At 40.7% G+C, this 215,067-nt stretch overlaps 2 protein-coding genes and 1 long non-coding RNA gene across 4 annotated transcripts; 1 reads left to right on the top strand and 2 right to left on the bottom strand.

The window, feature by feature from the left end:
• Positions 1–32,053: 32,053 nt before the first annotated feature.
• Positions 32,054–60,348, bottom strand: LOC127567765 (uncharacterized). Its single transcript, XR_007955941.1, has 5 exons — positions 60,255–60,348; positions 52,281–52,433; positions 49,889–50,014; positions 42,560–42,643; positions 32,054–32,345 (listed from the first exon to the last, which is right to left on the bottom strand). It is a non-coding gene; the product is annotated as an uncharacterized LOC127567765 (long non-coding RNA).
• On the top strand, positions 59,310–153,832 carry fbxo11b (F-box protein 11b). 2 transcript variants are annotated; one of them, XM_052010769.1, is made up of 24 exons: positions 59,401–59,887; positions 67,884–67,916; positions 96,118–96,245; positions 112,329–112,410; positions 116,595–116,739; positions 120,147–120,276; positions 121,148–121,231; positions 121,312–121,444; positions 122,413–122,519; positions 122,620–122,731; positions 124,941–125,047; positions 125,133–125,270; positions 131,188–131,405; positions 131,496–131,581; positions 131,678–131,772; positions 132,558–132,680; positions 132,768–132,853; positions 135,407–135,483; positions 135,594–135,737; positions 147,091–147,201; positions 148,439–148,546; positions 150,644–150,752; positions 150,838–150,936; positions 152,642–153,832. In XM_052010769.1, the coding sequence occupies exons 3-24, from the start codon at positions 96,138–96,140 to the stop codon at positions 152,769–152,771; spliced, it is 2,532 nt and encodes an 843-aa protein (XP_051866729.1). In that variant the 5' UTR covers positions 59,401–59,887; positions 67,884–67,916; positions 96,118–96,137; the 3' UTR covers positions 152,772–153,832. The 2 variants fall into 2 exon arrangements, with proteins under 2 accessions (XP_051866728.1, XP_051866729.1); XM_052010768.1 differs by lacking the exon at positions 67,884–67,916 and having other exon boundaries at positions 59,310–59,887.
• A 15-nt stretch (positions 153,833–153,847) lies between these two features.
• On the bottom strand, positions 153,848–178,488 carry msh6 (mutS homolog 6 (E. coli)). The gene is made up of 10 exons (XM_052010767.1): positions 178,021–178,488; positions 176,725–176,927; positions 174,304–174,494; positions 165,769–168,319; positions 163,216–163,496; positions 162,460–162,577; positions 159,450–159,539; positions 155,221–155,375; positions 154,070–154,269; positions 153,848–153,988 (listed from the first exon to the last, which is right to left on the bottom strand). Exons 1-10 carry the CDS (start codon positions 178,296–178,298, stop codon positions 153,907–153,909), a joined length of 4,149 nt encoding a protein of 1,382 aa, XP_051866727.1. The 5' UTR covers positions 178,299–178,488; the 3' UTR covers positions 153,848–153,906.
• Positions 178,489–215,067: the final 36,579 nt, after the last annotated feature.

Genomic DNA, 215,067 nt, shown 5'->3' with positions numbered 1-215,067 from the left:
CTTTGGACTTTAACACTTAAGTAAGCACCACCAGTCACAAAACTGAATAACAGTCTTTTAGTTTGGGTGCTTGTTGTCAAAACAGTGTGAGAATTATTCTAATTGTGATTACTTTATTGCCTTTTTAATGTAGCTGTGCAATAAAGGGAGAATATCTCTAACTCCAGGGTATTGAATTGAAACAGGCAACTAGTGAAATTACATATATGGCATAAAAAAGGCAATTATTTGGTTAAGGACATGCACTCTTGTAATCTTGAGTCCAAACAACTCATAACACAAGGTGATTGCTGAGCTCAGAATAATATGTTTTAGTTTGTTTGTGGACTTGGTCAGTCTGCACACCCATAATTGGAGAGTTCTGATTGGTGAGATTCAAACTGGGTGTTCTGAGAACACCACGTGATTTTTTTACCTGGTCCCATGCTGCATTTCATATGGCAGCTACAAATTACACCATAGCTGGGTCTGCAGCCACGTGGTGCTAGTGGTGGTGGTGGTACAGATATGAGGCTCCAAAAGACCCCTGAAGGGCTCAAACTGTGGATGATATACCTGAGAAAAAATGAAATAGGAGGAGAGTGTCCAAAGGGGAGTGATTTCGTATGATCAGCCTGTACTCACTGAAAGGTCTAGAAGAAGCAGATGTGATTCATTGAGACATATCTGAGAGGGATTAATGGGGTAGATGTCAAGAGAATGTTTCCACTAACTGGGGGATCTAGATCTATAGAACACAATTTCAGGGAAATGCCTCTCATTTGAGAAACATCTTTACTCAAAGGGTAGTGGTTGCTCAGTTGTTCAGCATATTCAAGGCTGATTTTTCAACATTGTGGGAATTGGAGTTTGAATGTTGCAAATATGAAGACAGAAACTACTGGAATGCTCATTAGGTGAGGTTGGACCAGCATTGAGAGAGAAATAGGAAGACGTATTCGACCACGGTGGAGTTGTGGATAGTGAGGAAAGTTGTCAAAGGATACAGGAGGATATAGATCAGTTGGAAATATAGGCAGAGAAATGCCAGATGCAGGTTAATCCAGACGAGTGTGAGCTATTGCACTTTGAGAGGTTGAATGCAAGAGGAAAGTATACAGTAAATAGCAGGACCCTAAGGAGCTTGAACGTACTGAGGGACCTTGGGGTGCAAGTCCATTACCCCATGGAAGTGGCAATACAAGTGGATAGGGTGGTAAAAGTGGCAGACAGCATGCTTGCTTTTATTAGTTGGGGCACTGAGTATAAAAGTTGGGAAGTCATGTTGCAGCAGTATAATACTATGGTTAGGCCATATTTGGAGCATTATGTACAGTTCAGATTGCTGCATTGCAGGAAGGATGTGGAGGCTTTGGAGAGGGTGCAGGAGAGGTTCGCCAGGATGTTGCCTGGACTGGAGTGTATTAACTATTAGGAGAGGTTGGACAAACTTGGATTGTTTTCTCTGGAGTGTCAGAGGCTAAGGAGTGACCTGATTGAAGTATATAAAATTATGAGAGGCACAGATAGAGTAAATAATTAGCCTTTTTCCCAGGGTGGAAATGTCAAAAATTAGAGGGCATAGCTTTAATGTGAGAAGGGGAAAGTTTAAAAAAGATTACACACATGAACAGGCAGTGGAGGGACATAGACCATGTGCAGGCAGATGGGATTAGTTTAAAGTGGCATCATGGTTGGCACCGACATAGTGGGCTGAAGGGTCTGTTTCTGCACTTACTATTCCATGTTCTATGTTCAAAATAAAACTCTTTTAAATACACGGCAGGTTAGGCAGCATCTGAGGAGAGAGAAATACAGTTAATGTTTCAAATCGTTGACCTGTCATCAGAACTAGTCACAGAGAAGGGTCAAGGGATGAGAGAACAAAGGGATTGTCTCTGATAGGATGGAGACAGAGAGACCTGCAACGTGTTGTTGCCAGTTGAGAGAGGGTGATGAAGGCTCGTTAAGCACGTTGATCTGTGTGGAGAAAATTTAAACAGAAGTAGGTGAGTGAACAGGGAGAGGAAATACTGCTGGAACTATGAGATTCAAAACACTATAATTGCTGGAAAGTTGATATTAAAGAGAATGCTAGAAATGCTCAGCACATCGCATAGCATCTGTTGAAAGAGAAAAACTGCCCTGTTATATAAACTGGAAAGGCTGCTTATCTGAAATTGTTGAATTCAGTGTCGAGTCCTGAGGGCTGTAACTTGTCTTTAATTCTCCACCCCACTCCCACTCTAACCTGTTCTGACAAAGACCAATGCAAACTTGAAGAATGACATCTCATCTGTTTGGGCATACTTCAGCCCTTGGGGCTCAACACTGAATTCAAAAATTTCAGATAACCAGCCTTCTAGTATGGTTCAGAACATATGGGTTCTGGTGACACAAGAGACTGCAGATGCTGGAATCTGGAGCAACAAACAATGTGCTGGAGGAACTCAGTGGGTTGGGCAGCATCTGTGGGGGGAAAGGAATTGTTGATGTTTTGGGTTGAAACACTGCATCAGGACATATGAGTTCTGGTGTTAGAAGAGTGAATGCTGGGGATCCTCAACAAGTTGTGTGGTGTCCACAAAGGTTGGGGGGGGGGGCAAAGTTGTCTCTCAGTGTTGGGTGGGGGAATGGTCATCGGCCGGGGCATTAGCTCTATTTCTTTATGGATGCTGAGTGTTTCCAGCAATTTTTCTTTTTCTTTCAGATTTCCAGAAACTGCAGTTTTTTTTGTTTCTCAATCTCTGGCCAGTTCTGATGCAACTCATTTATTTTCTCTCCATAGATGCTACCTGAACTGATTTCCCAGCTTTCTCTTCCCCCTCCCCCCCCCCCGACACCCCCAGATTTCCAGCAACTGGTATTTCTGCATCTCACAGTTCCAGCAGTTTTATTTAACTCTCTGTCCTCCCTCTAAAATGCACGTCTTCTAGACAGATTAGCGACCCTTACCGAGCCTTCACCACCCTCTCCTGATCCCAGTCCCCACCCTGTCCCAGCATATCCTTTGTTCTCTGCATCCCTTCCACTTCTCTGCAAGTTTAATCATGCCCGTTTTCTACTTTTTTCCTCAGTTCTTATGAAAAAAGAACATTAATCTGAAACGTCACCTCTGTTTGTCTCCACACATGCTGCCTGAACAAGTTTGATAACAATATTAGATTGGTCCTCAGTGAGCAGAGTGCTGCGAGTTCAGTGTCCCTTCCTCTTCGACTGTTTTTTCCTTCCTGTTGCATGCGCCAGAAGTACAGTATATCACCTCTGCTGATATTCCATAGTGTTCTGCCCTCTGTTCACAATTCTAATATTTGCCTTCATTCTCTTCCATTCACGGCACTGAGCTCCTACATTTTCTCTGCAGAATTCATGGAGGTTGTTTTCCCTTTAGCCTACTGTAATTTGTTTGATAATCCACTTAGGGTCTTGTTTGTTTAACCTAAGCAGATTGATTTTTGACTGTTTATCCTACATGCTCAATAAAGGTTGATGTACAATATCAAAGGAAGAATTATCTTAACAACATGGAATAGAATTCCATGATACAAAGGTATTTGCTCCGTTGATCTAATATACTTTAGGATGCAGTTACTCATAGACGAAACCTGCTGACTCATCTAGAGAAGTAATTACCACATGTCTGCCACAATGGTTTGCTCTTCTGGTTGTTTAAATCATTGCTGAGTCATTGGATTATTTCGATAAACAAGGATCCTCTTAAAGTCATCGAGTCATACAGGCCCTTTAGCCCACCATTTCCATGCCGACCATCAACTACCTGCCCGTATTAATCCCATTTACCACCACTTGGTCTGGAGCCTCCAGTGAATTGGTGATTCAGGTGCTTATCAAAATATTTCTTAAACATTGTGAGAATACTTGTATCCACATTTGTTCAAGGCGACTCCAACCACCCACTGGGTGAAAAAGTTCTTCCTTGGATCCCCATTGAACCTCTTACCCTTTACCCTAAACCAATGAGGAGAGACTAGAGATCTGTTCTCCCTGGAACAGAGGAGGTTAAGAGGGGTCATGATTGGGGTATATAATATTTTGAGGGGTATAGATAGGGTAGACTGCAGGATACTTTTCCCTACAGAGTTAGATAAAACTAGAGGACATAGGTTTAGAGTAAGGGGCCATAAATTTAGAGGGGATAATGAGAGAGATTTTCTTCACCCAGAGAGTGACAAGTACCTGGAAAACACAGCCTGAGAAAGTGGTTGAAGCTGGGTCACTGACAGCATTTAAGAAATGTGTAGATAAACACATGAATCACTTTAGGCTTAGAGGGCTATGTACTAAGTGCCGGGCAATGAGGTTAATACAGAAGGGTGCCCACTGGTCAGCATGGACAAGTTGGGCCAAATGGCCTGTTTCGCTGCTGTACCCTTCTTTGATTCTATATTCCGTGTCCTGGCTAATGAAGGCCCTTCCATTCATTGTGTAGGTCCTTATTGGTCCCGCCAACGTGCATCACCTCACACTTATCAGGATCAAATTCCATCTTACCAACTGATCAATATCATCATGTAGCCGACAACTAGCCTCCTCACTGTCAACACCACCAGCTGTCATGTCATCTGCAAACCTACTAATCATACCTCCTGTATTCATAATCATCCCAGCACTGATCATAGAGTTATACAGCACAGAGACAGGCCCTTCGGCCCAACTCATCCATGCCACACAAGATGCCTTCCTGAGCAAGTCCCATTGACCTGCATTTGGTCCATATCCTCTAAACCTTTCCTATCCATGTATCTACCCACCAATCTCTGTGTAAAACTTGCCCCTCAGGTCCCCTTTAAAACATTTTCCTCTGACCTTAAACCTATGCCCTCTAGTTTTAGTCTTCCCTACCCTGGGAAAAAGACTGTGAACATCCACTTTATCTCTGCCTCTCATGGTTTTATAAACCTCGGCCTCAGGTTTTATAAACCCCTCAGCCTCTTTCACTTCAGGGAAAACAGTCCCAGCCTATTCAGTCTCTCTATAATTCAAGCTCTCCAATCCTTTCAACATCCTTGTGAATTTTTTCTGCACTCTCTCTAGTTTAATCACATCCTTCCCATAGTATGGCAATCAGAACTGCACACAATATTCCAGGTGCAGTCTCACCAATTTCTTCTATAGGTGTAACATGACGTCCCAACTCTTGTACTCGATGCCCCATCCGATGAAGGGAAGCGCCATGTGCATTCTTCACCAATTTGTCTACCTGTTTTGCCACTTTCAGGGAACTATATACTTGTACCCCTAGGTCTCTCTATTCTACAACACTCCCCAGGGTCCTGCCATTTACTGTGCCCTGGTTTAACTTCCAAAAATGCATCACTTTGCACTTGTCTGAGTTAAATTCCATCTGCCATTCCTTTACCCACTTTCCCAGTTGACCATTATTATCTCCTCTTTCGTAATGTTGCTATGTTTCAGGAAATCACCTTTCTTTTCCTTGAACTCCCTAGCTTCCATGACCTTCTTCACAGTAAATACAGACTAGAAGTATTCATTTAAGACCTTGCTTGTCTTCTGCAGCTCCACATATAGACAACCACACTGATCCTTAAGGGGACCTACTCTCTCCCTAGTTAGCCTTTTTTTCTTAATATACTTACAGAAATCCTGTGCTACACCACTGCTCACAGGGTTCCAATCACAAAAATCAACCCTCTGTCATCAGTCTCTGCCTCCTATTACCATGCCAATTTTAATCCAATTTGCCTGAATCCCATGGCCTCTAACCTCTTGTATGGTTCTTGTGGGCCTTACTGAAGTCATTATAGACTGCATTAGTCACACTGCCCTCATCAATATATTTTCTTCACCACACCTCTAAGTTTTGCAAATGTAGAAATTGTGTCCAAATACACTCAAGTCCAAAAAAGCAATGGTCGTAATACTGATCTGTGGTTCTTCAGTGTCTGGAAAAACCTTTCACCACTGTTCTTTAGCTAATTTTCTATCCATACTACTCTAAAGCTTTTTATTTCCACAACCTTCAGCCTAAATGATAAGTCCTTGATTTGTTACACCATATCAAGTATCTGTTGACAACCTAGCTCAATTCCCTGTTACATCATCAAAAAGCTATCGATTTAGATAGAAACGATTTGCATTTAATAAATCCATGCTGGTTTTTCTCTTTTCAATCCACATCTGTCCAAGCGACAGCAAATTCTGTCCCTGATTATGGTTTCTAAATTTTACCCCACCATTGAGGTTAAACTGACTGGTCTGTTGTAACTGAGATTATCTCCACACCCTTGTCTGAGGAAGGGTGTAATATAGAAATATAGAAAACCTACAGCACAATTCAGGCCCTTCGGCCCACAAAGCTGTACCGAACATGTCCCTACCTTAGAAATTACTAGGCTTACGCATAGCCCTCTATATTTCTCAGCTCCATGTACCTATCCAAAAGTCTCTTAAAAGACCCTATCATATCCACCTCCACCACTGCTGCCGGCAGCCCACTCACCACTCTCTGAGTAAAAAACTTACCCCTGACATCTCCTCTATAACTACTCCCCAGCACCTTAAACCTATGTCCTCTTATGGCAACCATTTCAGCCCTGGGGAAAAGCCTCTGACTATCTACCCGATCAATGCCCCTCATCATCTTATATACCTCTATCAGGTCCCCCCTTGTCCTCCGTCGCTCCAAGGAGAAAAGGCTGAGTTCCCTCAACTTGCTTTCATAAGGCATGCTCCGCATTCCAGGCAGCATCCTTGTAAATCTCCTCTGCACCCTTTCTATGGCTTCCACATCCTTCCTGTAATGAGGCGACTAGAACTGAGCACAGTACGCCAAGTGGGGTCTGACCAGGGTCCTATATAGCTGCAACAATACCTCTTGGCTCCTAAATTCAATTCCATGATTGATGAAGGACAATACACCTATGCCTTCTTAACCACAGAGTCAACCTGTGCAGCTGCCTTGAGCGTCCTATGGACTCAGACCCCAAGATCCTGCTGATCCTCCACACTGCCAAGAGTCCTACCATTAATACTATACTCTGCCATCATATTTGACCTATCAAAATGAACCACTTCACACTTATCTGGGTTGAACTGCATCTGCTTCTTCTCAGCCCAACTGTGCATCCTATCTATGTCCCGCTGTAAGCTCTGACAGCCCTCTATACCATTCACAACACATCCAACCTTTGTGTCACCTGCAGACTTACTAATCCATCCCTTCACTTCCTCATCCAGGTCATTTATAGAAATCACAAAGTGTAAGGGTCCCATAACAGATCCCTGAGGTACACCACTGGTCACCAACCTCCATGCAGAATACGACCCTTCAACAATCACTCTTTGCCTTCTGTGGGCCAGCCAGTACTGGATCCACAGTGCAATGTCCCCTTGGATCCCATGCCTCCTTACTTTCTCAATAAGCCTTGCATGGGGTACCTTATCAAATACCTTGCTGAAATCCATATACACTACACCTACTGCTCTCCCTTCATCAATGTGTTTAGTCACGTCCTCAAAAAATTCAATCAGGCTTGTAAGGCAGGACCTGCCCTTGACAAAGCCATGCTGACTATTCCCTAATCATATTATACCTCTCCAAATGTTCATAAATACTGCCTCTCAGGATCTTCTCCATCAGCTTACCAACCACTGAGGTAAGACTCACTGGTCTATGATTTCCTGGGCTAGCTCTACTCCCTTCTTGAATAAGGGAACAATATCTGCAACCCTCCAACCTCTGGAAACTCTCCCATCTCCATTGATGATGCAAAGATCATCGTCAGAGACTCCACAATCTTGTGCAGTTTTCCAGTCCCCAAGCATCACCTGGAACCTAAGAAAGACTATGGTCAGGCCCTCTGAAATTTGCTTCCTTACTTCCCTCAGCATTCCAACCAGACCTGGTGATTTCTGTACTTTAAGTGCAGCTGTACCTCCACTTTATCAATATTTATCAATTCCAGAATCTCAGTTGCATATTTCTTTGCTGAGAAGCCAGTGGCAATATCTTCCTTGGTGAAGTCAGGTATAAAATATGCATGTAGGACTTTTGTTACTTCACCACTAAACTCTTTGTAATCAATATTGTCTTACAGGTGTTAACAATCTGTCATCTGCCACACATTCCTTTTTTTATTTTTTTATTTCTTTTTGGTCATCTGCTCTAACTTTAATTACCCTAACTGGACTGTAGCTGAAACATCTCCACAATAAAGACCTCTACAGTTCACTTACAGTTTTTACCCAAGCCAGATATGTTCTCATCCCTCTGAGATTGGCCCAATTGACCGCTTTTACCTAGGTATTTTCTATATCCTTTTCAATAGCTGTTCTTTAGGATTTTATGATTGCTATTTCCTAGATATTCCCCCACTGATTCTTGTTCAACTTGGTCTGGCTCTTTTCCCAGAACCAAGCCCGGCAATGTTGCCTTCCTTGTAGGGCCAGAAATGTACTGATCCAATTCTTTACAAAGGTCACCAATGAAGGAAAATTGCCAAAACCTGGCACAGGACTAAACTTGGCAGAGACCCAAACCAGGTATCAGGCTACCAATTTGGTGTTCGAATGGACATGCTGTATACCAATTCACAATCACATACACATTCCTCAGCTGTGTAGATTAGCTGGGTGGAAGAAAATAATATATTATGGTGGAATGTAGGTGCTTATTGTAAATGTGATTTTATCTTAAGGCCCTATCATGATAAGTTGAGCAAATTTTACCTTGTCCTAAAAATGTGTAAAATGACCCACAAAATACCACACTGTTACAACAAGAAAGGTGTTCTTCAATAATTCCTGAGAAAAGATCCCTTGAAAGCTTTTGCCTTTGACTACAGACCTCAAAATCTCATTTGAGCAAAGAGTGCTGAGCACTGTATTAAATAGCAAACCACGATAATTATATCAATAAAGATACCAAGCCACATAAAACAAGGAGAGAATTTTACACAGTGCTCGAAGCTTTGGAAGAAATGTTTAAAGTTAATTCAGTTCAAACAAAGGACACACTGAGATCTTTCTGGAGATCCATGATCTAACTGCAGGAGGAGCAAAAATCCATTGGAATAGTAATTAAAGAAACGCAAGCATAATTGTTGAAAAACCTTTGGCTGTGAAGCTATAAATACAACTCCTTTTGAGGAACTGGTACAAACAGGAAGTGCTTTGTACCATTTATATTTCATTTTCTCTCACCCCAATGCGACAGCTACTTTGTAGTCAATGCACTTTTGTTTAAAGACAATATACATGTTATATCTAAATGAAGCTGTTTGGCTCCTGCCTCATATTGTAATCAACAGAGAGCTGAAACACAATATATGTTCTGTACTTGCTGGTTGCCTGAGCTGCAACCAGAGCATGGAGAAATAAACAATGAAGCATTCACTTCATTATCAATAATTTAAAGATAAATGTTCTACGTAATGGGTGGAGAAAGGGAACATACATTGTTACATTGTACCTTTCACACCTCACATCTAATTAAGTATACATTAATACATTTGATAAAGGACTTCTGATTTTTTTTTAATTCATTCACTGTGGAGAGAGGAAGGTGACTGCCAAAGCAGCATTTATCATCCACCCCCAACTGCCTGTGAACTTGGGCCATTTACCTCCGGCTGCTCCGGTTTCCTCCACATTCCAAAGATGTATGGGTTAGGAAGTTGTGGGCATGCTATGTTGGCACCGGAAGCATGGCGACACTTGCAGGCTGCCCCCAGAACACTCTACGCAAAAGATGCATTTCACTGTGTCTTTCGATGTACCTGTGACTAATAAAGATATCTTATAAAGAATCAGCCACTTTGGTGAGTCTGGAGTCACATATACTCCAATCCCAGTAAGGATGATAGATTTAGGGAAGTGAATTAGATAGGCTCATCAGCACCTTTACCATTACTGATAAATAAATCAGAAATTTAAAAAAGTCTTTTATTTACTTAAATTTAATTTTCTTAACCACTTTGGCATTTGAATGCTTTTCTGCAGATCACTGATTCAAAGCTTTGGATATTAGTCGATTAATTTAACCCTTTGCTACTCTCCAATGAATTATGTTACTCAACTCAGCCCCAGAATCCTGGGTTCATTCCCAGAACCTGTCCCCCAGGTATGTCAGCATCATGAGGGGCATAAATAGGGTGAATGCACAGTATTTTTCCCAGGATTGGGGACATGGGTTGTTTTCTCTGGAGCAGCAGAGGCTGAGGGCAGATCTGATAGAGGTTTAAGATTATGAGAGGCATAGATAGACAGGCGGTATCTTTTTCCCCAGGGTTGAAATGTCTAATACCAGAGGGCATGCATTTATGGTGAGAGGGGGCAAGTTTTAAAAAACACAGAGAGTGGTGGGTGTCTGGAATGCACTGGCAGGGGTGGTGGTGGAGGCAAATACAATAAAAGTGTTCAAGAGACCCTTAGATAAGCACATGAGTGTGCAGGAAATGGAGGGATATGGACATTGTGTATGGACATATGGAGGGATTAGTTTAGTTGGGCATTTGATTACTAATTTAATTAGTTCAGCACAACATCGTGGGCCGAAGGTCCTGTTTCTATGCTGTACTGTTCTGTGTTCCAACTAGGGGGCATAGGTTTAATGTGAAGGGGGTGGGGGGAGATCAAGTAGGAACCTGAGGGGCAACTTCTTCAGGCAGAGGGTGGTCAGTATATGGAATGAGCTGCCAGAGGAAGTGGTTGAAACAGGTACATTAACAACATTTAAAAGGCACTTGGATAGGTATGTGGATAGGAAAGGCTTCAGGGACTCACTTTGATAGGGCATCTTGGTCGGCATGGATTGGGTGTGCCAAAGGGCCCGTTTCCCTGCTGTATGATTCCACGTCTTGTAAGATAGGAAAATGTGGAACCAATTTATCCATGGCAAGTTGCTACAAAGAGCAATGAGATAATTACTAGAAAAATAGTTTTGGAATTATTATTGATAAATTAAGGAAGTATTCTTAATAATTTAACAATGAATAATTCCAAAGCATTTTTTTTCCTGGTAATTATCTCTTTAGAGCAATTTGCCATGGGTAGATGAAGAGGAGGTACTCAATGCCTTGGTGGGCTTAAAGCTGGATAAACCCCCAGGACCAGATGCAATTTAATCCAGCCTGCTACAGAAAGCAAGGGAAGAGATTGCTGAGGTTCTAGCTGAGATTTTTAAATCTTCACTGGACACAAGTAAGGTACTAGATGACTGGAGGACAGCAAATGTGGTCACCCTTTTCAAGAAAGGCAGCAGGGAAAAGTCTGATAACTATAGATCTGTGAGCCTAACAACAGTGGTAGGGAAGATACTGGAAAATAATTCTGAGGAAGAGGATTAATGATCACTTGGAAAGGCAGGGACTAATCAGAGACAGCCATCGTGGCTTTGTCAAAGGCAGATCTTGTCTGACCAATATGATTGAATTCTTTGAAGATGTAATAAAATATATTGGTGAGGGCAAGCCAGTAGAGGTGATTTACATGGACTTTAGTAAAGCCTTTGACAAGGTCCCACATGGGAGACTGGTTCAAAGCATTACAGTCCATGGGATCCAGGACAAGTTAGCAAACTGGATCCAAAATTGGTTTGGCAATAGGAGTCAGAGGGTGATGGTAGAGGGTTGTTTTGGCAACTGTATGCCTGTGAATGGTGGTGTCCCACAAGGATCAATGCTGGGACCCTTGCTATTTGTAATATACGTGAATGATTTGGATGTGGAGGTGAGAGGCAAGGTCAGCAAGTTCGTGGTTGATAATGTGGAAGCCAATGCTTGGACTGCAGAGGGATATCTATATGTTGGTGAAATTGGCTGAAAAATGGAAGATGGAATTTAAACCAGACAAGTGTGTGTTGCTGCATTTTGGCAGCGATAATCAGGCTAGGACATACAACATGAATGGTAGGGTCTTAGGAAGTATTGAGGAACAGAAGGACCTTGGAGTATGCCCAAAGATCCCTGACAGTGGCAACACAGGTAACTAATGTGGTTAAGGCAACATATGGGATACTGGTCTTCATTGGTCAGGGCACTGAATACAAAAGTAGGGAGGTTATGTTCCAACTTCATAAAACCTTGGTCAGATCTCATCTGGAATACTGCATGCAATTCTGGTCACTAATGTATAGGAAGGATATGATAGCACTGGAGAGGGTGCAGAGGAGATTCATCAGGATGGAGCAGTTCAGTTAGGAGGAGAGATTGGATAAGCTAGGTCTGTTCAGGTCAGATTAGTTTTTTTGTCATATACACCCGGGTGCAATGAAATTCCTTGCCTGCTTGAAGCTCAGAGTAAACAGTATACACGGTAATAATATATTCAACAATAAATACAGCAACGAGTACAAAACAACAGATGTGCAAAGATATAGGGAGGAGGAGGTGATGAGGGGACATGATTGAGGTATATAAAATTATGAAAAGCATAGATAGGGTAGATATTTCAATATTCCCCATATCAGAGATGGATAAAATTAGAGGATATAGGTTTAGGGGAACGGGGAAAGAGGTTCAGAGGGGATATGAGGGTGTGCTTTTTCACCCAGAGAGTGAAAAGTACCTGGAAATGCACTGCCTGAGAGATGATTGAAGATGGGTCACTGACTGGATAAGCCCTTGAATCGCTTAGGCATAGAGGGCAATGGTCCAAGTGCTGGGCAAAGGGATTAATATGGAAGGGTGCCCACTGGTCTTTGTGGATGAGTTGGGCTGAATGACCTGTTTTCCATGCTGTATGATTTTATGAAGTTCGAGGTGATAATGATAAAGTACAAGATTCATATTGCAGTACAAAAATAAAACAACAGAAATAGTCACTCTTAATTATTATGTACTTATTTCCTGATTTTGGCCAGTGAATTTGGCTTGATTCTGCAAGGCAAATCAATGGCAGATGGTTAATTACCCTGGACCACATAAAGTTGACTGTGTGTAGATGGAAATGTAACCAAGCATGCATTCCTGCCCTATTAAAGGCACATTAGTCTTTCAACATCAAATAATTTAGTGCACCCATAATGGGCGATTGCAACAAAGAAAGCTGAATTTGGTAGCTCTCAGGATTGATGACACAAAGAAAAACTGTAAACATGAGCTGTAACTTTACCCCCTTTGTGTAATATGCAAAGGTTTTTGTGATCATTTTTAACTCTGTATACTTTTCACCTCAAGAGCATTGGGAGTCAGATAATAAATACTTCACATCGACTGTTACTTCAGCTCCAGTTTGAACCCGACATATGTCTCTTTTGCTATAATACTACAGTGAAGGTTCAGTTGCTGAGTACAGATCTATAAATGAATGATACAAAAAAGACTAGGCAATTAGTAGCTGTATGTTTATTGCTCCATTTGGGATCACAGTCCCTCTTCCTTCAACTCCACTCCCCAGTTTTCTTCACTCTTCAGACAAATGGTTTCATAGGCATCATCAGAGGTAAGGGAGGGGCTGGCATGGTAGTGTAGCGGTTAGCGTAACACTATTACAGCGCCAACAACCCAGGTTCAATTCCAGCCGCTGTCTGTAAGGAGTTTGTACGTTCTCCCCGTGTCTGCATGGGTTTCCTCCGGGTGCTCTGGTTTCCTCCCACATTCCAAAGACGTTTGGGTTAGGAAGTTGTGGGCATGCTATGTTGGCGCCAGAAGCGTGGCGACACTAGCGGGCTGCCCCCAGAACATTCTATGCAAAAAGATGCATATCACTGTATGTTTCGATGTACATGTGACTAATAAGGAAATCTTATCTTATCCTCCGCTAAAATGTAGATAGTCCAGTTGAAAAGCCATTCATCATGCATGAGCCTTGATGATTGGCAGCAAACCATTTTTGCATACAATTTCTGACAACTGCCCTTGATACAGAACTGTTAATTAGACTAAGATTTTCCACCTGAGCCCAGCCTCTCAACCTTAACAAGTCCTTGTGACCATCGTACTTATTCTTCTCACTGTGGCCCTGGTCCCACCCTGACTCATATGGAGCCTTTCCCAATTAGTATAGTTTCTCCCCGATGAAAAACACGATAATGCTGGAGGACCACAGCAGGCCAGGTAGCATCCATGGAGAAAAGCAGATGGTCAACATTTCGGGTCAGGACCCTTCTTCAGGACGGAAGGTAGGAAAAGGGGAAGCCCAATATATAGGAGGGAAAAGCAGAGCAGTGATAGGTGGACAAAAGAAGGGAGGTTGTGTGGGCATGGGGTGGTGATAGGTAGATGCAGGTAAGAGATAGTGGTGGGCAGGTGCGGGGGAGGAGGGGAGAGCAGATCCATCGGGGGATGGGTCAAAGGCAAGGACAGAAAGGAAAAAAAAGGTAGAAAAATAAAAGAGGCAAGGAAAGGGAAGAAGAGAAGAAGCCTGGTGGTGGTGGGGGCGTGGAAGAAGGGTTTGTGGGGAAGGGGAATGAGGATTACCTAAAGTGGGAGAATTCAATGTTCATGCCATTAGGCTGCAAGGTTCCAAGATGGAAAATAGGCGCTGTTCCTCCAGTTTGCACTTGGAATTTAACCCATCCCCCGGTGGATCTGTTCTCCTTCCCTCACTGACTGCCTACTTTTCTCCACGGATGCTGCCTGGCCTGCTGAGTTGCTCCAGCATCATCATCTTTTTCATCTGAATTCCAGCATCTGCAGTCCTTTATTTCTATAGTTTCTCCCCGTCCCAGTACCGGCAACAGTGTCCCAAGATATGAATCATCTCTTTTTCAAACCACTCCTTCACATATCTAATCTGCTTATCTTTAAGCCAGTTTACAAGTGGCTCAGGTAAAAGAAACAAAGATTGTAACCCTTAAAGTTGTTTTTTTTGTGTTAATTTAGATAGTTGATTCTGGTGCTCCATAAATGAAAGCTCTTCCTTACTCTGTCATATACTTTTCATTCCAAAATGGCACCAAGGACTGCAATCCTCCCATGTCCTTCCCAATATTCTTTCATCCTATCCTTTCAGATATCTTTTTACCCTGATACTAAAACAGGCAAAATACCACATGGGGATCTCAATTCAAATTACAAAGGATGGTATCTGTTCCACCAGTTAATGAATCCTCCAGAATTCTTTCTCCATCCTTTGGAGGGTCACGTGCTCCAAGGTGTCACGGTCAGCATTCTGACTGTGCTACATCAATGGGATGAAGTTTCCTTTCTCTTTCCTCTGTGGAATTAGATTGGGTTGCATCACTAGTTTATAGTAATCAAACATACCAAAGCTCTTAACTTCATTAACTTTTGACACAAGAAATGATGATCCTACCTGGAATGATTGATAAGAAATAGGAACTTCTCAATTCTTCTGCAAGGATGCTCTGTTGAATCTGGGAGATAGTACATTGTTGGAGCACAGTGGATGTAGAAAAACCACAACTTACGCTAAACCTGACCAGCAAGTGTTCTACAATTGCAATAAGGTGGGTCAAAATAGAAAGTGCTCTATTCTTCCACCACCAGCAACTATCACATTAATGTTTATAAAATCACAAGTGCAGAACACTTGAGTGCCAATATGATCTCCAGCATTTATGATTCATTGTGTTATAAAGTGTTCTACTGTGGTAATCTGTGCATTTAGTTTGTTTCTCTCACAATTAATGGATATGGGAGTCTAAAATTTAAATACAAAACATTTAATTACATACGTGATCTGTCACATTGATGTTTCTGTTTCAAATGAACAGCAATAAAAAGTAATTAGCATCATTAGCTGTGGGAAAGTAAATGTTTTTGTCTCCAAGTCATTGAGAAATAACTTTGTGAAATGGGTGCAGCATGGATCACAATTCAATTTGCATGTTAACTATGACTCTATACCAGTGCTGTGAGAGCAGGTGTAAACACAATGCACACCATTTGGGAATTATCCTGACGACTGAATGTGACCCAAAGATATACAAATCAATATACTCCATGCAGAAGATTGCAGAGTACAGAGTGTTACTATTCTGAGCCAAAAAAACAGATTGACCCTGAAACTAAGAACTGGCAACAGTCTATTTTCTGAAGTCCAATATTGCTCATTATCATGCATAACACCTTTTGACCTTTGACAATGTATCTGTGGTGATACCCAGCAACAAAACTTTGGGTAGTTTATGGAAATTGATCAGAACTAAGCAGGTGACTGCAGATGCCCACTGAAATGGAAATGGGTCCATGTTTAAGTGTTAAAGTGAGACTGGCAAATGGAAACCATTAGTAAAATGCAGTGACAAATAGCGGATTCAGGTCCCTTTTCCTCTGGTCACCAGCCCAAGCTATTGGGCTATTATTGTCACTTGTACCGAGGTACAGTGAAAAAGTTGTCTTGCATACCGTTCGTACAGATCAATTCATTACACAGTGCAGATACATTCAGTTAGTACAGAGTGCATTGAGGTAGTACAGGTAAAAACAAAAACAGAGTAAAGTGTCACAGCTACAGGGAAGTGCATTGCAAATACACAACAAGGTGCAAGGTCACAACAAGGTAAATTGTGAGGTCAAGAATTGTAAAAAAAACATTATTCCTTCATTCACACAATTTGGGCAGTGCTGGCAAAGCCAGCATCTCTTTGCCTGTGTATACTTGTCCTTGAGATAGTAGTAGTAAGCCAACTTCATTGACTGCTGTAGTCTATGTGATGAAAGTACTCCCATAGTACTATTGGTTAGGGAGTCCCAGGATCTTGACCCATTTCTAAAAGCTGATAGATTGCCAGTCACATTGACTGCTGGAATTGGGGTTGTTTCTCTGTAAAATATAAGACTGTGAAGTGACCTCCTAGAGGCCTTTAACATTACTAAAGGGTTTGATAGGATAGGTGTAACAAGGAGGACCATGCACTAGAGCTCTCAGTAGTTGTCAATCCGTCCAACAGGGAATTCAGTTAAAATTTCTTGACACAAAAATGCTCAAACTGTCACAAGGCAAAGTTGAAGTGAACAGTATAGATGCACTTAAGGACAAGTTCATTAAAACACATGAAGGAGAAAGGAAGGAAATGTTGCTCATATGCAGCACAGGCACTGGTCCAATGACCCAATTCTTTGCTGAACATCAAAAGTTACGTATTTTTATAACTTTTCTTGCATTAATTAAAATAACTCTTCCAGTTACCTAGCAACGTGCCTCTATTTGGTTATCAACACATTGCCAGAGCCTTTAAACAACTTCAAACTAACTTTGAATCATTTTGTCCCAGGACCTATACACACCCCCTCACTGGGGAATTTCCTACTCTGGTATCAGCACTTCCTCAGAAGACTTTTGATTGTAGCTGGCCTTGGTTTAGGAAGTGTCTGTCAGTGTTAGGTCTTTCAAGTTTCTTTCTGAGTATGATTCGCTTTCCCTCAAGGCACTAATAGGCTGTCTTATGGATTTATAAGTTTTCATTATTGAATGACTCTGCTGCTTACTTAAAGCACTAAGGAAGAAAGAATTGAGAACAAATGCTGCATTGAATGCTTTTTGGTAATTAAAAATAGTAAAATAGAATGCACAAGGACAAAGATAAATGATCAATCACATTAATATGGGTATGTTTAATAGAAGAAAGAGGAAGTAATACACAGAATAATATCCACAATATAAAATACATAACATATTGAATAATAAACGAGTGATTACTACCATTCTCATAATAAATTGAAGTGAGGAGGTAGACAAAGAGAAGGTTCCTGCAATGCAAACATTAACTTCATTTCTCTCTCCACAGATGCTTTCTGACCTGCTGGACAGCTCAAGCCTATTGTGTAAACAACTGTTAGAATTTTTTTAAAGAGAAAGTGATCAAAAAATTTAAAATTGATATTGTAATGAAAGGATCTGCTGAAGCCATCTCGCAAAGACTTGCCATACTCTGGCACCATCTTGGAGGACTGCATACAGCCTACCAGTAAGAGCCCTTTAAAGCAGTCAGCCATTCCAAAATTAGGCAGAGTAAGCAGACCTGCATTGACTGGGAGCCAGGATCTGCCTCACCAAGAGGTGAAGCTGATTATTGGAAGGGACCCTGCTTGGATAAGGCCGAATAAACTGAATTCACGATTGCTTGGAGATCTCACAAAAGCACCATTTCCTCTTTATTCAGTGTAATTTTAAATTGCCTTCACAGCTGCATCTCTGAGTTGGAACAAATAGCTCTGTTGTTGAGATAAAATAATATGTCAGGCTTTTGGGCTTCTTTGCTGGTTTTCTGTCATCTAACACAGGCAGTAATAAGAATCTAGTCATATGTCTTTATATAGCTTTTTTTAAAAAAAGGAAAAGTTGCCACATGTTCTATTCCATTAATGTTTATACTGAACCACCATTGGCAGATTACCCATGAGACTTGGGTACCTACTGGTATATATGGTACCTACTGAAGTGTTACTGAAATACAAGTGCTATGCTCTGTATCCAGGGTGCAGCTTAAATAAAATGCAAATTATGCTTTAGTGCAATTAATTTAAAAAGAAAAATGGATACTTTAGATGTGTTAGTTGTTTAGGACTGGTTTTGGGCACTCAAAGTAATACTACAAAACAAATCATTCTTTCTTTCCTGTCACCTCCATTCTTGAGGAAGCTGACTGGCAAAGCAGCTCATAGATAATTGCAGCTCTGAATCCGGGCTGAATCATCAATTTATTTGTAAGAATCTAGGCAATGTGAAGTACAGAATGCATCATGATTAAACTTATTCATCTTGTTTATTTTCCAGAAGGAATTACTGGATAGAAGCAAGGGTCCTCAGACATGTGATAGGAATCTAAACCAGGAACTATTGGTATACATCATATATTGTGGTTGCTGTCAGTTTCTGTTAGGATGCTCCTTTGTAACCTAATCAGTGAAGGTTTCCATAATGAGGTTAGTAATGACTTAGAGAAATGTTATACATTTTATAAGTTATAGTTAATACAAACTATACAACTACAAATTCTCTTTATATTGTTGTGTCCCTTCATAATCTTGAGTTGTTCTATCCATTAGTTATAAGGTCATGTCATGATCCTGAACTATTCCATCCAATCAGCTTTCAAACTTCTCCGTAGTAAGGAAAACCCCAACTTCTCCCATCTCTCCAAGTAACTAAAGCCCCTCATCTCTGTGAATCTTCTCCATGCCACCTTTAAGGTCTTCACATCCTTCCTAAAATGGATGCTCAAACCTGGACATAAAACTCTAGCTCTGGTTGGATCAATATTTACCAGGGGTTCAATACAACTTTCTTTTGTAATTGGGCCAATCATGATTGGATTCAGTGGTCTTCTGAATTTCATTTGCCCAGAAAAAGTTGTGCAATATTGGCAGTGGGCAGAAAAGGTATCAGTTTGTCCCAATGCTGCTGTGTGTGATTTTCATGCACACACCTGGTAAAAGGACCCGTTTGCTGAGGAGGTGCCAATTGGCACTTCCCCCCCCAATCAATGGATGTTTACCACAAATCATTTCACGAGTCTTGCACACCAGTTGAAATATCATGCCTGCACCTCTTAAGCAGGAGGTGCACTGAATCCTACCACATCTGAAAGACTTGGGGAGCACTCGAGTGCAATGACAGCATGGGTGGGGGAGGCAGTTCAGGGCACATCTTCTAATGGCCGCCTCTTGTGCAAGAGCATCCAGGTCAGTGTTTGAGAGATGCGTTTGCTCCATCCTTCTACACAGTTGCCTGCAGTGAACAACGGCTTCTGGCAATGAGCACTTTACCTTAAGGCGATGCAGGCCCGACTTCAATTAGCATCTGTTCCTTTCAGCTCCTGGAATTAATTCCCAATATTTTTTGGGAATGCAAAAGTCAGGTGGTTCTTTTTTCAATTTCGCCACACAAAGTAGTTTCTTTTGTGAATGACACGAGGACAAACTGGTGCATGTCCCCTGTGAATTGTTGCTCTCACACCTAATTCAGTACCTGCCCCCCCCTTGCATTTCCACTTACCAGCCTCTGTCTCAACACTCCCCCTGCCCTTCCCTCTCTGCCCCTCATCTGGTTCCATCTATCAGCTACCAGCCTCTATCTCACTCCTCCCTCTCACTTATACTGGGTATCTTCTCTCTAGACTCTGTCCTGATGCAAGGCCTCAACTATCCCTCTGCCTCCACAGATGCTGCCTGACCCACCGAGTTCCTCTAGCAGTTTTTTTTTGCCCTAGATCCCAGTATCTGCACTCTTTTATATCTCTCTCTAATATTGACTCTTTCCCTTTTCTGTTGGTCAGAACAGTACATAATGCCAGCAGCAGATCAAAGCAGGATCATTGCACTCAAAGCTCTGGAGATGATTGACCCAGGTAAACAGGTAGATCAACTAATTTACCAACCCTACCCCACCCTGGATGACTGAAGCATCATGACTTGAGATTTCAACAAACAATGAATTATAGTGTAGAAAAATAAAGGACTGCAGATGCTGGAATCTAGATGAAAAACACGATGATGCTGGAGGAACTCAGCAGGCCAGGCAGCATCTTAGGAATTGCCAACCTAAGGCGGCTGTGGAGGCTCGGTTGCTCCTATTTCAGGAGAAAAATTGATAGATTTTGTTTAGATATTAAGGGATGTGGGGTTAGTGAAGGAAAGTGGCACTGAGGTAAAAGAATGAATGGTAGAACAGGCCCAAGCAGCCAAAATACCTACTCCTGCATCTAGAGAAACAAAGAACTGCAGATGCTGGAATCTAGATGAAAACCACGATGATGCTGGAGGAACTTAGGAGGTCAGGCAGCATCCGTGGAGAAAAGCAGGCGGTCAACGTTTCAGGTCAGGACCCTTCTTCAGGACTGAAGATAGGAAAAGGGGAAGCCCAATATATAGGGGGGAAAAGCAGAGCAGTGATAGGTGGACAAAAGAGGGGAGGTGGGGTGGGCACAAGGTGGTGATGGGTAGATGCAGGTAAGAGATAGTGATAGGCAGGTGTGGGGGAGGAGGGGAGAGCAGATCCACCAGGTATGGGTCAAAGGTAAGGACAGAAAAGGGGTTAAAAAAAACAAGAGGCTAGGAAAGGGAAGAAAAGAAGAGGTATGGTTGTTGGGGGTGGGGAAGGGGTGTGGGGATTACTTAAAGTGGGAGAGTTCAATGTTCATGCCATTAGGCTGCAAGATTCCAAGATGGAAAATGAGGTGCTGTTCCTCCAGTTTGTGCTTGGAATTCTCCTGGCAGTGGAGGAGGCCGAGGACTGACATATCAGTGATAGTGTGGGAGGGGGAGTTGAAGTGACTGGCAATGGGGAGATGCAGATTGCAGTTACAGACAGAGCGCAGGTGTTCTGCGAAACGGTCACCTAGTCTGCGTTTGGTCTCACCAATGGTGTAGTCTCCTGTTTCATGCGATCTCCAGATTTCAGTCGGATTCAGTCTGGGGACTATTAGTCTATCAGATGTTACTATCCAAAGACAATTTATTCATTCATTAGCAAAACATCAAATATTTTTATTCCTGTTAGCTTATGCAAGGATGTTCCCATCTAATGTCATTAGTAAAAGGTTATAGTGATATGTCTGCAATGAGTTATTAGGGAAAATTGGTATTGGTATATTATTGTCACTTGTACCGAGGTACACTGAAAAACTTGTCTTACAAACCGATCTTACAGGTCAATTCATTACACAGTGCAGTTACATCAAGTTAGTACAGAGTGCATTGATGTAGTACAGGTAAAAGCAGTAACAGTACAGAGTAAAGTGTCACAGCTACAGAGAAAGTGCAGTGCAATAAGGTGCAAGGTCACAACAAGGTAGATCGTGAGGTCATAGGTCGTTACAGTACAGAGTAAAGTGTCACAGCTACAGAGAAAGTGCAGTGCAATAAGGTGCAAGGTCACAACAAGGTAGATCGTGAGGTCATAGGTCATAGTCCATCTCATTGTATGAGGGAACTGTTCAATAGTCTTATCACTGTGGGGTAGAAGCTGTCCTTAAGTCTGGTGGTGTGTGCCCTCAGACACCTGTATCTTCTACCCGATGGAAGAGGAGAGAAGAGAGAATGTCCCGGGTGGGTGGGGTCTTTGATTATGCTGGCTGCTACACCAAGACAACGAGAGGTAAAGACAGAGTCCAAGGAGGGGAGGCTGGTGTCCGTAATGTGCTGGGCTGTGTCCACAACTCTCTGCAGTTTCTTGCGATCTTGGGCAGAGCAGTTGCCATACCAAGCCGTGGTACATCCAGATAGGATGCTTTCTGTGGTGCATCAGTAAAAGTTGGTGAGAGTCAAAGGGGACAAACCAAATTTCTTTAGCCTCCTGAGGAAGTAGAGGCGCTGGTGAGCTTTCTTGGCCATGGCATCCACATGGTTTGTCCAGGATAGGTTGTTGGTGATGTTCACTCCCAGGAACTTGAAGCTCTCAACCCTCTCGACCTCAGCACCATTGATGTAGACAGGTGTATGTACACCGCCCCCTTTCCTGAAGTCAATGACCAGCTCTTTTGTTTTGTTGACATTGAGAGAAAGGTTGTTGTCATGACACCATTCCACTAAGCTCTCTATCTCCTTCCTGTACTCTGATTCATCGCTGTTTGAGATACAGCCTACAATGGTGGTATCATCTGCAAACTTGTAGATGGAGTTAGAGCAGAATCTGGCCACACAGTCATGAGTGTATAGAGAGTAGAGTAGAGGGCTGAGGACGCAGCCTTGAGGTGCACCAGTGTTGAGAATAATCATGCCGGAGGAATTGCTGCCTATCCTCACTGATTGCGGTCTGTTTGTTAGAAAGTTAAGGATCCAGTTACAGAGGGAGGTGTTGAGTCCTAGGTCTCGGAGTTTGGTGACAAGCTTACTTGGGATTATTGTATTGAAGGCAGAGCTGTAGTCAATAAACAATAGTCTAACATTAGTGTCCTTACGGTCCAGATGCTCCAGAGCTGAGTGAAGGGCCAGGGAGATGGCATCCGCTGTAAACCTGTTTCGGTGATAGGCAAATTGCAGTGGGTCCAGGTTGTCTGGTAGGCTGGAGTTGATGCGCGCCATGACCAACCTCTCAAAGCACTTATGCACATTGCACAATTACTTATATTCAGTAACAGGTACCTACCTTCAAATCATTTGTTATTAGTTATCATGTCATGTCATGATCCTGAACTGTTCCATCCAATCTCCTTTCAAACTTCTCTGCTGTAAGGAGTGCAACCCCAACTTCTCCCATCACTCCAGATAACTGAAGCCACTCTTCCCTGTGTATCTTCTCTATTCTCTAAGCCCTTCACATCCTTCTTGCAAAGTATACCCAAAGCCGGACATAAAACTCTAACTTGGGCTGAATCAAATGTTTTCTGAAGGTTCAGCTTAACTTTGTTTCTGTAGTTGAACTAGAGGTTCATTTGCTCATAAAAGGACATGCAAAATTGGCATGGAACCAGTACCAGTTTGGCTCAGTGCTACCAAGTGTCATTTTCTCTCCAGAGCCAAATGCAGGTCCTCCCCAGCTTACGAATGCCTTACATACAACCTGTACATATGAAAGAGCATTTGGGAGACCAGAGGGATGGCTTTGCTGGCTGTTTCGGGTATCTTCTGGTGTGTGGGAACTCATCTGTGGCTGCATTTCTGACTTGTGAACTGTTCAGAAATGGTACCCTGCCATAACCTGGGGATGACCTGTTTTTGGGATTCAGGTCAGAGGCCATGCGTCTATCTGATGTTACTATCAAAGCAGTGCACTTATTCTTTAAGCCATCAGGGAAGCTCTCAGTTTCAGCTGAGATGCTCCCATGTAACATCATCACTGAAGAGTTACAGTGACATGTCAGCAATGAATTACAAAGAAATATTAAACAATTTGTTATATTAAATAACAACTACTTACCTACAAAATGGTATTCAAACCAGTTGTTCAAAGTTAACATGTGAAATAATAACATTTTACATGGTGACTAATCATTATTAGGAATTAGTCACTCATTAGACCTCTCAAAACAAATGTTGTTTGACTCAGTTGCTATATGGTGGCTGTTATGGGGTTTTCTAGCTGTGACACTTTATAAACAGGAAGGTGAGAACAGATAACAATTAGCATAATATTCCAGTGGTTATTTTGTGAAACACAACCAAGGATAATGAACAGTGAAGAAACCATTTTTCACTGATTTATACTTTTTCAAATATATTTTATCTAAATTCAAAACAGAATGACGGAAATACTCAGCAGACCAAGTAGTATATGGGGGGGGGGGGGGGGGGGGGGGGAGGGGAGAGAGAGAGAGAGAGAGAGAGAGAGTTAGTGAATCAGATCAATGGCTCTGAATCTCTTTTTGCCTCTCCACATATGCTACCTGACCTGCTGAGTACCCCCACTACTTTTTTTTTAAATATTTCAGATTTCCAGCATCTGTAGCTTTTTCTACTTTATTTTCTAGCTGTCCTCAGCATCTGTTGCAAATTTATCTGAACATATTTTGACCTCTCCTTTGCTGCCTTCCTCTCCCAACTCTTTCCCATTTCCTTTCCTCAGTTTACCCAAGTGATGAATTTTAATGCTTAAGCCCATGTGATGATCAAGTAAACACATCAGGAGCACTGGAGTGAGACTGCTCTTATTCTCTCACAACAAATGGACACACACTTTGGGCTAGAAATTTGCTTGTAGACCAAGTGTATTTTGTAGAGTCATGGGTTGACTTTAGTGCATCATTTGTGTTTACCACATTAATGTGTTCCTCAGATCATCTAGCATTCAGGTTTGCATGCCCATGATTTATCCAGAACATTCAGTGGTAACACCAATTTACATGCAATGTTGAGTTGACATGTGTCGGGTCAACTGATTTGCATTTATACAAATTACCCATGCAAATTACCATAGGATGAGCCTGTTTGCAAAAATCAGGTCTGCGATGTCAGCAGACTATATGACTTATGACTATACAATGGTGCCATCCAGTGTTAGGTGAACAAACTGCACTGATTTAATGTCAGAGACCTCAACTGGAACCATTCTGAAGGCACCACTCCTACCAGATAAACAGACATAGAAATTATTTTTCATCTAATTTAAACTATTCTTGAATGTTCTGATTTTTACAGTGAGAAATAACAAAAAGAAAATAAGAGATTTGAAACACTATCAATGATAGTTTATCCCTCCCCCACTGCTACCTAAAACTAACCTAATTTTTCCTTTCCCAGTTCTGATGAAGGGTCCCAGACTTGAAACATTAATTATTTCTCTTTCCACAGATGGTGCCTGTCCTGCTGAGTGTTTCCAGTACTTTGTTTTTATTTCCATTTTCCAGCATCTGCATTTTTTTTTATTTCCTGAACATTCCTTTTACTCGGGCAGTTCCAAGGGATTGAGGACAATTTCAGCCGCAGAATAATACTGCACAGAAACTGGCCCTTCAGCCCACCACATCAATGCTGACCATCAAGGACCCATCTATACTCATCACATTGCTTCTACTCTAGTTCGGTGGATTCTGAAGTAACTGATGAGACCAATGTGGGAACCACAGATGCGGCAGGAGTTGTTTGACAGGACAGGCAGGTGAGTAGTTTTGTGAGGTGATTTGCTCCTTACAGAGAACTCTCAATGCATGCCCTTTAGATTCTCAATACCATTCCAAATATTTATTTTCCACTTTGTGGCCATGGACCAGAGGTTCCCAGTAGTGAGGGGATGTTCCATTTCTTCAAGGACCTTGTGAGCACATCCTTGAATCTTTTCCTCTGTCTGGTAATTTCTTATCCTGGCAGAGCTTGGAATAGATGGTCAACTTTGGGAGTCTGGTGTTGAGTGTGCCAACAATGTGGCCTGCCAAATAGTGTAGTCAGAGTCTCAATGTCTGGAACATTGGCCTTGGAGAGGAAACTTACTCTGTTTGCTTCATCTTCCAGTGTATTTGGAAGATTTTGTGGAGACAGCTTTGGTGATATTATTCCAATACCTTGAGGTGCCTGCTGTAGTCCCATCTCATACAGGAAGGTATGGTTCACTGCTACCAGTGGATGATGAGTTTTGCGCAAAGTTTGAGATGTTGATCTTCAACCTCTCTTTTCCTCAATTGACCAAAGACTGTGCTGGGTGCAATGAAGGTGACTGTGTATGGTGCAGTGGAGCAATTCAGTAGAGGACTTTGATCTTGCTGATGTTGAGTGAAAGATCAATGATCTCAACTTATTTGATGAATGAGTCAATGATGGCTTTGGGCTCGACCTCTAAGCATGCACTAACTCTTTTGCATACTACAACTTGACAACGGAGATTTGGTTGAACTTGGTTTGAGAGTGCAGTCTCCATAGGTTGAGGAATTTCTCATTAGTTCTGGACTAGCTTCACTTCTGAAAGAAGGTTGGAGGTGAGATGCAGCACGGGGTAAAAAAGGAATAAAGGTTGAAGCAATGATGCAGCTTTGTTTGACACAGCCTTATTTGAATCAAAATGTTAGATAGAGACAAATGGATGTGGGTAGTTGAATCTGAGGAACGTGATGGAGTCAGAGCCTTGAATGAGATTCAAAAAGTCTATGTATAGTGGTTGATGCTGCTCTCCTCTTGGAGAGGTTGCATGGTGAAAAATATATCAATTGTATCTCCAGATGGACATTATATCTTCAAACATTTCATCTTCCTGTCCTGCTACCTCTTGGGATCGATGGTCATACAGTCCAAGGTCCCTCTATTCTTTCACACTTCAAAATTCTGCCATTTATCGAATACTCCTTTTCTGTACCTCCCCAAATGCATCACCTCTCACTTCTCTAGATTAAATTCAGTTTGTCAATTGATCTTCAGCATTTTCCCCAAAGTCAGAAACTTTCTTCCTTACTGGCAACCAGAAGTACAATTTTTGTTATGTCTATAAACTTCTTTATCAGGTCCCCGACATCATTGTCATAAACAAGAAAACCAGAGGATCTCATACTGGGCCTCATGCAACCACATTGATAATAGTCTTTCAGGCATTAAAACAGACATCAATAATGCATTGCTTCTTGTGACCAAACTAGTTTTGGATACAACTCATTACTCTCGAATCCCAAGCACCTTTATGTTTTTGACCAGCTGGTGCTCTGGGACCAGGTCAAAAGCCTGGCTGAACTCCATTATCCTCATCGACTCTCCTTGTTATCTCTTCAAAAAATTCTATCCTGTTAGTCTGCTCTGTCCTTCTCTTAATGAAGCTATGCTGACTTTCCTCAAATAATCCATGTCATTCTAAATGAAGGTTTACCTTGCCCCTCAGAGTTGATTCTAATAATTTGCTCACTACTCAAAATAAACTAACTGGCCTGTCAAGATTTGTCTTTTTCCCTCATTTAAAGACTAAGGAGAAAGGCAGTACAACAACCCCAAACTCTTCTGGCGCCATTCCTTAGTCAGGGATGATTGAAAAATGATGATCAGAATCTTAGCAATTTCCTCCTTTGCTTCTTTTAACAGCCCAGGATACATTTCACCCATGCCTGGTGATTTATTCACTTTCAATGTGGTTGACCCTCTAATACTTACTCTTAGTATGCTTCTCCCATCCAATATTTCACACATTTCATCTGTAACTACAACATTGGTATTGTACTCTCTTTTGTCAAGTATCCATAAAGATCACTCCACCTCCACAGGAAACCATGAAAATAGGAGCAGGAATTGGTTACCAGGCCCCTCAAGCTTGCCCCACCACTCAATATGATCACGGCTGATCGATGCTGTCCTCAACTCCTCTTCTGAGCCAGTTCCCCATGACATTCAATTCTTCAATCTTTCAAATATTTATTTATCTCTAATGATCTGGCCTCCACCACACTCTAGGCTGAGAATTCACTGCTCTCTGAAAGAAGAAATTTGTATGTACATCATTTTTAAATGACCGGCCCCTTATCTTATAATTACGTCCCCTTGTTTGAGACTATCCCACTGGTGAAAACATCTCAAAATCTATCCTGTCAAGCCCTTTTAGCACCTTATATCTTTGAATAAGGTCATCCCTCATTCTTCTAAAATACAAGGAATACAAACAGACCATCCTCTCTTAATAGGACAAACCTTTCATCCCAGGAATTGATGTGGTGAATTTCCCTTTGGATCGTCTCCAACGCTACTACAACCTTTAGGTAAGGAGACTTAAAGTGTGCACAATAATCCAGGCGAGGGCTCATGACAGCCTGAACAATAAAAAAACTTCCCCATTTTTAAACTCCACATTTTTGCAACAAAGGCCAAAAATTTTCCTTTCTTAGCTACTTGTTGGATCTGCCACCTAGCTTTTTGGTGATTCATGCACATGGACCCCTCTGAACGTCACTTATTTTACTCTCTCTCTATTTAAATAATAATCCACATTTTGATTCCTCTGACCAAAGTGCATGACCTTGCACTTTCCCACATTAAACTCCATCAGCAAACTTGGAAACCTGACATTTTGTCCCCTCCTCAAGGTCATTAATGGTAATTAGTATTGGTTTATTGTTGTCACATGTACAGTGAAGAGCTTTGTTTGCTTGCCATCAAGCCAGATTATTCCATACACAAGTACATCAAGGTAGCACCACGGGAAAATCAAGAACAGAATGCAGAATACTGTGTTACAGTTAGAGAGAAAGTGCAGTGCAGGAAGTCAAATAAGGTGCAAGGGACAGGATGAGGTAGATTGAGAGATCAGGAGTTCTTTATCATACAAGAGGACCATTAAATAGTCTTATAACAGTGGGATAGAAGCTGTCCTTGAGCCGGTGGTACATGTTCTCAACCTTTTGTATCTTCTGTCCAACAGAAGTGGGGAGAAGAGAGAATAAACAATTGAGGGCCAAGAACCAATCCCTGGGGTACTCCACTGGTTACATCCCTCCAGGCTGAAAAGGACCCATTTATTCCAACTATGTTTTCTATGTGAGAGCCAGTTTTTAATCCATGCTAACACTTCTCAAAATACCTTGGGCTCTTAATTTATGCACGATATTGCACAGTGTCAAAGTCTAGGTGAGTAGTAGTGATAGGGCACTCTATAGTCTGAGGCACGGATTGGCTTTTCTGTGGCCACAAGTCCACTCACCCATGGACTGCCATTGCCTACTTCACAGGATCTACATATGGAATCAACAGAAGCCAAAATTTTCATGAAAAAAGGCCGGTCATGTCTATTTGCTCAACTGAATGGAGGTAAAGCCCATCAACAATACTTGACAGTTAATACACAAAAGGATCAGTATTCCAACACAAAACTATTGTCTGGGGTGAAATTGTCACTAAAGATCTTTTGGACTACCATGATCAGGTTACTACAAAGTTTTTCTTCATACAATCAACGTAATGAATTCCAGGTTCAGGAACAGCTAGTTTCCAACAACCAGCAGGTTCTTGAACTAACCTGGACAACCCTAACCCTACCTCAGCAATGGAACACTATGTACCACCTCTTGCACTGCAATAGACTTGTTCCTGATTGTGTCTGGGTTCTTTTTGCACCATCTTTTTATCCTCTCTCTCTTCACTGTCTTGTATAGTTTTTGTATAATTTATATTCTGTGTGGTGTCTGTACCTATGTGCCGGTCATGCTGCTGCACGTTTTTCCACTGTACCTGTACCTCACCATACTACAGCACATGACAAACTCTCCTTGACTTGAATAGTTACATGAACCAGTGTAAGAGGGAACCACACATTTGTATAGAAAGTAGTTCAGCTTGGGCTAAAAGCAGATTCAAGTGGATTGTGACCAGTTAAATAAAAAGTAGAAGCAATTGTGAAGGTAAGGGAATCCATAACATTGCTAACTTTTGATAATTCCTAGGCATGGTATAATAGTTTGCTAGATTAATGTCATCAAGTACTGAAGAAAGAAGATAAATGGAATGGAGCAAAGAACAGCTAATCACAAAAGAGTCTCAGAGGTGAGTCATTGTTAATTCATTATGATATGACAAATACATTGGAATTTTCATTTGATGTTCAGATTATTATGTTATTGACACAAGTCATTGATCTCTATCACACCATTTGACGCTGGATGATGTGGTGAAATAAATGGATCATAGAGTCGTACAGTACGGACACAGGTCCTCTGGCCTAGCTGGTCCATGATGACCAAGATGCCCATCTAAGCTAGTCCCATTTGCCCATATCGCTCTAAACCTTTCCTATCTATCTACCTGTCCAAGTGCCTTTTAAATGTTATTAAAGTACCTGGCCTAACCACTTCCTCTGACAGCTCATTCCACATATGGACCACCTCCCAACATCCTCGTAAAGCTTTTCTGCTCTTTCCAACTTAATGGCATCTTTCCTATAGCAGGATGACCAAAACTGAACACAATATTGCAAATGCAGCCTCACCAACATCTTGTATAACTGCAACACAAAATCCCAACTTCTATACTCAATGCCCTGACTGATCAAGGCCAGCATGCCAAAAGCCTTCTTCACCACTCTGTCCACCTGTGGTGCCACTTTCAACGAAAATGATTGCCTTCAGCAAGTTTACAAACAGAAGTGAACAAAACTAAGAACCAAGACTAACTTCTTTGGAGAATCATTATGTACAAATATGGATCTCAATTCTTTAAATAGCATGTTCTGTTGGACTGCAGGATCCAATATTTGTGATGTATATAAATGACCTGGATGAAAATGTACATGGGTGGGTTAGTAAATTTGCAGATGATATGAAGATTGGTGGTGTTGTGGATAGTGTAGAAGACTGGCAAAGGATACAGCGGGATATAGATCAGTTGCAGATGTGGGTGGAGAAATGGCAGATGGAGTTCAACCCGGCCAAGTGTGAAGTTTTGCACCTTGGGAGATCAAATGTAAAGAGACAGTACACTGTTAATGGAAGACCCTTAACAGTGTTGATGAGCAGAAGGATCTTGGGGTCCAAGTTTATAGCTCCCTGAAAGTGGCTACACAGGTTGATAAGGTGGTAAAGGCAGCATATAGCATGCTTGCCTTCATTAGTCAAGGCATTGAGTTCAAGAGTCAGGAGGTTATGTTGCAGCTTTATAAAACTTTAGGTAGACCACATCTGGAGTATTGCATTCAGTTCTGGTCGCCCCATTATAGGAAGATGTTGAGGCTTTGGAGAGGGTGCAGAAGAGGTTTACCAACATGCTGCCTGGATTAGAGGGCATGTGCTAGGAAGATAGGTTGGACAAACTTGGGTTGTTTTCTCTGGAGCGGCGAAGGCTGAGGGGAGATCTGATAGAGGTTTATAAGATTATGAGAGGCGTAGATGGAGTAGACAGCCAGTATCTTTTCCCCAGGGTTGAAATGTCCAAGACCAGAGGGCAGACATTTAAGGTGGGGGGATGGAATTCAAAAGGAGATGTGCGGGGCAAGTTTTTTTTAAAATATAGAGTGGTGGGTGCCTGGAATGTGCTGCCTGGGGTGGTGGTGGAGGCAAATACAACAGGGGCATTCAAGAAGCTCTATTGATATGAACATTGAGTAGGGAGAGGGATTAGTTTAGTTGGGCATTTTATTACTAATGTAATTGGTTCGGCACAACTTTGTGGGCCGAAGGGCCTGTTCCTGTGCTGTTCTAATGTTCTATGTTCTACTATTTTCCCTCAATCTGAAACATGACAATGAAATGTTGGAGTGTTGAAGTTTGCAGTAAAAAAAACATGCAAAATTAGGAGACAGAATTAGAAGAATGTGTGTAAATCACTTAATTCCAGCAAGAGATAAACAAAAGGATGTAAAATAGTTATGTCCATATTAGCATAATCTGGAAGCCAATCCAATGGAAGAAATAACACAAGATTCTATTAAACTGAATCAAGAGTTGACACCTCCCTCAAATCACTAAGTAGATACAATGCCAACAACATACATTCCTTTAGAAGATCGAAGTGACTTAAAATGTTTGAATAGGTTTAAATCTGGAAATAATGAATCATATTTTACAAAAAAGGAGAGAATAGTGTAAAATGAATAAATGTATGGTGTATATGTACCTGCACATGTGCAGTGTGGTTAGTTAAATAAACAGATGCACATGCCCCAGCACCTCGTCATGTTTCTTCATGATTATCAACATTCCCTGCACTACCCACAGATGGAACAAGCAATGTGTGCATAGGCACACACAATATGCACTGATAGCAGCATTAATTCACTAAGGTTACTTTAATAGCACTGACGACCGCACAAGCTCTACCATCAAGAGGAACAACTCCAGCATGTCACAGGAACATCATCACCTTTAATTCTCTCTCCAAGCTGTATACCACACATATTGGAAGATATTAACATTCCTTTGTTGCTGCTATAGTAATAGTCTTGCATCACCACATAACAGGAACTGGCATGGTTCTCGAGAAGGCTCACCATTTCCATTACAACACAGCAGAGGTGGGCAATAAATATGGAGGGGAACAGATGTACAACCATCAGGAAACAGTTTAAATCCTCCTGAGCATCATCTGCAAATCCAACAAATTTGGCTTCAATTGCTTCATTTCCACTATTGGATGCACCACATCACCACAAAGCACCTAAAAAAAAAAGAGTAAAAATAATTTGGAAAAACATTTAGTTAGATGGTAGTAATTTATTTTACAGCAATAAGATTTGATTAAATTGTCACTTCTGCTTTTACTACTTGTTGCAAACAGAAAAACCTGAGGTTGCTATCACACTACCCCACTAACTTTTACAAGTTTCACTCAGCCAAGACAGTATTTAACCCTGAATGTATGTTCTCTGGAATCATTAAGGATTCAAGACTGGAGTTTCAATACTGCTTGAATATTTGTTAATCAAAAATGTTTTTAAGTTGCCACAAAGATCATCTACCTTGAAATTCATCCAACATCAGTATGCTAAACAGGCTAAATGACAACACATACAACAATGTGTGTACTTGGTTTCTAAAGTTCATTCTACTTAAGTCACTGTGATAAATTTTTGAGGCTGAATAAAACACACTGAATCTATTGCATAACATGATTAATGTGACCAACAATGGGTGACTTTCTAGACAAAGTTGCTTTATTCTGGTTTCTTTTGGAAATTTCAGGACTCACAATTAGTGCATCAAATTTTGTTACAAGGTAATGATTTGTTTGGTTCCAGAGATACTGAAATAAATTGTCAGTCTTGTCTTATCATGGTTTGATAGACTTAAGCTGAACCTCTCAGAAGCCTGGTTTGAACACATTCAGTGACTTTTCTCTTGTTTTAGAGGATAGGGAACACTGTAATTAGCTGCATATTTATTTGTGCACATTCCTATCTCTGTTGTTAATACATTCAAATGTTCCCATCTCAACATTACCAATCAGAGACATATTGAGCTGTGCAGGTAATGCAAGGTCATAACAGTCTGAAGACCATCCATATACTGTATCATCAGGAAAATACTACCTCCACACTCACAAGTACAAACCTGACTGAACAGAGCTGTAGCTTTGGGCATGCATTAGTTTCTAAAGAGGTTTGAGAAGAGTTAAATAAACTAAGTTAAAGTTTATGTTTAACTACGTTAAAGTTTTGATTACAGTGGACTACACTGTGAAATAAATGATTTATTGAATGGCAAGTTTCCTTCAGGACTCAGATAATAAAATGAAAATCCTTTTTCAGCACACACAAATTGAACAGTGAATTGACCAAGGGTATGCAATAGAATCATTCCAACGTCCATGGACTGGTGTCCAAAATCAGCACAATTGGTAATCATGTAAAAATGTATTAATGACCTGATCTAAGTGGCCTTTGACATAGGACATGTGAGTGCACTAACAGTGAGCAAAATGGTTATCAATTCAATCTAGAATCAATGGTCAGGGGAGTACTTTTAAAATAGTTTGTTAATAGATTTCTCTTGGAGATAGGAGATCAAAATTGTACACAATACTCCAAATGTCATTTCACCAAGGCCCTGTATAATTGTATTCAAAACCTCTTGCAATGAAATCTAAAATACCAAATGCCTTCTCAACTGCTTGCTACACCTGGATATTTGCTTTCATTTACAGGTCAGTATTTCACAATCTATTACCACTTAAATAACACTCTGCCTTTCTGTTTTTCAGACTGAGGGGGAGAAACTAACACTTCCTCTAATAAAATCACAAGATGAACGTTCCTGCCTTGACAATGAATTGTGCTCATTTTTGCTGTTTATAGTGCTGGTGGCAAGTCGAGTTATACACAAGGAAAAAAATTGCAAAATTGGCCAAAATTTACTCTGAAACAACTCTCCAGTGGTTTGCAACCAGAATCTCACCCAAGTTTGCACTTCTCCTGACACTTTGCTGTGCAATATTCAGTGAAGGATGCACCCTGCACGGCAGCCACACAGCAACAGCACAGACATTGGCTGCCAAAGAGAAGACCGAGAATGTAGACAGAGGGAACATCTGTCACATGCACTCAAAGGGACATGCATATCCAGGTCAACATGTTGCGTGCCAGGAGGAAGGTCCCATGTGCTACACGTTGCTGAAAGAAATTTCATAATCTCACAAAATATATCAAGTTGATATTCACTTAATTTTATTTTTACAGCTGCAGAGACCTTCACAGAAAATGCTTTATATAGAGAAATCTGAGTGATGGGTCATTCATCAGGAAATACAATTAAGGTAATTGGACATGGGATTCTTCTGTTCCTGTGCTATATTCAGTTCTGTTGGAACTGCACAGCAGAATTTTAGTGGAGGGGTCACGTCTTCAGTCTGATTATCACGTGGAGTACTGTAGCAGAGGGGGTTCCTTGATTAGCATTGGGCACTATTATTTAGCACCTCCCTCATGAAAATTGCCATTCCATTAGGTAGTCCCTTATAAGCCATTCATTCAATGCCGCCTCCTCCCCTTGGCTGGGGGATGAGATTGTGGATGCTGAGCAAGGCCATCTTACCGGTAGCCTTCTTCTCTCCCTTCTCCTCTTGTTCCTGCTGCTCTTCAAGCCTCACCTCATGACTCTTGTGCAATAGTCTCCTTGCAGCTCTTCCTCTGATACCAGCAGCTGTGTACAGTTTGCTAGATTATGAAAATCCAGTACAGAACAAAGTCTCTGGATAAGCTTGGTGTTCTGCAGGGTGCCCCCAGACAGATGTAGGCAACAGAATCTCATCTTGGGGAAATCCATTGCGCTCTCCATTACTATCTTGGTACTTATGTGGTTCTTGTACCTAAACCCTGGAGCCAGGGAACTTGTCCACCAGGATTCATCCATGTGGGCAGTGCCGCTGTTGAAAATGTTCAGCATTGTAGATGCCTTCAAGGTGAAGGAGCCATGTGCCTTCCAGAAATACGAAAGAATTCTTCTCATGATCCACAACCATCGAGGGAGACAAAATCTTTCCTGTTTCCTAAAAAAGTCTGAATTACGTACGAGGCTGGCTATGAACAAGGCTGGGAGAGCTGGCAAAATTGTGTATAATGTATGTTTAATTTATGTTTTTCTTGTGAATGCTGCTTATATGACACTATGTGCCTATGATGTTGCTGCAATTAAGTTTTCATTACACTTGTGCATACATGTACTTGTGCATAAACTTGACTGACTTTGCAGCCAATTGGAAAGATCCTGTGGTGAGGAAGGTAAAATTAATGATGATCCGACCTCCACAGAGGAACCAGTCCAAACAGAATTGTGGTTGAAGGTCTTTTGGCAAAATGTCTCCTGTCTGTGATGACAGCCTTGGAAAACCAGAGCCTGTAAATACATTACTTATTGGATAGGTCCAGGTAGGAAGTGAAGTCTCCTAAGACTCTGTGGGAAAGGCTCTTCACTGATTAGCATATCTTTGCTTCTGATCCAGAGGTCTCTGACTCACTGAGTGAGCAGCCATGGCTATAACAACACCTCCAGTACAGACTGCTGCAGAAGTTTCACTACTGAGACATCTTTTGATTAAGTATCCTAGTAGCAAAATGATTGTTGTGAACTCTATGGACTTTGGAAGATGTTTACCATCCTGCAGTCACTATTGGAAGTGAGCAATCAGGTCTCCCACTGTCAGCAGAGCTTTCTTTTAAATAGCAAGAAAGGCAATAAGCTAGGGTGATGCCTTTCTAATTCTACAGAGACTGTTCAAAATAGCCATAATGTGAAGGTTGGAACTCTAATTTATGGTGGTACAGGTGGAAACAGGTGTTGGATGAATAACAAAAAGACCAAAATAGACCAGATCAAGCATGACATGGCGTGTACCTCACATTTCTCCTCACCTCACATATTCTTTGCTACCATGCTAACTTTTTTTGCTTTGTCGGTTCAATCAAGACGCAGGCCTTGATATTGTGTCTGCACTGAAGTGGAGTTGCCTGCAAGTGGTAACTAGATTTCAGGCGACAGATCCAGAGGCCGCACCTCCAGACTGCTTGATGAGCTCGTCCACTCAAAAGCTTCTGAATTCTTTTAAAATGTCTCTGCTTCCCTTGCCAACAACCAATAACCCATACACTCCTTCCAGGCAAAGAATTCACTTGTACTTTCCCCAATTTAGTGTATTGCATTTGATGCTCACAGTGCAGTCTCCTCTACTTTGGAGAAAACAAAGGCAGATTGGATGACAGCTTTGCAGAACATCTCTCTTCTATCCGCAAGGGAAATTCTTAGCTTCCAACTGCCTGCCAGTTTAATTCTCTATCCAGCTCCCATTCTGAAAGAGGATTTATGGCCTCTTATAGTATTCCAACAAAGCCCAATGTTAGCTCAAGGAAAAATATTTCCCAAAAAGTCATTAGGATTTAATATCAAATTCAACAATTGTGGATAACCAATCTTTCCAGTTTGTATCATAGATTCACAGAGTAATACCACATGGAAATGGGCCCTTTAGCCCAACTCATCCATGGCAACCAAGATGCCCATCCATGCTAATCCCATTTGCCTACATTTGGCCCATCTCTCTCTCTCTCTCTCAACTTTTCTCATCTATGTATCTGTCCAAGTGTTTTTCTTTTAAAAAAGAAGTGTCAGAACTGGCTAATTTTGATGAAAGGTCATCAACTTGAAAGATTAACTGTTTCTCTCTCCACAGATGCTGCTTGAGCTGCTGAATATTTCCAACATTCTCTACTAATTCCAGCTTTCTTGGCTCTGCAATGTTTTGCTTCTCCAGCATGTATTTTACAGTTCCAGCATTGTTTTTCTACTTTTTCTCCTATTTTCCCTTCTTTCATTTTCATCCAAGTTTTCTCATTTACATTTCCTTCAGTAGGATCATCTGTGATTGACAAGCCTTCACCACCCCTTCTCAGCTGGCACCACCACCTGTGTCATTCAGTCTCTCTTGGCATCCACCCTGTCACTGACACTCACTTTGTTTTCTCCAACCCCTCCCCCCTTTTCTGAAATATTTCTTGATGTTAAAGTTCTCAGTCCCAATAAAAGGCTGTTGGCCCAAAATGTAAACTCAGTTCCTTACTCCACAGATATTGCCTGACCTGCTGAGTATTCCCAGCATTTTGTTTAAGAAGGCTGTTATACAATGGAGTATTCAAACACTTGACATCTTTTTTACCACTTTACTGAACAGGTACCTCATCATCTTCACTTTGTGGGATTCTGCATCTGGCAGGAAGTGCTCAGGAAATGAAGCAGTACATATCCAATCTTAGCATTATCTAAACAACTTTCACATTTGGACTGTTAATTTATACATAACATTAATGCCACCATAATACCTAGCACTGACCACTTCTAACAAGAAACAGTTCAGTCAACTCCCTTTCATGTTCAATGGCACTTACCATCACCATATCGCTATCATTAAACATAATAATGCTTTCTTCACAACATATCATGTTTTCATATTCCCTTACAACATAAAAGGAGGCTATTCAGCCCACTGAATCTATGCCAGCTCTCAGAGTTCTCCCTTTAAATTCCATGATTTATTTTGTCTGTAATCTATTTGCTCTCACATGCCCATCAACTCCTGCTGATTCTCCCATCACCCACCTGCATTAATTTACAGTAACCAATTACTGACCAACCAGCTCATCTTTGTAAGCAACCAGGGGAAAAACCCGTGTAGTTAGAGGGAGAACATGGAAACTCACACAGAGCAATGGAGGTCAGAACCTAGTGGCACAACTACAGGTTAATAAATACGACATTGTGGCAATCACCGAGTCATGGCTTTATGATCGATGTGATTGGGAACTGAATGTCCAGGGGTACACAGTGTATAGGAAGGATAGGCGGGTAGGCAGAGGGGGAGGTGTGGCCATGATGGTTAGTAGTGATATAAAATCAATAGAAAGGAAGGACATTGGGTCAGAAGAGGTGGAATCCTTATGGGTGGAGCTAAGAAATAGCAAGGGTAAAAGGACAATAGTAGCAGTCATATATAGGCCCCCTAATAGCAGTCAGGAAGTGGATGATAAGTTGCAGTTTGAGATAGAAAAAGCATGCCAGAGTGACAATGTGAAGATAATTATGGGGGATTTTAACATAAAGGTGGACTGGGAAATCCAGCAAGGTGGTAGAACTCAGGAGAGTGAGTGTGTGGAATGTCTAAGGGACGTTTTTCTGGAGCAACTTGTTGAAGAGCCCACCAGGGGACTGGCTGTTTTGGATTGGGTGCTGTGCAATGAACTGGAGGTGATTAGGGAACTAAAGGTAAAGGAACCACTGGGAACCAGTGATCACAATATGATTGAGTTCAGTTTCAAGTTTGAGAAGGAGAAGCTGATAGCTGGTGTATCGATATTTCAGTGGAACAAAGGAAATTACAATGGTATGAGAGAAGAGTTGGCCCAAATTGATTGGAAGAGTAAGCTAGCTGGAGGGACGGCAGAGGAGAAATGGAAGGAATTTCTACAGGAAATAAGGAAAATGCAGGATAGATATATTCCAAGAAAAAAGGTTTTGAATGGAAAAAAGGCACAAATGTGGATAACGAGAGAGGTGAAGGCTAAAATAAAAGCAAAAGGGGCGGTGTACAAAGAAGCAAAAATTAGTGGGAAAACAGAAGACTGGGAAGCTTTTAAAAACCTGCAGAGAGAAACTAAGAAGGTCATTACAAAAGAAAAGATGAATTATGAAAGGAAGTTGGCGGATAACATTCGAAAGGATACTAAGAGTTTTTTTTAAATACATAAGGAGTAAAAGAGAGACACGGGTTGATATAGGACCAATTGATAACGGTGCAGGAGATATTATAATGGATGATAGAGAGATGGCAGAGGAATTGAATGAATATTTTGCATCGGTCTTCACCGTGGAGGACATCAGCAATGTGCTGGTTAGTCAGGAGTCTCACGAAATGGAACTGAGTTCAGTTACGATTACTAGGGAGAAGGTGCTAGGAAAACTAAATGGGCTAAAGACTGATAAGTCTCCCGGACCGGATGAGGTGCATCCCTGGGTTCTGAAGGAGGTGGCTTTAGAGATAGCGGAGGCATTGGCGATAATTTTCCAGGAATCGATAGATTCCGGCATGGTTCCGGAGGACTGGAGGGTCACAAATGTAGTTCCGTTGTATAAGAAAGGTGGGAGGCAGCATAAAGGAAATTACAGACCTATTAGTCTGACGTCAGTGGTGGGAAAATTATTGGAATCTATCCTCAAGGATGGGGTTACGGAATACCTAGAGGCGCAAGGCAAGATAGATCCTAGCCAACATGGTTTTGTGAAAGGAAGATCCTGCCTGACCAACCTATTGGAGTTTTTTGAAGAAATCACAGGTAGGGTGGATAAGGGAGAGGCGGTAGATGTTGTGTATTTAGACTTTCAAAAGGCCTTCGATAAGGTGCCTCACAAGAGACTGATTAATAAGATGAGAGGTCATGGAATTACGGGTAGGATAACAGAATGGGTGGAGCATTGGCTGGTTGGCAGGAAGCAAAGAGTGGAAATAAAAGGATCTCGTTCTGGTTGGTTACCGGTTACTAGTGGTGTGCTGCAGGGGTCGGTGTTGGGACCGCTCCTTTTTACCTTGTACATTAACGATTTGGATGACGGAATAAATGGTTTCGTGGCTAAGTTTGCGGATGACACCAAGATAGGTGGAGGAGTAGGGAGTATTGAGGAGATAGGAAGGTTGCAGAGAGACCTAGACAGTTTAGGAAAATGGGCAAGGAAATGGCAGATGAGATTCAATGTTGAGAAATGTGCAGTTGTACACTTTGGAAGCAGAAATAAGCGGGCAGATTATTATCTAGAAGGAGAGAAAATCCAAAGTACGGAAGTACAAAGGGACTTGGGGGTACTCGTGCAGGATACCTTAAAGGTTAACCACCAGGTCGGATCGGTGGTAAAGAAAGCAAATGCTATGTTGGCATTCAGTTTGAGAGGTATAGTGTATAAAAGTAAGGAAGTGTTGATGAGGCTCTACAGGGCACTAGTGAGGCCTCATTTGGAATATTGTGCGCAGTTTTGGGCCCCACATCTTAGGAAGGATGTGCTGACGTTGGAGAGGGTTCAGAGGAGATTTACGAGGATGATTCCTGGAATGAAAGGGCTTACGTATGAGGAGTGTTTGGTCGGCTCTTGGACTGTACTCGCTGGAGTACAGAAGAATGAGAGGGGACCTCATAGCGACATTTAAAATGTTGATAGGAAAAGACAGAGTAGATGTGGCTAGGCTGTTTCCCTTGGTGGGTGAGTCCAGGACCAGAGGGCACAATCTTAGAATTAGAGGGTACGGTTTCAAAACAGAGATGAGGAGAAATTTCTTTAGCCAGAGGGTGGTGAATTTGTGGAACTCCTTGCCACGTACAGCAGTGGAGGCCAGATCAGTGGGGGCGTTCAAGGAGGGGATAGATAGATATCTAAATAGTCAGGGTATCAAGGGATATGGGGATAAGGCCAGAAATTGGGATTAGAATAGGTTTTTTTTTGTTTGTTTTATTTCCCCCCCATATTCCCCATTTCTCATTTCTTTTTTCCCTTTTCCTTGGAGCAGACTCGATGGACCGAATGGCCTGCTTCTGCTCCCTTGTCTTGTGATCTTGTGAGAATCGAACCCGGATTGCTGGAGCTGTGAGACAGCCGCACTACCGGTGGTGCCACTCTGCTGCACATTGAAGTTATGACTCCCCACAAAAGCTAGTGATCCCTGTACACCCTCATGATAAATCCTCCAATGCAATGGAAACTGGAGAGCCAAGAGCTAATGGAGAAATTTGACTTTAGTCACCTGTGTGAGAATATTAACTGTTGGCATTCCCCAACTGTCAGTTTCCACTGAAGTCAATGTTTATTTATTTTAGTTATCTTTTAAAAAACTTAATAACATACTTTAGTCCTGTACTAAGGCTAATATAATTAATTTTTAAGTATAATGATGCTTTAAAAATAACTGTTGAAGTTTGAATACAACTGAGACAAAAGGTAAATATTGAACAAAAGCATCTTCTCAGACTTGCCAAATACTTGGGAGCAGTATGTGGGAGATTTTCTCTCCTTTAGCTTCTCACACATTCAGGGTCCTCACAAAGTGATGGTAGTACATTTACTGTCTAAGTTTTCTGCAATGTGAAAAAGAGATAGCTAAACAAAAAAAAACACTAGGGGATCAGAACCTGGAGCTTGCTCCGATAATTTGCTTGAATTACCAGAACTCCCAGCTCAAATCATTAGATTTTACAGGTCTGGTCACGTGTCCCAATATCTCATTGTGACTTGGTGTCAAATTCTGTTTGCTTGCATTTCCAGAAATTTATGCTAATGGCACCATAAACATACAAGTCACTCCTCACTGGGGCTGAGGATTTTCAAGCCCACCAAGTTTAGTTCTTTGGAAAGTGTCAGGTAGATCTGTTACAGAGCACATTGCTCCTTGGCTCCTGGAGAAAATGGCTGGATCAAGAAAGTAGAAAATAAAAGTCCTATTTGTGGTTGATCAGCAAAGGTTCACAAGGGCTTGACTTCAGGCACAAGAAGCAACAAGTTCCAACTATGTGGGGATTCAGTAGTCCTAATAAGTAAATAACAAATCTCAACAGAGAAGGCAAAAGAAGAAAGCCAAATATTCCACAAGAATACACTGCTACTTACAACTACCAAGTCTTTACTGAAGTAACCATGCAGCAGATTAAGAGTTGCATTCTGCCACAGATCTATCTATGGGCTTGGCTGCCACAAAACAAAGGACTTAACAGCCCAAGAGGTTCATTGTAAGGTACATGTCTGAAACGATGCAAAGATAACAACCAGGAAAAGGTCCATGTTATACTCACTTCAAACATCCCACACTATCAACAAACCAGTAAGGTTTTAACTGCCTTTGATAAAGTTACACACCATTCTGAAGGGGTTGGATTAACATCTTTGAACTTGCTCCCCAACAACATTATAGGTGTTACTCTATTACCCAAGCTTATCGAAAGTCAAAGAAGTGGACCCATTCCCCCTTCTTAAGGACAAGTGGGAATGGGCAATATGTGCCAGCCACCTGCCTTGCCCATATACTAATAATTATTTATTTTAAAACTGTAACATGAATGGCAAGACACACAAGCACTTTTTGTAAATGAACAGTGTGTAGAAAAGGATTTACAGACTGTTTAGCAATCAGGCATTCCATGTAAATAGGTTGTTTCTACCATTGTAATCATAGTTTATAAAAGCTGATTGAGTAGGTGGGACTAATAGTGTGGAAGATTTCTGTGGCCCCCAGACTCATACACTAATAGAGGTAATAAGGGCTACCCTCACTAGATTCACTAATTCAGAGCTGGAGCTCGAGTCTCCACGCGCACAGTCTACCCGGAATAGAGTTCAAACAAATCATCTACTCACCCAGAAGCAGAAATACTGAGACAAAAGCTCATTGCCAATTGTGATATGCATGGAAGAATTTATAAGCTGGCATGGTCAGTTGACCTGTGGGAACCAATTGGGTAATTGTTAATGATATTCCAATTGCAACCTGGAATTAATCAGTTGTATAAATGTTCAAGGTGCTTATCATCTTTATATTTCTTGGCAATGTGGTGAGAACAAGATGTAGTATAATGTGTTGTCAAAGATGGCTTTCTTTATGAAAAATTGCCTCTGCAGAAGTTGGTCCTTAATCTAGCTATGGTATGTGCATTTAACTCTGGGTTTTCTACTGCCATGTCTTGCATATGCTTTTTAATTTCTGTTGCTCCTTCACATAAAATCAATTTTATTTTAATCTTTCCAACTAGAAGCTGATTGAGCTCTTTTTTAATTAAAAAGAGTGGGAGCTTCCTAGTAAAATACAGAGAACATTGTCTAGAGTAAATAATTTGTAAGATGCTGTTACAGCTTTAAGATCAACTTTGCCCTTTTATTTCAGTGATCAGTGCTACTAAGGGAAGCATTATTAATATCTACCGTGATTGTGGAAAAGAATAGGAAAATATTTTATGATACTATCAAGGTAATCAATGTTGGCTATCTACCATGCCCTATTCATCAAGAGCAAAAAAAACCAAAGTGCTGGAGGAATTCAGTGGGTCAAACACCATCTGTAGAGGGAAGGGACGGTTGATGATTTGAGCATAAGCAGTCCCTTGTGTTGCCATTTATCAAGAACTAGTTATTTTAAATTAGTAACATGAATGATGAGGCACAAGTAGTTTTTTTTAAGAGAATGTTATTGTAGAGGTAGGGTTCAAGGGCTGGTTAATGGTCAGCTAGTTGGCTACTGTGCTACAGAACCACCTTAGGCTCTGCATGGAGTTGTTGGATTTTATCACCCCACAGATCAGCCAAAGCAAAGAAACTGGTTAGTGCTGGGGATGTCTAGGAAATTCAATCAAATGAGAAGTTATTGTTGGGCCTGCCCATTTACTATAATTAAGTTTAAAAAGCCCTCCCAAATGAATGGAAAGTGATTGATTCTTGTTCCCCACTAATAAAACAAGAATTTCCAAACTTTTGTTCTGCAAAAGAAATTTACATTTCTGTGGTGCTCTTCACCTATTCAAAGAAATCTGAGAACTCTTCATGGGCAATAGCCAGAAAGCAAATTCTGAATACAGAAAGGGAAGTGGACAGTAGAAGTTTGCTGGGGGGAAAATAAATAGGGTCTTCAGCTGACTTTTAAAGCTTGAAGGACAGTGACATGACAGAAGTGTTAAGGAGGATGTTCCAAAAGTCTGGTTGAGTTTATTGTCATATGCCCAAGAACAGTGTGGTACAAGTACAATGAAAAACTTGTAGCAGTTGTGCAAAAAAAAGAAAAAACAATTCCACGGTGTCTGAAGGGTTAGCTTCCAGTGTTGAGAAAGGGAATAAGGAGTGAGTCTAGAGCATATGTGGAGGCACTTAAAGCTGCAGGAGTTTGCTGAGGAAGTGTTTAAAATAAACCTTGATAGGATCTGGAAAATCAACTGATTGGGATAGAGCAGAGGTTTTCAACCTGTGGTCCGTGGACCCCTGGGGGTCCACGGCGGGTTGCCAGGGGGTCCGCGAGCATGCCAAGAAAAAAATGGAAAGGCGACCTGTTACAAAGATGTAGCTTACTTGCTTGCTCCAGTTTTCCACTATTCAGAAAATCAGCCATATCTATTCTATCTGTTATAGGCGACAATCTTAGAGACTTAGGCGGTGTTCCCTTCTGGTAAGCTGCCACTTAATATTCAATTTGTGTAGTCAGTAGTGTTCACTACTCACTAGTATTCTGTTGTGCACTGTAGTGTTAGCGAGACTGAGTGACATTGGTCTGCCTTAATAATATTGCTTGCTTACCTACCGTGCATTTACGCCACAGTGACGTCACTGTTAAACGAAAAGTGCACAAGCATGTAAATTTTAGATTAGTTTTGATAATTTTGTTTATTGGTAATAGTAATTAAACTGTCCAGCGTGTATTGCTGAGTATGGAGAAGTTTCTGAAGAGAAAAGCTGACCAGAAACCGGAAGATTCTGATGATGAAGGGGATGAGGGTGACCGAAAGAGAAAACAACGCAAGTACGATCCAGAATACATTTCATATGGCTTCATTGCAGTGGGGACAAATGCGGACCAACCTCTGTGTTGTGTGTTTGCAAACACCGTCCAACGATGCAATGAAACCAGCGAAATTGAAGTTTCATTTAACAACAGTACATCCAGATATTGCCAGTAAGCCGAAGGAATATTTTGAGCGGCAAAAGGAGCTGTACCTCAAGCAGAAAGGCAAAATGACAGCCTGCACCACTGTAAACGAGAAGGCTCTTCATGCATCAAATTTGGTAGCATTACAAACAGCACGTTCCAGAAAGCCTCACACAATTGGAGAAGAGCTTATACTGCCTGCAGCAGTAGATATGTGCAAAGTTGTACTGGGAAAAGAATCCAGTCAAAAACTGAAAGCCATTCCACTGTCTGATAACACAGTAAGCACAAGGATTGGTGATGTGGCGGAAGATATACAGAGCCAGCTGATAGCATGTCTTCAAGTCAGATTTGTGATTCAGCTCGATGAAAGTACTGATGTTGCCAGCGCTGCGCAGTTGTTGGTTTATGTTCGATATTGCTGGGAAGGAAAGGCTTTGGAAGACTTTTTGTTTTGCAAGGCGCTCCCAGGGCGTACAACCGGTGAAGAACTTTTCCGTGTGCTTGACACTTTTTTTGTATCATCAGCATTGGCGTGGACATAGTGTATTGGAGTATGCACGGATGGTGCTGCTGCAATGACGGGACGGAAATTGGGTCTAGTCGCATGAGTGAAAGAAGTAGCTCCACACGTAGCAGCAACCCACTGCATGATTCACCATGAGGCTTTGCTGCAAAGGAGATGGATGAAAATCTTGCGGATGTGTTTTCCACATGCATTAAAATCATTAACTTTATCAAAGCCAGGCCGCTCAATCATCATTTGTTTGAAAACATATGCTTGGCTTCCATTTCACAGCATAAGCATTTGTTGCTACATACAGAAGTCAGATGGCTGTCATGAGCCCACGTTGATGAATGGTGTTTTTCTAAATGAGCATAACGGATCATTGGCACAGTTCTTGACAGATGAGATGTGAGTTGCCAGATTAGTTTATCTTGCAGATATTTTCAACATTTTGAACAGCTTAAATCTATCATTGCAAGGACCTGGCTCAAATGTTCTGAAAATGCATGACAAAATCAATGCCTTCCAGAAAAAAAACTCTGTATCTGGAAGGGAAGATGAGAGCAAGGCGTCTATGATATTGCTGGCTGACTTTCCGACAGTGAACAAGACTAAGACAGGTCATTGCGAGCACCGTTTTCAACCATATTCAACAGTTGTCACATTATTTCCATGAGTATTTCGGCAACGATGACAGAAGCATGTTTGATTGGATTCGAAATCTGTTTATGATTTGCTTACTGATTTAACTGGATGTGAACAAGAAGAATTGGCTGAACTGTCATCTGACAGGACTTTGCGCTTGCAGTTCAACCGAATGTCACTGTTGTCGTTCTGGATAGCATGTTCCCAGGAGTATCCACTGCTGTCCGGCAAAGCCGTCAATGTTCTGTTACCATTTGCAACCACTTACTTGTGCGAAATAGCATTTTCTGCAGTCACTACCATGAAAACCAAATACAGATCAAGACTGAATATTGAGGATGACATACGTGTATGTTTGTCACACATAGCACTACGTTTGGACAAACTCTGCAGTGCAAAACAGACACAACCTTCATATTGAACTGAACACTGAAAGACACCCCTGGTAATTATTGGTGATTGAAATAGTCACTATTTCAATAGGGTCTATGTGCAGTAATTTAAGTGTTGTATGCATGAATTATCGATTGTTTGATTTTGTGGGCTTTGGGGGTCCGCCATCTAACAAGGACATGTTCTTGGGGGCTGTAGCATGAAAAAGGTTGAAAACCATTGGGATAGAGGAAATGTGGATTTTGGCAAGGGGGTGGAGAAAATCATAAATTCATGACAACGTTTAAGACTTAGCCTGGCTACTTCTGGCCACTTGTGGTCCTTTTTGGTACAATGGTGCCATGCTGATAGAATTAGATTACACACAGGTGATGTCTTTGGGTCATGACTCCTGCATCTTCTGCAGGTCTCCACCTGCCATTAGCTGGGGTCTTGTTGACGACTTGAATTGCTACTGTTAATGTTATAGCAGCCTGGAATGTGACATAATTTAAAATTTCGAGCTTTAAAACACACACTTGCCCCATTCCTGTCAGTTGGGATGGAGAAGGGGTTTAAAATGCAGAGAATGATGTCACTCTGCCGTAAATGGTTTATCGGTTAAACCTATTGGTGGAGAAGTTTAACTGTGCTGGAATTACAAAACAAGGAACCTATTGCTGGATCTGGTGCAGCTCACCCTAGAAATTCTTGCACGTACTTAACATGGTAGTAACATCTTATTGAAGAGGTTTTGTGCATGTTCACTGGATTTAATTTTAAGAGTCACCAGAATCAGTGGACCAACTGGCACTGTTTGCAATTCTTAAAGGTGAAGTACTCATTCCCCCAAACAATTGCTGGAAGCCAGTGCACAGATTTGATGACCTTGATAGAAGTGTGGTAGATCAGGGCACTAGAGGGGCATCCTTAATTTACTCCTGTTGGTCGGAAGCTCCAGGATTTTTGACTTAGTGACTGTAGAGCACAGATATATATTTCCAAGTCAAGATGGCGAGTGACTCGGAGGGGAACCTGTGCGCCTGGTCTTCCCATGTGCTTTCTGCCTTTCTCCTTTGTAGTAGTAAAGGTCATGTGATGCTGGTAAAGGTAGCCTAGACAAATAACTGCAGTGCATTCAGTAAATGGTACACAATGAAGCCACTCTGTTTTGATGGCTGAAGGGGTACAATTCAAGCAGCTACTATATCCTGGGTGGTGTTGCTGCTGCTCTTACTCACTCAGGTAGAGTATTCCATTACAGTCCTGATGTGAGTTATAGAGATGTAAGGAGGTGAGCCACAAATTGCAGGATATGAAGCCTTTGGTATGTCTTTGCAGCCACAGCATTTGTGCCTGGTCCAGTTGAGTTTCTGGTCAATGGTGGGTTACTCTCTTGTTGGAGATGGTCATTGCCTGACACTTTAGTGGTGTAAAAATTACTTGCCTCTTGTCAGCCCATCCTGAATGCTGTTTTGATCTTGCTGTATGTCGAGACAGGTTGTATAATTTGCTGAGGAGTTGCAAATGGAATTGAACATTGTGCAATCATCGGCAAACATCCCCACTTCTGACCTCATGATGGAAGGTAGATCATAATGAAGCAGCTGAAGATGGTCATACCTAGGACACTACCCTGAGGAACTCCAACAGTGATGTTCTTGGCTGGTTATTTGACTTCCAAAAACTACAGCAATCTTTCTTCGTGTAGGCATGACTCCAGCCTTTGGAGTGTCAGCACTTCAATGACCATTGATTTCAGTTTTTCAAGGGTACCTTGGTGCATGCTGGTCAAATGCTGCCCAGATCTCACTCACCTCACCACTGAAATTCAATTCTTTAGTATATCTTTGGACCAAGACTGTAAAGAGGTCTGGAGCTGAGTGGTCCTGGCAAAATCCAATATAGGTCCTTGAGGCCTATAACACTGACTTTCTAACGGCAATGCTTCTGTTGCAGTGATTGTTTTGTGACTACGGTGTTGGAGATAAGAGTAGATGTGGTGGTTAGTCCAACAGGCATCAGTACCTGTCATGGTCCCAGTGATATGGGCATCCTTACAGAATATTGCTTAAAGACGTAATCTAACAGGTGTCATTGGCTGGAACAGGAAAGTTGCCATGAGGTTTTGTGCTTGTACTCTCTGACCAAGTAGGATGTTGGTTATGACAAAACCATGCTCCAAACATTTTGTAGGTGTCAGACTCTACCGGAGTCGGCTTTCTCTGCATCCTCCTTGCCAATCACATCTTTCCAGAGGATTGTGTGTTTTCCAAATCTAGCATTAAAATCACTGAGGGTGATCAGTTTGTCTCCCTCTGGAACGTGGGCCAGGGATTTTTGTTTTTCTTTCAAGGTTCTCCTTGATCTAACACAGCTTCCAAGGTTGGGGCATGCACTGACTATAGCATGTTGTGAAGAGATCTGGAACTGAGCAATTCCACATTAAAGTGAGCCAGGGGTTATGAGACATCCACTTATCCCACAGAGGGAGTTGTGGACACACCAGACTAGCTCAGTCTTGCTGACAAAGTTCACCCAAGAATTCAGCGTTCCTCTTCCAGTTTGTGTTCCCACCTTTTTCTTTGAGCTGGCCATCTCACACCTGTCTTGTCTCACTCAAGATGTCAATGTCAAAGCATCAGGCTGTGATAGCAGAGTCATGTTCAGGACTGCCTCTGCTGGGACTATCCATGAAGGTCATGACATTTCAGGTCCTGAATCTCATAGTCTGTGTGTAACTCCTTTTAATGTGCTTGTTGTGCAAGGGAAACCCTACAACATCCTAATGCTGAGTTTTGACCCAAAACATCAACAATTCCTTCCCCCCCCCCCCCCCCCAATAGATGCTGCCTGACCTGCTGAGTTTCTCCACCAGACTGTGTTTGTTGCTCCAGATTCCAGCATCTACAATCCCGTGTGTCTCTGCCTACAATATCCAGTCAAATTTCCACCCACTTTTAAACAAGGCACTTGGTTGCAGTTCTCCAATGGGTCATTAGTGTCACTCTTGAGCACATTGCAACAGTTTATAACCAACTGATTTAAAAATAAATCCTGCCAAGGATGAACAAGACCAACCAAAAACAGATGTGATCTAAACAAAAGGAAATAACACAATGAATGGAAAAGTCAACATAAAATCAATGTCATATGTCAATATTACTAGACTGTGCCTAAAATGCCTAACTTTACAACTTGAGTTTTCATTAATCTGAATAGCATATTGGTGTGACAGAGACAAGGTTATACCACTTTTTTCCCCAGAAGCTTTCATAAACCTAATGAAGCAAGTTCCAGCTGAAGAAATCCTTAGATCCTAAGTCTTGTTTCCTCCCCCATCCTTGTGTATCAAATTCCTCAAACATGATCTCAAAATATAATTTTCTGGAAGAATTCTATCTTGTTTATATTTCTATCAAAACCGTTTTGTACATTGAAAATCATTGCCTTCAGCACTAACTGCAGTGTGGTATAAAAAGATTCTATTTCAGATTTAAAAAGTGTATAAAAACTGTAAAGAATAGCCCACTACCTGCTGGGGTGAGACTTCACAGCTTCCTCAATCTTTCCAAGAGCTCCAAGGTCAAGTCTCATGACAGGACCACAAATCACATCATTAACAGGGTTCCCAGTAACATAGGTTATTGGCCTTAAATGGCTGCAACAGAAATGCATTGCATGAACATCATAAATCCAACAATTTTACAAATGTCATTAGGTTTAATGAGGCACCTTATGGTGACTAGGTCTTTTATTGACTTTAGGAAGGTTAACAGAGTTATACATTGTTTAATAATTTTTGTGGGATTGGGATTCATAGCACATCTCTCATTTCATTAATTGATAGGCATTTTATTAATTAAAGATGGGATATGATTTTAGCATATTATAATGGAACAACTTCCCCTTCTCATCCACAGCAAAGATTCAGGTCATTTGAACCCAACTGAACAATGCGATTATTTATCCTCTGTACAAACTTCTCACATGTACCTTTGTCTGACCATTATCCACATAGCCTCTTGTTTCTTTGTTTTTTTTACCTGTTTCTTTTGCTTCCTGTCAAATGTATTAATGCAGATCATCTCTTTATATTACAGCAGGTTCTGATAGCAGGGTAATGATGTTTTTTTCAAAATTCCCTGTTGGATTCTCTTATATTTATAAGCCCTAATTTTGAGCTCCCCATATGTGGAAACATCTTCCCTCCATCCACCTTATCAACACTTTACATATATGACCATCAGGTCAACTGTTTTCTGCAAAACTCTCTGTTATGTTGTCATCCTTATAAATGTTTTTTTTAAACCTTCTCCACTGCCTTTTAAATCCCCTTCTATAAAAGGGACAATGGAACTGTTCACAACACTCCATGTATGTCTTGAATAATTATATTCAATTTTAAGATGTTTTCCTTTTTTTTTAGGAATAAACCCCAGTATTATTTTTAATATCATTTAATGGACTTATCAACCTGCTTTATGACTTTAGTGATTAATAAATCTATACCCTTGGAACTCTTTCTCCTCTACCACATAGTAATAGTCGGTGGAACCATTACAGAATAGAAGAATGAACAATATGTACAGCATTATCGAACATTTGAAGATCTCTACATGCATGAATGGCTAATGGTCTGTTAGGATCTCTGAGAATGCCATGAACATAGAACAGTACAGCATAGGAACAGGCACCTAGGCCCACAATATCTGTACTGACCATGATGCCAAATTAAACTAATCACATATGCCTGTATGTGATCCATATCCCTCCACTCCCTGCATGTTTATATGTCTGTCTAAATGCCTCAAGAAAATATAAGCAAAGAGGTTGACAATGAAGGAATTAATTTCCAGGATTGATTGATCACAAAATGAACCAAACCTGCTCGAAGTTAGGGACAACCCTCAAAGGAACATTTTCTCAGCTTCACTGGGCAGCAGCCAGAAATTGTGAAGTTAGCTTGCCTTACTCAGAGCCAAGATCTTAATAAACTAGAAGCAACCAGTGTCATCTAGTTCTAGTGAGATAACAAACAATGGGACCATGCTAAGACATTTCCAAAGATATCCAGAGTCTCAATAGCTGACAGAAAACTGATCATTACAATGGTAATAAGGGATAAATGGGGGCAAAGGCTAAGACAGAGGTACCTAAGAGGCTTGGTCATAAGATCCAACTGGAGGGTGAGATTCATCTATGAAGTGTCAGGAGCAATTCTGTGCTCCTCTGTAACTGACTAGCTCAGGACCAACAACTAGGATGCTACACAACTGATGAAGTGGAAAATGGAGGTGATACACTGGTAGCCAATAGTCCAGCTGCAACAGGATGAAGATGGACAAAATGTATCAAACTTGGATTGGACTATTAATGAGATACTGTCTCACTGGAGGAGAACAGAAGAAATAAGAGGGAGATGGGTCACGGAAACAGGATTTAACTCCTTATCGAACCCTGGAACAGCATAAAAACCAAGGATTGCAGACAACCCACACACCAGGACTCACAAGAACAAAGGAAGCCACAAGTCTCACTCAGAGTCATTGCCTCATGTTTTAACAGGTGCTAAGAAAACTCTGCAAGGTGTGAGCAACTGTATGTTTTCTTTGCAATTAAGTTTGAATAAAGCTAGGTATACCTGTCTTCAGTTGTCAGTGGTATGTCTCTAATATAAATGTGAATTCAGCACAACACCATTCAAATACTGTCTAAGGGCTTGTATTTGTTCCTATCAAATCATCACCATATCGCTATTGAAATTAATTTCCCAATTGTATACATATTCTTCAAATCTATCTTTGTCAATGTTCTCCAATTATCCCTCAATGTGATGCCATCCCAAATTTTGAAACTGTAAAGTTCACAAAAACAAATTCTTTATACAAATGGTAGTTAACTGTAGACCAAGAAGCCAAAGTTACCTTCTATTTGTCAGCAGTTAAGAGTAACTCCTATTACTCCTTGTCTTTGTTTTGCAGCCAGTTTATTATCCATTCCGCCACTTGTTCCCTGATCGCTTATGCTCCGGTTTTTGTCATTGGGATTTGTCATTTTGGATCTAATATTAGCTGTTGCTAATGGAACGCAAGGAAAAAGTGAGTAATTAATAGATTTTATTGAATGTTGAAAGAACTTATAAATGGGAACCAGTTCTGACAAAGGTCTTGGACTTGGAATGTTAACTGTTTTTCTTTCCAAAGATACTGCCTGACCTGCTGAATGTTTCCAGCTTTTACTTTTTATACACTATAAAAAAAACCTGTGAAATAAAATTATTTCAGTAGAAATAAATAGTATATAACAATTGCATTCTCAAAGCAGAAACTGTATTTTGATGGACACTGCTTAACTGAAAAAACAGAATGAGCAGAAAGAAAAAGGATTATAATTATTGAGCCAATTATGATATTGTTCTATAATATGGTGGTTGTCCATTTGCTAGAGGTTCAATAAAGTGATGATGAATGACCAATGTACCTCATTACTTCAGCAGTTCAGTCCTCCAGCTCTGTTCATGTGAACTGTGACCAAATGAGAATGCACATTCACCTGGAGTTCTCAGTATTTGTAGATTTTTAATCAATAAATGGTGAAAGTTGCAAGAATGCTCTGGAGATGTGAGATATATGCAGCAAAGGACCTAAATTCAGGTGCTTAGGAGAAAGGTACAAAATGACTCTCAAATCCACCAATGTCAAAGTGGGAAATGTCTTGTATTTCTCAATAGTTATACCACTGTTAGTCCAAAGAAGAAAATCAAAGAATTATCACTGCATACTTGAGCAATATACTTGAGTAACATAAAGCTAAATACTTGAGTAACAAAGCTAAATACGAGACTGATCAAGAAGCAGAAAAATTGCATGCTCTTATCAGGTGGATATAGTCTGGGTGCTACAGTCTACAGATAGATTCTGATCATCCAAATATTTTATTTGTCCATTAAAACCAAAAGTTAGTATTCAGGTACAGCAAGTAAACAGGAAATCTAAAGAAATGTTGGCTTTTATTACAAGGGGTATTGAGTATAGAAGTAGGGTCATTTTGATACAACTTTACGGGGTGCTGGTGAGGCCAACAGCTGGGTATTGCATACAGTTTTGGTCTCCATATTTAAGGAAGGATGTGCTTACATTGGCGTCAGTGTTGAGGTGGTTTATTAGGTTGATTCCTGAGCGGAGGAGTTGATACATGAAGAAAAGCTGCACACTTTGGGCCTATATTCACTGGAGTATAGTTAGTCTTAATGAAACAAGATTCCAAGGAGGATGCCAAGAGGATGTTTCCCCTGGTGGGAGCATCTTGAACTAGGGAGCACAGTTTCAAAAAAGGAATCACCCATTTCAGTTGAAGATGAGGAGGAACTTCTCTCAGAAGGTCTCCAATCTTTGGAATTCTCTACCTCAGAGATTTGTGGCAGAGTCATTGAATACATTCAAGACAGAGATTGACAGATCTTTAAACTACAAGAGAGTCATGGGGAATGGGGAGAGAGTGGGAAAGTGGTGTTGAAATCAAGATTGGATCAGCCATGGTATTATTGAGTGGCAGACCAGAGTCAAGTGCGGAATTGCTTCATTTGTGCTCCTGGTTCTTCTATTCTTATTGACATCTGCTTTTACCTAATGCATTATCATCCTGCCCCATGTACCTAATTTAGTGGGAAATAGGTTATTCCTCATTTGGGTTTATTGTAAATTAATTACCATAAAAGTGACTTTATTTCTTCTCAAAAATCTAAATCTACCTCCTACCACAAGATTTATCTGGACATAATTAAAGCCAATACAATTTCTATTAAATCTATAGCACTATGGTGTTCAGTATGTTTTGTCACATTTTCACTTAGCAAAAATCATTGATCTATATTGTCTATTTTTTGACCTTGTGCACTCACTCTTTTTTTACACACACACACACACACACACACACACACACACACACACACACACACACACACACACACACACACACACACACACACACACACAGTTTCTCCAGTATGAGGAGGAATTGAGACAATGAATACTGAGTGTCTCAAAGAAAAAAATATCAGATTTTGGAAATCTGAAATATAATCAGAAAATATTAAAACATACTCAACAGGTCAGGTAGAATCTATCAGGGAAATAGGAGTTAACCTTCTCGGTCAATAACCTTTCATTAGTGTGATGAAATCCTTAATGAAAGGGCATTGACCTGAAGTGTTATCTCCTTCTCCCTCTCCCTATCACCCAAATCTCCAAAGTTGCTGCCTGACTCACTGCGTATTTCCAGCATTTTCTAGTTTTATTATTTGCATGGCTTTAATGGAGATGTCCCAGACACTGCTTCTGAAGATAAGACTCCAGTTGAAGGTACGATGGTCAATGATGAAATGACTGCATGGACCTACAACACTAGAAATGTTATTTAAGTAGAGGGCAGGAAGGTTTAGATGATATCTTAGATTGGATCCTATGACAATGTCTTGAGAGATCTTTCCATCATCTGCACCAATTCCCTCTGCTGACATCCCTCAATAGGTCCAGGTTGGCTTTGAGATTGTGGAAATTTTGAATAAGGGCTTGCCTTGCTTTGACTTTCCAAGATAGTAACCCAAAAGATACAAATGTTGAGTGGTCATGATACTGGATTAGCAAGCAGAGGTTGAGGCTGCACATCACCTCATACTAACTGAACAAATATGACCAGCTACCCTGTTGAAAAATAGATGAAGTAGCCAATTATCATGTACTTGACAAAGGGTTCTGAACTTCCTATGCCAAATTCCTGTATCATTTTCCATGCACATAATTTCAATGGCTGTGCCCTCAAAGAACCTAGAGTTATTGCTTTGGGGGACTCATCCCATTTGGAAGCACATTTAGGGCAGATTTATCTTGGCAGTGTATACTAAAGAGAAATACATCAGAAGAACGATTGGCAGCAAATTAATTCACCAGTGCCAAGAACTTGAGTCACCTTGAGGGAATGTGTGAATGGGCAGCTGGAAGGAATCTTCTGTGAGTAATGTAGATAATGCATATTCTCATTATTAGCCAACACATTCAGCCCCATATTTTAGTAACTTGGCACAGTGAAAAGGCAGAAAGTGAACACAAGCATTCACCAGATCAGCAGCTGGCAAAGTTCTATAAATTATTTTTCTATGATGGAGTAAAATGTAAAGTGCAAATGATCTTTCTACCAACCTTGTATGGATCAGAGGCATCTTCCTCAAGCACTTTCAGTTCAACCCATAAGAAAAACTGTGTTGAAGTAATCTTGTTTTCTTGATCTATGCTACCTTGGATGAGATGTTTATTACAGGGTGACCTTCTCCTTCAAATAAGGAGATCATTTTGACCTGTTTGCAATCAACACTCTGAGTTGAAGTCTGCTAATATGTAGGGTCATCAACCTGATATGTCAACTTTACTTTCTCCTGACTTGCCTAGCTTCCCTAGCATTCCCTATTCCCATATCAGAACTGGCCAATTCTGAAACAAACTCGAAATGGCAGTTATCTGAAATTGCTGAATTCAGTGTTGAGTCTCAAGAGCTCTAATGCGTTTAGACAAGGTGAGACGTTGTTCCTCAAGCTTACATTTGACTTTATTGAAAGAGTGTAAGAAGTCAATGACACAGAGGCCTGAATAGGATTGGGTTGGAGAACTAAAGTGACAGGCATTTGGAAATTCTGCGTTACCCTTGCAGACTGAACAGAGATGTTATATTATCGTCTGACCCTTGTTTGATTTCTCCAATGTAGATTCAAACACATTGTAGGCGTTGAATGCAATACACTGAACTAGAAGAAATGCAAGTGGACCTTTTTTTTCCCCTATTGAAAGCAAGGATAGGATTTCCCTTGCCCTCACTTTCCATCCCACCAGTCTCTACATTCAATGGATCACATTCCTAATTTCTGTCACCTTCAATGAGATGCCCCAAGCAGACACATCTTCCCCTCCCCTTTCAGCATTCCAAAGGGACCATTCCCTCCGCAACCACCTGGTTCACTCTTCTACTCCACTGACACTCACTTCCCTCCTCGTGAGGAGATGCAACATCTGCCCTTTTATGTTTTCCCTTCCCACCATCTGGGGACCCAAACAGTCATTCAAGGTGTAGCAGCAATACACTTGCACTTTTTCCAATTTAGTGGACGTGCTTTCAGCTGCCAAGGCCCAAAGTTCTGAAAATTCCTCCCTAAACTTCTCTGCCTCTCCACCTCTTTTACCTTCTTTAATTTGCTCCTTAAAACCTATCTCTTCAAATAAGCTTCTGGTCATTTGCCCTAATATCCTTTGTGGCATGGAGTCAAGTTTGGACTGATAATGTTTCTGTGAAGTGCCACTGAATGCTTTGCTATGTTAGCAATACGTTAACATGTTAGCTATTTAAGTGGAAGCTGTTGATGTTAATCTGGTTTTTGGAGACACAAGGAACTGCAGATGCTGGAATCTGGAGCAAAAAACAAATACCTGTAAGAACTCAGTGGGTCACGGTTATGGCAGGCACGGTACTGTAGCGGTTAGCGTAACGCTTTACAGTGCCAGTGACCTGGGTTCAATTCCCGCCACTGTCTGTAAGGAGTTTGTACGTTCTCCCCGTGTCTGCATGGGTTACCTCCGGGTGCTCCTGTTTCCTCCCATATTCCAAAGACGTACAGGTTAGGAAGTTGTGGGCATGCTACGTTGGCGCCAGAAGCATAGCGACACTTGCGGGCTGCCACCAGAACACTCTACGTAAAAAGGTGCATTTCACTGTGTGTTTCGATGTACATGTGACCAATAAAGATATCCCATCCCATCCCATCCTGCATTTGTGGAGGCAAAGGGATCGTCGACATACTGGGTTGAGACCCTGTATCAGGACTGAGAGTGTAGAGGGAAGATAGCCTGTATGTAGAGGGGTGAAATAGAGGCTAGTAGAAGATAGGTGGCACTAGATGAGGGGGAGGACAATGGGCAGATGGGTGAAGGCATAGGAAAGGTGAACCAAAGGAGAAGGAACCCAGGTAGATAGGTATGTGGGTGATGGATAGATGGAACCAGATGGAGGATGGTGAAGTGTCTAGGTAACAAGGGGGGAGGAGGAATGGAAAAGGTGAATAAAAGGCTCCCATCAGTGTCCCCCCAGCCCCCCAGGATCTCTGTCCTTTTATTGCTGAAACTCTTTACATCAGTAAAGTTTTATTTTGAACAGACATGAGCAAGTCAACTTATGCTGGTGCTTGTGGATCAGACAGAGCTCTTTCAGTCGCTCTATATCCAACCCAATCAACGTACTGTTTAGTTCCTTTCTCCCTCATCTGCTTATCCATCCTCCCCTCGTCCATTGTTTTAATTAGCTATTTCCTCTGGTCACATGTTCCACATTCTGAGCACACTTGAAGTGAAAATAGTTTCTTCTAAATTCCGTATTGGATTTATTGATCATGTGATAATTATTTTCTTTAGTTACCATCTCCTCCAGAAGTAGAAATATTTTCTCAATGTCTATCCCAATATACCCTCTCATTATTTTAAAGACTTCCATGAGGTTAACACTCCGTTTCTCTTATAGATACAACATTTTAGTTCTAGTATCGTACTTACGAATTTTGAACTTTCTCCATTGCTTCATATCACTTAAATATCAAGAGATCAGAACCATGCTGATAACTCTAAGCATGATCTAGCAAGGTTTAACATGACATCTCTGTTTGTCAATTTTATCCCTCCATAAATGAACTTGGTTCACTTTTTAAAAGTTGCCCTATTAACCTGCAGAACTACAGCGGTGTCCAATCCACTTGCACTCTTAACTCTTATTGTTTTGTAGTCAGCTTGCATTTTACATTATGTTCCCTGCCTCTTAACTTGATAATGAACTTTGCTTTTTTAAAAATCTGCACATATTCAATCTGTTATATATTACCACATACAAGTTCAGCAACTCGAGGAAACTTTGTGAAATCTCCATTTTTTTAATAAGATTCTTTCTTAATTAAACTCATACATTGTAATGGTTGACAAATACTGCATATGACCTATCATATATGGAAATGCTATGTGATTTGGACTGTTCTTTTTGTGAATGCCTAGGCTCTGTTTATGACAATCTTTTTTGCAAAAATTTCAAAATTTATATGGTTGTGCTTATAATTGGCAGTTACAATTTCAAAGTCCTCATTTAATATTAGCTGCACAATCTATTATTTGTACTGTGTGGCACCTCTGTAACTTAGCGTGCAATAGAACTACAAAGTCATTGAGGGATCAACCATTCATTACAAAGCAGGATGAAGACTGGCACATTGGAACCACCGTAATCTAAAACAGGGAAAAAAAACTAGTTCCCATACTTGATTAAAAGTGAAATAATGATTAGTTAAGCTATCTTATCCTTGGCCCACTGTTGAAAAGTCGCAGAATCCTATGGAGTATCTGTCAAAATTAAGCATGCTTGTATATACTTTTTCGCAATTGCAATGTGTGATGTGCAAGAACATCCTCCTCACTCCTCGGAATGATATGCTTAAAACCAATAAAAACCTTAGAAAGGAAACCATGTCAACGTTGTCATCATAAAAAAGCTCGTATTTACTCTTTAAAGCGATGTGCAGAGGTTGTTTCACTTTCAATTTTTTAGGGGAGCTATAGTTCTAAAAGAGAAATTTCAAACAGCAATCCCTATCCCCCAAACGTCCCATAATGTCAAACATTTTAATGTTAACAAATAAAGAAATGTTGTTAAAGCGATTTCTACAAAGAAGTGCTGGTCATAACCTCTCAAAAGATAATTTTCACGTACCAATGCTTCGTGACAGAAGGGAGCCACACTTTAACCCAGAGCCCCGGCGCGTCCCCCTCAATACCGTCCCCTACCGTCCACAGCCTGCCAGCCGCTGGATGAGAGACGCCTCCCTATTGGGTGCCGGCAAGGAAAAGTTTTTTTATGGAGGGCTGCAATTGGCTGGAGGGGTGATGCCGGAGCCTCGTTCCTAAGCTGCTCGCCTGGTGGCTGACTTGGCTCCCGAGAGGGGGGGATGGGGGGAAGCGAGAGACGGAGATGGCAGCGGGCCGACGTGAGGGCGACTGTGTGGGGTGTGTGTGAAATCTGTCGGCGGAAGGAGGCGAGGAAGGCCGCGGAGCTGGAGGAATCGAGAGCCGGCGCGCAGGCAAGGCGAGGCGGGGAAGGGCAGGACGGGAACGGCGCCTGAGATCAGCGGAGAGCGGCTGCTGAAGTGGGGGATCCACCGCTGGCCTCCGGGCCCGAGTGGCGGCTCGGTGTTGGCGCAGTGAGGGAGGCAGAGGGAAGCGGCGCCGGCGGGCGCTTCAAACAAGCGATCCAATAAATATTACTCCACGGCCTGGCACCGACAGCGGGAGGAGGCGGGGAGGCTGCAAAAAAATAACCATAACCCCAGTAGTTGCGGCAGCGAAGGCCCGGATCCCCCGAACCGCCTTCCACAGGATGAACTCGGTCAGGGCAGCCAACAGGCGACCGAGGCGAGTATCGAGGCCGCGCCCCGTGCAGGAGAGAAACAACGCCGCGGGTAAGAGAGCGGGCGCCGGGGGAGGGAGGGTGGGAGGGAGGCTGAATCCTGAGTGAGGGCCTTGGACCAACCTCCGCTGGCTGCCCCTGACCAACCTAAAGCCTACAGGTTAGAGACCGAATGGAGAGACCGAGGCTGCCCTACCACAGTTTAGGCCGCGCTTTGTTTGTGCCTTGGCACAATCCTGTGGTGGCAGCATGTTTGAACCCCCTCACCACCTTCCCTCTGGTGTGTAAATTTCACATAAAATGGAGCCGATCGGATAAACACCTTTTTCAGGGAGAGTGTAACATCGGCATTTAAGATGTCCATTAGCTATTTAAAATATGTAATGTGGTGCTAAAATCACGCATGAAATCACACTTACCGTACATTATGGGGTTCACTTTGTCCACTCTTTTCCGCCGTCCCTCTTTCTCTTTAAATGGTCTCTCGGTGTCTGAATGTTTGCTGCGTAGTTGCCTGAAAGTGATCGTATCCCCATGTCGAGTCTACGGGATCAATCTATGCTGTGCCACTCAAAGTCCATGTCTGTATTTGAAGTGGCTTTCTTTAATTTGATCTTGTGCTTTTTATTGCTCCAAAGCAATTGGCTTGAAGTTTTTTTTTGTATAAAAGTTTTGCTTTTTGACAAGCCTTTTTGCAGATCAAAAACAAGAATTGTGGTGTTTCGATATCAACCCCAGGGCTATTATATGCGTGTCATTTTTACATAGTTGTGTTTGTGTTTGCAGAAAAATCACTTTAATTTGCTTTCAAGTATTCGCAAGTATCAAAAAGGGTTGCTATTTTCTTGTAGTTAATATGATAAGGATTATATTTTGTCAGGTCTAGGTATACGCTTGTGTCATAGTGTGGGAGGAATGTAGGCACCTTAACTAGGTTTGTCCATTGAGTAACTGCTGTAATGGCCACTAAAGGCTGATCATATGGTGTTACTCATCAGATCTCAAAATGGTGTCAGATTAGAAGTTGCAACGTATATGCCTAAAATTAATTATACCAATTGATGTCACTTCATCTATGTGCAAAATATTAAAATATGCAAATTGTTTAAATATTTTATCAAGCAGCTTCTGTTTTGATTTTTTTGTACAACTATTTTTGATTTAATATTTCAAAAGATCAGTATGATCTCTGTAATTTAGTATGTACAAATTTCATGGTTTTTGTTAAAATGTTTTTTTTCAAACACGGGTAACTTCAATTTTTTTTCCAAATCCAACTATCATTGAAAACTGTCATTTTGTTTACAACACAAGCAAGGAGACAGATTATAGAAATTGTTGAGGGTTTGCATTCCTCTGCTGTCAAGCAATTAACGCATGTGTGATGGTATATTAATAAATCATGTAAAGATACTGTGACAAAGAAAGTTTGTTTCTATAAACAAGTAACAGAGTATAAGATGTACCTGGTCTATCCGAGATAAAAGATGGTAATGATGCTGAATGCTCCAAATGGCTCAGGAGATTTATCCAGTGAGCTGTACTCAAATTTCCGCAGCAAAATTTGTCCTGGGCCTGCTCTGAGTTATTTGATCTCAACTGGGGCTGAAACAGGGTTTGTGTAATTGTTTTTACTGTGGAAAATTTTAGTGGAATTTCTACTTGCTTCACTAGATAATGATTGCACTGCAGAACTCTGATAACAAGCTTGGTCCTGGCTGTGATGCTTTCTCTGGATGAGTAGCCTGCTGACACTTAGTGAGGACTCTTGTATAATCATGAGTTAGTTGGAAGCACCAGTGGGACAGTATCTCAGCAAGATGGGGAAAACTTAGAGAGTGATAAATTTGGGGGAAAATCATAGATGAGTGTAACACTTGAACATCTCTTGATAGTAGTGTTGTTATGAAATGTCATGGAGCATAATAGATTTCATTGGCATACTTAATATCATTAATACTTTTCTACACTCATTTTTGCCAGCGTCCTGTCATGACCATTAATTGACAGATTGTTCTGTTAATAACGTTATAATATGGTATATTCAAATTCAGCATTTAACATACAAGAGAACACATACAGATGTTTGGTATTTATAAAGGCAGCCTTAATCATTAAATGTTACTGAACATTTTGAAGCAACGTCTGACAAATTTATTTAAATGTGCAACAAATTTGTTAGAGTTTTTTGAGGAAGTCTTGATCAGAGCAGATAGACTGGAATCAACAGACATATTTGTGTTTCCAGAAGGCCTTTGAGAAAATGCCTCCCAAAAGGTTAAGTCACAAGAACTCATGGTATTAGAGGTAATATATTAGCATGAATAGATAATTGGCTACCAGGCAGGATGCAGCATGTGGGGATAGGAGGTCACTTTCAGGTTGGCAACCTGTGACTAGTAGGGTCCCACAATCTGTGCTGGGATTGCAATTGTTTACAATATATAATGACTGACTTGGAAGGAAGCAAATCTATGATAGCCAGATTTGTGGCTGACACAGTTAGGTGGAAAGGCAAGTTGTGAGGTGGATACAATTTAAAAGTTGGCAAATAGAAATGATGTGGGGAAAATGTGAAGTTCATTTTAGAAGAAAGAATAGTAATATTTGAATGGAGAAAAATTGCAGAAAGTTGCAGCACAAAGGGATTTGGGCGGTCTTTGTGTATAAAAAGAAAATGAAGGCTTTCATGTGTCCAGCAGGTAAGAAGAATGGAATATTGGCCCTTATTTCAGTGGAGTTGGAGTATAAAAGTAGGGAAGTCTTACTGTGGCTCTACAAGACATGAGTGAGACCACATCTAGACAACCGTGAACAATTTTGGTCTTTTTTAAGGAAAGATATACCATTGGAGGCAGTTCAGAGAAGATTCACTGGAATGATCCTGAGTATGGAGGGGTTGTCCTATGAGGAGAGGTGAATAAGTTGGGACTCTATTCATTGGCGTTTAGAAGAATGAAAGCTAGTCTCCAAATATAAGATTCTTAATGGGGCTAGACATGGGAAATGATGAGATAATGTTTCCTGTCATGAGTGAGTCCAGAATCAGGTGTGGTCTCAGAATGAGTGGATAACCATTTAAGACTGAGACGCAGAAGAATTTCTTCTTTCAGAGGGTTGAGAGTCTTTGGAACAGCTTGCAGAGAGTTATTAAGACTGAGAGATTTTTAATCAGTGAGGGGATCAAGGGGAAGAAGGTCAGATCTGTCATAATCCTGTTGAATGGTGGAGAGACCTTGAGGCTGAACAGCCTTCTCCTGTTCCTACTTCCTACACGGCTGTTAGTATTTGGTCCGTCTGGTCTTGGATTGGCAATAGAGTAACTTTTGTAATGGCTCAAAAGATGGATGGAACCCAAGTTGCAAATTTATATTTCTCCTGTTTCCAGGTTTGACTATATCCCTCTTTTTTTAATTTTGCCTAAATTTGATATGAAAGTTTAGTGTTATGTAGCAAGGTGCTCTGGAAGAGTTGGGTGATTAATAAGCCTTTACCTTAATTCTAACGATATCAGGCTTTTACTGCAATGGGGTGATCTTGGGATCTCTCTCACCTCTCTTTGGGTTCTACTGGGACCTCTGACAGCCCCTGTGTTGGCTGCCCTAAGGGTCCTGGATTCACTCTCCAAGAATGAGAGATGGGCTGTAATACAAGGTTTTCACTTTAGTGGGAACAACAGAAAAACTGAGACATGAGATTGTGCAGATGCTGGAATCTGGAGCAAAACACAAAAAATGCTTTAGGAACTCAGCAGGTCAGGCAGCATCTATGGAGGGAAATGAACAGTTGATGTTTTAGGTCCAGACCCTTCGTCAGGACTGGAAAGGAAGAGGGCAGAATAAAAAAGGAGGGGGAGGAGCACAGGCTGGCAGATGATAGGTGAATCCAGGTGAGAGGGGGAAGGTGGGTGGAAGAGGGGGGGATGAAAGGGAATGATGTGAGAAGCTGGGAGGTGATAGGTGGAAGAGGCAAAGGGCTGAAGAAGAAGGAATCTGATAGGAGAGGACAGTAGACCATGGAATAAAGGGAAGGCGGTCAGGAACCAGGGGGAGGTGATGGGCAAGTCCTGAGGGGAGGGGAAAGAGAAGGGGTAAGGGGGCCAAAGGAATGAGGGAAAACAAAGGGGGGGGGGAAGGAGAGATCAATATTGATAGAAAAACTATATTTTTAAAACAGGGAGCAGCTATTAAATGTTTGTATTCATAAGAGATTTGGGTGAATCAAAGTTAGCATGCAGTTAGGCTAGCAAAGGGCAATTTTGTCTTTATTGTAAAGGGATTGGAGTACAACAGGAGTCTTGTTACAGTTGTACTGGGCTTTGTTTAGATCAGATCTGGAGCATTGTGTAGAATGTTGTTGTCATTGCCTTAAAAAAAACCTATAGGCCTTGGAAGCAGTTCAACAGATGTTTACTAGATTAATTCCAGGGATATGAGAGCTATCACATTGGGAGAGCCAGGGAAGAAATTGTTGGGTCCCTGGCAGATGGTTGTACCATCGTTAGCCATGGGTGAGGTACTGGAGGGGTGGCTGATGTTGTGCCTTTATTCAAGGACAAGCCAGGGCACTACAGGCCGGTGAACCTAACATCAGTGGTGGAAATATTACTTGAAGGGATTCTAAGAGATAGGATCTACCTGCATTTGGAAATACAAGGGCTAATTAGAGATCGTCTGCATGGCATTGTGCATAATGAATTTGATTTGAGTTTTTTGAAGAAGTGACTAAGGATGAGGGCAGGACGATAGATATTGTCTACATGGACCTTAGCAAGGCCCTTGACAAGGTAGACTGGTCCAGAAGGTTAGATTATATGGGATCCGGAGTGAGCTAGCCAATTGGATACAAAATTAGCTTGGTGATAGGTGTCAAAGGATAGTGGTGGAGGCTGGTTTTCAGATTGGAGGCATGTGACCAGTGGTGTGCTGCATGGTCAGTGCTGGGTCCACTATGGTCCATCATCTGTATTAATGATTTGGATGAGAATGTAGTTGGCATGGCTAGTAAGTTTGTGGATGATACCAAAATAGGTGGTGTAGTGGACAGTGAAGAAGGTAACCTAAGATTACAACAGGATCTAGATCAACTGGGAAAGTGGGTAAAGGAATGGCAGGTAGATTTTATCTTGGACAAGTGCGAGTTGTTACATTTTGGGCAGTTGAACCAGGGCAGGACTGGCAAAGTAAATGGCATTGCCCTGGAGAGTGTTGTAGAACACAGAGACCTAGGAGTACAGGCACATAGGAGACACAAGAAATTCTGCAGATGCTGGAAGATTAACAGGTACATAGTTCCCTGAAAGTGGCGACGCAGGTAGACAGGGTGGTGTAGAAGGCATTTGGCACGCTTTCTGTCACAGGTCGGGGCACTGAGTGCAAGAGTTGTAATGTCATATTACGTCTGCATGAAATGTTGGTGAGATAACACTTGGAGTATCATGTGCAATTCTGGTTGCCTAGCTGTAGAAAGGATGTCATTAAGTGCAAAAGGGTGCAGAAAAGACTCTCAAGGATGTTGCAGTAACTGGAGGGCTTGAGTTATAAGGAGAAACTGGATAGGCTGGGGCTATTTTCTCTGGAGCTTGGCAAGTTGAGTGGTGACATTATAGAGGTGTGTAAAATCATGAGAGGCATAGATAAGGTGAATGGTCTTTTCCCTAGGGTAGGGGAATCTAAAACTAGAGTGCATAGGTGTAGGTTGGTGGGTATATGCTGACTTATCTCATGAGGCGAAGATAAAGAAATGTCTATTGTACAAGGGTTAGAATTGTGTGTTTGTGATTAACAAGAGATGGCATATTGAGAGGATAGCCTTGATTGTGAATCAACAAATTCTAATTGAAGGAGAGATTTAACAATGCTTAGGTAGGTGAATTCAAAGGAGTTTGTGTTGGAGGAGCCAAGTTAATAGAGAGGAGAGTAGAGAGACTGAGTAATAAACTTGGGCTTGAAGGTGGTGGTAATGATTTTGAGGGAAGAAGTATGGAGCAAGGCATGGACATGAAGGAAACTAAACAAGAAACTAGCATCCACATTTGAGGGCATATTGTGGGATGAAGTTGAATTATGTTCTATATTGTTTTCTTGAAGACAGTAGTCAAAATGGAGTAGATTCAGTAGACTTTTAGGGGTGGGGGGAGGTGAGGAAAATGAAATATTGGCTGAAATACATTAATGCACATGGAGGTGATTAGCAACTGTTTGATAACCTTGCAGCAAAGTCCAACCTACCCAAAATAGGAAAATGTTTGTCTCGCTGGTAATGGGAAGCAGGAAAAGGTAGCTGAATGGATGTTCTTGGTTTTGAAAGCAAAGTTGTCTGACAGCTCTCCACATTTGATGAAGGGAAAAATCTAAGATAGTTCATAGTGGGAAAGTAAATATGTCTTTGCTTAGTGCTGATGTTGAAGGAACAGTGGTTGTGAGAGAAGGGGCTGAGGTCTACTGGCATTTAATCTCCTCCTATCAAATCTGGTAATTGAAAATCCAATTGCATGCTTGGTATGGTCAAGCATGTACATGAAAAGTATTGGGAGATGAGGCAAATTTGGGAGAAATACCAGGAGTGAGTTGAAGGTTACCAGAAGATGCAGATTAGATGCAACTGAAAAGGCCCCAAGTGGCAAGGGGAATTCTTTGGATGCAAAGAATGCACCGCTTCAGAGTGGTGAAAGAACTTCAGTAGTGATTTTCAAAAATGTGTTAGATAAATACTTCATAACAAAAAAATGGTAGAGTGTGAGTGAGAAGAACAAGGTGAGTAGGACTAATTGCACAATTCCTTGAAGAGCAGCACAAGTGGCTGAATGGCCCACACTGCCTGCTTCAAAAGCCAAACACTGGGCAATATAATAGGAGCACTGCATTCATGCATTAAGTACACTTACAGTATACTGAATAGGTTTGCTAGTGAGTAGAATATTAGTACATCAACTACAGTAAGAATGCTGTAAGAGTATTTGGATGTTGCTTAAGCCTTTCAAATTTATTGAAACTCAGTTAGACAACAGTACTGAAACCTGTATTGTGCATGGTCTGCAAGCTCCTACAAATCGGAACAACTAGCTTTGACCATTGAAAAGAACCTTGGGATGAATTAAAAGCTAGAAATAAGGTACCAGTGTAAAACAACTCTCAACCAAATGTGACTGAATACTTTATAAGGAATTAAGTACAATGCCACATGTTGGATGCTTTTCAACATGTTGTAATGTGTTTTGCATTATCTTTTGCATCATGCATAGGCGCTCCCCTTCTTACCCTGGAGAATCGAGAGTCAATTGTACTACAGATGCTATCATAACGTGTGACTGTGGATATGTGTTGGAAAGTTGATCTCAAGGGAAAGGCCGGTAAAGTCAGAGGTCAAGAATGAATTGAAATTACTTGCACAAACTTGCATCTTGGGTATAAATAGCTAAAATACAGCATTTTTCTTGTGAAAGTAACTAATGGTCCAACTAATTGTCTTATTGTATTGGACAAATGTACAATGCTTGTTGTTCTGTCTTGAATCATAGTTGGTGAATTGCTTTTTTGGGCTCTTGTCCACAGATTCTTCTGGTTTTTTAATAAGTGGAAGAAATCAGCCCCAATACCTAGAGATCTGCCTTAAAACTAACCTTTAAGAACCATTCAAAATCTTATATTGAGAAGAAAGAGAGGTGTGTAATTTGTAATCTAATAGAATTTTGAATACTGGTGGGATGGATGGAAGGGAACAGAATGGATGGAAAAGGTGAATTGGATGAGGAAAATAAAGTTAAAGTAGAAGGAATATATACAGGAAATGAAAGCTGATCAGGTAAAATCAATTGGACTTTTAAAATGATTCTGTAGGATTTATGTTTATGTAGCTTGTGTACCACAATTAACAATTTATTTCAGCATAATTGTAAATGAGTGGCATAAGTTATGTTGAAACAAGCATTTTCTCTGGATATTTAGGTGTGGAATGTATGCATTAAGAGTATTAAAGATGCTGGATTTTTAAAGCATAAAATATATTCCTTTCTGTTTAACATTTTTCCCTTTTTTTGGTATTTAAAGGAATAGCGCTGAGATTCTTCTTCGAATTCTGAGGTACAGTTGTAGGGCCTTTTTGTTTTACACTGTGTGACTGCATAGTATGGTGTGTTGAGCGTTGTCAGACTTGAGCTGAAAGTTTGAAATTGCATATGCAATTGAAGCTAAACCCATTGTTAATATTGAATCAAATGTTGCCAGAGGTGTGAGGAAAAGTGGGTAGAAGGTCACAGGTCAACTATGATTGAATGGCAAAACAGGCGTGAGGACCTAAGTTGTGTACTTCTGTTTCTGTATAAACAAGAGTTATATAAATTTATAATTAACATTCCATCAGATCCATCATCAGCCCTTTGTCACTTCCATCTATCATCTCCCAGCTTCTGACATCATTTCCACTCTTCCCCCCCACCAGCCTATCACCCCGTTCACCTGGATCCGCCTATCACCTGCCAGCTCTTTCTCCACACCTTCTCTCCTCACACCTTTTTAGACTGGCTAAGCCTCTCTTTCTTCCAGTTCAGATGAAGGGTCTTGACCCGAAACATGGACTGTGCATTTCCCTCCAAAGATGCTACCTGACCCACTGAGTTCCTCCAGCGCTTTGTGTGTTGCTCCAGATTCCAGCAGCTGCAGTCTCTTTGTCTCCATATAAATTCATATCTGTGATTGATGTAAGTGAACAGAATTTAAAGAAAAATTTGTTGTTTGGTATTCCTCACATCAGTGTTGAACTATTTTGCAAATTGTCAAATTGACAAGATTGTCGTAACAATATGAAATTGCTGAGTAGCATTGTATGTTTTCACAAAATGCTTAGACCAGTTACTGTAAGTAACATAAGTGTGTGTCATTTAACTTTGGGAAAAACTGCTTGAGGTCTAGGTTTGAGTTTACGTGCAAGATGGAAATGGGCCTTGAAGTACATTTTACAGAATGCATGTTATTTTTAAAAAAATGAACACTCAGCTATAGCAGGTTTGGTGCAAAAATATCTGAAATTAAAGGATCTAAATAAAACCAAAATATATTACAGATAAGATTACTCGGTAGCAAAAATCAGAAAATATGAAGGAATGACTTGATACTGGATTTCTGTGTGAATTTGTTATTCTTTGTTTTTATTGAAATATCTATTATAAACCATATTATAGAAAGGATATGGAGGCATTGGGAAAGATGTAGAGAAGATTTATAAAGATGAAGCCAAAAAATGTAAGGGAATACGTATCAGCAAAAGGTAAACAGACTGTTTCTCTCTTCTCTTGAGAAAAGGGTGACCTAATGGAGACCCATAAAACTGCGCTAGGTTTTAATAAAGGAACTGAAGAGAGAATGTTGCCACATGTAGATAAAAAATTAACTAGAGGTGATCAAGTGAATGGTACAAATGTAATTTAAGGGATTCTGGACACATCTGAGGGGGAAGGGAATAGTGGGTTATGATAGATTAAGGAGGAGGGAGATTGGAGGATACTTGAACAGAGCATAAATGCAGACATGGGCTAGTTGGGCCACACGTTGTGGTTCTGTGCTGCATATCTGATATAATCTTTATTAGAAGCCAACTAGTGTTTGTTAAAGGCACAAGATACTGCAGATGCTGGAAAATGGAGCAAAAAAATAAACTACTGGAGGAATTCAGCAGGTCAGGTAGTACCTGTAGAATGAAATGGACAGTTAACATTTTGGGTTGAGATCCTACACCTGGACTGAATGAGTAGAAGGGAGACGGCCAATATAAGGAGGTAAGTGGAGTGGTGGAGCAAAAGCTGGCAAATGATAACATAGTCCAAGATCAGGAGAGCAGTACAAATGACAGAAGGGGAGCAGTGAGAGAGCTCCTGTCAAAGAGAGGAAGAAAACCAAAGTAGGCATACTTTGAAGAGATTTTGTGGTGGTGTTAGTAAAATGGAGGCATGAGATTGCAGATGCTGGAATCTGGAGCAAGAAACAAATTGCTGGAGGAACTTAGTGGGTCAGGCTGCATCTGTAGAGAGAAATAGACAGTTGATGTTTCAGGTCGATCCCCTTCATTTGGACTGAAAGAGTAGAGGGGAGGTTATTACTGTTTGCTCAAGGGAAAATGTTAACTTTTGAAGTTTTCGCACTGATATCCTAAGAAATGGCAGTGAAGCGCTTCAGTCACATCCACAGCTGCATTGCCTGCATCTGGAAAGAGGAGGATTTTCTAGGTGACCTCATGATGTAATTGTAGTCATCTTCAAGAAAGGAGATAACTGTTAACAGAAAGGTCTTCCTGCTGTCTGCCACAGGAAATATTATTGGGGTCCTCTTTAAACTCCTTTTCAGTTGCTGAAGGGCTGCTCCCAAAACCATTGTGGGAATTCTGTCCATGGTTTTTTTTAACCTCACCAAAGCCTTAACTCCAATGGCACAGACTGGAAATGCTCAGAATTGGTTGCCTGCAGAAGTACATCTCCATCTTGCGTTTGCTGCACAACAGCATGCAAGCTGTGATATTAACTGATAGGTCTAGAATAGAATTATTCTTCGTTGAGATCAGTGTCAAACAAGGCTGTGTCTTTGCCCCAACGCTTTTCTCAATCTTTCTCACTCCAGTTTTGCATCCCTCTTCCTGATGAAGAGGAGCTAAACTTAGAGCCAAAGGAAATCTTTCAGCCTATGGTTAGGACACTCCAGAACCAAGGTTACATCACCTTCCAAACTGAAGCTACAATATGCAGATGTGCTTGCATTTGCGCACACTGAGGCTGAGCCCCAAGGTATTGATGCTTTCACTGATGCATAAAAGATGATGGACCTTGCACTGAACATCTGCAAGACAGAGGTCCTCTACCAACCTGCTCCTGCTGCATTGTACTCCCCTCCGACAATTGAGGTTCACAGTGAGACTCTGGAAAATTGAGGTCTTAGTTTCTCTCGGGTATGTTGGGCAGGCCAAATTGATTGTATGCCTGTCACTAGACTCCTGAAACAGATCTCCATTCCAAGCTTAGTCAGAGGAAGATTCAGGACACACTAGTTTCATGTATATTGCTATATAACATCTGGCAAGTTAAAACTATCACACTTCTGGGGAAAAAACAGGCAATCAGAGGAGAAGGTTCAAACGTGTGCTGAAAAGCTCATTAACTCCTGGGAATGCCTGGCCTATGACTGCTCAAAGTGGAGAAGTAGCCTTCAGTATAGGATTGAAAACCTTGAGGCTGTACATCAGGAGCACACAGAGATACCACGCAGTGGCAAAGGGAGTGGACCACCTCACAAATAGCCAGCATCTTCTATGGAAGAGTTTGCAGTTCCAACATTGACTTAATTTAGCTTCTTCAATACCCACAAAACCAGAGTGGAAGTAAGTTATCCTCGATCCTGAAAGACAGCCTAAGGAAACCTTACGATATTCTAAAGAATCTATTTGTACCTACAGATTGTATATGAGAAGGAGTTCATGAACATTGAGAAAACTGTGTAATTATGTTTATGTGGGATGCTTCAGTAAAATCCTAGTGGATGTGTTAACAAGTACAATGACATGCAGAACTTGAACACATACTCAAGTCATCTGAGGTTCTTGTCTTCTATTTTCTTGTATCAGATTACGTAAATGATGTGGTTGGGAAGTGTAGATTGTGAATTATGGGATGTCAATGCAGCAACGTTGATTTGATTATCTATTTTGGGTACTTGTTCAAGTGAGAATTTTGTTGGATAGTTTTTCCTTTAACTTTTTTTTAACATAAATAGATGGGATAGATGAAATGTGATTCTGTAAGATTTTCATGTATGTTCCATTGTGTAAACTTATCAGCCGCTTTTAAATTTTAATATTTTTCTCGAAGTTTGATAGTGATATCTTGCCAAATGTTGTATTGCAGTATCCCTGATATGAGTGTGGGTCAGTCCATTGTTTTGGTATGGATAATCTGGTAGTAGAACTACCATGGTTAGAATTTTAAAATAGCAGAAGATGCAATTCTGTGACAAAGTTATCTATGGTTTTTCCATGTTGTTCAGTAGTGATGTACCAGGTGGGAAAGGGGGTGTGTAAAAAGAGAGAGATTGGAAACATTGCAAAAAAACAAAGGGAGATTTTTAATTTTCAGACTGAGAAGCAGATAGCTTGAGCAATGCTGATAAATTTCCGAAAGGTATTTGTGGTGGTTTCCTGGACAGTGTTTCAGAATTGATAAGACAAAAAGCCACATTATTCAGTAAGTCATGTAACAAATGCAGTTAGTCTCTTATTGTCAAATTATTGACTATCTTGCAGTTGGTCAATATAGTGTTATTGAATTTAGAATTGAGAAGGAAAAGTGAGTTCTGAGCCATATTATAAATGAAGGGAAAATTTTAAAGGGGTGAAAACTGAATTGGTCTCAATTTACTGGGCTGAATTGTTATGGGAAGCCTATGGTTGGAAGTGTTCAATAACGTGAATTGGTACAAAATGAAACCAGTACATAAACTTTCAAAAAAACGCAAAGGCTTCAACTTTTGCAACTTAGCAACAGTGGTCACTTAATGAAGTAAGGGTTCGGAAATTTTGCACCAATTAGCTGGCCACTGTCTTCACTGGCATCTTTAACCTCTCACTTTAATCGTCTACTTTCTCCACCTGCTTAAGGAAACCACCTTCAAGTACATGTCCTGTCTTAATGGCTACCGACCAGTTGCTCTAACATCGACCATAATGAAGTACTTTGAAAGATTGGTAATGGCCCACTTCATCCCTAGACTCCCAAACAATCTAGATGCCTTACAATTTGCATACAGGAAAAATAGGTCTATGGAGGACACCATTTCTCTTGTACTACATTCAGCTCTGGATCACCTCAACAATAAGAATACACGTGTCAGGATGCTATTCATTTGACTGTAGCTCAGCCATCAATGATATAATACTAAATGAGCTCGTATCAAAACTCCTAGACCTTGGCTTTGGGAGTGCCCCCATTTGCAACTGGCTTCTTGACTTCCTGACCAGCAGACCTCAGTTGATTAGAATTGATCATAACATTTCATCCACCCTGACCCTCAACACTGGTGCTCCCCAGGGTTGTGTGCTCAGTCCCCTGCTCTACTCCCTGTATACCCATGAGTCTAGCCAGATACAGTGCCAACTTGATCTTTAAGTTCACTGATGATGCCACTGTTATTGACTGGATCATCAACAGTGATGAGATGGTATACAGGAAAGAGATTTTGAACCTTGTGCCATGGTGTCAGAACAAAAACCTTGCCTGTGACTTCAGCAAGATGAAAGAGCTGGTTGTCGACCTTAGGAAGCTGGGGGAGTGGTGACCACAACTTTGTGTTCATCAATGGAGCTACCGTGGAGATAGTTGACAGCTTCAGGTTCCTTGGCATCCATATCACCAGCAACCTCACCTGATCCCTTCACACTAATGTGATCAAGAAAGCGCATCAGCATATTTACTTCTAACAAGATTCGGCATATCCACAAAGATTGTCTCAAACTTGTACAGATGTGCCATAGAAAGCTTCCTGACAGGTTGCATCTCAGCCTGGTCTGGCAACTGCTCTGCTCCGGACTGATGGAACCTGCAGAGAGTGGTAAACGCAGCCCAATCCATCACAGGCTCATTACTTCCTTCCATCCAATGCATATACATAGTGCATTGCTTCAGGAAGGCTAACAGTATTGTCAAGGATGCCTGCCATCCTAGCCATTCCCTTTTCTCTCTTTTAACTTCTGGGGAGAAGAGACAGCAGGAGCTTGAAAGTCAGGATGTCTATGCTTAAGAACAGTTTCGTCCCCATTGCCATCAGACTTCTAAACCAATTGCCTCTTTTACACCCTCTTCCCGGTGGGTCTGCCACATTCTCGTACTCTTAATTCTACCCCTCTCAGTTATTCTGTTATTGTCACTTTAGCATTTCTTTTTGCACTACTTCAGACTTGCACTACAATCTTCGCACTATTCTGCTGTTTTGTGCTTGTCAATGTATTTATTATTACCATGTATATGATTTAATCTGAGCTTCACGCTAACAAGGAATTTCATTGCACCCTGGTGTACATTATAATAAACTTCTGATCTAAGGGACAGTCTCACACTAAAAGAAAAAGATTGCACATGTAAAAGGGTAAATGTAGTTTCTAACTGGAAGAGCTATAAAAAGCTGTTGTGTGAGGGAAAGGCACTATTAAGCAGTATGCGGGGTAAGGGAAAAATACTAAAGGTTATAAAAACTGACAGCAACTGTAATGTATGAAGAGTGGAAATCCATTGAAGTGTCAACATGGGCAAGGTTTTCATGTAAAATGGATAGTAAATGTTTCTTTTTTGGGTTATGAGCATCACTAACAGCACTAGTATTTAATGTCCAACCCTAATTGCTCTAACCAATGCAGTTTTTCTGTTAGGAAATTCTAGGATTTGGATCTAGGTGACAATGGACAATATCATGTATTTGCAATTCAGGGTATGTACAACTAGGGTTAGTGGGGTATGTGCCAGGAATGACCTCGTGTTTCCATGCTGCCCTTGTGACCCCCTACCACCAAGAAGCACAAGTTTGGGAGATGCTGATGGGAGTCACCTGGGAGACCAACTCTCATGCACATTAGAGATGGAATGTATTGTGCTGAAGGTTCAGGTGTTTAAGGTGGAGGACCACATGCGAATAAAGTCAGCTTTTTTGTCCTAGGTGGTATTGAGCTTTATGAATGCCTTGGAGTTGCACTCAAGTGAAAAGTATTCCACCACATTCCTGATTTGTAGAGGCTGGAAAGGCTTAGGAATGTAAAGGTAGGTTACTTGCTGGAGGATACCTAAGTTCTGACAGTTTTTATGTGACTGATTCAATTAAGTTTCTAATTAATGGTGCCCCCCCCCCCCCCCCCCCCCAGGATGATGTTAGTGGGGGGCTTGGCAATAGAAATGCCATTGATCATCAAAGCTAGGTGGTTAGACCCTCTTTTGCTGAAGATGGTCATTGCCCGGCAATTACGTGGCGAAGATGATACTTGCCACATATCGGCTCACATCCACCTATTGTCTAGATCTTGGTGCACAGAGGCACGGATGGCTTTATTTGTTGAGGAGTTGCGAATGGAATTGAACTTTGTGCAATCATTAGTGAGCATCAACACATTTGATCTCATGATGAAGGAAAGATATTGATGAGGCGGCTGATGATGGTTTGTCTGGAGCATGGCCTGAAGGAACATATGCAACTTTGTCCTGGGTTGAGGATGATTGACCAACGATAACCATGCCATCTTCCTATATGAGATGTGGAGAATTTGTTAAAAAGCAAAAAAACTGCAAATTCTGGAAACCTGAAATAAAAGCAGGAAATTCTTTAGATACTCAACAAGTCTGGAGAAAAAAAATTGTTTCAGATCAGTGAACATTCATCCATGAAAAAGTTAGAAATTAAATGTTTTACATTGCAGATTGGGAGAAGAGAAATACCTGTGACAGGGTGGGAACCAGGAGACTGAATCCACATGGAATAAGTTGCAGCCAAAGACGTTTGCTAAGGGAAGAATTAAATTTTTAGGATGATTTGGTAGCTTCATAGTCATTACTCATTGTTCACGCTACCTTTTAATTCTAGACTTCTATTTACTTGAATTTTAGTTTCTCTGTAGCTCTAGTGAGATTTATGTTCATGTTTCCAGATCAATAGTTATGGCCTCTGAGTCCAGACACATAACCACAATATTATCACACCTAAAATCTGAAAGCCAAATTAGATTTTATCTGTTTGTTTTTTTTCCATTTCATACAAGCCTTTTTCTAACAAATGATTATTTTTATGATAAAAGTAGACTTGGATTTAATATTACTTTTCACAACCATGGGGCATCCCAAAGTGCTTCACAGGTAATTAATTTTGAAGTCTGGTCACTGACACACTTATGGGATATACAGCAGCAAATTTGTGCACAATAAGCTCTCTCAAACAGCATTGTGATAATGACCAGATAATCTCTTTCTGGGTGTTAGTTGAAGAATATCCATTGGTCAGGGCACCTATGATAACATTCCATCTCCCCATATCATGGTATCTTAAGTATACATGACAGAGCAGATGCTTTTGGTTTAATGTCTCATTTGAAAGGCAAGAACTTGCAATAATTTAACATTCCCTCAGTACTGTGCTGCAGTAAAACCTAGTTTTTTTGCTCAATGGTAGGATTTGAATCGTAACCTCTCACTGAGACAAGAGTGCATCCAACTGACCTGGAGCTAACACCAACAGTGCCTTGATAAATAATTGCTCATAATGCTGTAGTAATTACATAGAAACATTTAATTGGTCTTCAGTGTCTTGAATTGTATATATTAAGTTACAGATTGGTCATTTGATATTTTAGATGGTAACAGGATAAATTACATAATATTAACCATTATAACTGGGTGAACAGCTAAACAAATGAAGGGAGCAGAAACAAGAGTAGATCAGTTAACTGCTTAAGCCTTGCCGTACCATTCAATGAGATTGTGATTAATCCAGTCTTGGATTCAACATCACTTTTTTTGTAAGCTCTCTATACCCTTTGACTTCCTTGTAAATTAAATGTTTTTCTTTAGGAGGTAAATATCAATCCTTTTGATAGACTGCTAATCTCTTCTACTAAAATACATTTTGATTCTAACATGTTTTGCTCTTCAATTTCATATGTGAGTATTCAAACTGCTGAAAGAGTTATTAACACATTAGTATTCCATATCATATTTGCAGTGCTTACTTCCTGGTCTTCTGTCCATAGTCACCATAAACCCTCAACTCAGATATGCATATCTTATTGGGATTCTAGTACACCTAACACCCTTTTTCTTGATAATCTGTAATGGCCTTGTTTTTCTCTCTTCCCCCCCATCTAAGCCACTCTCCTAGCTTCTTGCGATTAAATTAGCATTCTCATCATCAAATCCCTGCACAGGCATCCAGTTGTACCAGTGTTATCCCTTCCAGATCTTTGGTGTACTGACTCATGCAGCTTCACCCATCAAAGTAAGAGATGAACTTACACTTCATGATTGGAGCCTTATTCCCAAGATATTGCAACAAATTGTTGAAGATGCTGCATTCTCCGGCACTTGCTTGACTTGAATGTTACTTGTGACTGACTGGCCCAATTTAAGTATTGTCCAAGTCTTAATGCATGCCAGCAGGGGCTGCTTGAAGAATTGAATTGCAAATACATCTGTACTCTGATAGTCATCAGCAAATAGCTTTACTTCTGACCTTTTGATCAAGAGAAGCAGCTGTAAGTTATTGGGTCTGTTAAATTGCTCTGTGGAACTCATGCAGTTTTGTCCTGAAGTTGAGATAATTGGTCCTCAATGTATTCTCTCTTAATCAGCCTTAATATGCTCATTTAGGTTTGTTTCAAGGCACTGAACAGACCATATGTTTTGGTGATTATTAGGAACATTGGGCTTGAGGCAAGGTCTGCAGAACAAGAGAAGGATGGTGTCTCACTAATTCAAAATTCTTGTAGCCTTATGATGGGCATACACAATAACAAAAAGGCAGAACTAATATCAAAATGTCAAATCCATTGATTAGAATAGACTCTTGCTAAGTTAGTCTGCAGTCATTTTATAGTTAGATGCTACAATGGAGGACATATGGTCTTTCTGAAGGAAAAAATTAGATGGGCTAAATGGTATTTCCCATCTCTCATTACCTTCGGGCTCAGCTGTGACCCATGTAGGTTAAATGCAGCTTCCCTTTTTGCCCATTGAAAAGACTGTTTGTCTTGGTTGAATCATTGGAGTCTGAGCCCAGTGGGTTTTGTTTTGGGTTTGGGTCGGTTATTTATTCTGACTAAATGTTTGGGTTCCCCGATACAGTACTTTATCGAGGTCAGGATAATTTGCCTAGTAAGGAAGTAACTTTCAGAAAATTTTTCAGATGCACTTATTGGCATTTCACCCTCAACTAATTTGAGATTGTTATTTTTATTATGATGGTTGGGTTAGCTCTGCAAAAAAAAACAAGATCAGTTCCGATTTGGGTTGGGCTTTAATTGTATACGTGAGCAGACCTCAAATTGGACTAATTGCATCATACTCTTGAGTTGACATTTAGTCTGAGCACCTAATGAGAACTTGGAGTTATCTTGGCAGTAAGTAATTATTTTCCTCAAAGTTTTATAAGTTTTACAGATCTTAAGTATTTGTTTGCATTAGTTGAAGTAGGTAAACTTATAAACATTGCTCATATTTCCAAACATCTCAAAAACTACTGTTGGTTGTAAGGTCATTTTCTGTGCTGAAACTGCTTGCACTGTGTTTCTTACATAATGCTTATTGTGGCTAATGATGGTGAGTAATACAAAAGGAGATTGTTATTGAAACTTTCCTGGTTTTTAGTGCAACATTCTGAAAAATGTCTGTTAGTGACAGTTCATTGCGCACCACCTACCTTTATTCTGTTACACTTATAAACTCCTAAATCTTTGGTGCTATCTCTTGAAATAAAGCAGAAGATATAATAGAACTGCTTAATATGGGTAAAAATCTTCAATGAACTTGGGAACAGGAAGCTATTTGGTCTTTCATATCTGTTAAACTATTCAGTGAGGTCATGATCAACAATTCATTTCCAAATTCACACCTTTGTCAGATGTGCACCTTTGATTAGCAAAAATCTATCAATTTTAAATTGAACATGAGCTAGCATCAATTGCTATTAGTGGAAGAGAATTCTATAACGGAGTGTGTAAGTATTTCTGTATTTCATTCCTCCTCTAAATCCTGATTTTTGAGGTCGTGACCCTGTGGTTGTCTCTACACCCAGCAGAAACAGCTTTTGTGTTTATCCTATCAATTTTTCAGAATATATTAAAACACTTCAACAAAAAAATCACCCCAACCTAAATTGCGGGGAATACAATGCTAGTTTTTATACTCTCATAGAACATAAAACAGTAGAGCACAGGAACAGGCTCTTCGGCCCACAATGTTATGCCGAACTAATTAAGCTAATGATGCCTAATTAAACTAATCCCTTATTCCAGCATGTGGTCCATATCCCTCCATTCTTGCCTATTTAAGAGCCTCTTAAAACGCCTCTATTATATCTGCCTCCACCACCACCCTGGCAGTGCGTTCCAGGCACTCACCACTCTGTGTGTAAGTAATAGAAAAAAAACTTGCCCCACACATCATCTTTGAACTTGTCCCCCTCACCTTAAATGCATGCCTTCTAGTATTAGACACTTCAACCTGGGAGAAAGATACCTACTGTCTATCTATGCCTCTCGTAATTTTAGAAACTTCTATCAGGTCTCCCCTCAGCCTCTGCCGCTCCAGAGAAAACAACCCTGGTTTATCCAACCTCTCCTTAAAGCACTGCCTTCTAATCCAGGCAGCATCTTGGTAAACCTCTTCTGCACCCTCTACAAAGCCTCCACATCCTTCCTATAATGGGGCGACCAGAATTGAATGCAGTACTCCAGATGTGGACTAACTAGTGTTTTATAAAGCTTTAACATAACATCCTGACTCTTGAACTCTGCCTCGACTAACGAAGGCAAACATGCCATTCGCCTTCTTTACCATCCTTGTGCAGCCACTTTCAGGGAGCTATGGACTTGGACCCCAGGATCCCTCTGTACATCAACACTGTTAAGGACCCACACTTGCTGAGGTTAAACTCCATCCGACATTTCTCTGCCCATGTCTGCAACTGATCTATATCCTGTTGTATCTTTTGGTGATCTTCTACACTATCCACAATGCCACCAATCTTTATGTCATCTACATTATAATTTTACACTTGAATTCAAGTTATCAATCTGGTAATCTTTTGATGAACTGGTTTCAAGGTACTTGAATCCTTCCTAAGGTTTGTGGCCTAGATCAGTCAGAGTACATTGGTTTAATCTTGCTTTGTGTAACTAGTTTATTTCTACTACTTCACCTCATATTCTCATTCGTTAGATAAATGGGCTAGCATTCTATTGGACTTTCTGATTTTTCTGTACCCATCTACTAAGTGTTAATGTATACACATCTTGCTGGTAATAATCCCAACATGTCTGCTGCCACTCGGCAAATTATCTTACCAGGTCAATAATTTGCTTCCAGCTCTCTGAATTTCATCTGACAGCATTATGAGAAATTTTGTCAAATAAACATGAGATCCATAGCCTTTTCTCTCTGCACGACTTTTGAAATGTCATTAAAATGTTTAAGTCTTTGAAATCCATGCTGGATTCCTCTGATCAGCTTGCAAGTATTGATGGATGTGTGCCCAGTAACTTGTAGGAATTTATTGACTAACATTCAATTAACTGTTCTATAATTTTCTGATTTTGTTTTTCCCTTACCTTAAATATCACATCTGTACAATTTTCCAAAGTAAAGGAATGATAATCAAATGAAGAGAACCGGGAGAAGATAGTTCGGCACCTTCTCAAATACATCTTTGGGGACATTGCTGGCATGGCTGGCATTTATTGCCCATTTTTAATTGCTATTGCAAAGGTAGTATTAAGCTGCTGCCATGAACTATTGCAGTCCTAGTTGAAAGCTCCTCATAGTGCTGTTGGGTAGAGAATTCCAGGATTTAGGCCTTGTGGTGCTGAAGGAACGGCAAATTGAAGGGAAGCTTGCAGATGGTAGCATTCTTATGCACCTGAAAACCTTGTCCTTTAATTCTACAATCCAACTCTCATATCACTGTGCCTTTGGCCTCTTGCACTATTCCAGTGAAGCCCAATGGAAGGTTAAAGAACAGTATCTTCCATCGAAGCAGGTTCAGCCTTTAGGACTCAACATTAGATTTAACTCTTTCAGATTACTAGTCATACCAGTTTGTGCCTGGACTTGCAAGTTATGATTAAGATCATAAAGGTGCAGCATTCACGCAGTTTTGTTTTCGCTGTCTGCGGAAGTTGACTGATCTGCTGGGTATTTCCACTATTCTGTTTTGTTTCAGATTTCCAGGGACTGCTGTGTTCTGTATGTCACAGTTTCAGTATTCTTTTTCTTTGTTTTCATTCATCTCTCTCTATTGCCTCCAGCTCTTCTCAGATCAAATGTAGTTAATGTCCTCAATGCACTCTCATCCAGCGACAGCAGTACCTGTGTCCTTCGGGTTCTCTTGGGTTTCACTGATAATTTTTCTTCTCTGCAACTTGAAATATACTTGTTTTCTAACTTTTCCAAATTTTGATAAAAGGTAATTGACCCAAAATGTTTGATGATTCTGTCCATCATTGGTGCCTGACTTGAGTATTTCCAGCATTTTGTTTTTATTTGGACTTTCACCAGCTGTATATTTTTGTTTTACTTTCCTGTTTTGCACATGTAGACCTGTGGTGCAGCTTTGCCAGGTTGGCAACTCATTTTTAGATGTACCTGGTTCATTTCTTGGTATGCCTTTCTGCACTTCTAGAACCAGTGTTGATCCCCTTAGTTTATGGTAGCGATAGAATGAGGGACATGAGATTACAGATTGTGGTAAAGTGCAACCCCCAACCCTGTAAACATCATCAGCTTTGCCACATGTAGGTTAGTGGTACTCGAGCTCCGTGAATTAATACATTTTTAAGCAGCTATATTTAATATTTGTATGGATCTTATTTGAGTTTCCTCCTGTCATGGTAATTGCTATTAATGATGTGTATCTTTAAGTTTAAAAATTTTAAACCCTGTTTTTCAGAAACTCAAATTATTAACTGTTTCTGCATTGTCCATATTCAGTGGGATTATTGTGGACTGACTGTAATCCTACTGGTTTTGTATCACATATCTTCATCGTTTCCAGTTTCTCCTCATGCCCTACTGTCAGTGCTACTAGATTAATTCTGAACACTGTGTCTTAGGTGAAATGCTCTCCTTGCAGGCTGTGGTTGATGGTGTAGTAGAATGTTTGGAATGCTTGAACCCTGCAGTTGCTTGACATGACATCTACCTCAGCCTCCAATAAGGTTTGGAAAAGCATGCATTTATATCATCAGTGACTTGCTCTGATGCATCACACTTCCCAGATAGCAAGACTTACTTGCTGTATGCAGATTGTAGTTATCAGGCATTATTTTAAATCATTGACACTAAAATATGTTTGTGGAACCAAGATACCTAGAATATCCCTAATGGTAACTGTTTACATTCTGATTAAATTTTCAGCTTTGCGTGAAGAGAGTGAGTAGTAAGTTCAAATCCCTTGACAAGGGAGAATTTAAATTTGATTAATTACTCTGGAGTTAAAAAATATAAGTATTGGTGTTGATGGACCTGTTGAGTTGTCATTAAATCAATTTATGTGACTCCAGACATCCAAGTGGTTTGACTCTTAACCACCCAAAAACAGCCAAGCAAGCCACTCATTTATATTAAATTATGATAAAACACAAAAATAAAACTGGGTAGCTGACAGACCTAGCCACGAGATTTGAACATGACCAAGGCTATGCATTTGGTCCAGTCCATAAACTAGTTAAGCAACATCCTGACAGCCTCCAGGAGTCATAAGTTTCAGTAAATGCCCCAGATTCCTGCATCATGATACTTGGTACTCTGATCATCCCTTCAAAGGCACGGTGATACAGTTAGCAGAGGGTGATACTGTTCATACTCAACACATCTCTGGTCCTTGGCATTGGGTCATAATCAAGGAGTCTTGTAGATTGCCATCTACTAGGGTCCCATAGCTGATGAATGTTAAACACCATTTGGCACAGGTGCAGAACTTTGATATCCAACAACAAATATGGCTCTGATATCATCAAATTGGCAAGTCCCAAAGGGCATAGTTACTAGACTGAGCCAAGAATCACCATTAAGGAAAAGACTATGTGACCGTATCCTTACCAGTCAACCTGGTCCTGTCATTACAATCTGTAGTGGTATTAGTAGGAGTGATTTTTTTTTGTAAATAAAATTATTTGTGAACAATCTCATTTTCACACTAAGGACCCTTTACATTGTGCTTTCTGGTACTACTATATCAGGTTAGTACATTGAGATACAGGGGTTTCCATGAGGTCATATGGATCTTTGGCAAAAAGAGCTGTACTCCATTGCATTCTATAATCTCATGCCACGACATAGTTCTCATTCTGCCATTACCATCAAGCAAGGAGGCTGACTCTGGTGTAACAAGAGTTGTAGAAGAGCATGCCAGGAGCAGGACAAAGTGGATGTAAAAATTAAGTGCCAACTAGCTGTAGTTAAGATACAATCTATGCTGAACAAAAAAGCAGCATCCTTTTGACAGAGCTGAGTGATCTTCCTGCAATTAGAGGGCTGTAGTGAAACCACACCTGGAATATTGTGTCCAGGTTTGGTCTCCCTACCCATGGAAAGATATTCTTTCAATGGAGGAGGTGCAGTGAAGGTTCATGAGAGAGATAGTTGAGATGGGGTATTGACCTTTGACAAAAGATTAAGCAGACTGGGTCGGTGCTCTCAAGTTTATAAGAATAAGAAGTGATACCTTTGAAATGTGCAAAATTCTTCTGGGGCTTGATAAGGTAAATGAAGGGATGATGTTTCCTCTGCTTGTGATGTCCAGAAAGAAGAGTCACAGTCTTTCCCCAAGAGGGTGATGGAGGTTTTCAAGATAAATGGATTTTGAGATATAATGGAAAAGTTGACATTTGAGGCAAAAGATCAGCCAAGATCATATTGAATAGCAGAGCAGGTACAAGCAGCCAAATGGCCTATTCCACCTCAACTGATCAAATCAAAGGTCTGTGATCTTTTCATTTCCCATGCTGGGCAATTAATCAACACGGGGATTACTCCATGCACTTGATTCCAGCAAGTGAGTTCAAATGACAAAGGAGAAGCATATGCATGCAAATGGTCATTAACGGAATGGTGGAAGTTTTCGTTGTATGAATGAGTCAAAATTTTACACTTTGCTTTGTCTCCCTTTCATAGAGTCATTGGGACACATCCAATCTTTCATTCCTTGCCCAATTTGTCTATGATTCATTATATTTCTATCTTCACTCATTTTTCTTTTTCCATTCTTAAATAGTGTTTCTTAAGGAATAGATTACTGCTCCCATTCACCAAGGTTCCAGATGCCTAATTTCCTTTGCTGTGTAGCTATCAGCTTATGCACTCAGAAACTCGCAGGGAGAAAAATGAAGGATAATGAATAAAAACTTGAATGTCTTTCTATGAGCTAAATCTTGGCCATTACATTAGAGAATTTAAGTTAGAACTCAGAATTGCAGCACTTTCTAAGAATAGAATTGTATGAAGCACAATTGTACCACATATTTCAACAAAATCCATCTGTTCACTGCTAATCTTAAGATTTCCTACATCAAATTATAATGATTCTGTATAAAGCAACCTTACCAGCATTTTGTCAAGAAATATGCCCTTTTCAAGCACAGTTCTCAGTAATGTTGTAGTGTGGTTCATTTTTAAATGATGAAATGTATATCTATCCCTATAATTCACCATAAGACGAGCTCCCAATTTTCATTGTAACCAGGGTGTGTTGACAACACTCTTCCCAGCAGTGAGCCTAGGTACTCTGTCTGTTTCAACAGCCTGCTGACCAAATAGTGAAGAAAGCCTGTTGAAAGAATCTATGAATCATAGCAAGCAAAATACCTTGCGCATCTCCTGATAAAACAAGGGTGATTTTCATCAGCAAAATGCACTGGGTAAATGATAATTACATAAAAATTAGAGGTAAAACCAGTCCTGGCCACTTCAGGGAATTAATCATTTCTATCCAAGCTGGCAATAGTTGTGTTGCTTTATGCAGTCTTGCACCACTATAGTCTGTAGACGCCTGACATTTTCCCACAGGAAGTGTTCTATTAAATGGCTGTTTTTCTAAAACATTTTCATTGGCTAAATGTGAACTCTGCCTTATCCCTTAATACAATGTTTTTGCCAGAAAGTGTGGCATAGAGTCACCTGAAATCTATGCTTGTCAGTACACTATAAGCCAGTTGGGTTATAAATGAAGGCTTTGGGAGCAGCAAGTTTACTGATGGCAGAAAAATGAAGGGCTCCAAATGGCATCCTGACCTACATTGGTGCTGTATTTTTGATTTTTCTCATGTTGATTTTTCTTTCCTCCTTTGAAATTAATCTTGCTGTGTTTAGGATGTTGTTTATTTCAAGGTCCCTTGAAGGTATTTAGTCAATCATTAAAATGTGAAATTAGAGTTGCTTAAAAGTCACCATGGGGGTGTCAAGAATTTCCTTCCCTAAAGGTTGCTATTGAATCAGTTTGATTTATAACACAGTCTCCATAATTTTTATTTTCCATTATTAGTCATTGAATTACTGGATTATTTGAAATTCACTTAAACAACTTAATAGTGGAAATTACTGGGGACTCTTTAATTTGCTTTAACTGCACACAATTCATTTGCCAAGTTAGCCGATGTAAGTGACTGGATTTCAAAAAGGGACTCATTGCTTGTAAGAGCACTTGGGAGTATTCTGATGTGGTGAGACAGATGCAGTTTATTTTAGGACCAGTGTTTGCATAGTGTTAGTAACAGTGATATTTCTTTCATAAACCTGTTTTTATAAAATCTTCAGTTAATGGCTTTGAAATGTATCATGGTTTCAAAGCTACAAGTCATACTTCCTGTGGATAATCCTGTAGAAATGCAAGACACACATTTATTTTTGCATGATCTGTCAGAAATGGTTAAAGTTTAAGCATTGTAGAAAATGAGCAAATTGCTTGGATGAGAATGTGTTGGGAACACCAGGCACAAGAAATTAATTTGCTGAAACAGCTTACTCGAAACTTTTAATCTATAGATTAAGTTGTTTGTGATTCTTGTATATTTACTGTTTTTGGACAAAATAACTTATAGGGTTTGTGGAGTTTCATGAATGTAAATATTCTGTCAGTTATTGCACTACTGTAAAGGTCTAATCTAAGCAATGCCATTAAACTTTTACAAATATACACAAAGAATTGATGACAATACTTTCCTAACAATTGCACATGTTGCAAATACTAGTGTTTCCTGTAGCATTTAGTGTAATCGTTTTGATGTTGAAATGTTTTCTCTGTGAACAATTGCAGGGACCATGTTTTTCTGAAGTAGCTAAATATAATATTGCATTGGCTGCTAAGTTTAAAAGTGATAATGGCAACAGATGTAAAGAGTAAGTCATCAACGTAGCACACAAGGAATGGTTCCCTTTTTATGGATAGTAACAAATTGTTAGTAGTGGTGTGTATTAAGAGATTTGCCAAATTGTAAACTTGGGCTCCTGGATCAGATGGCTGAACATTCAAGATGCTATGCAGATGTTTCTTAAACTTTACATTTCCAGATGCAATAACCTCTTACTGACTCACAGGCTTGCTTCTTTTGGTGTTCATAGGGGGTGGATGCCAGGCTCCATCAAAGTTCACACATGCATTTTCATTTAATGCAAGCTGTTCACTCTAGACAGTGCTTTGCTACCAGGCTACAAGCCAAGTATGCAAATAGAAAAGCTGGGGGAGGGAAGTTGAACAGCCCAGCACCCTTCAGGGCCCCCATAAAGAGAAGCTGCGGGAATCGGCAGTCCTTTCTGAGAGCAGCCATTGTATTGTCCCATTGGAATGATGTGAAATTTGTGTAGATTTTGCAAGGCGAATTGTGCTTAAAGCTCATTTTGAATTGGCTTTTAGTGTTGAATGTAGAGGCTTCTAATTTATATTTCCATAATTTTCCCCCTTTGTAGCCCTCAATGGTGGCCAACCTAAACTGCACTTTCAAGTGCTTTATTATTCTACTTTATTTTTGTTTATTTTTATATTGGTACCCCATAATGTGATAGTTTAAACAAAATAAAAATCAGGGAAGTTAGTTTGCAAAAAGGAACCAAAGACTGAAATTGGAATAAGATCTTTTTCTTTTTTTAAAAAAAAGTGCCAATTTAAAAGTTTTTGGAATACTGGTTTTAGCAAGGCCACAATTATTGGCTGTCACTCATTGCCTGGAGAAAATGCTTGCCATCCTGAACCAGTTCACTCCACTCTGGCTTATCTGTTAAACAATTTGCTACAATCGAGTACAGGCAGTCCCCAAGGTATGTAAGGATTCTGTTCCAGAGAACTATCTGTAAGCCAATTTCTCTAAGTCAAACGTCTGTGTTCTATAGCTACCATATTGTATTGCTCTCCAGATACTTGCTATAATTCTTTCCTTTCATTGAATAATCTCCCTATACTAACACGATTGGAATATGTATTGTGTCCAGTTATTAATGAATATCATGAAACATTATTATTACTAACTTAAAAGGTGCTTTAAAAATGTGTGGGAGAATTTTGTAAAGTCAGGTTTCCCTTAGTCAGGCTCTTTGTTACCTGGGGAACCTCTAGTTTGCTGGGCTGCTTTGGAGGGCAGTGAAGATTTAACAGTTATGGGACTGAAATCTCATGTAGGCCTTAATATTACATTGCAGTATGGGTTTTTAATGACATCTTAGGTGTGGTACAGCTAATAGATCTGTTGCCTCACAGCTCCAGTGATCAAGCTCACTCCTGACTTCTGGTGCTATCTGTCTAGAATTTCTCTCTGACCTCCATTGGTTTCCCTTGAGTGCTCTGGTTTCCTCCATGTCATAAAGACATTGGGGTAGTAGATTAATTGGTCACAATAAATTGCCCCTTGTATGGAGGGGAGCGGTAGAATCTTGGAGGTGGGAAAGTCGAGATAATGAAATGGTACTTGTGTAGGATTAGTGTAAATGTGTGTTTAATGGTTGGTGTGGACTAATTAGGCATTGGGCTGCATCCAGGCTGTATGACTGTGAATCTAATAGCTCAAAATCATTATTACTACTGATGCTGCCTATTATATTTCCAGAATTTTGAAACCAATTCAAATTTTTAATCTGCCCTTATTAAGGGTCTAATTATGTAGTGATAGTTTGTATTTTTGAATTGTTCTCAAGAAATAAAATCTCATTAATTTTAAGAAATGATTTGTTACCTACCTATGTTCAACTGTAGCTGACATTGTACAGTGCATTTAGCAACAGTTCAAGTTTGAATGACACAGAGGGCCCAAGATTTCACCATAATTTACATATGCAATTTATTGCAGAAAAGGAAATATGTGCAAGGCTGTTAATTGTGGTTGATTCACTGAAGCAATAGGTTGTGCAGGTACCTTTTGGTAACAGTGTTACTTGTGTGGCCTTTTTTTTTTGCTTCTGTCATCACTTATAGCACGTCAACTAAACGTGGCTCATTTGCTTGTCAGCAAAGGCAGTATAAGGAAGTTGTTCCCATCTTGTGGTATGTGATCCACTTAGAGGTTGTCAAAAATAACAGGACTCCAAGAGGCTTTAATAATAGAGGTAATTTAGTTCATTTAAAAAAATAAAGTGATTGTTTATTATGTTAACATACCCCAGACATCACTTGAGCTGAAATTATGCCTGCTTTCAAACAGATGTTGATGTCATTCACTGAAGTGAAATTTCCAGACCCGCTTTTGGCTGCATAAGTTGTGGCAGAATGAGATCAAACAGTTTAAGTAGAGAGGTAAATATGAGCAGCTTGCTGTCTTCTCCTCGAGAGAAACAAAGGACTGCAGGTGCTGGAATCTAGATGAAGAAAACAAGAAGATGCTGGAGGAACTCAGCAGGCCAGGCGGCATCCATGGAGAAAAGCAGACGGTTAATGTTTCGGAGCAATGCACACAAAAATTGCTGGAGAAACTCAGCAGGTCAGGCAATATCCATGGAGAGAAATAAACAGTCGACCTGAAATGTTGACTTTATTTCTCTCCATAGATGCTGCCTGACCTGCTGAGTTCCTCCAGCACTTTCTGTGTGTTTTTCCAGATTCCAACATCTGCAGAATCTCTTGTAGGTCAATGTTTTGGGTCAGGACCCTTCTCCAGGACTGAAGATAGGAAGAGGGGAAGCCCAATATATAGTGGGGGGGGACGACAGAGCAGTGATAGCTGGACAAAAGAGGGGAGGTGGGGTGGGTACAAGGTGGTGATAAGTAGATGCAGGTAAGAGATGGTGATAGGCAGATGTGGGGAGGAGGGGAGAGCAGATCCAGCAGGGGATGGGTTAAAGGTATGGAGGCAGGGCCCCCATGGGGAGAGGGGAGGACAAAAATAGGTGAGGAGAAAAAAGGCTAGGAAAAGGAAGAAAAGCAGAGGCATGGTGGGGGGTTGGTTTACTTAAATGGGGAGAATTCAATGTTCATGTCTTCTCCCCTGAGGCTTTGCTCTTGAAGTTTATTGCCATTTCTGGGCTTTGCCCCACCTTTGCTCCTCGTTTTACAGTTTCCTTACACAGACCAAAAAAAAAAGTATAAATCCAGTGCTACCACCAGATAGTATTTGGACTAATGTCTTTTACTTTGGGGACTTGCTTTTGAAATCCCTTACCCATTGGCATTGTGAAATAACTTCACCAGGTAGACTGTGACGGTCACGACAGTCACCTCTACTCTCTTGAGGGCAATTCATGATGAGTAATAAATAATGGTCTTGCCAGTAATGCCCTCATTCCATAAGTTAGCTTTTTTAATAAAAGTGATCTGATGGTCATCACCCTCAATCTTTTAATTCTGATCACAGATCCTGCTGATCATATCCAGCATTTTCTATTTTTCAGATATCTAGGATGTGCAGTATTCTTTTAAATATTGTTGATTTTGCATCTTTTGTCTATTTGCCCAATCTGTTAGTTCATCTTTCTGAAATGTTGCTCATTTTCTGCCATACTCATTAACATTATGATCCTGTTCCATGCATTTAAATCCATTTATCTGAATATATGTAGAACAAAATGGACCAGGCACTGAGTGAAATGCACTAGTTCCAACCCTATGTAAGTTGGATTGAAAATGTATTGCTCTGCAGTATTCAGAAAATGATTTTTTTTTTAACCTTTGAAGCAGTTCAAAGATATCCTTGATAGCATGCATAAATTTTGCCCAGGTGGGATTGGGGGGAAGAACTACATTCTGTGCCTTTGAACTCATTTGTTTTGGATGTGGTCTAGAAAATAGTGTTGGCCACATAATTAGTTTGAAAGTGCTCTGTTATAGAACTTAAGAGTATGAAAAAGTAAGGCTGTTGAAACCTTGAGAAATTGCTGGCCATCTGAATCAGCTTTTCACAGTATTTTTCTATTCCATTTAATATTTTATTATATGTATATTTCCTCTCTTTGCTCTCTAAATGTCACATTCACTCTACATCAAATTCTAGTGCATGTCCATCTGCCCAACCAACAAATGCAATTCCTGCTATTGAAGAGCAAAAAAACTGTAGTTGCTGGAGATGTGAAACAAAAACTGATGATGATGATGTTGGAGATGCCATAAGCAGGTCAGGTAGCCCCTGTGGGGAGAAAATCACCAAGTTACTGTTAGAAGTGGAAGAAGTGAATGGTATCATAAATAGCTATTCAATAAATCTCTTGACCGATCTTTCCTACATTAAATGCATATCTTTTGGCTCTCTTAATTTCCAAAAATTATCCATTTCTGTCTCGAATATACTCTTACAAAGTCTCCACATCCTCCTTATAGAGTATCACAATGATTCACTACTCTCCAAGTGAAGAAATGTTTTTTTCCTGTCGCTGTCATGAATAGCCAACCCCCTATTTTGAGAATGTGACTCTTGGTTCTTGACACTTCAGTTGGGCAAAACATCATAGCTGTGTCTCACCCTGTTAAGTATGGTAAGTTGACAGAAGAAAGAAAGTAGGTTCATTCTCCCTGCTCTTTTCTCATTGGTCAAACTGCACCCCAAGTCTCAGGAATCAATTTGGTGAACCTTAGCACTCCCTATCATAAGCTTATCCTTCGGTAGAGAGACCAGACCTGTGTACAGTATTTCCGATAAAAAGACCTCTTTACCCTTGCACTTAAATCCTCTTAAAATAGACACCAATACAGCTTGTCTTCCTAACTGCTTTCTGTACATGCACGTTAACTTGCTATGATTAGTGTGCAAGGACACGCAGGCCCTCTGGATACCAACACCTTTCAGTCTATCATCATTTAATAAGTTATTCTCCCAAAGTGGATAAACACATTATATTCCATCTGCCATGTCATTGTTTATTCACTTAGCTCTATCCCCCAGAAGCCACTGCACCCTCCTCTGAACCCAAATTATCACCCAGCTTCATAACAGTAGCATACCTGTATATGTTACACTTGGTTCCCCTCATCTGAATCATTGAGAATCATTGTGAACAGCTGGGGCTCCAGTACCAATCTCTATAATGCCCACCAGACATAGACTCCCAACCTGGAAGTTTATTCCCATGTATTTTTTGTCCATGTCCAATCAATCCATAAATCCATTATTAACCCCAATCCCATGTGATCTAATTTTGTTTAATGACCTCTTGTGTGACACTTTATGAAAGGCCTTCTAAAATTTCAGATACACTACATCCATTGATTTCCTCTTAGCTATTCTCCTAGTTAAAACCTCAAAAATACTTTTGCAGATTTATCAAACATTATTTCACTTTCATAAATCCATACTGATCTTGCCTAATCCCATTATTATTTTCTAAATAACCAGTTAGCACTTAATAATTTGTAGCATTTTCCTGCTACTGATGTAAGGCTTGCTAGCCTGTAATCTTTTTTCTCTCATTTTCTTTTATTTAATAGTGGGTCTACATTTGCTGCCTTCCAATCTGTGTAAACTGTTCTAAAATGTATGTAATTTTCAAAGATGAGAAGCAGTGGATCGACAATATGCATAGCCACCTTTTGAAAGCCTTGGGATTTGGGTTCAGATCTGATCTCGCAGTTGCAAAAACAGTATTTATTCCCTTAACTATATGCTATCCTATATCACTACTATATTCCTTTTCACCTCCACAACCTTAATTTTGTTTTCTTTTCTGGAGTTTAAAAGTAGATCATCTTCTGGCTTTTGTGTTTGCAGAGCATCTACTGGCTTTTGTGAAATTGACGTTCAAATTCATTGTTTAATTGAAAGACTAGATTATGTGGTCATCTTTGGTATCTGCATCATCATTGTCAGCTTGTTCACTGAAGCGTATGAGAGAATGGTCTGTTAACATCTGCAAAAAAAATTCCTTGACCAATCTGTTGCCACTGCACAGTACCGGTTCTCAACAATTGAAGTCCACAAAACCATTTGCATATCTCGGGGGCCATCCCTCGATGAGAGTAGACAATGATGATGAAGCTCACCATACCCTCTAGTACTCCAGCACAGTTTTTGGCCATCTGAGGACATGTTTGAAGATCAAGACATTAATCCTGGCACAATGTTTATGGTTTACCAAACAACAGTGATCCCTGCTGTCCTCTATGTTCTGAGCTATGCACTACCTGTGGCTGGCTCCTTAAAGCGCTAGAGAAGTACCATTAATACTCTGCAAAATTCTCCAAACCTACTAGCAGGATAAGTAGATCAACGTCTATGATGTCTCCATGGCCAGTATTGAAGCTCTAATTATACTCAGCCAACTCCATTCAGTGGGTTGCCTCACTTGGAAAAACAATTCACAGGTGTCCTCAAAGCCTCCTTGAAAAAATGTGACGTCCTAATTGACTAATTAGAATCTCTGTCCCATGACCACTCAGAGTGGAGAAGGAACCTTGAGTTTCTTTGTTGGGAGCTGGATCAATATTCTACAATTGTTAGAGGGAGTGTACCATCTCTTTTACAACCCACCAGTCTACCCCATCGAACATATCTTGCCCACCTGTGACAAAGGCTGACAGTCCTACATTAGCTACCTTAGAATCTATACAACGAATGAAATCAAGGCATCCTCAATTTTGAGGACTGCTTAATAAATAGTAACTGGTATAACCATAGGTTCATTCCATGCAGAGTTTTATTGACTATTTGCATTTACCTGAATTGTGTAGTATATCCAAAAGAACTTGGATGTTAAGTGACAGTGTGAAAGGTGCTGGATCAATATTCTAATAATTCATATAAAAAAACTCACCAAAATGAAGATCATTCACTTAACTATTTTAGAAGTATTTAGTTTCAAAGGAATTTAAAAGTGCCTTTAATTGAACCAGAAAATTGATAACCCTGATCTTTGATTTTATGTAACGATTTTAAGTTATTTTAGTGCTAAAACTTAATTAGAAGCACTTAGATCCAAAATGGAGGAATTTTAATTTGGGTACTTGCTAGAACCAAACTTGTTACAAAGACACAAACTCAGCTTACAGTTTTAAACTGTTTCAAAAAGAGATGGCCTGAAGAGGATAAGATTTATGATAAGGTTGCAGGAGGATGTACAAAATGGTAAATTTGAACAGGCCTTTGGAGGTGGGAAGCAAGCATTGAAATGTTAAGGAGCTTAGGATGCAAATTCTCATGTGAGAGCGAAGTTGCTGAAGGATCTGTGACAAATTAGAGGTGGTTTTGAGAGAGGGAATAGGATAGAGAAGTAGTGAAAGAAGGATTTTGAAATTAATGTGTTGTGGGTCAGAGTTGGTTTTGTTGGTGAGGATGAGTTGAATGACTTGGAAACACAAATGGATTATTTTACAGACATAGAGGCTAGCAGTAGGATCCTAGGGCGACTCTTTCTTTGCAAATTTGATGCTCTCTTCTCAGTTCAGCCCTTATCTTTGCTACCTCTACTACTTTTTTTGCCACATGGTCAATTTTCTAATATTCCTTCCATTCTAATGCTATAATTGTATCTTAGATTTCTCTTTCATCACCTGCTCCTTGATTCCTGCCAAACTACCACACATGCAACCTTGCATGGTTCTTCTGTTAATTAATTATGTTAGTTTTGAGTACTGCTCCCTCTCCTAAATCTGTCATCACGCCTTTAATGAAAAAAATAAGTGGCCCAAATCACTTGTGTTATAGTGATGTGGGGGGGGGGGGGGGGGGGTGGGGAAGAATTGGCCATGATTAAATGTCTGATATCTATCTTCTTAATTGTCCTGTTCATATCTCAGTTTATTCACCATGCCTTGGATGTTTTAATTGCCATGACCATTCATATACTTCTCCACCTGATAATACCGCTGATGCAATTTAAACATTTACTCCTTATACAAGTCAATCCTGTTCCTTTCCCTAAATTGGAGAATCCCTGTTTGTCCATCCATCACCAATGTGCTTAATGATTTGTGTTGCCTCCAGAGCTGCTACTCCTTAATTCTAAACATTGTTTCTAACCTCTCCATTGCCTGCCTTTTCTGTAACTGTAAAATCTGTTTTCTAAGTTGCACAAATTGTGGTATCTTGTAGAGTCCCATTTTTAATCCCACTTCAGTTGTGTCTTCAACTGTAAAAACCCTAAGCTCAGAAATTTCCTCTCAAAACTATTCTGCCTCTTTAAGAAACTCCTCAAATATATTTTTGTCCAAACTTCTGGTTCTTTTGATATGAACATCATGTTACGTGGCATTGTGTTTAATATTGTTCCTTGATGTTTTATTATATTTTAAGTTCTTATATATTTTAAAAGTTCTATCAGATATTCTGCATGTGGTAAATTGTTTCATATTTCAGTATGAATGAAATTAAAATGTATGATGTTACTTCAGTGGCGAATACTTGTAGAGGAAAGACTCAAGGAAATTTAATAAGCACCCTTGACATTTAAGGAACAGTGAAAATCCCAACAGCGAGCATATTAAGCAACTCCATATCTTGTGATTTATAGTATTTTAGCCAAATGTACTTCCACACCCTTGATTGTCTCCTGGAACCACTTCAATCTCACAGATGCAAAATTGGACATTTGTTCTTGAATACTCAAAGCAGGTTCACTCTTCAAGTCGGCCCGATTCCCACCTTAGTCCCTTGCACTTGGGTTTCAGCATTTTCTAGTATTGTTTTCTGCCTGCTTATTGTCCATGACTAGGACACAACTCTCTTAATCTACCATGTCAGTTTAACCCCTCTCCATTGATGTACACACTTTAGTTGAATCTAGAAATGTTATCCAAATAATAGATTTAAGTTTAGGATGGTTTTTATTCAAAATTGTATGTCATCAGGATAACTGGTCTTATTTTGAGATCATTGAATGTTAAAATAGTTCTTTAGCCCACTTAACCACTGGAGTATCAAGTTAAGGCTGCTATTCAAGGATGTGTTATCCAGATGTAATATTGGATGGACATCCGTCGAATGGAATAGTTTACTCGCTGGTTATTTGGCTCAGTGAATCTGCACGAGTCCTTTTGAAGAGCAATCTAATTAATCTCACTTCTGGCTCTTTGTCCACGTTTCTGCAGTCTTTTGCTTAACATATTTATTTAATTCTCTTAAAGCTGCCATTGAATCCATTTATATTGCTCAGTCAACTCGTAATCTAATTGGACTCCAAAGTTTTAATGAAGGTCATTGACTTGAAAGGTCAGCTCTGATTCTCATTCCACAGATGCTACCTGACCTGAGTGTTTCTGGCATTTTCTATTTTTATTTCAGACTTCCAGCATCTGCAGATTTGTGTTTTCAACTTCTAACCACCTTCATAATATAAGAAGTTTTCTTTGTTTTGTTATGTTTTTGCCAGCCATCTTACATTTTTGCCTCTAGTTTTTGACCCTTGTTTTATGAATAATAGTGAGTCTTTCTCTCTCTTGACTCAAGATTTTAAACAGTCATGAAGGGTTTAGCCTTGACTAATGTTTCTTGATCTGCTCTGCTTTAAGGAGTAGACCCCCAGCTTCTCAAGTCAATTGATGAATATTTAGGCCCTTCAACTGTCCCTCCTGTGAACTAGATATAATGGAGAAGATCTTCCATGGTACCAAAATTGCTGATTGCCTGCTCTTGGGTCACACTGATCCACATGGAGCTGGATTCCAGTCCAGTACAGCACAAGGGCTGTCCCAGTACAAGTTCTGTTGGAATCACAGAAAACATTTTGACAGCTGGTAAAGCCCTGCCCTCCCATTCACAGGCTGTCCATTTGGGTTCTGTATGTATTCCACCAAAGCAGCCAAGTGGCAGTACTGAAGAAGTCACTGCTGATTTAAATAGGCACTGGTCCTGGAACCCAGGTGAGTGAGGGCAAGTCCTGGACTTGGTGCTTGTGACAGAGTAGAAACTCTGAAACAATAATTCATTGTGGGCCAGACTAATGTTTTGCTGGAAATCTTGGATTGATTGATTTATATTTTTGTTATTGGGGTGCACTTGGGTTGTATGTGGTCTGTAAATGATTTGTGGTGTTTGTTGAGAAGATGAAAATGTTTTGGCAAATTGTTTAGTAGAACCAATTGACATGTGGGGAAACGTTTTGTGAATGGCATGTAGTTCGCCCTGCCATGCTCTTTGTAAGAACCAATCATTTTTTTCTGTTTATTGTAGATGAGGATGTCCCTGCAGACATGATTGTGGAAGAATCAGGACCTGGTGCACAAAACAGCCCATACCAGCTGCGGAGAAAGTCTCTATTGTCTAAAAGAACAGCTTATCCTACAAAAAATAATATGGAGGTGAGATGCACTGTTATAATGAAGAAAGCTGTGTTTTGGTGTTAACCCCGCCATCCAAAAATCATCCTTGCCCATGTGCAAATTTAATTGGTGAAAACATGGCTTAGACAATGATTGTGTAAACTATTACAATCTTTTTCCCTGCCAGCCTTATAGAGGGGAGATCTCAGGCACCATTTTATTTTTGCACAATGAACTGATGCTTTGCAGACTTGAATGTTGGAGGCTGATATATATAGCCTTTAGTTTTCAAGGAAGATAGGACTCAACAGTGGTACAGAAGGTGGGGAATTGGAGTCAAATATAGAGTATAAACCAAGCATGTCCAATTGGAAGAGTGGATAGGGGCATGGTGAAGCAGATAAATTGATCAATTTTTATTTTAATGCATTGAGCCTGATGGATAAGGCTAATGAACTTCGATGGTTAATTAGCACATGGAAATATGATATTATTGCATATCAGAAACTGGGTTGGAAGAAGGACAAAGCTGCAGCTCAATGCTCCAGGCCATAGTAGTTTAATGCCAAATAGGCAGATGGAGAAGTAAAAGCAGAGGGGGCATCACAATGTTGATTAGGAAGAACAGCACAGCAGTACTCAAGAGAATGTCCTGGAAGGCTTTCAATGATGCTATGTGGGTTGAAAAAAAAGGGGGCAATCACTTTGGTATTATATACTACAGGCTCACCAACATCGGGAAATAGAAGAACAGATATGAAGACAATTTGCAGAAAGATGCAAGAGCAGTGGCACTATAGTTGTGGGGGGGAAAAGAGGTAGGATTCCAACTTTCCCAATATTGGCTGGAAGTGCCGTGGAGCTGGGGCTTACATGGGGAGGAATGTGTCAGGAGAGTTTTTTGAGCCAGCACTTAGATATTCATACATGGAAAGGATTCTACTGGACTTAATCTTGGGAAATGAAGCCAGGCAAGTGGTGGAAGTGTCAGTGGGTGAGTACAAGTGGGAGTCTTTTAAAAGGGAGATGGTGAGTGTTCAGGGCCAAAGTGTTCCTGTGAGATTGAAAGGTAAAGGTTGGATCACAAGGGATATTGAGGAGTTGACAAAATAAATGAAATGTATAGGCAACTGAAAACAGTGGAGTCCCTTGAAGAATATAGAAAGTGTAGGGGAATACATAAAAGGAAACTAGGAGGACAAAAAGGGCCCATGAATTATTATTGGCAGACAAAATTAAAATGAATTTCTTGGCATTCTATAAGTATATTAAGAAGAAGAGGGTAACCAGGGAAAGAGTAGATACCCTTAGTAACCAGAGGGGTAACCTATGCTTGGAGTCTGGGGATGTGGGCGATGAATATTTCTCGTTTGTTTTCACTGTGGAGAAGGAGATGGTAAAGGGAGAGTTCAGGATAAGGGAGGGTGATGTTTTGGTGCATATTAATGTTAGGAAGGCTGGGTGTCTTGGCAAGCATAAAGTGGATAAATCCCCAAGACCTGATGAGATGAAAGCCAGGCTGCTATGGGAGGCGAGAAGGTTGTTGGGGCCCTAACAAACAGTTTTGCATCTTTGTTAGCCGATGACTAGAGGATAGTGCATGTTCTTCCTTTATTCAAGAAGACAAGCATGGATATGCCAGATAACGAAAGGACAGTGAGTCTCACATCAGTGACAGGGAAATTATTTGGGGGAAAAGTTTTAAGGGACAGGATTTTCTTCACTTGGAAAGGCAGGATTGGTTACTCAGCATGGCTTTGTTTTTGGGAAATCCTGTCTCAAATTTGATTGAATTTTGAAGAGGTGCCTAAGCATATTGATGATGGGAGTGCAGTGGATGCTGTGTACGTGGACTTTAGTAAGGCCTTTAACCTGCTTGGTAAGCTTGTCCAGAGGGTTTGAGTCCATGGGATCCAGGACAGGATTGGTAATAGGAGACGGCGGGCAGTGGTGGAGGGTAGCTTTCACAATTAGAAATCTATTTCCAGTAATGTACCACAGCGATTCGTGTTGAGATGTTTGTGATGTACATTAACAAGTTAATTGAAATGAATATGAGCTATGATAAGTAAATTTGTAAACAACACAAACATTGGTGGTGTTGTAGATAACAAGGAAGATTGTCTAAGGCTACAGAATGATGCAAGTTGGCTGGAAAGTTGGACAAAGTAATGGAAAATGTAATTTAGTCTTGACAAATGCAAAATAATGCATTTTGGGAAGGCAAACGAAGTAGCCAGTAAATGGTAGGTCCCGAGGTACTGTTGATGAACACAGGGACTAAGTCCCTAGATTGCTGAAATGTTAGCGTGGACGGACAAGCTAGTGAAGAAAGCATATGAGTGCTTATCTTTGCTGGCCCTGGTGTAGAATACAAGAACAGGGACATCATATTACAATTTTATAATGGTCCACACCCGGAGATTTATGTGTAGTTCTGGTCACCACATTATGGGAGGGATGTGAATGCACTGGAGAAGGTGGTGATTAAAGCATTATGGTTAGAAGGAGAGACTATAGGCTGGATTTGTTTTCCCTGGAGCAGAGGAGCTGAGGAATGACCTGACAGGTGTATAAATTTGAGGGGGATAAGTATGGTAGATAGTAAAAATGTTTTTCCCATGGTGGCAAAATCTAAGATGAGGGAGTAGGTTTAAGGTGAGAGTTAAGAAGTTTAGAGAGGGTTGGGGAGTGGGGGTGGTGGAATTCTTTAACACAGAAGCTGGATGGACAGGAATGTACAGCCTGAAGAGATGGTGGAGGTAGATATGCTTACAATGGTTAAGAAGCACCTAGACAAGTACTTGAATTGCCAAGGCAGAGGGCTACGAACTTAATGTGGGTAAATGAGATTAGTGTAGATGAGCACAGTGAGCAGTATGGATGTTGTGGGCTTAAGGTCCTGCTTCTTTGGTGTACAACTATGACTCTACAGATCAGAGAGGAAGTAGTGTACATGAAAATATCCTACATCCTTACTATTAATTTTACCAACAACTATAAAGAAAAAGTGTAGAACAAAATTAATGTGATTACCCATTTAATAGATTAAGCGAAGTAGATTTTCTTCCAGTCACAATTTAACTGCCTCGGAAATAATTAGGATGCAAATTTTAAATCTACCTTAATTATGACTTCCAATTTTTGATGTCAATATATTTAGAAAGAGCAAGATGTGAAATGGCACCACTATCTATTTTGGAAGATGTATTTTGACAGTATCACTCATTGTCAATAGCTCAGCAGGACTTTTTTCTTAAGTAGCTGTTTGGTTCCTAACAATCAAAAGGTTTGAAAACAAAATGTTCTTTTAGAAACTTCAGTGTCAAGTAATTTTACCATTGAAATACTTTTGCCAATTTTTGTCTCAAATACATACTGGTGACAGTGACTATGAAACTGATGATAAGCATGCATAGACTAATGAGGTCATGGGGAAGCAAAAAAATGCAGTAAAATGTTACAGGTTTTTTCCTGAACCCCAGCCTCAAATTAATTCCTTAGTTTCTAAGTTTTGTACTTGATCTCTGGTCTTTTAGTCTCTTAGATTGTCATGGTAAAGTGGTGCATCTATGCAACTTGTTCTTTAATGGTCTGTCAGGAATTCATGGTCAGTATATGTATTTGTGTAGCCTGTCTGAGATTTTAAGTGAATCTCAATAGCAGATTATGATGCATTACTCTTACAATCTTCAATGGAATTCTGATGTACATCAGAATGTACATTGTGAGGATTGGTAAGGTGTATATAAGATCATTATAAAATGATCTAAGACCTCCGCAGGAGCTTCATCATATGATCTTCCACTTTAGTTTACAAAATTGGCAGATTGATATATTTCAGGATGCCTGCTATGGCAGCAATATGACATATTGCTTGAATGGAAAGGAATTTGTTAATAGTACAAGTTTTCTGCTGTTGGGTAACTCTCATCTTTCTGATATTATGTAGAGTAACCAGCAGAGAAATAGGCCGTTTAACCCGATCATTCCATGATTATGTTGAGCCTCTCTTCTGAACTTCTGTCAGTCTAACTCTCTATGCCCTCTCCCATGCCCTTACAACTTTTCTGTGAAGTACATGGATATTATTTGTCTCAGCTGCTCCATGTTCCACATTCTCACCAGCTCTGGGTAATGAAATTTGTTCTGCTTTACATTTTTGATTTTATTTTTTGTTAACCGTATTATTTTGATGGCCTCTGATTTTTTTTCTTCCTAATATGAAAAAAGATGCTCTATCAAAGCCTTTAAGTCTTCTGAAGACATCTGAAGTTATTCCTCTGCCTTTTTTTTTCCAGTTTGTTAATCGCACCCTGATACATTTGTCTTGTTATCCTTGGTAATTTTTTTTGCATTCACTCAATTGCCTCTATTTTTATAATGGTGACCAGAACTGTACAGAGCTGGAAATAAGTTTGGCATAAATCCTTGGTTTTGCAATTCTACCCTGCTTAAAGTAAATTTAATCGTCTGTTTTTTTTCTTTTGAAAACTTTATTAATGAACATTACTGTTGTTAATAAAAAAAATTACAGATGCTGGAAATACTCAGAAGTTCAGACAGCATCTGTGAAAAGAAGCATGTTTGAGGTTCGAGAGCCTTGCAAGTTGTAATGGGCTCTGCAATAAAACCCAGACCATAATGTGTACCTTTCGTGAAACTAGATTGAATGGTAAAGTGGATTTAAAAAGAAGTTAATTAAAATTGAATTAATGCCTTTCTTAGCTTCCTTCTGCCTTTTCTGCAAATTATTTCCTATCCAAAAGATGTTTTTTTTTTGCAAGACTAGAGGCAGTTACAAAGGTGAGAAGTGGTGAGGGCACAGAAGGATGAAAATTTTAAATTTATAATGTCGATGAGTCAAAGATATTTTTGATACGAGTGGAGGTGAGAATTGTGACTTGGGTGTGCTGAATATTTAATTGAAGGAAATTATAGGCTTTTCCAGAATTAGATGTTAGGCAAATAGCCTGACAATTTAGACATAACAGGTGTTATGAGAAGTAGAGTTGGACAAAGCAGCATCTAAAGTGATAGGTAACGATACCGGTAAGAAAAAAGTGACTTATTAGGCAAAAAATAGTTAAGCAAAGGTTCTCCCACAACTGGTCACTGGAAGAGAGTTAATTCCAAGGCAGCCAATATGATCAACCAAGGCAAAATGGAGCAAAATGGTTGAGAAGGATAACACAATTATATTTGTGACCTTGAGGCATTTTTTTGTGCCATGGAAGGAATGAAAAACTTTTTGGAGTTGTGTGTAAAATAGGCATAGTTTTGGAGATGATACCTGCTGTGACATGGAAGAAGGAAAGAAGGTTGGAGATCAAGGATGGTGAATTTTAATAGGAGGGATAGTTTTTAAGGAAAGGAAAATTAAGAGATTAGTATGTGGGTTTAGTATCACCAGAGCAGAAGTTTAACTATTTTTATTCCAATCTCCCTTCACAGTCCGAACTCATTTTAATCATTAGAGTAAGGAGCAAAGTTTAGAAGATTGTGTTAAGATCGGGTGCAAGGAAGGAGAGAATGCTGCAGAATGAAAGATCTTAATTGGAACTCCTCTTGAAGATGAGGAAGGGGAGAATGGTTTGAACAGGTAGTTGATGGTGAAGAGAAGCATTCATGGCTTATTTTTACATTCTATTAGGGTCTTGGAGCAGGAAGCACTTTTGCAGAGAAGAGCAGGGCATGAAGGTGCATAGTGAAAATTTGGAAAAACTAGATGCTGAAAATGTGAAATCTAAAGATGTATAATAAGATGGAATGTCCCATGTGTCCTGCACAGCAGATTAGACCATATCTGTGGAAAGAGAAACAATTAATGTTCATCGGAACTGAGAAAGGAAAAAAAATTACTTTGGGTAGCAGAAAATGTGGGGGAGCATGCTGGGTGGAAACAAAGGCAATTTCTTTGATAGATGAAATAATAGGGGAGTGACAATAAGGTTAAGGTGCTTTGTGTAATGTGTAGCTAATGCTGTATAGTCTGTCTAATGTTGGCAGGCGAAATGGCTAGTCCTACAAGCTGCAACGTGCCCAGGTGGAAGATGAGGTGAAATTGCTCAAGCTTGTGTTGGACCATTTTTTATTTCAAAATAAACTCTATTCATAATTTTTAAAAATGTATACAAAGAATGAACAGTGCAATACCTTTACATTTGTGGTCAATGCATTTAGTAGTGTTCACTTTTCTTTGTTTAAAAAAAACCCAAAGCACCTTTGCCAGTCATTTGGCTCCGTGGGATTATGCACCAATATAATATTTAAGGGGCTTCTGCACCCAACCCAGCCCCTCCATGTCCAGTAGCAGAAGAAGAAGACTGTAGTCCTTCCCCACCAAACCCTTGAATTGGCTGCACCAAGCTTCAGTGTGTCCCTCAGCATGTACTCCTGCAGCCTAGAATGTACCAGTCAGCAGCATTCCCCTAGGAACATCTCGCAGTGCTGAGAGACGAACAAGTTTCGGGCAGAACAAAAGATGTCATTCTCCAAGTTGATGATCTTCCAGCAGCAGTTGATGTCCGTATCTGTGTGTGTCCCTGGGAACAGCCCATAGATCAGAGTCCTCTGTTATGCAGCTGCTCGGGATGAACCGTGACAAAGACCCTTGCATCTTTCTCCACGTCCTCTTCGCAAACTCTCAGCCTGTAAAGAGGTGAGCGACTGTCTTGTCACCAGTGCAGTCATCCTGGGGGCAGTGTGCATTGGGAATGATGTTCTGACCACGCAGGAAGGATCTGATTGGGAGGGCCAGCTAAGTGAGGTCATTGTGCTCGTTGGTGAGTTCTGGCAATGAGGCATTCTGCCAGATGGTCTGGACAGTCTGCTCAAGGAACCATTCCACAGTATCCATTGAGTCCTTGTCCTGCAGTATTTGCAGGAAGTTCCATGCTGGCCACTACCTGATGGAATTGTGGTCAAAGGTGTTGTTCTGGAAGAACTTTTCCATGAAAGACTGGTAACGTGGCAACGTCCAGCTGACTAGGACATTGTGCAGCAATGGGGTTAGGCCCATCCTTCGCAACACTGGGGGCAGGTATAACCTCAGCACATAGTGACACTTGGTGCCCACGTATTTTGGTTCCACACATAGCCTGATATAGCCACACATGAAGGTGGTCATCAGGATGAGGGTGACATTGGGTACACTTTTGCCCCTGTTATGCATCGCGTCCCGTTGGACTCTGTTGTAACTGTACAGGAGGCTATGGGCAGAGAGAGTAGAGTGGAATAATGAGCTAAAGTGGTGGTTTTTCCAGCATTATCTCTTTTTATTGATGATGCATAATGTGGCCTGGGCTGATCTAGCCACAAATAACCAAACAGTAATGAATTTGTCAATTTTTGAATAGAAATTGATGTATAGTTCTGGTTCTATTAATGCAGCTCTGAGATCATGAAAGGCATATAACACAAAAAAATTACATTTAAAGCAGCTTATGCGAATGATTAACCTGGGAAGTCACAAGGTCGGAGTTATTGCCTTGAATTGTGTCAGAATTATGTTTGGTTAACCAAATATCATTCTTCCTTTCAATCTTGAAGGATTTGGACAGAGTGGAATGCTACATGGCACACAAGCTAATATTGGAACTTGTGAACTATTACTGGTATTACATTTAGAAAATGTGAACAAGGTGATGGTGAGAATTATCCATCATTTGATAGTGTTTATTCTTTGAACAAAGTTCATCCTCCTTGTAAAGGTTTTTTTTGTGTCTAAGACCTAAGCTTTTAAACATTTTTCTGTTTTACATTGTATCTACACGGATACATTTCATTTTAGTCTTAAGAATAGAAAAGTGATAATATAAGAAGAACTTTAGTGCAGGTTGTAAATATATGATTTGTGTGAACTGAGAATGAAATGCTTGTAAAATCAAGTGTCTCATGATTTCTAGAGGAGCATGGGGCCTATTTACTCTCTGGATGTTGAAATATGCAAATACTTAGCTTTGAATAAAACTGTGAATAAAAAAAATTTCTGCGACAAAAGTGTGTTCATAATCAAACGTTCATTCTGGTGTAGACTCTGGATCTTTGCAGCAAAAGGCTGTATTTTAGCAAAATGGTTGGATAACATTTTTACTATCATTAACAGAGGAATTTCCCTACCCTTCCCCTCCCATCCCCTGATTTTTTCCATGGGGGTCTTGAAAGTTTTTTTTAAAAACAGTCAGAAATCAAAATTCTACAGAAGAATCAAGAGTAACGAGTTTCTAAAAATGATTTACTTACAGGCTAAATGAAGAGAGGTGGGAACATTAATTGATCTCACTGGCCTATTATATACTTACTGTTAAATACTTTTTAGATAGTGAACTATAAAATATATAAACCATGTATGGCTCTTAACATTATAAAATGCAATAAAGTGCATGTTTCAAAAATAGCAGAGTGATACCTAAACTGTTGCGATCTGAGAAACTCCTCTCAGCTGACAATAGAAAATATTAGGCAGGTTAATTTCAATAGAAAATGCATGAAGGGGGCAAGAGGAAGGCTGGGCTATTATCTCCGTGTTAAATTTTATAAGATTATTTATTGACAGCATTTTTTCCTCCGTGGCTGGGAGAGGAAGTTTTAAATGCATCCTTTCCAAAATGAACTTTTGATATAAAAAGTTGAATATCTCCCTGGAGTCAGTTTTATCCATAGAAGTGCTGCTGTTAGATTTAAACTCCTGTAAAATGTGAATTTTTAAGCTGATTGCAATTTATGGTGATCAGGAAGTCTGTGGCAATGAATTGGCCTTTCTCTATGAAGTTTTGTTTTAACTGTTTTACTTGGATAGGTGCATGGAGGAGTGGAGCTTGGAGGGATATGGGCTGAACGCAGGAAGTTGGGACTAGTTCGGTAGGCACTGTGGTCGGCATGGACCTAAGAGTGCAAGTGTGTAGTTCGCTGAAAGTGGTGTCACAGGTAGATAGGGTGGTGAAGAAGGCATTTGGCACGCTGGCAGGCACATTAGCAACATTTCAAAGCCATCCAGATAACTACATGGATAGGAGAGGTTCAGAGGGCTTTGGGTCAAATGTGAACAGATGGGACTAGCTTGCATAGACCAGTTGGGCCAAAGGGCCTGTGGCCGTGCTCTATTACTCCGACTCTCTATGACCCTAACTTCCAAAGCTGTATCACCCTGATGGTTGACTGATTCAAAGCTCTTGAGTGTAGGAGTTGGGAAGTTATGTTGCAGTTACATTGATGACAATGCACTTGGAGTATTGGTACAGTTTTGGTCACCCTGTTATAGGAAGGATGTTATTAAACTAGAAAGAGTGCAGAAAAGATTTACCAGGATGTTGCCAGGGCTCAGGGGCCTGGGTTACAAGGAGAGGTTACGTCGACTAGGACTTGATTCCCTGGAATGTAGGAGATTGAGGGGTGATCTGATGGAGGTATATAAGATCATGAGGGGCATAGCCAGGGTGAAAGCACATAGTCTTTTTCCCAGGGAGGGGGTGTTAAAAACAAGAGGGCATAGGTTTGAGATCAGAGGTGAGAGATTTAAAAGGGACATCAAGGCAGCAGCTGCACGCAAAGGGTCGTGCATATTTGGAATAAGCTGCCAGAAATGGTGGTTGAGGCAGGCCAATTAGCAACATTTAAAAGCCATCCAGATGAATACATGGATAGGAGAGGTTTAGAGGGCCAGGGGCCAAGACTAGCTTGCTGGGCAACACCATTGGCATGGACAAATTGGGCTGAAGGGCCTGTTTCCATGCTCTCTGACTCTATGACTGGTTGGGCAAAGGGCCTCTATCCGTGCTGTATTGCCCTATGACTCTTAACTGCCAAAACTGTATCACCCTTATAGTTGACTGATTCAAAGCTCTTTTTAAAAACATTTGAGAAAGGGATTCTCTGGTGATTTTTTTTTAAGTGAATTTATTTTGTTTAAGTGAATTTATTTTTGGTGAAGGTTTTAAGCTAAAGTTCTGTGGCTTACTAATACAGATTTCTGTAGTATTTTAGATCTTGAGTTATATGTAAATTACCTGCAATAGGTAAGATTCAGGTTTAACTATGGCCGTGTTTGCAGTGGAAAATGCATTTTCTTCAATGCCTTTTTCAGCAAAAGGCTCATTGCAGCAGAGAAGCCTGAAAACATTAATATCTATCTTAAGCTCAAGTTCTAATAGGCTAGCAGAGCACTCCATTTTATGTTGAGTGCTATAAAGACATTATTAATTCTATCATTTGTTTAAAAAACATATGAATATTCCTTTGCACCATTGCTCATCCTCTACACGATTATGCTCCACCCTCATTTCTATCTTCCATATTACTAGTTCTAACAGAAAAAATTCCTACATGCCAAAAATATTTTTATCCATTAATTTTCTGTAGCTATATTTTTACCTGGGTTTCTCCTTTGTCCTCAGTTTTCATTTTATAGGTGCATACTATCCTGTGACCCTTTTGTATATGAAGATCATCCATAAACTGCCTGCTATCCTATTAATGTTCCACTTGATTTATTGGGTCAGAATCTTCTTTCTCACTGTTTTTAGGGTCCTTATTGTATGCAAAGGGCTGAATGTGGTGCTGCTACTCTTATTTTTTTATGATCCCAAACACCATTGAGTGTAGCAGCAGCACATTCAGCCCTTTGTACCTGCTGCACCAATTATCAAGATCATGGCAGATCTTCACCCCAATACCACTTTTCTGAATGATCCCTTTATCCCTTGATTCCCCCAGTGTCTGGAAATGAATTAAGTTCTTATTTTGAATGAACTCTGACAGAGCCTCCATAAAACTCTGGTAAAGAATTCCAAAGATGCATCACCTTCTATGTAAAGAAATTTCTCCCAGTCTTAATCCTAAATGATCTACCCCTTATTCTGAGACCATGACCCTGGTTCTAAATTCCTCAGCCAGGGGAAACATTCCCCCTGCATCCAGCTTTGAAGTGCCAGAAGAATTTTATAAGTTTCAATGAGTTCTCCTCTCATTCTTCTTAACTTTAGAGAATGCAGTCTCCTCAATCTTTCCACATAAGGCAAACCTACCATCCCAGGAACCAGTCATAGAAACAGACCCTTTGGCTCACCACATCATTACTAACTATCATGCATATCTACACCAATCCCACTTGCCTGCATTAATTCCATATCCCTCTATGCTTGCTCATTCAAGTATCTGTCCAGATGCCTCTTAAATATTCTTACTATTCCTGCCGCTACCACCTCCTCTGGCAGCTCATTCCAGATACCACTCTTTGAGTAAAAAAAAAATATCCTTCAGGTTCCCTTTAATCCTCCTCTCTGTCACCTGAGAACTATGCCCACTAGCTTTAGACACCTCTTCCATGGGAAATAGAGTAGATAGCCAGAGTCTATCTATGCCTCTCATAATTTTATTTACCTTTATCATGTCACTTCTCAGCATTCTTTGCTCCAGGGACTCAGCTTATCCAATCTCTCCTTATAACTAAGACCTCCAGTCCAGGCAACGTTCTTGTGAATTTTTTCTGCACTCCCTCTAGCTTAATCACATCTTTCCTGTAGTTTGGCGACCAGAACTGCGCACAGTACTCCCAAGTGTGGCCTAACGAATGTCTCCTACAGTCTAGTGAATCTTCACTGGATTCCCTCAATGGCAAGCATATCTTCTTTTACACCTGATATGATCTCATCAAGGTACTCTGTAATTGCAGTAAGACATCTTTTTCCTGTACTAAAAATGCTCTTGTAAAAACCAACACAATATTTGTCGTCTTAATACTTGCTGCACCACATGTTGGGTTTCAGTGAATTGTGTACAAGGACACCCAGGTCTCTCTGAACATTAGCAACATTACCCAATCTCTCACCAGTTCAAAACAAAAATGCCCTGCTTTCCTGTTTTGTGCAGCAAGGTGGAAAACTTCACGTTTTTTTCTGAATTATATAGCATGTGCCTTGTTCTTGCCAATTCACTTATTCATATCCCCGACTTTACATCTTCCTTTCTACTCACAATCCCAATAATTTTGTGTCATCAGCAAACTTGTAAGTATGACATCTGATTTCCTCAGCCAAATAGTTATGAATTGTGAATAGCTGAGGCGCAAGCAGTGGTTACTGCAGCTCCCCAGTTGTCACAGCCTTCCAACCCAAGTAGGATCCATTTATTCACATTTTGGTTTCTGTTTAATAACCAATTCTCATTTCCATGTCAGTATATTGCCTCGGATTCCATCTGCTTTGACTTTATTACCTCCAATTCTGCCTGCTCTCACCTTGTTGACCAACCTCCTGTGTGGGAATTTATTGAAAGCTTACTTTTCAAATTGTGCCACATCCATGGGTTTTCTTCCCCCCCCACCCCCCACCCTTATCTATTTTATCTATTCTACTAGACATATTTTCAGTGAGCTCTAGAAGATTAGTTAGACAGGATTTTCCTATCATCAATCCATGCTGACTCTGCTCAATCCTCTTATTTTTCTCCCCCAAGGTATTCTGCTATTACGTCCTTCATTACAGATTCTGGCATTTTATCTACTGCTGATATCAATCAAGCAGGTCGGTAGTTCCCCGTTTTTTCTCTTCCTCCTTTCTTAAATAATGGGGTCATGTTTGGAATTCTCTGATCCATAGGAGAAATTTGAGAATCTATAGAACTTTGGAAGATAACCAGACATCTGTTTGCTATTTCCAGGGCCACCTTTTTTGAGACTCTTAAGATGTAAACTATTAGATTCCTTGGGATTTATCATCACCTTCCCATGTACAGTTTTTTGGCTAATACTCATTTCATTCAATTCCTTATTCTCACAAGACCCTTGGTTTTCTGGCATTTCTGGCAGGGATTTTATCTTTTTCTGTGAAGAGAGGCACAAAGTAATTGTTTAAATCCTCTACCGTTTCTTTATTCCCCACAATAAATTCTCCCGTCTCTACCTTTGTAGGACTTGTGTTTACCCCTGCTAGTCTCTTCCTTTTTATATACAAAGAGAGCTCTTGCAGTCTTTTGAAGCTGCTTGCTAGTTTGTGCTCATATTCTATTTTACCTTTCTTTATCAATTTCTTGCTCCTTCTTAGCTGAGTTCTAAACTGCTCCCAATCCTTGGGTCTACTGCTGTATCTTGCAACTTTATAAGTGTCTTCCTCTGGTTTAATGCTATCTTCTGTTTTTACCTGTCTGCCCTAGATGACCACTTTTACCTTTTGGGCTTTTGTGTCTTAATGCCTAATTGGCAACAAAAAATTCTGTTATCTCTTTTCAATGTTATAACATGTCCTATGTCATACCGTTTCAATATATTTTCCCAATCAACCACAGCCAACTCTCCATCAGACCTTCATAGTTTCCTTTCTTTAGATTGAGTTTCAGACTGAGCTACTTCGCTTTCAGACTTGATGTAAAATTCTGTCATATTCCCTAAAGGTCCTTCACAACAAAATTATCAATTTCTCATTGCATAAAAGATCTACAATGGTACTTTTCGCTGTGCTCTGGAAATCCATCTCGTATAAATACCTTTAATTCGTCTTCTCCTTATTACTACCAGTTTGACTTGTTTAATCTATATGTGGATTAAAGCTCCTCATGATTACTGAATTATCCCTGTTATGTGCTCCTCTAATTTCTTGATTTGTGCTGTGTGCAATATAAAGTCATATTTAGTGGCCTCTGACTTCTACCAACATTTTCTGCCCTTTTATGGTTTCTGATTCAACATCATCATGTGCTGCACCAAGATTGTTTCTTACCACTGTACTAATCTCATCCTTTATTCCTTTTTCCCCCCTTCCCTGTCCTTCCTAAATTTCAAATATCACCTGAGCTTGAATCAAATGGCTTCATTTTGGTAGGAGGCCATTTGGCCCATCTTAGCTGTACTTGTTCTCTACCAGAGCATGTCACCTGAGTTGTATCCCCCCCCACCCCTTCTTCTGTGACCTTGCAAATATTTCTTTACCATCTGTTTATGCAATTCCCTCTTAAAGGCCAAAATGGGCCCTGCCTTCGCCACCTCTGCAGGCAGTGCATTTCAGATTCCAACTACAAGCAGTTTGAAAAATAAAGCTGCTTCTTCATGTCACTCTTAATTCTCATTCCCTTTATACTTGTGACATCTAGTTATTGACCCCTCGTGAGGATATTTAGTCCCAGTCCTGCTGAGGTTTAACCTGATTGATTGGCACAGCTCCCACTCCAGAAATCTAAAGACCTTCAATGTGCAACATCTTCCATGTTTATTTGCTCTATTGCCCTATTTGTCTCAGAAGGAGATAACGTTTGAAGTTCTGCTTTTTAATCTCTTTCCTCGCTCCCTAAAATATGTGAACAAGATTTCATCCCTTTTTGTACCAACATTATTGTATTGATGTGGCCCACAACTTCATCCTCTCTTAGGTTGTTCTTCAGCCGTTCAGTGGCATCTTTGACCCTGATTCCAGGGAGAAAACATTATCATCCTGTAGTCACATCTATAGCAGTGGGCAATCCTCCATGTCCCCCTAATAAATGAATTCCCTGTCGTTCTTCCTCCCTTCCTGCACAATCAAGCCTCTGCTGGTGCCACCCTCCTGTCTCGAGCTGCACGTCATCAAGGGACCATTGCTCCCAGCAGTAGCCAAAAGGAGAACCTGTTAGTGAGCAAGGCTGATCATGATTATGAAGAGTTGGGAACATGACTTTAAATGCACCATTATATATTTATAAATGTTGATAAAATATATTTTATGGAAAAGAAGGTTAAATTTAGGAATAATCGAGATGCAAGACCTGGGGAAGCACAACTCAAGTTGTAAGGCTGAGATGGATTAGTTGCTGTTATAATGTGGAAATGAAACCCAAACATTTTAGCGGACTTGTATAAAATTTAACCGTAAGAATGTAATTATGAACCTGAGGGCTGGCATAGAGTCAAATGTCATTAGATTGATGTACAACTGCCACACATTGATGAAATTGTTTTGCTTTCTCCATGTTCAGTTAATACATTTTCATTAAACAGGTTTGACTGTACTGATGCACATTTTTTGAGTTTCATTCTGCAAATAAGTTTTCAATTTTAAACCAAGTTACAGATGATGCGCATTGTACTTAAAGCTCTATTCCAATTAACAGCCTGCAGTAGGATCAATTTACATAAATGTTTACCAACATAAGCGACTGTTAAATTGTTTCATTTTTCAGATGCAGTCCATATATGTGTAAAACATTGTCAACTATCTTTTCCTCATCTAAGCTGATTAAGCAAATATCCATTCTTTGTCCTGCATGTGGGCGATTGTATCCTTGTGTAAGTGTGTCAGTAATCGTACTGCCTGAATTTAATTGCCTCACCAATTGGTAGCAGAGACTTCAGATGGCAAGACTCTAGCAGTGGAAGTACTTCTCTGAATCCTTCTGCCTCTCTTTCCCCTTTAAGAAATGTTGACCAAACTAAGATAAGATATCTTTATTAGTCACATGTACAATGAAACACACAATGAAATGCATCTTTTGCATAGAGTGTTGTGGGGGGCAGCCTGCAAGTGTCGTCACACTTCCGGTGCCGACATAGCATGCCCACAGCTCCTAACCTGTACATCTTTGAAATGTGGGAGGAAACTGGGGCACCTGGAGGAAACCCAGGCAGACATGGGGAGAATGTACAAACTCCTTGTAGACAGTGGCCGGAATTGAACCCGGGTCACTGGCGCTGTAAAGCGTTACACTAACTGCTACACTACCGTGCCTGCTATTGGGCATTATTCACATTTCTCCTGTCAGGATGTTATTTTTTTTGAAAATACACTTCTTAAGCAAATCCTAACAGAAATAGCAAAGTGAACAAAAAGGATAAGGATGATATTACTCCACAGGCTACCACAAGGAATTAGCAATTGAATTTACAGATTGAGTAGAGTTGGTCTCCGCATTCTTTCTCTACCAACCAAGAAAACTCAGACATCAAAAAAATTGAAAGTTTAAAACAGGAGCACATGATTGTCTGTCTATAAGTTGTGAGGCATGGAAACTTAGGAACTGGTTACCTGTATAATGATATTCTATACTTAGAGGATTGGAATATGTATTTATTTTTTAAAATGGTCTCCTTGTATGATTGCAGTTGTAATTTTTTTTTGAATTGGAAAAGTTATTTTGTTTGCATTTTTTCCTGTCTCATAGGGTGCTTCCACTTCAACCTCAGATAATTTTGGTCATAGAGCAAAGCGGGCAAGGGTGTCAGGAAAGTTACAGGATCTTCCAGGTAAGTAAATTCACAACCTAAAAAATAGTATAAATATCTACTTTCTGATATGGCAGCATAGTTCAAAAATGTACTTTCTTTAATCTTTTAATCTTTTCATCTTTTCAATTTTTTAAAATCTTTTTCCCTTGGAGTGAATTTTTAAGTGACCAGGGAACTGATGATTTGCTTTAATTTTTTTCTACTTTGTAAGTATCAAAAAGAGGGGAGGAGGCATAACTAAACAACAGAAGATGATTCAGAGTTGTATGAAATGTGAACTCAATCTGGTTGATTGATTTGATTGACACTGGGCATTGAACCCAGTTGGTGAAGAAAATGCTGCAGTGGTAATTCATTTTAGATTCTGGAGACAGAATTTGGAAGGAGAGGCTTCTACCTCAATTGTCCACTGTTGCATAAATTTTGAAGTGCTCCCAAATCATTTGGGTCATGAATTGGTTTTCCAAACCTGGCTGAATAAGGATGGATTAATGGTGGATTTACCTAAAACAGATGCAGTAATCAAATCTTTAGTCAGCTAGTTAGCCCAACACCATTGACTCTTGGAGATAGTAGAGAGTGAAGACGCTGTAATCTGGAGCATAAAAAAAACAACCTAATAGAGGAACTCAGTGGGTCAGGCAGTCCATGACTGTTGGACAACTACTACAGATCCTGTCAGAAAAATGGGACATCTTATTTGTATCAGGTAATGCTGCAGACAATGCATTAATGCAAAATGCTTCTTTATTAATTTCTCCTATATTAATTTTACATTGTACATGTAAAATATGGTTTAAAACTAAGGCTTTGTTCAGTATTCCACAGTTCTTTTATAATTCCCAAATATTGCAGGAAGGAAGAGAAGTTAAAATGGACTGGCCTCTACAATTTTCTATTCATAAATTGCAGTTCTTCTCAGTGGCAAAGTTATTTCCGACCTCATTATTTTTATCTTTAGCTTGAGTTTCAACAGCAAGTTTTAAATAAACCATACCATTTCTGTGATGTTTGTATACTGCGCAGGCCTCCTCCAACTCTATCCATTCCTACTTTGGATCCATTGTCCTACTTGGTGTAAAGAAATCCATTTAGAATTGTTTTTCTGTTTGTGATTATCCTGTATGTATATTGTATGTCGTCTTTGTCTGGACCCATTAACAATAGAAGTATTGTTACTGCATAATTTTAAGATCTTCATCTGGTTTTGTTTTTTTCTCTGGAAAACAGATATTGAGCCTGCTTACTATTTGTTTCATTCGAAAACTCTCATATCCTTGTAAATCTTCTTTCAGTATCTTTTTGGGTGCTAGAATTGTACAGTTCTCAAGTGTGGTTTAACTGAGGTTTTATGTAGTGTTGACTCTACACTCCAGCTTTAACAGTTATTTGCTTTGGAAATGTACATTTTATTTTGTACTATTTATGTCCATATAAACTTGTCCAGTTACTTCTCAGGTTTTATCTCTGGCCTGCTCTTCTTGTCACAAACCAGCAACAAAAGAAACACACTGAGCATGATTCAATGTTAAAAACTATTTTATTAATCACTACTTATGATAATACGTAAAATAAAAGTAAAAATGTTAGTATGTTAGAATTCAAAAATGTTAAACCTCGAACGTTAACCCCAAAACTAAACTCGTCGTGTGTGTGTGTGACAAAGTCCCAAACTCCCAGTTCCGGAATGGTTCTTAAAGTTCAGTTCCGCAAGCCATAAGGTGAAACATGAGCAAGGGCTTCTTCAACAACCACCGTTGTCTGAAGATAAGATGTAGATGTAGAAAAACATAGAGAGAGTACATACGAAATCCAAATGTTCCACGATGGAACCCAAACGACACTTCAGTGTTTACTCGGTAGTGACTTCCTCACCCCGAAAAGCATCCGAACCGTGGTCGTCCACACACAAATACCTGTTTCCTTCTACAGGTCAGCAACAAAGTGAACTCCACCGGATTACTTCCAACTTCCATACATGGATTTCAGTGGCAAACACAGTTATTGTTTCTCATCCATCGATAGAGAAAACAAGCAGGCTGGTGTCTCTCTCCTTTCTCTCTCTCTCCTTCTTCTTCTAACTTCTTCAACAACGTCATTACGTCCTTTATCTTCTGTTGACGTAAGCACGCCCCACACACACATACACACTCTCTATCTTAAAGGGACTTTTACTGAGTCCGTAACATTCTGTATTGCTTCATTTCCTGATCTACCTGATATGATCTGTTGTTGCTGGGTCCATCTCTATCTGTAGATTAGTTTTAAGTATTCTGCTGAATTATCTTTTGTCAAGCTTAATCCATCTAGTGTCCCCATTACAACAACCTCTTTTGGTGATTGTTCCTTTGTTACGGCAACACTGTTCCCAATTATTCTGGTTTCCATCTCTAACTGTTCATTCTTTATCTTGGACATCTGATGGCTATATTTATCTTAAACCAGTGATAACCTATTAGCTTTTATAACCTCTACCTTGGTTTCTATGACTGCAATTATTTCATTAAACCTATTACTTAGTGGATGGATTTCACATCACTTTTAGTCTGCTCTTAATGTTCATTTCTGAGCGTTCCATAGCAAATTCTCCTCCTTCATCTGAATTTTTGTTTTTCTTATTCAGCTGGAATTATCTGGTTTCAAGTTTCTTAATCCCTGGTGCTCCTTTATGACTTCAGTTTTTAAATTTCTACTGTATTTTTTATTTTTAAGAGGAGTTGTTAAATTTTATTTATTTTGTCATTGGAAAGATTATCAGTTGTGAAATAGGTTACACAGAGCATTGAGATCAAGTTTTTAAATCTATTTGTGTTTCTCCAGAAACAAAAAGAAGTAACTGATCCATGTATTTTCCTGTGGTCTTAATTTGTTGAAATTTTTTTTTGTTGTATCAAAGCTTCGTTTACCTCCCCCCCCCTCCCCGTGTCACAGCTTACCTGGGTGAGGGGACTCAATAATGAAATTGATGGTTTCTTTAAGTTACTTCTGCGACATTGGGGTTTTTCTTCGAATCTTAGCATCCTGACAGCATACCTTTTAACTGAACTTGTAAGGATTGAGTGGATCATGTATGGTCACACTTGACAGGTATATTAAATGTGTCTTTGACAAAACAAGTGATCCATTTGTAAGAGTTCTTGTAATGACACAGGAGCCTGCCATTCAACCTATTGGGCTCATGCAGTCTTCCAAGAAGCAATGCCACATTCTCCCACCCCTTATTTCCCTTCCCCGCAGCTTGTTTTCTCTCTCACACCTTCAATTCCCCTTTTGAATTGAGGGCAAGGGGGTAGTTTAGAAATCTGTGAAGTACAACAATTTATGAAAACTGTTTTTGAAAATGTTGCGGAACCACTATTGTCTGTATTTCATCTTTGCCAATTTTTTTATGCAGTTCTATTTAAATCGCACTTTTCAAAAATGCTGTGCCAGACCTCCAGAATAATGGTCAAAAATAAGCCCGAATCTTAACTTGCCCTTGTTTCTGTGAAATGTCAAATTAAAGTGCTCCCAGATGGAAATGTACCACATTTTGAGGATTCGGGTACTAATTCTCTGCCTTGACAGCAATAAAATGAATTCTGGATTCTTGATTTTGGATTAATGTGGTAAAGTCACGTCTACTTGTGGATAGGCAATTAACTACACAATGACGATTCTGATTTCGTCTGGGCTCCTGTTCATATACTACTGACTAAACTTGAAAGAAACTGTTGGAGAGAAATCAGTCCTTTCATTAGGTAGAACTATAGAATCATACAGAAAGTAGTATTTTCCCTGTAAAAATACTATGCATTTAAATTAAAATGTACTTTTTTAAAAAAACATGCACTCACTTGATAACTCACCATAGAGTTGAAAAATATTCAAAAAATGTTAGAGAAATAGGAAGGTATGTGTTTAACCCGGCTTTGTTAGTGTTTTCATCGAATATCTGCTCTATATGAATAATCTGTGATATAAAGTTTTATATTTTGAATTCAGAGATGTCTTTTCAATTAATATCTCAAGTACCTGCCATAAACTAAGTGAATCCTACAGGCAAAATTTATGGGCTTGGTCATCCTTGCAGATAAATAGAAAATGAAGATTAGGAAGTTGTTAAACAATGGGAATATGGATCCCTTGAATATATAAATCAGCCATTTTCCAAGTAAATGTGTACAATTATGTTTTCTGTTCTGCATTTCATCTTTTAATAGCATCGCCAGCAGAACAATATCTTCAAGTAAAATTACCAGATGAGGTGGTTATGAAGATCTTTTCATACCTTCTTGAACAGGACCTTTGTAGAGCAGCTTGTGTGTGTAAACGCTTTAGTGAACTAGCTAATGATCCAATTTTGTGGTAAGTAGATCTTGATTTGTCTGCTACAACTCTAAGATTTGTTTTAGAGTATCTTGTGTATTCATCTCCAAAGTCCAACTAGATCTTTGTTTTTAGCAGCAATAGAAATCAGAATTTTGTTTAATGAAATGGTTCATCTATTTTTGATTTTTTTTTATTGAACCTTGTTGACCCAGAGTGGGAAATAGCATTTGATGTCTAGTATATTTCTTGGAAGTAGTGAAGGTGAGTGTCTTGATCACTAGAGATGAACTCTGATGTGGTTTTTCCTCTAAGCTGGTGTCCCCAGTTGTATATAGAACTTTGAAGTTCCTATTAGAAGGATATATTAAGGAATACCATATGAGTTTGCAAGTTTTTACAGTTGCACCATTTGATTGATTGTCTTTCTTCACTCTTCTCATTCAGAATTAAATTATTTTGTATCCTCCTTTAATCAATATATTTGCAATTGTTTGAGAACTAAAAGTGATACTAGGCAGCCCCAGTATTGGCTCAAACCTTGCTGGGCCGACCACTCCAGCTATGCTTTGTTGGTATCAGTGGTCCCCGCACACAATACTAAACTAGTTTGATGCAGTGGGTCAGTCTCACTAACTCTCCACACCCTTGAATTGGATGGATGAGGCATTTGTGGTGAATTAGCCTTGGGTGGTTTTAAATCCCTTGACATTCCAACTGGTTTAGAGATAAAGCAAGTGATTGCAACCACCAGCAAAAATTGTCCAAATGTTCTCCTGTTTTGGGTCCAGCCTTTTAAAACCTATTTTCTGCTCCTCTACCCATGAGCTCTTCGCAAATGTTTGCTTACGAAGTGCAATGGATAAAATTAACTTTGATTTTATTCACAGTAAAGTATGTTTGAGAAATAAATGGCCAATTGCAATTTCTGCAGTTCAACTTTTTTGGATTCGGGTACTAGCTTTATCACTTTGAGAAACCTTCTTCACAAGCTTAAATATATTGTAAAGTTATTAATGTCTGGTACATCATTTGATCAGTGAAATTTTGCCAGAACTTTTAAAAAAATTGGAGTAACACAGTTATTTTGAGATTTTGTGATTTGATTTGTGATTGATCTGAAATTAAGTCTTGTTGATATTGTTGATATGGGATTCACGACTAACACGGTTGTGGTTGAGAATTTTCAAATGCTGTGTAAGGTGTACAATCTAGTATGCAAATTGGAGAAAATGTGCACTGGGAGAAGAGATAATTGTGGTAAGGAGAAACAATTTATTGTTTACATGGAAGATGGGGGGGTTAGGGAGGGAGGGTGCTGCACTATTTACAGGCAGGAATAGGTCTGAATATTTAGGAGCTGGGATAGCAGTTGGCAACCTTTGGCAATTCAACAATTTCAGCATTTAACAGAAAGGTAGAATTTGTGCTTGCCCCAGTTGTATTGTTTTTCATCAGAGGATGGGATATGGGGGTGAATAAGCTTTTTGTGTTTGGGAAGAGACAGCATGTGTTTGCAGCCTGAGGCAGGGAAGTTTTTTTTATTGTTATTGGAATAAATAACTTTATTTTTTATTGTTATTGGAAAGTAGTGTGCTAAATTTTCGCTCAACAATTTGGAAAGACTTTAGCAAGGTTACAGCTCAGTTGGGTACGGTGGAAATGAAGTGACTTGTTCTGAAGAGGTCATGCAAAAATCCACGTAGGCGGCTTTAAATGTGCCACGATTCAACCCTTCCTTTTACCTTAAAATATTTGGTCAGACAAGGCTTCAATAAAATATGCAATGATTGAATTTGATAAATTTGTATATTTTTAAATTGCTAACAATACTGTGTCTCTTTTTTTTTAATCCAATAATCTGCACCCCTTCGGTGTTGGGATTGCCTAAGTTTACTTGATGTAATCTTTCTCGCTTTTTAACCAAAGCTGCCATTGCTAATTGTCCCCAGTCTGCAGCAAGCTGAATTGAAAGTGGATTACAAAATAAACAGTATTTGGCATTTCCTCTTTTGCTTTCTTTAACAGCCCGTGTGTTATCTAGTGTTCTGTTGAGTTTCAAAGATCCTGAATTTAGTATTAAACAGTTGCTGATTGACTTGGTAGGCCATAATGGAGGGTAGTAAAGAATCAGCCACATTGCTATGGGCAGGCACGGTAGTGTAGTGGTTAGCGTAACGCTATTACAGCGCCAGCGACCCGGGTTCAATTCTGACTGCTGCCTGTAAGGAGTTTGTACGTTCTCCTCTTGACTGCATGGGTTTCCTCTGGGTGCTCCAGTTTCCTCCCACCTTCCAAAGACGTATGGGTTAGGAAGTTGTGGGCATGCTATGTTGGCGCTGGAAGCGTGGCGACACCTGTGGGCTGCCCCCAGAACATTCCACACGAAGATGCATTTCACTGTGTGTTTCGATGTACGTGTAACTAATAAAGAACTTATCTTAAAATCAATTGTAGGCCAAACTGGGTAAGAACCAATATCTTTAGAAACATTAGTGAACAAATGTTTTCTATTTAGTGGGGGGACAAAACTATGCAAAACAAAATGTGGGTCAAAATTGTATATCGTTATTGACATTAGGCTGTGATTCTAGATTTATTTAATTAATTAACCAATTTAAATTCCCTAGTTGTTGGGGTAGGATTTGGACTCCGGTCTTAGGGTTGTTTTACAGTAATTGAACCATGATGCTTTAGCACTTCTCAGTGGTTAATGCTGGTAGATCTTTGGCTTGCAAATGGAGGATGGGGATGATCAAAGGGTATTCATTATATTTGGGGGTGGCAGGGTTGAAGATTTCTACTTGTGCGTGGGCTATAGGTGCTGAGATTTCTCAGGGGAGAGAAGTGGATATACATATGTGGTAGGGGATGTTGAATTTGGAAGATAATAGCTTTTCACCCAGAGCCTTTCACTCATCTGTCTGGTCAGCGGAGAAGGTTAGGATGCTAAGTATTTTGATTTCAATGCTGTCGATTTTTTTTTGCTGGTTGGTCTCTTTTTATTCCTTATTTGTAATGGAAACCTCAGCTCAGTGGTGAAGTTTTAATATCTGAGCATATTTAACTATACACATTTTGTTTTGCTTGGAGTGTCATTTAAGAGCAATATCTGTTGAACTGTCAAACCACTCATCATACATTTTACTCTAAAGTCTACATGTACCATTTAAATTGAGTTGTTTTGCTTAAAAAAAAAGTAGAAAATTGTGGTATGCATGTTAGATAGAAATGTACCTAGACTCATTTTGCATTATGGCATAAGTACTTCACTGTATGATGTACATCCTTTGGTAGTGACACTTTGAGTCTGAAAGTAGTTGGAATATCATCCAGTTTGCTGGAAATTCAGTGTTTGTTCCATTCCCTGGCTATGCTTTGTGATACTTTTTACATTTCCAATGTTGTCATACATAAAGTGTAAAGTATAGAATATGTGTTTCCAGGAAACGATTATATATGGAGGTGTTTGAGTACACCCGGCCAATGATGCATCCAGAGCCAGGCAAATTTTATCAAATTAATCCTGAAGAATGTGAACATCCAAATCCATGGAAAGAGAGCTTTCAGCAGTTGGTAAGACATTTATTATTTCCTTTCTGAATCTTTTTTTTTGAAATGTGAGAATTCTTTTTAATTGACAGATGAAACTTGTTTCCTTTTTAGGGGGCTAAGGTGAATTAAGAGCTGAACTGTGTTGGCTCCAAGTTGACATTTCTGAATAATCATAGGTCCCGAATGTTGTTTGTGCTTTGGGTGGTTTTGTGAGGGGAGAACTGCTTGAATTTGGGCAAGATTAGATATTTCTTTCAGTTAATAAAAAAATGTTCACTAGGTAAATATAGACCAACTCCCTTCTCCAATGTAGATGCGAGTCTACTACAGTAAGGTGAAAGAGTAAGCATGCAAGAAAATAAGTGCACTTTTTTAACTATTGACTATAACTTAAATATTGTGTATTGCTTTGACTTGCTGAATATTTCTAGTGTTTTCTGTTTTTATTTGATCTCCACTAAAATATTTTGGCTTTATTGATATGAGTTTGATGACTGTATGTCTGCCACTTTTGTTAACATATTTTATAGTCATAATTTATCTACATTAGGATGAGTCTGTCATTTGCTTTATTGGTCCAGCTCTGTTATTTGATCTTTCATTTTTAATCTGCTAGAGCACTCTGGTACCCATACAGATATGGGGGGATGTTATTCATCATTCATGAGGACAGAAGGAAATTTGTAACAAATCCCTGACACACACTGTTAACAGAGAGGTTTTTGCTAAAGAATGTAAAGCACCTTCAGTTGTGTATTGGTTTGTTTTCTTATGACAAGAAGATGATTACCAGTGCAGTTATAGGAAGTATTTGTTTTGAGCAGTGTTCAAACTTTTAACTGAAATTCTGTCATACATTAACGTTTTGCTGGTTTTTCACTTTGCATTTTAGTACAAAGGAGCTCATGTAAAGCCTGGATTTGCAGAACACTTTTACAGTAGCCCTGCAAGGTATAAAGGAAGAGAAAATATGTTGGTAAGAATTGTCTCTTTCTAGGAATTTTCACAACAAAAACATGTAATATTTGAGCTAAATTGTGTTTATTTTCCTTATAGTATTATGATACAATTGAAGATGCCTTGGGAGGTGTTCAGGAAGCTCACTTTGATGGCCTTATCTTTGTACACTCCGGTACATACACTGATGAGTGGATCTATATCGAATCCCCTATAACTATGATTGGTGCAGGTAAATGTGGCAAAGCAGAGAAATGGCGTCAAATATAGTAATTGTGTTTTTGGCAACATGATGGTGCAGATCATTAAATCCAAGTTAGGCTGAGTTTCCCCTCCCTGTTACATGGTTCCATGTTTAAAGTGGAATACGACTGAATTCCTAATCGATTTTCAGTGTTAACCAAGGTATTTAGTGCCTCTTGGCCTGGAAGGGAGAAAGAAGCTGGAAGACTGGAGCAGAGGAACAAAAGGCTTATTCAATTTAGTAAGAATATTTGAGGCCTAAAATGTACAGCCAAGATCCTTTTTTTTAATATTTTAAGTAAATTTAGAAGCGCATGTTGTGAATAAATGTTGGCTAAATAAATCTAAATGCTATGCACAAGATACCCCCAGGTTACCCGAACTACCGTATTGGAAATTCATCCTTCAGTAATTCACAAATCACTATTTAAAAAAATTTGAGACAGGGAATAAAAATTTGCTCTTATGGAATTTATGTGAAAAATAAACACAAAATATATGCAGAGAACTGAACTAATTTACTAAGGACAATGATTGCAGGCTGCTGGTTCACAGTGGGAGGCCACTTAAGAGATTTGTTTTAGAAACTGACAAGGCAATGTCTTCTATTAATACTTGTGCAACAATACTTTATCAAACAGTATAACATCAGTTTCCTGTTGATTAAAACAACAATCCTTTTCCTTCTACTTACAATGCAATCAGAATTTCCTTGCCAATGGACCGCATATCTACAGGGGCATCACTGTTGAGAGAAAACTTTCCCATAGAAACACATTCCCACTATAAAATGGGATTCAAAAGGGGCAAGAAACAGTTTGCATTATGGAAAATCACATTACGGACAGTTTTCTAGGAATGCAACCCTTCCATAACATGGGATACACTACACTTAAAAGATATAGTGATTTATGAGGAGAGTATTGTGCTAACGTGGTTTGTTTGATGCACTTTCAGCACCAGGCAAAGTTGCTGATAAGGTCATCATTGAAAACACTAGGGATTCCACCTTTGTATTTATGGAAGGTTCTGAGGATGCCTATGTTGGATATATGACAATTAGGGTAAGTTCTATGAAATTAATGGATCTGAAGTAATTTGATAATAGGACCTAGCTGACTTTCGTATAGGCAAAATATTTAAATGTGCACTTTTTCATTCTAGTTTAATCCTGATGATAAATCAGCACAGCACCATAATGCACACCACTGTTTGGAGATCACAGTGAATTGCAGTCCAATAATAGATCACTGCATCATTCGCAGTACTTGCACAGGTCAGTATCACTTTTTTTTTGCGTGTTGCGTTATTTGAAGACGTGTTGAGTTGTTTTACCACAAGCATTTTATGTACTTAGTATTTGTAAGAAGCTAGTTTTGGACTTGGAATCAATGGCATTTATACAGTATTGTGTATAGAACATCTTTGTGTAAAATAAGCAAACTGAGACATTGGATTTAATTTTTACTTTGTATTGTGTGGTGTTAACACCTAGTATGTCAGTGGATATGAATATGTGAAAATTAATGAAACTAGATGTTGGAAATCTGAAATAAAAATAAAATGTTGGAAACACTCAGCAGGTCAAGCAATGGAAAGAGAAACAACAGTTAAGGTTTCAGGTCAAAGGCATGTATATGTCTGTTTGCCCATCAGTAGTTTCTTCTTATTTCTGTCCACTCTGCTTTTGTCTTTTCCCTCTTTGTTCCTGATTCCATTCATCAACACCTGGTGCTTTTTTTTGTTTGATTTTCATTCCATTCAGGTAAATAGTCTCCATTCCTTTCCCACCTTCTCTGCTAATAAAACTCATATGTTTTCACTCTTTCCCAGTTCTGATAGAGGACTTGAAACATTAACTATTTCTCTTTCCACAGATGCTTTCTGACCTGCTGAGTGTTTCCTGTATAGTCATTTTTTATTTTAAATAGTATGGCTTGCTAGTTTCATATTCTTGGGGTAAGTAGGGAGAAATATAGGCTTCTTTATCATCCCCATTGTAATCCACCGTTCTCTTTTGTGTCTTGTCCTCTTTCTGTGCACCTTAGATGAATAGAAATTTGCAGGGATTCTTTCTCAATTTTTAATGTTGGCATTTATGACTGAGCATTGGCAAAACTAAAAGTTTTCTAAACTTGTCTGCTGTTCCACTAAATATCCTCCAAAAAATGGAGCAGTAATGAAACAAAATAATTCCCTCAGCCTGCCTTCTCTCCTCCACCCCTCACCCACCTACTTTGGTTTTCCCTTGTCTTTGTCTTTCTTGGTCATGATCCATTTTCCTGAAGGTGCATTAAAACACCAGCTGTTTTAAAAAAAAAATGGTGGTGAAAGTGGCACAAAGACTTGTATTCATGAATTCATTCTAGAACATTGCTTTTGTATATCTACTTTACCCTCTTGCTCATTTTTTTTCTGCCATGTCCACCCTCTTTCCCCCCCCATAACACTCTTGATCATGACTGGATGGGGGATGTACATGTGTGCAGATGGAAGATGGTGGGGCAAGAAAGCAAATTGGAGCTCTAGGTTGTTTTACCAGTCCATAACTTTCTAGTACCTTATGGGTATTATTGCAGCTGTTGTTTTATTGATGTGCTTTAGCTATGTGGTTATTCCTTCAAGATCTGTTAGCTTCATCTGACTTTTTTAAAAAAAAATCTTCTGGTTCCTCACTTTAAAGTTGATAACTGGATATTTGTAACAATGAAGTTGTTTTAAAAAAAAAACTGATCATTTTCCATCCCAGGGGCCGGTCCCACTCCTGCAACATCACTTGGCCCTTCCCCAGATCCCACTGAAGCCATCACCTGCACATGTTCATTTATCAGTGCCCTCTTGACTATTATCCCACTCCTTCCGTGAATTTAAACCTGCATTATCCATCCTGCTTGCTTATTGCCTCTTTCCTGCCATCTCATTTCAGCTTTCCTTTTTCCTGCTAACTTGTTTGGTCCCCACTGCCTCATTTTAAAAATTCTTGTTCTGCAGTTTAAATCCCTTTACGAGCTTGCTCTTCCTGTACTTCCCACCACCACCTCCACTCATCCCCACCCCACCAGCCTTATCTCTGCCTCTAAAGAAAAGTTTTCAATCCTTCAACTCCCCTTTCCCCCACCCATGCCCATTTGGAGCCATGCCTAAACTAGCATAGACCCATCCTTAGGATTTATGTCCCACTCCCTTTTGATCATTTTAACCCACTACTTTATCCTAGCCTTTAGTTATCCCATCTGATAGCTCCTTATTTAATATCTCCTTCTGTATCAAGTTTCTTTGAATCATCTTTGGATGTTTTGCTATGTTAAAGAAATACAAATGCAAGTTAATTGTTATAAAATATTTGATTCTTCCTTTTTTTTTTACAAATCCAATAATAATGTACATTAACTTTGAATTTTATAGTGTGCCTCAAGTTAGTTTACACTCCCAGAAATTCTTTCTTGTTGAAATGATAAAAATTGATTTACTATTGTTTGTTGCAGTTGGCTCTGCTGTGTGTGTCAGTGGCCAGGGAGCATCTCCAACTATCAAGCACTGCAACATTAGTGATTGTGAAAACGTTGGGTTATATATAACAGATCATGCACAGGTATGGTAGTGCATAATGAAGGTGACTTTTTATTAAACAGTTTTGTTTTCTGCCCATAGCTTAGTATAATCTTTTTATTTCATAGGGAATTTATGAGGACAATGAAATTTCAAACAATGCTCTTGCTGGAATCTGGGTAAAAAACCATGGAAATCCTATCATCAGGAGAAATCAAATTCACCATGGGCGTGATGTTGGGGTCTTCACATTTGATCATGGCATGGTAACTCTTACTACTTTCAATAAGAATTTGATAGCTGATGAATGGGATAATTATTGAATTAATCAACAGAGTGAGTGTTTGGGCTGGGATGTAGCAATTCATCAGAATTTGGACTGGAAGAATTTGCTCTCATGTTCTATCAATGTTGACCGTAGTCAATTAGGTTTCCTAATGGTGATGTGCCTATTTTTGGAAAGCAATTTCATAAATACCAACTAGAAATGGTAAACTGACACTTCACAAACTTGCAAATTCTTATGCTTCTGCATCCAAGATGTACCAGCTCTGAGAGAAATTTCTGGTACACCATTTTTAGATGTTGTGATTTCTTTACTTAAAACAATTGTTACTGACATTTGTCAATGGGGATAGAAATCAAGATATTAGATGCCAATTATTTTATCTTCAGAGAAATGAAGCTGTTTACTGCCATGATCTTGTTAAAACAAAATTAAGTAGATTTTGTTGAATGAAGTTTTGTCTAGATTGCTTTTATTCTGTTAGTCTTGTGTTTGCTTAACAAGATGATTTTGGCATTTTTCAATACAGATGTCCCATGTGAACTTTTTATAGCAAGTGATGTAAGGGCATGTATTTCTTTCCTGTGCTCTCTTTGAGGGGCAGTACAATGGTGGAGCTGGTTGAGCTGCCTTCTGGCTCCAGTGACCCATGTTCGATCCTGACTTCAAGTGCTGTCTATGTAGAATCCGCACATTCTTCCTGTGACTGAGTGGGTTTCTCCAACAGCCCCCAGAGACGTGTGGATTTATAGGTTAATTAGCCACTGTATATTGTTCCTGGTGTATAGGTGAATTGGTAGAGTACTTGTGGAGTTGATGGGAATGTTGGGGAAAAAGAAATGGGATTAGTGTAATGGTTGGGTGGTTTTGCCAGTTTCTGTGCTGTATTACTCTGTGGTTCTTCTGTCAAAAGCTAGATGTTGATTTCAGAGAACTTAACTCAGTTTACAGTTTCCTTTAAGCCTAAATTGTATTGATTAAGATAAGATCTTTATTAGTCACATGTACATCGAAACACAGTGAAATACATCTTTTGCGTAGTGATTTTGGGGGGGCAGCCCGCAAGTGTCGCCACGCTTCCGCCGCCAACATAGCATGTTATTCCATATATACTCACTGGAAGAGCTTTGACATCAATTCTTTCAGAATCCCCGACTTAATTGTAAATTTCTGTTTAACCAGTGGTATTGATGCTCTCACACTTTGCAAAATCTGTTTTTACTTTTTCTTTGGAATCATCTACGCTTGTGGCTCATAACAATGTTTTAGATGCATAAAATAATTTTCCAGAAATAAGTGTTATTGACCAAGATGCATAGGATATTACTCTTCGGTTATTCCTGGAGCCGTGCAAGACCTGACCTATAGAACATGTCTTGTATAGTTCTTCAAGATCTCCAAATATGTCTTTTAAGATCTGTTGTCATTCAACATTTGCCATAATCTTTTCTACTCTTAGAATCATGACCAATTTTTTTAATCTGCTGATCGGGTAGATTGGTATGGACCTACCTCAAGAATTCATCTTTCTGCTATAGTCTTGCTTCCATTGCAATGGTTTGGTATATACTTATATAGTATTCTTGTTCAGGTTCGCTGGTCTCTTGATTCACAGTAATCATGTTTGTCATTAATAAAATACTTGACAAAATGCAGCTCTTGAGCATAGTGTGTTCCTGAATCAAACTTTAAATTATGATCTATGATTGTGTTATCTACTGTTATATATGAATGAAAAGTTGTAACAGGGAAATAATTTTACCTGAAACTTTTTATTTGCAAAATTTATATTAAAGTGCATTTGCCAAGGTACACTGGATGCATCCAGTATGAAAGAAAAACACTAGTTCCAGCAAACTGATATTTTTCATCACATTGCTCATAATTTTCCAGTTTTTTTCGGTTTGCATGAATCAGAAGACATTAGTCAGATTTTATCATCTGCATTAAGAAGTTGACCCATTAATGTTGGCTGTTCAGTTTGATTGTATCAAGTGATTGTCTTGCATGGCTTTAGTGACTTGAGGCAAAAGTGCAAAATTTTGTAACAAGTCATTAACTGAATCACTATGTAGGTCTGTCAGCCACAGCTATGGTTATGCTTGCTGCTTTCACATCCTTGTATCCAGATAATAGAAGGAATATAGAAAAGTGCATCTTTTTCCTCAACATGTGCTGTTTTGCTGCCGCGTCCGATGGATCTGAGGGCACGGCCAGAATAAAGGGACATTCCATTGGAACTGAGATGAGGAATTTCTTTAGCCAGTGGGGTTGAATCTGTGGAATTTATTACCACGGAGGGCTGTGGAGCAAGTCCTTGGGTGTATTTAAGGCAGAGATTGATAGGTTCTTGATTGGTAAGGGAGTTAAGGGTTATGGAGAGAAGGCGGGTGAATGGGCTTGAGATAAAAGATGAGCTGTGATTGAATGGTGGAGCAGACTTGATGGGTCGAATGGCCTAATTCTGCTCCTATATCTTATGGTCGTACAGTGTCATTACTTTATTAATTTGCTAAGGATCTATATTTTCATGGGTTTTGACTCTTGTGGTTCAAAATCTCAAGGTACAACAATTTTCTTCACTATTCAGATGATTTGCAAAAGACTTTATGATGAAACAGCATTCATGAAATACATTTTGCATTGATTGTGATCTGCTCATTGAAAGAAAAAGTGTTATACAGGGGCTGATTGTAACATGCTCTGGTTATTTTGACAATGTTCATCTTTTTCAAAACACTGTCAAATTACATAGTTTTCAAACGTGGTGACCAAAAAATGCACTTTTGTCTATAGTTTTTTTTTCTTTGAACTTCTGCTAAGCAAATTTACTTTGCTAGTGTTAAATTAGAGCAATGCTGTGATTTTGTGTAAGTTAAGTAGTTTGCAGAAAAATGTTAAATTTTGCCAGAATTCAGTTTTTGGCAATATAAACAATAGGCACACTAATTTAACACATTTAATGTCAGCTAAATTTAAATTTATTCTGATTTTGTTTTTTCTTCCTGCTTAAAGCATATTTTGACAACATCCTTGGCTTTATAGATTTTGCAATAGCTTTCCACTGAAAATGTTTTGAAAATGCATCTTTTGCTTGTTTGAGATTTTTACTCCAGTGTACAAGTGCAGGGCCCAAGTTACACATTTTTTAAGAAACTAGTGTCATCATACCATATTATAAAAACACAGACATCCAAGCTTGGTTCGCTTGTTATTTTTCAGTGTTTTGGAAACTGAACTAACACTAGTTGATAGCACTGTTAGCCAAGAAGCTGTGTCTACTTTATTGACTTAAAGGCTTCACCAAATGGTCTTGTCCATGAAGCAGCTTAAATAAAAAATGTTGTTGTATTTGTTTTTTTTTCCTAATGAATGTGTAGTGCACTGGTTGCTTTTGAAAACAGTTATTTGCTGTTTATGCCAGTTCCCCAAGTGAGAGAAAAGAAACAATAGCTGTCAGTCTTATTGTCACTTCAGTTTCTCTCTCTCTCCACCAAAATTGAAACAGATTTATGGGAACCATAGTTCCTAGGAAAAATAACTAAATCTGGATAAATGAAAAGTATGGAAAAAAAGTTTTTAAAAAAACTGTGCATGCACCTTTTTTTAAAACTTTTTTGTACTTTTTATTCCCCCAGATTTAAACAGTCTGGTACAGCAACTGCAGTACAGGTAAGAGGACTTAAAGACTGATTTAGTTTGCAACTGGAAGAAATACAGATAGGCTGAGGATCCCTGTGCTGCTTGGCATCGGTTAACTGTCACTTTGAATGTTCTTGACATAGAACATGACTCAGTGCCAGAAGAGCAAGTCAAACATCAAAGAATAGTTAGGAAAAGTGACTTAGGAAGTCTCAAGGTGCACTTAAAGGATTTTTTTTGAAGTTTTTGGGTTTAGCAAGGTAGTGGGATTTAGTAAGGAAATGTAAATATAAAAGTGAAATGGTTTGAGATGAAATGCAGTTGTAAGTTTGGAGGATTTGCTGATGCAAGTTAGGACATGGATGGTAGCAATTAAGTATGTCTAAAGACTTCATGGGATTCTTAGATGACAACTGAGAACTAGAAATTTTGGGTCAGTACATTGGGGAATGGAGATGTTATAGTACGTGATAGGCTAATATGAAATCCTAGATGAAGTTGGAATTTGTTTGAAATGAATGGGAGCAGGCTTGTAGAGGGCTGGCATGGATCAGTGGTTCAAGTGAACTGTTTCTGTGTTTGTGCATATTGTGTATTTGAAGGTGGCATTGTAGCAATCAAAATTAAAAGTGATGAGAGTTTCTGGGTGTTAAAAATGGAATTAGACTCTCTTGGGGACAGTAGCCATACAGGATTTTGCTCGGGGTAGAACAGAAGAGTCCAATTGCATGCTCTCTGAAGTGGTGTAGGTGAGTAGCTAAGACAGATGTAAGGTTCCCAGTATTGTGGTGGAAAAATTTTTGCCTCATTCATGAGTTGGTGTTTGTTGGCTTTGTCGCAGTTATAAAAAATAAGGGTACTCTCAAACTATATCATGTTTAAACTTGGAAAAAATTAGGAGTGGTACTGTTGATCCTTCGCTTAAATTTGAGGAAGTTTGGAGTCCATTTATTCAATATTTTCGCATGATATAGATCCCCTTGTAATAACCTTTCAACTTAGAGGAACGGAGTCTCTGTTTCTACTGAGAAATTTTAGTCCAGTTTTTTTTTTGTTTGTTTTTTTTTGAATTTTTTTTCCTTAGCTTAGTTTGGTTTGATATACTTTAAATTTTCTTATTGTTTTGGTGATTTTTTTCTTTTATAGTAAATCTTTTTCTTTCCTTTATATTATATTCATTCACTAAGAGATCGTTGGATCTACAGATTTCTTATATACTTTATTGTTTTTTATGATTATCCATGCATGATTGTTCTCCCGATCTCTTTGTATTACATGTACAAACATTGATGTTATATATTAATCTGTATTAATTTGAAAACTAATAAAAAGATTGAAAAAGAAGGAAAAAAAATGAGGGTAATATTAGATAAAGGTGACTGTCAGTACCAACCTAATGGATAGTGATCCTGAGACGCAATCTGTGATGATGATGATGATTTGTGAAATTTGTATTGGAAAACAAGTTGAGAGACTGCAGTTCAATGCTTCAAGTGAGACTTAGTTAAACTTGATTTTTAAAAAAAAATAAGTACTGCGATTGTACGTCTCCTATGTGTTCTGCCAACTGGAGGAAAAAGTAGTGTGTTATTGCTAAGTTTGATGCAAGTGTTGGTTTGGAACTTGCATTATGTTGATGGAGCAGAAGTTGAATTTTATTTGAAATATTTTGATTCCTTCTGCAGTAGACTTCATTGAACAAATGCAGATAGTTTGGATTTAATTATTTAGTATTTTAATCAAGAGTTAAGATGTTGAAGTTGATTGTGGGCAGCCTCCATTATTCTGTGCAGGGTTGAGCTTTGCTGCCTGCTGAGGCAAGGAATGTTTACACTTTGCCTTTGCAGCTCACATTGTTGTGGTGGAATTTCACCAGTCATTTTAATGCAACTTAAAATGGGCAAACCCATTTCTGGATACAAACAGTATCTTGGAGGGACATGAATTATAAAGACTGTTTCTATATTTTGTATCTCTCTGCATGTGACAATAATAAACCAATTTGCCAATTTAAATAAGGGACAAAGAGGGAAGTTTCATTTGAGAGCATCTTCCCTGTTTCCTCCAAATCTAGACTTAACAAACAGACTTTGGAGAAGAGGGGGATATTTTGTAATCAGAATTTTTAGTCTTCCGGCATCTATAAAACGCACAACAAAGTGCTCAGATTTCCACAAGTATATTTCCAATCAGTGCATTTCATATTTATACATTCACCAAGTGATAATAAAATATTGATTTTTTTTTTGTTTCAGGGTTACTTTGAAAGCTGTAACATTCATCGTAATCGAATAGCTGGTTTTGAGGTGAAAGCCTATGCTAATCCCACAGTGGTTAAATGTGAAATTCATCATGGCCAAACAGGAGGAATTTATGTACATGAGAAAGGACGTGGCCAGTTCTTAGAGAATAAAATCTATGCAAATAATTTTGCCGGTGTATGGATTACATCAAACAGTGATCCGACAATTAGGTAAGCCTTTTACTCTCATTATACTTAGAAAAATAAATATTCTTCTGGGTAGGTTAATGTTTCTTACCTATATTTTTTTTCTCTCCCCAGGGGAAATGCTATTTTTAATGGAAATCAGGGTGGGGTTTACATCTTTGGAGATGGCAGAGGCCTTATAGAGGCAAATGACATCTATGGTAAGTTGAGGAATATAACTGCCTCTATTCATTTTTACATTTTTAGTTTTTAAGTATATAGTGCTTTTAAAAAAAAATGGAATATTTTTATCCTAGGAAATGCATTAGCTGGAATACAGATTCGAACAAATAGTTGTCCAATTGTCCGTCAAAATAAAATTCACGATGGCCAACATGGAGGTATTTATGTGGTAAGTCTATAAAGAGGGATTTGTTGGTATAGGCATGGGGATAGTTGATGGGTAAGACTAAATTGAACTTCAAAAGAAAATGAAATTATCATGGTTTTGTTTGCTTTAAGAGGCAAACTAAATTTAAATTGGAAGTTAAATTTGCAAATGCTTCTTAACCAACAAAGGTTAACATTTTATAATATGAAAATCTCAGTCATGGCTTTTTTTTTGCTACTCTTATAAATTGCTGTTGAATTAATTGTCAAATAGCCCAATGAAATTATAATCAGGAAAACTGAAATTGGAAAAATAAAACATACTAAAATGCACAAGTGATTAGATTTATACAGGTGATTGCAATTTCAGCTGTCTTAGCTCTCTGTGCACCCTAACAGATCTGTATATTTTCAGAATTTTCTGTTCTTGCATAATTCTTTGAAGTGTTACATAATTCTATGATCACCTGTAAACAATGTCTTTTCCCTTAGTAACTATGTGATTTTTTTTTGATGTAGTTAATTGCAATTGCTGTTCCAGTAAAACAATTCACTCTTTTTGCCACAATGCCTTAATTCTTTTAAGGGAATCAGAAATAAGAATCAACAAAAAGGTGCACAGCAAACTGTAATCTGTTTAGGGGAGGAGGACTGGATCAAATGAGATCTGTAGAAATCTATACAAATTGACACTCTTTTAACACTTCAAACATAAATTCCATTCTAAATTGTTCAATATTACAAGTGGTGGGAAATGTGTCTTGTCAGTCTGCACTAAATTCCCAATTATTGACTTCTGTTGTTAAGCACGAAAAAGGGCAAGGTGTAATTGAAGAAAATGAAGTGTACAGTAATACCCTGGCAGGTGTGTGGGTAACAACAGGAAGTACACCAGTGCTACGGCGAAACAGAATACACAGTGGCAAACAGGTACGTTCCATTTCAGTTAGATGTTTTCATAAATCTTGTGGGTCACCAGTACTACAGTATCCATGACAAGAGTGTTTGTTTTGTAAGGTGGGTGTTTACTTCTATGACAATGGCCATGGAGTGCTTGAAGATAATGATATCTACAATCATATGTACTCAGGGGTTCAGATCAGGTAAGATGCATGTTCATATTGGTCACTGTTCTAATTTAAACATCTGATTGTCTTGTGCCTTCAACTGTTAGCACAGATGGGAAGAAACTATGTGCAGTAAGGCAGTAGTTTATTGCGTAGCTGTTAAATATACTCTGAGTTACATTTGGGAGTTGAGAAGTGAATGGCACAGTAGGATTGCCTGTTTGCCACTAACTCTTCCTGTTTACAGTTTTTATACAAATGGAGAAAAGTAACGTAGAAAGCTCTTCATTGTTATTTTATGACCTTTTTTTTGTCTTAAGTTTTACTGGTGACCACAAATTTCCTCAAAGCTAGCAGTAATAGCACTCCATGTAGTATTTCAATTTTTGAAATGTTTTAAGAAGTTTTTTCAATGTGACTGCAAATGTAGGTATTTCTTCATGTGTAAATGTGTAGTATTAAATAAGTGAAAAAGGATTTGGATAAAAATTAATTTGGTCACATGGTGCATTTATAATGACCATTGCAAACCACGGACATTTTGCCTTCCATGTGAATGTATAGACTTAGAAGGCAGTTTGTGCTTTTATATTGTAACTGCAATATAGGTTTGTGGCTTATCTGTAATGGTAGCATCAGACCAGATCAAGGAATTTCAGAAGAGGATTTCACATACAACAGCTCAGCAGCCATGATATTATGCTAAAAATTACAATGCTGTTTGTTAGAAAAGTCTGTGAAAGCATCTGCAGTACAAATTGGAAGGTAAGATGTTTTCAAATGGGTAAACTGAATGGAAATGAAAAAGAAAATAGTAAAAAGTTCCAGGTTAGAGATGTGCAATACCTTTTCTTCTGAATTGCTTGCTGTGGAAAAAATTTCTTTGATTTCTGATGTTAGTAGTTTTTAAATTTATTCATGTTGCTTGGCTCATGGTGTAGCCCTGAAATATGATGCGTTTACTCAGATCATAGCAATCCCTGTTGTTTTATTGAAAGCATTGAGTCAGGTTGGAAAGGGACATAATTTTGAGGAGAAGGAAAAAATGTTAAGTAGAACTGTGAAGATGACAAGGATCCCTGGGTACTTTTGCACTTTTCATAACACCATTCAGGTCCCTTTACAGCCAGTGAAGTACTTCACAGTACAACAGTGACTGCATTTGAGAATTGTAGTTCGGAACAACAAAGACACCATCCCGTTTTATTTGCTGCTCATGCAATTTTTGCTTATTGATGTGCTCTCCCTGGAGTTCGGTTATACAGTGCAGATCTGTTCTGGGCAGATGCTGTAATATTGTTGTGGTTGAGAATACCTCCTGTGGGGTGCCCAATGGTTTGGTGATTGGATGACTTCAGTGTCTAATTTACAATCCATAAACTCTATAAATGGAAACATTTTCACAGAAGCCAAACACGGGAATCAGAAGAGGCAGTTTAGAAGTCATGGAATGAAGAACAATTGCTGATTTTTGATCAGGAGGAGCGGGAGCATTACCCTGTTCATCCTTGATTCGCATCCTAGAAGGCAGATGGAGTCTTGAGGAGGACTTTTGTGACAGATTTCACTTTGTTGTGAAAGTTTGTCTCTAATTGGTCGATTCGGAGATGAATTTTTGTTGGTATCTGAAAATCAACAATTTTGTTTGTAGAATGCCACTACTGCAAAGTAAAAACACTTTTGTGCATTCTCTATAGTTGTATTTAAGATGCACTTATTGAATAAAAGTGAGTTTTGATCTTTTGATGAAATGTTGCTGCTTTCTCCTTTTTATGAAAGTACTGGGACTTGCTAACTTACGATCATCAGTGCTAGATTCATTCTTGTGTATCTGAAAAATTGCTTTGACAGTTGGGGTGGACACTAATTGTGGTGAGCACAAGACCTGTGTTCAGTTATATTGGTACATCTTACTTTGCACAGCAGATCGAGGCTTGTGTGTGCTTTCTTCCCTCTCCCTGCAGATCACCTTCTCATTGTTTTATGACCTGCTAACTAAGAATGTCCTGTAGATTGAACCTAGAACCTTTTTGTTTGTGGTTGCATTTATTTTAATTTGTCTTGTACATATTGAAGTGCTAATTGTATAGCACAGAAAATGCAGAACTTTATCACGTATAGGTATTATTTTCTATTAATTGCACATTAATTGTATTAGCCATTATGTTCAATAGTAGTTTGTGTACTTTATCTTCCAGAGATTTTTTTTCCTCATTCTGCAACATGGTAGATCAATTCAGGTGGTATACGTGGAGTGGCAAAAGCCTTTGATGTCATGAATTAAATTCTATATAAGAAACCATAAGATTTTCAGGCTTGGGACATCTGTGTGCTATTTAAATTTACTAGTAATAACTTTGCCTTCCAGTTCTCAATAAATAGTGTACCAGATTTACTAAATATAGATACTTAAAATGTTGTTGTACTGTGGATAGTTTTTTCCTTTGCACTGGAGTTTATATATTATCCAGTATTACACTTGCATTTGGAAAATGGCCACAGTTTTTAAGTTTTCATCTTAGAAATATTTCTTTCTAGTACAGCAGTAAGATATCAATCTTAGTCTGGTTTAAAACTTGTGATTCACAGAACTGGAAGCAACCCTAAGATTCGACGCAACAAAATCTGGGGAGGTCAGAATGGTGGCATTCTTGTATACAATTCTGGTAAGAGTCCAATATGGTTACAGGTTGTCTCATTGTTTTTCTGTTGTGTTTTATTTTCCACCTTAATTTCAGATCCAAGTGAAAATATTTCTTGATGTCAATTAATACAGGTCTTGGGTTTATAGAAGATAATGAAATATTTGACAATGCAATGGCCGGTGTTTGGATTAAAACAGACAGTAATCCCACACTCAGACGGAACAAAATCCATGATGGCCGAGACGGGGGTATCTGCATATTTAACGGAGGCAGGGGTAAGATTTATAGCTTAAGATTTAAAATAAAATTGCACAGTTTAGCTTCCCAAAGGACAGTCTGTCTACTACCGAGCCATGACGCCCGTGGTTCTGGCATGATCCATGGCTTGTGGTGTGTTAACTTCTGTCAGTGAGACAAATAAAACATTTCTAAAATTTACTTACTTTTCCTTGGAGCAGAAGGGGGAAATCACTTAGGGTTCCTGTTGGTCACCATCCAGTAAAATGAATACATCAGATTAGAACAAGAATGGGCTCTCATATCCTTAACATTTGAGTTCCTTGCTTCCTATTGAGACTTCGAGTGTGCTTATTCCTCTTGAAGCTGAGCACTGTGGCATACATGGAGCCTTGTACCATTGTATTATTATATTTCTGAATTGTATCATTTTACATTTTAGCAAGTGTTGCAAAGTAAAACCATTTTAGTTGTATTCTGAAAGGAATATTGTCTTGGGTTCCTTGATGCAAAACACAAATTTTTGTGTGTTTTAAGCTTGACAAGTTTCTGGTTGTCAGTTGTATAAATTGTAACAGAGAAACATCCTGGGTTTGAAAACCTGTAGGTTTGCAAATGAGAAAATTGGCAAAACTTATTGCAGTCATTGTTTATCTGAAAACAAGATGAGTAATTTCTTATCATTGGCAGGTTTTTGGATTTTAACATGTCATAACTATTCATTTATAGTTTTGTGTCCAAGTTCAATTGTTTATTCCATAGTAACCGTGTTAAACTGTTGTAGTTCACCAAAAGCTTTTGTCACGAACCAGCAGCAAAAGAAACACACTGAGCATGATTCAGCGTTAAAAACTATTTTATTAATCACTACTTATGATAATACGTCAAATAAAAGTAAAAAAAAAATGTTAGTATGTTAGAATTCAAGAATGTTAAACCTCGAACGTTAACCCCAAAACTAAACTCTTCGTGTGTGTGTGTGTGACAAAGTCCAAAACTCCCAGTTCCGGAATGGTTCTTAAAGTTCAGTTCCGCAAGTCATAAGGTGAAACATGAGCAAGGGCTTCTTCAACAACCACCGTTGTCTGAAGATAAGACGTAGATGTAGAAAAACATAGAGAGAGTACATACGAAATCCAAATGTTCCACGATGGAACCCAAACGACACTTCAGTGTTTACTCGGTAGTGACTTCCTCACCCCGAAAAGCATCCGAACCGTGGTCGTCCACACACAAATACCTGTTTCCTTCTACAGGTCAGCAACAAAGTGAACTCCACCGGATTACTTCCAACTTCCATACATGGATTTCAGTGGCAAACACAGTTATTGTTTCTCATCCATCGATAGAGAAAACAAGCAGGCTGGTGTCTCTCTCCCTTCTCTCTCTCTCTTCTTCTGACTTCTTCTGCCTTCTTCAACAACGTCATTACGTCCTTTATCTTCTATTGACGTAAGCACGCCCCACACACACATACACACACACTCTCTATCTTAAAGGGACTTTCACTGAGTCCATAACACTTTAAATGTTATTTACAGAAGTGCAGAAATAAGAAAATCCCAAATTATAACAAGAGCATCACTTTCTGAGAGAAAATTCCAAGAACAAATAGCTTGCACATTTTATTGTTGTAACTGAATAAATCTTTGTTAAAAATTGTTAGGATCAGGATTTAAAACAATTGATATGCTGGAATTTTATATGGTCAGGAATTCTTTGACAACATTTTATTGAGGTATCACTGAAAGGTCAGATTGTGGCACTAATGAATAGAACTATTTTGTAAAATTACCTAATTGCCACAGGACATTTCCTGAGCTCAAAACTGAATTAAGTATTCTGAGCTAAGGAAAATCATATTTTTCCAGTTCCTTGGAAAAGATTGGCAACTTGATTGCTGATTTAGATAGCTTGCGCTGGATATGTATGCTCAATAAGATCAAGTATCTGCATTTTGTTGCTTCAGTTGACACTATCCAAATTTGTTTCATGTGGGACCTTTTAATTGTAGTCTGGAAATCTGAGCTGATTTTTGTGATTAGGATTTCAGAAGTAATTATTTATTGAAAGCTTTCATACCTGAAAGTACATCTCATCTTTGTTTCAGTTGTGAAAAGTCTGATTGATTTGCTCGCAACATCCTCTTTGAATAATGTCTATCCTAGGTCTGCTTATCTCATTTGGTAGTGCTCTCAATATTGCTTGTCCTGCAACATTGCCAGACATTTCATAGTCAAGTAGATGCTGAAGATTCTGTTGCACTTAAACAGAAAAGTCATGGGCTTTGCCAGCCTTCCTCGTTCAATGCCACCAAAACAGTTTGGTATAGATTTTTGCACCATTGAGTTTTAAGATATCTGCCCACAAAGATCCACTAATCTCTTGTCACTTTGACTTTCCCCATTTCTGATTTTGCTAACTGGTATTGGCTTGAGTGAATCCCCGATTCCAGTAATAGTGAGCGCATTGAACAATCGGTCATATTGGAAAAATTCCCATATACCCAACTGGGAAATGTAATTATTAGTTACCCTTTTATATCCTTTGCAGAATGCAAAGTAAAGGTTGGAGCATGCATATTAGATTAAATTAAAGTATCAGAAATAAGTTTGTTTATAAACAAAGTTTTAAAATCCATTACATTTTAGAATATTTCAGTGTGGTTTTAAGAGCCAGAGATTGATGAACAGAAAAATGCTATTTTAAAACTGTCAAATCTAATGCAAGATGCAATATTCTTAAGGTAGTTCACGTGAGAATAATTTGTAAATATCTGGAATCTTTGGCACTTCACTGGTTTTCCAGGAGCATGCTAAAGGAGTATATAAAACAACGCAACCTGCACGGGAGTGCTTCATCATTGATATCAACTATGGGATTTCCATGGCTCTCTGAGTGGAAATTCCAAAATGACTTTGATTCAAGGTGTAATAACCTTTTTGTAAGACTCTGCCCTCTAGCAAACGTAACAACTAAAATACAATGTCATGGTGACTACACTTCAAAAATAATCAGATGTATGGCGCCGGAGCGTGGCGACACGTTGCAAGCTGCTCTCTACAGATCTACTCATTACCCTTACTATAATCGTTCTACACTTTTAAACATCAATGCACTTTGTACTGACTCAATGTAATTGCACTGTGTAATGAATTGACCTGTACGATCGGTTTGTTAGACAAGCTTTTCTCTGTACCTTGGTACAAGTGACAATAATAAACCAATAGCAAATAAAAATGTTTATTTTTAAATTTTATACATTTAAAAATATAAAAGCTGGATAAGTCTGGATAAAAACAAAATACCATTCCCACTGCCTATGTTGACCAAAAAAAAATGGTATCGCTTAGCAATCTTCTTCATCAATTTCAAAGTTGCCAGCCTATATCATCTTAAATTGCTTCAGGCAGAATATCAGTGGTTGCTCATTTGTTTGCACCTTGCATTGCATGTAACAAATGAAGCAAATGTCACAATGCAACTAATAAACGGTCTACTCTCATTCATTTCGTAAATTGAGAGCAGCAATGTTGATGCTGATAAATTGAATGCTTTCCAATCATTTTTGAATCCAGTTGCCTGGAAATTTAATTGCACAGAATGCTGTTTTCTAACATCACGTAATCGCTTTTCATGAGTGAAGGACAATACTGCCATTTCCAGATTGACTCTCATAGCTTGGAAAATTGACCAGGCACTTCCTACCACGATTTACCCTTGTATTCAGGATCTGATTTCTGCTTTCTCACACAATGACATCATTCCCCAGGATATTTCTTTTATAGCACTGAGAAAGAACTTTGGTCTTGTTAAACTGAACATACTCATCATTGTGTGATCCTGGGTTAATGTGGTCTTCCCAACCCCCATCCCCCACCCACCAACATACTAATTGATGTGCTTGAATTTCCAGGCAGTTATGTATTAGTATTCCCATGTGCCTACTGCCATTGTCCTTCAGGTGATAGAGATTGGCAGTTTAGGAGGTGCTGTCAACATCTCCTTGGTAAGGAATTGCAGTTCATTTCGTAGATGGTGGCATTGCAGTCACTTTGTGTGAGTGGTGGAAACAGTTTAGGCTGGTGAAGGGTGCAGTCAAGTGGGCTACTTTATCCTGAAGGGCTTTGAACTGCTTGAATATCATAAGAACCTAACTTATCCAAGACAATGGAGTATTTCATTACACTGCTGGCTTGTAACTTGTGGTGAGACTATGTAAGGTGAGAGGCGAGTCATTCTGATAGCTGCAGTATTTATGGGACTGGTCCAGTTGAATATCTAGTCAATGGTGAGCACCATCCCACTTCACTACTCTCCATAAAGATCATGTTAGTAGGGGCCCTATCAACAGTAATGCCTTTGAATGTTGAGGGGAGTTAAACTTTCTTAATGCAAATGGTCTTTGCCTGCTATTTGTTGCGTTAATAATACAAGTTGAACAGGGTTATCAGCACTTGCCTGAATGCTGTCTCGTCCTTGAGAATGCTGGCATTTGTTGCTTCATTCTCTGAGAATTGCAAATAGAATTGAACATTGTGCAATCCATAGTGAATACTGACTGTATAATGGCAGGAAGATCATTGGTGAAGCGTCCTAGGGTGTTATTCTGAAGAACTCCTGCAGCAGTATGGTGGGACTGAGGTGATTGAGCTACAAATGGAACTTTTTTTTTGGTGATTACATAATTTTATCCACTGAAGGGATTTCCCCTTGATTTCCATTGACTTCTATTTTGCAGGGATTCTTTCATATGTGTGGTTAAAATGCTCTCACGATGTTTAAGCTACTCACCCTCATCATGCCTTGCATCTAGAATACAGCAATTTTTTTTTCTGTGCTTGTACTGTGATGTGATCTGGAGCCAAATGATCCTGGTAAAACCCAAACTGGGCATCAGTGAGGGGTATTTTGTCAAGCATACAGTGGCATGCAGAAGTTTGGGCACCCCTGGTCAAAATTTCTGTTACTGTGAATAGCTAAGCGAGTAAAAGATGACCTGATTTCCAAAAGGCATAAAGTTAAAGATGACACACTTTTTTATTTCCATCCTTTACAGTTTCAAAATAACAAAAAAGGAAAAGGGCCCGAAACAAAAGTTTGGGCACCCTGCATGGTCAGTACTTAGTAACACCCCCTTTGGCAAGTATCACAGCTTGTAAGTGCTTTCTGTAGCCAGCTAAGAGTCTCTCAATTCTTGTTTGGGGAATTTTCGCCCATTCTTCCTTGCAAAAGGCTTCTAGTTCTGTGAGATTCTTGGGCCGTCTTGCATGCACTGCTCTTTTGAGGTCTATCCACAGATTTTCAATGATGTTTAGGTTGGGGGACTGTGATGGCCATGGTAAAACCTTCAGCTTGTGCCTCTTGAGGTAGTCCATTGTGGATTTTGAGGTGTGTTTAGGATCGTTATCCTGTTGTAGAAGCCATCCTCTTCATCTTTAACTTTTTTTTATAGACGGTGTGATGTTTGCTTCCAGAAATTGCTGGTATTTAATTGAATTCATTCTTGCCTCTACCATTCTTGCCACTGGCTGCAACACAAGCCCAAAGCATGATCAATCCACCCTCGTGCTTAACAGTTGGAGAGGTGTTCTTTTCATGAAATTCTGCACCCTTTTTTTCTCCAAACATACCTTTGCTCATTGCGGCCAAAAAGTTCTATTTTAACTTCTTCAGTCCACACTTCTTGTTTCCAAAATGCATCAGGCTTGTTTAGATGTTCCTTTGCAAACTTCTGACGCTGAATTTTGTAGTGAGGATGTAGGAAAGGTTTTCTTCTGACGACTCTTCTATGAAGGTCATATTTGTGCAGGTGTCACTGCACAGTAGAACAGTGCACCACCACTCTAGAGTCTGCTAAATCTTCCTGAAGGGCTTTTGCAGTCAAACAGGGGTTTTGACTTGCCTTTCTAGCAATCCTACAAGCAGTTCTCTCGGAAAGTTTTCTTGGTCTTCCAAACCTCAACTTGACCTCCACCGTTCCTATTAACTGCCATTTCTTAATTACATTATGAACTGAGGAAACGGCTACCTGAAAATGCTTTGCTATCTTCTTATAGCCTTCTCCTGCTTTGTGGGCATCATTTATTTTAATTTTCAGAGTGCTAGGCACCTGCTTAGAGGAGCCCATGGCTGCTGATTCTTGGGACAAGGCTTGAGGAGTCAGGGTATTTCTAAAGCTTTGAAATTTGCATCACCTCACCTTTCCTAATGATGACTGTGAACAAGCCATAGCCCTAACAAGCTAACCAAGGTCTGAGAGCTTAAATCTCTTGGGGTGCCCCAACTTTTTCATGGCGCTCCTTTCCTTTTTCCACTCTAAAATTGTACAAAACAAAAATAATACACTAATCTTGCTTAAAATGTTGAAAAGAATGTTTCATCTTTAACTTTGACTTTTGGAGATCAGTTCGTCTTCTACTCAACTATTCACAGTAACAGAAAATTTGACCGGGGTGCCCAAACTTTTGCATGTCACTGTATGCAGGTCGATAAATGTCAACGTAGTGTTCCATAGTGACTGGAAACAGAATAAAGGACAGCAATTGGCTGGAGTGGATTCATCCTGTTTTTCACAAACAGGACAATTTTCCATATTATTAGGTAGAAGCCAGTATTGCAATAATATTAGAACAGCTTGGCTAAAAGCAAGCTGGTGGCTAAAAGCAAACTACTCCAATTGCTGGAAATGTGTAATTAAAAATAGAAAATGCTGGAAATCTTCGGCAGGTCAGACTTGTCAATGGAGTGACAAACAATTGAGGTTCATCTTTTGTTGGGACTGATGATAAATCATCAACCTGATACGCTAACACTTTTTTTCTTTCTGCCTGATCTTCTGATTTGTGTATTTTTATTTGATTTGAACTGTGGCTAAAGTGATTGTAGTTCTGCAGTGCACATATTCAGCACTACAACTGGGATTTATCTGGGAACTTCTGTGATGATTGGGATCAAGCTGAGTTGGGTCATCCATTCAACTTCTAATTGAACATGGTTGCAAATGCTTCAGCCCCATTCCTGACCATCAGTATAGGAGGAAGTTTATATGGGTTGTCAAGTCCAGACTAGCTCTAACTAAGAGAAATTCTGCTAGTCCCACTCCCCCATCATTTCTCAATGGCTCTTCAAATTCTTTACTTTCAGGTAATTATCCGGCTTCCTTTTCAATGCTACAATTGAAGCAGTTTCTACAACTATCCCTGGCAGTATCTCGCTGTTTGTAAAAGAAAATTTCCTCATCACTCTTGGTTCTTTTGCCAGTCCTTGACCCTTCCACCAGTTGGAAAAAATTCTTTCTGTCTGCTCTGTCTATATACTTCATGATTTTAAATATATTTATCAGATCCTCTTGTGGTTACCTCTGTTCCAAAATGATTCTGGTTATTTTTGGTAAATCTTTTCTGCATTCTCACTTAAGCCTTTACATATTTTCTAAAATATGGTGTCCAGGACTGGACATTATACTCCCATTCATGGCCAAACCAATGTTTACAAAGGTTTATTATGGCTTCCTTACTCTTCTGCACTATGCTTCCTTTGCCCTTAAATTTTCCACGTGCTTTTGCTTAAGTTCCACACAGTGGTGTATCTAAAACAGTACAGCTCCGTCTACTTGGCATCTTGGACTGTGTAAATAAGACAAGCAAATGCAAAGTTCTTTAACCAATCAGAATAACCTTTTTTTTAAGACCAGCATTGAATGGTGGAATAGTAGATTGGATGACAAAATAGATACAGAAACTTAAATGAGAAAATTCTATCAAGGGAAGTAAATAAAAGGTTGAAAAAATAAATCAATCAGAATGAGATTCCACACTTCATTTTGTGTATGAAAAGGATTGTTTGATTTTGATAGCTACTGTGTAGTTAATTGGACTGGCATGTTAAAATTAACTTTGTGGCAACTTCAGTATGTTTTCACAACTAATGCCCAGGACATCAGTGTTGTTCAGTAGGTTTGAATGGGGACCAAATAAGAGAGTACTGAAAATACTTGTATCTGTGAAGGGAGCAACTAAAGTAAACATCTTGGGATGATGACTTTCCTTTGTGTGGGTACTACCTGACAAGCTGAGCACTTCCTAACTTTGGATTATCAATATCCATTGTTCCTGTTTGTATGTTTGAACACAAAATTATTCATTCTGCAAAGGAGTGGCACATCTCCATTCAAAACCCAGAATTTCACATTTAGTTGCATTTCTGTTTAATTGAAATTGCTGTCTGTGTAGAAAAAGTGGTGAGGTTATTTTCTACTTGAGAATCTGGCCTGAGGCTTAGCATATTTTCTCAATTTTTGGAGAACACATTGCAATAAGTTAACTTTTGGTCAGAAAGTTTTGTGTGGCACATAAGAGGGACTAGGTTACAGGAAACTTGTGGGAGAGGGGTTGGGACTGATGGGGAATGTTCTGGGAGCCAGCATAGACGTGCTGAATGGCAATCTCCCATGTTATAAGGAAATGTGAGGAATTATTTATTAACCTGACAAATCAAATCTGCTTTTCCGACTCAGATCGTGAAGCATGCAACGTAGCTTAACTGTTTAAACTATTCTTCCCCTTTCTTTGAAACAGGTATACACTTCAAATGTGCTTTTATGATGCATCATGAAGCTGGTAGCGATATCTAGTCATTCAGAAATGCTGGTTGGAACTTTAAACTCAACAATATCACTGGGTGTGGAAGATCATTTAACCCATCAAGCCTGTCCCTCTGTAAGAACATTTGAAAACAGGAACAGGAGACCCCTTAGCCCCTCAAGCCTGACCTGCCACTCAATGTGATCCTGGCTGATCTGCCTCGGGCCTTACCTCCTTTTCTATCAGTTACTGTTTACTTTGCACAATTTATTGTTACAGATTCTATCCACCCATTTAATTTACAATAACAAAACTATATAATGATGGATTGAGCTCCAGTAAAAATCACACACGTACAATTTAGTACATAATTCAACAATTTTTTGAAACTTTTTTTTACTGTAAAGGGATCATAGAGAGTATACGATTTGAAATCTATTGAAGTGGATTTTGTTGGAGAATATTTCACATTGCAAATCTTGCATAGTTCTTTGGGTTGAGGATGACTTTCTTCCAGTTCAGTTTTGTCACTTCTGAGAGTTCCATTGACGATTCAGAGTCTGCCATAGGTGGGTGAATTGTTTAGGATGTTTCTCGCTTCTGTTTGGCCTTGGCTTCCGTGGGCTCTTGTTATAGGAGCTTGCTGCTGTGCCTTCCATTTTAAGTGGTCATGGATCAGGGATTGCCACAAGTTGGTGAGGATGTTACATTTTTTCCCCAGAGACTTTGAGAACATCCTTGCAGCTTTCTCATTGTCCTCCTAGAAATCTCTGTGGCTTGAGTGCTTATTTTGGGCATGCTGATGTGGACTGCCCACTGGAACTAGTTGAGTGCCTCAGTGCTGGTGATGTTGACCTAGGAAAGGGCATTGTCATTGATTTGCTGATCCTGTCAATGGATTTGGAGGATTTAGTGGAGACAGTGATGGTACTACTCTGCCAATGCCTCCTGAATCAAGATCTTGTTGAAAATACACTTCCGGTATTGATCCATCCTCAAAATCACTGGTAGGCTGTTTTCCTTCCCATAGGACATAGAACAGTACAGCACAGGAACAGGCCCTTTGGCTCACGATTTCTGTGCCGATCACGATGCCAAATTAAACTAATCCCACCTGCCTGCACTTGGTCTATATTCCTTCATCCCCTGCCTGTTCATGTGCCTGTCTAAATGCCTCTGAAACATTACTATCATATCTGCTTCCACTACCTCCCCTGGCAGTGTGTTCCAGGCATCTACACTGTGTAAGGGGGGGGAAAAAAAATACTTGCCTTGTAAATCTCCTTTTAAACATTCCCCAACATACCTTAAAGCTATGCCCTCTGGTATTTGACGTTTCCACAATGGGGAAAGAGACTCTGACTACCTACTCTGTCTGTGCCTCTCATAATTTTATATACTTTGATCAGGTCACCGCTCAGCCTCCAATGCCCCAGAGAAAACAGTCCAAGTTTGTCCAATATCTTATGCACTCCAGTCCAGGCAACATCCTGGTGAACCTCTTCTGCAGCCTCTCCAAACCCTCCATCTCCTTCCTGTAATGAGGGTGCCAGAACTGCACACAGTCCTCCAAATGTGGCCTAGCCAAAGTTTTGTACAGCTGCAACATACTTTTATACTCCACACCCCAGCAGAAAGCAAGCATGCCGTACACGTCCTTTATCACCCTATCCACTTGCGTTGCCACTTTCAGGGAGGAATGGACTTGCACCCCAAGATCCTTCTGTACATCAATGCTCCTAAGGGTCCTGCCACTTACTGAGTATTTTCCTCTTGCATTTGACCTCCCACCCACCTGGGACATTCTCTCTTCTCTGCTCTTCCATCGGGTAGAAGTTACAGGAGCCTGAGGGCACATACCACCAGATTTAAGGGCAGCTTCTACCCCACTGTAATGAGACTATTGAACTGTTCCCTTATACAATGAGATGGACTCTGACCTCACGATCTACCTTGTTGTGACCTTGTACCTTATTGTACTGCGCTTTCTCTGTAGCTGTGACACTTTACCCTGTACTACATCAATACACTCTGTACTAACCCAATGCTGTAACTGCACTGTGTAATGAATTGACCTGTACGATCGGTTTGTAAGACAAGTTTTTCACTGTACCTCAGTACAAGTGACAATAATAAACCAATACCAAAGTGCTACACCTCACACTTACCCGGATTAGGCTCCCATCTGCCATTTCTCCACCCATATTTCCAATAGATCTATATCCTGTGGTATCCTTTGACAACCTTCCTCATTATCCACGACTCTGCCAATTTTTCTTTTGTCTGTAAACTTTACTAATCAGCCCACCTACATTTTCATCTAAATCATACAACAAACAACAAAGGTTGTTACATTTATTTTCTAATTCTTTCTGTTCCTTTTTCTCTTTTAATATTTATTTCCTTCAATTTATTTCTCCTTGTGGACCTGATTTGTCTTCAGTTCATCCTATTTCCTTTTTGTTCCTGTTTCTTTATCAGTCCTCAGTTAAGGTTATACATGATTGGTCCCGCTATTGACTAAGGTTGCAGATGACCCATTGACCTTGCCATGCTATTATAAACTCACGTTTCCAGTGTGTTGTACAAGAAAAAAATCCAGTCTAATGGTCTACGTGGGTTCAGAATGCATGTACATGAGTACACAAAGTATATGCAAGCAAGTTTTTTTTTTCTCTTCCATTGCATTTTAAAAATGAAAAGTCAAGGCTTTACATAAGGGTTGTGATTGCTAGTTAGTTAGGGGTTGTTAAGATGCCATGGACTTGTATTACATTGTACTATGCTGTACCACTTTCATTTGTAGGACTTCTTGAAGAAAATGATATCTTCAGGAATGCTCAAGCTGGTGTCCTTATTAGCACAAACAGCCATCCTGTGTTACGGAAGAACAGGATATTCGATGGATTTGCAGCAGGTCTGTAACTTAATCTAAAAAGACTTTGGGGTCAAGTTAGTTGTTAGTTGTTGAGTGACATTGTTTAATGTAAGAGAATGTATTGAATTACAAAGTATCAGTTGGCCTTGGTTTGGAAAAAGCAACACTATTGCCAGTATATGTGCTTTCTTATACAAAACTGTGACCAATTGCCTTTTTTATTTGAGGTATTGCACATGCTAATGGAGATTATGGAATGGATCCATAATCCCATGCCTCTTGTAATGCTCTCTGTAGGTATCTGCTAGAAGGGTGTTCTGTGTTTAAAAAAAAATTACTTGTGCTTTTGAAGCAAATTTATAAAATAACTCAAATAGCAGGACTCATTTTACTTAAGTAATTTTAATTCACCGAAATGTTACAGATTTTAAATACTTTTGATTTCCTTCACATATTTATTAATTTTGTAAGCTCTGCCTTATGGTTGTATTTTCTTGTACTAATGTATTTTCCATTCCATACTTTGTTTCACGAGTGTGTAAATTAGAAAAGAAAAAAAGTCTCAAAACTAAAATTGTAAGTGAAGTTTTAAAGATACAATAACTTGCATTGATGGCTGCCAGTTCTCTTGATGTTCAGGAGAAAACTCTTTCATGACATGGCAGAATGAACTAGCTGCTCCAAGCAACGATCACATTTGGTAAATGCAGGATCTGGGACCTAGTGTTTCATGCAGCAATTTCCATTGAAATGCAGGAGGTGGCAGAATTTATTATTTTTCCCTTATGAAAGCCTGATTCAGCAAAATGGAAAGGCCAGTAGTCTGATTGAAATACCCAATATTTCTACTTCCCTAATCTGAGTGGTTTGGATACTGGTATCCTGGTCTGTAGAGACTGAATCCAGGTCCAGACATATTCAAAGACTGCAGGCATTAACAATAAATTGGATGATTTATGAAAAGGAGCTGAAAAGAGTCATGCCAATTTTCCTTGACTGGCTTTTGAATGCTCATGATCCAAGGTGCTTTCATACTAGCTGATTAAATTATTGCCCTCATACTGTCATAGAATAGGTTCTAAATACATTGATGAATCCCAAATCTCAATTCCACTGTAGTCAGTGGAAACAAAATTGGATCAAAGGATTTGCTTCAAATACATCAAAAATCTAATTAACCATAATAGGTCCAGAACTTAATGGAGTAGCTGAAAAGTCCACTGTTCATTTTAACTTACAGTTCCAGCTGTATTTAATCATTGGCCTTATTTTACAGGTATTGAAATAACAAATCATGCTACAGCTACTCTAGAAAACAATCAGATTTTTAACAACCGGTTTGGAGGGTTGTTTCTGGCATCTGGTGTAAACGTTTCAATGAAAGGTATAAAATATTTTTTTCCTGCTATTAGAGTTAAATGATAGTTTTTTTTATTTCTTACTGATAAAGTGGGATTTGTTGGATACAAGAGTAAGGAAGTGCGTCCTTTGCAGGGGAATGTAATTCTTACTGAAATTGTACGTGGCCTTGGTGAGATTATACACAGAATGTTGTGCAGTTTTAGCCTTATGAAAGGATGGACTTGCTATAAAAGGAATGCAGCAACGATTCACTAGATTAATTCCAGGGTGGTAGATTTGCTGTATGAGAAGTGATGAGTAGACTAGGTTCTAGAGTTTAGAAGAGTGAGAGGAAATCCCACTGAAACTTAAAATTCTTATGGGGCTCGATAGGCTAGATGCAGGGAGAACATTTTCCCCGGCTGAGGAAACTGGGACCAGCCAGGAGGCATGGATTCAGAGTTGGGCTGATCAGGACTGAGAGGAGGAGAAATTTTGTCACTCGAGGGCCATGAACCTTTGAAGCTCAGTGGTACTGCAGGTAATGCAGCTGGCTCACAGATTCAGCAGTCCAGTCTTGATTCTGATCTCTGGCACTGTTTGTGTGGAGTTTGCACATTCTGTGACTCTGTGTCTTTCCTCCAACATCCCAAAGGCAATACTGCTTATTTGGTTGATTAGAAAATTTTAAATTATCCCTGTTGTAGGTTATTGGAGGAAGAATAGGGGTTGGGAGATGCAGATGGGTGTGTGTGAGGGAATAGGTTACAGGGTTGAGACAGGGATGAAAGGGTAGTTTTGAAATTCAGCACAGAACTGATGGGCTGAATGGCCTCCCGTGTCATTGGTTGTTGTATACATTCAAGACTGAGATCAATGGATTTCTAAACACTGGGGGAACCCAGGGTTGTGGGAAGAATTCCAGCGGTGATTTTAATCAATGGTGGAGCAGGTTTGAAGGGCCAGATGGTCTATTGCTGTATGTTTCTTATGTAGCCAGAATACTTATTGTCCGGATCAGAATTACCAACTGATCTGATTTCATCTTCACAACTGGTTGAAATACTCTATAATTGGGGATGGGGGACTGGGGTAAGAAACTTCTATCTTTATGGCCTTTGTGTCCCTTGATCTTTTTTGTATACTAAAAATAGACACATTCTGTGGAGTTAACCCTGCGGTAGCTTGTGAAGTTCCAGTGCTTAATCTGAAAGCAGCATATGTCATTGCTTGCTGTTCAACATCATGTCACTGAAATTTCCATTAACCTGCAGCTATTTCCTTGGGTGCTAAATCAGATAAGGAATATGAAGTGTGTATGAATTCCACTGTTTGAATAATTATATTCACCAAGTAGCACCTTGTAATATGTTTTAATCAATCTGTCATCAAACACTGGAATGTATTCCGAGTGTACACTCTTGTGTGGCATCGGTGACTTAAAACGAACCCACTGGATATTCTCTGGGCCACCCGTATTTATTTAAATTGTTAAAGATCGTTTAACATTTGTAATCTGTAACATAAAGTATCCCATCTACAAAAATAAGAACGCCCACAAACAGTGAGAGCAATTCCAGTCTAAATTCTCTTGTTAATTTTATGTTGCGTGCTTGGAACTAATGAAGTTTGTGGCTAAATACATGCTTCATCAAGGCTTCAAATGCTTGCTTTCCCTTTTAGGATTTGAATCGCAGCAAGGTTATTTTAGTTGGATTTTAAGCAAGGCTTAATATCCTAACTATGCCTACCTGTAGGTAACTGTTCTGGGCAAGTACTGTGTGTATGGCTGAGCACTAGCATAGGTTTTGGTTTCAATATTGAGCCATGGGCTTGATGGGATAAGAGGGTGGAGAGAGGTGGAATGCAATGGCAGAAGATGAAACTCGTGGAAATGTAAACTAGGATACTCACTATAAGTGTTGCATTTACAATTGTGCAGGCATAGTGAGTTGAACAGTAGCTTTGAAATAAAATTCTGTGAATCTAATGCTAGAACACCTTGCAGAGAGAACCACACAAAAAACTATTTATTCCTTACAAGAGAAAGTCTGAGGGGTTGAACTAATAAATTGACTTAGTAACTTTACTTTAGCTCCTTTATCCGCTGTGTAACATGATGGCTCTCTCCTCTTTTAAGATAACAAAATAATGAATAATCAAGATGCCATTGAGAAGGCTGTTAATAGGGGCCAGTGCTTGTACAAGATATCCAGTTACACCAGCTATCCCATGCACGATTTTTACAGGTAAACTTCATGAAATCTCCAAAGCTATTTTCCTTGGTTTAAAATATTGTTTTGAATTTAACTTGTTTTTTTTAAATATCATCAGGTGTCATACCTGTAATACAACAGACCGAAATGCAATCTGTGTAAATTGCATTAAAAAGTGCCATCAAGGACATGATGTGGAATTCATTAGACATGATAGGTCAGTACTGTACAGGAAACTTTCACTAACTGCATATTGTGAATGTTAGTAGCGATTACTTTTCAATTGGGATTGCTGAAGCTCCCAGGTTATTTGTCTTGTGTTTTATTTGTTCCTCTTCTGTATGCAACAAAAATCAAAGCTTGTGTGGCAGTGTAATGTTTTCCCTTTTAGTAGTTGAAACTGTTTTTGGGAACTAGTACAGGGATGACCCATAGGTCTGAAATTGTCCTGTTCCACCAGCCTTTTATCAGGAAGGAAATTTTAAGGCAATACCTGCCAAATGTGTTCATAATTCATCTTCCACAGTAGTTTGATTCCAAGCCAAATCTAATTGCTCTATCATTGGGAGGATTATCATCACGTGTATAGTGTGCTGCTGAGCAGCCCTGGTTAAAATCTAATAACTGGTTACTTGAATATCCAGAGTAAGGAGGGAAGAGACTTTCTTTGGAAATATTCTGTGATGGTGTTTATATGAATTAAATAGACCTTGTAAATACCCAATATGCAAGTAAATCCTATTGTTTTTAAAATAGAAAATATTCATGAAAGCTTTGTTAAAGGGCAAATTCCTGCTGTTAGTCTTCCTTTCCCTCTACTGAGACTTCCCCCTACGAGGTCTTCACAACTTCATGTTCCAGTTGTGGATGGACCAATAAAGGTAGTTCATGACATACTTGCTTTTGTACTCTGTGCCTCTATCAGAATATGAATGTTCTTTAACCACTTTCTCAAACTATCTTGCTACTTTCAATGAATTGCCCATGCCCAGGCCTCTGTTCTTGTACTCCTGTATTTCCTCATTGATTTCGGCTTTCCTGAATCTTACTACCACTTGGCAGATGCTAGTTGATGCAAAAATGGAAGCTCAATGTCCACCCCTTCTGACAGCCTAAAGTTTGTACCACCTGCAGATTTGGAAAGTGTACCCTGTAAATCCAAATCTATATATAAATGAAACACTGGAAACATGGGAATGTCACTGTATACTTAGTCTGAAGAACCATCTCTCATCATGACAATTTTCTGTTAATTAACCAATATTCCAATGGCTACAGCCCCTTTTATTTCACAAACTTCAGTTTTCATGATATTAAGTAGATAATGTTTTTGGCTGTAGAGATATCTATGATACAAATGCTACTTAGGACTTTGGCTGCCAGCTTTTTGCAAGAGTAATCCAAAACCAATCCCATTCTATTTTCCACAAGGCTGCACCTTCCTTTGCTTCAATTTTTTCTTTTCTCTGGCAATTTTAAATTAACTGCTTTAACATTCCCATCTGTACTCAAAACTCTCATGATAAAGCTAAGCAATGTTTGCTGTTATGAAGACTTACTCTCATCCTTGCTCAGGAATTGAATAATTAATACTTGCCATATCAATATCTGACAAATTGCTTGATGGGGTAGGCATGAAATACTGCAGAGTTCAGAACTTAATGGTGTGCAGGCACATAAGGCTATCATCATGGAAAACAAATTTGGAGGCTTTTCCTTTGTTGGGTTAGATTCGGGGAAACCAACACCCTGCCCCTATATAGTTGTTAACTGCACTTTACTCATTTGGACAGTGAACAGTATCTGTAAAAATAGAGCAAATATTGTGTATTTTTGTTGCTCTTTATTTTATTTTCTTGCTCATGTATTTAAATTGGGAATATGAAAAAAATACTTACTTTTGTTTTCCCCTTTCCTTACAGATTTTTCTGTGATTGTGGTGCTGGAACACTTTCAAATCCTTGCACATTAGCTGGAGAACCCACGCATGATACAGACACTTTGTATGACTCTGCGCCACCAATAGAATCCAATACATTGCAACACAACTGAGTTTGTGTATCCTGCCATTCTAATCAAATGCAACTCCATTTGTACAAAAACACTCTGGGGGAGAAATATCATTTGCTCAGATCTTCAGGAAGAATGTGTCATAATTTGTACAGCAGTCATGCATGTGTGGATGACACTGGAGCCCAGTCTGGTGTTCTGGCAGTGAAAGGAAAGGAGCAATCTGCTAACTCAGGATTAAGAGAAGGCTGGGTATAAATAGCATTACAGACTAAACAGCAGTGCACTATCCAAGGGACAAAAGGCTAACACTGGTTTTTGTACCCTAAATGCCATCTTGTGCAACTGCATTGTGATAATGCAGGAAAACTGTTCTGTTGGACACAATATACAGGAGTATGCTACAGCACCTATGGCAAAGGGTACTTGATTGGGTTGGTGTATGTATGGAATTGTGATCTAGCACTTCTATGTTTTTGATTTTTTAAAAAAATATTCAACTGAGACAACTGATTTTAATGCTCTTCTCATGTAGCTTTTTTTGTAAGTTCAAGCAAAACATTGTACTTGAATGTGTCCTGTTTTGTTAGCAGAACTAGACTTGCTGTAACTATACTCATGTCCCAGTATCTTAAGTTCTTTCTATGAAAGAGAAAAGAAACACTAATCAATTGTATCCCTGAGCTATTGATTAATTACAGAACATGGATATGTTCTTTTTAAAGTTATTTCCATGTCAAACTTATACTTTTGAGACTGATGGGGCTCAGCAGAGAAGAAAAAAAATAAACATCTGAAATGGTATCAGTATTTTCACCCCAGTTAAAGAAATTAAATGTTTCATTACCATGTAAATACTGTTACAAAAAGTAACTTCCAGTGCCATTTTGGCAATGCTTCTTTCTGTAATGAAGCATTTAAGTATATATGTACATATACTCAGTCTCTCCTCAATAGCTATTCATTATTGCGTATTGGTGACAGTGGGTAAAATCAACAGCTTGAAAGTGTATGCATGTACCATAACATCCTAGACTTAATATATTGTGGAGTATTCAATAACCATTATGTAGATGCTAGGTAACAATAAAAGGGTTTAATTTCCTAGGAGCAGAGTCTTATTTTTAAAGTAAGTTTTATTAGAACAATTTTAAATCATGCCTCAATTTATTTGGGTTCAGATTTCAGCAATCTTCTTCAGCACTGGCTGTAGCTTGAGGAAGTTAACATATGGGTCTTCAAGCAAAGAGCATATTTCCCTACAGAAGCAAACAAAAAATATCTTAAAGTTTGGGATTTTAAAACCAGCTTCTATAACATGTTACCATCTGTGTACTTACTTGAAGAGTCTCAAGGAAATGGTAGTCTTCTCAAATTCTTCAGCTTTCTTGTGACCTTTTTGAATTATTTCTTCAGGAATATCTGCTAGTCTTGCTGCATTAAATCCATAACTTTTTGGACACGCTCCTTCAATAAATTTATAGAGGAATGTGATAGTTTCCTGGCTTGGATCTTCACATTCATTCTCAACCATACAAGCCTGCAAAGAGTCGTCAACAGGATATCAGATCCTATTCCCATTTAGTGCTCAATACAACTCCACCTGATTTGCTGAGTGAAACTATCCATGCTCCTCTACTTTGTGGTTGATTGTCTGCATTAAAAGTTACAATTTGCTATATAAGGGCAAATTGTTTTCCCTAGCCACCTCTATGGCCTTGGTTATCAGCAGGTTATCTTACATTGCTTTCTGAGGAATGCCCAGGTGTGAATATTTTACTTTGATTGATTAATTCACTGCAAGTTATAGAAAGGTTTAGTTGCTTTCTTTGTTCACTGTTGTTCTTGGGAATCTCATTGACAGGAAAAATCTGCTAAATCATTTTCCTTTTTACATTCCCTCCTAGGATAGGTGCAGCAATAACTTAGTCCCTGATTTTGGCACTGTCAGCTATAGCCCAAGGCTTACCAGCTGTCAAGATCAAATAACTGATCCAAAACCTTTTCCAAACCCCACCATTTAAACAGGTACTTAAATCTGGAACAAAAAGCTATCATTACACTACCAGATTTTTATGACCATCTGCTTCATTAATCTCCTTGAGGGAAAAAAATCTGTCATCCACATACAAACCTATGTGCAATTCCAAATGCAAAGCAAGATGATTGACTCTTCTGCAGATAATCAGGTCAATTTGAAGCAGGCAACAAAAGTTGGCCTTGCCAGTGAGGTCCACACATCAACTAAAAGATGCAGATCAAGTCATTTCTATTTGATCATGCATTCCAAATTTGGGAATGCTTGTAGCCTTTTAAAGCTGTTTGGGTTTTTATTTCCTAGAATGATCACTGTGCAGGTGAAAGAGAAAATATGTTACAGGGAGCCAAGATTGATCAGAGCCAGCATAGACTGAATGGCATCCTATTATATGAATGTACAAGATCAAAGTTTCTGCTGTCTTTATTACAGTGCAATAACACTTACACTTACCATATGTCCTAAACTGACTGCAGAGGAATGAGAGAAATCTTCCACAAGGGAATGGTAGTGTGTAGAGAACAGAGTGCGGCACTTGGTATTTTCAGCAAGCTCCTTCACAACTGCACTAGCTATTGCTGTGCCATCGTACGTTGCTGTACCACGGCCTGGGAGGGGGGAAAAAAACAACCAACTGAAATAAAGTGAAAGGAGAACAGACTCCAGTTTTACTTAATGTTCACAGCCAACCCTAGCAACCCAATTCCAATACTGCAAGCATTTATGAAGGTAGTATAATCAATGAAAACATTTACCCAGTTTCAGACACTGATTTTAATTTGCTGAGTTCATTTAAAACAATGACAGAAATTGCCATTAGCATAATACAATCTCATCTTAAAAGGGTGGGCTGAAGGTTCTACTCAGTCCCTTGCCCAGCTACAGCAATATTCCTATTTAACCCCAATATAAAGAATCTAAAGATAGCCCTCCAGGATACATCTTGGACAACTTCTGCTCAATTTTTTTTTGATGAGATAGAGGTTTGGCTGAGAAAATGTTTGATGACAGGTCACATGACAAACTGAACAATAGCAGCAAAGATACTAAATTGGTTTAGGGCCAGGAAGCTGTTGGAGCTAGTTTTTTTTCTCTAAAAATCAGATGGCATTCCCCCATAATGGGTACCACAAACACAGCTTTTCTTGATCTATATTGGCTCTCATACAAAACAACTTTAAAACTTGCAGGTTACACAAAACTTGGAATAAATTCATCTTCAGGAGGACAGTTTGGTGAAGTGGGTTTCCACATGACACCCAGTTAACTAAGTGGTACAATTTTATAGGGAGTGCAGGTACAAAGCATCCACAAATTGACCATAATGAAACAAATTATTCAGGATTTGGTATCCTTAACCAAAGAGGCAGAGTACAAAAGCAAGTTGTTACTTTGACCTTTGAGCACGAACATAGGATCATTTTTTGGAGAGAGATTTTGGGGAAAATAGTAAAAGTACACATTTGAAATGTATTTCATGGGCATGCAAATGCCTCCCCCAAAAACTTGGTGTCTATCAATAACTTCCTGAAATTTGCATATCCTTGCATCCAATTCATGAATAAAAAAGTAATTGGAAAGAACATGCAGCACCTTTTACAAGTTCAACATGTTCTAAAAAGCACAAACACACTGGATAAATGGCAGCCAAAGAAAAATCCCACAGAAAGAATTGATCTAGTAAACTTCGTGATGCTGACATTTCCTGCAGCGTTTGCTGAAGGCATTGAAACCCCAACTATTTGGCTACCCGTCACTGAGCCAAGGATGTCACCTATTTCAGCACCCCACCCCCCCCCCCCTCCCTCCCCATTTACTCTGCTCAATAGCAGCTGGAACAGTTAGTTGTTCAAATCCTATTAATGCAAGCAGTTTCAGTGGGATAGTTCAGATCAGTGGGATAGTTCAGATCACTGATAGCAACAAAAAAGTTAAAGTCCAGTACCATAACAAGATCTGTCAAGACAACTAAAACCTCAAAAACATTTAAATGACCAGTTTGGTCTTGAATATAGATGGCTTTGTACTGTGACCACAAAACTGTCAATACATTTTCTTTTTCATGTGTATTTCCATGTCTCTGCAGTTTCCCCACAGCAATGTGGTTGATTCTTAAAGACCACCCAAAGTGGCCCAGCAAGCCACTCAAATTTACCAAAGCAGCTATGTTAAGGGCACCAGATTTAGTCAAAGGTAAAATCATTTTCACAAACATCTGGGAACTGGCATTTAAACTGGGAGAGCTGTCACACAGACAATAGTTGTAGCCTCAGAATTATTCCTTACAGGCAATGTGCCAGACTCCTCCATCACAATTCCTGGGCACATCCTGTATGGATAGATCCACCAGAAGTACAATGGTGTGCAGGCAGAACAGAGTAGCCCTGGGAGTCCTCAACCTCAACTCTAACCTATGAAATGTCATCAAAAATGGGCAAAGAAGCACAAATACAACAGGCTGAGCTCTAAATATCAGAGAGCAGGCTTTTGTGAGCAAGGGTGATGATGAGTATTTTCTACTTTTCTTAACATCAGGTACTTTAATCTAAAGGGGTTTAACAAAGTCCCAAATCCAAGGCTATGGCAGGAAAACTCAGACCTGTGGAATGGTCCTCCTGCAATACCCAAGAAATCAAGGAGATGCAGAGTGCCCCTGACGACCGGGTGTGCGGGAAGTATGTCCAGTTCCAGCTCCTGAGTCATCACATTAGAGCTGTGGACGGACTCACTGGAGCATCCACAGCACAGTGTGCTGGTCACAGTACAAGCAATGGCTGCACAGGCAGTGGGTGGCACAAGGAAGAGTAGATGGGTAGTGCAGGAGTACCCCAAGGCTATCCCCTCTCAAACAGATGTACTGTCTTAGATGCTTTTTTTTGGGGGGGGGGGGGGGGGGGGGGTGGCAGGCTGGCCTCAGGAGAAAGCAACCACAGCCATGTTTGTGCTACCACGGTTGGCTCTGCTGCACAAGAGGGGAGGGAAAATACCATGTGGATTATAGTGGTAGGGGACTTAGTGAAGGGAGCAGACAGGCATTTCCATGGTAGCAAACGAGACACTTCTGATAGGTTGCCTCCCTGGAGCTAGGGTCAGAGATGCTCACCAGTTGCAGGTCATTTCTGAAGGGGGAGGAGGAGGATGAATCAGAATAGGTCCAATATCATTGCTGGTTTGAAACTAATTTGACAGGGGGGTGTTACACAGTAGATGCTCAGTTCGGGCTGAGGCTCAGTCCAAAAGGCAGAGTTGATATGGGCATGATAGAGTTGGAAGGTTAAGTTGCATCTTCGCTGGCAACAGGTGAACTGCAGCAAATGTAGTTCCCTTATTCAAGAGCAGAAAGGATAAGCCAGGCAGTTATAGGCCTGCGAATCTAATGTCAGTTGCAGGGAAATTAATCCCGTCTTTCAGGACTCCTTCCCCCCACCCCCTGAATAATTTTTAAAAATTTTAAATTTTATTTACAGTGTGGTAACAGGCCCTTCTGGCCCAACGAGTCTGCACCACCCATTTTAAACACAAATTAACCTACCCGTATGTCTTTGCAATGTGGGAGGAAACCGGAGCACCTGGAGGAAACCCACGCAGACACGGGAGAACGTACAAACTCCTTACAGACAGTGATGGGAATCGAACCCCGATCGCGGGTGCTGTAATAGCGTCGCGCTAACTGCTACACTACCGTGCTACCCCACCAGAAAATATATTTTTTAGGGGCAGGTAGTTAACACAGATTTGTTGGTGGGAGGTCCTGTCTGACAAATTTTAATTGAATTTTTTTTTAAAAAGAGAGGTAACAAAATGTATTGAGGGCAATGCTGTTGACAAGGGTCATATCGAAGTCTCACATGGAAGGCTGGTCCATAGGATTAGAGCCCATGGAATTCAAGGCAAGTTGGATTCAAAATTGGCTTGGTGGTATGATGCAGAGACTGATGGTGGAGGGTTGCTATTGTGATTGGAAGCCTGTGACCAGGGGTGTAGCACAGTGACTGGTACTGGGAATCTTGCTCTTTATTATATCCATTAACTTGGATGTGAATGAGAGAGGTATGATCAGCAAGTTGTAGATGACATGCAAATTGACAAAATGTTCATAATGGTCAGTTGGGTCAGGACAAAGGCCAATGGAATTTAATCTTGATCAGTATGAGGTGATGCATGTTGTAGGGTCTAATAAGGTTGAGACATACACATGAACAGTCGGGCCCCAGGGAGTATTGGGGAACAAAGGAGCCTTGCTGTACAAATCTTAAGATTTCTGAAGATGGCAGCACAACTGTTATCTGGGGCACAGAATATAAAAGCAGGGAGATCTTGGTATAACTAAATCCCCTGTTATCAACATCCTGGGGTGGGGGTCACCATGACTAGTAACTAAACTAAACTGTAGCAAACCACAAATAATACGGCTGCAACAGCAGGTCAAAGGCTGGGCATCCTGTGGCAAGTGGTTCACCTCCTGACACACCAAGGCCTAGTTACCACTGACAAGCCACAAGTCAGCAGTGTGCCGGAACAGTACGAATCTGCACACTTGCGAAGTAACACACCCAGAAGCCCAACACCATCCAGCTCAGAGCAGTCCATCTTGTACATACTTTGTTCATGTAGTACACAACTATTATGAAACAAGCATAAAACCCCAGCAAGACACGCGAAACAGTAGATTTGAGCATTACCTAATTCATCCAAAAGCACAAGGGAATGCAGTGTTGCATGTTGGAGGATGCTGGATGTCTCACTGAGCTCCACAAAGAAGGTGCTTTCACCTGCAACAGAAACAGTTCACATCATTTTCAGATGTTGCCACCCAACCTCAAGCCATCTATTATAATAAAGATTACTGTATTCTGCTTCATTCCTTAGTAAGGAGTAGGTTGAGGACCTACTTAGCTTTTGTCAGCTGATGTGGTGGGGCTAAAAGGTGACAGCTGACAACACTCTCCCAGCAAATGCACGTGCCATTAAAGTCGCAAATTCAGATTAAAGTAATTCCTGCACATTCCCTCTAACACACATTCACATATCATACACATTCTCTCTCCAACTTTCACATAGCCATGGACAGGGATAGGATAGGAGCAGACGACATGGGAAAGTTTTTAAATTGGGGGAGGGCTAATTACGATGGTATTAGGCAGGGGTGTGAATTGGGAACAGATGTTCCAAGGGAAATTCACGGAAGATATGTGGAGGCTGTTTAGGGAACGCTTGCATAGAGTTCTGGATAGGTTTGTCCCACTGAGACAGGGAAAGGATGGCAGGGTAAAGGAAGCATGGTTGACAAGACAGGTGAAACATTTAGTCAAGAGGAGGGAGGAAACATACTTAAGCTTTAAGCAGCAAAAAATCAGGCAGGGCTCTTGAGAATTATAAAGTAGCCAGGAAGCAGCTTTAAGAAGGGACTTAGGAGAGCTGGAAGGGGACACGAGAAGGTCTTGGTGAGTAGAATTAAGGAAAACCCCAAGGTGTTCTACACATGTGAGGAACAGGAAGATGACTTAGAGTGAAGGTAGGACCATTCAGGGATAATGTGCCTGGAAGCAGAAAGTGGGGAAGGTCCTTAATGAATACTTTGCTTCAGTGTTCACTAGGGAGAGGGATTTCGACAAATGCAAGGTCAGCACAGAACAGGCTAATTTGCTGGAGCATGCTGAGGTTAAGAAAGAGGTACTGTTGGAGCTTCTGAAAAACATTAGGATAGACAAGTCCTCGGGATCAGACAAGATGTACCCCAGGTTACTACAGGAGGCGAGGGAAGAGATTGCTGGGGAGTTGATGATGATACTTGCATCCTCCCTAGCCACAGGATTGGTACCAGGGCATTGGAGAATGGCTAATGTTGTTCTCTTGTTCAAGAAAGATAATAGGGATAATCCTGGGGATTATAGACCAGTGAGTCTTAAATCAGTGGTGGGCAAGCTATTAGAGAGGATTCATAGGGACAGGACTTAAAGGCATTTGGAAAAGCATAGTCTTATTAGGGATAGTCAGTATGGCTTTGGGAGGGCCAGGTCATGTCTCACAAACCTAGCTGAGTTTTTCCAAAGAGGTTTCAAATAGATGAAGGTAGAGCGGTGGATGTGGTGTATATGGACTTTAGTAAGGCATTTGACAAGGTTCCCCATGGTAGGCTCATCCAGAACGTCATGAGGCATAGGATCCATGGAGACTTGGCTGCGTGGATTTGGAATTGGCTTGCCCACAGAAGGCAGAGGATGGTAGTAGATTGAGCGTATTCTGCCTGGAGGTCGGTGACTAGTGGTGTTCCACAGGGATCTGTTCTGGGACCCCTGCTCTTCGTGATTTTTATAAATGACTTGGATGAGGAAGTGAAGGGATGGGTTAGTAAGGTTGCAGAAGACACGAAGGTTGGAGGTGTTTTGGATAGTGTAGAAAATTGTCGTAGGTTACAACAGGATATAGACAAGATGAAGAGTTGGGCTGAGAAGTGGCAGATGGAGTTCAATCTGAAAAAGTATAGAGTGATACACTTTGGAAGAACGAATATGAAGGCAGTGTACAAGGTTAATGGCAGGAATCTCAGTAGTATGTAGGAACAGAGGGATCTTGGGGTCCAAGTCCATAGATCCCTCAAAGTTGCCACACAAGTTGATAGGGTGGTTAAGAAGGTGTATGGTGTGCTGGCCTTCATTAGTCAGGAAACTGAGTTCAAGAGCCACGAGGTAATGTTGCAGCTCTACAAAACTCTGGTTAGACCACACTTATTGTGTTCCATTCTGGTCACTTCATTAGAGAAAAGATGTGGAAGCTTGAGAGAGGGTGCAGTGGAGATTTACCAGGATGCTGCCTGGATTAGAGAACAGTCTTATGAGGAAAGGTTGAGCGAGCTATGGCTTTTCTCTTTGGAGCGACGCAGGATGAGAGGTGACTTGATAAAGATGTGTAAGGTTATGAGGGGCATAGATAGAGTGGACAGCCAGCACCTTTTCCCCAAGGTGGCAATGGCCAATACCAGAGGACATCCATTTAAGGTCAGAGGACAAATGTTCAGGGGAGATGTTAGAGGTAGCTTCTTTACACAGAGTGGTGGGTGCCTGCAACACACTACTGGGGTGGCTGTAGAGGCTGATACGTTAGGGACATTTAAAAGGCTCGTAGATAGGCACATGGATGTAAGAAAAATGGAGGGTTATGTGCTGTGCAGGAGGGAAGGGTTAGATTCAACATGGAGGCGGTGTACATGTAGTTTGGTACAACATTGTAGGCCAAAGGGCCTGTACTGTGCTGTTCTATGTGCAAGTCAGAGCCCTGTTGCCTTTACAAGAAATAATTCAGGATGGCCACTGTTAGCTAGCAATATACTCTTGCCACAGTCTGTGATGAGATTTTGGACCTGCAGTTCACAGACCTTAACACCTTTGACCCCCAGAGAGGAACTTGGAATAAAAACTCTCACCACCATTTAAGCACCTATGAAGCAGAGTTCAGATGTGTTTAGGTTGCTGAAATAATTTATTAGCCAAAGCAGCAGCTCTAATATTCCCTTCTCCACTGCTGCTTGTACATGGACCTCCATTAACCAGGAATATTACAATAAATCTTTGGTGATATTTAATGTCATTGAACCTGAAGAAAGCTCTATCTGGAACAGCTCTGCATTTTTCAAATAATTTAGCTGTGTGGGAAGAGTGCCTACACGTTCTGATAATAAAATTCCTTTCTTACCCGACATGATTCTATCAGAAGCTCCGAGGCGAGTGAAGACTCTGTCAACTGGGTTAAATTTGCAGCTTTCAGCAGGTACATAGCACCCCAATTGAGCCATGATGACCAATAAGCCAACCTGGTAAAACCAACCAAATCAGGTTTCCATTGTATAGTTTCATACTTTCCATTCACACCTCCACGCCATGTTGCAAACACAGCCATACACAGCACTTCCGCCCACCACACCCTTGCTACCCTTTTTGCCCATCTCCACTAAACTCATTTGTCCGTATCCTTCTGTGCTCACCGCAACCCCCACTCATAAACCAGGCTGGTATTCCCTGGAGTGTATGGGGAGCACAGCACTGCTGGAGGTACTGTTTCTGGATGCATGATATCCCGTGGTACCATTACAAATAGCTGGGAAGCAGTCCCACAAGTCATTATTTTCTCTCCCCTCAACCACCAGAGATGCAGATGATAGGTTATCAGCCCAAAACATCAACCCTATTTCTCTTTCCATGGATGCTGCTTGGCCTATTGAGTACTTTCAACATTTTATTTCAAATATCCAGCATCTGTAGTGATTCACTTTGGGATTGTTTGGGCATAGCTCTTGCTACTGGTTATTGGACTTTGCTGTGCAGAAGTTAACTGTTGTGTTTCTTCCATGGCAGCAGCAAACTTCAAGCATTTACTCCAAAAGGATGTGGATGGTGCTACACAAATACAACTCAAATTGCACAACATTCTGCTACCAAGTCTCTCTCTTACCTGTCTCATGAGTGTGGATTTACCACCCATGTTTGGTCCTGTTACAAGCAAGCAGGAAGCATGTTGGTTACTGTGACTGTTTCCAGAACCTTCAGTGCCCTCACAGCCAACCACCACATCATTAGGGATGAAATCTCCCAGGAAGGTTTTTAACACACATGGATGTCGTGAGCCTCTAAGCTCCAGGAATGGTTGGGTGTTGTTGGCGGCGAATGTTACCATGGGTCTGCACATGGGCCCCTCACCACTCTGACTGTAGTGTGTTAGACTCAGCAATACATCTGTAAGAGGAAAACAGTTAGAATGAGGGTAGTTAACGTGAAAACTATGAAAAGCACCTGTTGTAAGAATAGATGTTTGGCTCTCAGTTTTTCACCCCAAATCATTTCTGGAAACTGTATTTGAGTTAAGTGCTGGTAGAAATTTGAAATAATGACTTAAATTGCATCATACAGGAGAAGTTAAATTGAACACCAATTCACCTAGACTCATTTAAGTCTTTGGACTTCTCCCCCACTTCAGGGAGGGGAGTAACTCACATCACAAGTAGAGGCTTAGAGTAATGCAAATGTGACCCAACCTCTCCGCATCCACCCAGGCCCTTGAAATTGCTGATTCGCACAAGTGCTTGCTTTTTGCAAGATGCCCATCACTTGGGCTCCGGAACACAAGGTGGCCTAACTGGAAAAGTTTGCAGTAGAGGTGGTGAGCAGGGAGCTGTGGCTTGGATAAGCAACAAAGGCTCACCAGGATATAAGAGTCTCTTTGTTGGTACAAGTAAGAGATTCCTGGTCACCACTTATCAATCGGCAGGTTGACAACATGCAAGAAGACTTTAAACTTTATTTACCCAGCATGGTAAGAGGCCCTTCTGGCCCAACAAGCCCGCGCCGCCCAATTACACCCATGTTAACCTACTAACCCGTACGTCTTTGGAATGTGGGAGGAAACTGGAGGAAACCCACACAGTCACGGGGAGAACATACAAACTCCTTAGGCAACGGCGCGAATTGAACCCCGATCGCTGGTGCTGTAATAGCGTTTTGCTAACCACTACACTACTGTGCTGCCCTTAAGAGTTGAGACAAGTACAAAAGAATGCTGTTGAGTGTCAGCAGCCAGGTTAGTTGCAGTGTGGCATGTGTGGGGTCTGCAAACATGCAGGGCAGGTTAGTGTGGCGGGCATTAGAGAAGGTAACTTGACCCAGAACAAGTACGGTTGGGCAGTTTGGATTAATTTCAGTGCTTCACAGCCAGTAACTTACATTAGTCATACCATGCACATTAGCAGAATCACTGGAAGTCATCATATGGAACTGTCAAAACTACTCAACTTCCAAAGAGACCATATTCTGGTGAGCCTTTATGTTGCTTATCCAAGGCACAGCTCCCTGCTCACTTTCTGAAACCACCTCTGCTGCAGTGACCTATACAGAACTGCTAAAAATAAAAGCATCTTGCAAACTAAATCATTCAAGGAGCTTAAAAGCATTAGGGATGGAGAAGTTTGACAACTGAAATACTTGGGACAGATGAGGTGGCAGAAAATTTAGAAACACTATCTTCATAACAGTTATTTTAAAGAGGTGACTGATGGACAGGGTACCAATGTGCTTACAAGGGGTTGTAGATCGAGGGTGCCTCTAACCTTTCACTTATGTTACTGGTTAGAATATCTTCCTGCCTTCAAAGCAGGAAATGTAACTGAAGTGGTACGGAAGGCTATTATACATAGCTAATTGTATCTTAATTCAAGCAATGAAATTTGAGGCATGGCAACTTCTTCCTCAGTTAACTAATATGCAGCATTTAGGCCTCAGCTCTGAGATCAACAATCTCCAATCAAAACCAATGCTTCCACCTTTATGGATGGCAGGTGTTGGCAATAAAATGATGCCATTTACACCACCTCCTGATCCATCTTTTATGCCCTTACATCACTATTCCTTTTGTCATTTAATTATTTCCATCTTCCAGCATCTTACAAACCTTTGCTATTGATATCTTATATCTATTGTACTCACCTCCCCACTGCCCCCAAACATACTTAAAACCTGTTACATCTCCAACTCTCTACAGCTCTGATGTATGGTCATCAGCTCCATGAGACTTGGACCTTTAATGAGGATTTTCCTGTCTCAGTGAGCCCCTTGGCACTCATAAATAAAGATTTATAAATATAGAAAGGCAAATTTATATTACAGAGTTGTTCCAGCATAGCTCTGCCACAGCTGGTGGAACAACATCCCAACAGCAGGTCCATCATGAACATGGTGTAAGAAGTTGTCTGTAGGGTAGCCTGCCCGCTGGTTTAATCAGAAGCAAGGCAGAGTGGCACCCAATAACACCCCCAGCAGTATCAGCAACAGTGCTGTCTAAAGTTAATGATGGAGCACGACAGCTCGATTTTAGAACTGAAGCCACCCTCCATCTCTCAGACAGGATAGGACAGAAGATTTTCACTTTATGGATGTTTTCTCCCCAGCATTAAAACAAACCTTTGCACTCCATGCTCACTCCAAGGAGAGTTTGTAAAGGTGATGTTCGACTCACCTAGGACAGCGACGCAGTCCACAGCTGCCTGCCAGTCTTTGTAGTTTTTGTCAAAGTTGTAGAAGAGCCTCCTCATGCAGTCCTGGAGGGCAGCATCTCGCCTGTCTTCAGCACTGCTCATTGTATCCAGTAGCTTCTCGATCTCTTTTGTCCAGTAGCGCTTGAAGCCCTTTCTGGTGGATTTCAGCTCGTACTCCTCTGGCACACGGCGGTCGGCCACGCTCTCCGGAACCTCCAGCTGGTAGCGGTTTCTGGCCGTGCCCCAGTAAACCACACCGCGGCAGCCCAGCCTTTTGCGCTGCTTTTCCAGGTACTCTTGGAGGCTGGCGTCAGTCTCCTTGATATCAGCCAGGGCTTGATCGTAATCCGGATCGAAGCCAGACTTGGGAGTAATTACGCCAGTGTTCTTTGCCTTCTGATGATCGAAGGCCGTGTCCCACCTCTTCAGCTCGGCCGACAAATCTGGGAAGAGGCCCTCAGTGCCCCTACCCTTCACACTCAGGATCTGTTTAAGCAGCTTGGATCTGAAGCCATCGACAGATGATTCAACAACCTGCAGCAGCTCCTGGAAGACTTTGAAACCCTCCAGGGCAGAGAGGAAGTCAGCGATCTTCTTCTTGCTGTAGGTGGTCTCTTCATAGAGCACCGCCCGACTGTCGGGGTGGTCTTTACTTTTCAGGGGCGATCCGATGCTGTGAATCCGGCTAAGGAGCCGCTCCAAGTCTGGCACTTTCTTCAACAGCTCGACCACCTCGGTGACTTTGTCCGGCATGGCCATCAGATCCTCGATGGCGTTCAGGCGGTCCTCGATGGTGGGGGGGTTGCAGAGAGGCGCGCACAGCCACCGCTTCAGCAGGCGCTTGCCGAAGTAGGTGCAGCAGTTGTCCAGCTGCTCCAGCAGGGTCCCCTCTGCCGTGCCGGTGGTGCCGTTCCGTAGGATCTCCAGGTTGGTCAGCGTGACGCCGTCCAGGACCAGGTGCTGGCCGCTTCGGACAGGGTGGCCAGTGGAACCTGGCGACCCTTCAGCCTCCGCGTCCACGGGCACGTACTCTTCAAAGTTGGCCATCGACAGGAGCTCCTGGTCGACCAGACACTTCTTCAGGTAGAACACGCAGGCGCCGAGGGCCGACAGGGCAAGCTCCTGGCCTTCCCCCGGGGTGAGCCCCAACGAGTCGGACTCCGACACCATCTTCTGGATGGCAGGTGGCAAGGGGGCAGTGCCCTGCTCCTCTCCGAAGTAGCCCTCCTCGGCCAGCACCTTCAAAGTTTTGGAAGCATCCCAGAACTGGGAGCCCGCCTGCAGAGCCTCCTGCATGGCAGCGAGGAGGCAGCCTTTCAGCACCTTCCGGGTCTCCAGCGACGGGTTGCCCTTCTCGGTCAGCACCTGCACTGGTGCGTAGTGGGCCACCAGCATCCGGAACCTGGAGCAGTGACGATCGTCCAGAAACTGGCCCACGTGGAACTTGCCCACAGACGTGTCGACAAAGCAGACACCATAGGAGCGGTACTGCCCCGGCGAGTCAGCGCACACCGCCTCCTTCAGGCACAGGAGGTACTTGCTGCAGCTTTCCGAGGGGTTGCCGTCCAGGACACTGTAGGTCTGCGTCCCTTTCGTAATCACCCGGCACACTTCCCTCCGGACCACGCGGTCGAACTTGGTGGGATGCGCCAGCGACTTGCAGCGGGCCTCCATCATCTCGGGGGTCTCGGTCTGTTCCACCCGCGCCACTTTGTACCCCTTCTGAACCAGCACATCGGAGAAGCGGCCGAACGCAATCTCGGGGAAACCAGAGTGAGCCCAGGTGCCCTTCATGTACATCAGTCCCAGCTCGTTGACAGCCGTGACCGCGTCCATGTGGTAGAGCTCATAAAACTTGCCAACCTTGTAGAAGATCACAGTGTCAAACATCTGCGATTTGAGCTCCCACCACTTCCGCATGCCAGGCGTACACTTGTTCAGAAAGTCGTCTGGCACACAGAGCGAGGAACAGTCGTAGTCAGGGTGGTCTTCCCTTCGTCTCTTCACGTCCTTCCTCTTGCCAGGTTTCAACCACTCGAGCTTCTCGTGGTCCCACACCGCCACAGGGGAGGCGCTGCCCGAGCCACTGCTGTTGGACTGGCACTCGAAGGTCTCTGGAGCAGAGAAGGCCGACAGTCTGGACTTGGTGCCCGAGGACACCACGGCTGGTCTCCTCGGGGCTTCCGGGGGGGAGCGAGGCGCAGTTTTCTCTGTGGCCGGGGCTGCAGTCACACCACGCTTGCGCTTGAAGGGAGTCTTCACCGGACTCTCGGGGTCGGTTTCCGTTTCGGGCTCACTGATGTCCTTCTCATCGACACCGCTGCTGCAGTCATCACTGCTCCCCTCCTGCTGGTCAGGTTTAAACTCTTCCTCCGAGCTTTCAACATCACTGTCCGACTCCACCACGATCCGCCTCCTTTTGGCCTTAACACAAGCTGAGCGCACTGCCCGTGACGACCGCTTATTTGCTTTATTCTCATCTTCACTATTGTTCTCTTTGTCTTCCTCACTTGCCGTGGACTGACCACTCACCTGGAAAGCAACATTTCAGATTTACTTGAAATTCTGAGACCACCCCAAAGACCCAACGAAAAGCTGGGGCTTGTCTACTGCTGATGATGTCAGAGTCATACAACATGGAAACTGGGGCTTCAGCCCAATCACCTGTGCCAGAGATGCCCAACGACACAAATCCCATTTACCTGCATTAGGCCCATATCACTCCATTCCTATCCTATCCACATACCTGTGCTTTTTATTTTAAAAAGAAATGCTGCGGTTATACTTGCCTCTACCACCTCTTCTGGCAGCTTGTTCCATATACCCACCTGCGTGGGGAAAAACTTGCCCATCAGATATCCTTTAAATATTTCCTCTCTCACCTTAAACCCATGTTCTCCAGTTTTAGACTTCCCTCCCTCGAAAAAAAAAGACCGTCTACCCTCTCTGTGCCCCTCAATTTCATAAATCTCTGCACGGTCACCTCAAAACCTCCTGCACTCCAGTGAGAACAACCCCAGCCTATCTAACCTCTCCTTGTAACAGTTAATGCCCTCCTTTCCAGGCCACATCCTGGTGAATCGCTTCTGCACTCGCTCTAATGCTCTCTCATCCTTTCCATAGTGTGGTGACCAGAACTGCATGCAATATTCCAAATGGGGCCCGACCAATGTCTTGTCCCGCTTCAACATGATGTCACAACTCTGATGCGCAATACTTCTGCCTGTGAAGACAAGCTAAACACCTTCGTCACTACTCTATTCGCCTGTCACTATTTTCAGGGAGCTGTGAACTTGCACTCCTAGCTCCCTATGTACATCAGTGCTAAGGTCCCTGCCACGTACATGTGTAAATGCCCTGCCATATTAGACAACCCTAAATGTATTACCTCACACTTTTTGGATTAAATTCCATCTCTCACACACTGCCCAACTTTCCAGCTGATCCATGTCCCTCTGTACCCTGGGGCATGCCTCCTCGCTATCTACAACTCACGAATCAATAAACTTTCTTATCAGATTACAGGCATTCTCATCCAAGTTATTCACATTTACAGTGGAGCAGAAGTTGGGACTTGGAATGAGAGGCTAGAGTTTTCAAGAGGTGAGTCTCTGTGTTTGGTGTTCATTTTCAGTGAGCAGGACCCTTAAAGAGGCACACTTGCATATTATTAGTAATAACTGGCTAATGAGCTAATCAGCAGCAGCCAATAAAAAGCTAGGGTTAAGTTGCGTGGCGATTTTGTAAGTGGTTAGTGGGGGTGACTGAGGTTTTGGTGAGAAGAGGCCAAATAAGTGACCTAGGTGAGGGGAGTGCGAGCAGCTCATTTAAAAATAAAGGTTTCAGTAAGAAGGCACAGGTGAGATCTTTATTTTGTTGTCTGTAGATTCTTAGACCTTGATTCAGTTTTGGCAAGATGGCAGTTAGGGCAGTGGAATGCTCCTCCTGTAAGATGTGGGATATCAAGGAACTTCACAGTCTCCCCGATGACTACATCTGCAGGAAGTGCACCCAGCTGCAGCTCCTGACTGAACAGGTCAAGGAAGCGGAGCTGGAGTTGGATGTACTCAGAACTATCTGGGAAGCTGAAAACCTCATAGATGAGGCTTTTACCAAGGTGGTCACACCCAGGGTACAGGCTTCAGATAGATAGGTGACCACCAGGAGAAGCAAGGGAAGCAAGCAGTTAGTGCAGGGCTTCCTGGGGGCAGACCCCTCAGCAATAACTATACCCCTTTGGATACTGCTGGGACAGAAGACCTATCAGGGCACAGCAGCAGCAGCCAGGTCAGTGGCACTGTGGCTGGCTCAGCAGGGAAGGGTAAAGTCAGGCAGGGCAATAGTGATAGGAGACTTGATGGTTAGAGGCACAGACAGGAGATGCTGTGGCTGCAAAAGAGACACCAGGAAGGTGTGTTGCCTCCAGGTGCTAGGTTCGAGGATGTCTCAGAGCGGCTGCAGAATATTCACAAGGGGGAGGGTGAGCAGCCAGAGGTTGTGATGCACATTGGCACCAATGACATAGGTAGAAAAGGGGAAGAGGTCCTGCACAGTGAGTATAGGGAGTTAGGAAAGAGGCTGAAGAGCAGAAGCTCAAAGGCAGTAATCTCCAGATTACTCCCAGTGCCACCTGCTAGTCAGGGCAGGAGTAGGATAATAGAACAGATGAATGACTGGTTGAGATACTGATGCAGGGGACAGGGTTTCAGGTTCTTGGATCATTGGAACATATTTAGGGGCAGGGGTGACCTGTACAAGAAGGATGGGTTGCACCTTAACTGGAGGGGAACCAATATCCTGGCTGGGAGGTATGCTGGTGCTACACAGGACAGTTTAAACTAGTTTGGCAGAGGGATGGGGACCAGAGCACTGGGTCAGAAAGTGGAGGGATTGAGGAAGGTAGATGTCAGGGCTGGTAAAAACAGGTAGGAGCAGAGACACGATGGGACGGACAGTTTGAAGTGCATGTATTTGAATGTTAGTATTATGGGCAAGGGTGATGAACTTAGAGCATGGATCAGGACATGATCTATGGAGCAAGGTGGGGCATGCTGTTTAGGGTTTCAATGTTTTAGAAAAGATAGAGAGGGAGTTAAAGGGTGGTGGGATTGAGGAGGAGTTGCACTAATCAGGGACAATATCACAACTGCACTCAGAGAGGACGTAATAGAGGACTTGTCCACCAAGTCTATATGGGTAGAACTCAAAGACAAAGGTGCAATCACTCTGATGGGATTATACTACAGACCCTCTGATAGCCACCTGGACATTGAAGAACAGATATTAAGGCAAATTAGGGAAAGGTATCAAACTAACAGGGATGTTGTCATGGCAGACTTCAACTTCCCTAATAATAAACTGGGACCTCCTTAGTGTAAGAGGTTTAGATGGGGCAGAATTTATTAGGTGCATCCAGGAGGGTTTCTTAAATCAATATGTAGATAGTCCAACGAGAGGAGGGGTCGTACTGGACCTGGTGTTGGATAACAAGCCTGGCCGGGTGACCGACCTGTCAGTGGAAGAACATTTAGGGAACAATGACCACAACTAAGTTTTAAGATAGCTATAGATAAGGATAAGTATGGACCTTGCAGAATATTAAATTGGAGCAGGGCAAATTACAGGAGCATTAGGCAGGAACTAGGGAGAATTAATTTGGAACAGCTGTTTTTGGGCAAATCCACATCTGACATGAGGAGGGTGTTTAAAGACCAACTGCAGAGAGTACAGGACAGGTATGTTCCAGTAAGGACGGACAGACAAGAATGGCAGGGCAAGGGAACCTTGGATGTCGAGAAAAGTGGTGAATTTAGTCAAGAAGAAAAGGAAATGTATGTAAAGCTTAGGAATAAGTGACCTAGGTGAGGATAGTGCGAGCAGCTCATTTAAAAATAAGCACTTGATTATAAAGAAGCCAGAAAGGAACTCAAGGAGGGAATTGGGAAAACTAGGAGGGGCCATGAAAAGTCCTTGGCAAGTGGGATTAAAGAGAATCCCAAGGCATTCTATACATACATCAAGAGCAAGAGGATAACTAGGGAGAGGGTAGGACCACTCAAGGATAAAGGAGGGAATATGTTCTTGGAAGCAGAGAAGGTGGGTGAGGTCCTTAAATGAGTACTTTGCATCAATATTTACCAAGAAGGACATGAGGATAGGGAGATCAATGTGAGCATGCTAATGTGCTAGGACATTTCGAGAAAAAGGTGGTAGTGTTGGGTCTCTTAAAGAGCATTAAGGTGGGTGTCCCTGGGGCCTGATGGGATATACCCCAAGTTATTGAGAGGCAAGAGATGAGATTGCTGGGGCCTTGACCAATACCCTTGTGTCCTCTCTAGCCACTGGTGAGGTCCTGGAGGACTGGCGAGTAGCTAATGTTTCATTAGTCAAGAAGGGAAACAGATAATCCTGGTAACTATAGACCAGGGAGTCTCGTCAGTGGTAGGGAAGTTACTGGAGAGGATTCTTAGGGATAGGATTTTGAGTATTTGGAAAACCATGGCCTAATTAGGGACAGTCAGCATGGCTTTGTGCAGGGCAAGTCGTGCCTTACTAACTTGATTGAGTTTTTTGACGAGGTGATGAGTGTTTGATGAAGGTAGAGCTGTGGATGTTGTCTACATGGATTTTTAGTAAGGTGTTTGACAAGGTCCTTCATGGGCTCACTCAGAAGATTTAAGATGCATGGGATCCATGGTGAATTGGCCATTTGGATTCAGAAATGGCTTGCCCATAGAAGACAGAGGGTAGTGGTCGAGGGGTCTTATTCTAGCTGGAGGTCTATGACTAGTGGTGTTCCTCAGGGATCTATACTGGGACCTCTGCTGTTTGATGTACATAAATGCACATTGGGGGGTGGGGGGGGCTGCAGGGGAGGAGATGGAGTTCAACTCTGCCAAATTTGAAGTGTGAATCTTGGGAGATCAAATGTAAAGAGACTGTACACTTAGTGGCAAGATGCTTAAGTGTTGATGAGCAGAGGGATCTTGGGGTCCAAGTTCATAGCTCCCTAAAAGTGGCTACACCAGGTTGATAGGGTGATAAAGGCAGCATATGGCATGCTTGCCTTCATTAGTCGAGGCAATGAGTTCAAGAGTCAGGAAGTTATGCTGCAGCTAAACTTTAGTTAGGCCACATCTGGAGTACTGCATTCAGTTCTGGTCCTCCCATTATAGGGAGGATGTTAAGGCTTTGGAGAGGGTGCAGAAGAGGTTTGCCAAGATGCTGCCTGGATTAGAGGGCATGTGCTAGGAGGGTAGGTTGGATAAACTTGGGTTGTTCTTTCCGCAGTGGCGGAGGCTGAGGGAGGATCTGAGAGGCATAGACAGCCAGCCAGTATCTTTTCCCCAGGGTTGAAATGTCTAATACCAGAGGGCATGCATTTAAGGTGATAGGGGGCAAGTTCAAAGGAGATGTGCAGGGCAAGTGTATTTTTTTAAAAATAGAGTGCTGGGTACCCAGAATGCACTGCCTGGGGTGGTGGTGGAGGCAAATACAATAGGGGTGTTCAAGAAGCTCTTAGATGGGCAGATGAATGTGAGGGAGATGGTAGGATATGGACATTGTGTTGGCAGAAGGGATTAGTTTAGTTGGGCATTTCATTACTAATGTAATTGGTTCAGCACAACATTGTGGGCTGAAGGGCCTGTTCCTGCACTCTACTGTTCTATGAGAGACAAAGGTTCCACCACCAATCCCTGCAGTAAACCACTATTTACAGACTTCCTGTCAGAAAAAAATCCTCCACCACTACCCTCTACCTTCTATTGCCAAGCCAATTTTGGATCCAATTTATCAAAATAACTTCAATCCCATGTGCCCCAGCTTTCTGGACCAGCTGAACCTCAAAAGCCTTGCTAAAGTCCATGTGTACCACATCAACCACCTTTCCAGTTTGCAATGAGCTCCTCTTGCCCATCATCATTTCCTAAAAAAAAGGAAAAGTACAGCTCCCTCCCTAGTAGGACTCCAGGTTTTAAAAACCCTTCCCTTTCACCAAGGTAATCCCAGTCAATATTGGAAAAATTGAAATCACCCCCAACTGTAACCCTACTGCTTTCACATCCTACTGTTATTTGTCTACACAAGTTCTTTCAAATCCCACTGACTTGAGGCCTATAGTGTAATGCCAAAGTGATTATCCCCTTCCTCATTTCTAAGTTTTACCCATAAAGCTTCATATGCTGATCCCTTCAGCATATCCCCTCCACCATCCCATCCCCCAGTACTGTTATCCTCTCCTTGATCAGCAGTGCAACACCCCCTTCATCCCCCTCAAAAATGCCATCACCCAGGGACAATGAGCTACCATCCCTGCTCTTCCCTCAGCCACATTTCCGTGATTGCACAGTATCACATTCCCACGTGCTGATCCGTGCTCTCAGCTCATCCATCTTACCTGAAAGACTCCTTGCATTAAAGTAAATGCAGTCAAGCCCACCGTCCCTCTCATACTCCCCCATTAAAAGGGCCATCGTTCATGCTCTTATCAATGGCTCATTTGATTATTCTCCTACCTCCATTTCTTCTTCTTCTTCATCATCATCATCTTCATCTTCAGGCTCAGAAGGTTCAGTGCACACTGCCAATTCTAAACGCTTCTCTCTTGATTTCTGATGGGCCTTATCTGCTTCAACTATTGCCCTGCGGATTTCAGGCTTTCCACTGAAGTAGACACCACCTCTCTGGACTTCTTTAGAGTCAGAACCTGCAAGATCAAAATATCTGTCACAGGAAAACATCCAGCAGCTGTTGTTACAATACTTGGAAAATAGCAAATTGCCCCGGGGTGGTTTGGGGAAAAAAGTATGTCCAAGGAAAGTTTTGAGGAAGCTTTAGAGAGCTGACAAACTTGGGAAATAAGTTTAAGTATGCAAAACAAGCTGGGAAGATGCAACAGCAGGATAGACCTGCAGGCAAACATTTTGAAATCAACATACAACAGGATGAAGAGCAAAGACTAGGAAGGTCAGAGAGAGTGAGGCATGTGCGGCAAGATGCAAGGCATGGACTTCTGAATCAGTCTTTCATGGCAATGTTGTGGGGAGGAGTTCAATAACAGCAGCAAGGGAAACAGGAGGGAACTGATAGTCTTGTTAATTGAGCAGGCACAAGGCAAGGCCATGAAGCTCCTTAATGACATCTTAACTAACCCTAGTCCCTCACCCAACTCCCCCAACCCACATACTGTACATCCCTTAATGGCTCTAGTTAACCTGCTCAGATTTTCAAAGTTAGCAATTGTTTATCATTTATGTTAAACATCAATTGTTATTTACAGAAGAATTACAAATTCCTGCTAGTTCTAACTTTGCTTCTAAAGTTAATCATGGCACAGTCCAGGCAGCAACAGCAGTGCTTCAGCATCTCAGGTTTGAACCTGACCTCTGGTGCTATCAGCGTGGAGTTTGTACATTCACCCTGTGACTGTGGGTTTTCAATTTCTTCCCACATCCGAAGTGTGGATTAGCTACTGTAAATCAAGCTTTAGTAGAGGTAGGTGGCAACAAAAATGCCAAGGAGAGTTTATGAACATGAGTACTGGTTATAGGAGAAGGGGGGGGGGGGGTGGTGCTGCTGCATGGACCTGATGAGCCAAATGGCTTTCTTGTAGCAATGTTAGTGAACTAAGTTGTCTACTCTGCACTCACTCCAAGGCCAATACACCCTTTAGATAGTGCTCCCAGCACTCAGTGTGGTCAAACCAGGCCATTTATCATAACATACTTTCACTCCTTACTTTAATGCCCTAGATACAAAAATCCAGCACTTTCATTTCAGTACAAGATCCAAGCCTGCTTTGACTCGCTTTCAGCTTTAAACCAGTTGGAAAGCATTCAATATGTGGAATTTAAAGCATAGCAAAGAGTGCGTTGTGATATGGTTGTGGACAGACATTGGAGGTTGGGATCAGAGACTTGATATTAAGCTAGTCATTCCAGATCTGTAATTTAAGCAAGTTGGCAGAAACAGCTGTGGAATCAAGTTAGAATGTTGACTCCCACCAATCTCTTGTAAAAGCTATTCCAAAAAAAAAAGGCTCATCACTACTTCAACAACTAGGATAAACAATCAAAGCAATCTTGTCAATATTACCCACATCCTGAGAACATACAGGAGGAAAAAAAAGTAGCATAGAATAAGTGGGCACTGATGGCATAATATTGCTAATTGCATACTGCTAACTTCAGATCTATCATGGGACACTAAATGAGCAGTCAGATCAAACCATGCATTAGGGGTGCGAGGAACATTGAGATCATGATTAGAAAATCTCCAATAATAAGCATTTCCACTGCAAATAGCTTCAATTAAAAAAGTAGTTCAGGTCATTACTAAATTACCATGGGTGGATAATGCAACTAAAAACTAGCATCAAGTTTTCAAGTAAAATGATATAGATGCTACTGTCATTCAGGCCTCAGGATTCCAGGTCAGGTCAAAGATGGCAGATTTAACAGTCTACAAAATCCAAGCAGTCAAACCCACATGATCACAATACACTGGATGCAGGCTTGAGCAAGTAATTCAAACAATTCTAACCATGAACATATTTCCAGAAGGAGCTCAAAAGTGATAAACAAATACTAGTGAAAACATGAACTGCAAACTTTCTACATTACTTTACATGAATTATCAGGTAACCCAAGTACTAGCAAGTTAAACTTTCTCAGAGGGGGCTGGTTAAAGGAACGAACAAAGGCAAATATCACAAAACAGCAAGCTGATACTTTCAGAAAATCCATCCCATATTACTGTTTTATACCTATTAAAATCTAAACTCAGGTACCCCAAACTCATTTATCAAAGGACAATTCTACCCAGTAATTAGAATTTCAGTCTATTGGTTTGGGCTGCGTCTGATGTCATGCCCCAGCAGTGAAAGATTAACAGGCGAAACCTCCAAGGTAGTAGGCATTTTATATCCTGGCTCTTACCTGTGTACATCCTTACATATTTCACACTAACCCAGCCTCTTGTTGGAGTTTCATCGAAGAACTGGACATGAATACGAAGAGACTTCCCTTTTCCCCTGAGGTACTCCTTGGTAGTGGGATGATTATAAACCAGACTTGGCCACCACGGATACCCTTCCATCTTCGCCCATACTAGATCGCCAGGAGTAAAATCACACGCTTGACTGCAAGTGAATAGGATAGTAGATAGGAGACATTACCCTTTGGATCTTTTTGTACAACTTTTTTCTTTTGCCAATGTTTTTGTTCTGCAGCATTGGGCTGTAAACTTGACCACGACTGCCCAAACCCCAATCAAAACTGCAGCACCTAAATGTAACCCTGAATTACATTTTACCCACATGAGATTCATGATCTCAAAATCTTAGTCACTAAGCCAGCAGGTTTCAGGTCTCCCCACAATGAACTCCAAGGTAGTCATTTCAGATGAGAAACCTTAAGGTGGCAATATCCAGAGAGCCCCACCATCTGGGCCATGTCATTTTTCTGCAGCTACCATTGGGCAGGAGGTACAGAAGCCTGAAGTCCCACACCAACAGGTTCAAGAACAACTACTTCCCTTCAACTATTCAGTTCTTGAACCAACCAGCACAACCCAAATCACTACAATTTAGCAACACTATGACCACTTTGCACTAAAATGGACTGTTTTAATTGTTTCTTGTAAAAAGTTGTCTTGTTTTTCCTGTGAATACTGCTTATATGCACGTGATGCTGCTACAAATAAGTTTTTCATTGCACCTGTGCATACATGTACATATGATAATGAACTTATACAAAACACTTAAAACACCACGAGGTAAAAGGCAAAATGCAAGAATTCATTTTCTACTACCACTTTCCAAAACATTTTCTAGTACTGCCACCCGCATGGCTTTACAAATAAAAGGAGATTGTTTCCCCCTCCCCCCCACCCCGCTATATTCCCCCAAAGGGTTATCACCACACCAGATAACCTACAATACCACAGGGCAATAGAAAGTTTGTAGCCATTTCCTGGGCCAACGGGATTCAATAACAAACTCACAAATGGAAAATAAAATCGCAGTGAGCCTATGTTCTGCAAACCTCGCCGAGCCGCTCAAAGCTGCTAGCGGCCTCCTAGGCCTCCATACACCGCCTGTCCTCCACTCGCACACGGCCGGTCACAGACCAGGAGAAAACCCTTCCCTCCCTCCAAACCCACCCCCACTCTCCAACCCACCCCCCAATCCAACGCGCCGACCCTACTGCTCGAACCCGAACTCCAAGCCTTACCCCGGGGCGGCCGTCCGGGGGCTTGCCCCCTGCTTGCGGGCTGCCTTCGCTTCCCGAGTGAAGAACGGGCTGGTGGAGGCGGCAGTCCGGGGCCTCTTGGGCGGGCTCCGGCGGAACTTGCCCGCTTCGCTGCCATTCTCCTTGACCGCTTCCTTGCAAGAGGCACTGGCCTTCTTTGAGGGCGCTGCGACGGCCTCCGGCTCGGGGCCCGACCTACTACAGGTGCCGAGCGGCGGCGACTTGGTGAAGAAGCTGAACAGGGTCCGCTGCTTGGACATGATGCAGGTGGCGCGGAGCAGCAACACAACCCGCTCTCCAGTGCTGGCGGGAAAATGGAACGCAGGGTCAGAGGAAGGAACACCGAATGTTGCCTCAGCCAATCAGCGATTAGCTCCACCCCCCTTCCCGGGGGTAGTGGGTCTGTTCCCGCGCAACCCGGCTGTAACCATCGCTTCGTGAAGGAGCTTCAAGAGCGAAAGGCAGTCGTTTATATTTCATTTAAGGTGCTCTAACCTTTTCATAAAGCATCGTAGGATCAGAGAAGATTTATGACATTAAAGGAAGCTTTCAATCATGTGCGTCGAAAAAGAGGCACTCAGTTTAAGCCCACTTTCCAGTACTAACAGAGAAATAAACACGGAAACATCCTCTCGCCCAGGTCGATCATCAACTACCCATTTACACTAACCCTACATTAATCTTTATTTTATTCTCCCCACATTCCAATTATTTTTCTGCAGATTCTACCACTCAGCTACACCCGACGGGCAATTTACAGTGGTTAATTTACCTACCAATCCGCACATCATTGAGATGTGGGAAGAAACCGGGGGGGGAACGTGGTCACAGGGAGAAGCAACAAACTCCACGCTGACGGCACCCGAGATCAGGATTGATCCCATGTCTCTGACGCTGCGAGGCGGCAACTCTACCAGCTGTGCCTTCGTACCTTTTATATCCGATGAGGGTTTTTGCCACCGTTTGGGTGAAAAAAAACTCATATCCCCTCTAATCCTTTTACAAATTATTTGTAATCTACACCACCTGCTCCATTCAGCCGTCTGCGGAGGGAAACATCTTTTCTATTTACGCTAGTTCTCCTCAACTTCCTCTGTTCCAAAGAAAACAACCCCACCTTATCCAATCTTTTCTCATATCTACAACTTTTCCAACTCTGGCAACAACCTCATAAAACTTCTCTACACCTCTCGTACAATCACAACTGTTCTGTAACATGGTGATCAAAACTATACACTACACAATCTGTAGCCTCCCAGAGTTATATAAAGTGTCTGCTTTGATCCTATGCTGCTGATAAAGGAAACAAATCTATTTGCATTTTAACTAGCTTACTGACCAATTCCTCTTTTAAGAGCATGTAGATGTACACTGCACAGTCACTTTGTTCCTCCACACCACTCAATTATCTTGCCTTTTATCTTACATTCATTGTCTGGTTGTAGTTCCCCAAATATATTACCTTGCACTCCTTAAATTAAATTCCATTTGCCATTTTTATGCCCAACTGACCATCTATGCCCAGCTGGTCTAATGCCTTCCTCCTGTCAAAAACAAAATCATTTTTGTATCGTTTGCAAACATCTTTATCATGTCCCCTACATTTAAGCCTAAAATTATTAATATATATTACAAAAGGCCCAGGGGCTGAGTATTGAGCCCCTTGGACTCCCACTGATAACAGCATCCAACTACTGAACTCATCTTATTCATTCCCTTTTGCATTCTTCCATTGAGCTAATTTTTGGATTCAGTTTGCAGATACTCTTAGTGATATAAAAACAGAAAATGCTGAAAAAAATGAGAGTTTTTGTTACCATGAAATGTTCTCATAAAAGGTGAATGAGTTGAAATATTAACCATTTCTCCCTCTACAAATAGTGTGATCTGCTGTGTATTTTCTGTTTCTATATCAGACTTCAATATCCACAGTGTTCTGTTCTATAGTGAAGTTAGGATTGCTGAATTGACCCATTTTAATTAGCCTGATTCAGAAGGAACTAAGTGCTGTCTGATAGAAATTACCTGGACATGTGCCCATTTGAAGGAGAATACTAATACCAACACTTAAATATGTTCAAGAAAGGTTTAGAGGGATATGGGCCATATGCAGGCAAATGGGACTAGCTCAGAAATGTACCTTGGTCAACATGGATGAGTTGGGCCGAAGGGCCCATTTCTATTATGTATAATTCTATGACTCTATGGAAAGTAAAACAACAAAGTCACATTTCAATAAACTCTAAGGAACCTTACACAAAATCATAGTATGATTAAAGTTGGAGATTTGACAACCTGAAGCAGATTGTAAGAGGCAAGGAAAACAGGTTGGTTGAATGAGCTGACGTGACAAAGGCAATGTAACATAGTTTGGAAGGAAGGAATAAGAAAATCTACTTAACAAAAAAATAAAAAGTGTACAGCAGTACAGCTAAGGATTGAATTAAATAATTTTAACATGCAATATAAAGTTATAAAGTGACAACATTGACTTAAGCTAAATAGATAAGGGTACATGGTGAAGGAGATATTCATAAATTTATAAAATTCAAGGCCTAGGTCACAGTTTAAACACAGTTTGGGGGTACCACATGTTAGAAAAGCAAAGTTAGAGCCACATACAGCATACGATGTAGATTTACCAGGATCATGTGGAAGAATTCATTTATTGGAGCTACATGGAATACTGGTACAATTTCCACTGGGGCACAGAAGCTAATAGTATATTTATGAGGAGTTTTGATAAGGTTAGTAAGAACAGAAGTAATAGGAGCAGAAGTAGACCATTTGGCCCCTCTAACCTGCTCTGTCATTTAACATGATCATGGCTGATTTACCTTGAAAGACCACTTTCCCACCCTTATCCCCATAATCATGGATTTCCTTACAGAAACTGCCTGACCTGCTGAGTGTTTCCAGCATTTACTGTTTTTGTTGCAGATGCCCAACATCTGCAGTTTTGTTTAACCATCTTTTCCTCACCTACCATTCATGCCTGGTAAGAACTTAAGAATGAGGTTACCTCTCATTCTTCTAAAGTCTAGAGAATAGAAGTGTTACCAAGTCAATCTCTTCTCTTATGACAGAACCACCATTCGAGGAACCAACCTGGTAAATCTTTGCTGTACTCCCTCTATAGCAAGTGTATCCTTTTTCAGGTAAGAAGACCAATTTTGTGCACAATACTCCAGATGTGGTCTCAACAAGGCCTTACTTATGTAATTGCAGCAATGTATTTTTGCTCCTCTACTCAAATCCTCTTGCAATAAAGGCCAACATACCTTGCCTTCCTAATTGCTTGCTACACCTACATGTTAGCGTTCAATGACTTATGTACAAAGACATCCAGATCTCTTTGTACATCAGTACTAGTTTAACTAGTTTGGCACAACATCGTGGGATGAAGGCTCTGTTCCTGTGCTCGTCTGTTCTACATTCTATGTTCTGTCAACATTTCCCAATCTGTCACCATTTTAGAAATACTCAGCATTTCTGTTTTCCTACCCTAGTGGATAACCTCACATTTTTCCACATTGTATTTCATCTGCCATGTTGTTGCCCACTCACTGAGCTTTTCTATGTTCCCTCAAAGTTCTCTGCATCCTCATCACTGTTCACATTCCTGCCTAGATTTGTGTCATCAGCAAACTTGGAAATGTTACATTTGGTCTCTCAGCCAAATTGTTGAAATAGATCGCAAATAGGTGGGGCCCAAGCACCTATCCCTGCAGTAACCCACTAGTCACAGCCTGCCAACCCGAGAAGACCAATTTATTCCTATTCTTTCTTTTCCAACCATTAACCAACCTTCAGTCAACGCTGGTATATTACCCTCAAGTCCATGTGCTCCAACCTTGTTCACCAACCTCCTGCGCGGGTCCTTATCAAAAGACTTCCGAAAATCCAAAAGCACCACCTCTACTGGTTCTCCCTCATCTACTCTACTAGATATATGTTCAAAGAACACCGACAGTTCTTTGAAAAGGAAAATGCAGCTTCTTCTGTTGGGAATCAGTGCTCACCTAAAGGCAAACCCCACAGAACATATTTCTTCTGACCTTAACTTTACTTTTTCTCCTCCAGTCCAATCCTTTCCCATTTACATCATGGCACCTCTGATCCCCTCCACCACTTTGACAGTTTCCAGTTACCTGATCCCTACCAGCTAATCTTCACCATGGACTTATAATCATTCTACACCTCCATCCCAAACCAGCGTGGTCAGAGGGCCATTCTCTTCTTCCTTGAACACAGGCATCACCTGTTCTCTTCCACCACTGTTCTCCTTACATTGAACAACTTCTCCTTCGATATAAATCCATGATCCTTTTGCACTTGCCGAAAAACAGGGTGGAGGCAGTGAAAAGGGCAGGGGAGCGATGGAAAAAAAAACAACCCTGGGGTTACCTTTGTTGTCCATGATGATTCTAGCAAGCGGTTGTTGACAGAGAGCAAATCCTGGCAGAGTTTGATGTGGTCCAGTCAGACTTGGCAAGGCATGGCTAAGCTAGTTCATGCCAGATTTCTAGTCAAGGATATAACAATAGGGGAGTCAGGTGTTTAGAGTTTGGGGGAGCAGACTAACTATGATGACAGTATTAAAAAGTATGCTTATTATGAATTTTCTAGATTATTATCATTACAAAATAATCTATTAAGCATATGGAGTATTTATAGTTACATTGTTAATTGTAGATGATAGAATATAGTACATGACATTTAATTCCTCCAACCACATCTGTGCCAATGTGCTTGGGAGCTTGCTTACAAATATACAACTAATTGTTTCCATAGAAACAGTTCATTATATTGACACTTCTTGTTCTATTAAAAGTCATTTTTGCTTTAAAAAACAAGAACAATGGTGTTCAGATGGAATGAGCAAAGTTATTCCCAGGCTTGTGTCCACACCTGGGTGTCCTTGGAGAGGGAGCACGCGGTATCCACAGGCACCCTGGGTGAATTCCGCGACCGGTAGGCCCTCCAGGGGATCGCGTGTGTCGTGAATGGTGTAAACGATATTCTGATCTGAAGTAGTGCATTTTGTGGTAGTTTAATTAGCGTTATCTGATGTAGTTCTGCATCTGCGTAGTTCTTTCTTGTATTAGTTGCTGTAGTTTTGACACTATATGTCATTTTGTAGTGTTTTTAGTGAATAAACTTTTGTATATTCATATAAAAAAATGAGCAAAATTATCAGCAGTTACACTAATTAATTGATTTCTATGGCACTTTTCATGACCTCAGGACACCCCAAAGTGCTCTGCTTTGAAGTAGTCAGTGTTGTTCCTGCAGGAATCCAGTACTGTGATGGGCTGGTTAGCTGTAACTTCACTTGTTGAAATGAAGTGCCATGAAATTGAAAATTGCTTGCATTCAGTATTTTCATTGTCTTCGAAACATCCCCAGAAGTAGAATTGACCTACTTACCTTGACAATATCATTCTCCAATATCAACAGACTTTGCTGTCATTTCTCTGTAGAGGGTGCTGTGACTCAGGAAATTGCCTGGTGCTATCAGCCAGTGATTTGCCTACCGGAAAAGCCCTACGGTGCGAAATACACCACCACCTCCACCCTCCACTGAAATTCATACAATTAATTTCTTGAGCCACTCCAGCATTCATTCACCATTTTCTCCAAAGGCAGGCAATCTTCCATAAGCTCAGTGTGATTATTGGTCATCACAAGATGCATGATAGCAAAGCTATTAATTGCTTAACTCAAAAATATCAGGGGCTATCTTGCAGTAATAGAAAACAAACTTGGTTTTGCTAATCTATTTTCTTAAGATCTTTTTGCCATCATGAACAAAAGTACCTAACCCAGACAAAATGGCAGAGTAAGACTGACTTCCACACTTTCACCATTGACGTTGGCAGGCATTGGTGCTTGCCATTGACTTGGAAAAAGACCTCCGGTCTGACTACGCCAAGTCTGATTAGGGGCTATTCCTAAAGTATTAACTTACCTTTTCCTTTCTCAAGATCTTGTACCTGCAGTGTATTTCAACATTTCCTGAATATTTCCATAAGTTAGAATCTATACTTGCTCTGTGAACTTGTATTGCACATTGTCTAAACTTATGGGGTTGGAGGGACAATGGGGAATGATAGGGTGAAGAGTCTTAATTAGTTCCATGTCAACAGCCAGGGTCAGTGATAGCTCTGCTAACGTTTTCATTGTCTCTCTGTGATGATCTAATGGGAGGTGGCTCTCACCTTCCTTCCTTCCACCAGAGATGCTTAACACTTTAGGTTGTTATTTTTTTTGCTGAGGAACATTATAGAAAGATTTAAGAGCTGTCTAGTTTGGAGACACGCCAGCAAGTGTTTCTGAAGCTAGTAGTGGTCTTTCTGAGCAGCTCTTTCAGATTATAAGCAGTGACAATGCCAGGCTGGTTTTTATGAGGATCCATTGGCAGAACAATGATTCACCAAAACTGCATGTGGCTCAGGAATTCAGGACCCTGACATTGTGTTTTATTGGATAGCCAACATACTGAGCTGCAGTTTAGTTGAGGATTGAGTATTGCTGTGATATAAGGCGTGGCAAAGAATTAAATGTTAACGTTGGAAGAGTGCTGAATTTCAGGACAGTGACGAGATTCCACTGGTTTACAGCTTGCTTAAATAAAGTGGGCACATGATTGCTCCATAGGGTGGTATGTTCTGGGGTGTTTCTTAAAGCACATATTCTTTTAGTTTGGGATTTGAGCATCACTGGCAGGGCCAGCATTTATTATAATTGCTATAACTGCCTATCCTAATTGTCCTTGAGGTTGGTGATTCTTACCCTGCAATAGTCTTTCTCAAGCAAGTACTCTCACAGTGCTATTAGGGAGGGAGTTCCAGGATTCAGACCCAGCAACATTGAAAGACTGGCAATATGTTGCTAAATCAGGATGTTTTGTGACTTGGAAAGAAACCTGCTGATGGTGGTACTCCCATGCACCTACTACCCTTGTCCTTCTTAGTGCTAGAGGGTGGGAGGTGCTGTTGGAGTTGCCCAGGTGAATAACTACCATTTTTGTCAATGGTACACACTGCAAACACACTGTGTCAGTGGCGGAGGGAATGATTGTTTAGTGTAATTGATGGGATGCCAATCAAGTGGGTTGCGTTCTCGTGGATAGTGATTTTAGTGCTTTGGCTCTGAACATTTTGCAATCTGTTTACTAACCATGTGGAGCTCCCTCCATGTTTCTGAATGCAGTTTATTCAGAATCAACTTCCTAAAGTCTTGCCAATTACTGTTGTTGTACATAAGTTGAAGCTAATCAACTTTGAGTGGCTGCAAATCCCATTGAGTGCTCTCATTGAACTGCATTAGTTGAATAAAGGAGATTTTATTACAAGAGATCAAATTTCACAGTGACCCATTTTAAGACAATGCCATATTTTAGGAGTACATAATAGCTTGGAAGATCCTTCTGACTCAGGCAGAGTTGTTTGCAGGACACGTCTACATAAGGTGAGTTCAGGGCATTATAGATGTTATTCCAAGTTACAGGGAGCTAATTTCAACAGCCCCCAAGATTTGTGACTCAAAATGAATCCATTTCTTCCATTTACAAAGAAAGCAATTGCCAACATTGTATTGCCTGCTGATTTTCAGGAGATTAGAATCTAGCTAATGCTAACTACCTTCTACATAGATCATGAGTGGTTAGCTCCAATTAAAGCTAATTTGGTGAAAGCCGGTTTGAATTTAAATGGGAGGTGCATTATGGCTGCAGCAGATGTTGGCAGCCATTCTACAAGTGAATCTGGACTGCAAATGCAATGAATTATGACACAACATGGGGATGAGTGAACTCAATGGTTCCTGAATTCCACAGCTTAGGAACCCGTGAGAGAGTAGGAGCCATTGAAGTTGGAGTGATGCCCTGTATTGGCATGGAACCAGGAGGTCCTCTAGTGAGGGTAGATAGCCCTGAAGTTCAAAGCCAGGTGCCGATCCTTGGGGGTCAGGATGCAGTGCTTCATCACATCAAAGCAAAAGGAGCAGAAGTAGGATGTTCAGCCCCCACATCTCTCCACCTTTCAATAAGATCGTGGCTGATCTTTTACTTCAGTGCCACTTTCCTCCACTAACCCCATATCCCTTGATGCCCAAAACATCCAAAATTTTGTCAATCTCTGTCTTGTATATATTCAGCAACTGAGCCCACACATTCTTTTTGGATAAAGAATTCCATAGACTTACTACCTTCTGGGTGAAGAAATTATTTCCCACCTCAGTGTTGAATTGTTGACCCCTTATTTTAAGACTGTGACACTGGCTCTAAAAACATCACGAATTATTTATATATACTTCAATGAGATCACTTCTCATTCTTCTCAGGTCTAGACAGCACTCACCCAATGACCTCCTAAGAAAAGTCAAGGTCAGCAAATGCATTTTCAAGTGCCATATCTCACCCAATGCACCATATTGTCAGTCACTGGAGGTAGCAAGAATTAAGCAGCAGCGACAGGCAAACTTGCATGTCCAGCTCTGAGGAGGAACCAGTCTGTTGCTGATGCTGTGGGAAGCATTGACACAAAACTGATAGAAAATTATGGCATCCTCAGACATGAAACTCTTTTTCAAATCCCAAATACCCTCAACCTACAATCTTTTCTGATTAACAAGCAAACATGCAAGTTAACAAGCAAACAAGCAAACATGCCTTTCCTTGCCGCAATCTAACCCCTTTGATTTTCATCTCAGCAAGAAGATGGAGGATGACGGTGACACATGCAGCTACCAGTGTGGATGTAACATAGAGGTGAGTTCTACTTGTGGTGGGACATTGGGCAAGAACAGTCTTCTGGCAGAGGTGGGACATGGATAGCACAGATGTCAGGTGGACAGAGCTCTGCTCTATTGAAGACTTAGTCAGAGAAGGCTCCTGAAGACTGAAGGGGATACACAATGAAATTCTAGGCACATTGGCAGGCCTACCCCAAAGCCTGTGGGCAATGACAATGGGCATGGTGGAGTCCAGCATTCACGTCACTGTTTTTTTGCACAGAGTTTGAAGTCAACTTTCCAGCACAGAAGTGATGGACAGCCTCTTTGGTGCACTTGCAGGACCAGGCATGATGTAGCATCTAGTGAGCAATGCTGCAGCTTCTATTGCAGCTCAAGCAGAAGAAGCCAGTCCATACCTGACTGCAGTCTTAGAGTCACAGTCATATGGCTATGGATTGCAGTGTAGCAAAGAACTTGCAGATTGTCACAGTACTCAGTGATCTATCTTCCATCACTTTACTAAGATTGCTGAGGCACCATGCCAGGGGTGCAGCTGTGGCTCATGTCATCTCTCAGCATTCATCCTCTCACTCCAGCTGTTGAGCCAGCCCAGACTGTTCTGCCTATGGCATGATGATCCTTCTTGACAAGTGTAAGAGGTGGACCTCCTGGACCATCTGTTATCTCTCCCACTCAAAGTGAGCAGCCTTCCACCTGCACTGCTGCAGGCTCTGGGGCAACATGCTGTAAGTCCACTGGAATCTGTGGCAGGACACAGTAAACAGGCACCAGGAGATGCTCAAAGATGATCTGTTGGCTTTCTATCCTGTACAGCATGACTCATTCATTAGGAATGCTTGGTTTGTGGTGGCCTTTGCTTTTTGCATTGTGGCCGGGTGTGATGGTTGATGTGGGATTGTTGATGTGAGGGAACTAAGACTTTGGCTATTGGTTCCACACGGATGAGTTCAGCATGGGCAGCTGAGGGACTGTCAAAGTTTCCTCTTCCCTCCTTTCTGCTTGTGTTCCCCCTTTCTCCTCAGCTCCTTGCCTTATGACAGCTGTCGGGCAACAGGCCAGAGCAAATCTTGAGACTTCCCTCTGTTGAGTACAGCCCCTAGAATACTATAGACAGCTGCCTTGTTGTTTGATAATCCCCGTGGTCTGCTCTATCACGTTGTGTGTGACAGCATCACCAACGTTCCTTGCAGGCAGCACACGGGCGCCTGTTGGCTGTGCACCAGATCCAACAGCTGCTTTGTCAGGGTTGGGTCTCATTACCCGATGACCATCATTTATTTGCCCCCGTGGCTCTAATGCAGGTGTTGCATTGTACTGCTGTATTATCAACACACAAAACCTCAAGGAAATAGGAGCAGGAGAAGGCCACCTGGCCTCTCAAGCATGCCCTGCCATTAAATATGATCATGGCTGATTTGCCCCAGGCCTCATCTCCTCTTCTGTGCCACTTCATAGCCTTCCTCCTTAAATACCTTCCCACTTCCACCTTAAATACCTTCAGTGTTTGAACCTTCACAACCTCTGGGGTACAGAATTGCAGAGATTCACTATATCTATGTGATTCACTACATCAGTTCACCATAATCTGTGAGAAGAAATTCCAAGCCACCTCAGTTTTGAAGCACTGGCACTCTGAGACAAGAGTACCTCTCTCTGACCTGCATGTTTCATTGCCTTTGGAGACACACTAGCTGGATGTTGAGGTTTTACTTTAGGGCAAAGTTAGCACATGGTGCCTGTGAAGTAATGTACATACATCAATGGTACCATGCACTGTGGAGAAGCATGCACTCCTAGTGAGGCTATGGGATCTCTTGCCTGCTGGACAGAATGAAAGTAGTTACAGGTGTTCCTGGATTATGAACGAACGACTCATGGACACCCTACATACAAACCAGCTCCCGTAATATTATTAAATTCATAAGTCTGATGTACATCCCTATGAATGGCAGAACTAGTTTCCACGCTTTCTCCACTTTTAGTAATTGTTCATTCTTATCAGTCTTATGTACTTTTGATGCCATTCATAACAGTACTGTGGAGCTATGTCACCATATCAAGTAATTTTTGCGTATTTTCCGACTTATGGACAAAGTCTGTTAAAATGGAACCCATTCGTAACCTGGGGACGGCCTGTAGTTCCCTGTGAATTGAGAGCCTTAGTGAGGTCTCTTTCACAACAATGAACACAGCTGTAAGGTGTCAGGAGAACTGCTGCCTGAACACCTAGGGCAAGGATTAACATATGAAGAGCATTTGATGTCTCTGGGCCTGTACTCAGTGGAGTTCAGAAGGATGAGGGGGAATCTCATTGAAACCAACCAGATACTGAAAGGCCTCGATAGAGAGGACGTGGAGAGATTTTCCATTAGTAGCAGAGTTTAGGATCCGAGGGCACTGCCTCAGAATAAAGGGGTGTCCCTTTAAAACTGAGACAAGGAGGAATTTCTTCAGCCAGAGTGTGATGAATCTGTGGAATTTGTTGCCACAGAGGACTGTAGAGGCCTGGTTACTGGGTATATTTAAGGCAGAAGTTGACAGGTTCTTGATTGGTAAAGGGGTTAAGGGTTATTGGGAGAAAGCGGGAGAATGGGGTTGAAAACAAATCAGCCATGATTGAATGGCGGAGCAGACCCGTTGGGCCGAATGGTATCTGTTCCTCTACCTTATGGTCTTATACGGCTGCCTGGTGAGACCCTTTCCCCCCTCCTTCTCTCTTTCTCCTTCTGCAGTCTCCACCGATTTTGCCAGAGCCAGTGAATTCCTAGGGGAATGCTAACGCAAGCACCCGTGACTGAGAATAACCCAAAGCAAAGTCAGCAGAAAGTTGTTCAGCACCTCCCACTTCACTGTGGGCTCTGAAATGTCTCGGGACAGCACCAGGCGTTTGTCAGCCAGAAGGAATGAAGCACCAACTAAGTGATACTCTCTCTAAATAGCACTAGTGGTGAAAGTCCTCCTGCTATATGTGTAATTCTGACAGGAGAGAGCAGCATACTGAGAACTGAGAGCCTAAATGAGAGTGCTAGTGTTAAATTAGAGTTGCATACTTACTGCATGTTAATCACATTGAAACATGCAAAATTCCTACGGCAGGGTGGGTGTGGAGTCGATGTTTCCCCAGGATGAGGTGTCTGCCACCAGGGGGTCACAATCTCAAAATAAAAGGCCAGCCATTCTGGACAGAGATGAGAAGAAATTTCTTCACTTAGAGGGTGATGCATCTTTGGAATTTTCAACCTAAGAAGGCTGCGGATTCTCGGTTGCTGAATATACTCAGGAGAAAAATTGATAGATTTTTGGATATTAAGGGAATCGTGAGATGGGCAAGCATGGTAGTGTAGCAGTTAGCGTAACGCTATTACAGCGCCAGCGACCCGGCTTCAATTCTGGCCACTGTCTGTAAGGAGTTTGTATGTTCTCCCAGTGTCTGCGTGGGTTTCCTCCGGGTGCTCCACTTTCCTCCCACATTCCAAAGACATATGGGTTAGGAAGTTGTGGGCGTGCTATGTTGGCGCCGGAAGCGTAGCGATACTTGCGGGCTGCCCCAGAACATTCTATGCAAAGATGCACTTCACTGTGTGTTTTGAAGTACATGTGACTAATAAAGATATCTTATCTTATCTTAGGAAAGTGGCACTGAGGTAAAAGAATGAATGGTAGAGCAGGCACAAAGGGCCAAAATGCCTACTCCTGCGTCTAGAGAAACAAAGAACTGCAGATGCTGGAATCTAGATGAAAACCACGATGATGCTGGAGGAACTTAGCAGGTCAGGCAGCATCCGTGGAGAAAAGCAGGTGGTCAACGTTTTGGGTCAGGACCCTCCTTCAGGACTGAAGATAGGAAAAGGGGAAGGCCAATATATAGAGGGAAAAGTAGAGCAGTGATAGGTGGACAAAAGAGGGGAGGTGGGGTGGGCACAAGGTGGTGATGGGTAGATGCAGGTAAGAGACAGTGATAGGCAGGTGTGGGGGAGGAGGGGAGAGCAGATCCACTGGGGGATGGGTCAAATGTAAGGAGAGAAAGGAAAAAAGGATAGAAAAAAAGAGGCTGGGAAAGGGAAGAAGAGAAGAAGCATGGTGGTGGGGGTGGGGGGGGGGGGGGGGGGGGAGGGAGGGCAGTGGATTACTTAAAGTGGGAGAATTCAAGGCTGCATGGTTCCAAGACGGAAAATGAGGCGCTGTTCCTCCAGTTTGCACTTGGAATTCTCCTGGCAGTGGAGGAGGCTGAGGACTGACATATCAGTGATGGTGTGGGAGGGGGAGTTGAAGTGACTGGCAATGGGGAGATGCAGATCATGGTTACGGACAGAGTCTCACCTGTTTACTCCTGCATCTACTCCTGTCTACTCCTGCATCTGTTTCTTATGACTGACATGATGATCTTCTTGCTCTCTATTTGTCCAGTTCAAGTTCACTGTGAGCACATCAATGCCCTCACTGATACCACTGTGAATCCATAAGGAACACCACTGTGCCCAGTTTCTCACCACGCAACTTTAATTGCAAAACTGTTGAATGCTTCTAGTGTTAATCCAGTCAGGTAACTGGATGGAGAGCTAAACAGACAGAAATCAGTCTTAATGGATCTTCAGGAATTCCTCTGATCAGTGACTGCTGCTTTATTTCCATTAACTAATGGTAATGATCAGAAAATGTTCCTTATTTTGTTATGTATCTCTAATTATGCAGGTTATTTCTGCTATTTGAAAAAAAATAGCTGCCACTTTTGTCTTTTTAACAATTCCAAGTAACTAATTGCATTGGAACATTTTATGATGCTTTGGAGATAATTCTGACAAGGATCTTTCTTAATGCTGATTGCTTTATTTGTTTAATTAGACCAAACCTTGGTTCAAGTAATGTTTAAAGTATCCTGCTGCTTATCTTACTTTGCTGTTTTTAAGGTTGGAGTCATGGTGTGCAGTCTGCGACATCTTCCTGAAACAGGCTAATACAGACTTCACAAGCAGCTGATCCGAATCCATCAAATACTAATCATTTTACCAGTTGTACACTGTGCTTCTTATAAAATTACAGTATCAAGGGAATCAAAGCAATTACTTTTGCAAAATTTTCAAAAATTTAATCTTCAAAACAGCATTTCCAGTAAATCCCTGCATTTAAGGTCATTATGGTTCGCTTACATCAAAATCACTGGGGAAACTTACAAGCTCTGTTTGAAGATGGCAGAATCAAAAGCAGCAAATTTGGTTTGACAGCTTGCATTTTTTTGGCAATAAAGTTGGCCAAAAGATTCCAAAATGCTGAATCTTACAAGTAGCACAAACAGCGCCAGAAGCCTTATTGGTGGAGACATTAAAAAAAATCGACAGTGGGCAGATCACAATGTCAGTCAGCATGGAACACTGAGCCCAGTCCTTCAGCTAGCCCCCTTTCTAACCTTGCATAGCTGAAAATGTGTTCAGAAGACCACTGCCCTCCATCACAGCACCCTGACGAAGGGTCTCAGACCTCAAATGTTTCTCTTTCCACTGCCTGATCATCTGTGTGTTTCCAGCATTTTCTGTTTATTGGTTGTGAGCAATAATTGTAGCTTTCTGGCAGTCACCCCTTTAAGGATTGCAATGTGTGGTTAACTCTGACCTGCAACAGTGTTCTAGTGGAAAAAGTTCCAGAGGCCATCTACATGGAAGAATGTGCTTTAAGGTACGCTGGCTGCCTCTGTTACCTGTTTCATAAATAAAGTAACCTCATCAATTTAAATGACAGACTCTGTGGTAAACAGCACAAGTGGGAGAAAGAGCAAAGGGCACACACACAAGGACAAACTGCTGGAAGAAGGTGGAGGGGGATAAGGGCTCTCTGCAGGAAGTCATATCCTTCCTGGGAACCCAGTGAGCAACATAATGTGAGACAACTGAGCCTCAGTCAGGACGTCCTCACTGAAATCTTCCCCACAGCAACCTCAGAGCAGGATAAGGACTGCAGTGTGCTGCCCACTTTTGTGTAAGGGACGTCACTGAAGCATTCTAATCACAGACAGCTGACCTTTTATCAAAGAGCAGCAGGGAAAGTGAGGACCTCTTCAAGCTGCAGGCTGTCACTGGGTGCACTTTCCGGACACAACGTGCTAATTCTGTACCACAACCAAACAGGGTTCCATTCCTGCAACATCCAGCTGCAGGTTGGTGATTGGTATCCTAGCAACAATCTAGACATCTTCATTCTACAGCTGTCCACTGTACCATCCAGATTTGCACACCAATGGAGTACTCTCCATTTGCCTGGATGAGGGCAGCTCCAACAGCTCTTAAGAAGCTTGATACACATCCAGTACAAAGCTGTCCATGTGACCGGCAGCCCACATACCTGAAATTGTTGAATTCACCATCGAGTCCAGAGGATTGCACATGCCTAGATGGAAGATGAGATGATGTTTCTGGAGCTTATGTTGGGCATTGTTTTGGTTACTTCGGTCTCCATCATATCACAGACATCCCCTCTGCACTCTCCACCCCTACTTCTGCAACTTAAAACACACGTCTTCTCATTTTTCCGGTCTTTGACCTGAAGCATTTTCTCTGTTTTTCTCTCTCTCCACAGATACTGCCTGACCTGCTGAGTGTTTCCAGCATTTACCCTTCCTGTTTTGGACTTCCAGCATTTGCAGTTTTTTACTTCATCGGGAAATATGTCAGGTTTGACAAGTATTCTGACAGCACCCAGTTCTAACTCACTACAACCAGTGCTTTTAAATTGTCAGATTACTTGTCTGACATCCAATACTGAATGAACAGATATTTTCTCCAATTGACTATCAGGAATGGTGAAGCCAGTCAGCTGGATCTTCCCCCTGATCTAGCACTAATACTAGGACTTACCACGTTTCCCAGGGAAGTCCCAGTTTCCAGTGCCAGCACAGTCCAAAGTAGTGGCGGCATCTTCTGCCCCGCTGCCTGCACTGTCCTCCCCACCGACCACAGTGGCACTCAGGCTGAGAAGCCTGCCCACTGAGTCTGTACATCGGTGGGACCCGACGCAGATTAGGTGACTGCTTCATCAAGCACCTTCGCTCCGTCTGCCACAACAGCCAGGTCCTCCCGGCGGTCACCCACTTCAATTCCACATCCCACTCTCATGCTGGCATGTCTATCCATGGCCCCCTCTACTGCCACGTTGAGGTCAGACGCAGGTTGGAGGAACAACACCTCATATTCCACCTTGGCAGCCTCCAACCTGATGGCCTCAACATCGATTTCTCTAACTTCCGGTAACCCCACCCCTTATTTTTCTCCCCCCTCCCCCCCCAACTCCTTTGTCTTCCCTTATTCCTGTGGCTCGCTTCACTCACCTTAATGACCCGCCCAGCTCCTCTCCTCCCCTCCTCCATCCTTTACTCCATGGTCCACTGCCCTCTCCTACCGGATTCCGTCTTCTTCAGGCCTTTGCCTCATCTGCCTATCACCTCTCAGCTTATTACATCTTCTCCCCCTCCCTCACCCACCTACCTTCCCCCTCTCACCTGGACTCACCTATCCCCTGCCAGCCTGTGCTCCTCCCCCTCCCACTACCTAATTCTGGCTTCTGCCCTCTTCCTTTCCAGTCCTGATCAACGGTCTCGGCCCGAAGCGTCGACTGTTTATTTCCCTCCATGGATGCTACCTGACCTGCTGAGTTCCTCCAGCACTTTTTGTGTATTGCTCCAGATTCCAGCATCTGCAGCATTTTTTGTGTCAACATTTGCACCACTGTAAAGTTTTGTGCTCATCATTGTATTTATTATAACCATGTATACTGTTTACTCTGTGAGCTTTGAGCAGGCAAGGAATTTCACGGCATCCTGATGTATATGGTAATAAACTAATCTGAATCTGAATTTATTCAAAAGCATGAGCATAAGCAATAAGCTTCTCAGTCAAGGAGTGTTTGATAAAAAGACCCACTGGCACTTTCTTAAAAATTGAATATAGTACACCTGTTTTTACAGCTGAGGTGGCTCATATGACACCGAATGGGATCTTCCTCACAAAGGAGCTTTACTGCCCCTTAATGGGTAAAATAATGTACCCTATCAGAGAAATTCACTCTGTTCCACCCACTGCCCAACCCAACCCAACCTTCTGTTAACTTTTTTGTCTCGCTTTCTCAGTTCTGATGAAGAGTCTCGGACCTGAAATGTTAATTGTTTCTCTTTCCATTGTTGCTGTCTGGCCTGTTGAGTTTCTCCAAATCTTTGTTTCTATTATGAGATCTTCCTCTATAGCTCCTTTATGCATTTTCCCTTGACTATCCGGTAATGGAAGGGGGCCAGAATTAATACCATTAATGGTATTTTAGAAAAATATTTCAGACTTTTTGTGTATTGCTCCAGATTCCAGCATCTGCAGAATTTCTTGGGTCTCCACTGAGTCTGTGCCAGCTTTAAAGTGCTGTCGTCCCTTCAAATGAATAGCAGAAAATGGCAAGTGGATGCTTCTTTTAAATTTAATGAGTAGTTTAAATTTAATTCTCATTTTTAAAAAATTCTCATTTTTAAACATTTCTAATCGTTTTCATTTCTTAACATAGTTTTTATTTTTTTTGAACGATCTCAAGTGATTCTGATTCGCAAACCTTCAATAACTTTGACAGCTGGTGAACCAGGAGTGGGGCCTCACCAGTTCCCAGTAAGAGATCATGCCTCTGGGAGCAATCTGGAAGAACTCATGGCCCAGGGGAAAGAGGCCAGCAATCTCAGGCCACTGGGAGATCTGCCCCTTCGTCTCTATTCCACACCACAACATCTAATCCCTCATCACCAATCTCCTCTCCCTGGAAAGGTTCTGATGCTGAGCCAGATTGCTCATCATGCCAGTGTTTACTTAACCCTGGGCAACACATCCACATCCCCAGTAAGGCCACTTATTGCCACCTCTGTAACATGGGCCAATTTCTGTCCTGCTTCAGCTCATCTGCTGCAGCAACCCTCATTCATGCCTTCATTACCTCCAGACTCGGCTACTTCAACACCTCCCACTGGCCTTCCATCTGTCCAGCTCCATAAACTCAAGCTCATCAAAGCTCTGCTGGGGTACACCTTGAGGCATTTTACTGCATTAAAGCTGCAATATAAATGCAACTTGTTGATCTTCATTTGAAAATATATAAGGAAATACGTCCAAAACAAAGTTTTAAAGTTGTAATCAAACAGGAGCTTGTTCCTATGAATTACGCCTGCCTTATTAGCGTTTCTTTGAAATCCACAATACTTTTGGAGAAGATTTCTACTGCTAAATATTTGAACATACATTATTTATACATGTTACAGGATGCATTGGAATAAGAAAACCATCCTCCAATAAGGATTAGGAAGCAGATGAGTGCATATGAAACTTCTACTTTACAGCCACAGCCACATATTTTGACATAAGAGTGAATGTCTTAATATTTCTAAGTATTCACTGTTTAGAGCACCAGGACCCTTTTGGAAATATTCATGTCTTTAGCACAGTTACAACTTCCCCACATATTTTGTGCATTGTATTTTAGCTAACCTAATGCAGAATGATTGAACTCTTCTTGTGACTAATTATCAGAGGTTGGGCTTGACTCATAAATTGATCTGCAATCTTTCTATGCTTTGATGTAGTATAAAACATATTCAAAGCATAGTTTAGCAGATTAAAAGTCATTCCTTGCTTTTGGACAAATATAAGTTGATTATCTGCACAGCTTCAGGCAGTCATATTGCCAAATGATCAAATAATCCCATACATTATTTACACAGGTATCTATATATTTACCAGACTCATTCATTCATTCCTGTTCAGGTTATTAAGTCGGAGACTGTCTATAGCTGAAGGGTATTCTGGCCACCTTGAGTTGGTCACTCTTATCAAATGTGAGGCTCTCCAATCATTTAATATTGCTACAATCATGTCGCTGAGATGGTGCAGAGATTTGGAAATTAAGATTTAGGTTCACAAACTCCACATAATATACTTTCATTTACAGAAAAATAAAGTCGTTCATTTTAGTCTGTCTGATAAGTTGGGCATGTGCAGGAGCAATGCAACTGCTTTCTCTTGGTGTTACACAAAATAAAGGAAAGCAACATTCCCCCAGGATAAAAAGATGTTCTGACTGTGAAAGCTTAGACACTGAGGTTGAATTCCTTCAGCTCTTCTGCTTGGCTGCAGTAACTGCAAGTCTGTGCAGCGAGAATGCACCACCGAGCAAAGCTAACAACCAAATTAAATTTACAAATAAAGAATAAATTCATAAATGAGTTACAAGAATACTGTGGGCCCCCATGGGGTCATTTGTGCAAGAAGTGCATTGTTTTTGAAGATTAAGGGAGAAATACTGAGTGAGGAGTGACGTCCATAGAAAGTACCTCCTCTCACCTAATTCTGCTTTAGTGTAAAAGGCTGGGTTAGGGATATAAGCTGTGTCTTCCAATGGAAATGTTCTATATTAATGATTTCATCTGATTTTTCAAGTGTCTGATGGTTCAGTTCCCTATAGAGAAAATGATATAACTGTCTAATGTTTTGTCAGCCCAGTTCTTTAAATTAATTCCTAGTAAAGGTAACCTCAACAGATAATTTCAGTGCAATGTAACAAAGTCATTAGCCAATGACCATCAATTATGTAACAAGAGATCAAGCTCCCAATTTTAACATTCATTTGACTAACATTCTGACAGATTCTGATTGGTTTATTGTATAAATAAAAACGATGAGCATTGCAGTTTTTCTTCCTTCTGTGACAAATGGAAAATGGTTGTCAAATTGACCCTGTGAAGCAAGAATGCAGTTGGGTGATTTGTTGGTTGCCAGCTGCTCACCACGATTAAATTGCCACTTAAACTCATATTCTTTATTCGTGATTCTTATTTCCTTATTCCCCCTGCTGTTAATGTCTTCCTATTCCTCTTGTGCAACTACTGACTGTATGCTGCACACAGCTCCACAGGACTGTAAAGCTTCAATGCCTCGACAGTGGCAAGCAGGAGCAGTGATTTATATCTACAGATTTAGATAGGATAGCACAGATAAATTGGTGGAGTCATAGACAGTGAAGATGATTTTCTAAGGATACAGTGGGACATAGATCAATTGGAAAGTTGGGCAGAGCGGTGGCAGGTGGAATTTAATCCAGGCAAGTGTAATAATGCACTTTGGGAGGTCAAATTCTTGTAAGACATATAGAACAAAGGTCAGGGACTTAGGAGTATTGATGGGGGCCTTGGGTGCAAATCTATACCTCACTCCTAGTGAAGACACAGGTGGATAGGGTAGTGAAAAAAGCATCTGGCATTCTTACCTTACTAGGCTGAGGCACTGAGTATAAGAGTTGGGACATCATGTTTTAGCTGTACAAAACATTGGTTAGACCACATTTGGAGTATTGTGTACAGTTCTGGTTGCCACAGTAAAGGATGGATGTGGGAGCAATGGCGAGAGTTGGAGGACTGTAGTTTTTAAGGAGAGATTGGGTAAACTGGGTTTATTCTCACTGGAATGTAGGAGGCTGAGGGGCTGAGGTTTATAAATTACGAGGGGCATAGGGTAGATAGTCAGAGTTTTTTTTTCCCAGGGCAGGGGTGTCTAGTACTGGAGGGCACAGGTTTAAGATGAGAGGGGAGAAATTTAAAGGAGACCTGAGGGGCAGGTTTTCACACATACAGTTATCTGGAATGAGCTGCCAGAGGAGGTGGTGGAGGTGGATACAATTACATTTAAAAGGCATTTGGACGGTACTTGGATAGGAAAGAATAGAGGGATACAGGCCTGGTACAGGCAAATAGGATGAACGTAGATAGGCACCACTGTTGGCACAAAAGACGGACTAAAATGGCCTATTTCTGTGCTGTATGATTCCATGAAATGTGCAGCTGGGGATATAGTGCAGGGGTCTCTTGGGGAATTTGGCTCATTTCTGGGAGAGCTGAGACCAATATCCTCACTGGAAGTTTGTTACTGCTGGGGGTGGGGGAGGATGAAACTAGCTTGGCAGGGAATTGGACACAGGAAGATACCATTGAAATTGGGGGGAAAAAGGGTACACGAAGGAGAGGGAGGCATAAATAGCACCTCAAGTGGCAAGTCACAAGGCCCTCCCTCAGACTGCCCTGACAGCCTACTGATAGTCTCGAAACCAGAGGCAAGGATGTTAGTAAAGACAATATTGTTCCAATAAGAAATAAAAATAAAATGCTGGAAATACCCAGCAAATCTTTCTCAGAGTTAACAGTTCAGGTCCTTAACCATTCACCAGATCTGGACAAATAAAAACAGAAGATGCTGGAAACATTCAGTGGGTCAGGTAGCCTCTGTGGAAAGAGAAACAGAGCTAACATTTTAGATTGAAAGCCTTTTTGTGTCTTTTTCCACAGTTGCTTCCTGACTTGCTGAGCATTTCCAGCATTTTCTGCCTTTATTTCAGATTTCCAGCATTTGTGTTTGAATTGGGCAGTTCTGATACAAACTGGAAAGGCTGATCACCAGTGTCAAGTCCTGAGGGGTGTAATTAGCCTTGTTGGAAGATGAGATGCTGTGCTTCAAGCTTATATTCAGCTTAACAGAACAGATTTAAGAAGCCAAGGTCAGAGAGGTCAGAGTGAGTCAGGGAACTGATAACTCACAGTCATCCTCCTGGATGGAGATGTTTTGCAAAGAGGTCACCCAATCTATGTTTGGTTTCTCCAGTGACCACACTGTGACTATCGACTGCAATATACCAACTTGAATGGTTAGTTCACTTTGCTCTGATGAGAGGCCCATTGAGCTGAATTGTAATACAGCTTCACCATTGCCCTGATGTTCCAAATACTCCTATTTCTATTTGTAACCTCTTTGTTGTTCCTCTATTGTTCTCTGGTTCTCTGCCTTCAGATATTTACTATCTTTGAAACAGCACTGCGAGATAAACCCATAAGTTGAATTTTAGTCTGAGACAATCCCAGTAAGGACAGGTAAGCCTAAGGATCAGCTGTGGCCTTGCTTGAAGAACAGGATCTGACATCACTTTAGGACCTTTCTTTGGAACTGGAAACTCAATAAAACTCATAAAGTAAACATCAATTGTTGCAACACAAGAAATCAGGCTTTGCAACTTACCTTGGAACTGGCTGTGGTATCTATTCAATTATATATGAAGAAAAAATCGATGGCAAGGAGCCTGGCTTCTGCTTGCAGGCTGGAATGAAGTCATTAGCTATCTTGTGAAATAAAGTTGTGCCTGCTGCCTGTATCTTTCACATTACAGCTTCTGGCTAATAAGAATTGTGACTAATAATGGGCTTCAGCACTCATTGATTTTATTCCTCAGATGTGCTGTATCAGACAGTGAAATGTGCAGTGCAAGAAATGTTTACTTCTTTAACTCAAATATTTTAGACCTTAATTAGTGTGTTCAAATGGCAATAAGCAGCTTAAAAGGGCAATAGTTGTAGGAGGAAAGCTCGACAAAGTAAAATAAAAATGTCTAAGATTTGGCTGATATTAACTGCTTGCAGCCCACATTCTTCCACAGCAGAGAAAAAGAGGACCTTGTGCTTGAGGAGCTGGTCAATCAAATACAATTTGCAGTTGGCTGATGCACAGCTATAATTGCTCAGGGCATGAGAATATTAGAAAGAGAGACCCTGCAGCCCTGTGAGCTTGCTTGACTGTGTAGTAAGAACAGGGCTGACTCTGAATCTTCTTGTCCCCTTTCCCCATAATGGCCAAGAAGTTGTTGGTGTTGGACTCAACAGCGTGATCATTGGAGAAACTAAACATAGATTAGGTAACCACAGTCTGATCAAGTCAAGCAAAATCTGACATAGAAACGGGGGTGCTTGTTGATACATGCAAACTTTGCCTAGGATGTTCTCAATGACTGAGCATTCTTGGCCTCTAATATACATCATGCAAAGATTCACAGTAAAGGCTAACATACCACTTGGTTGCCCAGCCTGTGGATATTGTTTCTCAAAATCTTGTATATTATGTCTCAGTGAGATTACCTCTGATTCTTCTGATCTCCATCATAGGCCAATCTTCCCTAATTTTTCTGAAAGGAAAACCTCTCATCCCACTAGTGGCCTTCAGGGAATAAATCTGCCCTCTCTAACCAAATCTGACCTACATGTGACTCCAGTCTCAACCTCATGTGATTAAATGTCTTCTGAAGTGGCCTAGCGAGCCACTCAGTTGTACCACCACTGCTGTGTTTAAACAGAGATGCAATAAAGCTGAACAGACCCAACAATGACTGGGCACTGGATCTGGACATGGCAGAGTTGCTTCCAGCCCAGTCAACCCTGCAAGTTCCTCCACACCAAACAGCTAGGCACTGGTGTCGAAGTTAGGGAAGGTGTCCACAGACTAATCAAACAAGATTCTGACATAGAAGTGGGGGTGCTCATTGATGCATGCAAAATGTTTTGATTCCAATTGTAAACTCCTCAGCAAGTGATGCAGTTCCATGTCTGCGTGGAGCATAAACATTCAGTCTGATCTGTGGCAGTAACATTTGTGCCATTAAAGTGTGAGGCAATGATCATCTCCAACATTCTAAGCACCTACCCTTGACATTACCATCTCCCAAGTGTTCCCCACCAGCAATATCCTCTGGGTCACATCTAACCAGAAGCTCAACAGGACTAGCCACATATATATACCATGGCTATAAGAGCAAGGCAGAGACTGGGTATCCTGTGGCTGGTGACTCACCTCATGACACCTCAAGGCCTTTCCACCATCTACGAGGCAAAAATCAGGGGCATAATGGAATATTCTCCACTTGCCTCAATGAGTCCAACACCAACAACTCTCAAGAAGTTCAATAATATCCAGGGAAGCTATTTCTTCTCTAGCCTCACTCTCTGTGGGAGGCTAGAGAACAAATTGCAGAGCCCTGGCTGAGATATTTGCATCATCGTTAGCCACAGGTGAGGTGCCAGTGGACTGGAGGGCAGCGACTGTTGTGCCTTTACTTAAGAGGGTGGCAAAGAAAAATTTGGGAACTGTAAACCAATAAGTCTAACATCTGTAGTAGGTAAGTTACTGGAGAGGACTCTGAGGGATAAGATACACATGCATTTGGAAAGGCAGGGGTTGAATCGGGATAGTCAGCTTTGTGCATGGGAGATCATGTCTTATGAACTTGATTGAGTTTTTTGATGATGTGACCAAGAAAGTCGATGAGGGCAGGGTGGTAGACATGGTTTATATGGACTTCAGTAAGGCCTTTGATAAGGTTCCACATGGTAGGCTGCTCTGGAAGGTTAGATCGCATGGAATCCAAGGAGAGCTGGCTAATTGGATACACAATTAACTTGATGGTAGGAAGCAGAGGGTGATGGTAGAAGGTTGTTTCTCAGACTGGAGGCCCATGACTAGTGGTGTGCCTCAAGCGCCTGTGCTGGGCCCATTGTTGTTTGTCATCTATATCAATGATTTGGATAAGAATGTACAAGGCATGGTTAGTAAGTTTGCAGATGACACTAAAATAGGTGATATAGTGTATAATGGTTATCAAAAATTACAGGGGGATCTTGATCGGCTGAGTAAGTGGGCCGAGGAATAGCAAATGGAGTTTAATTTGGCTAAGTGCGAGGTGTTGCATTTTGGAAAGTCAAATCCAGGTAGGACTTTCACAGTGAACGGCAGGGCCCTGGGGAGTGTTGCAGAACAGAGGGATCTTGGAATACAAGTACATGGTTCACTGAAAGTGGAGTCACAGGTAGACAGGCTGCTGAAGAAGGCTTTTGGCATGCTGGCCTTCATCAGTCAGGGTACTGAGTATAAAAGATGGGAGGTCATGGTGTGGTTGTGCAGGCTGCTGGTGAGGCTGCACCAATACTCACAATACAAGTAAGTACTGTGTTCAGTTTTGGTCGCCCTGCTATAGGAAAGCTGTTATTAAACTGGAAAGAGTGCAGAAAAGATTTACAAGGATGTTGCCAGGACTTGAGGGACTGAGTTATAGGGAGAGGTTGGACGGGCTAGGACTTTATTCCTTGGAGCGTAGGAGACTGAGAGGTGATCTTGTAGAGGTGTATAAAATCACGAGGGGCATAGATAGGGTGAATGCACTCTGTCTTTTTCCCAGGGTTGGGGAATCAAGAACTAGAGGGCATAAGTTTGTGAGAGGGGAAAGATTTAATAGGAGGCTGAGGAGGAACCTCAAAGGATGGTATGTTTGTGGAATGAGCTGCCGGGGAGGTGGTTGAGGCAGCTACAATAACAACTCTTAAAAGACAGTTGGACAGGTACGTGAATTGGTACTTAGGGTGGGAGCCCTAATCACACTATAACAGTATAGGGATCCATGCTAGTATTCAAATGATCCTGACCCCAAGGTTTAGAGGTGTTGATAAGTGTGAGACAAGGCCTTACTCTGGCTTAGTTCATCGTGCAGTAGCGAGACAGCAATGTCGTGGCTGCCACTTCCTGCCTCCCTCAATAAGTAATGATATCCATCCTGTGCTAATTGGGAAGCAAACACAGAGAAAAGCAACATTTCAAAATGCAGCTCTTGTGATTAGACCCCCTATTTAGTCCTAGCACCCAGAACGTATTGTGAACATCACATATCTCAACATATCTTAACTATTATACTTGCCATGTTTTAATCAGTGTTTGTGACAATTTGAGATTCTTTCAAAATTAACTTGGAGATGCAATGTAATTTCCCTCTTCCAAAGGGCATAAAGGCAGTATGGAAACAGTAACCACCTTTGATGCTAAAGCTGAAACTGCCGGGATTCTCTGTTTGTTATAAGTTGCATTAACTCTCCAAATTCCCCTCTATGTGCAGCTCCTGTGAGATGGTTCTAAATCCTCTTAAGCTCTAAATACATATCCTTCCTTCTCCCAACACCTTCAGTTAATTGGCACACAGCAAGGTCCACAGCCAGATAAATGACCAGATAATCCAGTTTAGAAATGCTGGCTAAGATACTGGAAGAACCACCTCCCTCCAACCCCTCTCCCATTCTACAACCCACCCTCCACTCTTCCTTGAACTTAATCTTGCATCATGGGACCTATTATGCCCTTCTGGAAATGTAGACAAAAGTTCAGTTTATCATCTCAACCAAGAGGAACAGAGTTTTGGAGACTGATTATCTTAGCTTCAATATATTGCTGCAGAAGTTCCTCAGAGCAGTACATCTTTATCTGGCTCCTTATTGAAATCGGATAATGAGAAGCCCACATGCTGCAAGATCAGGATGTGGGCTGTCAGGTCCACGTGTAGCAAGGAGGTTTCTTATTAATTTATCAATATAAGCCTTAAATTGAGCATTAAAGAGAAACCTCCATGCCACACAAGGCAATGACCATATTCAACAAGGGAGAGTCTAACCACCTCCATTTGATACTCAATGTTATTTCTGTTGCAAAGACCCCTACTAAAGATATCCTGGGGTCAGAAAAGGCCATAACCACAACAGGACTAAGCACATAATCACAATGCCTACAAGAACAAGTCAAAGGTTGGATGTACTGTGGTGAATGATTCACCTCCTGATTCCCCAAAGTCTTTCTACCATCTACACATAAACACTGTGGCTACTCATGACTTACCTCTTAACTACACAAAGCCTAACCACAAGATTTAAGCCAGGATTGTAATAGAACATTCTCCAAAGACGTATAAGTTAAGAAGTTGTGGGCATGCTATGCTGGCGCTGGAAGCTTGGAGACACTTGCGGGCAGCCCCCAGAGCACTCTACGCAAAGGGTGCATTTCACTGTGTTTTGATGTACATGTGACTAATAAAGATATCTCATCTCACTTGCCTGGATGAGTGTAGCTCCAACAGCACTTGAAAAGCTCAATACCATCTGGTTTAAAGCAGGCCATTTGTTTGGCAAACCATCCCCCTGTTTAAACATTCAGTCCTTCCTTTATAGGTGCACTGAGGCTGCAGCACATACTGGATATTAGATACACTCACCAAGTCTTTTTTAACAACACCCCCTACAACCATGATCTCTACCACAAAAAAGGCAATAGATGCATGGGAACATCCTAATATCTTGACCAGGGAATATATGACTGCCCTTGTCATCTCTGGGTTAAGATCCTGGAACTCCCCACCCAACAGTACCGTGGGAGTATCTTCACCATATGGATGCAGCAGTTCAAGAATGTTGCTCGTGACCACATTCTCAAGGGCAATTTGGAATGTGTAATAAACACCGGTCGTCCCAATGATGGCCACATCTCCATCTAAAGATCCTTCGAGACTCAGTTTTAGCCTCAGTTGGAATTCAAGGCACCTGTGTTTTGAGTACACATCATGGAGGGTCTAATTTATAACCACAGACCATCTCTGGAAGAGTACATACAACTTTTAGCTTTGAAAAAGTAAAGGATCAGAAAAAAAAGACAGGAGCGTGTACTAAAACTATGGATTTTACTGATTAAATGGAGGTCCTTTCTTATTTATGAAACTCTATGAAAATGTAACCATAAGATCTTTGAAAATAACTATTCAATTAGCAAGCACATTATGTGATTACGTTAATCAAATATAAGCTTGCAGTAACAATCCTAAAAAAGATGCAACTAATGAGTGGTATCTTCACCTATCAAGCTCAGCCAAGTGATGATGATTTGTGTTGACCTCTTTGTAAGAAAATATCTCTAACTAAAAACTAACCAGCAGCCTTCGTATCCTAAACGTGTATTTTGCAGTCTCTGTCAAGGAGTAGACATAAATTATTTTGCATGGGTTCCAATGCAGCATAATCATCATTGCAAGCAGAACAATGATCAAAGATAAAACTGTAGAATGTTAAAAACATTTTCTATTAATGTTCTGTGAGTTGCTAAATCCCATGCTTATCATACTGTGCAGGCGGGTGGATATCTGAAGCTTTAACTGAAAACAGTGCATCAGATTCAAATACTTGAAAAATTTCACATCAAAGATCTATTGTGTTGCTCTGCTTTCCCTGTCAGATTATTGAGCAATTACAGATACTTAAGTCAAACAGGCGTTTGTTCTAAATATGTAATTACTGGCTTGGGTTCAATAATTCCTTATATTATGTGTATTTCATGTACCTCCCTGAACATTATTAATATGTAATACTTTGTTTTTCACAGAAGAATGATGTTTTGTTGGAAGATAGATGGGTATACTTAAATCACACCACATATAAATTATGTCAGAAATGAATATATGCTTTTGAAGTCTCAACTTTAATAAGCGCTGATTTTTGAACACCATTTTATGATGCATTATGCATAAATTAAAAGAATCAGAGAAGTGTCAGCATAAAGAGTTAGGCTGACGTTCTGTTTTATCTGAGAGGAGGTGAGTGCATAGCAAAAATATAACCTGCACGTGTTACTGGAGACAGAAGTTAATTACTGAATTCTTAATAATGTACATTACGTTAGTATTTACAAAAACATGCATTTATAGTCACTTCTAAATATGTTTAGTGGAACCATTGCATAATTTTATTAGATGGGCACCAGGCAATCACAAGTGCTATTTGATTAGTGTTTAGTTTTACACAAAATTGGCAACTGAATGTCAAACTCATTTCGACTTATGATTTTGGCAATTTTATCACTATGAAAAAGGATATCAGCATTCAAGAACAGAACATTTTCCATCCCTATTACAGACAGCCAAGAGCATATTGGCATTTCACAGTAAGTTCTGAATTATAAATTGGTGCTAAATAAACACTGCACCATGTTTAAATAGGGGATGTATTTTTGCCAATCAAAGGAAAAGCTTAACAAAAAATTTCCACCATATAAAAATTAGTAAAATCTTGCACAGGTTTGATTACATCAATGCCACATTTCAGAACCCGCAACTGTTACTTCAGCTATTCTTTCATATGACAAATGTTCAAGAATTTCATCATTGCACTTTTACCATAATCTCACAGGAAGTGTGGAAGAAACTATATTATGTCTAAATAACATTTACTCTGTAATTTTGTCAAAATTATAGTCTGAGCATTTTGACCTCATCTATCAACGCCTAGGCTTAAATTTACTACCACAGCATGTTGTAAAGGAAGAAACACCCTTATCAATTACTTGCAGAAAAGAGGCATCAGCTGGACAGCTTTCTTTGGATGACAGGATTCCTTTGAGTCTATAGTTTCCATGTTGGCAGTAGAGCACATCCCAATGACCTTTTTGAGCTGTAGGCTCTTAAGTCAATTGCTGGAAAGGGTATACCTCTCCACAGGAGCATCCCTGTCAGTTGCTATTATATAGGAAGCAAACTGTCATTTTTTTGACATCAGTAGAGAAGAAACAGTGAGTAGATTGCTCTTGCGTTAATGGAACTTATATCTACAATGATGACCCCATGGAGAAACTTTCTAGTAGTAAAACAAACTTCCATTTTTTTGTCTGAGGAATATTTTAGCTGTGCAAAAGGTTGCAAACATCGTTTTTTCCAATCATGTTACAGAAAAATAGTGAGTTTTCTTCCTGGGTACTTTGCTCCAATCATTACAAGATCACAAGATCACACGACAAGGGAGCAGAAGTAGGCCATTCGGCTCATCGAGTCTGCTCCAAGGAAAAGGGAAAAAAGAAAAAGAAATGAGAAATGGGGGGGAGGGAAAAAAACTATCCTAATCCCAATTTCCGGCCTTATCCCCATATCCCTTGATACCCCGACTATTTAGATATCTATCTATCTCTTCCTTAAACGCCTCCAATGATCTGGCCTCCACTGCTGTACCTGGCAAGGAATTCCACAAATTAACCACCCTCTGGCTAAAGAAATTTCTCCTCGTCTCTGTTTTGAAACTGTACCCTCTAATTCTAAGATTGTGCCCTCTGGTCCTGGACTCACCCACCAAGGGAAACAGCCTAGCCACATCTACTCTGTCCAGTCCTTTCAACATTTTAAATGTCTCTATGAGGTCCCCTCTCATTCTTCTGTACTCCAGTGAGTACAGTCCAAGAGCTGACAAACGGTCATCATACGTAAGCCCTTTCATTTTGGGAATCATCCTCGTAAATCTCCTCTGAACCCTCTCCAACGTCAGTACATCCTTCCTAAGATATGGGGCCCAAAACTGTGCACAGTATTCCAAATGAGGCCTCACTAGTGCCCCGTAGAGCCTCATCAACACTTCCTTACTTTTATACACTATACCTCTCAAAATGAATGCCAACATAGCATTCGCTTTCTTTACCACCGATCCGACCTGGTGGTTAACCTTTAAGGTATCCTGCACGAGTACCCCCAAGTCCCTTTGTACTTCTGTACTTTGAACTTTCTCTCCTTCTAGATAATAATCTGCCTGTTTATTTCTGTTTCCGAAGTGTACAACTGCACATTTCTCAACATTGAATCTCAACTGCCATTTCCTTGCCCATTCTCCTAAACTATTTACGTCTCTCTGCAACCTTCCTGTCTCCTCAATACTCCCTACTCCTCCACCTACCTTGGTGTCATCCGCAAACTTAGCCACAAAACCATTTACTCCATCATCCAAATCATTAATGTACAAGGTAAAAAGAAGCTGACCCAACACTGACCCCTGCGGAACACCACTAGTAACCGGTAGCCAACCAGAACAAGATCCTTTTATTTCCACCCTTTGCTTCCTGCCAACCAGCCAATGCTCCACCCATTCTGTTATCTTACCTGTAATTCCATGACCTCTCTGATCTTGGTGCTGAACAGGTAGCTGAAAAAAGTGTCAAGTACTTTCAGAACCAATGAAATATGCACATTATTTATTCAGAACATCTTTAGTAGACACAGCAAAGCTACACTGAATTTCAACCAAGCAATTTTTATTCAAACCTTGGTTATTCAGCAGTGACAATATTCTATGGGGAGCCTTCATGTACTAAGGGACTGACCTTCTAAAAAATGAAGCCAAGGTGTTTGCAGTTAATAGTGAGGATAAAGCACATTTCAGATATTCTACCAAGTTGTTACTTTCTCTTCACCTAAATAAAAACAATATAATGTCTCTGAAATATCCTGCTTAAATTCCAACTGAACTGAGAGAAAGAGGATCAATGAATTGTGGCATGACTGCATTGCAATAAAAAGATTTGCAAACTTTTCTCAAACTGACAATATTACGTACCTCAGTAATTAAAGGGGAAAATCAGCTTTTATTTTTGTTATATATTTGCAACTGGGTGGAATCCTGACTTCATTTAATTTAGGCAGAAATGAAATAAAATGTTTTGGCTTCCGGGAGTTGAAATGCTGATGAGAAGGACATCAGTCATTGCCTCTGCAGTGTGATCAGATTCAGACTTCAGTGCAGGCTGGTACACCCATCCCTTGAATGGCTCTGTGTGAAGACAAGTACCTGCTTAATGTGATTTGGGCAGGCAGTATAGATGCCTTAAAGGGGCAGCAGATTAAGTATACAAAGAATAGAAGTATATGCTGCTGGGTAATATATAGTAGGTTAATTTGTGCGAACACCAGCATAGACCCTCAAACTTTCAGTGCAAAAGCAAAATGATAAGGTTGCTGGTACTGGAAATCTGAAATAAAAGTAAAAAATGCCAGAAGTACACAAAATGTCAGTCAATATTTCAAGCCAATGACAATTCATCAAGAATGGAAGAAGTTAGAGATGTAAGAGGCTGGATGCAAGTATAGTTGGGAAAGAGGCCAGGCCTAGGAAAGGAAGAAAGGCAGGAAAAATTAAATGACAAAAAGGAATGGTGGTGCATTGCGAAAATGGAACTAATAATGGGTCAACTAAAGGAATGAAAGATGGATCCAAAGGAGGCAAAAATGCAAAGAGCAGAATCATTTTTTCTAATTGACAGTAGTCTTCCATAGTTTTCATGTTAATAGGTCTGGCAACAGACAGATCTTGTGCTTCCCATTATAACACACCCAAAATGCATCTCTGTAACTCAAGGGCACCAGTGTTACCAGCCCTCATTTAAATATATTTAAATCAGGTGCACGAGGACTCACTGGGCAGGTCATGGGAAGAGCAGTATTGTGCATCACAACTACATGGTCTTTGGAATAGGAAACAAGGAGATTAGGTTTTTTTTTTGTTTTGTGGGAGGTGGGGGAATACTCCAAATCCATGGCTTCAAAATCACCAAGAATGGTTTTCTCTGTGAGATGCAAGTATACAGGTAGGGAAAGGGGCCAGGCCCATGAAAGGGAGAAAGGCAGGAATGCTTGGCTTTTCATAGAACATAGAACATAGAACATAGAACAATTACAGCACAATACAGGCCTTTTGGCCCACAAAGCTGTGCCGAACATGTCCCTACCCTAGAAATTACTAGGCTTACCCATAGCCCTCTATTTTACTCAGCTCCATATACCTATCTAACAGTCTCTTTAAAGACCCTATCGTATCAGCCTCCACCACCATCTCCGGCAGCCCATTCCACGCATTCACCACTCTCTGAGTAAAAAACTTACCCCTGACACCTCCTCTATATCTACTCCCCAGCACCTTAAACCTATGTCCTCTTGTGGCCACCAATTCAGCCCTGGGGAAAAGCCTCTATCTACCCTATCAATACCTCTCATCATCATATACACATCTATCAGGTCCCCCCTCATCCTCCATCTCTCCAAGGAGAAGAGGCCGAGTTCCCTCAACCTGCTTTCATAAGGCATGCTCCGCATCCCAGGCAGCATCCTTGTAAATCTCCTCTGCACCCTCTCTATGGCTTCCACATCTTTCCTGTAGTGAGGCGACCAGAACTGAGCACAGTACTCCAAGTGGGGTCTGACCAGGGACCTATATAGCTGCAACAATACCTCCCGGCTCCTAAATTCAATTCCCCGATTGATGAAGGACAATACACCATATGCCTTCTTAACCACAGAGTCAACCTGCGCAGCCAGGTTGCTCATGTTGCTCTGGCTCTAACACCAGTCATATTGATATAAGTTTTCTTGACCTACAGCAATATCTATCACTAACCAAGCTCACAGAACAAGGGAGAAAACAATTGGACATTATTCCTACAATACTGTCAGAATCTGATTAATATTTCCTGCCTGTTTTAATCCTAGGGCTTTTTCACCTATTCCACTCAGTCCAATAAATTCATCAAAAGTGCAATAAAACATTGCCCGTATTCCTGTAGCAGTCAACATAGTTCACATGAATTTAATCAAAACTTGCAGTGGTTCTATGTCATCCATGTCTCACTGCACCATTAACTCTTCCCTTTGAATTCACTTAACTGAATACAATAAAAAGTATACAATAACTTGCATTTAAGTGGTACCTTTAACAAAGGAAAACATTCCAAGCCAGTTTCAAACTAAAACTAATACCAAGCCAAAGTGAAAACATTAAGTAAAATAATAGAAGCTCGACCAAAGAAATAATTTTTAAAGGAATTCCTATAGGAGGACAAAGATGTGAAGAAGCCACTAGAAACTCAGATCCGAATTCCCTTGTATTATGAAGTATTCCAGGGTGTTCTTTTATTTGAAAAGTGTTGTGTAAATGTAAGGAGTTTGTAAAGCCCATGAAACCATTGGCTGGCATGAATTGCAGCATCTGGATGAGAAGTGGCAGTGCTGCAGGAAATGAATGTTTTGGATGGCGTCAAGCTGAAAAATTGTTTGACACTACAATCATCCAGGCAAGTGGAGAGTATTCCATCAGGTTCCTGATTTGTGCCTTGTAGATGGTGGGGTGTCAGAAGGAAAGTCACCCAGCACTTGTAGCCAGGGCATTGATGTGGATGGTCCGGTTGAGTTTCTGGTCAATGGTGACCCAGGAGATATTGATGATGGGGAAATCAACAATGGTAAAGCCATTGAATGCCAAGGGTTGGTGGTTAGATTCTCCATTGTTGGAGATATCATTGCCTGCTTGAAGGTTGCCCAAGTCATACCGGCAGAATGGGTGGTATCATTTATTGAATTTTATGACTGAAACTAAATATTGTGCAATTGTCAGTGAACATCTCCAGAGAGATCACTGATAAAGCAGCTGAAGATGGCTATACTTAGGCCACTACCTGAGAAACTCCTACAATGATGTCCTGGGTCTGGATTGATTGACCTCTGACAACCTCAAACATTTTACTCATGTGCAAGTTATGACTCCAACCACTGGAGTGTTTTCTCTTTGATGCCTACTAGAACATAGAACAGTTCAGCATAGGAGCAAGCCCTTCAGCCCATGATGCCTGTGCTGACCATGATGCCAATTTAAACTAATCCCATCTGCCTGCACATGGTCTATTTCCCTCCTTTGCCTGCCTGATCATGTGTCAGTCTAAATGCCTCTAAAATATTGCAATCGTATCTGCCTCCACCACCTCCCTTGCCCTTGTGTAAAAAAACTTGCCTTTCAAATCTCCTTTAAACTCCCCTCTCACCTTAAACCTATGCCCTCTAGTATTCGACATTTCCACCCTGGGAAAAAGACTCTGACTGTCTGCCCTATCTATACCTCTCATAATTTTATATACTTATAAAATATCTCACCTCAGCCTTCACTGCTCCAGAGAAAATGATCCAAGCTTGTCCAAATTCTCCTTATAGCCAATACCCTATAATCCAAGCAACACCCTGGTGAACCTCTTCTGCACCCTCTCCAAAACCTTTACATCGTTCCTGTAATGTGGCGGCTAGAACTGCACACAGTACTCCAAATGTGGCCTAACCAAAGTTTTATACGGCTGCAACATGACTTGCTAACCTTTACACTCAACACTCCGACCAATGAAGGAAGCATGCTGTATGCCTTCTTTACCCCCCGTCCGCTTGTGTTGCCACTTTCAGGGAGTTCTGGACTTGCACCCCACGATCCCTCTGTACATCAATCCTCCTAAGGGTCCTGCCCTTTACTGTATACCTTCCTCTTACATTTGACCTCCCAAGTTACTTCACCTCACGGTTATCCAGATTAAACTCCATCTGCCGTTTCTCTACCCATATTTCAAACGGATCTATATCCTGCTGTATCCTTTGACAACCTTCCTCATTATCCACAGCTCCATCAATTTTTGTATTGCCTGCAAACTTAGCAATATTTTTGTCAATTATATAATCAGCTCACCTACATTTTTGTCAATTATATATATCACAAACAACAAGGGTCCCAGCACTGATGTCTGCAGTACACCACTGGTCACAGATCTCCAGGCAGAATAATACCCCTCCACCACTACCCTCTGTCTTCTATGGCTTAGCCAATTTTGAATCCAATCCCAATTATCTTAATCTTCTGAATCAGCCTACCATGAGGGACCTTGTCAAATGCCTTACTAACGTCCAGGTAGATAACATCCACCGCCCTACCCTCATCGATCATCTTTGTCACCTCCTCAAAAAACTCAATCTAGTTTGTAAGACATGACCTCCCCTGCACAAAGCCACGCTGACTATACCTAGTAAATCCATGCTTTCCAGATATGAGTAAATCCTATCCCCAAGAATCTTCTCCAATAATTTCAGTTTTACCGGAGCAACCCGATGCCACACTTTTGTCAACTGTTGCCTTGACGTCACTTACCTCTGGAATTCAGTTCTTTTGTTCATCTTTGTACCAACACTGTGATGTGGTCCAGAGCCAAGTGGTCCTGATGCAACCCAAAATGGGCATCAGTGAGCAGGTTACTAGTCAGTAGATGCTACTTAATGCTCTGTTGACAACTGTTTCCATCACTTTGCTGATGATTAAGTGTAGACAGATTGGGCAGTAATTAGCCAGATTGCATTTGTCCTGCTCTTTGTGAATGGGACATACCTGGGCAATTTTCTGCATTGTTGGGTTGATAATTGTAAGGGAACAGGTTGGCTGGAATAGCAGCCAGTTCTGGAGTGCAAGTCTTTAATACAACAGCTGGTCCTGCAGCCTTTGCTGTATCTAGTGCTCTCAGCTGAGTTCTGGAGCATAGAGTGAGTCAGTTGAAATATCTGGTGTGGAAGTAGCAAAGGCTTTTGTAACCATACAAAAGTGGCATCAGTGCATAAGTATCTTCAGTTCACAAATTAAAAGACCCAACCTTATCACATTTATGAATATTTTTCTTCTCTCTTGTTTAGTTTCCTTGAGGAAATGTTGTTTATCCCAGCTGTCAGTGCAATATCTGTTGCTAGTGCAATCAATGCATGAAGCAGAGCAGCAGAGTGCCCCACAGGCAGTGAACACAGGCTCATGGAGAACTCTGTATTAACTCATAAAAAAATGAAGTCAAGTGGAGTGCCACCTGCCATTCCGACGAAACAGCTCATTGTGACAGGTGAACTGTCAAATTGGCTATGTGGTAATGAGATTTTTATTACTGAGTGAACAGAATTCAAATTGTTTAATATCATTTCAGCATCACCATAATTCACTTGCAAGTACTTAATCTGATGACAAATATTTGTATTCTCAAACAACCTTTGAAGGCACAACAGTTTTTAAGACTGTAGTCCTGTTTTTTTCCTATAAAACCTTTCATCAATCTTGTGTTAGTCCTGCGCCCATCTTTTTCATCTATTTTCTTGTTCAGATGAACATTTGGGGCTGAATTGAGCTGGATTCTTCTGAGTTTAGAAGAATGAGGGATGACCTTACTTGAAACATACAAGATCCTTAGAGGGCATGACAGGGTAGATGTCAAGATGTTTCCACTAGCAGGACAATTTTAAATGAGAGAATACTGTTACAAGATTAGGGAATGGACCTTTAAAACCGAGGTGCATAGGTTAACTACTTGCAGAGGGTGGTGAATCTCTGGAATTCTCTACCTGGGAGGGTTGTGGAAGTCAGATCACTGGAGGTCCTTAAAGAGGATGTAGACAGATTTTTGGAAGGTCAGGGAATTTAGGTCAATGGGAAACTGGGGCTAGGGAAAAAGGAGATATGCTCTGGGGCAGATCAGTCAGGATCATATTAAATGGCAGGGCAGGCTTGAGGGACCGAATGGCCTACTACTGCTCATATTTCCTTCTGTTCATATGATTCAGTCCACAGACCTCCTCACCCCACCGCCAAATTGCATATACCTGGACTGGATGTAGAGAGGAATCCTCATGAGGCTTTGCGAGGCCTCACCCTACTGCTGAGGTCCTTCCCTCAGAACACTCTGACGGGAAGCAATGCTGGGCATGGAGCCTCATTAAAATAAAATGACTAAAACATAAATAACACATTTTGCCCCCCCAGTCTCCAGGCTGGGGATCCCTATTTAAGTTAATTGGGTCCCGAATCCTCTGCTGCACATGGGAGAGGTTGAACACCTGTGGTTCTCTCAAAGTCAGTGGCACGACCAATAAATTTGGCCCAGCATCCAACTTTCTCTCTCTGTTATATAAATTTTTTTTCCTTCATTCCTCTTCTGAAGGCAATGCAAGTGCTTCCAAAGG

The sequence above is a fragment of the Pristis pectinata genome, chromosome 3, assembly GCF_009764475.1.
Source record: "Pristis pectinata isolate sPriPec2 chromosome 3, sPriPec2.1.pri, whole genome shotgun sequence".
Lineage (NCBI taxonomy): Eukaryota > Metazoa > Chordata > Chondrichthyes > Rhinopristiformes > Pristidae > Pristis > Pristis pectinata.
This window is presented reverse-complemented; position numbering and strand designations above follow the sequence as displayed.

Coding starts and splice junctions, on each gene's coding strand:
- fbxo11b (XM_052010768.1), top strand. CDS start 59,806: ATGAACTCGGTCAGGGCAGCCAACAGGCGACCGAGGCGAGTATCGAGG. Junction 135,484..135,593: donor CATTCTTGTATACAATTCTG/GTAAGAGTCCAA, acceptor CAATTAATACAG/GTCTTGGGTTTATAGAAGAT. Junction 147,202..148,438: donor ATTCGATGGATTTGCAGCAG/GTCTGTAACTTA, acceptor CTTATTTTACAG/GTATTGAAATAACAAATCAT.
- msh6 (XM_052010767.1), bottom strand. CDS start 178,298: ATGTCCAAGCAGCGGACCCTGTTCAGCTTCTTCACCAAGTCGCCGCCG. Junction 163,497..165,768: donor GGACTGCGTCGCTGTCCTAG/GTGAGTCGAACA, acceptor TTCCTCTTACAG/ATGTATTGCTGAGTCTAACA. Junction 159,540..162,459: donor TTCTGATAGAATCATGTCGG/GTAAGAAAGGAA, acceptor TTTCTGTTGCAG/GTGAAAGCACCTTCTTTGTG.